At 34.1% G+C, this 288,358-nt stretch overlaps 2 protein-coding genes across 2 annotated transcripts; one reads left to right on the plus strand and one right to left on the minus strand.

Moving 5' to 3' along the window:
* The first annotated feature begins 58,550 nt into the window (after nt 1–58,550).
* On the plus strand, nt 58,551–74,996 carry LOC101900574 (uncharacterized). Its single transcript, XM_005189413.4, has 10 exons — nt 58,551–58,644; nt 58,704–58,957; nt 59,012–59,199; nt 59,261–59,438; nt 59,501–59,659; nt 61,244–61,509; nt 61,573–61,699; nt 61,770–62,342; nt 64,659–64,895; nt 74,435–74,996. The coding sequence occupies exons 1-10, from the start codon at nt 58,622–58,624 to the stop codon at nt 74,695–74,697; spliced, it is 2,268 nt and encodes a 755-aa protein (XP_005189470.1). The 5' UTR covers nt 58,551–58,621; the 3' UTR covers nt 74,698–74,996.
* Nucleotides 74,997–83,474: 8,478 nt separating this feature from the next.
* LOC101896250 (spondin-1) lies at nt 83,475–192,640 on the minus strand. The gene is made up of 6 exons (XM_059123644.1): nt 191,297–192,640; nt 109,762–110,198; nt 107,750–107,971; nt 96,772–97,004; nt 86,402–86,818; nt 83,475–83,564 (listed from the first exon to the last, which is right to left on the minus strand). Exons 1-6 carry the CDS (start codon nt 191,784–191,786, stop codon nt 83,552–83,554), a joined length of 1,812 nt encoding a protein of 603 aa, XP_058979627.1. The 5' UTR covers nt 191,787–192,640; the 3' UTR covers nt 83,475–83,551.
* Nucleotides 192,641–288,358: the final 95,718 nt, after the last annotated feature.

The raw sequence follows: 288,358 nt of genomic DNA on the forward strand, positions 1-288,358 counted from the left end.
ATCAATGTCGAGGTGGTTATTGTTTGGTCCACATGGCCACTGGAAATGTGGAAATTCCCATTGAGCACTGGAAGTGAATAAAAAAGAAGGAAAAGAACAACGACAACAATTCAATTGTGGGCGTTTGACATTTTTTTTGTTTTGTAAAGATGGTGGCGGTTTATGTCCTCCATCCTGGCTGACTGTTGCCATTGTCCTGGGCACATGCATTGAGTGTGACAGGTTTTACTTTAATGAGTCGTAAAAATGTTTACATTAATTTTAATGCGAATTTTATAGATAATACAGCAAGGCAAGGATGTGCGAGCACACACACACACACACACGCACCGTGAGCCGTGAGCACTTATCGCTACGTGAGCACACACACGCATGCATACATAAATGCGTGAATAAATTGTGGGATATTAGGTTAAGGTGGATTAAAAAAATTAGATGACGGAAAATATTTCATATAATTTTTCGAAAGGACTAATAAATCTGAATTAACATAAAAAACTGAAAGGAAAAATGTTCTGTATGTATGTGGCATGCAAAGGACCTATAAAGTTTATATTTAAAATTTTTATTTACAGCCAATATCTCAGAAGCGTAAGGGGTTTCTTTTTCCCAATATTTACAAATTATTTCTCCTTTGACTCCAATTTACATCCCCTCCTTAGAATATCCCCCATTAAAATATCATAAAGAAATGTTTTCTCAGGACCTGTTAATGCCTTTGTTTGGCATCAACTCTCAGAACAATGAAATTACCCACATGCTCAGCACTTGCATATGCATGTTGGTATGTATGTGTATGTGTGTGTGTGCATATATTTGCTGAAGTATATGTGAAAATTCTCTGCTCAACAAACACGTGTAAAGGATAATAAAAATCCTTTCTTTTTTTTTTTTAGATTGATTAATGATATATGAGACTCGCTGAGCCGATGCAGCCTCGTGTCCTGGACTTTTGATGACAAGTCAGCAAAAAAAAAAAAAAAAAAAAAAAAAAAAAAAAATGGCAACTGACGACCAAAAGACAGTTTGAAAATTAATTTTTAATGTCGACAATAAAGTGACACAGACAGGAGCACTGGTAGAAAACGAGATAGAGAGAGATGGAGAGACTGGACATTTGAAGCGTTAAGGGATCATGCCATTTCAAGACAATTTGAAAAATTCCTTAAATATGGATTCAGTAATCCTTAAAAAATAATTTTCCAAAAAAATCATTGACAAATTTCTAAAGCCACAAGGATTTGTCTGTCCTTGAAAAATCCTTAAAAAAAATTGAAGAAAAATTACATCATTATGGTACCGGTAGTGTTTGAAATGATTTTCTAAATATTCTGAAAGTAAGAATAAGATATTGAAAATCATAACTAATGAGGATATAATGGCTATGTAAGTCCAATTAAAAAAATATTGAAAACTCCAACACCGAAGCTGTGGTAATCCTCGACAAATTCTCAAAATACAAGAATTCTAAAACAAAATCTAAAAATACTCCTTTGGTCCTGAGAGCCCTTAAACAAAATGTACATGTGCATGCCTGAAAGTCCTGGAAAAGCAAATTTTGGAATTTTAGTTTTTGTCGCCCCAAAAAGACCTTGAACAGATAGTCTTTTTTTCATTAAATTTTTTATTAAATAATTAAAAAAAAATCCACATTCGTGGCACTGGGAGTTGTTGAGAAACTAATTTGAAAATTTCCCCGTTGTTGCTATGATAATCCTTAAAAATAATTTGTTCAAAAAGGCAAAGAATATAGCCTCAATATTTTGTGAAAAAAATTCTTCCAAAACCACGAATATGGCCCTGATACACGTTGAAAGAGTACCTTAAAATTGTTTAGAAAACCCTAGCTTGAGGTTCTGGGAGTCCTTGAAAATCACGTATAAAAATATAGGTTTATGCCCCTGAGAGTCCTTGAAGAATTTTTCTTTTAAAACCCTTGTTTACGACCCTAAGAGTCCTTACAGAAATAAATTAAAAAAATCAGTTTTACGGGCCTGAGTGTCCTTTGCAAAATAATTAAAAATTCTATTTTTTCCTGGCCATGGGATAGTCCTTGAAAATCCATTATTATACATCCTTAAAAGCCTAATTTTAAAAATTCTTATCAATGAGCCTTTAAAAATGCATTTAAAAAAACCCAAATTTGTTTTAGAAAAACCAAAAGCTTGTGGTTCTGAGAGACCCTGAAAGGGTACTTAAAAATCCAGATTTATAGCCCTAAGAGTCCTTAAAAGATTTATGCTATTAAAGTTACACAGGGTCATACCCTGTGAGTCCCTGAAAATATAAATGATGGGTCACTTAAAAAAATAATTAAATTTTTCATTTTTCTGGTCATGGAAGAGTCCTTGAAAATCTATTTTTTACATCTTTAAAAATATAAACTCAAAGATTCACATTGATGAACCCCAGGGAATCCTTAAAGATGTCTAAACAAAACCAAAGCTTGTGCTTCTGAGAGTTCTTAATAAAGTACTTTACAAATCCAGATTAGTAGCTCTGAGAGTCCTTAAAGAATTATTCTATTAAAATTCTTTTTTATTACCCTGAGAGTCCTTGAAAAAAAATGAACAAATCAAAGATTACGGGACTGAGGGTCCTTAAAAAATTTTAAAAAATTCCAGTTTTTTCTGACCCTGTGTGAGTCTTTGAAAATCTATTTTTTCACATCCTTAAAAACCTATTTTCAAAAATTCGCATTGATAAGTCTCAGGGAATCCTTAAAGATGTCTTTAAAAACCCAAAGCTTGTGGTTCTGAGAGTTCTTGATAGAGTACTTAACAAATCCAGATTAATAGCCCTGAGAGTCCTTGAAGAATTATTCTATTAAAATTCTTTTTTATTACCCTGAGAGTCTTTGAAAAAATAAATGAAAAAAAATACAAGAATACGGGCCTGAGGGTCCTTTAAAAAAATGTAAAAAAATCCATTTTTTCTGACCCTGTGAGAGTCCTTGAAAATAAATTTTTTTCACATCCTTAAAAACCTAATTTTAAAAATGCACATTGACGAGCCGAAGATATTCCTTAAAAATTTCTTTAAAATCATAATTTATTTTAATTATTCTATTAAAATTCTTTATTATAACCCTGAGAGTGCCCTGAGGGCCCTTTAACAAAATTATTTAAAATTCAATTTTTTCTAATCCTGTGAGAGTCCTTGAAAAATCAATTTTTTCACATCCTTAAAAACCTAATTTTAAAAATGCACATTGATGAGCCGAAGAGAATCCTTAAAAATTTCTTTAGAATCCTAATTTCTTTTAGGTACCCCCAGCGTGTGGCCCTTATAGTCCTTGAAGAAGCACTTAAAAATTCAGATCTTTTACCCTGAGAGTCCTTGAAGAATTTTTCTTTTAAAATCCTTGTTTATGACCCTGAGAGTCCTTGAAGAATTATTCTATTAAATTTATTTTTTATGACACTGAGAGTCCTTGAAGAAATAAATGAAAAATCCATTTTCACGCTACAAGGAAGAGTCCTTGAAAATCTATTTTTTCATATCCTTAAAAACCCGATTTTAAAAATTCAAATTGATGAGCCTCTTCGGCCCCTTAAAAATAGAAATTTGTTTTAGAAACCACCAACTTGTGGTCCCGGGAGTCCTTGAAAAAGTATTTAAAAAAAATGCAGATTTATATCCCTGAGAGTCCTTGAGGAATTATTCTTTTAAAATGCTAGTTCATGACCCTGAGAATACTTGAAGAAATAAATAAAAAAATAGTCTATGGGTCTGAGTGTATTCTGAAAAATAATTTAAAATTGCCTTTATTTGGTCATGGTCCTTGAAAATCTATTTTTTCACCTCCTTAAAAACCTAGTTGGAAAAATTCTTTTTAATGGCACAAAGAGAGTCCTTAAAAATATCTTTAAAATATATATATTTATGGCCCGAGTGCCCTTGATAATATAATTTAAAATATGTATGTTTTTGAGCATTTAATACCCCCAAAGAGTTCTTAAAGAATCCTTTAAATTTTTCAAAACAAAAAAAGGAAAACCAAACAAATTTTTAAAATGAATGTATATCTATGAGACCTCAATAAAATTATTTAAGAAAATCTACCTTAATGCCCTGAATTTTAAAAAAAATCAGGATCAAAGTTTTGACAGTCCCAAAAAATTACTAAAAAAAATTCTTCAAAACTATGCAGTGGTAGTCCTTGGAAAAAAATTCTTAAAAAAATCACCTATTTTAACGCCGAGAATCCTTAAATTTTTTTTTTGAAAAAACTCTCATTTTCGGCTTCCATTATCCTCCCTTACTCCCTCTCCCCCCAGCTCTTTATTTGAATAGCTACCCAAATTATTTCCTGCATTGCTCCTGACGAATTGAATTAAGACAAATTATTATGTCGCCGCTTATTAAGCTTTATTATGTTTATCTTTTGCAAAGAATTTCGGTGGTAAAGGCATGGGAAGGGGAGGGGATGATGGTGGCTGCAAAATAAATAACTTTATTGTGGCCCTAAAATCGATTTAGGCGAAACCACTTCATGTCCCACGCCTCCGGTTCATTGTTCGATGAGTTACGTGTTGATGAAGATGATAGCTGGATGCCAGGCAGGATGTTCAGTAAAAACTGGGAGGGAAAGAGAGAGATTCGGAGAACATAACCCACAGCCATAGACAATCACAAGTAAGTAACTGAAAACACCTCCACCCCCAAACAACCAAAAAATATCCTTTTTTCGCTGAAATGCGATTCAGGAAAAAGTTTCCTGTTTTTTTTTTTTTTGTGAGAGGGAAAGGGGAGGGGTTCATTCTGAAGATATGTGTCCTTGTGTCTACCGTGAGGTTTGCGGCTATTTGTTTTGAACTCACAGACACACACACACACACTCGCACTCGTTCGCCCGCTCACTTGTTATGCCAGTCACGCTCTGCTTTAGCTTCAAAGCTTGTTTGGCGACGACACAGGATTTGGAAAATATTTTACTTGCCACAAATCCTTAAAATAACCTTAACTTTCTTTGGGCCGTACTTTGTGTTTGAGTTGCTTGGCTGTGTCCCCTCCCACTCTTCCCCTCAGCAAAGGAAGAAAAAACAAACTTGTTGGACTGTAGGTAAATGTGTGTGTGTGTGTGGGCTGTCTGGCCTCCAAGTAACAACACACAACAACAAATACCTCAAACGTGTACCAGCCAAGTAATAGCAACAAACACCCTTCTCTCCCCTCTCTCAAACCTCACTCCCCCTTCTTTGAAGATGTTTTCTTTTAGCCACCAGCCATCAATGCGTCCTGACATGACTACTGTCTTCGTGTCTATTCGGCCAGTCATGACTGTTACTAATTTAATTTTATTTTTGTTTTCCAAGGATTCTTCCACTTCTTCTTCTCGTTTCTTATCTTCAATTTGTTTTTGTTGTCGAATTTTTATTTTTTCTTTTTGGTTCTGAGTAGCTTTGGAGTAGCTCGCCTTTCAAATTTTCTTCTTGTTTCGGTTCGGGACAGTGGTAAAAATTTTGCCTTTTACTAATTGAATTTCTTTGTCAAATACGTGAGCAAAGGACACACTGAGTGCCAAATATAAAAAAAATCTCATGATTCGTAAGCAAAAATCTTGAGGAGATATCCTTAATATTAGTTACTGCTATTCATTTCCTTGCAAATTTTTTCCTGCTCCTTTTTGGCTTCTCAATTCCTTATTCCACTTTCCTTTGCCATTTTATTCGCCCTTTGGTTGTTATTATTCTTTGTAGAATTCGGAAGATAAGATTTACTAATTTGTTTATTTTTGGCTGGAAATGTGTTGATTACAGCCTTCCGCAGGGCTGCCGCTCGCCCTCTTCCCAATATTTTTTTTCTTAAAATGTGGGAGTTCTTCTTCCCCTCATTTTCCCCGCTTAAGTATTTATTTATTTAAATGTAATTAAAATGGACTTTAATTTGTAAAGAGACTATTTTTAATTGGTTCTATTAGCCAGCCAAGTCTTTGTGAGCGTGGCTAATTGGCAGCAACGAAAATTGGCTTATTGGCATGCCAAGTTTTTTCTTGGTTCTTGTTGCTTAAGATTTCAATATTTCACTTTTTAATGAAACTCCATGTCGTTTTTGGGGGGAATTGTAACGAAAACAGACTTCTAATGAATGTTCAGATTAATAAATCAAAGAAAAACTAGGGGAAAATGCGAAAAAAAAAAAAACAAAATGCTAAATACATAAAATATTTACAAATATCTTACAAACGCCTGAAAGTATGCTTTGGAATTTACCATTGTGTCAATGAATAACGAATAGGGGAAAATATGATATGTTGACGTTATTTTTGAGTTAATAATAAATAATAATTATCTTCTATGATTCGAGCCTAACCAGAACTTTATCTCGGAGAGAGGTCTCTCTCTAAGACAAGGATTAACCATAATAAATATCCTTCCAAAAAAAAAAAAAAAAATAAATAAATAAATAAATAAATAACAAGTTAAAATATGTATACCCTCCACCAATTGGAACGAAATTGGAAATTTTCTATACGACGTGGACCTACACAGGCATTGTTTGTCATAAGCTATTACCATATTCAAATTCGAAACTTGAAATAAACAGTGAAAAATGTAGCTAAAATCATCAAAATATCGTATATACGGAGGTACCATTATATCGGAGCTGTGCGAAGACCTGCACCAGCATAGACAATTTTCTGTCATAGGCTGTAGCATTCATTACGAAGTTCAAATACGACATCTCAAACAATTTCGATGGGTATTGTATCCAAACACGTCAAAATACCGAATTTAGGGAGCTACTGATATATGGGGCCTAAACGAAGACCTGGACCTGCATAGACAATTTTCTGTCACAGACTGTAGATCCCATTACGAATTCTAAATACGTCATTTGAAACAATTCCGGTGAACAATGACGATAAAATCATCAAAATACCGAATATTGGGAGGTACCGTTATATGGAGGCCATACGAAGACGTGGACCTACATGTCCCATTTACGAACTTAACCCGCCTACTGGAAAAATAAACATATGTGCAAAATTTTAGCCTTCTATCTCTATTCCTTCGAAAGATAGACTGACAGACAGACAGACAGACGGACATCGCTAAATTGATTTAGAATTTTATGCTGATCAAGAATGTATATATACCCTCCTCCATAGTATGGTGGAGAGAATAAAAATATGAAGGGAATGCTTTTGTGACAATGAAAATTTTGCGAAAAATATAATATAATAATAATAATAAATAATATTTGAAAATACATTTAAAACGCCTAAAAGTATACTTTGAAAATTATTAAGTTCATCAATGACGTTTTAAAAAGGCTTCATAAAGTTTCGACCATTATTTTTAAGTGAATGATAACTGATTGTTACTTTCTATGAGTCAGGATCCACCAGAACCATTATCTGTCTCTCTCTCTCTGTCTCTCTTAGACCACTAACCTGGTGTAAGATCCCAAAAATATCAATATGTTTTGAATCAGTTGCAAATCAACTTTTATTCTTTGAAAATATGAAAGAAAAGAAATACCTATTGAAAAATATTCCAAACATGAAACTGATCGAATCAGGGCCACTTATTTCTTAACCATTATCTTCGGGATGAGTTGAGGAAAGGTGCCATCAACACCAATAAAGTCGACCCTAGAACAGTTAATGAAGTCCTATACTAATCATAAACTCAAAGACCATTTCATCTGTGATGAGGTTCAAAAAAGGTCCATTATATTCGAATCAGGTCCCTAAGAGAACCTCTATTTTTCTAGGTTCAGACGTACCTTTTTCCTTGTTAAAAAGTCCAACTAGTACCCCAATTTTTGATATCAAGTCCCATCTGTACCATTAACTCTGATACCAGACGTCTACCTTTGAGACAAAGTTCCACCAGCTAAGGGTCCCATCTGGGGATAAATTCATAGTAGAATCCTTTTTTGAGATTCAATTTTTGTTAATAAAAAATCTCACTGTAAAGGCCCTCAATTCGGAGTTTTTGAGAAATGTTAAGCATTTACACTCACTTAGCGGCCGATACGGTCATATCCCAGAGTGTCCTGTGGTAAGGGAAGATTAGTTAAATGTCAGAGTTTAGGGCAAATCAGATTAACATCGGGTTAGAACATCGACTGAGCCTTAACTCCTATGTCCTAGGATAATGACTAGTCCTAACACCATGTTAAATAGCTGACTGTCCATTATTAGTTCTACAGACTAACCCTAGTTCTGAGCTATGGCCTCTAACTACGAATTATGGCAATTGGCTAAGCCTAAATACGAGCTTAGGCCACTGTCTAGACCTTATTCCGATTAGAGGATACAGAGTTACCATTTACCACGAATGATGTCCACAGAGTGGTCCTAGTTCGGAGTAAAAGGACCTGATACTTCAAGTAAAGGACGCTACCTGGTTTAAACTGTCAATTCTATTTTTATATCAAGGACACTGAGTATTCCATACTTCCAGTTAGGGAATAAAGTGAAACTAAACTTCGACTAAAGGGCACCGAATGGTCCATAACTCCATGTTAAGGCGCCTATTGGCCTCTTACTGCGAGTGAAGGATGTTGATAATCCCTAAGTCCCGACTGGTCTTTTTCTCCGGAATAACGTGGTCCTGAGTGGTCCCTAATTCCGGCTAAAGAACTATAAACTCTGCGTTAGGTTACTACCAGCCCTTAAGGACACTGACTGACCCTTTCTTCGATTGCAGGACCCTGACGGCCTTTATCTTCGTGTTTAGTGAATGGGCATGCCCTTAACTACGAGTTTATGCCACTAGTTGGCCCTAACTCTAAGTTAAGGGTTCAGAATGGGCCACTTAGTAGATTTTAACCCCGAGTTAAGAGTCTTAAAATCTGAGTTAGGGTCAGTCTTTGCTCACAAAGTGAGACTGAGATCAATCCTTGAACCTTATCCAAAGTCATTACTTTAAATTGGTGCAAAGAGTCAGTCAGTAGCTATAGATTTGAAAGGAAACAACGAAACTAATTGGCGTATACGTTCTGACAACACTTTGGAAAAATTCTATAAAGTTCTGCAAAAAAATTATGGTCTTTTAACCAATCACCCATACCAATGCATAATTAAATTACCATTACTTTTTAGTGGTGAGCCTAAAATCAAAAGAGTAGTTTTTTGTGGTACAAATCATCGACTGCATTTTTATGTAAAAGAAAGAAATAATTTTGGGTGACCATCTCAAATTATTTGTCCGAAAGCCTAAACTCCTCCATTTTGACATTATAAACCGGGCATATGCCCGAGAAATCCTCTCGTGCGGTTGGGTCTTTACATTCTTTTCAAAAAGGTTTCACAGTGCGTATACGTGCTGACAACACTCATACGCCACCATACACGAGTATTCAATTTTCATTATTTTTTTATTTCGGTTTCTCTTTGGAATTCCAATCCGCCTGACATTTATCCGATTCACACGCCATATATAATTGCAATGATGTGTAATTACAACACTTCTCATTGACACATTGCAAAAACCGAGCAGAGCGACAAAGAGAGGTTGGGTTAAAGGTCATGTTTTTCTTCCCTTTATGAAAAATCACATTTAAACAAACACCACCACCAACAACAAGAACAACAACATCGGCAACAACCACTGACAAGCATTTCAATAACAAATGCAAATATTTACAGTAAATTATTTCAATCAATTTAACTTGAACAAAGGCGGGATCGTTCCACAAAACCGCCAACATTTAAAGGCCGGACCAGACCAGACCAGACCAGACATTTGGTGACAAAAAGATTTATTTACAAAAGAGGTCAGACGTCAAAAAAATACCGAATCACAAAAAAGAATTCAATTCTGGCAAAAAAGTATGCAGACAGTTATAATGATGGCAAATAATTTAATTGAATATCGATTTGGGGCGACATTTGGAGGACAAGTTTTTTGTTTAACTGGCGGGTCAAAAAAAAAAAAAAAAAAAAAAAAAAAAAAAAAACAGAAAACTTTCTCCAGCAAAGGTCTCCCATTGAATCCGCAACAAAAATATTTGTTACCTTTGATTTTATTGTTTGTGTATGGTTTGTTCGGAACCCCTTAGAAAAAAAACAAACCAAATAAGATTAATGGCCTCTTGTCTTTTGTTTGGAAACCCCAGAAAATAATGCCAAACACACCACCTACATATCTGGTATCGAAACCAACCTCTGTAAACCAACCTTCTAAACAGAGGAAATCTTTGTTCAGATAAAATAGAAACAAAGTGATTTATAATGGGGGGAGACTCGACAAACAAAGTTTCCAAACAACCAAAAAAAGGTCATTTTCTTTCGAGTCGCTCCGCAAAAGAAAATGTTTGAAACGAAAAAAAACTATCCTCCGCCCGTTTTTTGAAAATCCAAGCAGCAATTGAAAATCAAACAACAACATGAAAAATTAATGATTGTTAAAAAGAGACTTCTTAGAAATCTGTGGGACAAACCCCCAAACTATCAAAGGCAAGATTTGATTGTTTGTTTTTGGCCAAGATAACAAATGTTCTTTATTTTTCTTAGCAAAAAAAGCAAAGAACCTCTTTGAAAGCTATGAAGTTGGGGGGATATCGATATTTTCTAAGAAAACAATTATTTGACAAAATAATAAAATAAAAAGTTATACCAAATAAAATCCTTTTTGGGCCTAAAAGAGGTATGGGCAACTTCAATACATTACAAGATATGATTTTTGGCAAGGGTATGTATACACTAAGATATGAAAAAGGGGGAAAAATCAAAAACGAATGTGTGTAGGTGGAGCATCTCAGAAAGAAAGTATCGTAACCAATTGGCGTATGAGTATTGGCAATACTTATACGTAACCTGTATTACATTTAATTAAAAAAATCCAAGTGTTATTGGTCCTTGAAACATATTTTTTTAAAAAATCCACGTTTAGTGGGCTGTTGGTCCTTGAAAAATCTTTTTTAAAAAATCCACGTTTATTGTTCCTTTGGTCCTTGAAAAATATTCTTTAAAAAATCCACGTTTATTGTTCCTTTGGTCCTTGAAAAATATTCTTTAAAAAATCCACGTTTATTGTTCCCTTGGTCCTTGAAAAATATTCCTTAAAAAATCCACGTTTATTGTTCCTTGAAAAATATTCGTTAAAAAATCCACGATTATTGCTCAGAAGGTCCTTGAAAAATATTCTTTAAAAAATCCACGATTATTGCTCAGAAGGTCCTTGAAAAATATTCGTTAAAAAATCCACGATTATTGCTCTGAAGGTCCTTGAAAAATATTCTTTAAAAAATCCACGTTTATTGTTCCTGTGGTTCTTGAAAAATATACTTTAAAAAAATGAACGTTTATTGCTCTGAAGGTCCTTGAAAAATATTTTTTAAAAAATCCACGATTATTGCTCTGAAGGTCCTTGAAAAATATTCTTTAAAAAATCCACGTTTATTGTTCCTGTGGTTCTTGAAAAATATACTTTAAAAAAATGAACGTTTATTGCTCTGAAGGTCCTTGAAAAATATTTTTTAAAAAATCCACGTTTAGTGGGCTGTTGGTCCTTGAAAAATATTCTTTAAAAAATCCACGTTTATTGTTTAAAGGGTCCTTGAAAAATATTCTTTAAAAAATCCACGTTTAGTGGGCTGTTGGTCCTTGAAAAATATTTTTTAAAAAATCCACGTTTAGTGGGCTGTTGGTCCTTGAAAAATATTTTTTAAAAAATCCACGTTTAGTGGGCTGTTGGTCCTTGAAAAATATTTTTTAAAAAATCCACGTTTAGTGGGCTGTTGGTCCTCGAAAAATATTTTTTAAAAAATCCACGTTTAGTGGGCTGTTGGTCCTTGAAAAATATTTTTTAAAAAATCCACGTTTAGTGGGCTGTTGGTCCTTGAAAAATATTTTTTAAAAAATCCACGTTTAGTGGGCTGTTGGTCCTTGAAAAATATTTTTTAAAAAATCCACGTTTAGTGGGCTGTTGGTCCTTGAAAAATATTTTTTAAAAAATCCACGTTTAGTGGGCTGTTGGTCCTTGAAAAATATTTTTTAAAAAATCCACGTTTAGTGGGCTGTTGGTCCTTGAAAAATATTTTTTAAAAAATCCACGTTTATTGCTCTGAAGGTCCTTGAAAAATATTCTTTAAAAATCCACGTTTTTGCTCTGAAGGTCCTTGAAAAATATTCTTTAAAAAATCCACGTTTATTGCTCTGAAGGTCCTTGAAAAATATTATTTAAAAAATCCATGTTTATTGCTCTGAAGGTCCTTGAAAAATATCCTTTAAAAATCCACGTTTTTGCTCTGAAGGTCCTTGAAAAATATTCTTTAAAAAATCCAAGTTTATTGCTCTGAAGGTCCTTGAAAAATATTCTTTAAAAAATCCACGTTTATTGTTCCTTTGGTCTTTGAAAAATATTCTTTAAAAAATCCACGTTTATTGCTCTGAAGGTCCTTGAGAAATATTCTTTAAAAAATCCACGTTTATTGCTCTGGAGGTCCATGAAAAATATTCTTTAAAAAATCCATGTTTATTGCTCTGAAGGTCCTTGAACAATATACTTTAAAAAATCCAAGTTTATTGCTCGGAAGGTCTTTGAAAAATATTTTTTAAAAAATCCACGTTTATTGTTCAAATGGTCCTTGAAAAATATTCTTTAAAAAATCCACGGTTACTGCTCTGAAGGTCCTTGAAACATATTCTTAAGAAAATCCACGTTTATTGCTCTGAAGGTCCTTGAAAAATATTCTTTAAAAAATCCACGTTTATTGTTCCGTTGGTCCCTGGAAAGTATTCTTTACAATATCCACGTTTATTGTTCAAAGGGTCCTTGAAAAATATTCGTAATTTATGTTACCCCTGGTGATATCTCTTCCAAAAACACCTCCTTCACTCTTTGGAAAAGAAAAACAATATGTCATAATGTCTACCAAAAAATAACCCTCTCCATATGTTTTCCTCCGGCCATATCTCTCTGAGTAATTGCTTTCAATGTTACGTGGCCGAATTCTACTCTTTGATACATATTCCGCCCCCACTGGCCCAACAATGGCCCCCATAATTTCATTACACTTAGTTTTGTCTGCCTATTGTCTGGCATAATCGAAGTTGTTTGTTGTGTCTCACCAACAACAGGGGACACCCGAAAAAAAGTTCGGAGTAGAAAAATCATTGTCATCACGTAACATGTTGCCAAATGGATGCCATACAGTTTCCTTTCCTTTCATTTTTTTCCTGAAAGAGAGGGAGGAGAATTCTATTAAATTATGGAGACAACAAGCAAAAGTGACAAATAAATCAAATTAATTTCTCCCGGGGATATGACAGGCATCAACAGCCAACACTAAATTGGTAGAACGTAAATGGAATATTTATTCAAGGTCTAGAAAAAATTGTTCAGGATTTTGGGTTGCGTGACAATTGTCTGGCATTTGTTGTGAAGTTGAGGAAAGGACCTCTCGTTTTGAATGCCCAACTTGTAGAGGTAATTATGAGCGACAAAAGGCTGCCATGTTTGCGTTGGAAATGATTTGGCAGAACTATGAAATTAAATTATGTTTAAATTTATGTTGTCCAGGTGGCGTATACGTGGCGTTGGTAGTCATACGCCAGAGGGGTCCTTTGCAATTCTTCCCACTAAACTGAAATAATTCTCATTAAATTCCACAGATTAATTTGAAATACCCGATTTCATTTTCAAGATGGGATGATCCGCTTTCCATTTTTTTTTTAATTTTTTAATATTTTTTTATCCGGCACCCCACACCAAAAAGATAAATCCATAACGGATTTCATAACAAAAATTCACTGTATATATTTTTGTTAAATAATTCTTTGTCGAGATAACATTGTGTAAGCTCAGAGTTCTGATACGGAAGCGTTGCACGAAACATAAATCCAATGCCATGTTGGGGACAAAGAAAAAAAATCGCAACCTCAAAAAAATTCAAACGGATAGTTGCGAGAAAAAAAAAAAACAAAGGCTGGTTTATGTAAACTGCAACTGGCCGAAAAAAAAAAAAACAGGTTGGAACAGAACAACATTGCCATGAACAACGTAGCCATGAACACTAATGGCAATGGCAGATGCAACAGCTAGACATAAACAACAGTTCGGTCATTTTCCCCATGTTTTTTTTTTATTTATTTTTTTTTTTTTTGGATCCACGTAGGACAAGAGAAGAACCCAAAACAAAGAAAACAATCCGTCTACCAAAAACAAGGGCCTGGAAAATGTCGACACTGTGACATATGCCTAGTTGGGAACCGAACATATGTAGCTACATGGGGGGAGCCGGCATGATGTTGATGATGATGACGCTGAGCATGACGACAATGATGCCGGACCTGGTAAAAAAGAAAACAACAACGACAACGGCAAGTCAGGCATGTTAAGCTCGGCCCGGAAAAACCAAGCATCACTGCAAGTGGAAATGATAATGAAACAAATCATAATAATGATGATGACGATCACTAAACTGCAACTAGTCATCGTCCAAAAAAAACCCACCCAACTCAAATAACAAGCTAGACAGGCAACAGGACAAAAAACTGTGACCCCCAACTGGACATGGCCATCCAGCACACACGGAGTTTATGTTTCCATATTTAATTTCTTTTGAGTAGAGGTACACTTTTTTCTCGGCAAGTTTAATTTTTTTGCTGGGTTCGCTTTCAAAAAAAAAAAAAAAAAAAAAAAAAAAATGTTGGTGTTACATTTTCCCGAGAGATAGAGAGGGTGGGGGGAGAGAGTCGTGTAATTGTTGTTTATCGTTGGGGGTCGTGTTACAGAGGATGTTGGATGCAAACACTTTGTGGGAAACAAAAAATTCCACAATTTTTTTGTTCGAATTTAAGTTAGGATACATAACATCCTGTAAATGTCTTGTTAGGAAAATCCTCAAAAAATACCTCTGGGGTAGGGTATGACATTACGCAAGCTAATCGCCACAAATTCCCAATAAAGACGAATTTCAATTGACTTTGAAAATACATGAAATGTGCAAACGGTACATCGAGGCGTATTGGTAACGACATAAAGAAGAAATCGCCATTTGGCGTATGAGTGGTGTCAATAATCATACGCCCTTATATAATTTTTTGATTATAATTTTAATACCTAATTTCTAGTAGAAGTCTTAAAATTTTACAGAATTTTTTTTGTCAGAATTTTAGGTAAGGATGCATAACATCCTGTAAATGTCTTGTTAGGAAAATCCTGAAAAAAATCTCTGGGTGAGGTATGAATATTAGGCAAGCAAGTCGCCACAAATTCCCAATATGGACGGATTTCAATTGACTTTCAAAAAATGAGATGAAATTTGCAAAGTCGACACGGGCCCGTATGGGCAAAGACACAAAAACGGAATCGATTTACAGTGATGGCATTTGGCGTATGAGTGGTGGCAATAATCATACGCCCTTATATAATTTTTGGATTATAATTTTAATATCTATTTCCTAGCAGAAGTCTTAAAAAAATCAACATTTTTTGTTACAATTTTAGATAAGGATAAATAACATCCTGTAAATGTCTTGTTAGGAAATCCTGAAAAAATATTTCTGGGGTAGGATATGACATTACGCAAGCTAATCGCCAAAAATTCCCAATAAAGACGGATTTCAATTGACTTTCAAAAAACTGAAATTTACAAAGTGGATACCAGGGCGTATTGGTAATGACATAAAGAAGGAATCACCAGTTGGCGTATGAGTGGTATCAATAATCATACGCCCTTACATAATTTATGGATTATAAATTTAAAACCAATTTTCAATCAGAGTCTTAAAAAATTACCCAATTTTTTGGTAAATTTGAGCTGGGATACATAACATTCTGTAAATGTCTTGTTAGGAAAATCCTGAAAAAATATCTCTGGGGTAGGGTATGACATTACGCAAGCTAATCGCCACAGATTCTCAATGTGGACGTATTTGACTTTGAAAATAGGTGCAATTTACAAACTGGACAAAGGAGCGTATGAGTAACGACACAAAGACGGAATCGATTTACAATGATGCCATTTGGCGTATGAGTGTTGACAATAATCATACGCCCTTATATAGTTTTCATATTTGGTGAAATTTTACTCAAATGTACATTATGTCTGCAGGACTTTTGGTATTAAAAATGGGCTATATAGGTCAATGTTTTGGTATAGCCCCCATATTCGGTATTTTGATGATTCTAGCGACAATATTCATCGGAACTGTTTCAAATTTGATATTTCAAGTTCGAAATGGATGCTACAGCCTAAGACAGAAAATTGTCTGTACAGGTCCACGTCTTCGTCTAGCCCCCATATAACGGTACCTCCCTATATTCGGAATTTCAATGATTTTTGCGACGTTTTTCACTGGAATTTTTTAAAATTTGATATTTGAAGTTCGAAATGGATGCTACAGCATAAGACAGAAAATTGTCTGTGCACGTCCACGTCTTCGTATATCCTCCATATAACGGTACCTTCCCATATTCGGTATTTTGATGATTTTAGCGACATTTTTCACCGGAATTTGTTTGAAGTTCGTAGTGGAGCTACATTATAAACCGAAATTTTTTTTCAAGTTTCGCATTTAGATATTGTATGACAGATGTTACCTATGCAGGTCCATGTCGTCATATGGCCCCTACATTCTGTATTTTTAAGATTTTAACAGAATTTTTAACGGATTTTATTTTATTTTTTTTTTTTTTTGAGAATTGCCGAATTCTTTCCAAATGGTGGAGGGTATTCAAAGTTATCGGGGAACTACTAAGAAATAAATCTTGAAAATTTTTAAAGACCTGAGAAAAGCATTCGTGGATGGTTTGATTATTTTTACAGACCCCCTATCCTTTGATTGTCATTTTTTTATCGAGTACTTTTAAAGGGTATTTGAAAAGTCGTTTGGTCGGCGCTTTTATTATTTCCTTTTGAAGGCATGATCTTAGATTTTGTTTAAGATTATTTTTTAAGGACCTTAGGAGTGAGTTTTAGGAAGTTTTTCAATTTTTTGTAGAAAATAATCGTCAGGCATAATCCCTTTATTGTTGTTTTATAAAAACTGGCCATTTTGCAACAACAGAAATCGATAAATTTTTAAAGAATTTTGTCTGAATATCTTCAGGCCAAAAATTATGGTTATTATCAAATATTTTTTCAGGGATATTTGGAGCAATAATTAGGGACCGTCAAAGCACTAATCCTGGATATTTAATGATCTTTTTAAGCAGTTTTTCCAATTAAAGATTTTTTTACAATTTTTGTGTGCGATTTTTTTTAAGTTTCAAGGACCTTTAGAGGTAAAAATGTGAATTTTTGAAAGTTCATATTTTCAAGAATCTTAGTGGCGATAATGAAGTTTTTTTCCAATGACCTTCCGAGCTGTAATCGTGGATTCATTGAAGAATATTATTTAGGTGCTCTGGGACTCAAAGCATATATTTTTTATTCATATTTTTTAAAGGACACGTAGAGCATTAATCAACATTTTGCAACAACAGAAATCGATAAATTTTTAAAGAATTTTGTCTGAATATCTTCAGGCCAAAAATTATGGTTATTATCAAATATTTTTTCAGGGATATTTGGAGCAATAATTAGGGACCGTCAAAGCACTAATCCTGGATATTTAATGATCTTTTTAAGCAGTTTTTCCAATTAAAGATTTTTTTACAATTTTTGTGTGCGATTTTTTTTAAGTTTCAAGGACCTTTAGAGGTAAAAATGTGAATTTTTGAAAGTTCATATTTTCAAGAATCTTAGTGGCGATAATGAAGTTTTTTTCCAATGACCTTCCGAGCTGTAATCGTGGATTCATTGAAGAATATTATTTAGGTGCTCTGGGACTCAAAGCATATATTTTTTATTCATATTTTTTAAAGGACACGTAGAGCATTAATCAAAGATTTTTTTTAAAATTTTTGTAAGGACATCAAGTGCAAATTTTTTAAATTTTTTCCAAGGACCTTTAGAGGTAAAAATGTGAATTGTTGAAAGTTCATATTTTAAAGGATCTCATTGGCAAAAATGAAGATTTTTTTTCCAATGACCTTCCGATCTGCAATCGTGGATTTATTGAAGAATATTATTCAAGGGCTTTGGGACTCAAAGCTTATATTTTTTATTCATATTTTTTAAAGGACATGTAGAGCATTAATCAAAGATTTATTTAAAATTTTCTTAAGGACGTCAAGCGCTAATTTTTTAAAATTTTTTCCAAGGACCTTTAGAGGTGAAATGTGGATTTTTGAAAGTTCACATTTTCAAGGATCTTAGTGGCAATAATGAAGTTTTTTTCCAATGACCTTCCGAGCTGTAATCGTGGATTTATTGAGGAATATTATTTGGGGGCTTTGGGACTCAAAGCTTATATTTTTTATTCATATTTTTTAAAGGACATGTAGAGCATTAATCAAAGATTTTTTTTTAAATTTTTTTAAGGACATCAAGCGCAAATTTTTTGAAAAAAAAATTTTCCGATTAACTTTAGATATAAAAATGTGGATTTTTGAAAATTCATACTTTCAAGGACCTTAGTGGCAATAAAGAAGATTTTTTCCAATGACCTTCCGAGCTGTAATCGTGGATTTATTGAATAATATTATTCAAGGTCTTTGGGATTCAAAACTTATATTTTTTATTCATATTTTTTAAAGGACATGTAGAGCATTAATCAAAGATTTTTTTTTTAAATTTTTTAAGGACATCAAGCGCAAATTTTTTAAAAAAATTTTCCGAGGATCTTTAGAGGTAGGAATGTGGATTTTGGAAAATTTATACTTTCAAGGACCTTAGTGGCGATAATGAAGATTTTTTTCCAATGACCTTCCGAGCTGTAATCGTGAATATCTTGAAGAATATTATTCAAGGGCTTTGGGGCTCAAAGAGCATTAATCAAAAAATTATTTTTCCGATTTTTGAAGAACATCAATTCCGAATTTTTTTAATTTTTTTCCAAGGACCTTTAGATGCAAAACTTTGGATTTTTGAAAATTTATACTTTCAAGGATCTTAGCAGCGATAATGAAGATTTTTTTCCCCAATGACCTTCCGAGCTATAATCGTGCATTTTTTTGAAGAATATTATAAATAGGCTTTGGGATTCAAAGCTTGCATTTTTGCAAGGACAGACAGACCAGCGAACATGGATACCTTTTCATTTGAAGGACCTTCAAAGTACCTGGCATGGAATCCTTAAGAAAAATTTTAAAGGATTTTCGAAGCAAAAGAGTTGGATTTTTATCGAATATTATTAAGTACCTCAAGGGGTGAAAATAGTAGATTCTTGAAAGAAATGCGGGATAAAAGGGGTAGATTTTTGGAAGCAGGTTTTAAAGGATTTTTGAAATGAAAAATGACATACTTTGAAGAATATTTTGAATGACCTTAAAACTAGAGAACTTTAGTTTTTTTTGGAGACCTGACTTCAGATTTGAAGTAAAAGGCATGTGCCCATCACTCATTCGCACCATAGCTTCATGGAGAATTTTAATATATTTCCTAATTTAATAGGTTTTTATTTACAAATTAATTGGAACATGCAGCAATTATTGTATTCCTGTGTATTATGAAACGTTTTGATTTTCATGTAACGATTTTCCAGGGAAAAAATAAATTACACACCATCCAAAAAGAAGCCAGGTATTTTTATACACCCACACAAAGAGCACGCACTCGTATCCTTTCATTGTGTAAGTCACACTGGCGTACACACATAAAGGACCTAAGAAGTAGATACAATGTGACACACGTTCATTCATACGCTTTTGTCATTCTATACTTTTGTGTGTGTGTGTGGGAGATTAACGTGTATGGGTGCGTATGTGTGCGTGCGTGACTGTGTGTGTGTTTGAGCCATGTAAATCTCATACTTTTATGCGAATGAGTAACTTTCAATTAAATAAAAATAAGTAAAAATGTGATATTTTATGGCTGGAAATAACTTTGGGTTTTGTGTTGCAACGCCTACGTAAGGTTCTATTGCTGCCAAGCTACCTTTCCTCTATGGCAGACAGCCTCATTTCATTGCCATTCATCAACATTGTAGTCAGATGTGCGAGATTTTTCTCTTTTCCTAAGAATTATTGTTGGAGGCAAAAAATGTGTAATGGTGTCATGTGGAGCATATCGCAGCTATGGCAAAAGAGGAAAAAGTCATAAAATGTGCCACCAAGCGAATTATAAAAATCTTGTTCCTTGGTCATAAAATCTTGCCACTCTCATTAATTCCTCGGATTGCCAGAGAGTGCTAAGGCCAGAGAGCCTTCCTCAATTAAATATATAAAAATTTTAGTTTCCCAACTTGTGATAGGAGGATGCATTAGCCTTCATTTAACCACTAAAAGGATACAAAAATTATATTTTTGTGGGGCCAAAATCAAGTTTTGCCAAAAGCCAACATAAAACTAATGGGAAAATAGTAAAGCAAAAGTAATTGTTTGTTTGCAACTCCCCTATACCCTCTTCCCCACTACCCGGAAAGGCATTGGTGTAATTACACACATTCATCCATCCGCACATCCATTCGCATTTATGAAACGAAGAAACCAAAAATGATTACACTTTTGTAGTTGAGCCTAATTTTATTGTTTGCCAACGGGGAATAGGCATTGATGCTGACCACCAACCTTGGTGTGGTTGGTCAGAACTGGAAAACGTCACAACTTCAATTCCTCGAACATAATAAAATACGCCTTACGCCTGTTAACATTTTACGGCCGCAGCCACATACAAGACAAATACCCTTCGGGATATTGTGGCAGGACGAACGTCCATGGTCCAGGGGCAATATAATACACATGTGAGAGAGGAGTTTGACCAGCAGCGAGGCTCATTGCTGAACCTGCTTCTTGTTGTTGACAGAGCATAAATGTTTACATTCGCTTTCAAATTCACTTTCTTTGACGTGGAATGCCCCCCCCCCCCCCCCCCCCTCTCCGTCCCGGAAACCACTTCCGTTCGATGCCATACAAAAGCCGAGAAGTGTAAGTGTTAAGGCAAACATAACAGAGAACAAACAAAAATTGTGCAAACGAGAAAGCTGAGATGAAACAAACATCCTGCAAAGATTGCTTAGGTAAGCAGAAATTGGCGCAAGATAAGCAGTAACAATTGGGGAAATTAAAGAAAAAAGGACAGTGGTAGGGATGGGATTTGGATAGAGGTTATATTAGTTGCAAAACCACCACCAGATACCATCAAAGGCTCGGATATCAAATTTCAGGATTCCAGCTCTATCCCTTCACCCAATACCCAATTTTGTATCACTTAGTACTTTTCGAACAATTATTGTACATGTTATGAAACCACTTCCACATCAGAATCCCAAATACCAACAGAACCCTCAATATCAAATTTCTGGATTCCATCAAAGGCCCCGATATCAAATTTCGGGATTCCAGCTCCATCCTTTCACACAATACCAAATTTAGTACCATTTAGTACTTTTCGAACAATTATGGTACATTTTTATGACACCACCTCCATATCACAATCCCAGATACCAAGAGAACCCTCAATATGAAATGTCGGGATTCCATCAAAGGCCCCGATATCAAATTTCAAGATTCCAGCTCTATCCCTTTACCCAATTTTGTACCACTTAGTACTTTTCGAGCAATTATCGTACAATTTCATGAAATCACCTCCACATCACAATCCCAGATACCAAGTGAACCCTCAATATCAAATTTGGGGATTCCAGATATTTTCCTTCACTAAATACCCCATTTAGTACTTTTCGTACAATAATAGTACACATTTCCAAAACTAACTCCATGTCTCGATTTTAGATACCATTAGTGACATTTATATTAAATTTCAGAATTTCATCTCTATCTTTGCACCCAGTACCCAATTTAGTACCATTTAGTACTTTTTGTACAAGTATAGTACACACATCCAAACCCACCACTATTTCTCAATTCCAGATACCAGCAGAGACATAAGACATTTGGAGATTCCAGCCATATTCCTGCACTCAATACCAAATTTAGTACCATTTAGTTCTTTCAGTACAATTGCGGTACACATTTCCAAAACCTCCTTTATATCTTAACGACAGGTGCCAACTTTGATACCTGTATGAAATTTGAGAATTATATCGCTATCCCTTCAGCCAATACCAAATTTAGTACTTTTCGTACAATTTTAGTACACATTTTCAAAACCACCTCTATATCTCAATACCAGATACCAGGAAACACTTTAATATCAAAATTCCGAATTTCAACTCTATTCCTTCACCCAATACCAATTGTAGTACTATTTAGTACTTTTCGTACAAATATAGGATGCATTCCCGAAACCATCTCCTTCTCTAAACCACAGACACCAACAGTGGCACCTATATCAAATTTCAAGACTTTAGCTATATCTCTTCCCCCACTTAATATCAATATTGCGATTTTCAACACTATTCCTTCACCCAACACAAAATTTAGTACCACTTAGTACTTTTCGTATAAATATAGAAAGAATTTCCAAACCACAGCCAAATCTCAATTCTAGATACCAAGAGTAAGATTATTATCAAATTTCAGGTTTTCAGCTCAACCCCTTAGCTAAAAACAAAATTTAGTACCATTTAGTACTTTTCGTACAATTATAGTACACATTTACAAAAACCACCGCCATTTCTCAATTCCTGTTACCAATAGAGACCTCAATATTAAATTTGAGGATTCCAGGCCTATCCATTCAACCAATACACAATTTAGTACCATTCAGTACTTTCGTACGGATATCCGAAAAAATCTTTTTCTCTCAACAAGAGAGAACGACAGTGACATCTATATTAAATTTCAAGAGTTTAGATCTATCCCTTCACCCAGTATCAAATTTAGTACCATAAAGTACATTTTGTACAATAATAGTACATATTTCAAAAACCACTTCCATATGTCCAGGCTACACACAAAGAGCGACCCTAGTGCAAAATTTCGGTTCTCAAGCACTTTCTGTCCACCCAATACCAATATAGTACGATTTAGTACTTTTCGAGTAATTATTGTACACATTTCCAAAACAACCTCCAACTCTCAATCACAGACACCAAAAGAGACACCAATATTAAATTTGAGGATTTTAGCTCTATTCCTTCACTCAATAATAAATTTAGTATCACTTTGTACTTTTCGTACAATTATAGTAATCATTTTCAAATCAATATTTACAACTCAACTTCAGATACCGACAGTAACCCAATAACAAATTTTAGTACGATTTAGTACCTTTCGTTCAATTATAGTACACATTTCCGAAACCATATCCATATGTCCAGGCTACACATGAACCGCAACCCTAATACCAAATTTCAGATTTCAAACACCATCTGTTCTGTTGTACCAAATATAGTACTATTTATTACCTTTCGCTCACTTGTAGTACGCATTCCCGAAACCTCCTCCAAATCTCAATTCCATATACCAACAGGGGTCTGAATATCAAATTTGAGGATTCCAGCCCTATTCCTTCACCAAATACCAAATTTAGTACCATTTAGTACTTTTCGTACAAATACTGAGACGCATTTCCAAACCACAGCCAAATCCAAAGCACAGATGTAATCAGTAATCTAAATATGAAATTACATAATTTTATCTCTATCCCTCTACCCAGAAACCAATTTCGTACCATTTAGTACTTTTCGTTCAATTATCGTACACATTTTCGAAACCAGCTACATATGAACCGCAACCCTAATACCAAATTTCAGATTTCAAACAGTATCTGATCACCCAATACTAAATTGTACCAAATATAGTACTATATAGTACTTTTCGCGCACTTGTGGTACACATTTCCAAAACCACCTCCATATTTCAATTCCATATACCAACAGTGACTTTAAATCAAATTTCAGTTTTTCTGCTTTATTCCTTCACGCTACATCGAATTTAGTACTATTTAGTACTTTTAGTACAATTGTAGTACAGATATCTGAAACCACCTTCATATGTCCAAGCTACATATGAACCGCAACTCTAATACCAAATTTCAGGTTTCAAACACCATCGGTTCGCCCAATAAGAAATTGTACCACACATAGTACTATTTAGTACTTTTCGCGCACATGAAGTACACATTTCCAAAACTACCTTCTTATCACACAACCACATACCAAACAGGGACCCCAGTACATAATTTCAAATTTCTAGCTTCATCTGTGCACCCTAAACCAAACTCGCCCAAATTTAGTACGATTTTGTACAATTCGCACACTTAGTACACATTTTCAAAAATCGCTTTCATATATCAAACTCACGTTCCAATCTTGATTCTCAGACATAATTTTAAGTTTTTAGCTCTATCCGTTCACATAATACCAAATGGTACTATTTTAGAAGTTTAGTACCATTTTAGAACTTTTCGTAGCCTTAAAGTTGGAATTTCTATCCTTTGGTATATCTAGCCTGCACTCCATTTGTGACTCTTATTTCAAATTTCGGAATTTAAGCTCATTCCGTTTGTCCATATCAAAATATTCAATTTTTAGTACATTTTAGTACCCTTTAACTACGAATTTCCAAATACCCAGCCTTATCACCTGCCAGGGGTAAAATACAACCCTATTCCACACTACAAAAATCTATCACTTTTTATCTCTTCCAACTTTCATTCCTCCTAGCCGTTCGTTTTCACACAGGATTATCACAAAAGGCTCAAAGGTCACCCTTAAACCTATCTATCATACACCCAAGAGTTCGTCTAAAAATTGTGGATTTTTGGAAATATATTTTCAAGGACTTCCAAGAATGAAGGATTTGTAAAATTTTCTTGTTTTAAGGATTCCCATAGCAAATTTTTTTCCGAACCACTGTGTGCTCGTAAAATTGCCACATTTATTCCGGTTATGCTCCAGCAGGAGTAAAACATAAAATCTAAAAGCAATTACTTGTTGTTGGAAAGGAAAGAATTAACATTAACCTGCTGCTGGACATGTGTGTTAGCCAACTTCCCCCTCCCCTCCCTCTCCCACTGCTTCTCCCCCTCCCACACCCACATACACAAATATGTACACATCATATGTACATACATATGTATTTTATGATTTCTTTCTGTTTCTTGATTAAATAAACCCCGGCTAGTTGGCCTCCTAAAAATAAATAGTTTTCGTATTTTCTTTTAATTATCCGTAGCTATTTTTACTTTCCTTTTTTGGAACTTTAATTGTCTTTAATTTCCAATTTATTTTCTTCAGCTGCCTTTGCTTGTGTGTATGTATGTACATCTATTATCCTATATAGCTATGCATAGCTACAACATTAATAAACAAAATGTCTGATTTGAATATGTAAAATAATTAAAAAACAACAACAAGTACGACAACAACAAATCAGAAACATATTAGCACTTTCTCATCTGGGACAAACCACAGCAACCGCAAAAATGTATGCTGTATGTGTGCTTACACAGTGGAGGGTAAAAGTGGAACAAACTGTTTTTATAAGGAAAAGAAAAAAATAAATTAATTCAAAAAAAAAAAATAGCTATAAGTTCGGCCGGGCTTTGAATAACCTCCACCATTTGCTACAAATTTAACAATTTTCAAAAAAAAAAAAAAAAATAATAAATAAAAAAAATAAAAATAAAAAAATAAAGAAATATAAAAAAAAAATTCTGTTCAAATCCTAAAAATACTGAATGTAGCCATATATTAGGGTCAATACGACGACGTGGACCGGCATAGACAAATTTTGTCATAAGCTATTACAATATTCAAATGCGAAACTTGAAAAAAAAATCTGTTTACAATGTAGCTAAAATCATCAAAATACCGAATAGGGAGGTACCATGGGGGTTATAAAACATGGACCTGCACAGACAGTTTACAGTTATAGGCTGTAGTATCCATTACGAACTTCAAATAACAAATTTGAAACAATTCCGGTAAATAATGTCACTAAAATCATCAAAATACCCAATATCGGGCGGTACCTCCCGATATGGGGGCTATACGAAGACGGGGACATGCACAGACAATTTCCTGTCATAGGCTGTAGTATTCATTACGAAGTTCAAATTCTAAATTTGAAATAGTTCCGGAAAATAATGTCGCTAAAATCATCAAAATACCGAATATCGGGAGCTACCGTTATATGGGGGTTATACGAAGACGTGGACCTACATGGCTCATTTTCTGTCTTATGATGTAGTATCCATTACGAACTTCAAATACCAAATTTGAAACAATTCCGGTAAATAATGTCGCTAAAATCATGAAAATACTGAATATCGGAAGGTACCGTTATATGGGGGCTATACGAAGACGGGGACATGCCCAGACAATTTTCTGTCTTAGGCTGTAGTATCCATTACGAACTTCAAATACCAAATTTGAAACAATTCCGGTGAACAATGTAGCTGAAATCATCAAAATACCGAATATCAGAGGGGTACTGTTATATGGGGGCTATACGAAGACGTGGACCTACATGGCTCATTTTCTGTCTTGGGAACTTCAAATAACAAATTTGAAACAATTCCGGTAAATAATGTCGCTAAAATCATCAAAATACCCAATATCGAGAGGTACCGTTATATGGGGGTTATACGAAGACGTGGACCTACATGGTATTTTGATTGTTTTTGCAACATTTTTTCACGGATTTGTCTGACCACGCTTGGTTACCAAGGGTAGGTGTTTTTTTTTTAAATTTTTTCAAGAACTCACGAAGTCGTGAATTTTTTTTAAAAAACATTTTTTAAGGTTTCCCAGGAAATGTGGAATTTTTAAAACATTTTTTTAAGGTTATCCAGGAAACGTGCAATTTTAAAAACATTTCTCTCGAGGTTATCCAGGAAACGTGGATTTTTAAAAATATGTTTCTTTTAAGGATCCTTTAGAAATGATGATCTTTTTTAAATGTTTATGAACTATACCCAGGAAATGTGGATTTTTAAAAAAAATATTTTTCAAGGATACCCAGGAAAACTTGTTTTTTTAAATATTTTTTAAAGGACTCAAGGAGATGTGGATTATTTAAAAATATTTTTTCAAAGATACCCAGGGTACGTGGATTTTTTTTAAAATATTTTTTAAAGGACTCAAGGAGATGTGGATTATATAAACAAATATTTTTTAAAGGATACCCAGCAAAATTAGATTTTGAAAATATTTTTAATGGACTTAAGGAGATGTCGGTTCCATGAAAATATTTTTTTGAAGATACCCAAGAAACTTGGATTTTTTAAAAATATTTTTCAAGGATTCCCAGGATGTGGATTATTTAAAAATAATTTTTCAAGGATTGTTTGATTTTTTTTTTTTTAATATTTTTAGAGGACTCAAGGAGGTGTGGATTATTTAAAAAAAATATTTTTTAAAGGATACCCAGAAAAATTAGATTTTAAAAATATTTTTAATGGACTCAAGGAGATGTCGGTTACTTGAAAATGTTTTTTCGAAGATACCCAAGAAAGAAACTTGGATTTTTTAAAAATATGTTTTCAAGGATTCCCAGGATGTGGATTATTTAAAAATAATTTTTCAAGGATTGTTTGATTTTTTTTTTTAAATATTTTTAGAGGACTCAAGGAGGTGTGGATTATTTAAAAAAAAATATTTATTAAAGGATACCCAGAAAAATTAGATTTTAAAAATATTTTTAATGGACTCAAGAATATGTCGGTTACTTGAAAATGTTTTTTTTTTGGAGATAACCAGAAAACTTGGAATTTTTAAAAATATTTTTTCAAGGATACCCAGGAAATTTAGATTTTAAAAATATTTTGTAAAGGATTCCCAGGAAACGTGGATTTTTGAAAGTACCGAATATCGGGAGGTACCGTTGTATGGGGGTTATACGAAGACCCATTTTCAATGCCAAAAGTTCTGCAGACATAATACACATTTGTGTAAATTTTTATCAACTTACTTCATTTCGTTCGGAAGCTAGAGTGATTTCCACAGACGTACAGACGGATAGATGGATAGACGGACAGGCGTACGGACATTGGCTAAGCGACATAGAATTTTATGCTATCCCGCCTGGTAAACATTACCATCGTTCTCCACTAATAAACAAACGTTTTTTTTTATAAAAACAACAATAAAGGGATTAAGCCTGACCATTTTGCAACAACAAAATACTATGGTATCCCGAACAAACAAGCCAACACTGTTCTGATCAAGAATATATATACTTTGTGGGGTCTATACACTTCCAAACTATGGTGGAGGGTATAAAAATGCCTAACACGAACTGTTGGAACGAATATAAAATCTTAAGCTGGACTTTTCGCTGAACAAGTAGCGGGAACTTGTTGAATATATTTTCTAGGACACTCAGCGATAAACTTGAATTTTTTAAAAAAAATATTTTTAAAGGATCCTTATGAGAAGCGGATATTTTTAAAAATATATTTTCAAGGAACCTTAAAAAATATTTTCAAGGATACCCAGGAAACATGGTTTTAAAGTGCATTTTTTCAAGAGTCCTTAGGAAAAGAGGATTTTTTTTTAAATATTTTTTCAAGCATACCTAGGAAACGTGAGTTTTTAAAATATTTAAAAAAATATTTTTTCAAGGATACGTTGATTTGCTTTAAATATTTTTTAAGGATACGTTGATTTTTTTTATTTGTTTCAGATATTTTTAAAATATTTTTTTAAGGCAACCCTGGGAACGTGGATTTTTTTTAAATAGGATACACTGAAAAATTGGATTTTTAAAAAAAAAATTAAGAACTCCTTTGTGAGTGAATATTTGTAAAGAGCATATTTTTAAGGTTATCCAGGAAACGTGGATTTTTAAAAAAATTTTTGAAGGATCCTTAAGAAAAAATGTCAAATAATATGTTTTTCAAAGATACCCAGGAAAACGCAGGAAACGTGCATTTTTTAAAAATTAATTTTTAAGGATACCCAGGGAACGTGGATTTTTTAAAAATATTTTTTTAGGAATACCCAGGAAATTTGGATTTTTTAAAAATATTTTTTCAAGAATACCCAGCAAACTTGGATCTTTTAATAATATGTTATGACACTCAGGCTTATCAGCGTGTGTGTTTTTTTTTTTTTCAGGAATATTTTATCAAGGACAAACTTGGATATTTAAGGAATTTTTTGCCTTGGATAAATTCCGTTTATCTTTTTTTTTGGGACAATTTTTTCAAAGACATGCGTGGATGTCTAAGCAGTACTTTTATTTTTCTAGGACAAAATCCTCTTTTATGGTACTGATGTATTTTTGGTGCCTCTTGGCATATGAGCAGTGATAAGGGTATTAAAAGATGAATAATATGTATACGCCTACAGTGGCTTATAATAATAACAACCATACGCCTAAGAGTACAAATAAATGATAAAATAGGGATAAAAGAATATTAAAAAAAAATTTAATTTAAAAATATTTAAGGACATGCTGGAATATTTTGTCAATGGACAAAAATTTATTTTTAAAGACAAACGGGAATATTATTTTAGGATAGATTTTCATGGAAGGCTATATTCTTGGGCTTCTGAATAACAAATTTAAAGGAAATTTTGGAATATAATTTTTTTAGTATCGATTACTTCTTGAAGGATAACTACAGAAATTTACGACATTCCGAACCTCCATCGTAGGTAATTACAACCACCTTAACATTTTTGCCCTCGAATGTAACAAATATTCCCAATGATCTACATCTTTTACCTTACATCTTGGATGCATGTATGTTCATACAAACCTAAGTATTTACACATATTCCAGTAGAATACCATCAAGTTGTGTGCGAAGAAAGAGAGGGAGAGTGGAAGAGAAGAGAGTTCATATTTTTACTTAACATTCATTTGGGTTTATAAATATTTTACAAGTTTCAACAGAGCACGAGTAGTGCATTAGGACATTAGCATTTCCTCAGTGTATGTGTGTAAGAGAGAGAGAGAGAGAGAGAGAGAGAGTGTAAGTGTGATTTAAATAAACCACATGCAATTTCACGAATATTCTACAACAAGACTACCTACGAAGATGCAAGTCTATGTGTGCGTGTGTGTGAGTATGTGTGGGTAAGTTTTATTTAAAATACTTCAACAATTTTATAATTACACTTATTTATGTGTTTTTTTTTTGCTGAGCTCTGGCAAGCACTTTCACAACTTGTCAAGTAGTTTGTATGGTCTCTGCACTCTCACGCTCTCTCCGCCTCTCTCGTGCATATATGTATATTAGCTCCATGTTAAAGTGCCACTACAAGAGGTTCCATTGTAGAATACTTAACTGTCGCTATGTTTGTGTTAGTGTTTTGGCCTTTGAAATGAAGAGTTTGTTTTCAAGAGGGTTTGTGTCAGTGAGTCTGTCTGTCTGTCGTCCCTCTGTCTGTCTGGTTGCTTGTCTACCTCTGTTGGTGTTATTTGTGAAAGTTGTGTTGGGCTTTTTTGTTTTCCACACACATTTTCTCTTCAAACTTAACTCAACCACAAAGGTGAAGTTCTTCAATGAAAACGAGAAACAGATCACTTTCCTTTTTTTAATGGAAAAAAGAAATTAGCCTGAAATCAAAGGTTGGGTATTGAAAGAAAGAGTTGGTATTTTGTTTGTTGCAAAACTTATTGAAATAAGGCAATTAAAAATAACTTAAAGGATTTGATATTGATAATTGGAGGTTAAAAAAAAGTGAATCTTATAAGGATCCTTTTCCAAATACCTCAAAGAAGCGGAGATTTTTGAAGTACTTTCAAGCCATAGCTACAAAAGAGACAATGTGGAATTGTTGAAAATACCTCTTAAGGACCAACAGACGAATAAACGTGGATTTTTAAAAAAAATATTTTTTAAGGTTAGAAAATATTTTTCAAAGACCAATATACCAATAAACCTGGATTTTTAAAAGAATATTTTTTAAGGATCAATAAACGTTAGAGAATATTTTTCAAAGACCAACAGACCGCTAAACGTGGATTTTTTAAGGAAAATTTTTCAAAGACCATCAGACGTGGACCAACATACCAATAAACGTGGATTTTTTAAAGAATACTTTTCATGGACCAACAAACTTTTTAAAGAATAATTTTCACGGAACCAACAGAGTGATAAACTTGGATTTTTTAAAGAATACTTTTCATGGACCAACAAACTTTTTAAAGAATAATTTTCACGGAACCAACAGAGTGATAAACTTGGATTTTTTAAAGAATATTTTTAAAGGATCCTTATGTGAAGAGGATGTTTTTAAAAATATATTTTCAAGGAACCTTAAAAAAATATTTTCTAGGATACCCAGGAAACATGGGTTTTAAGTACATTTTTTCAAGAGTTCTTAGGAAAAGAGGGTTTTTTAAAAATATTTTTTCAAGGATACCTAGGAGACGTGAGTTTTTAAAATATTTAAAAAAAAATATTTTTTTCAAGGATACGTTGATTTGTTCTAAATATTTTTTTTAGGATACGTTGATTTTTTTATTTTTTTTTTCAAGGATACCCAGATTTTTTTTAAATAATTTTTTAAGGATACCCTGGGAACGTGGATTTTTTTAAATAGGATACACTGAAAATATCCTGTGAGTGAATATTTGTAAAGAGCATATTTTTAAAGTTACCCAGGAAACGTGGATTTTTAAAAAAAAATTTTGAAGGATCCTTAAGAAAAAATATCAAATAATATTTTTTTTTTCAAAGATTCCCTGTAAAAAACACCCAGGAAACGTGAATTTTTTAAAAATATGTTTTCAAGGATACCAAGGGTACGTGAATTTTTTAAAAATATATTTTTTTAAGAATACCCAGGAATCGTGGAACTTTTAATAATATTTTTTCAAGGATACCAAGGTAAAGTTGATTTTTTTAAAAATATTTTCAAGGATACTCAGAGAACGTGAATTTTTTTAAAATATTTTTATCAAGTATACCCAGGGAACTTGTTTTTTTATATTTTTAAAGGACTCAAAGACATGTGGATTATTAAAAAATATTTTTTTAAGGATATCCAGGAACGTGGATTTTTTAAAAATATTTTTTAAAAGATTCAATGGGATGTGGATTATTTAAAAATATTTCTTCAAGGATACGCAGAGAACGTAGATTTTTTTATAAAAACATTTTTTCAAGGATACACAGGAAACATCGGTATATTAAAAATATTTTTCAAGGATACCCATGTGGATATGGAAAATATACTTTCAAAGATACCCAGGGAATGTGGACTTTTTAATTTTTTTTTCATGGATACCCAGTGAACGTGTATTTTTTTAAGATATCTTTTCAAGGATACCCAGGTAACGTGATTTTTTTTAAATATTTTTTAAAGGATTTAAGGAGATGTGGATTTTTTGAAAATATTTTGTCAAGGATGCCCAGGAAACTTGAATTTTTTAAAAATATTTTTTCAAGGATACTCAGGAAACTTAGATTTTAAAAATATGTTTTAAAGGACTGAAGAATGTGGATGTGGATTATTTAAAAATATTTTTTCATGAATACCCAGGGAACGTGGATTTTTAAAAAATATTTTTTAAAGGACTGAAGGGGATGTGGATTATTTTTTTAAGTATACCCCTAATACTTAGATTTTTTAAAATATGTTAAAAGGACTCTAAGAGATGTGGATTATTAATTTTTTTCAAGGATACTCAGGAATCTTGGATTTTTTAAATATATTTTTTCAAGGATACCCAGGGAACGTGAATTTTTTGAAAATATTTTTTAAAGGACTCAAGGAGATGTGGTTTATTTAAAAATATATTTTTTAGGATACCCAGGAAACTTGGTTTTTAAAATATTTTTTTTGTAGGATACCCAGGAAACATGATGTTTTTTTAAAAATTTATTTTCAAGAATTCGCAGGAAACTTGGATTATCCAAAATATTTTTTCAAAGATTCTTAGAAATCATGATTTTTTTTTTAAATATTTTGTTTAAGTTTGTCAATATATTTGAATTTTTTAAATATATTTGAATTTTTAAATTAAAGTATAAAATTATAATTACGCCAAATTTTTATATGTCCTTCATGGAAAATAAATTTTCGAATTTCACCAGCTGTCATTCACAATATTTATCTATCATGTTATTAAATTTCAAATTAATTTTTTACGATGTTTTGTTTTTTTTTTTTACTTCACATCCATTTCATTAGTGGCCTAATTCCATGAAACATTCGCAACAGATTCACATTCAAATTCAAGTGTTACTTGAACAAAAATTTATTTTTGCAAAGTAGGCCAGTTTAACATTGCCAGGTGCGTTCCAGGAATACGAGATTTTTGCAAATGCAAATTAATGGGCATTGCATTTAAAAAATGAAAAAAAAAAATCGCAGGTGGCACCTTAGCCAACCTAGCCTAGGAGGCAAGGCTTTCCGACTTTCCCCGAATGTGGGAAAAACGAAATGAAAATAAAATTAAATGTTTTTTTGTTTGTTACCCTCTCAAGAAGAAAGTGATGTGGAAATAAGTATGTGTTGAGAGAGAGAGAGAGAGGGAGAGAGAGTAATGAAAAAACAAGACCATCGAGCAGCGTAACATGAATGCATGTCAAGCGTATCACGAGTAAATCGTATGCAACGGAAGAGGAATGCGCTATAAAATAGGTACGCTTAAAGGTGCAGCTGGTTTGAGGTTTCGGCTGTATTTTTCGTAAAAAAACATAGGCGTTTTGGGTTGACTAATTTCAGTTTTGGCCCATAATTTATACTGACTTAACGAAGAAGCCAGCCGATGATTTAAGCCAGTAAAAAAGCTCTTTATTTAGTGCCACCTTTATGAATATTATATTTTTGTTGAAATTAAACACCTCTTCTTATCAAGGATATAAGTCCACTTAGGATGAAACTTTAAAAAAAAAAAAAAAATTAAAAAAAATAAAAAAATAAAATAAAATAAAAAATAAATAAATAAAATAAAACTCTTTTTTCAAAAATATTTTTTCAGAATTTTTGAACCTTTTCAAAAAAAAAAAAAAAATTAAATTAAATAAATAAAAATATAAAATAAATAAATAAACTCCTTTCTTCAAAAATATATTTTTCAAAAAATTTTCTCTATCTCTATTCTATCATTTACTTCTGCTCTTGGCAGTATGATTGATATTATAAGTCACTCTTGGCGTATAATTATTATTCATCTCCTATTACCCCACCACGACTCATACGCCACGATGTACCAAATAGCTTTGGAAATGTACGTTTAAATTTTCAGCGAAATACTCTCATTTGCCGAACACAACGAAAAATTCAACACTCACCAAACTTTCAGACATTATAATTACTACCACCACTTCTTCCAGAATCCTGAAGTGCACCGGTTCTTGAAGAATTCACATTTTTTGTTGCTGCTGTTGTTGTTGTTTTTGCTAGGGATTTTTGCTGAATAAACTTTAATTTTAAACAAAAATTCGTATTTAATTTGATTTCCTGATTTGTAATTAAATGAAAAAGTTTTTTTTTTTTTCTCCATCATTTCGTCAACGAATTTTTCCTCTTGTCCTTGTCCTGATTTGGATTTGATGCTGATGTCGAGCTGAAGTGTCGTTGAAGGGCTCTTCAATTAAAATTGACAAGGTATCGATTTTGCCATTGGCAAACACTTTAAAATGAGGAGGAAATTATGGGGGGTTGGGGAAAAGTTACTACGGGAAATGTTTTTTTTTTCGGGGAAAGTGTTGAGGACAGGAAAGAAGAGATTTCAGAGCAAAAGTAAGTATTTTTTTTTTTGCAAGAAATAGAGAAGTATATAATATATAAATTTGACAAAAACCCGTAGATTTATTTCAAGGATCATAAAGAAATGCATTTAAAACAATTAAAACAGCGGTAAGTTCTGTCAGGCCGAACTTTAAATATCCTACGCCAATTAGAAAGAAGTTGGAAATTTTCAAAAAAAAAAAAAAAAAAAAAAAAATTAAATCAATAAATAAATACACAAATAAATAAATAAAAAAATGAAAATCCGTTAAAAATACTGTTAAAATCTTAAAAATACCGAATGTAGCCATTATAATGGGGTCTCTACGGAAACGTGAATCTGCATAGGTAAATTTTGTCATAGGCCATTACAATATTCAAATATGAAGTCTCAAAGAATTCCGCTGAATAATGTAGGTAAATCGTCAAAATACCGAATATAGGGAGGGACAGATATGTGGGGACGATATTGGACCCGCATAGACAATTTTCTGTCGCAGGCTGTATTACCCTTAAGCAACTTCAAATACGAAATATGAAACAATTCCGATGAATACTGTACTTAAATCCTCAAAATACGGAATGTAGGGAGGTACCTTTATATAGAGGCTATACGAAGACCTGGACCTGCATGGACAATTTTCTCTCACAGGCTGTATTACCCTTTAGGAATAATGTACCTAAAATCGTCGATATACGGAATATAGGGAGATACTCATATATGGGGGGCGATACGAAGATCCGGACCTGCATAGACAAATTTCTGTTATAGACTGTAGTACCCATTAAAGTAGTACCCAAAATCGTCGAAATACCGAATATTATGAGGCACCGCTATATTGAGTCTATACGAAGACGTGGGCCCGCAAAGACAATTTTCTGTCATTGGTTGTAGTTCCAATTATGAATTCTAAATACGAATATCGGAGAGGATGCGATATATCGGGCCACTCCTTCTGGTACCTCCACCTCCACCATTCTATGGAGGGTATATTAACTTTGTCATTCCGTTTGTAACTCCTCGAAATATCCGTAATAGACCCTGCAAAGAGTATATATTGTAGATCAGCGAAAAATTCTAAGACGATCTAGCGATGTCCGTCTGTCCGTTTGTCTGTCTCTCCGTCTGTCTGTTGTAATCACGCTATTTTTCGAACGAATTGGGATAGAAGGCTAAAATTTAGCATACATGCATAATTTACCATTAGGCAGGATAAATTTGTAAATGGGCAATGTCGGTCCACGTTGTTGTGTAGCCCCCATATAACGGTACCTCCCGATATTCGGTATTTTGATGATTTATTCACCGGAATTGTTTCAAATTTTATATTGGAAGTTCATGATGGGTAATACAGCCTATGACAGACATTTTTGTATGCAGGTCCAAGTCTTCGTATAGCCCCCATATAACGGTAACTCCCGATATTCGACACTCTGATGATTTCAGCAACATTATTCACCGGCATCGTTTAAAATTTCGTAGTGGAAGATATCAATGTGTATTACAACTTATTGCAAAAAAAAAATCGTATGCAGGTTCACATCTTCGTACTATACACCATACACCATGTTTCCATGATTTTTGCGATATTATTCATCGTAATTGTAAAAAATTTCGTATTTGATGTTTGTAATGGACACTATAGCCTATGACAAAAAAATCGTATGAAGGTCCACGTCTTCATATAGTCCCCATATTACGGTTTTCGTATAAGTTTTAGTTTTCGGATTTTTTTTTAATGTTTTAATTTCCTTCGAAATGGTGGGGATTATTGCTGCTTTTTACTTGTTTTTGAAGTAGTAGCCCCAATCATATTTTTTTCAATATTTTTCCCAAGCAATAATTGATTTTTTTCTTAATTTATTTTTTATTTTCAATACTTCTGGTCAAATAATAGTCTAAATAATTTTTAGACATAACATAGGGCGCTATATGGAGCGTATGAGTATTGTCATTACTTATTCGCCACTAATTTCTTTGGAAGAAGGTGATTTTGAGGGGATTTCATTCTTTTCAAATATTTTTTAAGAAGAATGTTAGTTTATACAAATTTAATAATTTTTTATTATTCCCTTCTATACGTTCCCTTATTTTTATAAAAAAAAGGATATTTTTGTATGTCTGGATTTTTTTTGTTTTTCTCCCCTTTTTTTCATCTCCCTTAAATCCCTACAGATTTCTTACCAAACTTTTGAACTTTTTATCCATAAATCATGTTTGACTTAAAAATCCAATCCAAAAATCAATTCCTAAATATTTGATGGCGATAAGAAGTGCCAGCACATTCTTTATGGTTAAAGGGAAACAACAGCTGTGGCGGTTTTCTTACATTCCTGACTTAAATTTTACTTTCTTTTTCAGGGAAAAAATGCTATAAATTTTTACAAGTGAAATTTCGGGGCGTTATTTCTGTCATGTGTGGATGTTTGCAAGAGATGAAAGTGAAAAAAAAAACAACAAGAACAAGAACAAGAAAAAAACAAACATTATTGAAAACATTCCTATTGTATTGAGTTTCACAAAGAAGGGAAAAATCGTGTTCTACTGCTTGGGGTTTCTCTCATGTGTATGTCGTCTATCATTTTGCCGCCTTCATTCCTTTTTTTTTTTTTTTTTGGCCTTTTGAAGTGGCATCAAGTTATGGTTTTTGGTTCCATTTAATGAACATTCAGCCCTCAATACATGTGCTTTTCAGCGATGGGTGGAAGGGGGCAAATGTTGTCATCGATTGATTGTGAAATTGAAGAATGGTCTTTTATGCGTCGCAGGTTTATTAAAAAAAAAACTTGTGAAGAAAAATATTTAAAGTACCAAAAATTGGGGAGTAAAAGGGAACGCCTACTTTTTATGAGGTCTTGTAGATAATTAAATTAAAAAATATTCCGAATTTAATTTTTTAAATTCCTTCAAAAAATTGTCTTTTCATTAGCTTACAATATTTACAAAAATATATTTCTGTATAAATATATATAAAAATATATAAATATATACATACAGGTTGAGATGAAAAAACTGCAACCAAGTTCAGACTGCTCTCATTTCTAAGCCACTCGTCCGACAGCTGTTAAAATTATTCCAGTGACAGCTCACTATATTGTTTACAAGCGTACCAAGGCATTTTAATGAGAATTCTACAAAAAAAAAAAAAAAAATTCGTGATGGAATTCTAGCGGGATAGTGGGATTTCTTTATATTTGGCTGGAGAACCACAAGTGGCTATCGTTAGAGCATCGTCCAGCATTTAAATGTGAATAAATCTTTTTTTGGGTCTCCTACCATAGCTCGTCACCGTGATAGTGGTAGCGTAGCCCGACGTCAAGGAGGTGGACGGAAGAAAACAGCAACATCGGCAGAAATGCTTCGAGAAGAAAAGAAGCGACTTGATCGAAACCCGAGTTGCAGTGGCCGAAAAATGGCTCGTGAGCTGAACATATCGCAATATTCCATTCGGCAAATACTGAAAAATGAGCTCGGCGTTAAGCCATTGAAATTCCACAAAGGGCAAGAACTTACACCGCAACAGAAAGAAAATAGACTAAAAAGAGCCAAAGAATTGCTTCGTCGGATTGCTTGGCCGATAGTGGTGAACTGCCGACTTCGGGTTTCTCCGATGAGAAAACATTCGTTGTCCAGCAGTTTGTAAACAAACAAAATTATAGTCGTTCGTTTACTTGCCAAGGAGATCAGCTAAAAATGTGCAGCTTCGGTTGGTCACCAGAACTCAAGCGCCGGCCATGGTGATGGTGTGGGCCACCATAACAGCCAATAGTCGCGTTCCACTCGTATTAATCGACGTGACATCGGAATAAATACCGAATATTATCGCGAAAATATTCTGGAGGGTGTTTTAAAATGGACGCTCTCTGCTCGTATTAATCGATCGTGTCATCAGAATAAATGCCGAATATTATCGAGAAAATATTCTGGAGGGTGTATTAAAGCCCCGGGATATGCAAAAATTTTGGCCGCACACCTTGGACATTCCTACAGGACTCAGCACGCTCCACACAAGAATGGTTACAAAATGAGGTTCCTCGCTTCATTTCCAGCGCACCAAAATGGCCACCAAAATCTCCGGATGCCAATCCGTTAGACTATTGTGTCTGGCGTATTTTGGATAGTAAGAATGGCACTAAAAAATACCAAATTGTCGATCGCCTCAAGCATGCGCTTCGCCGGGAATGAGCCAAAATACCGCAGAGCAACATTAGGGCAGTGTGTAATGGTTTTATTGGCCGTTTGAAGGCCATAATTCGTGGCAAAGGTGACCACTTCGAACAAATTTAAACTTTTTCTCAAATTTAATGCTATTTCCGAATTTTGTCGGTTTCTAAAAATAAATTACACTAAAAATTACAAAAAAAAAAAAAAAGAAAAATGTAAAAATTATGGCCTTTGACTTTGTTGCAGTTTTTTTTTTTCTCAGCCTGACTTGTTGAAAATTAAATTCGGAAAATTTCTGATTTTCTTCAAAATTTTCCTTCAATTAATGGCGTGTTACAGAAAATTTTCTTGGAATAATAAAAAATTTAAGATTTTAAATATTGCCTGCAAATCCCAGCTAATCTCCTTGGCCATAGAACAATTATTTTCGCTGTTATTAATTTTTCGCTTGATTAAATAAATTATTTTACAGCTTAGCAGGAATTTCAGAGCAGATAAAAGCATTGTTGGATCTAAAGCAAAAAAAAAAAAAAAAAAAAATCCTATGCTTTTGAAAACATTTTAATAAATTACATGCACCACATTCTTTGTGGTGTTTTTTTTTATCATTTTTCCCTTACCCCCCTCCACCCTGCCGCTAAATTGAGCTGAAACAAAAAATTCTTTTTTATTTATAAAGTCTTAAGTCGTTTTGGTTTTGGTGTGTGTGTTATTTTTTAATATTTCTTTTTTCTAGGACCTTTATTGTCTGTGGTGATGCTGCTACTGCTGCTGCTGTTGCCGGTGGTGGCTACAACAAAAAATAAAATAAATTACCCCCAGAGCATAGAAGAGCGTTCCTCTTTTTTTTTGCCTCTGTGTGTGTTAGTATTTCTTTTTGCTTTCTTATTTTGCCATATCCCTCCAAAGAAAAAGGAGAACAAGAAAAAAATGCTTTCCGCTCCATCATATGATACTCTATTATTTTGTTTGGGTTGAATAAAAAGCCAAAAAGGAAAAGATGCTGCAAAAAATGAAAAAAAAAAAACATCAGCGAAAACGATCCGTACGAACGGAAAAAACAACATTATTTTTCTGTATCTCGCTTTTTAATAAAGCTAAACTACAATGGATTCCGGTGGGTTAAGCCAATATATGGGGGTTTCCATGTGAAGAAAATATTCTTTAAGTTTTTATGGAGTGTATGTGGGAAGGGAATATTTAGTTGAAGAAAAAAAGACAAGTCCATTTCGGTCCCCATGAATTTGAAAATTTTTAGGTATTGTTTTCATATTATATTTTATCCATATTTTAGAGAAGCAGGGAAGATTCTGAAACCAAAATTGGAGGTATAGTGTAGGGGTATTAAAAGTTTGTTTTGTGCAACTCCTCGAAATATTGGTCACAGACCAATTAATTGACACATAATTTCTCATGAGGTAACAGTTTAGGACTGAGAAGAAACCTGGCATTTCGGATGGTCATAGGATATCATTTAGGGGCGAAATGGACTACAGGTTTTTGTGGTAAATGATTTTGTTTACATGACAGTACGGTTAGTGTTACCAGTTAAAAACCAAGCTTCATATTTGTAGGACTGTATAGCATTATTTAAAAAAAAAAAAAAAAAAATCAACCAAAAGGGGTTTGGCCCTAAGGAGACTTTCAACTATATAATAGAGTTGTAGGGTAGGACATGTTCGGTTATTCGAGGCTGTAGCCTTTGTCTAATTTTATTAGATAACTTTTTGGTTTAAAATTCGCTCAAGGTTTTATTTCCAAATGCGAACTGTGGTGCGTATGAGTAATATCACTTAAGGGCGTGTAAGTAATACATATGCGACATAACGCATACGCCATGAAACCCATGTTAAAATGTAGAGCATCTAATTTTCACAAGAGTTATAGTTTCCATTCTTCATGAAAAATATTTTTTGTGGGCTCTAAAGGAAAACGCCAATATTGTCCATTTCGTATCGGACCTAAATACAGGGTGAGGTAAAAAAACTGCAACAAAGTCAAACGCCATAACTTTTATATTTTTATATCCTGCACCTTGGAAAGGACAGTATATTAACTTTGTCATTCCGTTTGTAACATCCTCAAATATTCGTCGTAGACCCCATAAAGTATATATATTCATAATCAGCATAAAATTCTAAGTCGATTTAACGATGTTCGTCTGTCTGCGATACAGCCCACATTATTTGACGCAGAGCGCCAAACGGTACCTCCCGATATTCCGTATTTTGATGATTTATGCCACATTTTTTCACGGATTTGTCTGAAAATTGGTATTTGTAGATCGTAATGGGTCCCAGTTCGTGTGGCGAGATATTTCATGTATAGGTCCACGCTTTGGTATAGCCCCCATATAAAGGTACCTCCCGATATTCGGTATTTTGATTATTTTTGCTACATTTTTCGACGTATTTGTCTAAAAATTGGTATTTGTAGATCGGAATGGGTCCCAGTTCGTGTGGCGAGATATTCCATGTATAGGTCCACGCTTTGGTATAGCTCCCATATAACGGTGTCTCGCAATATTCGGTATTTTGATGATTTTTGCCATATTTTTTCACGGATTTGTTTAGAATTTGGTATTTGTTGGTCTTAATGGGTTCTAGCTCTTTTGGCGAAACACTGTATGTATAGGTCCACGTTTTTGTATAGCTCCATATAGCCGTTTTTTCCGATATTCGATATTTTGATGATTTTTGGCACATTTTCCCATAAATTTGTCTAAAACTTGGTATATGTGGGTCATAATGGGCTCTAATGTTTCCTTTACCCTAAGATGGAGAGTATTAAAAGTTTGGCCCGGCCGAACTTAATGGTTTTTACTTGTTTATTTTAAATTTTATTGAATGAAAGCAAAAAATGTCGGAAATAGCATCAAATTTTAGAATAAGTTTAGATTTGTTCGAATTGGTCACCTTTGGCACGAATTATGGCCTTAAAACGGCCAATGAAACCATCACACGTTGCCCAAATATTGCTCTGCGGTATTTTGGCCCATTCCCGGGTAAGCGCTTGCTTGAGGTGATTGACACTTTGGTTTTTTTCAGTGCCAACTTTGCTTTACAAAATACTCCAGACACAATAGTCCAACGGGGATTGCTATCCCCTATTCTATTGGTGGCCATTGTGTGCTGGAAATGAAGCGAGGAACCTCACCCTTCAGAATATTTTTGCGATAATATTCGGCATTTATTCTGATGTCGATTTATACGTGAGGAGAGTGACCATCGGCTGTTATGGCGGCTAACATCATCACCATGGCCGGCGCTTGAGTTCTGGTGGCCAACCGAATGGCTTAGAAGTGACAGCAGTTTGAAGTTGGTTGCAGTTTTTTTCATGTCAGCCTGTATATCTGCAACCGATTTCGGATTAATTGTGCTCCAAATGGCCAATGTCAGTCTAAATTACTTGAAATTTCGCACATCCAACCGAATTCAGTCTAGAAGCAAGTACATCAAATTGGTTCAGATATAGCTATAGGTCCCATATATTTGTTTCATCCGATTTGGGGTTTTAAGTACCTCCCATACGTAATATGCACTCCACAAGAATGATATCTGGTACAAGACAACTTATGAAGCTCAAAAGGTATCCCTGTCAAATTTTATCGAGATCGGTTCAGATTTGGATATAGCTCCCATGTATTTAATTATTCGATTAGAGGGTATTTTGTGCACCAAATGGCTAATATAAGTCCAAATGGACTGAATTTTCGCACAACCGACCGAATATAGTCTAGAAGCTGCTTCAGATATAGCTATTGCTCCCATATATATTTTTCATCCGATTTGGGGGTTTAAGTCCTTCCCATGCGTAATATGCCCTTCACAATAATGATATTTGGTAGCAGATAACTTATGGAGCTGAAAAATATCTCTGTCAATTTTTATCGAGATCGGTCCAGATTTGTATATAGCTTCCATGTATATCATTATCCGATTTCAGTTTTTTTTTGTGCACCAAATGGCTAATGTCAGCCCAAATAGACTGAATTTTGGCAATTCCGACTGAATTTGTTATGAAAATCGGGTCAGATATAGATATAGCTCTCACATATATGTTTCATCCGATTTAAGGGTTTTAAGTCCCTCACAGGCGTTTTATGGTCTCCACAACAATGATATTTGATACCGGGCATCAGATGCCGTTCGAAAAGACTGTTCAGATTTTTATATGGCTTCGATGTACATCTTCATTCGATTTTATTTCATTCCCAATTTAAACTTTTCCTGACGGGAGCTCTGCTAGAACACATACTGGTGTAGGGTATCATATAGCCGGCCCAGTCCGACCTTTGACCTTTTCTTACTGGTTTGTGTTATTTTCAGGAAATAGGATATGTTTTTTTTGATTCGAAGGTTTTATTTCCAAATATGAGCTTCGGTGCGTATGAGTATTATTAATTTGTTGCCTAAAGGCGTATAAGTGCTAAGAATCGAATAAACAATCATACGCCATGTAGCCCATATATGTGTTTATTCTTAAAGAGCTTATTTTTTTGATAAATTTCTTGATTGTCCTTGAGATAATATTTGACAAAAAATCAACATTTCTAGCCATGATATACATTTGATGGAATCCCCCATATTATTTTGTTACGCCAACCACAAATTCTGTTTACCCGCATTGTCGCGCACACACACACACACCAAAACAATGAGCTCTCTCCGGCAACAGTTGGATATGAAATGTATGAATTTCCATGTTTTTTTTTTTCATTTCCATACCGACCGACCAACCGAAAAAAAAGTGTGAGTCTCTTCTTTGTTGGAATATTCAAACCGCAGCTCTAAAATTTCGGTCGCTTACTTTATCCAAAAAATGCAGGGCGCTTGACAAAGACTAGGTTTTTGGCCGGTTGATTTAAGTTACTTAGCATTAAGCGAGCTCATATTGCAACCAGGCTCCACGCCCCCTCCCCCCCCCCAAAGCAAACGGTACTTAGTTAGCTTGCTATGATGATAAACGCACGCATTTACTTGGGCTCGTCCTACACCCAGCCATGAAAGGATAACATGCCATTGGGAAAAAAGCAAAAGAAAAAAAAACACACACACGAAACCTAGCGACAGGATATCCAACTGTCAAGCAGTGTAAAATTTATGGTTGTGTTGAAAATTGGCTGACGCTTAGCAGCATTTAACTATGGCAAAATCATAGAATAATTCAGTTTGCTAAAGAAAGCCAAAGAAAATTGTTGGGGGAAGAGGGGGGGGAAGTGGATGGTGGAGGAGAGAGAGAAATAAAGTGAGAGATTTCGTTTGCGTTTAGTTACTGTGGCTTGTTGGCTGTCAGTCAGTCTTTGCTTCTGAGGGGACATTTGTTTGAAAAGGCTATGAATAAATTTGAGCATGATTTTGGCGCCATAAGGGGGAGGAGGAGAAGATCGGGTAAAGAAATTAATTGTGGCCATCACAATATGTTGTGGAAGACGATTTTTATGCACTAAGGCAATTAAAAGGACAAGAAAAAATTCCATCTTAAAAAAATATCATGAAAAATTTTTAAGGACCCTTCACAAAGTCCTTGAAAAATTTATTAAAAATCCTGAAAAAAGAAAATCGTTGATGAAAAAATTTAAAATCACGTTTTCGGTCCTTAGGACGAAATTTAATAAAAATTTTCAATAACAAATTTTGAAAAATTCTCGTTTCCTACTCAGAATGTCCTTTAAAAAATCACTTTTTATCCTGGAGGCGAATCTTTTTAAATCAACATTTTAGGCCCGAATATTTTTAATGGATAATTTTTTATATCAAATTCTTCCGCCCAAATATTCACGGAGAATATATTTTTAAAAGTTCACGACTTCAAAGCAGGAAGCCATTGGAAAAATTATTTATAACAACTCTACGTTCGTATCCTACGTATCCTTCATAAAGTATTAAAAAATTTGACAATTTAGCTTTGAAAGTCCTTTCGAAATTCAACTGGTGATCCTGAGAAATTATTTTAAAAGAAGAAAATAATTTCTGAAAGAAAGTCTGAGGAAATATTAAAAAATCCAGGCTCGTAGCCCTGAGAGGCTTTGAGAAAATATCTTAAAAAATTATTTTTTTTTTGGTTTAGAAACACTTCAGCATTTTTTTTTTAATTTTATCAAGTCCTTAAGAAATTATTTAAAAAAACAGCCACCTTTGGAGCTCTCATAGCCCTTAAAAATTATCCAAAATTTCAGATTTGGGTCGAAATTATTTTAGAATTATTTAATACAATACAGAATTATTTAATACAGGCTCGTAGCCCTGAGAGACTTTGAGAAAATATCTTAAAAAATATTTTTTTTTTTTTTTGGTTTAGAAATACTTCAGGATTTTTTTGTTTTTAATTTTAACAAGTCCTTAAGAAATAATTTTAAAAAACATCCACCTTTGGAGCTCTAATAGCCCTTAAAAATTATCCAAAATTTCAGATTTGGGTCGAAATTATTTTAGAGACCATATTTGAAGCCCTAATGAGGTGTAAAAAATACAGAAGAACTAATATTTTATCAAATATACTTTTGGACCACTAGAGGTCCTTGCAATTTTTTAGAAGATCTAGAAATGTTTGAAAAAAAAATTCTTAAAAATAGCTTAGGAGATCTTGAAAAAATTATTTTAAATAGCATTCACTTTTGGAGCTCAAATAGTCCTTAAAAAATCTTCCAAAAACTTAGGTTTTTGGATTAGAAAATATTTTTAAAAAAGCAACCAATTTTGAAGCCCTAATTGCTCTTGAAAAGATATTCTAAAAAAATCAAGTTTTTATATCAGAAAATTCTTAATAAAAAATATTTAAAAAAAAATCACTTTTGTAGATTCTTTGAAAAAATATCTTAAAAAATAATCTTTTTTGGTTTAGAAATACTTCAGCTTTTTTAATTTTATCAAGTCCTTAAGAAATTATTTTAAAAAACAGCCACCTTTGGAGCTCTAATAGCCCTTAAAAATTATCCAAAATTTCAAATTTTTGGTCGAAATTATTTTAAAGACCCATAATTGAAGCCCTAATAGGGCTTAAAAAAGATAGAAGAACTAATATAAAAAATCCCTGAGAAAATATGAAAATATTAAAAAGTTACGTTTTTAGCTCCAAACCCCTGAAAACATTTTTCGGAAAATACCCTGTAAAAATTCATAAAAAAAATTTAAATAATCAAGTATTTTAAAAAGCAATATACTTTTGGACCACTAGAAGTCCTTGAATTTTTTTTTAAAAGCTCAAGAAATTTTTGAAAAAAAAAATTCTTAAAAATAGCTTAGGAGGTCCTTGAAAAAAATATTTTAAATAGCATTCACTTTTGGAGCTCAAATAGTCCTTAAAAAAACTTCCAAAAACTTAGGTTTTTGGATTAGAAAATATTTTTAAAAAGCAACCACATTTGAAGCCCTAATTTTTCTTGAAAAGATGTTCTAAAAAAATCTATTTTTTATATCAGAAAATCTTTAATAAAAATATTTAAAAAATCCACGTTTGTAGCTCCAGAAGTCCTACAAATATTTGCTTAAGAACCCACTGTAAAAATCCATAGAAAATATTTAAAAAATCGAAGTTTGTAGCTCCGAAATTCCTCTAGAGAAAAAAATTGTAAACACAGCTTAAAAAGTCCTTGAGAAAATATTTTTAAAATCATCTACTTTTGGAACTCGAATAGTCCTTCAAAGTGATCCAAAATTCAAGCTTTTGGCCCCGAAAAGGTTTTAAAAATCAAAAAAAAAATTCTTAAGCAAGTATTTTAAAAAAACAATACAGGGTTGAAGCTCTAAAAAATCTTGAAAAAATATTTAACAAATTTCTTGAAGGCCTTTGAAGGCGATAAACATCGGCAAGACAGTCCTTGTTAAAATATATTCTGAAGGACTTCAAAAACCATATTCTTTGTTATAAAAGCCCTTCAGAAAATATTTTCAAGAAATCCTTATTTAAAGCTACGAAAATCCATAAAAAAATTATTTCAAACAAAATATCAGAAGGTCCTTGAAAAATTATAAAAAAAATCGCGTTAGCATTTTTGAAAGTCTGGAGAAAATATTTGAAAAAATATTCATGTTCCCGGAATATAAAGTCCTTACAAAGAGTTTTTAAAAAATTTGACGATATCAGCTCAGATGGTCCTTAAAATTATATAAACAATTAATCCAAGGTTTCGCCTCTAAAAATTCTTGAGAAAATGTTTCTAAAAATTCATTTTCCAGCTCAGATTGTCCTTGAGAATAGTCTTCACAGATACTAATAAAAAACCGGTGTTTTTTGTTAAAAAAAATAAAAATTTTTAAGTCCTTGAGGAAAAATGAAAAAAATCACAATTTTAGTCCTGAAAGAGAAATTCCCGTTTTTGGTGATGAAAAATTCAATATTCCCAATAAAATTTTTTAGCACTCAAAGTCCTTTACATTTTTTTGCAGTAATCTAATTTTGAAGTGGTTAGAGTCCCTTAGAAGATATTGCCCCCAAATTCAGATTTTGTCTTTCGAAAAATACACAGGCACCTAAGTGTTATCCTTTAAGGAAATATCCTGGAAAAATCTTGTTCATTGTTACGTTCTTGAAAGTTATATTTCTTTTATAATTCAATTCAATTAACTCAACAATATCATTAATGAAATTTTCTAGAAACATGAGGTCCTTGGGGAGTCCTTTCGAGGATGTTCCTAAGAAAAAAAGGATAATTTCTTCAAGAAAAAAAATCTCTCCTAAAATATCCTTAATAATCACGATTTCGGCAATACTTCTTCTTGAGCTATTAATTCCAAATCACACTTTCAAAACCTTGTTCTAAAAAATATTTAACAAAGTTTACGAAATTATCCCAAAAAATATTTGTTAAATTTTTATTATTAACAACAACAATTTTGCGGTCTAGGCTCCTGCCATTGCCAGGATATTTCCCAATTTTTTCCGTCCCGATTTTTTGTGGTAATACATTTTTACGTTTTAGACATCTAGCCGTACGTACACAGCAGGACATTTTATTTAATTATCACAACAGGATGGCTGGCCGGCTAGGCATAGAAATGTGTATGGCACTGTGTGTATGTGTGTGAGTGAGCGTTTGGGGGTTCTGGAAATGGAATTTCATCAATGCCAGACATAATTGAGCTGAATTTTTTTTTTGGGATTTATTTTTAGTGGCCTTGATGTTTGTCTGCCCATGGTGGCAGCCTGGCTGGCAGGAGGTAATTTGAAATGAGGTGCAAATGTTTTTGAATTGTTCCGAAATGTTACGCCACCGTTTATGGCTAATAAACTTTATGTGGCGGGGGGGAGAGATTTTAATAAACATAATTTGAAATACGAAATTTAATATCATCCATTGAATTTATATCCTTTTACACATTTTTGTAGAGAAATTTGTGTTTAAACGTCAAAATCCCAACATAACCCCAAAAAGGAAATCATTATCTCCTTAATGATGACGAGAACATAAACTGTCGCCTGTCAATATAAAGAGGCCGTATATTTTCTCGTATTGTTGTCCTGCCATCATTTGTCACTTGTCAAGTGTATCAAGAAACCAGACACACCCATAAATGACAAGAGAATAATTGACGGAATTGGCACAAGGATATTAAAATAAAAGCAGAGGACAAAAACAAGAGGGCTAAATAAAAATATGGTGGTCCTTGAACAAAACACACATTTTTAAGGTCAGTCCTGGCAGGTCCTTAAGAAATTTATCACAAAAGATCCAAAAAAAGGTCCCTAAATATATTATTAAAAAAATATATTTTTTGTTTTAAATCCACATTTTTTGCTTGTCCTTAAAATCTATTTTTGAATTTAGTGATTTGCTGAAGGTCCTTGAAAAAAATATATTTAAAAAAATCCACTTTTTTGTATCAGAACTACAAAAACGTTGAATATTTCTAATTCCAAATGTAATGCATATCCTTTTATAAACAATTTTATAATTGGAGGTCCTTATTTTTTTATCTAGTTTGTTGCTAGTTCTCAAAATGTCCTTATAAATATCCGCATTCATTGAAGGTCCTTGAAAAATCCACTTTGGCTAAATGTCCTAAAGAACATTCACATTTGTTAGAGGTCGTTTTTTTAATACATAAATAAAGTATATTAAAAAATCCGGGTTCACACAAGGTCCTTGAAAAAATATTTTCAAAAAGTACGGGTTCACTCAAGGTCCTTGAAAAAATGTTTTCACAAAATCCGGATTCACTCAATGTCCTTGAAAATATATTTTCAAAAAATCTGGGTTCACTTAAGGTTCTTCAAAAAAAAATTGTATTTAATTAAAATTAATTGAATTTGTATTTTTAAAAATTCATGCTCATTGCGTATCCTAGAAAAAATATTTTTAAAAAATCCACTTTTTTTGTGGTCCCTGAATAAATAACTTAAAAAAATCCACGTTTATTGAAAGTCCCTAAAAATATTTTAAAAAAATCACGTATAGTACATTTCCTTTAATTTTTATAAATCCGCATTTTTTTGCCAGTCTAGTCCTTGAAAAGTATATTTAAAAATCCGGGTTCAGTCAAAGTCCTTGAAAAATATTTTTAAAAAAACCTCATTTATTTAAATATTTTTAAAAATCCAAATTTATTGCATTTTTTTGAAAAAAAAAATATTTTTTGAAAACCCACGCTCCTTTGTTGTCCCTAAAAATAAATTTTAAAATTTTCCACGATTACATCCCAGCAGACCAGACCTTGATTCATCTCTTTTGAATGTCATCTTCTTTAATAATATTCCGCACAACATCATTAGCTGTACCTGTTTAAACAACAAATTCGATTTTCCATGTCAGTTTTTTTTTCATAGCCAATTTTCGATTATTATGCAAGGCATGGAAAATCACAACGAAATGTCAAATATTTCCTTTTTTCCCACTTGTAACGCGGGAACGCTTACAGAGAATGCTAAGCGAGAAGTGTTGGAGAGCTACAAAAAAGAAACACAAAAATTTGGTGAAAAACATGACTATGTGAAAAACGTCAAAGCTTTCAACGATGACAGCTTAGAGCATTGCCAAACTGTTATCTGCGGAAAAAAAACAACGCTTCAACTTTTCCAAAAAAAAAAAAAAAAAAAAAATGAATGAATGAATGGTGGAAGTAGATTTTCCTTTACAGTTTTGAGGGCTAAAATGAGTTTTCAATATTTGGTCTAGGTAAAGGTGGATTGCAGATACTCTATCGAGAAGAGAAAGAGAGATTTTTATTTTCTCAAGAGTAACATGTTTGTTACCTCCTATCACTCTTGTAGGGTGTTGAAACTCATGGTTTTCCACGTTAGGGGAATTTTAAGTTTTTGTTTTCCTTTTTTTGGGGAGACATGACCAAAATAATAACAGAATTTATAGCAAAAAAAAAAAAAAAAAAAAAATACATCAATGAAATGGCGATGATAAACAAAAAATTCATACTTGGAGACCATCCAACAAAAGGTAAATATTTTTGTGAAAATCGGAAAAGCAACAAAACGATGTTGAAAATTAAAATTCCTTGCCATGTAGTGGCAAAGTCAAAAAAAAAAAAAAAAAAAACCTGCTGACACCTCAACATAATTCAGCCGACCCCTTGAGACGCCTTGCCCTTGGGGATTTATTAACCTTGAAGCCAAAATAAGCAACTCAGCAACGAAGTTCAGTTTTAAGCAATTTCCTCACACCCCTCCCTTCTTCTATTGGTAAAATCTCCTAGGAATTTTTGGAACTTCTTCTCTAATCGATTTGCGAATAATAAATTTCATTTAACTGCAGCCACCATTACCGGCTAACATCTGAAAATCAATATGTTGTTCTACAACTCACATCTTACAGGCAGTAGCAGACGTTCTTCGTCTTCTTGAAATGGGATTCTCGGAACTGAGAACTGGAAGACACCCCGAAAATCCGGTTAAATAGCTGTTCATCAAACCGGAAATGCATTCGATACGAGTTCGAAAGTACTACCCCCAACTACAACTACTTTGGACTGTTCAATACTTCCATAAACGACAACAACGCACACACACTCACTCACACATACACACACGACTGAGTTTAGATTCCATATCCACTGACATCCTTATGAGATGTTATTCTTGGCTCTGTGTGTGTGCGTGCCTCATGTTCAAAAACATGTTCTTCTCCATTTAAGATTGCATTGCATACTTTTGGGCATGCATATGATGCATTTGTATGCAATGGAGTGTATCTCTCTGTGTGTGTCGTTGTGTAGATGTCTGCATAAATGTATATTTGTGCCTGGCATGTCAGAGACATGTTTGAATGCCACTACGTGCAGCTAGCTGTGGAAGTTGTTTCAGTTGCTCTCTCCCCCCTCTCTCTCTCTCTCTCTGTCTCGGTATCTATGCCATTTTTATTTCCATACACATTTTCCTAATGAAGTGTATCGGCAGCGGTAGTTTTCCTTCGAACATGCATACATTCCTACACAAATGTGTGTAGATACATATGTTATCGGTTGCAGTCAGCATCAGCATCGGTATCAGCAACATAACAGCCAAGTATTAGCTTAAGACTTGATTACTTGCATACCAATAAGATTTTGACTACTGCGCTTCTAGAACAAAATACGGCTGTTAAAGGTACATATGGAAGAGTTTAAGGAGCACACACACATACATAGACACATTCTCATAGAGGCATGGCGGAATGTAAAGGAATTTTCTACAAAAAAGTGGAGTGACATAATCTCGAGAGTACATTTTTTGATTGTTAAACAAGTAAAAAAGCTGTAAGTTCGGCCAAGGCGAACTTTGAATACCCTCCACCATTTGGAAGGAATTTGGCAATTGTCAAAAATAATATACGAAGACGTGGACCTGCACAGTTAATTTTCTGTCTTAGGCTGTAGTATCCACTACGAACCTCAAATACCAAATTTGAAACAATTCCTGTGAAAAATGTCGCTAATATCATCAAAATACCGAATATTGAGAGGCACTGTTATCTGGGGGCTATACAAAGACGTGAACCAGCACAAAAAATCTCCTGTCATAGGCTGTAGCATCCATTACGAACTTCAAATACCAAATTTGAAACAATTCCGGTTAATAATGTCGCTAAAATCAAGAAAGTACCGAATATCGGGAGGTACTCTTATATGTGGGGGCTATACGAAGACGTGGACCTGCACAGACAATTTTCCGTCTTAGGCTGTAGTATCCATTACGAACTTCAAATACCAAATTTGAAACAATTCCGGTGAAAAATGTAGCTAAAATCATCAAAATACCGAATATCGGGAGGTATAGTTATATGGGGGCTATACTAAAACGTGGACCTGGACATGGCCGATTTCCAATACCTAAAGTCCTGCAGACATAATATACATTTGAGTAAAATTTTATAAATCTACTTCAATTTGTTCGGAAGCTAGAGTAATTTCCACAGACGGATAGACGGATGGACATCCCTAAATCGAAATAGAATTTTGTGCTGATGAAGAATACAGGGTGAGATGAAGAAACTGCAACCAACTGCTGCTGTCATTTCTAAGTCACTCGTCCAACAGATGTTAGAATTATCCCAGTGAGAGCTCATTATATTTTTTACAAGCGTACAAAAGAATTTTGCTGAGAATTTTCCAGAAATAAAGTTATTCGTGATGGAATTCAAGCGTGATGGTGTGATTTCTTTATATTTGGCTGGAAAACCACAAGTGGTTATCAGAGCTCTCCTGCATTTAAATGTGAATACATCTTTTGTGTCTCGTACCATAGCTCGTGATACCGTGATACTGGTAGCGTAGCCCGACATATGTCAAGGAAGTGGACGGAAGAAAACAGCAACATCAGCAGAAATTGTTCGAAAAGTAGAGAAGCGACTTGATCGAAACCCGCGTCACAGTGGCCAAAAAATGGCTTCTTGAGCTGAACATATCGCAATATTCCATTCGGCACATATTGAAAAGGAATTCGAAGTAAAGCCATTGAAATTCCAAAAAGTGCAAGAACTTACACCGCAACGGAAAGAAAATAGACTCAAAAGAGCTAAAGAGTTGCTTCGTTGAGTTGCTTGTCCGAAAGTGGTGAATTGCCGAATTTGGTTTTCTCCGAAAAGAAAACTTTCGTTGTTCAGCAGTTCGCAAACCAACAAAATGATCGTGTTGTTGTTGTTGCCAAAGAGGTCAGATGAAAATGTGCACCTTCGGTTGGCCACCAGAACTCAAGCGCCGGCCATGGTGATGATGTGAGTCGCCATAACAGCCGATGGTTGCTCTCCGCTCGTATTAATCGACCGTGGCATCAGAATAAGTGCCGAATATTATAGCGAAAATATTCTGGAGGGTGTGCCTTGGGCACGCTAACATTTTGGCCGCAGACCTTGGACATTCCAACAGGACTTAGCACCATCGCACTCAGCACACGCCACCCAAGAATGGTAAAAAAATAAGGTTCCTCGCTTCATTTTCAGCACACAATTGCCACCAAAATCTCCGGATACCAATTGGTTGGACTATTTTGTCTGGAATATTTTGGAAAGCAAGGTTGGCACTAAAAAAAACCAAAGTGTAGATCACCGCAAGCAAGCGCTTCGTCGGGAATGGGCCAAAATACCGCAGATTAACATTCGGGCAGCGTGTGAAGGTTTCATTGACCGTCCAAAGGCCATAATTCGTGTCAAAGGTGATCAATTCGGACAAATCTAAACTTATTCTAAAATTTGATGATATATCCGACAGTTTTTGCTTTCATTCAAAAAAATTAAAAAAAAAAAAAAAATGTAAAAATTATGGCGTTTGATTTTGTTGCAGTTTTTTTATCTCGTTCCTGTAGACGTCACTGTTGGTACCTGGAATTGAGATATGGAAGTGATTTTGGAAGTACATTCGGATCACTGTTGTCAAACTGAAAAATCTTTGCATTTTAAGTACTATGAAGGCCTAAGATGAACTTTTGGTAAAAATCTAAAATTTTAAGGTAGTCTGACGATGTGCGGGCACTTGGTACTTATTCTAATAAAATCCACTTTTTTGGGGGGTAAATATTTTTAAAAAATCTTCTTAAAAAATCCTGGATTTGGAAGTCTTTGAAAAAATGTTTTAAGAATATATATCGGTATTAATCGCATTGGAGGTATTTGAGAGATTATTTAAAAAAAAAAAAAAAAAACTCTGACCCCAATATATCCTTATAAATCCTCCTAAGAATGTACGTTTCTGTCTTGAACACCTTTGTAAAATATTCTTTAAAAAATCCATGTCCGACATTTTGACTTTGAATTTCCATGAAGAGCTATTTTTATAACTTCTAAAAATCCTTGAAGAATTCTTCCTAAAAACACGATGATAGCTTTTTTTTTTTAAAAAAACCAACATGAAAATCTCCGGAAATTCTTCAGGATATTTGTAGGAGTGAACATTTTCGGTTTTTCGTTTTTGAAGTCATTGAAGGAAGTTTCTTTAAAATCCTAAGAATTTCACATTTCTGTGGATCTATTCCAAGATTTTAAATTGAAAAGAAAAATCCTTTGAAGTTTTTATTGAAAAAATTCTCTGTGGATCCTCGTTGGCATTTTTTCCCCAAAATGGCTCTAAGGTTCCTGAAAAAAATATTTATAATTTTTTAAACGACAGCCCTAAAAGCTTTAAAATGTTTTTTGTTTTTAAACTAAATGTTTAGTTCTACAAATATTCTTAAAAAATTTTCGTTGACAGAAAAATTCTTAAAAAATCAGTGTTTTGGTCCATGCAGATCCTTTAAAGAAATATATCCTTTAAATATCATTATTTATGGATCTCTTCATCCTCGACAAAGAAAAAAAAAACTCAAGTGACACTGTTATATTATTCCTTCAAAAAAAAAAAAAAAAAAAATAAATAAATAAATAAAAAAAAAATTCTCTAAAATTCTGTCATCCCATTCCCTGCACACCCTTTCCCGGAGACGTAAAACTTCAATATTACATGATTTACTATTACTGCCGTAGCTTGTATTACAACTACTTTGTAACTTTAGATCTGTTCCGTTGATGTTCGTGTTTTTTTTATTTTTCATCCTAGCATCCTCTTCTTTTTTCCTGAGCTCATCATCAGCAGCAGCAGCTAAAACTTCCCTTGGCAACCTTTAAACATTGTATGATAGGGTAATTTTAAGTTTGTTTTTTTTTTCTTCTGCTGTGTCAGGAATATACATTTTCAAATAGAGTATCAAATAATATTGATTGAAAGCCGAGAGAGAGATAAAATGCATTGGAATTTTTAGAAGAAAATTTCTTTGGAAATAGCTGAAAATTTAATCAAGGATAATGGTAAGTGAGTGCCAGGACTTTAAGGAATTTTTCAGAAAAAAATGTTTGTTTATTTTTTATTTCATGGGAATTTTAATATTGACTTGTGCAATTTTCAGTGCGGAATTTTTTGTTTTTATTATTTTGGACAGTGGAACCTAGAAATATCTGGAGAGAGAAAAAAGAGATTTTAAATTTTTCCCCTTTCAACGGCATTGAAGAAAAATTCTTTTTCAGTTTTAATTTAAAAAATTTCCAAAATTGCTGAGTTTTTTGTGAAAGGATATCTAATTAAGGACATAAGGACACTAAAAATTTCTCAAGAAAAATGTTCTCTAGAACTCAACTCAAAAATAATGCAAATTTTTACGGCTTCTCCGCATTCCCTCTTTAGAATTTAATCCCTCCCTCCCTGGATCCTCTACCCCACAATCTTCCCAACTATTAGTCTCCAGGGTGTTTAAATCAGGTTATACACAATCTGCTTGTTCTCCATTCTCGTCTTGTTCTCCGACTCGTCATCCTCATCTTCTTCATCTTATCCTTTTCATAATTGTATTTCTACATAACTAATTCATGTTTGTTGTCGTTGTTGTTGTCGTTATTATTGCCCGAAGGACTTTTACTTGGAATTTCACCTTTTGTCCGATTTATGTTAAGTTTGAAGAAAGAAAATCCATTGGACACTTGAGTAAATCATTCATGTATTCAAGATTTCTATTCTTCAACACGAACACACACACCCACCCTGAAATCTGAGGTGGGGAGGATGATTCTGCCTCTCTCTCTCACTGCAGATGTTCTGCCATAAATTTTAAGAATTCATTTGAATTTCAATTGCCATTTTTGTTGAGGTAAATTGAAAGCAAATCATAAATAAATAATAAATATATTAAATTAAAAACTAAATGTGTGTGCGTGAGTTTGTGTGTGTGTTTCTATGTTTATGTAAATGAAGTGAAAAAATGATTTCTTTTTTGTTACAAGTGGCACAAAATGAAAGATAAGAGATATAAACATTTAAGGACTCTTGAGAAAAAATTGCAGAAAAATTGGAATTCAACGAATTTTTAAAGGAGAGCTATTAGGCGGATCCTTAAACACACATACACGCATATATGAAAGACACAATTAATAAAAAAAAGGGAACAAGGATTAACAGAGCAACACGAAATGGATTTTTATGGATATTTTTTGAAGGGCCCAGAGATTAAAATTCGTAGATTTTTTTTTGGCCGTAGATTGAATATCGTGGATTATTTAAGAATATATTTGGAAGGGCTCGCTGATTAAAAATCGTGGATTTTTAAGGATATATTTCAAAGTTATCATCGCAGAATTTTCAAATTCCTCAAAGACGAATATTATTCCAAGAATATTTTCCAAAGAAAGCCTTTAAAAAAATCGAAGAACCTATGTGGATTCTTCAAGGATACTTTCGTATCAATCAATTTTATTTTTTAAGAATTTTATTTTTTTAAGAATATTTCTTCAAGGGCCAGCACGGATTTTTAGGAAAATTTCTTCAAGAACAAAGGTGGATTTTTCAATGATATTTCTCTAAGGATATTAAGAGCTATTAACGTGGCTTTTTTGGGAATATATTTTCAACGAAGAATGTGGAATTTGGAGAATATTTCTTCAAGGATATAGTTTTAAGGATATTTTGAAGAGATTTTTTCTAAAGATATTGATTAGGGATATTTTTAAAGGATTAGAAAATACATCAACAATGATTTTTTAGGATATTTTTAGAGGACCAGCTAATTCTTAAACCTAGAATTTTTAAGGACATTTCTCCCAGGACGTTCTAAAGGACTAGCAAATATGTAAATAGTGATTTTTTAAAGATTTTTTTGGAGGACAGCTCCTTAAACCTAGAATTTTTTTCTTCAGGACATTCTGAGTCTTAATCGTGATTTTTAAAACTCATTTTTTGAAGAACTCGCAGACAAACATTCGTGGATTTTTATGAAATTTTTTGAAAGACCCAAACGATTTTAATGGATTTGCATTTAAGGATATTTTTCGAAGGACTCAAGTATAGACTTGTTAAAAAATATTTTGTTGAAGAAACAGGATGTTTCTAAAGTATCAGCAGACATGTAATCCTAGATTTTTTAAGGGTATTTTCTCAAGAACTTTCCGAGCCTCTATGTTGATTTTTTAAGGATTTTTCTTTAATACCCTTAATCAAACAGGGATTCATAAGGATTCATAAGGTTCATAAGGATATTCTTTCAACTGCATTTCTCAAAGTACGAAAGCATAGATTTTTTAGGAATTTTTTAGAATCAACAAATCTGAAAGATTCCAAGCATCAATTGTGAATTTTGAAGAATAGACCACAAAGCATTGATTTTTAATGACATTTGTACAAGTCTTAAGCATGGATTTTAAGGGATATACTTTGATATACTTGTAGAACACCCAGCATGGATTTTAAGTATATCTTGAAAGACCCACGGATGGACTTTTAATGGCATTTTTGAAGGACCCAATAGTAAATTTTCCGATGATATTTTAACTCAGATAATTGTTAACCCTAAATTCTGATTTTTAGAAACCCGCATGTCACCATGGATTTATAGGATCTTTTTTATTTATTTATTTTTTTTTTTTTTTTTTGAAAAAGACCCAAGCGTAGAATTTTTTGAGGAATTAGCGAATAAGTTAATCTGAATTTCTTTTGAAGGGTAGGCGGATGTAAATCTGGATTTTTAAAGTATATTTTCTCAAGGACTTTTTGAGCCAAAGTCGTATTTTTTTAATAAAAATTGGAAAGGTCTTAGAAAATGAATTTGGGAATTGGAATTTGAGAATTAGAAAAATATTTCTTCAAGGAACTTAATTTTTTTGGATATTTCCAAACTCTCTCCCAATCGGAACCAGGAATAAAGATTTCTTATTTGTACATCATCAGAGATATTTAGAGCAAAAAAAAAAGATTTTTAAGAATATTTCTTTAATGATCAACGTGGATTTTTAAGTAATCTCATTCAAGGACCTCCAAGACTTTTCGGAAAATATTGCATCAAGGACATATCTATCATCATGGATGTTCCTTAAGAACGAATGTGGATGCATTAAGGATATTTTTTCAAGGACAAGTGTGGATTCTATTGTGATATTTCTTTAAGGACGAATAAAGAGGTTCAAGGACTTTCAGAGCTATCACTTGGGTTTTTTTTTCTAAAAATATTTCTTTTAGGATTTTCAGAGGAATTAAAAAGGATTTTTAAGAACATTTTTTCAAGGGCCGGTAGAGAAATCAACGCGGATTTTTTAAGAACATATTTTCCATATTTCTAGGTGGATTTTTTAAGTTTTTTTTTTAATGACCAACGTGGATTTTTAAAAATATTTCATGAGGGACTCTCAGACCTATCAACATCGAAAATATCCAATAGGACTTCAAGGACTTTCAAGAATATCAATATGATCTTTTGGAATATTTCTTGGAGATCTTTCAGAGTTCTCAGGAGTCAGAGTTGGTTTTTTTGGAATTTTAAAGAATTTTTCTTTATGAAATTCGATTTCTTCTCCGATTTCTTGATAAATGTTGATTTTTTTTAAAAAATTCGCTCTAGAATCTAGACCATTCTGAATTAGAAACAAGAGTTCAAGGCTGTAGATTTTTATGCTTTTTAATCAACTATTTTAGTACACAGTTTAGAATATGCATCATATTGTTCGTTGGGTTATGTTTGAAATTTGTCTTCCAATATTTTTTTTAAATTATTTAATTTTTTGAATTGTCAATTCCAGAAAACGGAAATATAAATATGGAACCAGAAGAACATCAAAGGTATTTTCCAATTTTACATTTCCTTCACAATTTTTATTATTATTTACTCTTTGTTGAAGGACCAGGGATGTTGGCACTGAAACCTCATTTAGCGACATCCTAGGATCAGCATCAACTTTTTCCAATTTCTCTGATGACAGTCGGAGAACTCTGACAGATACGCGTGCTCATCAAAAACCCGAAGTACGCAATGTGGCCACAGAAACTGATTTTCTCACTGTGACAAGTCTCACGATTTCCATAACCACCACCGATATCGATGTGGATTATTCAAGTGATATAGCGGCCGAGGAGAGAGCAATGACAAGAAGAGGTTAGCTTTATTTTCCTGGAGAGATTAAATAATTTAAAATGTTTTTGGTTTTAGATTCTCTGCTTCATTATGCCGCCTCGGGTACCTCCAGTTCCAGTGAAGAAGATAAGGATAGCCTGCCCAGACCTCAATACCAGCTGAAGTCTAGTAAATCTCAGCATGTGCGAAAAATATTCAGTTCTAGTGATGAGGAGGATGGTGGGGGTTTGGGACACTCAAATTTGAGCAAAGGAAATGTTTTTGTAAGTCTTATCTTCAGGTCAACTTACTAAATTAATTTTAATTGCTTGAGCCTCCTGCCAGGTCTACATGGTCATCCCTCCTGATGGCGGCTATGGTTGGTTCATAATGTTCATTTCCTTCTGGTGCCAGGTGGTTGTGGATGGCATCATTTTTGGTATAGGCGTGATTTTGCCGCACATCGCCGAGGAGTTTCAAATTCCAGGGTCAAAAGTCATTTTGGTGGCCTCCATGCAAGTGGGTGAGTGGGGAGGATTGAACAAAAAGTGTGGAAATTGTGAATAATTTGAGAATAATTTTTAGGTTTTTATTTCCTGGCTGGAGCAATTTCAAGTGCTTTCATCAATAAGTATGGCTTTCGTCCGGTGGCTTTGGGTGGTTGTCTCCTCTCGATTGCTGTGTTGAGCGTGGCAACTTTTTCGACAAATTTGCCAACGATGATTGTTTTCTATAGCATTTTGGGTAAGGATCCTTTGTGGGGTGAGAGACATTTTTGGGAGCACCTTTGGGAGGAAGAACACCAAGTTTCGTCATAAATTATTATACTTTGCTTTCTAATGCTACAGAAGTAATTTAAATACTTTCGAGTCTTCTGCTAGACGAAGGTGCCGAGGACCTCTTAAGACAGGACCCTTCGTCGTTTAATTCTATAACAAAGGTCGAGAGTAGGGGGGAGATCCGTAATTTTCAACAAAACTGTAGATCTTTCATTGGAGGACACATTCCACGCTGATAGCTCCGAAGGTCCTTGAAAATACACTCCGAAAAAAACACTTTGTATCCTCATTAAATTCTTAAAATTTTTAAGATTTTTTTTAAAACCAACAGAGGCGTGCATTTTTTAGAAAAATTGTTCCAAAAACTATAAAAATGCGTGGATTTTTTAGAAAAAAAATTTCCAAGGACTATCCAAAGGCATGGATTTTTTAAAAATATTTTTTCAAGGACTAGCAAACAGGCGTGGATTTTTTTAAAATATTTTTTTAAGGATCAACAGAGGCATGAATTTTTTTTTAAATATTTTTTCAAAGACTATCAAAGGGCGTGGATTTTTTTAAAAATATTTTTTTAAGGACTATCAATAGGCGTGGATTTTTTTAAAAATATTTTTTTCAAGGACTATTAATAGAGTGGATTTTGTTTTAAAATATTTTTCAAGGACTATCAATAGGCGTGGATTTTTTTAAAAATATTTTTTCAAGGACTATTAATAGGCGTGGATTTTGTTTTAAAATATTTTTCAAGGACTGTCAATAGGCGTGAATTTTTTTAAAAATATTTTTCAAGGACTTTTAAGGGGCGTGGATTTTTTAAAAATACTTTTTCAAAGACTTTCAAAGGGCATGGATTTTTTAGAAATATTTTTTCAGGGACTTTCAAGCTGCGTAAATTTTTTAAAAATATTTTTTCAAGGACTTTCAAATGGCGTGGATTTTTTAAAAATATTTTTTCAAGGACTATCAAATTGCATGGATTTTTAAAAAAATATTTTATCAAGGACTATCAATAGACGTGGATTTTTTTAAAAATATTTTATCAAGGACTATCAATAGGCGTGGATTTTTTTAAAAATATTTTTCAAGGACCATCAAAAACCGTGATTTATTAAAAAAAATATTTTTATGGACTATTTCTTGGGCGTGGATTTTTTAAAAATATATTTTCAGGGACCAACAACCACAGAGGCATGGATTTTTTAAAAATATATTTTCAAGGACCAACAACCACAGAGGCATGGATTTTTTAAATGTAGGTTTTTTCAAGTATCAACAGAGATGTGGATTTTTTAAAAAAATATTTTTTAACAAATAGAAACGAATCTACGTTAATAGTTCCGAAGGTCCTTAACAATGCCCTAAAAAAATTAAAAAAAAAATCGTTAAAAAAAAAATTTAAAACAGCAGTCTTTTATCCTTGAAAATAATTTTTAGAAGCCTTGGTTTGTGTTTCGGTTTGTCCTGAAAAAAATGTTCTCGAAATATTCGTTCTTTACAAATTTTTAGTGATCCTTCCAAACATCTTAATTTATTTTTCCTTTGTTTTCAGGTGGCCCTGGCCTCAGCATGGTTTGGGTCTCTTCTCAGCTAATAATTGGTTATTATTTCGAGAAATATCGTCCCATTGCCAATGGAATCTCATGTTCGGGGGCCGGAGTGGGAATCATGATGTTTGCCTATATGAACAATGTCCTGGTAACACAGCTAGGCTGGCGTAATCTAATGCGACTGCATGTAGCATTTCTGGTGTTGGTACTGCTAATGGGTCTGACATTTGTCGAGGTGGCGCCCACGAAAATTGGAAGGGTTAAAGAGGTGAGGTTAAATAGAGCTTTAATTTTTATTGGACCTTTAATTTTTTCGTTTTTTGTAATTTAGATGTCTTGGGAGGACTCTGAAACGGATTCTCATGACATCCTCACAGAGATGACCAAATATTCGCGTTATTCTTTGAAGACACAAACGGATGTTTATGAGCTGGATGAGGAGTTTGAAAAAGTACTAGGTATGAGACTTAATATTTTTGTCAAAAAAAAAATTAAATAAAAATCTTTCGAATAATTTTTCTTTTCTAGAAAAAGTAGAACCCCCTACAGCACAAGGATCATCTCCGCAAGGCTGCTGCCCAAAATGTCTAAATTCTTGTTGTCCTTGCTTCCAAAATTACCTAATCAAACGTCGTGAAGCCCAAGCTCAGGAAGCCCTTGCCAAACATTACATTATACGCCAGGATCCAATGGAAAAACAGGATCTCTTCTACATGGGACCCAGAGAACATCACGATGGCCGTCCCAGCCATGGTCGTCGAAAAACTGTCTCATTTGGTGAGACGGATGTGCGTACCATTTCCTTGGATGACATAGATCAAGGCGTCGATACGGAACGTGTTGTCAACACCCTGTCGACCATGGCCATACATCGCCAACAGCTACCGGATCAAAGGAAATCCTATAAGGAATTGCGGGAGGTGAAGAAATGTCCTTTGTGGGAATTTCTGAAACCAGGAAATTTATTGCATCCCAAAATACGGAATGCCTTTCGTTTGCTGTTCGATTTTCGTCTGCTGGAGATGTTGGAATTTCGAATCCTTTTGGCCTCGGCATTTCTGTTTCCGATGGGTTTTAATATACCCTTTGTTTATTCGACAGGTAAGTGGAGAGATTGTAGAGGAGGTAATTAAGGAAGGAAATTGCAAATATTTTTAGAGAAGGATAGAAAAATGTAGGAAAGCAAACAAAATTTTTTTCAAGGACTAACCAAGGCGTGGATTTTTAAAAAAAATATTTCCTAAAGACAATTTATTAGGGGTGGATTTTTTAAAAATATTTCCTAAGGACAATTTATTAGGGGTGGATTATTTAAAAAAAAATTCAAAGACGATTTATTAGGGGTGGATTTTATTTTATTAGGGCGTGGATTTTTTAAAAATATTTTTTTTAGTACTATCTAAGGGCGTGGATTTTTTAAAAATATTTTTTTTTAGTACTATCTAAAGGCGTGGATTTTTTAAAAATATTTTTTCAAGGACTATCTAAAGGCGTGGATTTTTTAAAAATATTTTTTTGTACTATCTAAAGGCGTGGATTTTTTAAAAATATTTTTTTTTTGTACTATCTAAAGGCGTGGATTTTTTAAAAATATTTTTTAAGAACTGTCTAAAGGGGTGGATTTTTTAAAAATATTTTTTCAAGGACTACTTATTAGGAGTGGATTTTTTTAAATATTTTTTCAAGGACTATTTATTGGTCGTGGATTTTTTAAAAATATTTTTTAAGAACTGTCTAATGGCGTGGATTTTTTAAAAATATTTTTTCAAGGACTACTTATTAGGAGTGGATTTTTTTTAAATATTTTTTCAAGGACTATTTATTGGTCGTTGATTTTTTAAAAATATTTTTTAAGAACTGTCTAATGGCGTGGATTTTTTAAAAATATTTTTTCAAGGACTACTTATTAGGAGTGGATTTTTTTAAATATTTTTTCAAGGACTATTTATTGGTCGTGGATTTTTTAAAAATATTTTTTAAGAACTGTCTAATGGCGTGGATTTTTTAAAAATATTTTTTCAAGGACTACTTATTAGGAGTGGATTTTTTTTAAATATTTTTTCAAGGACTATTTATTGGTAGTGGATTTTTTAAAAATATTTTTTCAAAGCCTATTTATTAGGCGTGGATTTTTTTTAATAATTTTTTAAGGCCTATTTATTAGGCGTGGTTTTTTTTAGAACATTTTTTCAAGGACTATCAATAGGCGTGGATTTTTTTGAAATATTTTTTTAAATTACTATTTATAAGGCGTGGATTTTTTGAAATATTTTTTTAAATTACTATTTATAAGGCGTGGATTTTTTTAAATATTTTTTAAGGTCTATTTATTAGGCGTTTTTTTAAATATTTTTTTAAGGACTATCAAAAGGCGTGGATTTTTTTGAAATATTTTTTTAAGGACTATCAAAAGGCGTGGATTTTTTTGAAATATTTTTTTAAAGGACTATTTATTAGGCGAGGATTTTTTTAAATATTTTTTCAAGGATTGTCTAAAGGCGTGGATTTTTTAAAAATATTTTTTCAAGGCCTATTTATTAGGCGTGGATTTTTTAAAAATATTTTTTCAGGGCCTACTTATTAGGCGTGGATTTTTTGAAAATTGTTTTTCAAGGCCTATTTATTAGGCGTGGATTTTTTAAAAATATTTTTTCAGGGCCTACTTATTAGGCGTGGATTTTTTGAAAATTGTTTTTCAAGGCCTATTTACTAGGCGTGGATTTTTTAAAAATATTTTTTCAAGGGCTATGAGATGAGATAAATACATTTTTTAAGGACTATTAGGAGGGGATTTTTTATGAATTATTTGATAATTTTTTTATTTGTTAAACCATTATTTTTTATTTTTTATATTTCTGTCCTTCTCCTGGCCTTTACAATCCTCACTTATATTTATAATTATCACCGCATATTTTGTTGTGTTTTGTTTAATTTCTGAATACCCCCTGGGCCAACAACAAAAATAATTGCCTTGCCGAGCCTTCATTATCTCCTTAAGCCTTTAACCGGTCATTAATTACAAGACCATTATCCTTGCCAAGAATAACAAGTGGGCCTACTCGGAAAGTTGAAATTCATTTCTTAAATCACTTCACACGGATGCACTCTCACACAGACACACACACCACCACCACTTCGTTGGGAATGCAATTTCACTGAGCGACCAACAAAACTCTCAGGTTTTTGTTTTGTTTACCAAATTCTTGTTTTCATTTGTTTACATTTTTGCATCATGCATTCTCTGTGTGTCGGTGTTCATCACCCGTTTCCTTCTTCCCCAACTCCTCCATTTCTTTTGTCTGCTATTCACCTAGCTTGCATTTTCATTTGTATTTCTATTTGTGTTTTCTTTTTTTTTTTTCTTTTTTTGTTGGTGTGTCCTGCCCCCTTCACCATTGTGCCATTGTTAATGTGAAGTGCGTGTCCAAATTGAGCCGAGTTTTGCAAAGCTAATTTCACCCTCCATTGGTTTCTCGAATTTCGCCTTTCGCATTGCATCTGGATTCGTGGCGTACCGTTATCGTGACTACACGACGTACATCTGTGGCGGCGGCATGGTCTTTGGCGGAATGGCCGTTGCTGTCAGTGCCTTCTATGGCCTCGATGTGGTGTGGTTCCAATTCTTCTACGCCATCTGCTATGGCATAGCCCCAGGTAAGTTTGGCAAACAACGAAAGCAAAAAAAAAAAAAGATACCAGAAATTATGAGTGGTAATAGACGGGTTAATGCAGAATGCATTGCCATTTGCATTCTCTCGCTCTCTCTCCATTTCCACCACTTATGCACGCACAAATGTAAACAACAGCCACAAACAAACAAACACACACACACAGGCAATGGAAGAAAGAAAACAGACACATTACCATTTACAAACTTTATTTTGCATACATTTATCACAAGCTCATCAAGCACGTTTTTATGACTCTCCATAACACCGAAAGATGTGGGGGAGAGAGGAGAGGAGTAAAAAATATTTACAAGAACTGGAAGGACGACTGTTAGCGAGGGTACTATCTAGGGAGCAAATCTTCGCTTAATACAAATTGTAAGGTTCTTCAGAGCCTTAAGTATTGAGGGATAAAAGTAGATTTTTTAAGAATTTTTTTAAGGACCTGCAGAGCCTGAAAGATATTTTTTCAGAAAAATTGTTAAAGCGCCAGCAGAGTCTTATCCTTGGATTTCTTAATAAAAATTCTGAAGGGACAACAGAACCTAAAACATTGGGGTTTTTAATAAATTTTTCGAAGGACTTTTTTAAATAGAAAATTTGAAGAACCGACAGATCCTTAAACAAGGATTTTTAAATAATTTTTTAAGGTCCTTCAGAGCCCTGAAAGTGGATTTTTTAAATAATAATTTTGAAAAAACCTACAGATATTTAAACGAAGATATTTAAAATATTTTTTTTAAGTCCTTCAGAGCCCTAAACGTGAATTTTTTAAATAAAAATTTTGAAAAAACCGACAGATCTTTAAAGGAGGATATTTAAAATAATTTTTTTAAGTCCTTCAGAGACCTAAACGTGGATTTTTTGGATAGAAAGCTTGAAAAATCGACACATATTTAAACGAGGATATTTAAAATAATTTCTTTAAGTTCTTTAGAGCCCTAAACGTGGATTTTTTAAATAGAAAATTTGAAAAACCGGCAGATCTTTAAACGAAGATATTTAAAATATTTTTTTAGGTCCTCCAGAGCTCTAAACGTGGATTTTTTAAATAGAAAATTTGAAAAATCGACAGATCTTTAAACGAGGATATTTAAAATAATTTTTGTAAGTCCTTCAGAGCCCTAAACGTGGATTTTTTAAATAGAACATTTGAAAAACCGACAGATCTTTAAACGAGGATATTTAAAATAATTTTTATAAGTCCTTCAGAACCCTAAATGTTGATTTTTCAATAGAAAATTTGAAGAACCGACAGATCCTTAAACGAGGATATTTAAAATAATTTTTTTAAGTCCTTCAGAGCCCTGAAAGTGGATTTTTTAAATAGAAAATTTGAAAAACCGACAGATCTTTAGACGAGGATATTTAAAATAATTTTTATAAGTCCTTCAGAACCCTAAACTTGGATTTTTTAAATAGAAAATTTGAGAAACCGACAGATCTTTAAACGAGGATATTTAAAATAATTTTTTAAGTCCTTCAGAGCCCTAAACGTGGATTTTTTAAATAGAAAATTTGAAAAATCGACAGATCTTTAAAGGAGGATATTTAAAATAATTTTTTTAAGTCCTTCAGAGCCCTAAACTTGGATTTTTTAAATAGAAAATTTGAGAAACCGACAGATCTTTAAACGAGGATATTTAAAATAATTTTTTAAGTCCTTCAGAGCCCTAAACGTGGATTTTTTAAATAGAAAATTTGAAAAACCGACAGATCTTTAGACGAGGATATTTAAAATAATTTTTATAAGTCCTTCAGAACACTAAATGTTGATTTTTCAATAGAAAATTTGAAGAACCAACAGGTCCTTAAACGAGGATATTTAAAATAGTTTTTTAAGGTCCTTCAGAGCCCTAAACGTGGATTTTTTTAATAGAAAATGTGAAGAACCGACAGATCCTTAAACGAGAATATATAAAATAGTTATTAAGGTCTATCAGAGCCCTAAACGTGGATTTTTTAAATAGAAAATCTGAAAAACCGACAGATCTTTAAACGAGGATATTTAGAATAATTTTTTTAAGTCCTTCAGAGCCCTAAACGTGGAGTTTTTAAATAGAAAATTTGAAGAACCGACAGGTCCTTAAACGAGGATATTTAAAATAGTTTTTTAAGGTCCTTCAGAGCCCTAAACGTGGATTTTTTAAATAGAAAATTTGAAAAATCGACAGATCTTTAAACGCGGATATTTAAAATAATTTTTTTAAGTCCTTCAGAGCCCTAAACGTGGATTTTTTAAATAGAAAATTTGACAAACCGACAGATCTTTAAACGAGGATATTTAAAATAATTTTTTTAAGTCCTTCAGAGCCCTAAACGTGGATTTTTTAAATAGAACATTTAAAAAACCGGCAGATCTTTAAACGAGGATATTTAAAATAATTTTTTAAGTCCTTCAGAGCCCTAAACGTGGATTTTTTAAATAGAAAATTTGAAAAACCGACAGATCTTTAAACGAGGATATTTAAAATAATCCTTTTAAGTCCTTCAGAGCCCTAAACGTGGATTTTTTAAATAGAAAATTTGAAAAACCGACAGATCCTTAAACGAGAATATATGAAATAGTTATTAAGATCTATCAGAGCCCTAAACGTGGATTTTTTAAATAGAAAATTTCAAAACCGACAGATCTTCAAACGATGATATTTAAAATAATTTTTAAGTCCTCCGGAGCTCTAAACGTGGATTTTTAAATAGAAAATTTGAAAAACCGACAGATCTTTAAACGAAGATATTTAAAATCATTTTTTTAAGTCCTTCAGAGCCCTAAACGTGGATTTTTTAAATAAAAAATTTGAAAAACCGACAGGTCTTTAAACGAGGATATTAAAAAAAAAAAAATTTAAGCCCTTCAGAGCCCTAAACGTGGATTTTTTAAATAAAAAATTTGAAAAACCGACAGGTCTTTAAACGAGGATATTAAAAAAAATAATTTTTTAAGTCCTTCAGAGCCCTAAACGTGGATTTTTCAAAGATAAATTTTAAGGGTCCTTAAACTAGGATTTTTAACTGATTTTTTAAGGTCCTTCAGAGCCATTTCCTTTAACGCGGATTTTTCAAATAGAAATTTTGAAGGAACTACACATTCTTAAACTAGGATTTCATAACTGGATGTTTTAAATATTTGTTTAAGGTCTTTCAGAGCCTTAGACCTGGATTTTTTGAATATAAAAGCTGAAGAAACAACAGATCCTTAAAAGAGGATTTTTTAAGTAATTTTTTAGGGTCCTTCAGAGCCTTGAACTTTGATTTTTTAAATAGTTTTTAAGGTCCTTCAGATACCTAAATTTTTTAAATAAAAAATTTCAAGGACTATCAGAGCCTTAAGCATGATTTTTTAATTGAGCATTTTCAAAGATCAACAAAGCCTTAAATGTATAATTTTTAAATAGATATTTTAAAGGACCAACAGGACGTTGAATGTACATTTTTAAATATATTTTTTGAAGGACCAACAGGACATTAATGGTGGATTATTTTTAAATAAATAGGGAGGTCCTTGTAAAAATTTCTTGAAAAAATATGAGTTAAAAAATCAAATTGAGAACTCTGAGGGGCCCTGAAATTTTTTCTTAAAAAAAAAAAAACAAAAAATTAATAATAAAAAACTAAGCAAGTCCTCGAAAAAATTTTCATAAAAATTCCGAATTTTAGTGAAAGTCCTTTATGAATTCGGAAAAATCAATCCTAGGTTGCTCTAAATGTCCTTGAAGAGACATTCTTAAAAAAAATCATTTTTAGAGCTGGAAAAGTCCATGAAGGAATACCACTTAATGTCCTTCAAGAAATATCATAAAAAAATATTTTTTGAGCTACACAGATATTGCTTGAATCCTTCAAAAAGTCCCTGAAATAATTTTCTAAGAGGTCTGGACATCCTTGGTGTAAAATTAATAAAAAAATCCTCGTCGAGTCCTTAGAAAAATTGTTCTTGAAAATCCTGCCTTGAGAGTTGCAAAAGTCCTATAGGAAATTCACGATGATAGATCAGAAGGTCTTCCAAGAATGATTCCTAAAATAACAATTTGGGCAGGTTCAGGCAGGTTCACGTTAAGATTTTCGGGAGTCCTTAAAGAAATATACATAAAAAATTATCGTTGAGTCTTTTCATAAATATTCAAAAACAAAAAAAAAAAAAATAAATAAATAAATAAACTGATAGCTTGGGATGTCCGTGAAAAAATATTTTTAAAAAATCCAAGCTAGGAGCTGTGGAAGTTCTTGAAAAACAATTTAAAAATACATGTTAAGAGCTCTGAAAGTCCTTGAACAACAATTTGAAAAAAATCACGAAAAGACCTCAAAAAGTCCTTGATTAAATTCTGAAACATTTAGCTTCATAGCTCTGCAAGCCTTTGAAAAATATTCTTAAAAGATCCCCACTTTGAGAGACTGAGAGTCCTTGAAATGAATCTTAAAATATCTTAAAATTCCACTTTGGAGCTCCTTGAAAAATCATTCTCAAAAATCCGCGCCTATAGCTGTGAAATCCTGCAGATTATTTTAAAATTATTTCTCTAAGAACTTTCAGATCTGCAATCGTAAATTTTAAAAGGATATTTCTCTGGAGAAATAGTTTTACGAATTCCTTCTCAGTACCCCTCTTGATATTCACCCTCCCATAAGTATCTGCATTAATATGGGACAACATCATCAACACCATCATCAGCCGCTGCTGCAACATTGGCCTCATCATCCTCCTCAACATCATCCACATCGAATGAATGAATGACCAGCAGGCAAACAGTATTAATTATGCTGCTTCATGTTGATGTTGCTGTTGTTGTTATTGCCGCTCTTGATGCGGTTGTTGTTGGCGTTGTTCTTGTGTGTATCACTTGAATTGTTGATGTTGGTTGGCCGGGTTGTTTGTTTATTGGCATGTTTTTCGGTTGTCAGGTTGTTGACGACGACGACGACGCCAATGATGAGGATGCGGATGTCAATACTGTTATGGCTAGGCTGCTGCTGCACCTCGTCATCGCTCGCACGCTCTGTGTTGTTGTACCACAAATGTATGGTGCGACTATGCAAACGAGTGCAATTTTAATTATATTCCTCTTTATGTTTATTTACGAACAACATATCGGCATGTGTGGGAGAGTGGAGAGAGCGAGAGAGGGGGAGAGAGAGAGGCAGAGCGGTCACATAGGGCTATCATCTCTGTTGGTTTTGCTGCTAGTATTTGCTTACCATACCTCCTGACACGTTATCCTACTTTGGTAAACTTTTCTTTTTCCGATTTTTTTTGGTAGACGCAGGTGAAAGCATGGGCTATGGTGGAAAACAAAGGGAGATAAGTGGAAAAATGTGGGGATAAAAGGATTTATAAGAATGCCACATAACTTCTAAGATGGGAGGCATAATTTTTGAAATTTTTGAAAAAATTGCAATAACAGACTGCCCGACCTAGAATCGACGCCCAGACGAAAGGGCTGAAGCTGGAATCCTGTAATTTTGGGTGCCTAGGTGTGTGATAAGGCTGGGTTTTTGGAAATTCGTGGAATGAGAGTCACTGATGGAGTGCAAAACTTCGATTTTTTGGGAATCCAATCTTTATGGTTACGAAAAGTTCTAAAATGGTACTAAGTTCTAAAATGATTCTAAAATAGTACCATTTGGTGTTATGTGAACGGATAGAGCTATAAACTTGAAATTTGGTGTGAGCATCAAGGTTGACAAGTAAGTTTGATGTTAGAAGGTTTTTGTGGAAAATGTGTACTAAGTGTGCGAATTGTACTAAATGGTACTAAATATGGAACAGTTTGATTTAGGGTGAGCGGATGAAGCTAGAGTTTTGAAAATTGTTATTGGGGTCCCTGTTGATATTAGGTTTCTGATAAAGAGGTGGTTTGGGAAGTGTGTACCACAAGTGCACGAAAAGTACTAAATAGTACTTTATTTAGTACAATTTAGTATTGGGTAAAGAGATACTGCTTGAAATCTAAAATTTGGGATTTGGGTCGCTTTTTATATGTAACCTGGGCATATGGAGATGGTTTCGGATATGTGTACTAAAATAGTACGAAAAGTACTAAAAGGTACTTAATTTGGTATTGTGTGAAGGAATAGGGCTGCACCCCTGAAATTTAATGTTGAGGTCCCTAATGGTTTCAGTGCTTGAGACTTGACGATTTTTTGGAAGTGATTTCGATTTTTGTACAAAAAGTACTAAAAGGTACTAAAGTTGATATTGGGTTAAAGAATAGGGCTGCAATCCTGAAATTTGACTTTCAGATAACCGAGGGTATCTGTGCTTAAGACTTGACGATTTTTTTGAAATGATTTCGATTTTTGTACGAAAAGTACTAAATGGTACTAAATTTAGTATTGGGTGAAGGGATAGGGCTGCACTCCTGAAATTTGATGTTGAGGTCCCTAATAATATCTGTGCTTAAGACTTGAAAATGTTTTGTAAATGATTTCGATTTTTGTACCAAAAGTACTAAAAGGTACTAAATTTAGTATTAAGTGAAGGGATAGATCTGCACTCCCCAAATTTGTTGTTGAGGTCCCTAATAATATCTGTGCTTGAGACTAGACGATGTTTTGGAAATGATTTCGATTTTTGTACGAAAAGTACTAAAAGGTACTAAAGTTGGTATTGGGTGAAGGAATAGGGCTGAACTCCCGAAATTTGATGTTGAGGTCCCTAATGATATCTGTGCTCGAGACTTGACGATTTTTTCGAAATGATTTCGATTTTTGTACGAAAAGTATTGGGTGAAGGAATAGGGCTGCAATCCTGAAATTTGATGTTGAGGTCCCTAATAGTATCTGTGCTTGAGACTTGACGATTTTTTGGAAATTTTTTCGATTTTTGTACCAAAAGTACTAAAAGGTACTAAATTTAGTATTGGGTGAAGGAATAGGGCAGCACTCCTGAAGTTTGATGTTGAGGTCCCTAATGGTATCCGTGCTTGAGGCTTGACGATTTTTTTGGAAATGATTTCGATTTTTGTACCAAAAATACTAAATGGTACTAAATTTAGTATTGGGTGAAGGAATAGGGCTGCCCTCCTGAAATTTAATATTAAGGCCTCTGTTGGTATCTGGAATTCAGATATGGACGTGGTTTGGGAAAGTGCTCTAAAATTGCACGAAAAGCACTAAATGGTACAAAATTTGAAATTGGGTGAAGGGTTAAAGATAAAAATCTGAAATTTGATGTTTTAATAGATTTGTTTGAGATTTGGCGGTGTTTTGGAAATTCGTCCTATTCTTGTACGAAAAGTACTAAATAGTATTAAATTTGTTATTGGGTGAAGGGATAAGATTGGAATCCTCAAATTTGATATTGAGGACCCTGTTGGTGTTTTATTTTAAGATATGAAGTTTGCTTTGGAAATGTGTACTGTTTTTGTACAAAAAGTACTAATTTATCGATTTAGTACCATAACTAGGTATTGACGAAGATATGGGGCTTATATCGTCAAATTTGATATTGATTGAGGATTGAGATATGAGGTGTTTTTGGACATGTGTGCTATTATTGTGCGAAAAGTACTAATTAGTACTAAATTTGGTATTGAGTGATGGGATATGGCTGTAGTCGTTAAATTTGAGATAGGTGTCACTCACTGTAGGTATCTGAGGTATGGTATAAGGTATGGAGGATATTTTGGAAATATGTACTATAATTGTACGAAAAGTACTAAGTGGTACTAAAGTGGGTTTTGGATGAACTGATAGAGCTGGAATTCCCAAATTTGATATTGAGGTTTCTTTTGGTATCTAGAATTGAGATTTGAAAGCGGTTTTGATATGCGTACAATAATTGTACGAAAGGTACTTAATTTGGTATTGGGTGGAGGAAGGGGCCGGAAATACTAAAATTTGACAATTATGTTGCTGATGGTATCTGTTTTTGAAAATTGGCCATGATTTGGAAATGCTTTCGATATTTCTGGAAAACGTACTAAATGGTACTAAATTTAGTGTAGAATGATGGGATAGGACTGGAATCCTCAAATTTTGATATTAAGGTCTCTGTTGGTATCAGGGATTGAGGTATGGAGTTGCTTTTTGGAAATGTGTACTATAATTGTACGAAAAGTACTAAATGGTACTAAATTGGGTATTGGGTGAAGCGATAGAGCTAGAAACGCGAAATTTGATATTGTGCTCTCTCTTGGTTTCTGGGTATGGCTGTGGTTTGGAATTGGGTCCTATATAGGTACGAAAAATATTGGATGAAGATTGGATTGGAGTTTAAAGATAACTATTCTTCAAGGACATTTTCAGATAACCTGGATTTTAAGGTTTATTTGTAAGCACTTTTTGTCCTTTATTGGCTATTAAACATACATTTTTATAGGAATTTCGGAGGACCATTTGAGCCATCAAAAATTGATTTTTAAGCAATATTTTCAAGGACCAAACATACCTAATTTTTTTCTGATTTTTTCCAGTTTTTTTTTTTTGACCCGCCAGGCGTAACTAAATTTTTTCAAGATTTTTTTCGAGGTTTATTTGACCTGCCAGACTTAGGGGTTTTAGGAATTATTATATGACCTTTTTCTATAGGAATTTTGATTGTTGAAAAAATATTTTCAAGGACTATTTAAGTTAACTGGATTTTAATGGCTATTGGACGTACATTTTAAAGGCTTTTTGGAGGACCATTTGAGCCATCAAAAATTTTTAAAGCAATATTTTCAAGGACCAAACATACCTAACCTTTTTTCTGATTTTTTTCGAGTTTTTTTTTTTTTTTTTTTGACCCTCCAGACATACCTGAGTTTCTTCAAGATTTTTTTCGAGATTTATTTTTCCTGCCAGATTTATGGGTTTTAGGAATTGTTATAAAAAAAAATTTTCTATAAAAATTTGATTGTTGAAAAATATTTTCAAGGACTTTTATCAGATATGTATACTCCAAAAAAAATCAGGATTTTTTTATGGCAAGTTTTCTCATGGATTATTGGAGCTGTCAGATGTGTAGTTTTAAATAATTTTGTAAAGGACTCTTTGAAATAAAAGAATATCAGAAGTGGATTTTTTTAAATATTTTTTTTTAGAGTTTCAAATATTTTTTAAATTAGTTTTTCAAAATTTTTTAGGTTCTATCAGATCTTTAAAAATTTTTTGAAAAGATTTTGTAAGGACAATCAGAAAGTGGATTTTTAAAATATTTTCATTAAAGGACTAATTTTACTCCCAAAAAACTAGAGTTGTAACATTTTGCTCTGCATCTGATAATACGTGCTCTTGTTTACCACAATTACAGCGAGATATCCAAACACTTCCCCTCCTCCCTTTTCTGGACACTTCCATCCATGTTCCCATTAACCCGTTTCGTAAGCATATGTTTACCATTTATTTCATGGTTTTGGTCATTTTCTCTCTCTTTCTCTCTCTGTGTTTGGTGGTGGTCATCATTCATCAGACCAATATTACAGCTGCATTACCTGCGATGACCCCAATTTGCTAGGGTGCTCTGTTAATTTTTGGGTTTATAATTTCCCTATTTCTCTGCTCGTCCATTTCCATTCATTTTCCCCTTTTCCTATCTTCATCTAGCATTCTACTCAACATTGCGTGCCATTATCTATGTCCGTTCGCTGGGCCTGGATAAATTAACGAATGCCTTTGGTTTGACGGCCTTAGCCATGGGAATGGGCGTTTTTATTGGCACAACCGCCGGTGGTATCTTGAACGATCTGACCGGTGATTATACGGCTTCATTTGCATTTGCGGGTATTTGCATTATTGTCGCGGGTGCTTTGAAATTGCTGCTGCCGCATCTGACGTTGGCGGTCGGGGTCAGCAATGGGAAAAAGTGAAAGCCGACAAGCCACAATGTCGTTGTTCGCTTATCGTTTTCGGAATGCACAAAAAGAAAAAAACTCGGAGGAAGAAAACCAACCAACAAACAAACACACACAAAGAGAAGGAAATTGGTTTGCAAGTGCCTGGAGATTTGGGAAAACTCCAAAACAACAAATGCATGGAAATTTGAGAGAATGTTTGAAAAAAAAAAAACATGAAATGAAAGGTAAATGATAAGAAAATTTTTGGCTATTTTTCGAGCATGTTAAGTTGTAAATGAAGGTATGGAGATAAATAAAAAAAGGGTTGAATTGAAAAATGATTAAGAATTTTTGATTTTATTAGCAGTTTAAATATTTCATAAAGGATTTTTTTAAAGGATCGAAAGTGGATTTTTAAAAAATCTTTGAGAGGACGAAAAGTGGATTTTATAGGAAATGGTTTTAAAGGAACGAATGTAGGTTTTTTATTGACTAGGACAAAATTTGGATATAAAACAAAATGAAGGAAAAACAGATTTTTCGATGTGGACTTTTAAAGGACCAACAGAGCTTTACTCTTGGATTTCTTAAATATAATTTTTTAGGACTAACAGATTTTGTAAATTATTGTTTTTGATAACTAACATAGCCCTATATCTGGATTTTTCAAATATTTTTTTTTTTGAAGGACTAACAGATTTTAAAATAAATTTTTTTTGAAGGACCGACAGAGCTTTAAACTTGTATTTTTTAAATAATTTTTTTGAAGAACTAACATATTTTTTTTTTTTTTTTTTTTTTTTTTTTTTTTTTTTTTAAAGGCTACAGCGCTTTATACACGGATTTATTGATTTTTTTAAGGGCCGTTAAGGCTCTGTCGGCTTGGATTTTTCAAATAATTATTTTGATGAACCAACATAGGCTTATACACGGATTAATAATTTTTTTGTTTAAGGACCGACAGAACCTTAAACAATTATAATATTTGAAGGACCAACAGAGCCTTAAACACGGATTTTTTAAGTATTTTTTTGGAGGACCGACAGACCCTTAAGCGTGGATTTTTGTAATATTTTTTTTAGAGGGACTAACCGATTTTCTTCCAACAGAGGCATAGACGTGGACTCTTTAAATAATTTATTGAAGGACTTACTAATTTCTTAATTGAATTTGTTTGAAGCACCAACGGACCCTTAAACATTGATTGTTTTTAAATAATTTTCTTGAAGGATTCACTGTTTTTTATTTTATTTTTTTTAAGGGCCAACAGATCCTTAATCCTGATTTTTTTTAATAATTTTTTGAAGGGCTAAATAATTTTTTAAATTATTTTTTTGAAGGACCAACAGATCCTTAATCCTAAATTTTTTAAATAATTATTTTGAAGGACTTTATGATTTTTAATTTTAATTGTTTTGAAGATCCAACGTATTCTTAATCCTGAATTTTATAAATAATTTTTTTGAAGGACTAAATAATTTTTTATTATTATTTTTTTTAAGAACCTACAGAGCCTTAAATGTGGATTTAAAAAAAAAAAAATCAAGAACTAACATAGCCTTAAACGTGGATTTTTTTAAAGTACCAACATAGCCTTAAGCTTGGATTTTTTAATTTAATTTTTTGAAGGATTATCAAAGCCTTAAACGTGGATTTTGTAACTCATTTTTTTGAAGGATTATCAAAGCCTTAAACTTGGATTTTTTAAATAATTTTTTTGAAGGGCCAACTGCGCCTTAGTCGTGGATTTTTTAAATATTTTTTTGAAGGACCCACAGCGTCTTAATCGTGGATTTTTTAATTAATTTTTCTGAAGGACCAACAGCGCCTTAATCGTGGATTTTTTAAATAATTTTTTTCAATGGCCAACAGAGCCTTAAACTTGAATTTTTTAAATAATTTTTTTAAGGATCAACAGAGCCTTAAACGTGAATTTTTTAAGAAGTTTTTTCAAGAACCAACAGAGTCTTAAATGTGGATTTTTTAAATAATTTTTTTGAAGAACCAACAGAGCCTTATTTCTTGGATTTTTTAAATAATTTTTTTGAAGAACCAACAGAGCCTAAAGCGTGGAATTCTTAAATATTTTTTTGAATGATTATCAAAGCCTTAAATGTGGATTTTTAAAATAATTTTTTGAAGGACTATGAAAGCCTTAAATGTTGATTTTTTAAATAATTTTTTTGAAGAACCAACAGAGCCTTAAGCGTGGAATTTTTAAATAATTTTCTTTTTTTGAATGATTATCAAAGCCTTGAATGTGGATTTTTAAAATAATTTTTTGAAGAAAGCCTTAAACGTGGATTTTTTAAAATAATTTTTAGAGGACTATCAAAGCTTTAAACGTGGATTTTTTTAAGTAATTTTTAGAGGACTATCAAAGCCTTAAACGTGGATTTTTTTAAAATAATTTTTAGAGGACTATCACAGCCTTAAAGGTAGATTTAAAATAGTCTTTAAAATGATGTTTTGAAGGACAATCAATTCCTGGAATTTGGAGTTATTTTTTTTTTTATTCCTCAAATTTTTATTTTTTTAAAACTCACCATTTTTTTCCTTCTAAAAATCTCATAAAATAATAACAATTTGTTTTCATATTTTTTGGATTTTTATTCTAAGTTTTTTTTTTTATTTATTTATTTCTCTTTTTTATTATATTTTTTTTATATATATTTAATATTATATATCATCTGTAGGTTTTTTTATTTTATACAAAAAATTATGTTCATTTTTAGTTTTCCGTTTTTTTTTATTTTTATGATTATAATTACATAAATTATAATTTTTCGACGACTTAATATTTCATATATAAGGTTCTGCATTATTCAGTTTTTATTTTATTTTAATGCCAATGACTATTTTTTTCTATTTTTTTTTTCAGTTTATCTTATTTTCGCCTTAGTCTAATAGAGGGCAATTGTTCTTTAGCATTAAAGAGTTTTTTTATTGACTTTTATTTATTTTATTTATTTTTTTGTTTTTGGAAAATATTGTTGTAACACATATTTGGATTTTCTTTTCAATGTTGACTGATTGTTGTTGTTGGGCTTGATTTGCTTGATTTATGTCGGTCTTTTGTTTTTTTTTTTTCTTTCTTAAGACATTTTGATTTTTCTGTATTTATATATTTTTTATTATTATTATTTTTTATAAGGTACAATATCTACAAGTTGGGAGGTTTTTTATTTATTTATTTTTTTTTTTTTGTTATTATTTATTTTTTTAATATTGCAAATGAAAACAAATCCTATTGCCAATGGTCATGGTGTATGTCTGTGTGTTGTGTGTTTGCCTTTGTATTTTTGTTATTTCTTCTGTTCATAATTTTTTCTCTTATTTCCTAAAACCTTAAATTAAAAGAAATTCTATTTATATAAATATTGAATAAGTTTTAGGGAGTTTTTTTGGTTTTTTCTTTTTTGGTTTGGAGTTATATTCTTTTCTTGGTTTTTTGTCTTTGGGAGAAGATTAATTTTTATCCTTCGTCTTCTGCCAGTTATTTTAACATTTAAATATTAATTGCCTTAAAACTACGTTTTACCTTGTTTGATTTCAAAAAGAAAAAGAGAGTTTTTCGGGGATATAGAAATAAGGGGAACCTTTGAAGTTTATTTCGAAATAGACAGGATTAAAGAAGTCAAAAACATGGGATTTTTTAAAATATTATTTTAAATCAGAAATATCTATCAAGCCTAAAAAATAGAAACTAGCGGGCCTATCCAAGCTGCAATTTTTAAGAATATTTTCAAGGGTTATCAGAGTCGGAAACCATAATGTTCCAATAGTTTTTCGAAAGTCCAGCCGGCCTATAAAACGTATATCTTATATTTTTAAGGAACGTTGCCACAAACATGGATCTTTGAGTATATTTTTCGAAGGAGTATAAGATCTACCAATCAGGAATTTTTGATAGATATTTTGGTTCACCACAAAAAAAAAAAAAAAACACATTCAATAACCCATATTTGTATCTCTAATTTTATTCCTCAAAATCTTAAAAAAACAAGTAAAAAAGCTCTAAGTTCGCCCGGGCCGACCTTTGAATATCTTCCACAATATGAAGCGACTTTGGTAAAATTTCAAAAAAATTAAAATACTTTAAAAATTCTGTAAAAACTTAAAACGAACATAAAATACCAAATTTGAAATAATTCCGGTAGGGAGGGAGGTACTGAAATATGGGGCCTATATGAAGACCTGGACCTGCGTAGACAATTTTCTGGCATAGACTGTAGTTTCCATTATGAATTCTAAATACAAAATTTGAAAAAAAAAAAAAACTCCGGTGAATAATGTCCCTTAAATCGTCAAAATATTGAATATCGGTTGACGGTACATATGAGGGCTATACAAAGACATGGACCTGCAAAAACAATTTTCTGTCATAGACTGCAACATCCATTGTGAATTTCAAATACCAAATTGAACATTTTCGGCGAATAATTTCGCTTAAATAAAGGGAGGTACCATTATATGGGGGCTATACCCAAACGTGGATCTACATGGCCCATTTTAAATAACAAAAGTCCTGGAGACATAATATACATTTGGGTAAAATTTTATCAACCTACTTCATTTCGTTCGGAAGCTAGAGTGATTTCCACAGACGGACGGAAATCGTTAAATCAACTCGAATCGAGAGTAATGCTTTTCAGAAGGAAACTGACAAGCTTTGCAATATTTGCGAAAGCCTCCCAGTATCATGATTTTATGCCGTCGAAGGGAATGGTTATTTGCCTCGCGCAGCTTCCTGATATGACGATTTGGTGAAATCAAGCTCCAATAAGGAATATTCCCAAGTAAATGAGAATTATACTCACTTGGAAGGGCTATCAATGTCAAAATCTTAAAATGTTTCCAAGCTGGATTTCATGTTGGCAAGGGAAGCCAAGTGACCCTGGCTTTACATATTTTTGATATGACGTTTATGGTGGAAATGAAATTCTATTAGTATTATGTATTCTCTATTAAATGAGAATTATACTCACTTCGAAGAACCATCAAAGTCACAAACTTCATATTTTTTGAGTACCAAAAAATCAATAACTTTGAATAATCTTTCGTAAAAATTGTCGAAATATCGTCATTATATGAAATGCCCTATAGAATATTTCCAAGTGAATGAGAATTACACTCACTTGAAAAGGCCCAGAGAACTACAAATTTCACATTTTTCTAAGCATGATTTCATAGCGGCAAAGAGAATTCTCACTTGACCTTTTAGCTTTTTGTTATCACAATTTAAGTTTTTTTTTGTAAACATGGAGTTATCTGAAGCAAATGAGAATTACACTCTCTTCGAAGGACCGTAAAAACCACAAAATTCATAATTTTCTAAACACACCCAGAACTTCAAAGAAATCGAAGACACGTAATCTCCACAAATTTGTAATAAGCCTCGTCAAAAATGCTAACAATTAGTGAAGCGACACTCTATTGGGCATCTAAATATGGGAAGTGACCAATTTCCAATTCTCGTTGTTCCCCCCTTAACATTCTTGTTCATTGGGGGAGTATTTTGCTCGGTATTATTCTTGCGAATTTGATTTGAATCATTTCTTCAAGTAAATGAGAATTATACTCACTTCGGAGAACCATGAAAAAACCAAATTCATATTTTTCGAACAATTTTAACATTTTTAATAAACCTCGTAAAAATGACTTAAATGTCTCTTACAGATTACAGTTATTAAATTCCCCTTTCTTTATATTATTCCCTTTTGACTCTCTTCTCCTTCATTGGGGGAGTATTTTATTTTGGTTTCTTTTTCTTCTCTTTCTTTCTTTTTTTGTTTTGAAACATTTCTAGCTTTTTTATTTATTACTTACCTTTGTACCTCTAAGAACTTTACAAGTGTGTTGTTGAATGTGTGGACTTTTTATTTTTTGTTTTTTTTTTTCTTGGAATTTTTAGAAAAAAATCTGTTGTTGTATTTGAATATTGCTATTGTTGTTGCGGTAAGATTTCCTATATGCATTTCATATAAAGAAATAAAAAAATACATATTTAAAATTAATTGGCTCTATTATCCAATTAGATATTTAAGTTGGCAACGCCATTTATATCAAATGCTGTATAAATAGGACTAATTTCCTACAAACCAATCATGGTAATACAGATAAACGCATCGATACAGCTGTTGGGACAATGAACTGTCAAACGAATTATGGAATTAAAATTTTTGAATAAAACATTTTTCAAATTTGTAATAAAAATTGTTGAAACACGCATCTTGACGTTGTATAAGAAAATATATAAAAGTCTAATTATATTTTTGGCATATCAATGTTCCTAAGCGTTGATGCATCTACCTGTATTCATCTACCATGAAACCAACCAATTCAATATCAAAATTAGTTTTCCTCTTGCATTGTGATTTTCATTAATGTGATCGGTTGTCATGTATGGACTACCTATGTATTGTCTTATATCAGCCCGTTTGAGTTGCCAATCACTTTTTATTACAGTACCGTACAATTTCAAACTTATGAACCCTAAACGTCAACTTATTCCATGATAGCGTAATACAGCAGCTAGAACAAAGTAATGTCGAAACGTTTTTGGAATTCAAAATTTTAAATGAAAAATTATTTAAATTAGTCACATTTGCTGAAAATTCATATCTCAATAACCTCTGAATAACATCCGATAAAAAATACAAAAAAAAAAATATTTTATTATTTAAATTTTTTTTTGTATTTTTGACATATCAATGTTCGCGTGCGGTGATGCAAATTCATGAATTTTTCCTTTATGGCATCGAAAAAATAGCTCTAACTAGTGCGTATTTGCAGGTTCTGGAACACATAGTGTATTGCAGTTTTTTTCTTTTGCTCATTGGTCTTGGCTATTTAAAAGAAACCATGCGCGAGGAAAGGACGCATGGATCTACATGCAGATTATGGCTTTCAAACGAAATGAAGTAGGTTGATAAAATTTTACTCAAATGCATATTACGTCTGCAGGACTTTTGGTATTGAAAATGGGCAATGTAGGTCCACGTTTTGGTATAGCCCCCATATAACCGTACCTCCCGATATTCGGTATTTTGATGATCTTAGCGTCATCATTCGCGGTAGTAGTTTCAAAATACGCATTTAGAGTTCGTAATGGAAACTACAGTCTGTGACAGAAAATTGTCTATGCAGGTCCAGTTCTTCGTATAGGCCTCATATATCAATACCTCCCTATTTTCGGTATTTTGACGAGTTTAGGTACAATACCCACCGAAATTGTTTGAGATATCGCATTTGAAGTTCATAATGGATGCTACAGGCTGTGACAGAAAGTTGTCTATCCTGGTCCAGATCTTCGTACAGCCCCGATATAACGGTACCTCCATATATACCGTGTTTTGATGAGTTTAGCTACATTATTCAACGTTTATTTCAAGTTTCGAATTTGAATATGGTAATGGCTTATGACAAACAATGCCTATGTAGGTCCACGTCGTATAGACCCCAATATAACGGCTATATTCGGTATTTTTACAATTTTAACAGATTTTTTTAAGGATTTTATTTTTTGGAAAATTTTCAATTTCATTCCAAATGGTGGAGGGTATTCAAAGTTCAACCCGGCCGAACTTACTACTTTTTAACTTGTTCCCCTTAGTTTAAACCTTCAAAACTGTTCTCGCACTTGAAGATCGATTTTTTAACATTCCAATATCTATAAATTCGATGAGTCGAAAGTCGACCTACTTACCCCTACTTCAACAACGCTTTGCCAAACACAATGTAATTTCAGCAGTTGGCAACGCCACTCACCGGGAATGAATAACAATAATGATAATCGAGCCACATTTATTTGTTTATCTCTGTATAAGAATGGATTTAAATACAGTGGGACCCCTCAAAAATATTGAAATATATAAAGAGAATACTTCCCATTATTCTTCATAATTGAGTTATAGCCTGTTAAAATATATTCTTTAATGGATTTTAAAACTTCAGTAGTATTTTTTTTTTGATGTCCCTTTGTTTTTGAAAATGAAAATTTAAGTACTTAATCGAAATTAGTTATCAAATAGTCAATTGCCTGTTTTTTCGGGTTTAATTAAGTGATTTATTTATATTGTCCAGGGTATTATGTTTATGTTGTTGCTGTTGAATTTTTTTCTGGTTTTCCAAGCGTTTTTTAAATAAAATTCTTCTGTTTTCATTTTTTTTTTCAAATAAAAATTAATTGAATTTATTTTGGAACATAGAAAACAAACAACACTTTTCAGTTTATGCGCTTTGCTAAATTTTTGCCCAAAAAAAAAATAGTTTAAAACATTTTATTTGCTTCTTTGCCACAATTTGTTGCTACATTTCAAACAAATATGATTTCCATGCTTGACTTATGCATTTTTCCGACGAAATACAGTGGGGACCTTTTACAGAAGCTTGGTTGGCTTTAATGTGGAATATTGGTTTCACTGAATCTTTGTAAAAAGAGCCCACTGTATTTGGTGTCTCTGTGTGTGTGTAGGTTTTTGAGTATTTTCCATTTTATTTTTCATATCCTAAAATCTATGTTTCTTTATTTATTATTATTTTTTAATATGTAAATTTTTTGTTGTAGTTTAAATTAATACAATTGTGTTTGAGTTTTGTTTTTAATTTTTGTTTTCTATATATATATATAGTATTTTTTTAATATTTCTCTTTGTGTGTGTCTGTGTGGATTTTCTAAAAAAGGGATGGATTTTTTTCTCTCGTTTTTTTACTCTCTTTTGTTTGGGACTGTTACTTATTTATACTTATTCTGTGTTGGTGTGTGTGTGTGTGAGTTTGGTTGTTGGGGAGTTTTTAGTTTTTATTAAAAAAAAAATCATAATAAAATCAAAAATAATACGCCTTTTTGAAAGAGGTTTTATACGGTTGGTTATCTCGTTTAGATTCATGTATCAGACCTGCAAAAAAAAAAAACAAGAAGAAAAAATGTGAATAAACAAATGAATATTCAAATATGAATTGTAAATTCGATTTGCAAAACATTTTTTGTTGGGGTGTGTGTGTGTGAGCACATAAATGTCAAAATTTGATTGATGGCTCACAAAAAAAAAAATGTCACACAAAAAATTGCATTTATTTTGACACAAAATTCAATTGAATATTTTTTTTTGAGGGAAAAATTAAATAGTCTATTTTAGAACCCGCAAGAAGATAGAAATTTCATTACGATTCCCTTAAGATATCAAAACAAACAAGTTAAAAAAGCAGTAAGTTCGGCCGGGCCGAACTTAGAATCCCCTCCACCATTTGGAACGAATTTGGAAATTCTCAAAAAAAAAAAAAAAAAATTAAAATCCATCAAAATTTGATTAAAATCTTAAAAATACCGAATATAGCCCTATTTACCGGGATCTATATGAAGATATGGACCTGCAAAGGCAACCTTTGTCAGAAGCCATTACAATATTCAAACACGAGACTTGAAAAAAAAAATCCGGTGAATAATGTCCTTAAAATCCTCAAAATATCGAATATAAGGAGGTACTGATATATGGGGCCTATATAAAGAACTGGACCTGCATATACAATTTTTTTGTCACAGGCTGTAGTACCTATTAGGAACTTTTAATACAAGATTTCAAACAATTTCGGTGAATATTGTGCCTAAAATCCTCAAAATACCGAATATTAGGAGGTACTGATATACGGGGCCTATATGAAGACCTGGACCTGCATAAACAATTTGCCGTCACAGGCTGTAGGACCTATTAGGAACTTAAAATAACAAATTTGAAACAACTCCGGTAAATAATGCCCCTAAAATCCTCAAAATACCGAATATAGGGAGGTACTGATACATGGGGCCTATACGAAGACCTGGACCTGCATAGATAATTTTCTGTTACAAGCTGAAGTACCTATTAGGAACTTCAAATACGAACTTTCAAACAATTTCGATAAATATTGCCGCTAAAATCATCAAAATACCGAATATAGGGAGGTACTGATTTATGGGGCCTATACGAAGACGTAGGCCTGCATAGACAATATTTTGTCATAGGCTGTAATGTCCATTACAAACTTCAAATACGAAATTTCTAACAATTTCGGTAAATATTGTACCTAAAATCCTCAAAATACCGAATATGGGGAGGTACTGATATATGGGGCCTATATGAACCCCTGGACCTACATAGACAATTTTCTAGCATAGGATGTAGTACCTATTAGGAACTTCAAATACGAAATTTGAAACAATTCCGGTGAATAATGTCGCTAACATCGTCAAAATACCGAATATTGGGGAGTACGGTTATATGGGGCCTATACGAAGACCTGGACCTGCATAGACAATTTTTTGTCACAGGTTTGTAGAACTTATTAGGAACTTCAAATACGAAATTTCGGTATATATTGTGCCTTAAATCCTCAAAATACCGAAAATCGGGAGGTACCGCTTTATGGGGGCTATAGGAAGACGTGGGCCTGTACACACAATTTTCTATCACAGATTGTAGTACCTCTTACGAACTCTAAATACGAAATTTGAAACAACTCCGGTAAATAATGTACCTAAAATCATTAAAATACCGAATATAGGGAGGTACTGATATATGGGGCCTATACGAAGACCTGGAGCTGCATAGACAATTTTCTGTCACAGGCTGTAGTAGCTATTAGGAACTTTAAATACGAAATGTGAAACAATTTGGGTAAATATTGTGCCTAAAATCCTCAAAATACCGAAAATAGGGAGGTACTGATATATGGGGCCCATATGAAGACCTTGACCTGCATAGACAATTTTCTGTCACAGGCTTTGGTACCACTTACGAACTCTAAATACAACATTTGAAACAATTCCGATGGATAGAGTCGCTAAAATCATCAAAATACCGAATATCGGGGGGGGGGGGGGGTACCTTTGTGTGGGGGCTATACGATATCGTGGACCTATACAGATCATAATCTTCCATGGGGTGAGGTAATCAGAGGGAACTACTTTTATAGATTTGCAGACAATTTCATTGAAAACTGTGGTTGAGATTATCAAAATACCGAATATCGGGGGGTATCGCTGTATGGGGACTATACGATATCGTGGACCTATATATAAAATTCTCTTACAGGGGGTAAAGCACTCAGAAGGAGTTACCGTTGTAGATTTTCAAACAATTTCATTGAAAAATTTGGCTAGAATCATCAAAATACCGAGTATCGGGGGGTACCGTTATAAGGGGGCTATACGATATGGTAGACCTATATCGACAATTTTCTTTCAGGGGGTAAAGTAGTCACGAAGAACTCCTTGTGTAGAATTTCAGACAATTCAATTGAAAAATGTGGCTACAATCACGGAAATACCGAATATCGGAACGTACCGTCGTATGGAAACTATACGATATCGTGGACCTATATAGACGATAATCTTCCAGGGGGCGAAGTACCCAGAAGAAACCCCTTTTGTAGATTTGAAGACCATTTCATTGACAAATTTGGCCACAATCATCAACTATACGATATCGTGGACCGATATAGCTCATCTTCGAACTTGACTTGCCTAAAGACAAAAGACAGATCTGTGCAAAATTTTAGCTGTCAATCTTTATTGTTTTGACTCTAGCGTGATTACAACAGAAGAACTGGGCTAAAATTATTATTTCGATGAGTTACAAACGGAATGACAAATCTAATATACCCTCCATACCATGTCTGGTGTAGGGTATGAAAAAAAAACTAGATTCTTGCAGATTCTGAAACCGGGCGAAAAAATTCCCCCATTTTCCCCACTCACCAATTAAAATAGGTCTCTGGTGAATGGCAACCCTTTTCCGAGCCACACCATTTTGACTCCTTCAATGGCGGACATGGCCGTCCGCCCCGTTTGCCATGTTTGATGATGCGCCGGTATCGATGCATTTCACCAATACCGCATGTCTTGCTGCAGGCAGACCACTCTGACCAGTGGCTAACACGACAATCGCGTGGACGTTTCGTGCGGCGTCGACGATTTGTGGCCGTATAGGTGTTGGCTGAAGATAAGGAGGAGGCCAGGGAAGATGCCTGATTTCCTGATGATGACGAGGCTGATGATGCGAGCGATGCTGATAAATCAGAGCGTCTATAGCTGTTGGCAATATTTTGCATAATGGCATTTTTATCGTTTTTCGGCACCACATTGTAGGGCTGGGAATTGTTGTTGTTGTTGTTCCTGTAACGAGGAAGGAGGAAAAGAAGAGAAAATATGAATTTCAAAAATTATGAAATAAAATTCAGGGCTTGAAAATTTAACTGAAAACGGAAACTAATATTGAAAACTCTCTTTTGAGGAAATCATATTCGATAGGAGTCACCAAAGAAGCTGGGAAGGCCTTCCCAAACCCTTTTGGGACCTCTAATATATTTAGATAATATATACAAATTTACAAAATTCGGAGGGGTTCGAGCCTTCCCCGGTCTATGGCGTTGATAAGACTCAGAAATATACCATCCATCTTCTTTCTCTTAAACCAGGATATCGCTTAAAAATACACCCGGAAATGAACTAAATATTCCCTTTTTTAACTTCCAACAGCAGGCCTCTTATACACATTCACTTCAAACCTCCCACACCCTATTAAATATTTAATACCCCCCACCCCCCTCAACAGAAAGTAATTGACTATTGATATGTCAATATTCTAACAACTTTTACTACACATTGTCCTTGTCCTCCTTTTCGTTTCTGTTTCTGGGTTATATTTAAAATACCTTGAAGTATAGTTGTTAAACTATTGATGAAAAATAAAGGGGTGAGGGGAGGGAGGATCAGGGCTGCATGTGTGCCTTACAAGTTTTAATGTTTTATTTGCCATCATTTCCGTTGAACCCATCAAAAATAATTTCCAATTTTTCAATTTAGTTTCCTTTCGGGGGGGTTTTGTGAGGTTATTGTGCGCTACACAGAACAGGGAGAATTATGGCAAAGGTTGTACAGGTCATGGCAAAATAAAAACCGTTAAATTTTTTATTTTTGAGATCCAAAAAATACCGAATATTGCCTTATATATGGGGATCTACAGGAAGACGTGGACCTACATAGGCCACTTTTGACATAAACCATTTAAATATTCAAATACGAAACTTGAAATCAAAAAAACCGGCTAAAATCTTTAAAATGACTAATACAGGGAGGTACTGATATATGGGGCCTATACGAAAACCTGGACTTACTTACACAATTTTCTGTCACAGGCTGTAGTACCCATTCGGAATTTCAAATACGAAATTTGAAACCACTCCGGTAAATAATACCCGTAAAATCATCAAAATACCGAATATAGGCAGGTACCTTTATATCGGGACTATACGAAGATCTGAACCTACTTAGACAATTTTCTGTCACAGGCTGTAGTACCTATTCGGAATTTCAAATGGGAAATTTAAAACAATTTCGGCGAATATTGTACCTAAAGTCATCAAAATACCGAATATAGGGAGGTACTGATATTGGGGCCTATACGAAGACCTGGACCTACTTAGACAATTTTCTATTACAGGCTGAAGTACTTATTCGGAATTTCAAATAGGAAATTTGAAGCAATTTCGGACAATATTGTTCCTAAAATCATTAAAATACCGAATATAGGGAAGTACTGATATATGGGGCCTATACGAAGACCTGGACTTACTTAGAGAATTTTCTGTCACAGGCTGTAGTAGCTATTACGAATTCCAAATACGAAGTTTTAAACAATTTTGTTGAATATTGTTCCTAAAATCATCAAAATACCGAATGTAGGGAGGTGCCGTTATATCCGGACTATACGAAGACATGGATCTGGATTGACAATTTTCTGTCACAGGCTATAGTAGCTATTAGGAACTTCAAATACGAAATTTGAAGAAATTTCGGTCAATATTGTATCTAAAATCATCAAAATACCGAATATAGGGAGGTACTGATATAAGGGCCCTATATGAAGACCTGGACCTGAATTGACAATTTTTTGTCACAGGCTGTAGTACCTATTAGGAACTTCAAATACGAAATTTAAAACCACTCCGGTAAATAATGCCCCTAAAATCATCAAAATACCGAATATAGGGAGATACTGATATATGGTGCCTATACGAAGACCTGGACCTGCATAGACAATTTTCTGTCACAGGCTGTAGTACCTATTAGAAACTTCAAATACGAAATTTGAAACAAATCCGGTGAATATTGTACCTAAAATCGTCAAAATACCGAATATAGGGAGGTACTGATATATCGGTGCCTATACGAAGACCTGGACCTACTTAGAACAATTTTCTGTCACAGGCTGTAGTGCCTATTACGAATTCTAAATACGAAATTTGAAACAACACCTGCGAATAAAGCCGCTAAAATCATCCAAATACCGAATATCGGAAGATACCGTTGTATGGGGGCGACACGATATCATGGACCTATATGAACAACTCTCTTTCAGGGGGTACAGTAGCCTCGAAGAACTCCTTGTGTAGGTTTTCAGAAAAATTTCATTGAAAAATTTGGCTACAATCATCAACATACCGAATATCGGAGGGTACCGCTGTATGGCGACTATGCGATATCGTGGACCGATATAGCCCTTCTTTGAACTTGTCCTGCCTGCAGACAAAAGACTGATCTGGGCAAAATTTTAGCTTCCTTTCTTTATTCGTTTTGACTCTAGCGTGATTACAACAGATGGACGGACGGGCGGACAGGCTTAAATCGTCTGAGAATTTTAGACTGATCAAGAATATAGGCTGTTACATATAAAGTAAGTAAAATAGTATCAGTCGGTTTTGCCGGCAGATGTATGCCCCCAGCCTTGATATATGATTATTCAAACTGTTGTCCGTTTGTGGTGGAGGTTCCGAAGCAGTTGGATAATATTGACCAATTCGTATCTGACCTAAGACTGATAAGAATCTAAGAATCGTGTATTGATGGAGATATTTAGATGTACCAAGTCAGAATGGAATCGGATGTTAATTCCGCGTTTTATGAGCTTCACGAGTATTCAAAATTTCGACCCTTTGTGGGAGAGGTGCCAAAAGGAGTGTCCCGATATATCCTATCTTCGCAGCAGGTCTTGTGTTAGTAGAAAAAATGGGATATCTGAAATTTGAAGAAAACCGGATGCTTATTTCGAATTTTATGTTCGTTTTGGTTATTAAAAATTTTGGCCCTTTCTGTGAGAGGTATCAGAAGATATGGTCCGACCTCTACCATCTTTAGAGCAGATCTAGTGTTGAAGGAAATATTGAGATGTGCCAAGTCTGAATTGAATCGGATGTTAATTTGGTGTTTTATGAGCCTTCAAATCTTTGACCCACTGTGGGGGAGGTACAAGAAGTAGTGCGCCAATATATCCCATCTTCTCAGCAGATCTTGTGTTAGAAGAAATAATGGGATGTGAGAAATTTGAATAGAATTCGATTCTTATTCGATTCTTATTCGATTATTTCGGATTTTATGCTCGTTTTGGTTATTCAAAACTTTGACCCACTGTGGCGGAGGTACCAGAAGGAAATGTCCGATCTCTACTATCTTTATAGTAGATCTAGTGTTGATGAAAATATCGAAGCGTGCCAAGTCTGAATAGAATCGAATCTTAATTCGTGTTTTTTATGAGCTGCCTGAATATTATAAATTTGACCGCTTGTAAGAAGGGTACCAGAAGGAATGGACTGATATATCCCATATTCACAGCAGATATTGCGTTGGTAGAATGATAAAGATGTGCCTAGTTTGAATTGAATCGTATCTTAATTTTAAATTTTATTGGCTTCATGGATATTCAAAATTTTGACCCTTTGTGGGGGGGAGGTATCCGAAGGTTGGAAACCATTTTCACAGCAGATCTTGCTTTAATTAAAATATTGTGATTTGTATAATTTGAAGACAATCGGACACTTAACCCACATTTTATAAGAGTTAAAATGATTCAACATTTTGACCCTTTGTGGAGGAGATACTTGAGCAGCAGCTGACCTAGCACTGATGTAAATATTAGGATTTGCAATGTTGCAGCTAAATCGGATTATCCTTTCTCTTTCTGTGTAGTAAAATATATTTTTTTGAAAATTTCGATTTTTTTTTTTTTTTTTTTTGGGGGGGGGGGGGGTTATTGGAAGAATTGGACTGATATTGCCCATCTCCGAACTCTATCTAAGTTTTACAAAAATATTGCGATGTATCAAGTTTGGATCAAATCGGATACTCCTTCCAAGAGCTATCGTTTGCACCAGCCATGCAGACAGACAGACGGACGGACGGTCATCGCTAGATCTACTCCAAATATCCTTAAATGGGCTTGGTCCAAAGAGACCTAGGATCTAAAACCGTTATTTTGATGAGGCACGTTTCGACCGTATCCAATGATATATACCATCTCTAGCCATATGGCTGAGGGTATACTTATTATTTCGATGAGTTACGAATGGCATGACGAACCTAATATACCCTCCATACTATGTATGGTGGAGGGTATAAAAAAAACTAAGGCCTATAGAAGGTCGGTCAAGAAGACTACTTTTGACAATAAACTTTGAAACTCTTTGAATTTCAAATCATAATATTCCTTTTGACTTGATTGTCAGATGGGCTTACTGGTCGACCTTATATAGGCCATGCAAATACCTTTAAATAAAATATTAATTAATTTTTTTTTCAGGACTTGTAGGAGATTTTTCAATTCCGGATTGTCATTTGAAAATTATTTCAACTTTCATTTTTCATCAGAAATTTTCTTTGCAGTTACTTTTTGAGGAGATACATTTTCATGTAATGCACTTGTATAAATGTTTGTGTTACCCTCCCCCCACCCCCTTTCACGTATTTGCGAACATGACAAACAAATAGAATACTTGATAAGTAGTTGTTTTTGTTTTCGTTTTCTTCCTCTCTCTCTTTGCGGTCTTGGTGCACACAAAAATTCCATTTGGAGAACTACAAAACGAACTGCTGTTCCGAAAATTGGAACTGTTATTGCCATTACCGGTGTTCATGTTTTTGTTGGTGTTGTTATACAACACACACAAAATGCATGCATATTCATGTTAATTTCCATTTGACATGTATTTTTACAATGTCGTCGTTACCCGGTAAAACAACCATCCATCCATGGTTCCCAGAGAAGAGATGGAAGAGAAGGAGGAGGAGGAGGTGGGTTGGGGAAAGAACATTTCTAAGTGGTTGATGTTTTTAAAGGGATATCATTGCGAACTACTTCTGTGTAATTGTGTGTGTGTGTTTTGCATACAGTTTTAATTTTTTTTTTTTTTTTTTTTTTTTTTTTTTTTGAAAAATTGGGTTGTAACATTTACACAGTGGCCACAAATTTGTGTAAAGGTATCTTTTCCATCAATGGCTGTGTGTTGGTGTGTGGGTGTATCTCTGTGTTTGTGGAATTCTAATTTAGTTCAATTCTGTTTCCCTTTTTCATTTTCTTTGGTTAACAAAAAAAAAAAAAAAATTAAAAAAAAATATGCATGCATTGCATACATACATATGTATGAGAATATGTAAATATGTACATTCAATGTTAGCTTTTAGCATTGACTGACATATGGAAAGGGAGGGAGAGAGGGAGAGCGAGAGAGAAGGAGTGAGAGTGTTGGTGGTTTGCAATTACATTTGCCTTGTTCCTTGTTTTCGCAAAACATTTTCTTCTGTTATTCTTGCACACACATACCAACAGATATGCATACATACATACATAGCTATGTAGGTATGTATGCCGTCCACATCGACATGTACAAATGCAATGACTTGTATGCATTCCGAATCAGTTATTTTTTAATTTTCTTGCCAATATATGTTGGGAATTCCAAATTGATTTGGTTTCCAATGTTCCATTCTCTTTTTTTGGGGTTTTTGTAATTTTCTTTTCTAAGAATGAACTGTTCCAAATGGAGATTAATCAAGCTTTGGGTTTAATTTTTGAAAGAATAATTTTAAAAGAAATAATTGCTAGGAAAGGATTTGAAAAGAGGTTTGACATAAAATACCATCTTTCAAATATGACCTCTAGAACCTAGAATTCCACTGGAATTGTTGCAAAACTCGTACTAAATATGAAAAACCACTGAACCTGAAATTCCTTAACAGGAATTTTCTAAGTTTTTCTGAAAGATAAAGAGTCATAATCCCGGAGTTTCTAAGGAGGGAGAATATTTTTAAATGACCCAAAGGCTATTAATGAAGCATTTTTGATAAATATTTTTAAAATTTGGTTTTCAAGGACAAACAGAGTTTTTTACATATGTTTTAAGATTTTTTCTTGAAGCTTAGAAATTTTTTAAAGAATTTTTTTTTGTAGAATATTGGAGGACAAAAGAAATTATCAGGGTTTCTTATTTAAGAATATTTTTATAGGACGAACTGGAGAACATTTTTGGATTTTTGTTTTTTTAATTTTTTCAAGGATTTTGATGGAACCATAACATGGATCGTAAGGAATATTTCCCAAAGACATAAATTTTAACAATTTTTTATAGAATTTTTTTTTTTTTGTAGAAATTGGAGGACAAGAGAAGTTATGAGGGTTTATTATTTAAGGATATTTTTAAAGGACGAACTGGACAAAATTTTTGGATTTATTTTTTAAGTTTTTCAAAGATTTTGATCGAACAAGAACATGAATCGTAAGGAATATTTTCCCAAAGACATACAGATATTTTACAAAAGTGTTTTTTTCCTAAATTTTGTGATAATCCTGGAATTTAAAAAAAATATATATATTCTAGAGGAAGAAGAAAAATTTTCAAGGCCCGCAGGACAAAGAACAAACAGATCTAAGCTGTGAGCCATAATTGGGAAATTTTTACAAATTTTTTGCAATTTTTTTCTTGATGCTTAGCAATTTTTTAAAGTTTTTTTTTTGTAGAATATTGGAGGACCAAAGAAGTTATCCAGGTTTATTATTTAAGGATGTTTTTAAAGGACGAACTGAAGAACATTATTGAATTTTTTTTGAAGAACGAACAGGATTGTAATCTTAGATTTTCGTACCTATTTTTATGAATAATTTTTAGTTCTTTTTAACTATTCAAATATCTATTTCTTGGATTTTCATGAAGGATGAACGAGTTTATAGTCTTGGATTTTTTACAATTTTTTTTTTCATTTTTTTTAGAATTTCTTTACATATTTTTTATATGATTTTTTTTTGTAGATTTTAAGAATATTTCCTTAAGAAAAAGAAATTATAACAATTTGATTTTTCTACGTTTTCTTATTTTTAGATATCTTAAGGATGTTTTATTGAAAGATTTTTTTCTTGAATTTTAGAGAATATTTTTTGAAAAACGAACAGGGCTGTAATTTTGGATTTTCGTATCTATTTTTAGCGATTTTCTTGAATATTTCTAATTTTTTTTTTTTTTAATTATTCAAGGATCTCTTTCTTGGATTTCCATGAAGGACGAACGAGTTTATAGTCTTGGATTTTTTACAAATTTTTTCAAAAACATTTTCCGTCGATTTTTTATTGATATTATTTTGAGAACAAGAAGAGGTATTATCGTCGATTTTTTTAACTTTTTTCAAGGATTTTTTAAGAATTTTAAGGATATTTGCTTGAAGGACAAAAAGTTCATGGAACTTCATTGATAATTTTTTGATGGATTTTTTCGTAGATTTTTGAGAATATACTTTTTAAGGACAATAAGAGTTATAATTTTTGATTTTTATAAACAATTTTTCGAACACTGATTTTCTTTGAGTTTTAAGGATATTATATTGAAGGACGTACTATAATCAGATTTCTTCGTAGATTTTTTATTTTTAAGGATTTTTGAGTTTTAAGGATATTATATTGAAGGACGAACTATAATCAGTTGTTTGTTTTTTCGCAGATTTTTAATTTTTAAGGATTTTTGATTTTTAAGGACATTATATTGAAGGACGAGCTATAATCAGATTTCTTCGTAGATTTTTAATTTTTAATGATATTATATTAAAGGACGAACTATAATCAGTTGTTTTTTTCGCAGATTTTTAATTTTTAAGGATTTTCGATTTTTAAGGATATTATATTGAAGGACGAACTATAATCAGATTTTTTCGTAGATTTTAAAAAATATTTATTGAAACTTTTTCAAGAACTATTTTTTTTAGATTTTTAAGAATATTTTTTTGAAGGACGAACAGGTCCTCCAGCATTTATTTTTTAATATTTCTCAGAGGATTTTTTTTGTAAATTTTTAAAAATATTTTTAAAACGAGTATTATCTTAAAGTGGGGGATTTTTAAAATTTATTTATTTATTTTTATTTATTTCTAAGCATTTTTAAGCTCAAATTAAGCTGTAATTGTGAAGTTTTGTAAATCTTTTCCAATATTTTTTTCTTGAACGGTAAGGAATATCCAGCTCATTTATAGAGACCACCCGGCCTCCAGTTTTGACTATAAAGAGACTTTGGGCTCCAGCTCGTCTCTAAGGACTCTCTGGCCTCAAACTCGTCTATAACTACTCTCTGGCCTATACCTATTCTGGCCTACTGCTCGTTTATAAATACTTCTTGGCCTCTAGGTCGTCTATAAAGACTTGCCTATAAAAACTCCCTATAAAGACTCTATAACCTCCAGCTCATCTATAAAGACTCCCTGGGCTCCAGCTCGTCTATAAATACTCCCTGCCCTCCGATTCGTCTATAATTACTCCCTTGGCCATCAGCTCGTCTATAAAGACTTACTGGATCTCCAGCTCATCTATAAAAACTCGCTGGCCTCTAATTTTACTATAAAGACTTCCTGGCCTCCAGCTCGTCTGTAAAGACTGCCTGCCCTCCGATTCGTCTATAAAGCCTCACTGGCCTGCAGCACGTCTATAAAGACACCCTGACCTCCAGCTCGTCTATAATTACTTCCTTGGCCATCAGCTCGTCTATAAAGACTAACTGGATCTCCAGCTCATCTATAAATACACCATGCCCTGCAGCTGGTCTATAAAGACTCCCTGGTCTCTAGCTTTACTATAAAGACTTCCTGGACTCCAGCTCGACTATAAAGACTCTTGTGAATTATTTTTTTACCATTTTTTGTTCATAGTTTTATTTTTTTTATTTTTTTATATTTTTTTTTTTAAGTTTTTATGTCTTTTTATATTTTTTTATTTTATTTATGTCATTCATACAAATAACATTTACATATAACACACACACACATACAACAGCACACATCACAGGACAATACTTAATATTAAAATTTATTCGCTACCAATTTTTTTTTCTAAACCGAATAATTTATATAATTTTTTATTGAAAATTTCATAAAATTGCACAACAACCCCCACTGGAATAGACGACGGCTGTGGGTCGGGGTGCGGCCACCCCCACGGCAACAGCAGGCGCTGGTGCAGCAGCACCAACAGCAATAACGGGTGGTGGTGGAGCCATAGCACCGACGGCAATAACTGGAGGTGGTGGAGCCATGCCACCTACCACCACAACACCGGGTGGTGGTGGCGGCCGGGCGCCAATGTTGATATTAACTCCAACTCCTACTCCGGGTCGAGGTGGTGGTGGTCCAAATACAGGTCCTGGGGGTGGTGGTCCAAATGCTGGTCCAGGGCCAGGTCTGAAGCCCGGTGGTCCGCCATATGGTGGTGGGCCACCCATCATACGTCCCTGACGTCCTGGTGGTGGCATTTTTAAGGGGATTTGTAGATGGAAAAAGGAAAAAGGAAAGCTGCTCCTACGGAGAGCTAGCTAATTTGAGTGGTTTGAGTGCTTCCGAGTTAACTACTGAACTAACAGCGCCACCGCCTTTGCACATCAAACAAAATGTGCGTCAACTGACCAGCCCGTCAAGCACTGGATATTAGTCGACATTTTTGTGGTTTTCATAGATAACAAAATGTGGAAAATCTTTGGGATTTAATTACAAATCAATCAGGGTCGGTAATTATGTGTGTCGTGGTGATTTTCAAATTTTTTTCATAATATTCCGAAAAAGTACCCTCACAGAAAACTGTATGATAGAAACCAATTATCAAATATTTTTTATCTTATCATTTAAACTCCAATTTTTTTTATGGCGCACCAACTGTCCGTCAAAGGTACTTCCCTGGCATTGGCTGTTATCTATTTACGCATCAGTGCGGCGGTCTTGTGGCCAACCAGTGTTGGAAAACGTAAATATTTGTGAATTTCTCTTATACTCACATTGGATTCATTTTCTCCAACAGCTTCGATCGTATACGATCTCTTTCCGATGCCCTTGTCGGCTGTGCCGGCCCAATCTCGTTTTGTCTCTCCCGTTCTATACTCGCCGACAGTTCGTTATTCATTTCGACATGATTGTGTTCCATTTCCAGATGCGTTTGCGTCTTGACGGTCTCGTATTTTCGGTCATCTTCGGCGAAGTTGAAAACTTCACTTAGTTCGTATTCTTTGAGCTGCGGGGGAAAAAGAAGAATATGAGAAAGAGAAAATTAATAAGGAATTTAGTCAAAAGAGAAAAAAAAATAGAAAATTGAAAAATATTTGTTGAACCCAGAGGGGTCTTTGATGGCTTTGTAGGTGAGGAGGGGGAAAAAGTCTTTATTGACTGATGTGGAAGTGTGGTGGGGGAAGGGAGAAGGACGTGTATGATATGTTTACATATGAGGAGCATAATGGAGAACTGAAAGGAAACTTTTGGATGAGGTTCGATGAGGTTTAATATTTAGTTAAGGATAAATAGTGCCAAAATCCTCTATTTTTAAAGGACAAGCAGAGCTATAGCTGTGGATTTAAAAAAAAAAAAATATTTTTCAAGGACGAACAGAGCTTCTGTCGCAGATTAGAAAAAAGGACTTTTTCAAGAACGAAAAGAGGTATTGTCGTGGACTTAAAAAAAATCAATAGCTAGCTCAATTCGAGAATAACTAGAAAAATTCGGAAGAGGCCTGTGCCCTTATATAGCAGAGTTGGATGACCGAAGTAGACCCCATGGGTCCGAGATACTTCCCTATGAGCCCCAAAAAATCCCCCTATGGACCCCAGGGGCATTCCCCTATGGATCCCAGGGCATTCCCCTATGAACCCCGGGGAATTACCCTATGGGCCCAAACCTCTTTAATTGCACCGGTTGCACAGTTTAGCAGAACGCGAACACATGCATGTACTACTGTTACAACAACAACAACCCCATGGACCCAAGGGGATTCCCCTATGGGCCCAGGGGTTCCTTTATGGGCTTCAGGGATTCCCCTATGGCCCCCAGGGGTTCCCCTATGGCTCCAGGGATTCCCCCATGAGGTCCTGGGAATCCCTCCGGTGTCCAGCCGGGCTTTAGCTAGTCTAGGAGAGACCAGCTGGCATTCTGCTCATCTAGAAGAGACCAGCTGGCCTCCAGCTAGTCTAGAAGAGACCAGCTGGCCTCCAGCTAGTCTAGAAGAGACCAGCTGGCCTCCAGCTAGTCTAGAAGAGACCAGCTGGCCTCCAGCTAGTCTAGAAGAGACCAGCCGGCCTCCAGCTAGTCTAGAAGAGACCAGCTGGCCCTCCAGCTAGTTTAGAAGAGACCAGCTGGCCATCCAGCTAGCTAGTCTAGAAGAGACCAGCTGGCCTCCAGCTAGCCTAGAAGAGACCAGCTGGCCTCCAGCTAGCCTAGAAGAGACCAGCTGCCCTCCAGCTAGCCTTGAAGAGACCAGCTGGCCTCTAGCTAGTCTAGAAGAGACCAGCTGGCCTAGAAGAGACCTAGGTCTAGCTGGCCTAGAAGAGACCAGCTGGCCTAGAAGAGACCAGCTGGCCTAGAAGGAACCAGCTGGCCTCTAGCTAGCCTAGAATAGACCAGCTGGCCTCTAGCTAGCCTAGAATAGACCAGCTGGCCTCTAGCTAGCCTAGAATAGACCAGCTGGCCTCTAGCTAGCCTAGAAGAGAACAGCTGGCCTTTAGCTAGCCAAGAAGAGACCAGCTGGCCTCCAGCCTCGTCTATAGGGACAAGCTGGCCCTCCAGCTAGTCTATAGAGACCAGCTGGCCTGCAACTCGTCTTCAAAGACTCCTTGGCTACCAGCTCGTCTCTAACGACATCCCGGCTCCCAGCTTGTTCACAAAGACTCCCTGGCATCCAGCTCGTCTATAAGGACTCCCTGGCCTCCATCTCATCTATGAAGACTCCTTGGCCTTCCACTTCGTCTAAAAAAACTCTCTTGACCTCAACCTCGTCTATAAAAACTCCTTGGCCTCCAGCTCGTTTGTAAAGACTCTCTGGCCTCCAGGTCGTCTATAACGACTCTCTGGCCTACAGCTCGTCTATAAAGACTTCTTGGCCTCCAGCTCTTCTATAAAGATTTACTGGCCTCCAGCTCGTCTATAAAGACTCCCTCACCTCCAGCTCGTATATACAGACTCCCTAGCCTCCAGCTCGTCTATAAAGACTCCCTGGCCTCCAGCTCGTCTATAAAGACTCCCTCACCTCCAGCTCGTCTATAAAGACTCCCTCACCTCCAGCTCGTCTATAAAGACTCTATAAGGACTCCCTGGCCGCCAGCTCGTCTATAAAGATTCATTGGCCTCCAGCTCATCTATAAAGACTCCCTTGACCTCCAGCTCATCTATACAGACTCCCTGTCCTCCAGCTCGTCTATAAAGGTTCCCTGGGTCTCCAGCTCATCTATACAGACGCCCTGTCCTCAAGCTCATCTATAAAGATTCCCTGGGTCTCCAGCTCGTCTATAAAGACTCCTTGGGTCTCCAACTCGTCTATAAAGACTCCCTGGCCTCCAGCTCGTCTATAAAGACTCCCTGGCCTCCAGCTCGTCTATAAAGACTCCCTTGACCTCCAGCTCATCTATACAGACTCCCTGGCCTCCAGCTCGTCTATAAAGACTCCCTGGCCTCCAGCTTGCTATACAGACTCCCTGGCCTATACCTCGTTTATAAATATTCCCTGGTCTCCAGCTCATCTATAAATACACCCTTGACCTCCAGCTCGTCTATAAAGACGCCCTGGGCCTCCAGCTCGTCTATAAAGACTCTCTGGCCTCCAGCTCGTCTATAAAGACTCCCTGGGCCTCCAGCTCATCAATAATTACACCCTGGCCTCCAGCTCGTCTATAAAGACTGCCTTTCGCTTTCTCTCTCCCTTCTTTCTCTCCCTTTTTCTATTTCTTTTTATTTTTCTTCCTTTTTAATTTTTTTCAGACTTTCTTTGTTAAAAATATTTACATTTTCTCCATATCACAGCCTCCTTGATTTCTCCTTAATTCCTGTGTAAAAATGCCAAATCAAGAATCCTTACATTTATGTCTGGGTTTAACATGCGGAAAAAATGCCGACAACATATAAAGGCATTTACACACACACAGAGAAAAAGAAACCTTCAAACACACTCCTGCTTTTGGAGATATGGCATATTAAAATCCATAATCCTATTCATGCCGATGATGCTAACTGTGAAAATTCTTTTGTGAAGTTACGGCTTGTTCTTTGCAGTTATCCTCAAAAAACATACATTCCAAAGGAACAAAATTTTTTGTGATTTTCCCAATAAACCAACTACAACAAGTGCAGAGATTTTTTCTCCCCAAACATTTTGAGCTAAGAAAATGAACAGAGGAAAAAAAAGAAAGAAATGAAAAATTGCTGTTCATTTTATCCTGAATAAAGGAAGAATTTTTCAGGGTTTTTTTTTCGTTTGGTCTTAACAGAGACACAAGGTGATAACAATCGACAGCTCAGCAGGAGTAGGCCAGGGCAATAAAGCCGGCCGGAGATCAACAGCCCAGGTTGTGGCTGATAACGGTGATGATGAGGATGACGATGAAGATGAGCATGTTGACAATGACGGGTGTGAATGTGTAAATTAGCCATGAATTGATGGCATAAAGAAATCCTGTTTAATGGGGTTGCCATAAGCTCCCCTTTCTCGCTCTCTCTTTCTCTGTCTCTCTCTCTCTCTTCATCACCGGGAGGCAAGGTGTATCATTTTTCGATATTTTTCTGCTTCTCCTATTTTTTCCTATTTTTCCACTTAATGAATTTTTATGGTATCAGCTTTTTCCACCTTTGCAATCAAAGAAGCCGAAATATTTTCACCCGAAATAAAAATGAAAATTTCTGCTCTATTAAATTTTATGTTTTTCTGCTGTTGTTTTTCTTTCCTTCAAAGGAAATAAATATTCATTTACGCTTGCAAGGCACCTAAGCAGGGAAAATGCCAGAAATTATTGGCCGAAAACAAATGTGTTTTACCAGAATACAACAGATTCCAAAAAGTTAATTTGTTTCCTTTGTTTTAGAAAAAAAAAAACAAAAATTGAAAACATTATTTTTGTTGCTGTTGTTTCTCTTTAATGCCTAATTTCCGTTACAATTTACAAAAGCTGAATGGCGTAATAAATTTTATTTCAATGAGCATCCTGACTACCCGAAGAAAATAGAGATAAAGAGAGAGAGAGAGAGAGAGAGAGTGTGAGTGAACATTTTGAATTTTCTAAATTGCTCGCAAATGCCGCCATCAGCTTTATGGCCATAATAGTATATTTCAAATTGTTATGGGCAAAATATTGAAAATAATTTTGAATTTTTTATTAAAATTTTATAGAGGAGTAAGATGTCTTCTCTTGGGGAAATGCTCAGAGGTTTAATTATAGAAAGCAACAACAAAAGAAAGCCAATGAAATTAAAATGGAAAATTTTAAGGAATTGAATTTTTATTGATGAGGATCATAGTGAAGAAGTGAAAGAGGCCTTGGCCCCCTCTATAGCCCGACTGGATGGGCAGAATAGACCTCGGGGTCAGTATATCCCATGGCGAAGCGACCAGCTGACTTCCGGTTCTTCTAAAAGAGACCAGCTGGCCTCCGGCTCGTCTAGAGGAGACCAACTGGTCTCCGGCTCGTCTAGAGGAAACCACCTGGACTCCGGCTAGCCTGGATGAGACCACCTGGCCTCCAGATAGTCTAAAAGAGACCAGCTGCACTGTAGATATAAAGACTCCCTGGCCTCCACATCATCTATAAAGACTCTCTGGCCTCTAGCTCGTCTATAAAGACTCACTGGTCTCCAGGTCGTCTATAAATATTCCCTCGTTTATAAAGACACCTTGGCTCCGAGCTCATCTATAAAGACTCTCTCTAATAGTTTATTTCAAATTGTTATGGGGAATATTGAAAATAACTTTGAATTTTTTATTTAATTTTTTTAAAGGAGTAGGGTATCTTCTCTTGGGAAATAAGACCTCTTTTTGGGGAATGGGCCAAAGTTCGTCTCTAAAAGACAATGTGGTTTTTCAAATGGCCGGAGTTCGGATTATAGGGAACCAAAGAAATTAAAATGGACAATTTTAAGGATACTGAAGAGAAAAGTACTTTTTTGTACAATTGTGGCACGAAATTGCCCTTTTTCCTGCACACTGTAATTGTTGTTGCAGCTATATTCCTTGTGTCACAAATTTGGTTCATCTGCCCAATAATTTTATCCTCATCCCTTCACAAAATGCCAAATGGCCGTATTTAGTACTTTTACTTACTTAGTACCTTTGTAAATCTAATATCCAAAAATACGACAGTATCTCATCGCAGAGCACAAGTGAAGGCCCTAATTGCAAAACTCCAAATTTTTGCTTTATCCGGAGATCACTTGGACCCCGGATCGCCTGGATGAGACCAGCTGGCCTCCAGATAGTCTAGAAGAGACAAGCTGCCCTGTAGATATAAAGACTCCTGGTCTCCTGGTCTATAAAGACTCCTTGGCCTTCAGCTCTTCTATAAAGACTCTCTGGCCTCCAGCTCGTCTGTAAAGACTCTCTCTAATAGTTTATTTCAAATTGTTATGGGCAAAATATTGAAAATAATTTTGAAATTTTTATTAAAATTTTATGGAGGAGTTAGATGTCTTCTCTTGGGAAAAATAAGACCTCTTTTTGGCGAATGGGCCAAAGTTCGTCTCACAGAAGACAATGTGGGTATTTAAATGGCCAGAGTTCTGATTATAGGGAACCAAATAAATTAAAATGAGCAATTTTAAGGATACTGAATAGAAAAGTACTTTTTCGTACGAAATTGCCGAAATTACCATTTTTCCTGCACACTGTAATTTTTGTCACAGCTACATTCCTAGTGTCAGAAATTTGGCTTCATCTGCCCTCTAATTCTGTCTTCATCCCTTCACAAAATGCCAAGAGACCGTATTTAGTACTTTTAGTTCATTTTAGTACCTTTTTAAATCTAATATCCAAAAATACGACAGTATCTCATCGCAGAGCACAAGTGAAGGCCCTAATTGCAAAACTCCAAATTTTTGCTTTATCCATTTGCTAATAATAATGGGACGGCACTTTGAATCTTTTACTAGCCTTTAAGTGGATGGGCAGAATAGACCACGAGGTCAGAATATCCCATGGCGAAGCTACCAGCTGGCCTGCGGGTCGTCTAAAAGAGACCAGCAGCTCGTCTTGAAGAGACCAGCAGCTCGTCTACAAGAGACCAGCTAGCCTCCGGCTCGTCTAGAGGAGACCAACTGGTCTACGGCTCGCCTAGATGAGACCAGCTGGCCTCCAGTCTAGAAGAGACCAGCTGACCTGTCTATATATAAAGACTCCCTGGTCTCCAGCTCGTCTATAAAGACTCCTTGGCCTCCTGCTCGTCTATAAAGACTACCTGGTCTCCAGCTTGTCTATAAAGACTCCATGGCCTTCAGCACTTCTATAAATACTCCCTCGTCTATAAAGACATCTTAGCTCCGAGCTCCTCTATGAAGACACCTTGTTTATCATTCCGTTTGTAACACCTAGAAATATACAGCTTAGACCTCACAAAGTATATATACACATTTTTGATCAGCATAAAATTCTATGTCGATTTAGCGATGTCCGTCCGTCTATTTGTCTATCCGTCTGTGGAAATCACTGTAGGTTGATACAATTTTACTCAAATGTCTATTATGTCTGTAGGACTTTTGGTATTGAAAATGGGCGATGTAGGTCTACGTCTTCGTATAGCCCCCATATAAAGGTAACTCCCGATATTCGGTATTTTGATTATTAAGGCGACATATTCACCGGATTTGTTTCAAATTTGGCATTTGAATTTCGTAATGAATACTACAGCCCATGACAGAACTCTGTCTGTCCAGGTCCACGTCTTCGTGTATCCCCCAAATAACGGTACCCCCCGATATTCGGTATTTTTATGATTTTAGCGACATTATTTACCGGAATTATTTCAAATTTTGTATTTGAAGGTCGTAATGGATACTACAGCCTATGTCAGAAAATAGTCTGTGCAGGTCCACGTTTTATAACCCCCATGGTACCTCCCTATGTTCGGTATTTTGATGATTTTAGCTACATTATTCACCGATTTGGTATTTTTACGATTTTAACAGAATTTTCAATGGATTTTATTTTATTTATTTTTTTTTTTGAAAATGGCTAAATTCGCTCTAAATGATGGAGGGTATTCAAAGTTCGGCCCAGTCGTACTTAGAGCTTTCTCACTTGTTTATCTTCGGATTACTTCCCAACCACTCATTCCCTTGAAATTATGTTCAAGGATCGCTACCTATGCGGATGTATTTTAGGGAATTTTTACTAAAAAGGGTCCGAGATGTACGAAGAAGTACCAAAAACAGACTGATAATTTGGTCTCCTATCAGAAAAACCCCTTCTATTTAAATTTTTTTTTGGCTCTCTTCGAATCACTTCCCAAACATCCTTTCCATTTTCCATCTTAAAATTTTATTCAAATATCACCACTATATTTTAGGAGATTTTTAATAAACAGGTGCGAGATTTTTCGTACATCTCGCACCTGTTTATTAAAAATCTCCTAAAATATAGTGGTGATCTTTGAATAAAATTTTAAGATGGAAAATGGAAAAGTACCAAAAAAACTGACGGATATTTTGGTCTCCTATCAGAAAAACCCCTAAAAGGGCAGTTGGGTTTCTCCCAGGGTTAGGATTTTCTCTGCGTACTTTATGAAAAAAAATCCATTCTGCTCCCTTCGGATTACTTCCCAACCATTCCTTTCCTTTTTAATTTCGTAATTCTCTCTCTCTTTTTTAACATTCAAGCTTGTTTGCCAACATTGTTGTGATTTATTTCATTATAAATCATGTCAAAAAATCTGCCGCACACACACAACCATGGCATGCAGAACTCATTATGGGCTTACTAAAGGAAATACAACAACAAAAAATACTAACTACAACAACAAGTAAAATTTTCCAACTTCCTTTCATCAGCCAGGCTTTGCTCTATATTTGCCCATTGATAAAATGAATATGGAATTCCTCGTATTTTACCCTCCATCCAATGTGAGAGGGGAAAGGGGGGAGGGGTGGTTTGGAAACTGAAATGTTTGCCTCTTAATTATATTTGAAATGAAAATTTGTTATTCATTTACGTGAACTGATTTGGGGTTTTGTTTTGGTTTTCTTGTTAGTTATTTTTTTTTCTCTCTCTCTCTCTCTCTCATTTCTATGAAGTTCAGTTTTGTTTGGGAATAACTGGGCCAACAAAAAGGAAAAGTGGGAGGTCTACTCCTAACAGACAACATAATTGTGGTTTGGCATCAAAAAATATTTTCACACACACACAGACACTTATTCATTCACGCACATACGTCACAACTTTTAACATGTATATGTGGAGTACGTGTTAATTCCCTCGCTCTCTCTCCCACTCTCTCTCTAGAATTTCGACAAACAGGAAACATTGTAACGCAAGCAAAACGAAAACATTTAGAAAAACACAAATCATGTTGTGTTTTGTTCGGCGGGTTTCCGTTTAGATCTTCGTGAATAGAAATGGCCATGAAATTAAAATTAATTTAAATTTATGGTGGGAATTAGAATTAGGAAAAAGAGAGAGGGAGAGAGGGGGACACAGGGACCATGATTGCCGCATAAAAAATTGAAGATGTTTCTTGGGTGTAGGAATATTTTTTTTTAGAAATGATGTGAACTACAGCTAGAGATATCTAACGTCATTGGAAACAGCAAGAACCCTAAAAACCCACATTGTCTTCTATGGGACGAGCTTTGGGCCATCTCCAAAAAGAGTCCATAGTTCTTCATGAGCACCCAGCCTGCTCTTCTATAAAATTGTTATAAACGAGTAAAAAAGCTCTAAGTACAGCTCGGCCGAACTTTGAATACCCTCTACTCCCTCTAAATTTGGCAATTTTCAAAAAAAAAAAAAAAATAAAATCCATTAAAAATTCAGTTAAAATCTTAAAAATTCCGAATGTAGCTTTATACTAGGGTCTATACGACGACGTAGACCTGCATACCCAACTTTTGTCATAAAACAATTCCGGTGAATGACTTCGCTAGAATCATCAAAATACCGAATATCGGGGTGTACCGTTATATGGGTGCTCTACGAAGACTTGGACCTGCAGAGACAATTTTCTGTCTTAGGTTGTAGTATTCATTACGAACTTCAAAGACCACATTTAAAAAAAATCTGATGAAAAAATGTCCATAAAATCATAAAAATACCGAATATCGGCAGGTACCGTTATATGGGGGCTCTACGAAGACGTGGACCTGCACACACAATTTTCTGTCATAGGCTGTAGTATCCATTGCGAACTTCAAATACCAAATTTGAAACAATTCCGGTGAAGAAATGTGCATAAAATCATTAAAACACCGAATATAGGGAGGAACCGTTATATGGGTGCTATACGAAGACATGGACCTGCACAGACAATTTACTGTCTTAAGCTGTAGTACCCATTACGTACTTCAAATACCAAATTTGAAACAATTCCGGTGAATGAATTCGCTAAAATCATTAAAATACCGAATATCGGGAGGTACTGTTATATGGGGGCTATACGAAGACGTGGACCTGCACACACAATTTTCTGTCTTAGGCTGTAGTATCCATTAAGAATTTCAAATACCAAATTTGAAAGAATTCAGGTGAAAAATGTCGCTAAAATCATCAAAATACCGAATATGGGGAGGTACCGTTATATGGGGGCTATAGGAAGACGTAGATCTGCACAGACAATTTTCTGTCTTACGCTCTACTATCCATTATGAACATCAAATTCCAAATTTGAAACAATTCTGGTGAATGAATTCGCTAAAATCATTAAAATACCGATTATCGGGTGGTACCGTTATATGGGAGCTATACGAAGACGTGGACCTGCGTAGACAATGAATATACCCTCCATACCATGGTGGAGGGTATAATAAAAATTTAAGACAATTTCTAGCTTTTTGTACCCTTTCTGCGGAATTTCCAAAACATACTTTATTATTATGATGTTTTAGAAGACCCTAACCCCGACCATAAATCCCATATCTATGGTGGAATATTTGGTACCTATTTTCCCTCTTATCTGAATTTTTAGAACCTAAGGGTACCAATTTGCCAAAATTCCAGGATTGCATACCCCATGCAAAATTTAAAGATTTACAGGCCTATTATTTATCCGTTCGCAATTGGTAAGTTAATGCTCTTTGCCATATCTTTAAAGATTTTTAGATGGCTATCCTTCCCCTCGCATGCCTCCACAAAATTGCTGCGTCATAATTCCTGGCTCCGCATGATGATTATAATTTTCTTCATTCCTCATTTCAGTTTTTTCTTCGTCTTTTTTTTTTTCCAAAGCCACTTGTTTGCCTCAAAGCAACAAAGCACAACAACAACAAGGCACTTGGATCCAAAACTGGATCCCAAACATGATTTCATGTTAATGAATCATTAGTAATTTTTAATGATGTTGTTAATATTCGAGAGATGGCAGGCTGGCAAGCAACAAAGGCAATGGGAGACAGCAACACCCTTACTCTCAAAAAAATCAAAGGAGAGAGATATGGTGGCAAGGAGAGAGAGAGAGGTAAGAGTGGAGCCAAAAAAAAGTATTTACACAACACTCACCCTCAGAACGGAAGTGTTGCTAATTTGTAACTAATTAAGTTGTTGAGATTGCTTGCCAACCTTACCCCTCGCAACTCTCCTACACCCTACCCCCACTTCCACCCTCCATCAACAACACCAAGAAAATTGCCCAGGAGGAGCCTGACAGGCAAATTTATGGTAAAAACATACTTAAAGTTGGCGAGTGCTTTTGACATATGAGAGAGCACTTAACACAGATATGCTTCCAACGGCTGACACGCACGCACACCCATGTATTTCAGACGGAAATACACACACACACACACGCGTTCTTATATTTATACACTTACCTTGATAAATTGAAACGTCGCCATGGGCGGCAAACGTTTACTTTTCGGATAGAAAAAACTGCCAGCCGGATGTGCGGGATAACGCGATGTGATGCGATAGATAACACCCTGCGGCGATGTCGGCCAATTGGGAGCGGTGAAGGTAAAGCCATTGTCCGTACCGGCATCCAGGGGGTCCATTTCAACGGTGACCGTATCTATCCAGGAGCCGCCGACGCAGAGCTGGAAAAAGAGGAGGGGAAACATTAGATTAAAATGACGAAAGGGTCTCAAAAGCTCGACTAAGAAAAAATTGTATGAAGAAGACCTCCAGGTCGTCTATAAAGAAGATTTCCGGGTCTTTTATAAAGAAGACCTGTGGTTCTTTTATAAAGAAGACCTGTTGATCTTCTATAAAGAAGACCTCTATGTCTTCTATGTAAAAGACCTCAAGATCTTCTACGTAGAAGATCTCAAGGCCTTCTATGGAGATGACCTCAAGATCTTCTATGTAGAAGATCTCAAGGTTTCTATGGAGAAGACCTCAAAATCTTTTATGGAGAAGAAGACCTCCAGAGGTCTTCTTTGGAGAAAAAGACCTACAGTGGTTCTTCTATGGAGAAAAAGACCTCCAGAGGTCTTCTATGGAGAAGAAGACCTCCAGAGGTCTTCTATGGAGAAAATGACCTCCAGAGGTCTTCTATGGAGAAGAAGACCTCCAGAGGTCTTCTATGGAGAAGAAGACCTCCAGAGGTCTTCTATGGAGAAAAAGACCTCCAGAGGTCTTCTATGGGGAAGAAGACCTCCAGAGGTCTTCTATGGAGAAGAAGACCTCCAGAGGTCTTCTATGGAGAAGAAGACCTCCAGATGTCTTCTATGGAGAAGAAGACCTCCAGAGGTCCTCTATGGAGAAAATGACCTCCAGAGGTCTTCTATGGAGAAGAAGACCTCCAGTGATCTTCTATGGAGAAGAAGACCTCCAGAGATCTTCTATGGAGAAGAAGACCTCCAGAGGCCTCCAGCTCTTCTATGGAGAACATATAAGACCTCCAGCCCTTCTATGGAGAACATATAAGACCTCCAGCTCTTCTATGGAGAACATAGAAGACCTCCAGCTCTTCTATGGAGAACATAGAAGACCTCCAACTCTTCTATGGAGAACATAGAAGACCTCCAGCTCTTCTATGGAAAACATAGAAGATCTCCAGCTCTTCTATGAAGAAGAAGACCTCCAGCTCTTCTATGGAACATAGAAGACCTCCAGCTCTTCTATGGAGAACATAGAAGACCTCCAGCTCTTCTATGGAGAACATAGAAGACCTCCAGCTCTTCTATGGAATATAGAAAACCTCCAGCTCTTCTATGGAACATAGAAGACCTGCAGCTCTTCTATGGAACATAGAAGACCTGCAGCTCTTCTATGGAACATAGAAGACCTCCAGCTCTTCTATGGAATATAGAAAACCTCCAGCTCTTCTATGGAACATAGAAGACCTCCAGCTCTTCTATGGAACATAGAAGACCTGCAGCTCTTCTATGGAACATAGAAGACCTCCAGCTCTTCTATGGAACATATAAGACCTCCAGCTCTTCTGTGGAGAGGTAGACCAGAAGCTTTTCTATGAAGAGAAACTCAAACTCTTCTATGAAGAGGACCTCCAGCTCTTCTATGAAGAAGAGCTCCATCTCATCTATGGAGAAGTACACCAGGTCTGCCGATCTTCTATAGAAAAAACAGAGACTTTTGTTATTCTATGAAAGGAACAGAGCCTTTTGCTCTTCTGACCAACTACTGCATTTTCCTTCTGTTCTTTTTCATCCTTTTCTTCCCTTTTCCCTTTTCAAATTCATTAATTTCGTATTCCGTTTCCCTTACAAAACTCCTTGAGCATGCCATTGGGTAATTTGTATTAAACACTTTTTACATGCAACTACTTAATTTCCCCCCTTTCCCCTGCTGTCTCCCCACTCTCTTAACCCATCATTTTCCGTAAAACGGAAACATCGTTTAATAATGTTACTGCCTCACTTACCTGAAACGAATCGACCCCTATGAACCAATCGGGCGAGGGTACGATGCGTGTCATTAATGACACCAAACTGTGATTGCTGTCGACAAAGAATTTCGCTTCGCTGCGTCCCGCACCCTGGCTGATGGCTGGTAAATTAAATTCATCGAAAATGTTACGCTCGCTAGAGCCGGCGGCCAGCGTGTTATGATTGTTGCGTGTTGTTGTTGTGGTGGTGGTGGTCGACGACGACGACGATGTCGTCGTCGTTGTGGCCGTCGCACTAGATGTTGATGTTGATTTCTCCACTTGGACTTTTTGTTGTTGTAATTGCAGTTGTTGTTGCTCACCTAATGGCGTATCCAATATTTCACTTTTGCCCGTTTCGGCAAATTGTTTAACACCGGATGTGGCCTGTTGTCCGATGTGATACAAGGCGTATTTGGCGTCATGTGTACGTCCTGGAAGGAGAACAGAGAAAAAAAATGGTTAAAGGAGGTTCCAATTAGGTAAAGGCAAATCAATAGCTGTTATTTCAGTTTTTTTCCGTTTAGTTTCGTTTTTTGCTGTGGAGAAACTTAATGGCTGGCTACTAAATTGCTGCAATTTGAAATGTGAGCCATTTACATTTTGTAATATGTCAGGTTAATTTTTATATTTTTTTGTGGTCTTAAAATAACAAAAACAAAACAAAAAATACAGAAATATAATATCTAGCTTGCGGGCTCATTGTAATTATAGTGGCTTTAAAGCGTCGACAGCTGAGGGTTTCATAAAAGGGAATGATGGGATTTTTACAAAAAAAAAAAAATTCTGAAGATCCCAAAAATATCCCAGTTTTTTTCTGAGAATCCGAAAAGAAAAAATACGCCTTGAAGTCCTTCAAAATATGACAAGAGATATAGGGTGAGTTAAAAAAAAAATCTGCAACAAAATTAAACGCCATAATTTTTCCATTTTTTTTCAATTTTTTTTTTTTTTTTTTTTTTGAATGAAAGCAAAATAGATCGGAAATAGCATCAAATTTTAGAATAAGTTTAGATTTGTTCGAAATGGTCACCTTTGGCATGAATTATGGCCCTCAAACGGCCAATGAAATCATCACACGCTGTTCGAATGTTGCTCTTCGGTATTTTGGCCCATTCCCGGCGAAGCACTTGCTTGAGGTGATCGACACTTTGGTATGTTTTAGTGCCAACCTTGCTTTCCAAAATACTCCAGACACAATAGTCCAACGGATTGGTATCCTGAGATTTTGGTGGTGGCCACTGTGCACTGGAAATGAAGCGAGGAATCTCATTTTGTAACCATTTTTGGGTGGCGCGTGCTCTGAGTGCGATGGCGCCGAGTCCTGTTGGAATGTTCAAGGTCTGCGACCAAAATGTTTGCGTGCCCAAAGCTTTAATACACCCTCCAGAATATTTTCGCGACAATATTCGGTATTTTTTGGAATTTTCAAGTGCCAACCTTGCTTTCCAAAGTACTCCCGATACAATAGTCCCACGCATTGGTAACCGGAAATTTTGGTGGTGCGCCGAAAATGAGGCGAGAAACCTCATTTTGTAACCTCTCACCATGGTCGACGATTGAGTTCTGGTGGCCAACCAACCAAATGTTGTTCTGCATTATTTTGGCTGATTCCCGGCGAAGCGCTTGCTTGAGGTGATCGACACTTTGGTATTTTTTAGTGCCAACCTTACTTTCCAAAATACTCCCGACACAATAGTCCAACGGATTGGTATCCTGAGATTTTTGTGGTGGCCATTGTGCACTGGAAATGAAGCCAGGAACCTCATTTTGAAACCATTCTTGCCGAGTCCTGTTGGAATGTCCAAGGTTTGCGGTCAAAATTTTTGCGTGCCCAAGGCTTTAATACACCCTCCAGAATATTTTTGCGATAATAATATTCGGCATTTATTCTGATGCCATTATTACGAGCGGAGAGCGACCATCCGCTGTTATGGCGGCCCACACTATCACCATGACCAGCCAGAGGCTTGGGTGGCGCGTGCTGAGTGTGATGTTGCTGAGTCCTGTTGGAATGTCCAAGGTCTGCGGCCAAAATGTTTGTGTGCGCAAGACTTTAATACACCCTCCAGAATATTTTCGCCATAATATTTGGCATTTATTCTGATGTCACGGCCGATTAATACAAACAGACAGCGACCAATGGCTGTTATGGCGTCCCACACCATCACCATGGCCGGCATGTGGCTTGAGTTCTGGTGGCCAAACGAAGGTGCACATATGACCATCAGCTAACCTCTTTGGCAATAACCACGAAGGGATCATTTTGTTTGTTTACAAACTGTTGGACAAGGAATGTTTTCTCATCGGAGAAAACCAAATTCGGCAGTTCACCACCTTCGGTCAAGCAACTCTTTAGCTCCGTTGAGTCTATTTTCTTTCCTTTGCGGTGTAAACTCTTCCACCTTTTGGAATTTCAATGGCATTATCCCGAACTCATTTTTCAATATTTGCCGAATGGAATATTGCGATATGCTCATCGGAGAAACCCAAATTCGACAGTTCACCACCTTCGGTCAAGCAACTCAACGAAGCAACTCTTTAGCGCTTTTGAGTCTATTTTGCCCTTTTTGGAATTTCATTGGCTATATCCCGAGCTCATTTTTTGCCAAATGGAATATTGCGATATGTACAGCTCACGAGGCATTTTTCGGCCACTGCGTCGCGGTTTTCGATCAAGCCGCTTCTTTATTTTTCAAACCTTTTCTGCTGAGGTTGCAGTTTTCTTACGTCCACTTCCTTGACTTCCGTCGGGCTAAGCTACCAGTATCACGGTAATGACGATCGATGGTACGAGACCCAAAAAAAGATTTATTCACATTTAAATGTTGGAGTGCTCTAACGATAGCCACTTGTGGTGTTCCAGCCAAATATAAAGAAATCCCACTATCACGCTTGAATTCGATTACGAATAACTTTTTTCCGGGAAAATTCTCACTAAAATGCTTTTGTACACTTGTAAAGAATATAATCAGCTTTCACTGGAATAATTTTAACAGCTGTCGGACGAGTGGCTTAGAAATGACAGCAATCTGAAATTGGTTGCAGTTTTTTCAAAAGAATATTTACTGAGGGTAACCCTTTGCGTATGAGTGTTGCTGAAACGTATACGCCACCCTGGCTCTTAATTTTAGAAATGCATCACTCCAATAAGTGTTTTTTCTAATTTCTCCCAAATCTAAAACCTTTTTTTCAGGATTATAATTGGTCTCATGTCTTTGCCTGCCACCATGATAGAAAAATACAGAATATTAGAAAAAACTACAACCCAAAACAATATTGAAATAACTTGCTGTCATATTATAACCACAAGATAACATATTATGATTGCAATTGACCATGATATTTAATGCTCTTTTATTTTTTGCGAAAAAAGAAACAACAACAACAAATATGTTTGTCAGTCGATGCCATTCATATCCATATCCATATCCATATTTTTATTTGACTATTATGGCCAGCTGCAACAGCCGCAAAATATTGGCTCACAAATCTGCATTCGACGAGCAAGCGGAAGTAAGAATATCCCAACAACAACAACAATAATAATAAAATTATGCAAGGATTTATTTATCAGGGAGGAGAGGCTTATTTTATTGAAAATTGTAATTTATTCCAGGATAAGTTGGGCACTTATGCCAGCACACACACACACACACAGATACACATATCATTCGTATCAGTTGCCAGATATTAAAGTATTAAATATTACTTACTTAATTCCCATGCGATTGCCGATGAAATTATGGTATTAATTTTAAATATTTGGGGGCAATTAGTAAAAGGCAGATTCTTTCATCGAAAATATTTTAAAATTCTAAGGGTGAAGTGAGATTAAGATTACATGAATAGGATGTTTTTATTGGCAGATAGAGAGTAGCGTATACGTTATGACAGTAAGCATACGCCCAAGGCTACTTTAATATATCCTGAATATCTTATACATTCAATAGAAGACCTGGAGGTCTTCTATATTTACTAGAAGTCCCTGAAGTCTTCTATAATAAAAAGAAGACCCTGAAGTCCTCTATAACCAATAGGAGACCTGGAGGTCTTCTATAACCAGTAGAAGACCAGGAGGTCTTCTATGTTCCAAAGAAGACCTGAAGGAAGACCTGAAAGTCTTCCATACCCCATAGAAGACCTGGAGGTCTTCTATGGTCCATAGTAGAGCTGGAGGTCTTCTATGTTCCATAGAAGAGCTAGAGGTCTTCTATGTTCCATAGAAGAGCTAGAGGTCTTCTATGTTCCATAGAAGAGCTAGAGGTCTTCTATGTTCCATAGAAAGCTATAGGTCTTCTATGTTCCATAGAAGAGCTAGAGGTCTTCTTCCATAGAAGAGCTGGAGGTCTTCTATGTTCCATAGAAGAGCTGGAGGTCTTCTATGTTTCATAGAAGAGCTGGAGGTCTTCTATGTCCCATAGAAGAGCTTGAGGCTTGTCCCATAGAAGAACTGAAGGTCTTCTGTGTTCCATAGGAAGCTGGAAGTCTTCTGTGTTCCATAGAAGAGCTGGAGGTCTTCTATGTTCCATAGAAGAGCTGGAGGTCTTCTATTTCCCATAGAAGTGCTGGAGGTCTTCTATGTCCCATAGAAGTGCTGGAGGTCTTCTATGTCCCATAGAAGTGCTGGAGGTCTTCTATACTCCATAGAAGACCTGGAGGTCTTCTATACTCCGTAGAAGACCTGGAGGTCTTCTATACTCCATAGAAGTCTTGGAGGTCTTCTATACTCCATAGAAGACCTGGAGGTCTTCTATACTCCATAGAAGACCTGGAGGTCTTCTATACCCCATAGAAGAGCTGGAGGTCTTCTATAGTCCATAGAAGACCTGGAGGTCTTCTATAGTCCATAGAAGACCTGAAGGACTTCTATACGCCATAGAAGAGCTGGAGGTCTTCTATGTTCCATAGAATAGCTGGAGGTCTTCTATGCGCCATAGAAGAGCTGGAGGTCTTCTATGCGCCATAGAAGAGCTGGAGGTCTTCTATGCGCCATAGAAGAGCTGGAGGTCTTCTATGCGCCATAGAAGAGCTGGAGGTCTTCTATGCGCCATAGAAGAGCTGGAGGTCTTCTATGCGCCATAGAAGAGCTGGAGGTCAACAGGACTCAGCACCATCGCACTCTGCACGGGCCACCCAAGAATGGTTACAAAATGGCCATCAAAATCTCCGGATACCAATCCGTTGGACTATTGTGTCTGGAGTTTTTTTTGGAAAATAAGGTTGGCACTAAAAACTACAAAAGTGTCTATCACCTCAAGCAAGCGATTCACCGGGAATAGGTCAAAATACCGCAGAGTAACATTCGGGCAGCGCGTGACGATTTCATTGGCCGTTTGAAGGCCATAATTCGTGCCATAGCCGACCAATCCAAACAAATCTAAACTTATTCTAAAATTTGATGCTATTTCCGACAGTTTTTCTTTCATTCAATAATATTAAAAAAATTTAAATATTATGGCATTTGACTTTTTTGCATTTTTTGCTCAGCCCTATAAGTCCTCTGTTATATTTTGAAAAAGAAATCCTAAAATTTCCATTCCTTTTTCCTAAATATGAAATGGGGAATAGTGCGTATACGTTTTGACAGCACTCATACGCACAAGTGTCGCTTGAAACTTGCTCGATTATTATTTTTTGCCAACATTTTGCGTTGTTTTGAATTCAAAAACAAATAACGAAATTTCACACAATAACATAATAAATTTGTCTATTATCGGCCATTATTAAATCGTAGCCACCTTCATTAGTTATGAATTCATCAGCCACATAATTTTTCAGCCACTGTTTCGAAAAAATCCCCTCTTGTCATCGCCCACAATATTATTTATAATCACCACTAAGTGGCTAGTAAATACGATAATAAAATATTACCTTCAACGCCAAATACTGGCGGAGATTTTATTGCAATTTAATAAGCAAACAATATGCCCCGGCCGGGCTGTGTTGTGGATATCCAACGCCATTAACATTTGTTGGCAAACGAATACATTTCGATACGTTCGAGATGACACATAAATTTGGGTTAATTCAGATGCAAACGAAGATAAAAGCATTCATTTATTATTTGATTTTAATTTTTCGTTTTTTATTTTTCGGTATCAGATAATATGATATTTCCTTCTTCGTTAAGAAGGCCGAAAAAATGGCACACGATGCTTATCTGCAAATGCACACAGACACACACACTCACACGGGTTAGTATAATATGCCATTGCTGGCATATTCTCCGAGATCACAAAAAATGCAAAGCAAGGCGTTATGGCATTCTGCACGAAATAGCCTGAAATACGTTTGTATGCCATATCTTCCCGGGTAATTCGGACATCCATTAAGTGGAAAACTACCATGGTATTGCTTTCAATTAATTTTTATAATAATAATGATGAGGAAAGGAGACACCATGGCTTAGGGTTTCAAAAAAAAAAAATAGTAATCGGAAACATAAAAAAAAACTTAAAAAAAGCTCAAACTCTAGGATTTTTTTGTCACAAAGAGACTTGGAAAATTCTTAAAATATCCAGATTTATTACCGACAGGGAGACCTAAAAATAGGTGTTCTTAACAAAAACGCATCCAGAGCGTATACGTATCGACAACACTCATACGCACACATCTTGCTACTAAATATTTTGTTGTATTAATTTATTTCGCCTTTTTCCGGTCTTCAAAATTAGCAGAAAATTAAAAGAAGACCAACGGATTTAAAAAAAAAAAAAAAATTAAGATGTAAAATCAAAATATTTAACAAAAAACCAAAATTAAGGGCTAAATATTTTAGCAAAAAAGTCAAGATAAGATCCTTAAAAATCTCCACATAAATCAGAGACTAATTTTTTCCATGCTATACTGTAGGTTATGACTATTTTTGTAATTGTCCTAAAAAAATAACTTTTGTATGTCCAAAAGTTATAGAGGGAATAGTGCGTATACTTATTGCCAACACTCATACGCACATATGTCCCATGAAAATAATCACCAAAAATGGGTCTAATTATTTGAAGAATCTCGAATGAAAGGTCCTTTTTCTTAATTTTTTCCTTGAAAGTAATTAAAGAAGAAACCACAGAAGAATAAAATATTCTGCTCCAAAACAATTTTCCTTGAAAATTCAAAAAAAAAAAAAAACTCTTCAAAAAAAATATAATTAAAAAAAAATATTAAAAATCTACTTTTAATGTTGTGATGTTGTAATGTTCGTTTAAGCCTCTGCATATTATTGAGGAAATTGGTCGTATATGTCTTAATAACATTTATACGCCAATAAGTCCATTGAAAGTAATAAGCTGGTCTTATAGATTTTATCACAGCATGAGGAAAACAGCTTTGAAATATTTTCGAAAAAATTGAAAAAAATTTAGAATTCATATTTTTTTAAATACACGATGGATCCTCAAATTATTTTTATGAAATTTTACGTTTATAATAATGAATGGTGAAATGTTTCATAGATATACTTTTTTATAAGTTTAAAAAACTGCAAGCAACTTCAGACTGATGACATTTCTAAGCCACTCGTCCGAGAGATGTTAAAATTATTCCAGTGACAGCTCATTATATTGTTTACAAGCGCTCGTATTAATCGACCGTGGTGGCATCAGAATATATACCGAATATTTTTCGCGAAAATATTCTGGAGGGTGTATTAAAGCCTTAGGCACGCAAACATTTTGGCGGCAGACCTTGGACATTCCAACAGGATTCAGCACCATCGCACTCAGCACGCGCCACCCAAGAAAGGTAACAAAATAAGGTTCCTCGCTTCATTTCCACCGCACAATGGCTACTAAAATCTCCGGATACCAATCCTGTCTGGTGTCTGGAGTATTTTGGAAAGCAAGGTTGACACTAAAAAATACCAAAGTGGCGATCACCTCAAGCAAGCGCTTCGCCGGGAATGGGCCAAAATACCACAGAGCAGCATTCGGGCAGCGTGTGACGGTTTCATTGGGCATCTGAAGGCCATAATTCGTGACCCATTCGACCAAGCCAAAAAAACTCTTCAATAATTATTTTTTAGATCTGAAAGACCTTTACACCTTAAGCTTTCCAAATTCAAGAAATCCTTGTAAAAATCTTTAGGGTAGTAGTTCTTAGGAAGTGGAAATTCAAGCTTTATGAGCCTTTCAAATTTTTTATTAACAAAAATCCATTCTCAAGGATTTGAAAGTAGGCATTTACACTTCCTTAAAAATTGTTTGTTAAGAACCTGATAATTGGTTCTAAAACTCCACTTTTTAGAACATGTAACCACCGTTTGTGAAGTAGGAGAAAGCCTAAAAAAATTTTACAAATTCACGTTTTGAGAATTGATGGCATAAAAATTAAAAATCAATGTTTCAAAAGCTGAAAAAAAAAATTCGAAAAAATCAAGAAATTTAAAGCAACAGAAGCGTTCGACAAATTTTAAAATTCTAAATTTTATTTATATCTATGTTTGAACTATTTAAAAGATAACGTTAGGCTAGGTGGAAGTTAAAAAATTTACAAAAAAAAAGAAAAATAAAATATCTGAGTTCCATGAACTGAAATTGAAGTAGAGAAAATCCTTACAAAAATTCTTTAAAAATTGCAGGTTTTTAAATGGGGTACAAAGCGGCTTGAAAGCCCCATGCTTATGAGCTTTTACAGGTCCTTAATATTCCTTGAAAACTCTCTCTTTAAAGAACAAACTAAGGAGTTTAAAAATGCCTTTAAGTAGCCCCCCTTTTTATACCCTCCACCATAGGATGGAGGGTATATTAAGTTTGTCATTCCGTTTGTAACACCTCGAAGTATACATTTTAGACCCCACAAAGTGTATATATTCTTGATCAGAATAAAATTCTGTTTGTTCTGTTCGTAATTGATGATTTTAGAGACCTTATTTATCGGAATTGTTTCAAAATTGGTATGTAAAGTTCGTGATAGATAATACGGCTTAATACAGAAAATGGGCCATGTAGGTCCACGTCTTCGTATAGCTCCCATATAACGGTACCACCCGATATTGTGTATTTTGATGATTTTCGAGTCATTATTTACGGGAACGATTTCAAATTTAGTATTTGAGGTTCGTAATGCATACTGCAGCCTATGACAGAAAATTGTCTGTGCAGGTCCATGCTTTATAACCCCTCACTATACCTCACTATATATATTATATATTCGATATTTTGATGATTTTAGCTACATAATATACAGATTTTTTTCGCATTTGAATATTGTAATAGCTTGTGACAAAATTTGCCTATACAGGTCCATGTCGTCGTATAGACCCTAATATACGGCTACATTCGATATTTTTAAGATTTTAACAGATTTTTTAACGGATTTTTTTTTTTGGAAATTTGCCAAATTTGTACCAAATGGTGGAGGGCATTCAAAGTTCGACCCGACCGAACTAACAACTTTTTTACTTGTTAAGAGCTAGGAAATCCGCTAAAACTCCAATCTGGAAGGAGGCCTCAATAATTCTTTAAAATTATTCACAATTCAGTGGGAGTCCTTCAAACATAAAATTAGGTTTATTTTTTAATCCGGAAGTATTTTTTTTTTTTTTTTTTTTTTTTTTTTTGAAAATCACCAACCCATTGTGCACAATTATCTCATTACGGTTGTCAATGTTGTGCATCTTTATGCTGATTATTGGTGATGGCTGCTTATTCATTATCATTCTCTCTCTCTTTTTTTAATCTTTTCCCATCTGGTCATGATGTGTGCTCCAAATATGAAAGAAGATAATCACACGTATGAATGCTCGCTTGTGTGTGAGCGTGTTTTTCTGCTCATAAAATACATCAGCTGTATGTGCCACTTCACATTTCCTGCAACGGCTGCTACTGCTCTTTTGACATACTTTTTTCTTTAATTCGTGTCTTTTTTTGTTGCTTGTTTTCTGGTTATTTATTAAATAATAATATTTTTGTTAAAATGCATTTATCTGCCTTCGTTGTGTTTTTTATGGCAAACATTTCTTAATGCCTGTGAAAATTATTAAATTGTTGTGGGCCATAATGTTCTGTTTTCCCCATTTCTGATGGCTTGGCTTGTTTGTTCATTTGCCGCCCGACCATATCGATATCCGTGGCATGAGTAAGTGTGTATGTGTGCTCTATGCGTGTGTGTGTGTGCCGCACAAGCAAAGGAGTGTCACACAAGTTGGCCAAGTGCCCACTACTGACTGCGGCGATGATTAATTTTTTACGATTCATTCAAAAAGCCAGCAATGACAACAACAATATTGATAACCCAGAGAGAGACGAGAGAGAGAGAGGTGGGAGAGGAAGAGGAACCCCCACACACAACCGTTAGAGTAAAAATCGAAAAACATTTTTCAAATTTCAAGCATTTTTGTGGCACATTTGTTTTGAGCTCTGCCAACGCAGCCCCACAACGAAATCAAAGGTGACATGGCAATGGTGATGGTGGCGGCTGATCATCAGCATCATCTCCTCACCCGTGATCGAGTGGCCAAGTGATTAGTGACTCTGAGGTGATGTTGGGTTTCTGCGAGTGAAGGCAAGGAATTTTTGCGGTGGCGTTTTTTATGCGAATCTGTGCATCTGTCATGCGGAAAATATCACTTGTTGTTGCTGCTGTTATTCAAAGATCACATTTGATTTGAGAGCCAGACACTCTCGCCCCGCCATGATATCATGCCAATCGAATCGCTTGTGGGTCAAACGAAAATGATTCATGTTAAAGTTATTAAACCGTCGCGGATTTGATGGGAAACATGTGATTTGTTTGTTTTGCCCTTCTCGTGGTCCTCTCCTGTTCTCTTCTCCATCGATTTGTTTTGATAGTTTTCAAAATTTGCCAATTGCCCAAAATGCGGTCATGTGATTCAATTAAAAATAAATTGGGTTAATGTGTTAGAAGTGATATAATTTAAATGCTAATTTTAACATTTGTTTATATTGAAAAGGTAATTAATTTAATTAATTGCAGTTAAATTAAAAATAGAAGAGAGGATAGCACGTGGATGTATTAATAGCTTAATTATATTTGATTTGAATTTTGTGGTAGAAAAAAATATATTTTTGAAATTTTTGTAGTCCATGAAACGAGGGCCATTTTTTCAGATTTTGCGAATTTTTTTTCTGAATAAATGGCCCTTAAAAACAGCAGTTATAAATAATATTTAATTTTTTTCCCTCTAATATTAGAAAATTTTATTTTTTTTAAAGAATTTTTTAAAAATTATTCCTAATTTTTTTGAGTAAAAAATCATTAAATCCCTGAAACGAAGGCCATGAAATTTGATTTCTTTACAATTTGCGAAAATTTTCTGGTCTATGAATGATTTATAAAAATGAATAAATCCATGGAAATGGAGATTTCAGTGTTCTTTTTTTCGCAAATTCTTAAAAAAGCCTGGATTTATAGGCCTACTTTCAAGAATTTAAAGATTTTGTTATTAACTTCAGGAATAATTTTAAATATTATAAAAAATATATAATATGTATATATATATATATGAAGTTAAAAACAAAATTTTTAAATCCTTGAAAGAAAATTTTTCTGCCCTAGGAATAAATGGTCCATAAAAACAGGGGTTTCAAAATAATTTTTGCTATTTTCTTGGCTTATTATTTTAGAAAATTTTATATATATATATTCTTTTTTAAATAAATAAAAAAATGAAATTTAAAAAAAAACTTTAAATTTTTGAAACCAGGCCCATGAAACTTGGTTGTTCTTAAGAATTCGCGAAATTTCTCCTGGCCCATCAATGAATGGTCCATAGAAACAGGGATTTTTTTGTAGTTTTTTCTAGCTTTTAATTTAGGGCAATTTTAATTTTTTTAAGAAGTTTCTAAAAATTATTCCTATAATTTTGAAAATTTTCCTGGCCCATCAATGAATGGCCCATAAAAACAGGGTATTTTTGAATTTTTTCATGGCTTATAATTTAGGGCAATTTTAATTTTTTAAGAAGTTTTTAAAAATTATTCCTGAAATTTTTTGGAAAAAAAAATCTCTAAATCCATGAAACCGTGAAACCAGCTATAGTTTTTTTAAGAATTTGCGAAAATTTTCCTGGTCTACGAATGAATGGTCTAGACAAACAGGGATTTCTATCTTCCTTTTTTCTTGGATTATAATTTTAGAAAATTTTAATTTTTTAATAAATTTTGAAACTTTATGCCTGAAATTTAAAAAAAAATATTTTGAATTCTTGAAACCAGACTCTTAAAACTTGATTTTTTAATGATTTGCGAAATTTTTCCTGGACCATGAAAAAACGGTCCATAAAAATAGGGAATTAATTTTGGCCACATAATTTTTAAAAATTTATTTTCTCATAGTAATTTTTTAAAATTAGTTTTTGAAATTTTTGAAAAAAAAATCTTTAAATCCATGAAACCAGGCCCATAAAACTTAGTTTTTTAAGAATTTGCGAAAATGTTCCTGGCCCATGAATGAAGGGTCTACATAACCAGGTGTTTTAAATAATGTTTGCATTTTTCACGGCTTATAATTTAAGATATTTTATTTTTTTATTTTTTTAACATAAAATGTCGAATTATTCGGAGAAATTGCGAAATTTTTCCTGAAGAACTAAGAGTAGATATTTAAAAAAAAAAACTTAATTTTAGGAGGAATTTTAGGAAATCTATGTTTTGGAATATGGGTGAAGTTTGGTAAAAGTTGACGTTTTAGGAATTGGAACCCGTTTTAGGAATGACATCCCACAAAAATTCTTAAAAAATGCACATTTTAAAAGGCCTCAAAAAACTTAATAATAAACGTTTTAGGAGTGGGTGTAGGCCCCAAAATTCTTTGAAAATCCACTTTTTGACTTTAAATAATATCTCTCTTTCCCTCTCTCTCTCACTCTCTCTTTCTCTTTATGACCATTAAGGGACATCAACATTTTTCACGAAACCCCATCTTATATTGGTTAGGAAATCTGTTATGTAACATGCAATTATTCGAAGAACTTGCAAACTTTTTCCTGACCCACGAAAAGTAGAAATTTAAAAGAAAATTTTCCAACAATTTTTGAATTTAATTCCGGGCTTTTGAAGAAATTTTGAATTTTCTTGAAAGAATTTTTAAAATATTAAAACTTATTTCTAAGATCTTTTTTCATATTTTTTTCATTTTTTCTAGATCTTTGAAATGTGGAAATTTTAAAGAATTTTAAACCTCTTATAAAACATAGATACTTTGGGGAGTTTTTGAATTATTTTTCTTTCCAAAAAAAAGCTTCTGAAACAATCAACCTTTTTTCTGGCCCCATAAAAAGAGTGTGGATATTTTCGCAAAACCTACCTACGAAACATATGGAAAACAGATATTTAAAAAATATATATTTAAGATTTTTATATAATTTTTCAATTTTTTCTGTAGCCAATATAAAAAAGGTTTTTTTTTTAAAGAATTTTTGAAACATTAAAACTTTTGCTTCAGGCCCTTAATATTCAATTATTTTTAAAAATTTTTTCTGGGTCTTCAAAATGTTGATTTTATAAAAAATTTTTTAAACCCCTTGGAAATCTATAAAACGTGGATATTTTCGAGAGTTTTTGGAAATTTTCCTGACGCACGAAAACTAGATATTTAAAAAAATAATTTAAATATATTTTAAAATTTTTAAATATTTTTTGAATTTTTTCTTGAATTTTAGATTTTTTTCATGGCCAATGTAACAATGATTTTATAAAGAATTTTTGAAACAATTTTGGATTCTTTCCCCTTTTCAAAAAAGGTGGATTTTAAAGAATTTCTAAAACTCCTGCAAAATACTAAGACTTTTTTCATTATTTTTTTAGTCTTAAATTTTGAATTTTTTAAAGAACTTTCCAAAATTTTGAAAATCTATAAAAGGTGGATATTTTCGAGCATTTTTGAAAATTTTCCTGACCAACGATAACTAATATATTTTTTTTTTTTAATTTTTTCCTGCATTTTAGATTTTTTTCTATTCTTATATATATAATTTTTGAAACAACAAACCTTTTTTTTTTGGCCGGAAATACATGTTTTTTATTATTTTTAAAAATTTTAAGCTGCGAATTAAAAAAAAAATCAAACCTCTTGAAAATCTTTAAAACGATAATTTTTGAAATACTTTACAGCCGAAAAATGTGGATTATTAAAGGATTTTTAGACCCGCAGAACGTGAATTGAAAAGAGATGCCCCTTTTTTATCCCAAAAGTGCGATTTTTAAGAAGTTTTAGAGTTTCCAAATCAGTCTTCAAAATGTAAATAAAAAGTAAATTAAAGCCTCCCAATCAGCCTCCCAATCAGCCTCCCATATGTAGGAGGGGGTGTGATCGTGTGGAGAAAAGTTACGCATACATATAGTGGTCGGCAAGAGCAGAAGCTGCTCGATCTCTAAAGAATATCGTTCCAAACTCAAAAACTAGGAAATATGCCCTCAACATATTCCGGCGACATCGAAAAAATGAGCTTGCTCGTTTTTTTTCTCCTGCCAGGAGCGCTCCTGACTGAGTTGCACTTTTTGTACCAATTGGAGCAAGTTTTGTTGGAGGTCTGGTAAAAAATGTCCACATTGGTTCAAGATACAACTGTACCCTCCGATATTTGGTATTTTGATGATCCTAGCCAGATTTTTCCACGTTTGAATCCAGATAATTTTGTTTAAAAATGGTATTGAAAAACCCATTTATTTCACGTCCTTCATCTTCCGAAAAATATTTGTTAAGGGCATAATCTAAGCTCTTAAAACCCGAAATTTCCAAAAAAAAAATTGACCTCTTCCAAATAATTAATCCCTGATCCCTTAATTAAATTTAAAGTGACTTTAAAACAAGTTTTAAGGTCTCCTCTCAACACCGAAAACCTGGATTTTTTCCTGCATTTTTAAGCCACTCCATAGGTTTATGAAATGTGATTTTTTAGGAATTTTATAATTTTTGGGATCTCAACTAAATCTTAGTTTAATGTAGACCTCTTAAATTTATGGAAGAAATATTGATAGCCAATGCAAAGGGAGAGATTTTTTTTTATAAAATTTTAGGAACCCCATTTAAGGTTGGAATCATGTTTTTTTAAATAAAATAAAAAATCAGCCAAAATTAAAAAGAAAATGAATAAATTTTTCAAAAATCGTCTTGGGTCAGAAGGCTTTTAAAATAACCCATAGAAACTATTTTGAGAGTGACAGGGAAGAAAAAATGTTTGTTTTGTTTTTTCTCTTGAATTTTCCCAGAATTTAAACAGAGGCATAGATATAAAATATTGAATTTTTTTCACCTGCCTCTTTTTAAATTCTGGGAAAATTCAAGAGAAAAAAACAAACATTATTTCTTCCCAAGTTTGTTTTCTCATTTGTCACATAATTAATTTGAATTTTTTTTTTCAATATTTTCCCCATGCACAAGGGGGTGTAGAGGTGAGTATGTTGTGTGCCAACCATATTTTGATTTTGTGGAAATATCTTCTCCCATTTGTTATTGTTATTGCTGTTTTTTCGAATAACACCCTTCTAGCTTTTGGGTGACCTAGGCCACCACCTGCAATAACGCCAATGTGGTGGCTGCCATAACTTTGAAACGAAGTGGCAGAACCAACTGCCAGTGGATGGTTGTCATTGTTTATTTGCATAGCTCCCAGAGATATATTCGATTCGATGATTGTTTACCTTGTTATTTTTGTACACACTGCGTTCCTCCCCTCCTCTCTTCCCCCATAGCGACGTAATGGGTACAGAAATTGTCACAAATACAATAGTAGAAGCAACAAAAAAATTGTGGTATTGTATTTATGCGAAAAAGTATTGAACAAGATGTCCCCATAGAAAAACATGTCAATATTATGACAGTTGACATACTTTTGTTTTCACAATATCTAAAGGGGGCTGGGGGTTCGGCATTGCCGGGTGGATACAAAAATGGGCGATACTGTTACGTTATATGAGTTTTCAGGTATGTCCCTGCAGTGCCATAAATTAAAGTGCACATGAAAACAAATTTCAGTAGATTTTTCCTATTTTTGGGGTGGGAAAATTGCAGACTGGCGGGTGGTCGAAAAGAAATATTTAAAGTTTGCAAAAAATCTTTTTGGGATCTTTGGAAAAAAATTAACTTTTGGCGCTCTCTCATCTGAAGTTGATTTTTTATGCCAAAATTGAATTAAGGGAATCCCATTTATTTATCGTCTTCTTTGGCATAATGTCCAAATCAATTAACCCAATTTTTCTCCTCAAATTACAAAAAGGAAAACCACCCCAAAAAAGCCATTTCATTTGCGGCCAATAACTAATTTAATTTACTTTTTTCGACAACTTTAAGAATAAGTCGTTTCATTCATATCCTCATTAAAAGACTAGCTATGTATATCCGATAAAAAATAAATTCAAAGAAATGAAAAAAAAAAATGCCAAAGAAACGACAAATTGAAAATTGTAATTAATTGAGCAGCTCTGTGTCGATGTTGCAATTTTCCACCGAAAAAACGAACGACGAGTTAATGAAATACTCATTGGCTTCGCGAAAATGTTTTCTTTTCATTAATCTCATTATTTCTGTGCTATTTAATGCGGAATTTTTCAATTAGGCAGCAGTATTGTAAAGCATGAAAGGGAGGAGGAGGGAGGAGGAGGGAGGAGGAGGGACGAAGGGAAGGCGGGGGATAAGGGGGAGTTATGGTGGTTGCTTGGCTTTGCCACACACACACAAAGAATGTGGGAATTAAAAGTCAATAATGCTTAACGGCTTAATGTTAATATTCTTTTGGAATTAAACCACAATTTTATTGACAGACAATTGAAAATTTGAAATATTTACCCTCCCCTCGGGCTGTTTTCTCTCATTTTGCCATGGAAACATTGACATGTGTCAAATATGTGGTTTCATTTAAATTGTGGTATTTAAAGACGATATGTTTTCAGGGCTTGGAATTTTAAATACGTATTTGAGATAGAAAAAGGTATCAAAGGTACTTAAAATATTCATTTTTCATCAGGTAGGAGGAAGAGCTTAGGCCTTTTTAAAAATCTCAGTTTAGCTGAGATGAGTTTTAAAATTTTCCATAAAAAATCCCTGCTTAAGAAGTCTAGAGGAGATATTAAAATTACTTTAAAATCAAATTTTAAGGACCTGAACATTCTGTTAAAAATTAATCATCTTCAAATTGGGTCTTAAATTTTCTTAAAACCATAGACTTCAAAATGGGCCCCAAAAACTCCAGTTATGAGAACTTTAAAGAAAGCTCAAAAACTTCTTTCAAGGGGGTTCAAAAAAAGCTTAAAAAAATTACGACTTGGACCTTAAAATTCAGTTCGAAAATGCTGTAAAATCCATGTAAAAGAGGATTTTAAAAATTCTTTTGAAAATTAGTTCATTAGGACTTTAAATGGATCCTACTTATCCTTAAAACTTAAAAAAAACTTAAAATCCACCGCATGTCTTTAAAGAAGGTTTCAAAAATGATTGCGAAACGCACCCTTTAGGTCTTTATTGTTGATTAATTCCTATAAAACCAGGTTCCAAATCCAAATTCCAAAAATATATAATATAATTAATAATAAATTATGGTCTTGAAAGAGGGTCTCAAAAACATTAAAAAGATTCCCGAAAATTCGTATAAAATTAACGCCTTTGGTCTTTAAAGATGTTGTCAAAAATTCTTAGAAATTTAAGAAAGTCCTTAGAAATTTAAGAAAGATACCTTAAAAGTTGTAATAAAAGCCACGTCTTAGGGCCTCAGAAAGAGTTCGGAATTTCCTAAAACAAATTCACAACATAGGGTATAAAGAGGATTCTAAGAATTCTTAGAAAAATTGCGCTTTCAATATCAAAAGGGGGGTTCCATAATCTTTGGAATTGGGTATCAAAAATTCTTCAAAAAAATGCACCTCAGAATTTTAAAATGGATCTAAAAATTCTCTAAAAAATCTGCACCTCAGGGCTTTAAAGAGGGTCGCAAAATTCTTTAAAAAAAACCCACACCTCAAAACTTAAATATGGGTCTAAAAATTATCTAAAAAATCTACGCATCCGACCTTTATAGAGGGTCCCAAAAATCACGCCTCAGACCTTTAAAGAGAGTCGCAAAAATCTTTAAAAAAAAATCCACGTCTAGGGATTTTAAAACAGGTCTCAAGAATTATTAAAATAATCTACCGTCAGGATTTTAAAAGAGGGTCCAAAAATTCTTTAAAAATCCACGCCGCAGGATTTTAAAAGAGATCACAAAAATTCTTTAAAAATCCATGACTTAGAATTTTGAAAAGGTTCCCAAAAATCTTTAAAAATTCAAAATCTTTAAAAAGACCTTCAGAAAAATCCTTCAAAAGGTAAAAAAATTCTTAAGAAAAATTTTACTGCGGCTATTTCCAAAATATTCTGTAAAAAATTACAACTTTGGCCTTTAAAGAGGATCCCCAAAAGATCCTTAAACAATCCTTGTATTGGTCCTTTAAAGAGGGATACCAAAAATCCTCGCATTTGGTCTTGGTAGAAGGTCCCAAAAACTCTTAAAAAGCCAGGGCTTAAGTACTCAAAATGACCTCCAAAAATTCTTTGAAAAAATCCACGCTTTAGGAACTTAAAATGACCTCCATCTTAAGACAGGGCTTAGGTACTTAAAACGACCTTCAAAATTTCTTTGAAAAAACACACGCCTTAGGCACTTAAGATGACCTCTAAAAATTCTCAAAAAGCCAGGGCTTAGGTACTTAAAACGACCTCCAAAATTTCTTTAAAAAAATCCACGTCTTAAGCACTTAGGTGACCTCCAAAAATTCTTAAAAGGCCAGGGCTTAGGTACTTAAAACGATCTCCAAAAATTATTTGAAAAAAAAATACGACTTAGACATTTAAGGAGGCCTCCAAAAAAGGAGGCCTCAAAAAATTTTTCAAAAAAACCAAAGCCTTATTTTTTAAAGGCAGTCACAATAATTCTTAAAAAATCCGACTTATTTTCGTATTTGGTCTTGAAGGTAAGATACAAATTTCATTTTTAAAAAAACTCCACGACTTAAATTTTTAGAGTGGGTTCAAGATATATTTAAGTTTTAGTCTTAGGTTTACAAAAAAACCCTTAAAAATCCTTGTATTAGTCCTTTAAAGAGGGTTCCGAAAATCCTCGATTTCAATCATTTGAAGGTTTCAAATATTCTTAAAAATCAAGCATTAGGCACTAAAGGAGACCTCCAAAAATTCTTTAAAAAAATCCACTCCTTATGTTTTAAAGGAGAGGCCCAACAATTCATAAGAAAATCCGCCCTTGTTAACGTTTTTGGTCTTGGAAGTGGGATTTAAATTTGAGTTCTTTAAAAACACCACGACTTAGGTCCATAAGGTGGGTTCAAAAATATTTTAGAAAATCCGCGTCTTAAAAGAGGATCTAAAAATTCTGTCTTAGTTAGGGCTCTGAAGTTTCTATATTTTTTTAACAAATCTTCTAAAGAAAATCCTGCCTTAAAGTATAATTCCAATCTCTCAAAATTTATGTTGGCCTTAAATTTGAATCCCAAAAATGTTTTGAATGACTGACTGACTCCAAAATCATCTCTCACCCCGCCTACCATAGATATTTCTTATTTTCCTCACAAGTTCATTCAACTCCATTTGAATGCATTCCAAAATTTTCTATGAAATCTTAATTAAATAGCAATGCATTCCATGTCATTTGCTCATTAGCATTGCATTAAAAATTCCATCTTTATGAAAAAGTGATGGGGAGGGAGAAAGGGCGAGAGAGTGTGGGCGAGAACGAAATATGTCATTCTTAATGCGAAATTCATATTTAATCAATATTTTATGACAATTTCGGTATTCGTTGGCATAAATGTTTGGCAGATCCGATTTGCCATGGAGGCGTATAAGTTGTGGCAATCAATTCAAAGTTGCACTCAGAGTGGGAGAGGGAAGGGGGTGGCTTGAGAGAACACCCACCCATTGTAACAGCAATGAACTTTGTGAACTGGCAGAGGCAGAGAGCGATTTATTATTATTACTCTTATTATTTAAATTATTCACCCACATATACACAGACACACACACACAAATTGCACAAAACTTACTTAATGGCAAATGCACACACACTCACATATACACACATACATATATACTCATGTAATAAACATTTGCCAGGCATGGACACTTTGAGCCAATGCCAACATTTAGACATTAAATATTAAACATTAATTTCACTGGGTTTTCCTTTTTTTGTCCAAATCTCTGTATGTCTCTCTAAGAGTGTGTCTCAGAGTCTCTGTGTGTGTAGTTTGTGTGAGTATGTGACTTGATTTGCAAATTTGGCAAATGTGTTCATGACTATTTGATATGCACTGAGAGTTTTGGCTGGTTAGAGAGGGAGAGCAAGACAGAGAGTGTGAGAGAAAATGAGGTGTGGAGATGTGGGCAGCGAAGCAACAGAGAAAAACACTTTATAAATTCAAAAGCATTTCACCAACAACAACAAATTTAAATGCAAACATGCACATACACACAGCGACACACACACACTCAACACACACTTCGAGTATAATTGTGAGAGAACATTAACCTCAAAATGCACTGACATACAATTAAAAACGACAACAACAACAACGACTATACGAAAAACTGACGAAGCAAAAAAACACAAACAAATGCATTTTGGAAAACGAAAAACAGAGATTACAACCAGCAAAAACAACAAATAAACGGATATAGACAACACAACCACCTCCCTCCTCGCACACATACAGGGAGCATATCTTGCCTGGCAAAACGTACGTGAATGCGAGGCTCTGTGTGTATGTGGTTGTAGCGAAAAACTATAAATGTTGTGATTCAGTTGGAAATCACCCTCACACACACATGGCTCTATCCGGCTAATTTTCGTTGAATTCACTGTGAATGTCATAAACTGGCTTCCACACATACACAGATACCCTTACACCCACACACCCCCACATCTATGTTTTTTTCTTTTTTCTCGAATTCAAAAGTAAATTGAAACATTATGCCAAAATTGTTCAACCACTACGACACAAGTTTTCATTGCCGTTAGATTTTTAGTTGGATTGTGTGGAAATGGATGGGAGGAGTAGTGTGGGGGCAGATTCATGCACAAAAACACAATATGGGTCGCCACATTGTGGGCGACATGTTTGTCTCTTAATTTTGTTTTTTGTTTTCGTTGCAGTTGGGTTTTTTCTTTTTTTTTTTTTTTTTGACATCCTCAAACGCTTGCCAACATTTTGATGAGGGAAATTGTAGATTAGAGGTTAAATGTTGAGCATAATATGCTCACAAGTTCAGTGCAATTGTTCCATAATGAAAAAAAATTAGGAAGTATAGGGAGTATAAAAATCGAGAGGAAAAAAGGATAATTTTTTTGAAGAGTTATCAAAATCAATGGTGGCTAAAAATAAAGGGTATAATCTGAGTGGAAAGGACATTTATAAAGATGAAAATGGAAATAAAAAATGGCAGAAAATTACTTCAAAAATCAAAAAAAAAAAATCAACAATTTTAATTTTAAAAAATTGGTTTCAAAATTTCATAAAAAATTCATCAGAAGAGAATTCTCGAGATCAATATTAAATTGGAATGAAATTACTGAAAATTCAGTTTAAGCCATTTCGAGTTTTCGAAGAGTAAAAAATGGTAGAACCAAGGAGATAAAGTCATGCAATCATATGTTTACAATTTTTTCAAAAAATATTTATTTGACAACATATCATTGTCAAAATTTGAATTTTTAAATCCATTTTCAAACAAACAAAAAAAAAACAAAAACAAACAAAAAAATAAATGGAAAAAGCAATGATAAGCAATTATTGAACCGGCCATTGTTCCCTGGAAATGAAGCGAGGAATTTCATTTTGTAACCATTTTTGGGTGGCGCGTGCTGAGTGCGATTGTGCTGAGTCCTGTTGGAATATCCAAGGTGTGCGGCCAAAATGTTTTCGTGTCCAAGGCTTTAATACACCCTCCAGAATATTTTCGCGATAATATTCGGCATTTATTCTGATGCCACCACGGTCGATTAATACGAGCGGAGAGCGACCATTAGCTGTTGTGGCGGCCCACACCATCATCATGGCCGGCGCTTGAGTTCTGGTGGTCAATCGAAGGTACACATTTTCAGCTGACCTCATTGGCAAGTAAACACGAGCGGAGCATTTTGTTGGTTTACACACTGGTGGGCAGCGAATGTTTTCTCATCGGAGAAAACCGAATTCGGCAATTCACAACTTTCGGCCAAGCAACTCCTTAGCTCTTTTGAGTCTATTTTTATTCTGTTGCGGTTAAGTTCTTGCACTTTTGGCAATTTCAATGGCTTTATCCCGAGCTCATTTTGCCAATATTTGCCGAATGGAATATTGCGATATGTTCAGCTCACGAGCAATTCTTCGGACACTACGATGCGGATTTCGATCAAGTCGCTTCTTTACTTTTCGAACAATTTCTGCTGATGTTGATATTTTCTTCCGTTCACTTCCTTAACGTCGGGCCACTCTACTAGTATCACGGTAACGAGCGATGGTACGAGACACTAAAGAATTAATCACATTTAAATGCCGGAGTGCTCTAACCCTAGCCACTTGAGGTTCTCCAGTCAAATATAATAAAATCACACTATCCCGCTTGAATTCCACCACGAATAACTTTTTTTCAGGAAAATTCTCACCAAAATGCTTTTGTACGCTTGTAAACAATATAATGAGCTGTCACTGGAATAATTTTAACAGCTGTCGGATGAGTGGCTCTGAAATCACAGCAGTCTGAATTTGGTTGCAGTTTTTTCCATCTCACCCGGTATTGACATGGGATATTGATTTTTGAAAATTGAATTTTTTGAAAATGAAAATTTTAAAATTCAATTACTGCAAAAAATTCTTAAAATTTTTAGAATTTCCGAATATTGGAATACATGTTTTTTCAAAAATACCAAAAAAAAAATTTAGACGCTTTTTTGGAGCACAAATTGAGGATATTTTTGGACACACGTCCTTAAATTTTCCTTTAAAAAAATATTCATTTTTCTACCTCGAAATTTCTTGCCATTTAATTTGAATAACATATGACACACTATTTTATGATAAAATAATTTTAATTTGTATATTATTTAAATAAATTTCTTTTCTTTGGAAAATGCATACACAATTAATTGAAAGCGATAAATATGCTTATTTAAAAATTACATTTATTGCCAGAATTTATAAAAATTCATGCAATACAGATTTGTATGACTGCGTGCCTCATTGGCTTTACTTTTGTTGCTTTTTTGATCTTCTTATTTATGATTTTTTTGTTACTCTTCTCTCTCCTCTCTCTCACTCTCTTGTGTTTCACATTTCATGGCATAAGACTTTAAGCCGCTCAATATAATAAATAAATCGAAATATAACTTTTCTTTTTTCCTGTATGCAACATTAATTTTATTTCAACACATTCACTCATATATTGTTGATGCTATACGGTGAGTGAGAGAGAGTGAGAGACAATCAGCCAAATATCTCTTGTGTGGGGGAGAGAGTACAATTGTATTGTGTGTGCGTATGTCTGACTGACAAAATAGCCATACAAAATACAATCAAACATAAAAACACACACAATCGCCCAGAAAATATTGCCTAAAAAGCTGCTACAATTTTATGATGCGACATTATTTGTTTACAATGAAATAAAATATTAATAATAAATACAATACGAGTATATATTTGATGTGAATGAGAAAATAATAAATATTGCCGAGTGGCAGCAGAACTCAAATAGGTAACAAATACACACCCATGTATTGCGTGTGCCGAACAAATACAGGGATAATATCAACAATATAAATATCATAAAAATAATATTTGCCAATAAAGCTGCAGTAAATAATGGGGCTATTTTGTAAATGTAGTTCTGGGCAGGGACGTAGCACCAAAAAAAAATATTAAAAATGGAATTCCAATTCTTTTTCTATGGAAAGAAGAAGAACAATTAAAATTTTTATGAGAGAATTAAATGAAAAATATTGTAAAGAAAATATTTTTAATTTCTATTCCAAAATTTTTCTCATTTTTATTTAATATTTTATAGACCAAGAATCCAGCTCTAGTATAATTTTCGACAAATTTCTTTTTTTTTAAACCCACAATTTCCTATAGGAAAAATTCTATATTTTTTTGTTCTCTAAATTCCAACACGCTTTTCCGTCTATTCCTACAATTTATATACCCACCACCATACATATTACGGAGGGTATATTAGGTTTATCATTCAGGTTGTAACACCTCGAAATATACATTTTAGAATCCACAAAGTGTTTATATTCTAGATCAGGATATAATTCTATATCGATATTGCGCTGTCCGTCCGCTGTGAAAATCACTCTAGCTTCCGAACGAAATGAAGCGGATTGATAAAATTTTACTCAAATGTATATTATGTCTACAGGACTTTTGCTATTGAAAATGGGCCATATAGGTCCATGTTTTGTTATAGCTCCCATATAATGGAACCTCCCGATATTCGGTATTTTGATGGTTTTAGCGTCGTTATTCACCGGAATTATTTCAAATTTGGTTTTTGAAGTTCATAACGGGTACTAGAGTCTATGCCAAAAAAATTCGTAAGCAGGTACACGCTTTCGTATAGCCCCCACATAACAGCATCTCCCTATTTTTTGGTATTTCGGTGACTTTAGCGACATTATTCACCGGAATTGTTTCAAATTTGGTATTTAAAGTTCGTAAAAAATACTACAGCCTGAGACAAAAAATTGTCTGTGTAGGTCCACGTCTTCGTATAGCCCCCATATAACGCTACCTCCCGATATTCGGTATTCTGATGATTTTAGCGACAATATTCACCGGAATTATTTCAAATTTGGTTTTTGAAGTTCGTAATGGGTACTACAGCCCAAGACAGAAAAGTGTCTGTGTAGGTCCATGACTTCGTATTGCTCTCATAAAACGGTAACTGCCGATATTCAGTATTTTGATATACCTCCCAATATTCGGTATTTGATTAATTGTTTTTTTTTCAAGTTTCGCATTTGAATATTGGTCCACGTCGTTGCATGGACCCTAATATAACAGCTACATTCGGTATTTTTAAGAGTTTTACAGAATTTTTAACGGATTTTATTGTTTTTTGAGAATTGCCAAATTCGTTCCTAATGGTGGAGGGGATTCAAAGTTCGGCCCTGCCGAACTTACAGCTTTTTTATTTGTTTTTATTTCATATCTTTTTATGGACCAAGAATCGAGCCCCTTGTCTACTTTTCCTCCATGATTTCATATTTTTATTGACGAACAATTTTTCTTCCATTTTTTTAATTTCCACCACCCCTTCCCCCACCCTACCCCTGCCATATTTCATGTCCATTTCTTTGTCCTTTGACTCTATGATGGCTAATTAATAACGAACATCTAACGTTAGCATAATTTTTATTTCGCCTTTGTTAGTTTTGCTCTCCTCATTTGCTTTTTTGCTTTGGCCACACATGAAAGCAAACATACACACACACATACATATAGAGTCATTTGTTTAATAAATATAGCTATAAAATTTCATATATAAATATATATCGATCATAGATAAATAATTATTTTGTTGTCTAATTATTTTTGTGTAGTTCACACAAATATACCCGGTGTTTGTCTATGTGATTGTGTGAGTGTGTGTACGTGTGTTCATATATTTGTTCATCTGTGGTCTACTGGCCACAACATAATATAAATTAGGTTATATTTATCAAAGATAAATATAATTTGGTAATTATTGGTATCTTCTTGGAAAGTTTTTTTTTTTTTTTTTTTTTTTTTGAAATCAATACTTTGTTGTTTCGGGGAAATTAGATGGAAAATATGACGAGAACATAAAATCAAAAACTTGAAATCGAAATTTTCCCTAAATAGAGGGACTAAATCAAAAAGTGGGCCTACATCATTCATTTCTTAAACCAATGATTCTTGAAGAAATCCGAAGCTCTTTGCAAGGTTTAAAAGCTCCATTATAAATTTTTCAAAATATATCTCGAAATATTGGGGAGCCTTTGTGTATGGCCAAGGCTTTAAGAAATTTGTCCTAGGAACCCCAAACTGTTGGATATTTTTATGTGCCAACCTAGAGCTATCAAATCCGCTTGGCATTTTCCAAAGCCCTGAGTGGCTAATATACATTAAAATTAAAGGAACGTTTGCAGGGATTTCGGAAAAAGTGCTGCTTTTGGTAAAAAAAAAAATAGAAAACGAAATTTATGATATTTTTCCAGGGTGAGATAAAAAAACTGCAACAAAGTCAAACGCCATAATTTTTAATTTTTTTAAATTTTATTCAATGATAGCATAAAATATCGGAAATATCATAAAATTTTAGAATAAGTTTAGATTTGTTAGAATTGGTCACCTATGGCACGAATTATGGCCTTCAAACGGCCAATGAAACCGTCACACGCTTTCCGAATGTTGCTCTGCCGGATTTGGCCCATTCCCGGCGAAGCACTTGCTTGAGGTGATCGACACTCTGGTATTTTAGTGCCAACTATGTTTTCCAAGATACTCCAGACACAATAGTCCAGCGGATAAGTATTTGGAGATTTTGGTGGATATACGATATCGTGAGCCTATATAGACTCTCTTCTTTCAGGGAGTAAAGTCCTTAGAAATAATTCCTTTTGTGGATTTTCAGACAATTGCATTGAAAAATTTGGCTACAATCATCAAAATACCGAATATCGGGGGGGGGGGGGTACTGTAATATGGGGGCTATGCGATATGCGATGGACCAATATAGCCCATCTGCGAACTTGACCTGCCTGCAGACAAAAGACTGATCTTCCCAAAATTTTAGTTTCCAAGCACTGGAAAAAGTTATAGTTTTTTAAAAAATATTTTTCAGGCGTGTATATCTTTGTTTAAATATTTTCCTAAGTCGAACAACAAACGTGGATTTTTTTAAAAAAGAATTTCAGAGATCATCATGGCGTTTAATTTTAAAAAAAAATATTTTTTTTTAGAAAATATTGACAACTTAGACTTTAAAACATATTTCTTCAACTACTAGAAGCACGTAGATTACATAAAAAATAATTTTTCAAGGAGACCAACAAACGAGGCTTGAAAAAACAATTTTTGACAGTCAAAAAAAAAAAAAACAAGAATTATAAAAAATGATTTTAAAAAAGATTTTTTAAAAAAGGATTTTTTAAAAAAAATATATATTTTCCAAGCAGACCAAAAAAAATGTGAATTAAAAAAAATATTTTTCTTTAGATTTTTAAACAACATTTTTTAAAATCTTTAAACCAAAGCCCTTTTCAATGTCTATTGGCCTTTTAAATTCCCTTGTCTGGCTTTCATCAATTCTGCCAATGAAATATAGGGATTTAACAAAAAAAAAAAAAAATATCGGCCTTGTGCTGCTCCTCCTTTCTCTCATCCAAAACAACAACAGAGGAAAAAAAGCAACACCCAAACAAGGCCAAAGCAACAAAGCATGAAAATCGTTAACCTAAATTTTTATTGTGGTCTCACATAAATAGTACTTTTATCTTTATGAATTGTTTTTTTTTTTTTTTCGAGAATGTGTACGTCTGTGTCTGTGTGTTTTGTATTTTTTCCAACGACATTCGTAGCAAACATTCATCTCTACGCAATCTACATTCCACTGGCATTGGTATTTGCAAATCGTAATATTTTCTCTGTTTTTGTTTTTTGTTCTATCTCAGCTCCCATTCTCTTTGGACCCGATATGGGCTTTGTCGCCGTTTTTTCCCCCTTTTAGCCACTTATTCTGCTCGTTTGAATAATCAAAAGAACAATTCTCAGAGTTTAGGAGTTGCATTGGAGGAGAGTGGTAAGAGGGAAGGAGGAGGAGAGGAACTAAAAAATGGAGTTGAAACCAAAACATGTTTGTGAAGGCAACAAATCTAATACCAAAAATTGTTGAGAGAGAAAAAAATCGCTGTGGAAAATCTAGGAAAATATGTTGCTTTTTTTGTACTTTTCCATTTTTCTCCTTTACGTTACTCTTTACTTCCTGTTGTTTTGCATCGGAGGATTTGCAAATTCGGAGTAAAAATTTATAGTTTTTGGAAGAGTTAAAGGATTTTTAGGATGGAAAATAGTGAAAATTAATTAATAAAAAGCTAAAGGAGTAAATGGGAAGTACTGAGCCAAAGAAGGATTTAGCTTTGAAGAAAAATGGAAAAATAATCTAGAATATTAATATTACCGTTGGGGGTAGTATTATTGCAATAGTCCTGGAATATATATGTCCTTGAACAATTTTATGAAAAACATCCAAAAGTTTTTTTTTCCTTCCTTAAAATTTTATTTAAAAATCTATTTTTTTTTCTAACATTCTTTGAGAAGTATATTTTTAAGAGAAACCTTTATTTTTCAGACATTCGCCTTAAAAATATTACTAAACCAGTGAAGAAAGTCTTAAAGCCGGGCGGAGCCGACTTTACGATACCCTACACCACTTTGCTAATTTAGTACAGCTCCGCATAACTATTAAAAGTTTTTATGGGAGAATTCAATCATACACCCTATGATTATAATTATAATTTTAAATTCTAAGGACTAAATATCCCGAAGCATTTGTATCTTTTAAATTCGGACTTGTATTGGCCATTTGGTGCACAATTAATTTGAAATCGGATAAAGATATATATGGGAGCTATATCCAAATCGGAACCGATCTCGATAAAATTTGGTAAATATATTTCTGAGCTGTATTAGATATATTTCCCTGAATACCGTTGCTACGGAGTGCATATAACAAATCGGATGAACAATATATATGGGAGATATAGCTATATCTGAACCGATCTTCGAAATTCCAAATTTGACATACTAGCTTCTAGACTCAATTCGGTCGTATGTGTCAAATTCCATCCCATTTGGGCAAATATTAGACGTTTGGTGCACAATAAAAGGTAAATCGGACGAAGTTATATATGGGAGCTATATCCAAATCTGAACCGATCTCCATAAAATTTAGCAAAGGTATTTCTGAGCTGTATTTGATATATTTCCCCAATAATATTGTTGTTACAGAGTGCATATTACGGCTGCGGAGGACAAAAATAACAAATCGGATGAACAATATATATGAGAGCTATAGCTATATCTGAACCGATTTCGATTAAATTTGGCATACTTATTTTCAGGCCTAATTCGGTCGCATGCACAAAATTCAATACTATTCGGGCTGATATTACACGTTTGGTGCACAATAAAAGTCAAATCGGACGAACATATATATGGGAGCTATAGCTATATCTGAACCGATTTCGATCAAATTTGGCATACTTATTTTCAGGCCTAATTCGGTTGTATGTGCCAAATTCTATACTATTCGGGCTGAAATTACACGTTTGGTGCACAATAAAAGGCAAATCGGACGAAGATATATATGGGATCTATATCTATATTTTGACCGATTATCTCCAATTTCAATAGGGTTCGTCCTTGGGCCAAACAAATGATTTGTGCAAAATTTCATCTTCATCGGATAATAAATGCGACCTGCATCTTGTTCACAAGAATATATGGACGGAAGGACAGACGGACTGACATGAATAAATCAACTCAGAAAGTGATTCTATGGAGATCCTCAAAAGTAACTATGGGTCTATCTCGTTTCCTTCTCCATGTTACAAAGAAATGCACAAATACATAATACCCTTACCACTATATGGTGTAGGGTATAAAAATGCAGAATATTATAGCGAAAATATTCGGGAGGGTGTATTAAAGCCTTGGGCGCGCAAACATTTTGCCGGCAGACCTTGGACATTTCAACAGGACTTAGCACTCACCACCATGGCACCCAAGTACGCGCCACCCAAGAATGGTTACAGAATGAGGTTCCTCGCTTCATTTCCAGAGCACAATGGCCACCAGAACCTCCTGGTACCTATTTGTTGGACTATTGTGCCTGGAGTATTTTAGAAAGCAAGGGTGGCACTAAAAAATACCAAAGTGATGATGACCTCAAGCAAGCGCTTCGCCGCGAATGGGCCAAAATACAGCAGAGCAACATTGGGGCAGTGTGTGACGGTTTCATTGGCCGTTTGAAGGTCATAATTCGTGTCAAAGGTGACAAATTCGAACAAATCTAAACTTATCCTAAAATTTGATGCTATTTCCGATATTTTTTGCTTTCATTCAATAAAATTTAAAAAAAAAAATGTAAAAATTATGGCATTTGACTTTGTTGCAGTTTTTTTTTTTTTTTTCTCGTATTTTTAAAAATTGCCATCTTAAAGCCCATAAAAGTTGCAATTATTCTTTCAAAAGTTCTTTAAGAGGAGCTTAAGGTTCTTAAAAAATAGTCTTCAAAAAATCCACATAATTTCTTCAAAAAATCATAATTTCAGCACATCCAAGTTTTTTATTTTTATTTTTTTACTTTTTGCTGGTCTTTTTGACAAATTGCAAGGTTGGCTCTAAAAAATACCAAAGTGACGATTACCTCAAGCAAGCGCTTCGCCGGGAATGGGCCAAAATCCGGCAGAGCAACATTCGGACAGCGTGTGACGGTTTCATTGGCCGTTTAAAGGCCATAATTCGTGTCAAAGGTGATCAATTCGAACAAATCCAAACTTATTTAAAAATTTGAGGCTATTTCCGATATTTTTTGCTTTCTCTCAATAAAATTTAAAAAAAAAAAATATAAAAATTATGGGGATTGACTTTGTGGCAGATTTTTATCACACCCGTATTTTTAAAAATTGTCACGCTGCTATTCCTTGAGAAATATTCATTAAACGGATCTTAAAATTCATGAAAATTCAATTGTTTTTTGAAAAGTTCCTTAAGAGGACCTTAAGGTCCTTAAAAAATATTCCTTAAAAAAATCCACTTAATTTTCTCAATTTTTCTTATTTTTATTTTTTTACTTTTTGCTGGTCTTTTTGACAAATTGTTGCTTCATTTGTTGTTGTCGTTGTTGTTGGTTTTCTGTGTCGTATTTACTTAAAGTCTATCTCCTGAGCCATCAGTGTTGAAGATATTATTTACTTTTCTTTTGCTTCTCTCCCAACTTGTTTGCTCTGGTTTTGTGTATTCTTTTTGTAATGGACATTTGTAAGTGAAGGTGAAAGCGAATGAATGAAAACGCTCAACATTAATGAGAATTACAAATTCGAGATAACCTGAAAATGGATTAGGGGCAATAAGTTTGTTCATTTTTATGTTCGTTCTGTGTTCTACAAATGACCAAGTTTGTTGTGGAGATTTGAAGAGAGAGAGTAATGAATGGAGAGCAAATTATGATTACATTCCATGGTGGCGTATGATGAATGAGGGTACGTATACGCCCACTCTCCCCACATTGGATGGGTGTGTTAGTGAATGGCCTTGCACTCAGTTAGGTATTTTGAAATCTTTAAAGACATTTATTCTTTAAATGAACCAAATAATCCTAAATTCCTAATACACTCCTAAAAAACAAATCTTCTTCAAAGAATTTTTGTACTCCCCTTTTCGACCCACCCAAAACAAATCGAATAATAAACTAATTTATATACAATATCTACACCTTATTATGGGTTATGGAATACAAATACCACCCCCCAAGAAGGACATTAATGATGTCCTTAGCCCTGGAAAAACAACCACCCAAAGTATTGACAAAAACCCCTAATGAACCCCCTCGATAAATATAGAAAAATAATTTGTAAAATTGACTTTCTCCCCCCCTCCATCTGTCCAATGGCCGACCAGGTTTTTGTCAACACTGGGTGATGACAGAACTCAATTAAATCATAAATCCATAAATTTATGCCATACTCGGCAAAAACAAAATCCCCACCCACCGTATTGGGCCTCTGCGGAGTGAAGCCACAAGCCAAGATGAGAAAGAACAGCCAGCCAACAATTTTCTTGACTCACATAAAATATTCTGTTTGTTTTCTCTATCCCTGCTTCAGCCCTTCAGCCGGCAAATTAGAAACAAGGCAAAAAAGCAGAACACAACATAGACACCAATTGATTTTCACTCAATCCCAAAGGATATTTTTGCCAAGGCCTGTCATGGAAAACTAGAGCCAAATGCGCTGAGGTGGAAGGTAAGCCATTGCTGTGGAGAGAGGGGGAGGGTGGTTGTGAGTGCTCTGTTAAAGAAATATGAAAGTTGAAATCCATAAAAATTAATAAAATTCCCCAAATGGCCATAAAATATAAACATAAGGTGTTCTGTGGGTATATGGGGGAGGAAAGGGGATTGTTAAAGTATTTCGAAGAGGGAAGGGGGAATAATTTCAATTAAAGTCGATGATATTGCATTTAAAAATGAAAAACGGATATTGGATAGCTTTAAAGTAGACGGGAATCCTGAAAATGAAGGACAATTAGAGACAATTTAAAAAAAGCGTTTGTAACGACAGGATTTCTCCTCTTGAGCTAGAAAAACTTGTTGCGGTCCAGGTTATGGAACAGAAATTTTATTTGTTGAGACAAAAAGAGAAAGGCGGTAGTTTTAGGGTAATATTATGTTTTATTGAGGAATACATTTAAACTATGATCTTAATAGTGCGAGAGACCTGGATAAGTACTCAAGAAGACTACAGGATATTCAAGGATACGGTTGCAAGGGACCTTAATAAGTAGGTAAAAAGACTACAAGGATATAGGATACTGTTGCAAGGAGACTACAGGATATTCAAGGATACGGTTGCTAGAGACCTCAATAAGTACTTAAGCAGACTACAAGGATCTAGAATACGGTTGCAAGAGACCTTGATAAGTACTGAAGTGGACAACAGGATATTCAAGGATACGGTTGCAAAATACCTCAATAAGTACTCAAGCAGACTATCTGGGTCTAGGATACGGTTGCAAGAGACCTTTATAAGTACTCAAGCAGACTACAGGATATTCATGGATACGGTTGCAAGAGACCTTAATAAGTACCCAAGCGGAGTACAGGATATTTAAGCATACGGTTGCAAGAGGCCTTAATAAGTAATCAAGCAGATCTAGGATACTGTTGCAAGCGACCTTAATAAGTATTCAAGCGGACTACAGGATACCCATGGATATTGCTACAAGTGACCTTAATAAGTATTCAAGCAGGCTACATCGACTGCCCCTTTATACCCGACTCCAATAGGTGTTCGCGGTGAAGTAACGGGAATTTGAATATGAAGTAACGGGAACAAAAATTCAAAAATTTGCCGTCACCCGTTATTTTTAAGCAGATAATCAAGCATGGTGTTAGAAAATTATTCCGAAGGATTAACAATCATGAATTTTTAAAGGATTCTTTCAAAGGACCCCTAAAGTGGATATTCAGAACCAGAGTCATGCATATTGAGTCAAACTATATCGTGGATTTAAAAGGACGTTTAGAACCGAACTCATGCATTATAAAGTCTTGAATTTCTAAGGAATTTAAAAAGCCAAAAATCGTAGATTTTTAAGGACATTTTTAGGGTCATGAAATCTAAATAGAGGGGCAATTAGATCAGTAGAATTGAAATTGTGAATGTTAAGAAAATTTCTTATGATCTTTAGACACTAAATCATCATTTTTAGGGCAACTACTTTCAAGGACCTTCAAGTGCCTTTTCGTAGACTAGGTTTTTGATTCTATTGAACCGAACTCGTAAATTGAACCAAATGGACAAACAAACTTGGTTTTTTTAATAGTTTTTCTAAGGATCGGAATTGTTTAAGAAATTTGTTTCCAAGGACCTACAAATAAGGATTTTTAAAATATTAGTTTTCAATGACTAAAAGAAGAATATTCCTTCAGGGGTCTCATGACAACAGATTTTGATTTTCAAGAATTCTTCAGGAACATTTCAAGGCTCAATATAGGATTTTTTTAAAGACCTCATGACCAATAACAGGGATTTTCAATTTTTTTTTAAACAGTTCAGAACAGTGTTGTTTATTTTTAAGAGTATCTCTTCAAGGACTTTTTCCGGACAATTGGAAAAATTTTGGAGTAACTCACACCTAAAACTAGGAATTTTGAAGAATGTTTCTTGAATAATTTTTCCAGGACTAGTACGAGAATACTTTCTAAAGACTTCGGGGCCAATATCTTAGATTTATAAGAATAATTCTTCGTAATCCTTTCAGAGGCTAAAAAAAGAAGAATCTTCCAAGGACATCAGGACCAAAATTATAGATTTTTATGGATATTGATTCAAAGAAATTTCAAGGACTCATAAAAAATTAATTTTAGAATATTTTCCGAAGGTCATTGTAAAGAAAAATGTTGTTCTCAAGGATCAGAAGTAAATTATTTCCACAAATACGTCGTACAAATATCATACATTTTTTATAACCTTCAGAACTCCCACGTTTACAAGAGCGCGTATATGTATTTTTTTTTACAAATTTTCGAAACAAGAAAATTGTCGTTTATTTCAAGTTTGTTTTTAAATGTGTTTTTGTTTTAAGACAATTTTTTAGGTCTTTCAGATCTTATGTCTTGAATTTTAAATTTTATCTTCAGAACCGGACTGTTGGGTATTTTAAAAAAATGATTTTAAAGACTATCCCTTCACTACGTATTTTTGTAAGAATATTACTCCCATTGCTTTTAGAGCCAGGTTAATGGATTCTGAAGGACTTTTTTCAAGAATCATCGGAAATATTTCAATTGTGGATTATTAAGGAAGATTTGTGCAAATTAAAAGGCAATTTTCTATAGCATTCAAAACCAAGATCGTTTGCTTAAAGACACATGTTTTTTCAAGGACTTTAAAAGTTTATACGGTACCGATTAAAGATTTTTTACTCAAGCTTAGCCAGAGATTATACCACTGGCCTTCACAGGAATGCCCTTATCAATGACTTTTATTCAATGACTTTCGGAAACTTTATCATAGATTTCAAGGGATTTTCTAAGGGACGTTTTGAGTATAAATCGTGGATTTTTTCAAAACATTTATCGAGGACCTTCCGATCCTCAAACTTAAAAATATTTTATGAGCCCCTTTCATGCCTAAACATTTTTTATTTATTTATTTATTATTATTATTTTCTTTTTTTTTTGTATAAAAACCTTCATTGCCTCTTATTGACCCAATACTTTCAAAAAACTTTTAAAAATTTTTCAATTAAAATTTCGAAATTGCTTTATTTCCGTTAAAAATAATTTCGGTGGGGTGCCTTTTGCTTCTAATTTCTATTTACTCTCCCCTTGCTCTGTTCTCCCTCCCCTACTCTCATGCTGTATTGTAAATATCAAATTACTGATGATTAATCAACAAAAAAGAAAATATTTTTTCAGGAAGTTAAACCAATCGAATTTTTCCACCCTTATTTACTTTTTTGGAGCACAGGGTGGATGGTCATCAAATGATGGCCTGTAAAAGTTGAAAAAGAAAACATAAGGAAGAAAGAAAGAGTGTTAAATTATGTTTTCATCACTGTAATCATTATTGTTTGTTATTATTTATGGCCTTATCAGCGACATCATCGTCATTATCGACAATCATCACCAAATGCGATGTTCGGAGTTTTGATTTTATTGATGAAATATTGAGGATAATGGATGAATTTTATGAGGAGAAGAGAAGGAAGGAATGAGGAAATTGAAGATAAACATAAAATTGTTAGGAAATAAAAGAATTAAAACCGAAACCTAGCTATTCCCTGCCTTACTGTCTGGTAAACATTACCATCGTTCTCCACCAATAAACAAACGTTCTTTTTATAAAAACAACAATAAAGCCTGACCATTTTGCAACAACAAAAAAAGTAATATATAAATAAAGAATTGTCATAGAAAAAAATTTCAGTTATTGTTTTTGTGTCCTCCCTATCTTTTAAAGGATACTTGAATTGTTCGAAAATTCGACGTTATAGTTAAAAAAAATGAGAAGAACAATTAGGGGAAACAAACTCTATTTAATTTAAGTACCTATTTAATTCTAGTACCATTCGAATAGAAAAAGTTTTAGGTATAATTATATTTTTAAAGGCCCTCCTTCATAACTCCTTTAATGCTCCTAAGATTTCAGTGCATATTTTTAGGTGTGCTTGAAAGAAATAATATGAAATTAATAACAATAAGGATTTTTCATTAACCTTCCGAAGATCTTGTGGAGAAAGAACTTCTCTAGAAAGCCTTCATAGTTCCTTTTTTGATCCGAAAAATGTCAGTGCATACTTTAAGGCGTGCATGTGAGTGAAAGTATATCAAATGTACAACCATAAAGATTTATCATTGATTGAATAATTTTCAACGATCTTGTAGAGAAAAATTTCTCTAGAATGCCTTCATATTTCCTTCATTGCTCCGAAAAATTTCAGTGCATACATTGAGGCGTGCATGAGAGTGAGAGCATGTCAAATGTACAACTATAAATGTTTTCCATTAATTGAATAATTTCCGAAGATCTTGGAGGAGAAAAATAACTTTCCTTGAACAACTACATAGTTTCTTTATTGCTCCGAAAAATTTCAGTGCATACTTTAAGGCGTGTATGAGAGTGAGAGTATATCAAATGTACAACTATAAAGGTTTTTCATTGATTAAATAATTTCCGAAGATCTTGGAGGAGAAAAATAACTTCTCTAGAACAACTTCATACTTTCTTTATTGCTCCGAAAATTTTCAGTGCATATTTTAAGGCGTGCATGAGAATGAGAGTATATGAAATGAACATATATAAAGGTTTCTCAGTGGTTGAAAGGCATTAGAAGATCTTGTGAAGAAAAACATCTCTAGAAAACCTTCATAGTTCCTATATTGCTACAAAAAAATTCAGGGCATACTCTAAGGCGTGCATGAGAGTGAGACTACATCAAATGTACAACTATTAACGTTTTTCATTGATTGAATTATTTCCGAAAGTCTTGTGGAGAAAGAACTTCTCTAGAATGCCTTGAGAAGTTCTTTATTGCACCGACAATTTTCAGTGCATACTTTTAGGCGTGCTTGAGAAACACTATATCAAATATAAAGGTATTTCATTAATAGAACAGCTTCCGGTAATCTTGTGAAGAAAGAACTTCTCTAGAACGCCTTCATAATTCCTTTATTGATCCGAAAATTTTCAGTGCATACTTTAAGGCGTGCTAGAGGGAGATTATGTCAAATGAACAACTATAAAGGTTTGATCTACTAATGAATAGAATACAGGATGAGATGAAAAAAACTACAACCAACTTCAGACTGCTGTCATTTCTAAGCCACTCGTCCGACAGCTGTTAAAATTATACCAGTGACAGCTCATTATATTGTTTACAAGCGTCCGAAAGCATTTTGGTGAGAATTTTCCAGAAAAAAAATCTATTCGCGATGGAATTCAAGCGTGATAGTGTGATTTTTTTTATATTTGGCTGGAGAACCCCGGGTGGCTATCGTTAGAACACTCCAGCATTTAAATGTGAATAAATCTTTTGTGTCTCGTACCATCACCTGTTACCGTCAGTTACTGGTTATTAGTAGCGTAGCCCGACGTCAAGGAAGTGGACGGAAGAAAACAGTAACATCAGCGGAAATGTTTCGAAAAGTAAAGAAGAGATTTGAAAGCGAAAGCCGCGTCGAAGTGGCCGAAAAATGGCTTGTGAGCTGAACATATCGTAACATTCCATTCGGCAAATATTGAAAAATTAGGTCGGGGTAATGCCATTGAAATTCCAAAAAGTGCAAGAACTTACACCGCAACAGAAAGAAAATCGACTCAAAAGAGCTAAAGAGTTGCTTCGCTTGGGCGAAAGTGATGAACTGCCGAATTTGGTTTTCTCCGATGAGAAAACATTCGTTGTCCAGGAGTTTGTAAACAAACAAAATGATCCGCTCGTGTTTACTTGCCAAAGAGGTCAGCTGAAAATGTGCACCTTCGGTTGACCACCAGAACTCAAGCACAGGCATGGTGATAGTGTAGGTTGCCATATCTGCCGATGATCGATCTCCGCTCGTATTAATCAACTGTGGCATCAGAATAAATGCCGAATATTATCGCGAAAATATTCTGGAGGGTGTATTAAAGCCTTGGGCACGCAAAAATTTTGGCCGCAGACCTTGGACATTCCAACACGACTCAGCAACACCGCCACTCAGCATGCGCCACCCAAGAATGATTACCAAAGGAGGTTCCTCGCTTCATTTCCAGCGCAAAATGGCCGCCAAAATCTCCGGATACCAATCCGTTGGACTATTGTGTCTGGAGTATTTTGCAAAGCAAGGTTGGCACTAAAAAATACCAAAGTGTCGATCACCTCAAGCAAGTGCTTCGCCGAGAATGGACCAAAATACCGCAGAGCAACATTCAGGCAGTGTGTGACGGTTTCTTTGGCCGTTTGAAGCCCATAATTCCTTCCAAAGGTGACCAATGCGAAGAAATAGAAATTTCTTCTAAAATTTGATGCTATTTTCGGAATTTTTTGCTTTCCCTCAATAAGATTTAAAAAATTTAAAATTATGGCGTTTGACTTTGTTGCAGATGTTTTTTTTATTTCACCCTGCATAAATGATCTTCAATAACAAAATACCTTCCGAAGATTTTGTAGAAAAATAACTTCTCTAGAACGACTTTATAATTCCCAAATATTACACTGCATACTTTTAGGTGTACTTGGGTGAGATTATATCAAATGAACATCTATAAAGAATTGTCATAGACAGAAGATCTTGTGGAGAGAAAACTTATCTAAAATGCCTTTAAAGTTTCTTTAATGCCCCAAAAATTTCAGTGTATACTTTTAGGCGTTCTTAAGAGATAGTTGATATCAAATGAACAACTATAAAGATTTTCATTGACATTATACATTCCGAAGTTCTTATGGACAGAAAACATCTCTAGAATCTTCAAAATTTTGTTATTGCTCCAGAAATTTCATTGCATACTTTTAGGAGTGCTTGAGAGAGATTATCAAATTAAACGCTAGGAATCCTCTTCATTGGTAAAATAATTTCCCCATATCTTACGGTGATGAAACTTCAATTGAAGATCCTGGACACAAAGGACACCTACAGGATTATCCTCCTGTCTGGGTTTCATAAATCCAATTCCATTAAAAATACCTTTACCTTTGCTCATCCCATGATTTTTCCGCATGTTCTAAGATAATAGAATTTTTGTCCTTTGTTGTTGTTGTTGTACAACAAAATCTGTTTCTTGGGCAATTATGTAGTCTGTGGTGGTGGTAGTGCCGGCGGCGACAATGGCGTCTAAATTTCACTAAAATGCTATTTTGATGGCATTCTTTTGTCTGCAGTTATGTTTTTTTCTCTACTTCGTCTCCACCTCCTCCTCGTGGCAAAGGAAAAAATGTCTACGGTGAACTTCAAAGCGGAAACTTACGTTTTCGTTTTACAACATGGCAAAACGAAACAAACACACACACATCACCACAATAATAAGTAGAAGAGGCAAAAACAGAATAACAACACGCCTGTAAATTGAAACAGAAAAAAATGTGCAGAACAAGAAAACATGTCGGCAAAGAACAAAAGTCACCGTTTCTTATGAGTTTTGGTTTTTTTTTTTTTTTTTTTTGAGAAGAAGAAATGAAAAAAAAAACGAAATGTGGCGCCAATTTTAAGTGGAACGCTGTTTGAAAGTCACCATCGTCTTCGTCATATCACGGACTTAGCATCTGTTTTATGCATTTGAAACAAAGTTATGGAGGAGAATTTTTTTACCAACCTTTAAATGTAAGGTTAGGGTTTTTTGGAATTTTCCTGAAAAGTTTTTCTTCTTTGGAGGACTTTGCCAGACAAAAGTTTTCAAGGAAGAGAAAAGAAGAGATATTTTTTTCTTTTTTTTTTTGTGATTTTGTTTTGGAAATGTTGTGTGGTTCCATTTTACTTTTGTCTATGCTTCGGTCTACTTACCGAGCATAGCTTCACTTGCCCTGAAACCACACGACGTGTTTTCAGTACTACTTCTATTTTTCAATATGGAGGCTTTCCTTGAGCGCCAATGGTGGAGGAGAGCAGATGCTAATTCTTTTTTTTTTTTTTTTTTTTTGTGGTTCAAAACAAATATTTTAGAATATTTTTTTTTTTTTGAAACTTCTTGGAATAAAAAGTGAAACAGAATAAAAAAATGGATTTTAAAAAAATTAAAAAAAAAATAAATAATTATTTTTGGAACCGAGTAGACTTTGTCATCAGTTAATAGTCAAACAAAAATTTCGAAAAAATTAGGGATTTTTAAATTAAAAAAAAAACACACAAAAATAATTTTGAATCTGAGAGCATTTTGCCATGGCTAATTAACTCATAAACCTCTTTCCTTTTTTGACCCAACCGCTTTCAAGTGACACTACATTTAAAAACCAATATTTTCAACCAAATTTTCCCAAATTCCTAATACCCTTTGGCCTTATTTGTCTTTCCCAAGAAATTACCATCCTCCTCCTCATAATTCCGTACACACACCCTCACACCTTGTTTTTTTTCAAAACCACCTCAAAATTCCCCAACAAATTTGCTACTATTAATGTATAGTTTCCTTTTTGAATACATGGCCTAATGCCAACGTCTTTAAAGGCAAATAGCGTCAACGAAGCGTGTCAATGTCCTTTTTAAACACTTGGTCGTGTGTTCGAAGCGTGCAAGGAAAATGACAGTAAACAATGCTTAAAGACAATATTTGCTATCATTGGAAAACAGTTTGTGGATAGAAGGAGTGGGAAGTTGCTTAGTTCTTTAGTAAAATAGAGAAATAAATAAGAGGGTGGTGTCAGAATCCATGAGGCAACATTTTTTATACGAAAAATCTCCCCAAGCTAAAGAAATTTAAAAAAAAAAAATTTCCTCAGACACGTGAGGAAAATTTTTTTTCCCTGAAGAGGCTTTTTCGAATAGAAAAATTTCCTCTGGCCCCTGAAGAGACTTTTTCTCATAGAAAATTTTTTCTATAGAAAAAACTTGCCTCAGGGACCTGAGGAATTTTTTTCTATAGAAAAAACTTGCCTCAGGGACCTGAGGAATTTTTTTCTATAGAAAAAACTTGCCTCAGGGACCTGAGGAATTTTTTTCTATAGAAAAAACTTGCCTCAGGGACCTGAGGAATTTTTTTCTATAGAAAAAACTTGCCTCAGGGACCTGAGGAATTTTTTTCTATAGAAAAAACTTGCCTCAGGGACCTGAGGAATTTTTTTCTATAGAAAAAACTTGCCTCAGTAACCTGAGGAGATTTTTTCGTATAGAAAAAATTTCCTCGGTAATCTGAGGAAATTTTTCCTCAGTAACCTGAGGAGAAAATTTTTTCTATACGAAAAAATCTCCTCAGGGACCTGAGAAAATTTTTTCTATACGAAAAAATCTCCTCAGGGACCTGAGAAAATTTTTTCTATACGGAAAAAATCTCCTCAGGTTACTGAGGAAATTTTTTCTATACGAAAAAATTCCTCAGGTCACTGAGGCAAGTTTTTTCTATAGAAAAAAATTCCTCAGGTCACTGAGGCTAGTTTTTTCTATAGAAAAAAATTCCTCAGGTCACTGAGGCAAGTTTTTTCTATAGAAAAAAATTCCTCAGGTCACTGAGACAAGTTTTTTCTATAGAAAAAAATTCCTCAGGTCACTGAGGCAAGTTTTTTCTATAGAAAAAAAAATTCCTCAGGTCACTGAGGCAAGTTTTTTCTATAGAAAAAAAATTCCTCAGGTCACTGAGGCAAGTTTTTTCTATAGAAAAAAATTCCTCAGGTCACCGAGGCAAGTTTTTTCTATAGAAAAAAGTGTCCTCAGTAACCCGAGGAGACTTTTCGTATAGAAAAAATTTCCTCAGGTCCCTGAGGAGACTTTTTCGTATAGAAAAAATTTCCTCAGGTCCCTGAGGAGACTTTTTCGTATAGAAAAAATTTCCTCAGGTCCCTGAGGAGACTTTTTCGTATAGAAAAAATTTCCTCAGGTCCCTGAGGAGACTTTTTCGTATAGAAAAAATTTCCTCAGGTCCCTGAGGAGACTTTTTCGTATAGAAAAAATTTCCTCAGGTCCCTGAGGAGACTTTTTCGTATAGAAAAAATTTCCTCAGGTCCCTGAGGAGACTTTTTCGTATAGAAAAAATTTCCTCAGGTCCCTGAGGAGACTTTTTCGTATAGAAAAAATTTCCTCAGGTCCCTGAGGAGACTTTTTCGTATAGAAAAAATTTCCTCAGGTTACTGAGGAGAAAAAAGTGTTCCCAGGTCTCTGAGGAGACACTATTCCCTGAGGCAAATTTTTCTGTAGAAAATTTTTTTTCCTCTTCACCTACCTCATTTAATTCTTGCCTCCTTCCCCCTTCCCCCTATCCTTTTGCATTTCTTTGTGACTCAACTGCAAATAACTTTCAATTTTTATTGCAGTGTTAACCGACCGCAACGTAGCAGTGTATGCTATTAAAAACCAACAACAACAGCAATAATGCCAAAAGTAAATGGCAAAACAAAAACCAATTTTCGGTAAACTTAAAAACACTTGGCTTAGTTAACACCCTGGTCCCTGGTTTGGCCCGCCGAAGTAAATCTTGGCAACCACCCTTGGCAAAGGCTGGCACTGACACCACCCATCCAGGCCAGGCCAACTTATATTAAGCAAATGGGGTACCAGGAAACTTTAAGAGAGTTTTTTGGCTTTCTGGGTAGTGGCTGAGGAGTTGTGTGGGGGTGGGGGTGTGGAGGGGAGGAGAGGGGGAAGTTTAGGAAGGGTGGCATTTTGCAAAAGTGTTATTTTGAACATTTTATTAATTTGTGTCGCAGTAGCACTGAAATAACAAGGGAACTTCTTTTTTCCTTTCTTGGCCTTAGTCGGGGCTAAGAAATGAAGCCAGAACCAAACTCCAGAAAAGAGAGGGGAGAGTGTGTGGAAAAAAGTGTTAAGATTTATTAAGGTTTCTTGTTATTGGTGTTATTTTTGTTCTTTGTTGGTGTTATTGTTGTTGTCGAAACAAAGTTTTTAATAAATACGTAATTTGTTAAATTTTCTTATGGCCAAGGCTAAATGTGGATGGATGGATGGCTAAACTGGTGACCAACCATCCATTTGGGCTACCCCTCCTTCCCCTTTCTTCCTCCTTTTTGGAGACCAAAGTTTTCTATTTTTCACAAAAATCCCACAGAAGTGAGAGCGACGGCTGAGGGGCAGAGATGAGATTTGAGAAAAAAAATCTGTAGCTTGTGGTTGTTTGTTGGCTTTTAACAATCTAAACTTTTAGCCATTAGTTGTGATATGTTGACTATTTTTGTTGTTGTTGCCAGCCTTTGTTCTCTATTCTGCTCCATTATATAGGTTTTATTGCTACAAACTTTGTTGTTGTTGTTGTTGCTTCTTGTTAGTTTGACGGTTTTGTGGTTTTGCTTTACTGTTTTTTTTTTCTCTCTCTTCTTCTTTCCACATGGATGGATTAGTTCGGAAGGTACCATTCCCAAAAAGGCTAGTTCCTGCTGCTCACATTTATTTAAGTGGGAGACATCAAAAGTGTGGGCTGAGGGGAAGGGATGGTGTAGTTACCACATGTAGGGGTCATAAAAAAGACTTAAAATGTAATAAAGCATTAGAAACAAGCAGCCAAAGCGGAATAAAAATGCACTGTCACAAAATGAAAAATATAAAAAGTTTTAAATCTTTACCAAGTTTTTTTTTCGCTCTCACACACAAGAAACCACAGAGAGAGAAAAAGTGGGAGAGGAGTGCTAGGGGGAGTGATTACAAATCCTAGAACAAGAAAATGCTGTACATTCCCCCCATCACCATAACAGAAAATAAATGCATTTGTACGTGACATCATTACACTGGCTAAGCAGACACTTTGTCACAAATGGAAGGGGGTCGTCTTGGCGGGGGTGGGGATGGATGTCAAAGAGAATTGGGAAAATGGGCAGAAAACAAAGAAGGCTATTAAAGAGCAGGGCCAGCAAAGACAAAATCAACAAATTTTGATTTTTTTTAAGAAAATTTTTTCAAGGACTTTGAGCGAAATTAAAAAAATGAACATTTTTTGAGAGGATCAGTAATTGAGGACCTTTTCAGAGATTCTTTTATAAAGGACCCCTAAATGAGTATTAAAAAAAAATTAAAAATATTTTTTTCAGGGAGACAAAATCAACAAATTTTGATTTTAAGAATATTTTTTTTCTAGGACCTTAAACGGAATTAAAAAAAAGCTAAATTTTTTCAAAGGATCAGCAATTGAAAACTTTTTTTAGGAATTCTTTTATAAACGATCCCTAAATGAGTATTAAAAAAAATATTTTTTTTTTTCAGGGAGACTAAAATTTTTTACGAGAATATTTTTTTAAAGGCTATTAAAGAGCAGGACTAGCAAAGACAAAATCAACAAATTTTGATTTTTTTAAAAATACTTTTTCCAAGGACCTTAAACGGAATCAAAAAACAACAAAAAAATTTCAAATGATCAGCGATTGAGGACCTTCTTTTATAAAGGACCCCTAAATGGGTATTAAAAAAATTAAAAATATTTTTTTCAGGGAGACTAAAAATTTTTACAAGAATATTTGTTCAGGGCTATTAAAGAGCAGGGTCAGCAAGGAGAAAATCAACAAATTTTGATTTTTTTAAGAAAAATTTTCAAAAGACCTTAAACGAAATTAAAAAAAATGAAAATTTTTTTTCAAAGAATCAGCAATTGAGGACCTTTTCAGAGATTCTTTTATAAACGATCCCTAAATGAGTATTAGAAAAAATAAAAATATTTTTTCAGGGAGACTAACTATCTTTACAAGAATATTTTTTTCAAGGCTATTAAAGAGCAGGTCCAGCAAAGACAAAATCATCAAATTTTGATTTTTTTAAAATACTTTTTCCAAGGACCTTAAACGGAATTAAAAAAACACAAAAATTTTTCAAAGGATCAGCAATTGAGGACATTTTAAGAGATTCTTTTATAAAGGACCCCTTAAAAGAGTGTTAAAAAAATTAAAAATATATTTTTTTTTTTTCAGGGAGACTAAAAATTTTTACGAGAACATTTTTTCAAGGCTATTAAAGAGCAGGGCCCGCAAAGACAAAATCAACAGTTTTTTTTTATTTTTTTAAGAATACTTTTTCCAAGGACCTTAAACGGAATTAAAAAACAAAAATATATTCAAAGGATCAGCAATTGAGCATCCTTTTAGAGATTTTTTTATGAATATTAAAAAAATTAAAAATATTTTTTTTCAGGGAGACTAACTATCTTTACAAGAATATTTTTTTAAAGGCTATTAAAGAGCAGGGCAGCAAAGACAAAATCGACAAATTTTGATTTTTTTTAAGAAAATTTTTCCAAGGACCTTAAACGGAATTAAAAAAAAACAAAAATTTATTCAAAGGATCAGCAATTGAGCATCTTTTCAGAGATTCTTTTATAAAGGACCCCTAAATGAGTATTAAAAAAAATGAAAAATATTTTTTTTTCAGGGAGACTAAAAATTTTTACGAGAATATTTTTTCAAGGCTATTAAAGAGCAAGGTCAGCAAAGACAAAATAAACAAATTTTGATTTTTTAGGAATACTTTTTCCAATGCCCTTAAAAGGAATTAAAAACCCAAATTTTTTCAAAGGATCAGCAATTGAGGACTTTTTTAGAGATTCTTTTATAAAGGACCCCTAAAAGAGTATTAAAAAAAATTAAAAATATTTTTTGAGGGAGACTAAAAATTTTTACGAGAATATTTTTTCAAGGCTATTAAAGAGCAGGGCCAGCAAAGACAAGATCAACAAATTTTGATTTTTTTAAGAATACTTTTTCCAAGAACCTTAAACGGAATTAAAAAAAAAAAATCTTTTTCAAAGGATCAGCAATTGAGGACCTTTTCAGAGATTATTTTATAAAGGACCCCTAAAAGAGTATTAAAAAAATTAAAAATATTTTTTTTTCAGCGAGACTAACAATTTTTACAAGAATATTTTTTCAATCAGTCCGAGACATCGATAATTTTTATAAATGTTGTTTTTTTAAAGACAAGAATAATGTTTAAACAACAATTTTAATGCATTTTAAATTTTTTTTACAAACAGACCAGAAGTGTGGCAAAAATATTTCTAAACTGCCACGAACTGGGGTCCCTGGAATCCACATCTGGAGGTTCTTGAAATTTATTCCTTAAAAAAATCATCCTTATAAGGTCGATAAAAGTATGATTTTTAAAAGAACAATTCAATTTGTTGAGGACATTTTTTCTTCCAAGGACCTCCATCTGTGGCTGTTTAGAAATATTTTTGACTGTGGAGTTTTTAAAGAATTTAATTTTTTGGCAAACATCTGAAAGTGTGGTTTTTTTTCATATAGTAGAATTCACTAGGACCTTTAAATGGGATATTTAAAAATGTTTTTTAAATAATATTATTTTTTTACGGTAGATGTCCGTTTTTTTAAGAGTAGAGTTTACTAGGACCTTTAAACGTGGATTTTTTTAATTTTTATAGAAAAAAATAAATAAATTTTAAGGAACAAAAAAATTCAGTGTTCTCCTGAAAAAAAAAAAAACAAATTTTTCAAACACATTTTTTCAAGGACTCCAAACATATATTTTTTTTTTTATTTTTTGAAAGGCCAGTCTAGGGTGGATATTTAAAAAAAATTATTTCAAGCACACCGACAAGAGTGTATTTTTGAAAAGAGGAATTTTTTTAAAGAATAATTTTTCAAGCAGGCCAAAGAATTCCTTTTCAACGTGCCCCAATAAATATTCTTCTATAGACCTCCAAGCTTGACTTTTTATGAGAATTGATTTTTAAGATCCACTACAGCTTCCCAGCCGTAGTGGGCACTGGAGTCCAGCTATTCAACAGTAATGGAACCTAGAGATGAGATACTCTAAAGTAGTGGCTTCCAGATTTCAACAATGTTATACTACTGACCTCTAGAGGATTCGTAGCATCATTACGTCATCTACCCAGTCAAAGTGGCACTAGATATGAACATTTTATAAGTAGTGACCTCTGTATATAAAGTCCACAGCAATAATGTCATTTGAATGTAAACTTTTCAGTATAAGCGTAGTTTGGATGCCAACTTTTTAGCTGTAGTGCTCTCTGGAGGTCAACCCCTCAGAAGTATTGACATCTGAAGTTCAAACACTCAACTCTCTATAGCCCTAGTAGTCCTGGAATTGAACATTTTAGAAGTAGGTGCAACTTGAAAGCAATGGCGCCATCTGCATATCATTTTCAGTAGTAGTGTTCCTTGGACACACAACTGGACTCTGGAGAATTCGTGGCATATAAACGATGGCTACTAGGCTCCGGCATTCCTTGGAGGTCAACTTAGTAACAGTACTGCTTTCTGGATGTCTACTTTTCAACAGGAATGGTCTTTGGAACTGAAATAGCTTATAGTGGTCTCTGGATGTCAACTTCTTAGCAGAGTTGCTCTTGGGAGACAAAATTTCCAGACATAGTGTCTCAGTAGTAGTGTCCTCTGTAGGTCAGTTTCTCTATAATAGTAGCATCTGTAGGAGTCGTTGTTCTCGATGACCAGCTACTCCGCAATAATCGACTGAAAATTTGTAGTGGAAGTATTTAAAGCCATACACTCTACAAAAGCGGTCTCTGGAAACTAATTACTTTACATTGGTGACTCCGGTCTGCCAGCTACTCTGCAGCATTAGACTCTAGTGGCCAATCAAACCGCATTAGTCCATCTAAAGCCATCTACACTGCAGCTACGACCTCTGACATCTGCTGTCTAAAGGTCGTTACCTATCACATCCGAGAAAAACATGTCTCAAGTCACGACCTCTGGAGGTCAGTTACTCTACAGTAGAAGCACTTGAAGGAATCTTCTGCTGTAGAGTAACTGACTGACATTTATGGCTTATATTATTTAGCTACTCAATAGTATATACAACAGATGACATTTACTCCCCAACAGTGAAATCTGAGGTCAACTACTTCACATCTCAGAAGTGATCTCTGTGGGTCGGCTTATCTACAGTGGTGACCTCTAGGACCAGCTAGATGTCAGCTTCTCTATAATTATTGTGACATCTAGAGTCCAGTTACTCTACAGGTCTCTGAATGCTAGCTACTGTACAACTTAGTTAAGGTTGTGTCAGTTAAAGCCAGCAATTCTTAGTGGCAAATACTCTACCATGTTGGTAAATGTTCCTACAGTAGAATTCCTCAGGAGCCTGCAAATATGCAGTAATGATTTTTAGAGATCAGTCCTTAATGCAACTTATTTACAGTTCTGACATCCAGATACGAGATACTCTACAGTGGAGACTTTTGAGGCAACCTATTCTGCTGGAATATGCTCTGAGGCTATTCGAGATAATCTCGATCCTTGTACATTACATTAGTTTTCTCTAGGGTCAGTTAATCTGCAGTAATGAGCTCTAACGTCAAGCAACTCTACAGTCATGATCTTTAATGAAACGTAATAGCCTCTGACGCACAATTTAAATACAATAGTGCCCTCTACATGCTAGGTAGCAGTTGTAGTAAATCACAGGGTTGGAGGAGCCAGCCTTTAACGGCCAATTATCCTACGGTCGTTGTCAATGATGAATGGTTTCTCTATGGAAATTACCGTTGAGGCTCAGCTCATTTACAGTATTGAATCTGGGGGGCCAGTTGACAGTAGAGACCTCTGACGGTTAGTTTATCTACAATAGTGCCCTCTAAATTCTATCTATTTAGCAGTTGGCTTTCACTTTCTCAATAATGAAGGGTTCTAGGAAGTGCCCTTTTAATACTTTGCCTGGGAAGAATGGTTTCACTAGGGATATTGCTTCTGGAAATGGTAGCTGTGGGGGCCATCTGACCTATAGTAGAGCCCTCTAACGGTCAGTTTATCTACAATAGTGTCGGCTACATATCGGACAGAAGTTGGTTCTCAGCTACTCAGTAAAAAGGTTTAGAGGGACCAGCCTTTAAAAGCCCGTTATTCTCCAGTCGTTCTTTATGAAGAATTGCTCCTCTAGGCAAATTGCTTTTGAGGACCATTTCTTGTACAGTAGTGACTCTGGAGGCCACATAACCTACACTCGAGGCCTCTGACGGTTGGTGAATCAAGTTAGCAGTTGGCTCTCAGCTACTTAATAATAAAGAATAGGAGAAGCCGGCTAATCTAGAAAGGGGCTTTTAATTGCCTTTTATTCTGCATTTGTTGCCTATGAAGAATGGTTTCTCTACAGTAATTGCTTGTGAGCTCCAGCTCTTGCAGCAGTGAATCTGGAGGGCAGCTGACCTACAGCGGAGGCCTGAGACAGTCAGGTTATCTTAAATAGTGGCCTCTAAAGACCCCCTTTTCTACAGTCGTTTTCTAGGAAAATTGGTTGGTCTACCCTAGTGACCTCTACAGTCCAGTTTCTTTATAGAAGTGCCTCTAGATACCAGCTACTCACCAATAAAGGCTTCGAGATCCCAGCTACTCAAGAATGACATTTTTCAGCCACTAAATAAAATTAAGTTGTTGGTCAGCCATTACCAGTCAATTTTTTGCAATTTCTCTTTGAATGCTCCTTTATCTGGGTTAAGGGGTAGAAATCTGTTTGTTGTTGTTATTGGCGTTTTTGTTAGAGCAACCGCACAGCACAAGGAGGAGGTCGAAAAAACGCAAATAAACAAAAGACAAACAAGTTTGGGTTGTGTTTTTAAGGATTCATTTTCCAGTTTCATGTTTTTTCCTAAAGTTTTCTTCTCTAAATATTTCCGGGGACTTTGGGTCTCCGTAGAGAGGAAGGAGGGGGAAGTACAAATAAGTTAAGTAAATGTTTTGCCCAAATAGTTGAAGTCATTTGTTTGCTAAATCTTTTTTTTTTTTTTTTTGCCTGTCGTCCTTTATTTGTTTTTTTGGAGGAAGCATCCATGGATGATGGGTGTTTCGTCATGACACTTTGTTTATTTTAGTGAATGGGATATCCCCTTAACACCAACCTCTTTTTCCTCCCCTCCCCCTTTGCATAGTGCCATTATCAGGACATTATGTACCGAATAAAGGGCCCATCATGGTACTTGAAAACTTGTTTTGGTTGGTGATTCGTTATTTTTTTTTTTTGGTTCTCCCTTTTCTGGCTCTAGCCAAAAAATGCCTTTGAAGTTGCTGGATGCTTGGCTGACTGGCTGGCTGGATTCATTCGTTATGGCTTTTAAAAGAATTTTCGGGGATAAGCATAGCCTGTTTTTTGTTGTTGTTGCTTTTTCATTTTTGCGTTTTTTTTTTTTTTGCTGAGTAACGGATGCTGTAACGTCATCATTACCCGGGCATGGAGATTTTGTGCTCGCCTTGTGTGTGTGTGAGCGTGGTAAAAAAGAGTGTGTTAATTTCCGTTTCCCCTTAGGCTGTAAGGCCTTGCAGGCTTCCACACAAAAAAGGGGGAGGTGGGGGAACAAAGGCAGACAGGATTTCTTTGCCTGAAGTGTTCGAGAGGGCTGGGGAGAGGTGGTGGTTTCCTCTCGTCCTTTCTTTTGCCACTGGATTTTAATGATGCAACATTTTTGCGGTTGAGTATTATCACCAGAAACATACTTTGTGTGTTAATTTAGCTGAGCTACTATTATTGGGTCTCCCTTCTCCCATCTCTTCCCCCCCTCAGTCCTCTTTTGATTATTTTCCTCAGAAAATAGTCTATGGGTAATATTCATTAAAAAAAAGTACCCCCCTGGAAAAAAAGAAGTTCAACTTGAGTGGCGCTATTTAACTGAGTGACACAGATTTTGTACCTCCTCCATACCACCACTTGTCGTTCAGATGTCGTTTTCCAGTTCCACTTACGCGGCTGCTGACATTTCCATTTTTTCATTTTTTTTTTTCTGAAGTCCATGAATGAATTTTTGTCTGTCAAAGTATTTAAGCGCGCATAAAGTTAATGATGCCTGCAGTTTCCAGTTTCTTTCTTTAGCTTATATTTATTTGAGTATTATGTTATGAGGCGAACCGAGGGGAGGAGGAGGGGTAGACATTTAAAAAAAAACTTTTTTTTCATTCTCCACCCCTTATCCTCCAAAGAAAACACATGATTTATTAAGAAGTTTAAAGCAATTATTTTTGGAAAAGAAAAAAAACTTGGCATAATTTCGATATAGCAACAACAACAAGAAAATAAAAACAACAACAAGAAGAACATAAAAAATAAATCAAATAACCGGAGATCTCAGGAAATCCTAGCAGAGATATATGAGGTTTTGAATACGTTGTAGTCTTTGGAAATATTTGTCTAAAACGCAAAGTTTTTAAGGGAGGGAGAGGATTGGTCGTAGGAAAATCATGCTGTGTAAACAGGCCATTAGGCAAAACGAAAGGGCTGACTTCTATGCCATATTTATTGTGGATCGGAAGATGGAAAATAAATTTTGAAAAAATATACATTCCATATATAAATGATCTCTTAGAGGAGAAGAGGGCCTCTGCAAACTGTTCTACAAAACAGAAATGCATAGAATACCCCATAGGTTAGGTTAGGTTAGGTTAAAGGACGCGTGGTTACCATATGGCAACCGCTTCACTCGGAGACCTACAGAAACTGGGCTTCAGGTCTATTGTGTTCATCCTAGAAGAATGTTAAGATAAGAGGAAGAAGTGGTTGATAGAAGGGGGTGAAGATAAGTGGTAGAGTTATAGAGTGTGATCTACGGCTGAGGAGTTTGCCGTGTCGTCTTTAGCCATTTGAATCTTCTGGCTAATTGAAGGATTACTAATAGGGTCAGTGTTCGAAAAAAGAAGACAGATCATGTGACACTAGTTCTCCAACTAGTCTGTGCCTCACATTAATGAGTGCTGGACAGTGGCAGAGCAAGTGTTCGACTGTCTCGATTTCTTCTTCATTTTGACAGATGCTACAGTAGTCAATGTCGTCGGTGTCCTATTTCGAGGTCATAACCCCACCACAAGTTTTACAACAGGTTTCGACAATGACATCAGCGACCTTGTTCTCTTCTCTGAGACTGTGGGCCAGATTCTTTTGGAGATGGTACATCCCATTTCGTCCAGCCATTTTTTTTTTGATTCTCTCAGAGTAATGTCTATGAATGACCTGTAGGAAATGGCGCAGTGGTGGTTTAACCGAGTTGTCTACTTCAATTGTAGTTGATTCAGATGCTAGCCTGGTCAATTCGTCTGCAGTCTCGTTACCTTGGGATGTTATAATGGCCAGGAGCCCAACAGAGCTTGATGAATACCCCATAACTTGACTATTTTTAAGAAGGAGACCACCTTACCGTAGTGCCCTCTTGAAGTCAGTTACTCTACTGAGGCGAACTCTAAGGGAAACTGTTTTACTCAGTCTCGGCTTCCGTAGCAAAGGTACTCTACAATAGAGGCTTTTGAGGAAATCTCATCTACAGGAGCGACCTCTGAGTTTAGTTACTCAATGGCATCTAGATACCAGCTACTCTACAGTAGTGACATCTAGAGGCAAATTACCTAATGTAGTGACCTCTAGAGTTCAGATACTTTACAGACGTGATCTGCAAAAACCAGCTACTCTGATGTGAAGGCTCCTGAAGCCTAGTTTCTGTCGAGCGGTGGATCTGGAGGTCAACAGACTTAAAACAATGGTCAGTTTATATAAAATAGTGCCCTTTGGATGTCAGGTACTCACCAAATTATTCTCAGCTACTCAATACCACGAGCTTCGAGATATCAGCTAATCTGTCTTTGTCTTTCAAGGCAGTTTTATCTATTGGTCTCCGAAGACCAATTTTTACAGTAGTGCCCTCTGGATGTCAGCTACTTTGCAATACTGCCCTCTAGATACCAAGGTGGACAGCTTCGGATTCTGGGGCCTAGCTATTCTACATTGGAGGCACTTGAGGAAATAAACTCTACAGGAGTGACATCTGGTTTTAGATGCTCAACGGCATCTGGATGTTAGCTACTCCGCAACAGTGACATCTACATAACATTTTTCTAAAGCAGTGATCTCTAGAGATTAGTTATTCTACAGTTTTGATCCCTCCAGACTGACTACTTTAGCGTAGCGACTTCTGAAACCCAGTTCCCTTACAGTAGTGACCCTAGGAATACCTGGCCTCTGGGGGCTAATCTGGAGTTGAATCTGTAATAGCACCCGCTGGATGCTAGTTACTCATCAGTTGAATCGCAGCTACTTAACAACTTAACCTCCACGAGATCAACTAATAAACTGACTTTGTCTTCGAAGGCAGCTGTCTGCTAAAGTAGTGCCTTCTGGATGACAAAATAAATTTCTAGATGTCAGCTACAGTGGTGACATCTTGAGACCAGTTTTCTACGGTAGTGACCTCTAGAGGTCAGCTTGATTACAATCATGATCTTTGATGGCTGGCTACTCCAACGTGATGGCTTCCAAAGCCAAGTACCTTTAGACCAATAGCGCTGAAGATCAACTGACCTTTAATAGTGTCCTCTGGTGGTTAGTTCATATAAAATAGGGTAGTGACATCATAAGGCCAGTTTTCTACAGTAGTGACCTCTAAACGTCAGCTAGACTACAGTCATGATCTCTGATGGCTGGCTACTCTAACGTTACGGCATCCATATTCCAGTTTCTTTAGAGTAGTTATTCTAGGCTTCAGATGGTCTATAATAGCTGATCTGGGGATTAATCGGATAGGGCACTATTGCAGGCCCCCTTAATGCTGAATACTCAACAGATGGCTCTCAACTATTCAATAATAAAGGCTTCGGAAGTCCAGCTGATTAACAGTCCTTGTCCTTACTGACAGTTTACTCTACGTTAGCGGCCTCTAAAGATAGGTTTTTACAGTAGTGCCCTCTGGATGTCATCTACTTTGTAGTACTTGTCCTCTAGATACTAAGGTGGGCTCGGAGGACAGCTTTCGGATTCCGGAGAGGAGTTACTCAACATTTGAGGAATCTACTCTACATCCACAACATCTACAACTCAAACGTGGAATTCGTAAAAAATATTTTTTCAAGGACCCACTCAAACGTATTTTTTCATAGAAGAATATTTTTTTGGGATCCAAACAGACGTGGAATTTCTTAATGTTATTTTTTCAAGGACTCAAACAAACGTGGAGTTTTTTTAATTTTTTTTTTTTTTTTTTTTTTGAAATACTATGAGGCAGGAATTTTTTCAAGGACTACTAGAAACATAGATTTTTTAAGAATAATTTTTGAAGAATATTTTTTTATTTTTATAAATACCAAAAAAATGTTCCTAGCTGCCTGATTATAGAAATTCTCTGCTTCACCCCCCTTCAAAAAATTTCGCTGCTACAAGTTAAAAAAGCGCCTAAAATTATGCCCCGTAAATGCTAAATATAAGTGTGAAAAAAGTCACTTAACACATGACTCTAACATAATGTGTAAACTAACCTCTATGACCTCTTTTCTAAGTAGCAATGACATTTATATTACATTACTCAATTTATTTATTATATTTTTTTTAGTCCCTCACATCTGGTCATAATCGCTTTCATAATTTCTGTTTAATTTTTTGTTGTAGTTTTTCTATTTTGTCTGCCATAAAATTAAATTTTAATAACATCGACGTGTTAAATTTGTCGGTTAAATTACAATTATTATTTGTAACATTATGAAATATATTATGCAAATTAGTTTTGAGCTGGTCGGTCATCGGATGAATACTAATCAGATGTTTTTTTGTTTTGGTTACAATATTATTTCATCAAATATTTACGATTTGAAAAACTAATAAAATATAAATATAATTTAAAATATAATAAAAATTCGTGTCATGCTGAGAGTTCGAGCAAAGAGAATAGAATAAATTTGGTCAGTTCATAAGAGAGCTGTTCTTAAATTGTCAATTGGTTTTCTCATAAAAGAGCAACTGGTCTTTTCAAAGAAGAGAAATTGGTTTTCACGAAGAAAACTTTTTGCTCTTTTCAGAAAAGAGCAATTCGACTGCTTATAAATTCATAATTGGAGTTCATCGACTCATAATTGAAGTTCCCCGAGTAGGACATAAGCTGATCTTATTTGAGAAACCCAGTTGCTGATCTAGGAGCATTCATCAGCTTATGGCCTACTCGGAGACAGTTAGAGTTTTCGCAGAGGACCAATTGGTGATCCTTTCGTACAGAAAATATTTAGACTTATCAAAAAAGAGCATTTTATATTTTTGGGATAGATATTAGAGTATGCGATCGATTAATCGGAAAATTTTCCTCGAATAATTTTTTCGATCAAGAAAAATTATTAAATTTCGAATAATGAATAATCGATTAACTTAAACCGATTTCTCGATCTAAGATATTTAAAAAAATCTTAGTTTTAATATACAGGGTGAGATGAAAAAACTGCAACCAACTTCAAACTGCTGTCATTTCTAAGCCACTTGTCCGACAGCTGTTAAAATTATTCCAGTGACAGCTCATTATATTGTTTACAGGCGTACAAAAGCATTTTGATGAGAATTTTCCCGGAAAAAAGTTATTCGTGATGGAATTCAAGCATGATAGTGAGATTTCTTTGTATTTGGGGCTGGAAAATCACAAGTGGCCAGCGTTAGAGCACTCCAGCATTTAAATGTGAATAAATATTTTTTTAGGTCTCGTAACATTACTCGACGTCAAGAAAGTTGACGCAATTAGACGGAAGAAAACAGCAACATCAGCAGAAATGGTTCGAAAAATAAAGTAGAAGCGACTTGATCGAAACCCGCGTCGCAGTGGCCAAAAAATGACTCGTGAGCTGAACATATCGCAAAATTCCATTCGGCAAATATTGAAAAATGAGCTCAGGGTAAAGCCATTAAAATTCCAAAAAGTGCAAAAATTTACACCGCAACAGAGAGAAAATAGACTCAAAAGAGCTAAAAAGTTGCTTGGCCGAAAGTGGTGAACTGCCGAATTTTGTTTTCTCCGATGAGAAAACATTCGTTGTCCAGCAGTTTGTAAACAAACTAAATGATCTGCTCGTGTTTACTTGCCAAAGAGGTCAGCTGAATATGTGCACCTTCAGTTGGCCACCAGAACTCAAGCGCCGGTCATGGTGATGGTGTGGGCCGCCATAATAGCTGACGGTCACTTTCCGGTCGTATCAATCGACAATGGCATCAGAATAAATTCTGAATATTATCGTGAAAATACTCTGGAGGGTATATTAAAGCCTTCGACACGCAAACATTTTGGCCGCAGACCTTGGATATTCCAACAGGACTTAGCACCATCGCCACTCAGCACTCGCCACCCAAAAAGAGGTTCCTCGCTACATTTCCAGCGCACAATGGCCACCAAAATCTCCGGATACCAAAATACCGCAGAGCAACATTCGGGTAGCGTGTGACGATTTCATTGGCCATTTGAAGGCCATAATTCGTGGCAAAGGTGACCAATTCGAAGAAATCGAAACTTATTCTAAAATTTGATGCTGTTTCCGACATTTTTTGCTTTCATTCAATAAAATTTAAAAAAAAAATATATATATAAATTATGGGATTTGCCCTTGTTGCAGTTTTTTTCTCACCCTGTATGTCTAATAAGAATAACGGAAATTTCCAAATCTCGCTGCACCTCCGTACAATCCAAAAACTGATCTTTGCTGTCTAAGCATATAAATTTTCGTCGAATTAACTTATGTCTAAATATTTTCGACTCTTATTTCATTTTCTCTGCCCACCTTCGGCACCACCTTAAATCGAAAGAAAAATATCAGAAAACATGAAATAATGTTTTTCCAAAGTGGAAAACCATTCGTCTTCTTTATTAAAAAAAATACCTCATGATTTATATGGTCTTATGTATGCGTGTCTGACAGGCAGACAGACAATCGAACGCCCTAGACTGCCATCCATCTCCATATCGCAGCAGTGTCTGCCCTAATGTCGCCCCAAATATGATCTCTTAATCCAAGGTGTCAGCCGAAACAAGTGTCGTCTTATATTTTTTTTTTTTTTTTTTTGGAAAACAGACAAAATAAATGTCAAAATTTCCATCTTATGTCTTAAGGCAAAATATTCGGAAAAAGTGGAAAAAAAATTGAATGCCAGTGAAGAACATAAAAAAGCTTTTAAGATGAAATGAAAATAGAAATTGAAATAATAACACAAGTGGAGGAAAATGGGAAAACGATTAAAATTCCCAGACAGATATTTGTCGCTGAAGCGATGTCACAAAAGTGACAATATTTCGTTTTTTTTCCCCGATGGCGGATTTATGTGTTAAAGCGGTGACTCACCCAAAAATATAAGTATTTTTTGTTAAATTTTCAGAAATTTCAATTTCAATATTTTCTTCTCTCACATCCCCGCAGAAAAAATAAGCGAACATTTTCCTACAGCCTTTCATATTTTTTTTTAGAGCCAATTTAAAAATCATAAATTTGCTGAAACAGCAGGTTATTGTGTGCCGAACATTGTCAGCAGAAGGCCTGACAGCATCCTCTCGAGCCAAGCGGAAGTAATTTTCCTCACTGGCACACACACACACACACACTCTCTCTCTCTCTCTCTCTGTAAGGGTTAACAATTTAGTTAACGAGGAACGAGGCTCAATGGAACAATGAACTGGAAAACTTTCAAGAGGAAATAATGGAAAAGACTTAAGGAGCTGTCGCTTAATTTAATTAATACAACTACAATAAAAAACTATGAAGCTGATGTTGTTGTAATCTTAAACTATTTTAAAAGAGACTCTCCTAACAATAGATAGACAAGAATGGTAATAAAGGAGGGAGAAGCAAAAAAAAAACACAATGTAGATGCGAACCTTTATTGTCTTCCAGAGACACATAGCCACCGATACTCTCACGCACACATACACACACACACACAATTCGCCATAAATTTCCTCAGGATTTTCTAAAAATTCAAATGAACGAATCCATGCTGTCCTTTCCGTTTTTCGTTCCCCGTAGCTGCCTCCATTAGAAATTGACGATGTCGTCTGCTATCTGCCAGCAATTCAAAAACCCCCAAAACAAAACAACAAAAACTGGGTTAGTAGTGGAGTTTTATTTGGAATTATTGCCATCGAAAATTACCATTGTTGTTGCTGTTTTTGGTCTTATTGTTGTTGGCCTATGCCTTCTTTATCTGTGTTAACTGCCGGCTCGTAGAATGTCAATTGAGGCACATTCTTTTTGTGGGCCAATAAACGTTTTGAATTGGCCAATAAAAAATCTTTTGCCAATAAAAATAACACACAGACACAGGAACTCACACACACACACGAAGACGAAGAGACAAACGGCAAACTATGGAAAACTTCCAAAATGCCAACGAAGGCACAGAAAATGAAATATAACTTGGAAAACACAAACAGACTTAGGAAAAAGCTACCTATTTAAAGAGAGGCAAATTAAAGAGAAAATTTAAAAGCCATAATTCTTCAATGAGAAAACAACCAACTTCTCTTTTCTGAGAAGAGAAATTATTCTCCAAATGTTCTTCGTAAAGAAGAGAAACTGTTCTATGGTGAGGAGAGTGAGTATTTTCGATGAGAGAAGAGCAACTGCTCTTTTATGTGAAAATAGCTACTGCTCTCGTACGAGGGAGAGCAAATATTCTTACACGCGAGCAGAACAACTGCTCTTCTATGAGAGAAGATCAAATGATATTCTATGAGAGAATACCTACTGGGATTTTACGAGTAAAGAACTATTGCTATTGTATGAGTGATGAGCAATCGCTCTTCTATAAAGGAAGATCATCTGCTGTACTAAAAGATTCCTCTCTTTGTGAATAAAACAATGTTACTTTCTAAGAGTTCACCTACTGCTCTTTTATGCGAAGTCCAGTTACTGTTCTTCTCACCGAAGACCAGCTGTTTTTTTCTAAGGAGACCGGCTGTTCTTCTCCAAAACAACAGGCTGAGGCACCTATGAAAGGCAAAGTTTTCATGTATGAGTAGCCAAACCGCTCTTATCTGAAAAGACCAAAAGCTCCACTCTGAGAAGACCAAGAGCTCTTCTCTGCGAAGAACAAGAGCTTTTCCCTGAAAAAGCCAAGAGTTCTTCTCTGTGAGGACCAAAAGCTCTTCTCCGAGAAGACCAAAAGCCCTTCTCTGAGAAGACCAAGAGCTCTTCTTTGAGAAAACCACGAGCAATCCTCTGTGAAGACCAACGAGCTCTTCTCTGAGGAGACCACCAGCTCTTCTCTGAGGAGACCACCAGCTCTTCCCTAAGAAGACCAAAAGCTATTCTCTTAAAAGACCAACATCAATCTTCTGATAAGACCAACAGCTCTCTCTCTCTCTCTCTTCTGATAAGACCAACAGCTCTCTCTGAGAAGACCAACAGCTCTTCTCGGAAAACACCACCGGCTCCTGTCAGAGAAGACCACGAGCTCTTTTCTGAGAAGACCATCAGCTCTTCTCTGAGAAGACCAAGAGTTCTGCTCTGAGAAGACCCACAGCTCTTCTCTGAGAAGACCAAGTTCTCTTCTCTGAGAAGACCAAGTTCTCTTCTCTGAGAAGACCAAGTGCTTTTCTCTGAGAAGACCAAGTGCTCTTCTCTGAGAAGACCCACTGCTCTTCTCTGAGAAGAACAACAGCTCTTCTTTGAAAACACCTCCTCTCAGAGAAGACCACCAGCTCTACTCTGAGCAGACCAAGAGCTCTTCTCTAAAAAGATCAACAGCTCTTCTCTGAGAAGATCAACTTCTCCGAGAAGACCACTTAGAGAGAGAACTAACTGGTCTCTCATAGAAGAAGAAACTGTGTTTAAGAAGCCTGTGGATTGCTTTGGAAAAACTTCTTCTTTTTTTCCAGGGTACTATTTAGATTTTCCTGGAAGCTTCCTTGCCGTACATCCCCACCCGCCCTTCCTTGCCACTGGCATCGCCCTGTCATGTGTCATCCTTTACTAATGGTTTACAAACAATCCGCATTCATTCTCCTCAATTGCCAAACAACTCACGTCTCTCAGATGCAGAGCATAACTAAAGTGTTTGTCGAAAAATTGGATACGGGTCAAAGTTGAATTGTCAAAAAAAAAAAAAAAAACTATTCTCTGGCGATGACCTCTTTACAAAGCCACAAACAAATGTTAAAACTTAAATGGTCTTCACGTTTGGTAAACAAAGCAAAAAAACACTCAGAAAAACTTCCACCCTCCTCAATGTTCGGAAAAAAAATTTTGTTGCCTTCCTCTGGCAAACATTTTAATTTACGGCCATTAGAAACTCACCAGGAAGGGGGGTTCTAAAATGCATGGCAAATGCCACCATTCAAATAAAACTAAATTATCCGAAACTTGCAGTCCATAAAAAATGACCAAAAAAATCTATTCAATTGGTGACACGTTAAGGAAGGGGGGAGGTAAGAATGATGTGTGTGTGGGGGGTTGGAAGCTGCCACCAGATTTCTTCCAAATAAAAACCCATTGTCCACACAATTTTTCGGAAAGGCCAACACAAATTGTGTCTATTTTTATTGCCACCAACGTTAACAGCAGTTCGATTTGATTGAGGAACTCAGTGGCTGGTTAGATAAAGGAGGAGAGAGGGAGAAGGGGGGGGATTATGCCTTAAGGGCCATTGTTGTCTCCCCACTAGTTCTTGAAGGCTTTGACAAATCTTCTATTTATTGCCCGGGCAAATGCCGCTGTTTCTGAATGCCATACAAAGGTGCCGAATCGGTTGCTGAGAGTAGGCTGAGCGACAAAAGTGAGGTGGAGGGGGAGAATATTGTGGGATGCTTTTTCCTTTTTATTTTGGAGGGCATATTATTTGCCATGGCATAATGCCGTGAGGGGATGGATGGTTGGTTGTTGGTGTTTATGTCGTTCTTTTGTCTAAGGTGTGTCGTTTATGTCTCCTGTCGTAATGTTGTTGTTTTTTTTTTCTTTCTTTCTTTGTCGTAATGTTTATCTAAGAAATTGCCTTAAATTGTTTTTCTTTATTTTTGCTGTTTTTAATTTTATTCCCCAATCTAATCTAATGCTAACATATGGAGCTACAGGCAAGGGGATGTTGAATTAAGACAAATGGGCGACATCTGGAAGAAATTTCCAAGAAATTGAATGAGGGTATCTAACACTAGAAACCTCTCTAGAAACCTTCAATGGTGAGAAGACTCCAAATAGTGTCTTAACAATTTCAGAAGAAGATTTCTATGCCCAAAAACCCAAAAAGACTCCAAAAACCGGGCTCTAATAAATTTTTTTTATGTTTGGAATAACTTTTAGGCACCGTTCCCTCGAAGTCCTGAGAAGAGTAATTTTTAGGTAGAAGACCTGAAAAAAACCTTACAAATTTATCCTAGAAGATTTGAAAGAGCTCTGACACAAAAACCCTCAAAAGGTATACCAGAGAACGTTTTTTATGGTGTTCTAAAACTGGAAAAGATTTAAATGGTTAGAAGAATTCCAAAAAGTCTCTCCGAACATCGTTAAGGCTTTTACAAAGTCTCTATAAAGGCCTCAACTAAACTCTTAGAAGATTGTTTAAGATGCGCCTAAGAAGACCTTCAAAACGTCTACTAGAACATTTTTAAGAAGTTTGAACGCTAAAAAAATGTCATTATTTCTTCTTCTAGAAATCGTAATTATTCTTCTAGAATATCTCGTAGAACACGTTCATGAGGCGACTTTGATGAACTTCTAAAGGTCTCCAGAACGACCACGAAGATTATTTATATAAGGTCAATTTTTGGGTTCTCAATCTAAAATTGAAGGTCTTCTTGGACGTCTATAATAGATCTGCCATAGCAAAAATATATTCAAGAGATATCATAAAATACCCAGAAAGCCCACAAAAGGTCTCCTAATAGAGTTTTAAGAGACCTCTGAGAAGAACTTCAAAAGTTCTATTAAGAAACCCATGAGTGGCCTGTTATTAGAGCTTCAAATTGTCCTCCTAAAAGATCTTCAAAAGGTGTCTCAGAAGACTTTTGGAGGTCTATCAGTGCTAGAAAACCTTGAGGAGTTCTAATATTTATGAATGAAAACCCTTTAATCCCAGAGGAACTTGTAAATTTCTGCAAAGCCGAGAAATAGGCATTCTGTGTGCTTTAAAGGCATACCCTGTCTTTCAAAAACCTTCACAAAGCTTCCTAAAAGATCTATAATAGGAATCCTAAAAGACCTTAAAAATTTCTTCTCGAAAACCAAGAAGAAGTGCTTAGGTGGACCATGAAGCGACATTGAGAAAAAAAAGATCTTCAATGAACTTGAAAAAAAAAAACTTCCACAGGTCTTTTATAGCAAAAAGATCTTCAAGAGATAGCCCAAAATGCCTAGAAGGCCCCCAAAAAGTCTTCTAACAGCAAAAAGATCTTCAAGAGATAGCCTAAAATGCCTAGAAGGCCCTCAAAAGTCTTCTAACAGAGCTTTAAGAGACCTCCCAGAAGACCCTAAAAAGTTCTACTGAGATGCCAATAAATGCCCCCTCATGATCGCTTCAAATCTGTTTCCCTAAAGACCTTCGGAACGTCTCTCAGAAGACTTTCATGGGCATATCATCAGAGAACTCTTTTATTCTGGAGGACCTTTTAAATTTATTTCTTAGGTTATAAGATGTACTCTAAAAGACCTTAAGAAGTTCTCTTCAAAACCTTTGAAAATTCACCCAGAAGACTCTTTGAAAGTCTTTTATCAGGTCCGCTATGGCTATGAGATCTTTAATAGATAATTTATGCTGGAAGAATTAAAAATGTCCTCTAAAAAGAGCTTATAAAATTCCTCCTTGAAGACCCTCGAAAATTCTCCCAAAATTCTTATATATCAAAATATCCTTCATGGTGTCTTCGATGGTTACAAGTCCAGCAATTCTAGAAGACTGTCCAATCATCTCCTGGAGATAGGTATCCTCTTTATCCTATTTTATAGTATATTATGAAGACTATTAAGATGTCTCCTAGAGAAGATTTTCCTTCAAGTTTTTCATGAGGTCTCCTAGAAGACGTCCAAAAGATCTCTTCCAGGACCTTCAAGTAATACTTCGGAGATCGTCAAAAAGCTAACTGAACGATATTCGACATTCGTCTTAATAACTCTAAAGAATTATTATGGATCTGAAATATTTTCAATAGGTAACCGACAGCTCTAGAAGATCATCAAAAGATCTCCTGATAAGACTACCTCTATAAGACCTTTAAAAGTTCGCATTAAAGACCTTCGTAAACTCTCCCAGAAGTCCCTTTCCAAGTCTTTCTTTTTTATTCAATGGCTACAAGCTCTGCAATAGGTCTTGATATACTATCGGCCTTTTGTGACCTTCTGGTCGTCTGGGGATAGGTCTGATTTCATATCCTATTTTATTTAACTCAATGAAGACCTTCTAAGGATCTCCTAGCAGACGCTTCAAAGGCGCTCTTCCAGAAGACCTTGAATGGAGATTAGAGATTTTTAACAATAATCTTAAAATATAATTATCCTGAGAGATTTGAACTACTACGGATCTTTTATATCTAGAGGACCCTAGAAGTTCTTCACAAGGAATTCTATCATCTAGCTGTAGAAACCCTTTTGCAGATTTCTAACAGATCGTCTAGACGACTTTTACACCTAGAACACCTCGTAAAGGTATCCTACACCTAGAAGGCCCTCAAAAGCTAGTTCTTTCATATAGATATGCTATTGCAACAACCAGATATGCTTCTCCTTCTTTTAAACTGCACGTAAAAGATCTTCAAAAAGATTTCTATGGTTAGATGATCTTCTAAATGTTGACTAGGCCATCTGGAGTTTTTTTTTATAACCAGAAGACGGCCTAGAGGAGTTTTGTGCCTAGAAGGTCTCATAAAGACCCTCTGAAGAGCATCTTGTCTTAGAAACGTTTCTTAATCGAAGATAACTTCTTTCACACCTAGAAAATATTCTGAGAAGCCTTTCTAAAAATAATATCCTCTAAATTCCTTATATGTTTGAAGACTCTCTGGTGGTCGGTTAATCGTACAGATATTCAGGTCATTGGCCTTAAAGTTGTTTTAGAAGATTTCAACCAGATCTTCTTGACATCTTTTACACTCAGTAGACCTCCATTAGGTATTCCATCCATAAAAGGCCCAAAAAAAGCTATTTTATACATATAGACTTTTGTAGGTGTTATATGTCTGATCCTTTCCATTTGTACTTTACCTAAAAGACCTTCAAAAGGATTTCTACACCTAAATGATCTTCTAAATTTTTACTAGGTCATCTGGAGTTTTTTTTTTACACCTAAAAGACCTTCTAAATGTATTTTATCCCTAGAAGGCCTTTTAAAAGGCTTTCTGGCTTATACGACCCTCTGAAGGTTATCTATTCTTAGAAGAATTTCTGTATGAGGAGAGGGTCTCTCTTCCACACCTAGTAAACATTTTGAGAGTCTTTCTAATTATAAGATACTTAGAAATTTATCTATGGTTAGGGGTCGATCTGGTGATCTGTTAATCCTATTTATCTTCAAGACATAGACCTTAATGATCTGCTATCCATTGAAGACCCCTTAAGGGTCTTTTGTCTTTTAGAAACTCAATTTTTGTTTTTTTTTTTTTAAAGAAAGTTCCACAAGTTTGTCCGTTGACTGTTAATATCTCTCCCTAACCTTCACCTCCCAACGAACCACCCACATCCCCCCTTCATGTATGTCTGTGTGTAAATACGTAATATCGAATATGTTGTTTGCTAATACCATTGAGTACTCTTACATGTGTTTCTAAGTACTCTGGTATCTCAATGAGAATGGTACAGAGGAGAGACAGTGGGGGAGGGAGAGAGAGAGTGGCATGTGTTTGTTGATACTCTGTAATTACAGTGGGGAAATGGAGGTATTGGGTATGGAGATGTTATGTGAAACCTTAGCATCCCTCCCCCTCTCACTCTTTTCTCTCTGCTTAATAGAAAAGTGACTATTTACATTTCATTTTTCCCCAGAATATTTCCACTCAATGATGCTTGAAGTTTCATTTTCCCATTTCGTAACGCATTTTTCTTCATTTGCCTTTGATTTTCACTTTTAATTCATTCAAATAATTACAGAGCGGCGAAGATGGCTTTGTGTGTGTGCCAGAGTGTGTGTGTGCCAAGAGTCTTTTCATGCAGAGAGAACAAAGAAGACAAGAGTGACAAAGTGTGTCATTATCTCATTCAAGCTTGAAATCACAGAAAAAGCCACCACCTGAGAGGGAGACAATGCATGGTCGGTCGAGAAGGGGATTCTATGGAAAGTAATTTAAGGGATTTGCAAATATTCTAATCAATCAGTTTGTTATTGTGAGAGGGAGAGGGAGTGGAGAGAGAAATAAAATTGAGCCCGTCGCCAAGGCAATGTTATTTCTGAATAAGGGAATTAATTGTGGCGTGTGTGTAAATTAATTTCTTTCTCCGTTTTCTCTCTCCCCCCTCTATCTCTCTTCCCCACAAAGACTCTTTAAGCCTTAGAATACTCTTTGAAAACCCAATATCCATTTAAGTGTACGGAAATCTCCTTTACATTTAAACAACATTAAAATTGGATTTATGTTTCATGGCAGGATAAAAACATGAAAGAAAAAAAATTATAGGACAACACAACAACAGCCGAAGCAAAGACAAGACAAAATATGAAATCTAATAAGACAGCTCAGTGTGCTGTGCAACAGCAACAATGAATTCATTCAATGTCAGCAAAAATTTCATTCTTCCTTGCAGACCTTTCTCCTTCGCCTCGAAAGGGGTTTTGGAAAATAAACTTTGGTTGAGGCAACATTTTTCCAAGAAATGGAAACTTTGCAAACTACTGAATTCCTAACTAAACAACCAAACCAAGGAGAAGAACAAAAAAAAAACAGAAGAAGAACTCCAAGAAGTTCCAGTGCCAACAGGACGACAAAGTAAACAATGCAAGATCTTAGAAGAGGCTATATGAAGCACAGAACAAGGAAAAACAACAAGGAACCCTAAACTAACTGCAAAGAAGAAGTAACAAGAAGAAGAACACCAAACTTAGTTAGCTTCTAAAATATGTATTTACGACAACAACCAAAAATGCCAAGGAGAAAAACAACTCTGCGTGGAAAAAGAATAACAGAAGAGCCAAAGTTTCCACTGAAACATGGCATTGTAAACTTGAGAAAAGAAAAATGATATTTTTTTAGCAAAAAAAAAAAAAAATGGCAAGACAAAGGGTATATTTTTTTATTAGAAAAAAAACGACGTAATAACATTTTGAGTTGTCCGACAAAAAAAAAAAAAAATATCCCAGAATGTCAAATAAGGAGATGTTAAGGATTTGTCATTGAGATTCATTATTTCGGCTTGATTTCATTTGAGATATAAATATTAAGGATGTTTTTTTCGGGGAAAAGCTAAAAAGAAAATAGGGATTTAGAAGACTCATATGCCACATAGAGTTTATTTTACATGAAGGGTAAAAAAGGAAAAGAACGCAGATATAAGTTCGAGCACTTCCGTCAAGAATCTCATCTGTAATTGTATGATTTTTAATATTTAGTCCTGCAAGACATTAAAAAATCCAAGGTTTTAATGCTACCGGTCCTTACACAAATTCAAAAAAAAAAATTTGAAAAAAGTATTAAAAAATTATAAAAGGCTGATGGTCCTTGAAAAAAATTAAGAACAAACAAGTAAAAAAGCTGTAAGTTCGTCCGGGCCGAACTTTTAATACCCTCCACCATTTGGCACAAATTTGACAATTTCCAAAAAAAAAAAAAAAAAAACGTTTAAAATTCTGTTAAAATATTAAAAATACCGAATGCCTATACGATGACCTAGACCTGCATAGGCAACTTTTGTCATAAGTTATTACAATATTTAAATGCGAAACTTGAAGAAAAATCCGTAAAAAACGTAATAACACTTTGAATTGTCCGACAAAAAAAATCACAGATTGACAAATAATAGGGGTTTGGAAGGCGTATATGCCACATAAGGTTCATTTTACATTTGAAAGGGATAATAGAAGCAGCTAATTTGGTGGCAGTTTTTATAGCCTTTTTAGATGTAATTCGTTCGAATTTGAAACAATTATCATTTCTAATTCAAAATTTTAAATTTTTAACTCTATTTTTTTCATATTCATTTCGAATTATTTTATTTGAAATTAAAATTGCCAGATTAAAAAATTGAACTCTATATGATTTTAAATTTTCTGTAAGGACTTAATTTATATTTTTAGGAATTTCCAAGCATTACACCAGTAGAGGTAAGACTATTGACTAATAACTTGATCCCAGAAATAATATGTTTGCCGAATCTAGAAAAAAAATTGAAAAGTTTTAGACCATAAATTCGAAAATTATAAATTTCCTAGAAGCTTGGGAAGATCCTGTTACCAGATCTCAATAGTCCACGGAAAATTTATTTCCAAAAAAAATATTCTTTAAAAATTCCACAGTCGATTGTGGAAAATCTCCCATTTTAATTCTGAATGTCTGTAAAAAATGTTGCCTAAATTTTTTGAATTTACAAGCAGAGCTGCAAACGAATATTCGAAGGATATTTTTGTAGAGACCTGAAAGAAGGACTTTCAAAACCTAATATCGTGGGGGTTTATCATACTTTGTTTTTAATAACCCTTAAGGTGGCCGGCTTAAATCTTCGTCTGGCTTCTTCGGAAAAGAACAAAGGAGTCTAGGGCCAAAATTGAACTAAGTCAAACGAAAAGTCCTTTGTGATTTATGCCAACCGCCAAATTACGTTAAAAGGCCACGATATTAGGTTTTTAAACTCCTTAAATATTACTCTAAAGATTTTGGTCTTCACAAAAATGTCCTTAGAGTATTCGTTTACAGCTCTGCCAAAATTTTAGCTCTGTCGGTCCTTCCTTTTGCTTTAAAAATCCGCGACTTTGGCTCTATTGGTCCTTGGAAAATTATTTAAAATTATGTCTTAAAAGTCACCGATTCAAGTTCTGCTTGTCTTTGAAAAAATATCCTTATAAACTTCACAATTTGAGCTCTCCTGGAACATTTAAAATTTAGCTTTTGTGACTCAAAATTGCAAGTTCAGCTCTGTAGGTCCTTAGAAATGTCTGTCTATAAAATACACGATTTCATCCCTGGTGAACCTGAAACAAAATCCCCCCTAAAAATCGACGATATCGGCCTTGTTGTTACTTGAAAATAGTCTTAAAATACCTGTACTTCCGCTACCTTATTTCCTTTAAAAAAAAACTTTAAATTTGCCGATTCCAACTCTGCTTGTCCTTGAAAAAAATTAGGATTAATTTCACAACTTTAACACAACTTTGGTCCAATTTTTTTATTTTATTTTTTTTTTATTTATTTTATTTATTTATTTATTTATTTTATTTTTTTTTATTTATTTATTATTATTTTATTTTTTATTTATTTATTTATTTTTTTTTTTTGTTTAATCTATATTTTAATTTCTTTTTCTGATTTCATCGATTCCAACTCTACTTGTCCTTGAAAAAAAATTTCCTTATAAATTTCACAAATTTAGCTCTCTTGTCCACAATGAAATACTGCCTTAAATCAACTCGCTTCCATCTCTGGCGTTCCTGGAAATAAATTTTCCCCCTAAAAATAACCAATTAATCCTGTTTGTCCCTGAAAAAAATATTGGGAAAAAAGGTCTTAGAAGATCTTAGATTTCACTTCTGTTGAATATCTTTCTTAAAAGTTCACGTTTTTTTTTTTGTCCGAAAAGCATTTGACGTTTTTAATTATATATTTTTCTTATAATTTTAGAAGACATTCTGAAGCAAAAAATTAGAAAAAATCTGGGTATTGTCCCTAAAACTGGTCCTTAAAGGATGGTAGGATTATGTTCGTTGAATTAATATCAAATTTTTGGATAAGGTCCTTGTGGTAAGTTCCTGAAATTTGTATTCTGATAATCGTTTAAACAATCCTAGACCTTCCAGACTTCCAGAAAGTCCTTGAAAAATATCTAAAAAAATCCACGACTCATTCTCCAGGTTCCTGTTCCATAAAAGCCACGAGCGAGCTGAAGGTGCTTAAATAGATTTACTTAGAAATACCTAATTTCAGCGTCCATGGCATTTTTTTTTAATTAATTTTAGTTTAGTTGACTTAAACTTAATTTTAGTTGACTTAAATTTTGTTTTAACACTGCATCCAATTCCAATTCCATTTCCATAAACCCCAGTTCCTTTACAAAAAATACTTCCATCCACAACAACCACCCCCTACAAAATTGGCAATGTCATTTTAAAAATTCTTTAAATATTCACAACTCAACTACCGAAATAAATAACCAAAAAACAACAAAAACAACAACAGAAAACCTTTCAAAAACTCATTCGTATTTCATCAAAAAAAAGAAAAATAATGACCCAGGACCCAGTCATTGAGCATGATGCGATGGAGCTAGGGCATGAATCCATCCATCCATCAGCAGAGCCATCTTCGTCTCCATTTATCTTAAGCTCATAAATAAAGCATTTGTGTAATTTTTACTGGTATCTGAAACATGGCTATCGCCAGCACGAACATCATAACGAATTTATTTTGTCTTTTCAAAACATTTGCAACTTTTCCATGGCATTCGATTTTTTTTTTTTTTTTTTTTTTTGTTGCCTCTCCCTCCCTCTCTCTCCTGACAATCCTGCCAACTTTCCGAAAACACCAACAAGAAAAAGAAGGAGCCAAAGCCGAAGAAACATAAGGAAACAAGCAATCTTTCGTTGGCATGCCGTTCTTTTTTTTTCTGATTTTTATTTTCAATGTCTGTTGGTTTTTCTAGAGGCTGTCTGCCAGCCAAGCAGCCAGCCGGCCTATCGGCTTGCCAGCCAAATGGCCAAGGCAGGAAGAGCCTCGGAGAGAATGAAAAACACTGAAACTGAAATCAAGACAAGAATTCGACAAATTGCTGCTATTTCCAAAAGTAATGTTGTTTGTTGTAATCGTGATTGTGGTTGTTGTTGTTGTTGTGAGGACTTTATGAAAATCAACATTTGAATTCAAATAACAGTTCTCTTTGTTTGTGTGTGAGACATTCACTCAGACACACTTTCAAACAAACCAATTCTCTAATTTTATTGTTTTCTCTTCCCTCTCCCTTGTGTGTGTGGTGATGCTCTCCATTTGTAGCCAACAACAACAGAAAAAAATCAAATAACTGATAAACAGGAAATATACTCAGGAATACAAAAAAAAAAAAAAATGCCAACAAAAACAACAACTACGGTGACTACCACTACCAAAACGGAAGTAAATATAACATTTTCTTTCAACGCCTGAATTGTTAAGCTTTTGTCTGGCTGGAGGTCTGTCTGTCTCTGTGTCTCCTCTCAAAATTGATATGGCTTTTGGAGTGTCAATGCATGGGTGTAAGAGTGTGTGTGTTTTTAGTTATTCGATTGTGTGTGTCTGTAAATATTTCCTTTTATTCCTTTAAAGTATTTCTGAGATTTATTTGACGAAACTGAAAAAAAACATGTTAGGGATAAAAATTTACTTTTTTTAGGGATTTTCTTGATTATTGTGGTAAATTTTTGGAATTATCAAGGCATTTGTGAAGAAAGCCCACCAGAGAGGGAAGGGGATTATAATTCAATTTGCTGGACAAGATGGAGAAAAAAAATCATAGGACTATTGAGGACATTTTTATGACCTACAAATGAATATTTCATTTAAGGTAACCAAAGAGAATTTTAAAAATTTATTTCAAGGACGATTAGAAATATTTTTATATATTTTTTTTTTAAATTTGTAAAAAATACAAATATTAATTGTTGATTTTGTAAAAAGTATTTTATTCAAGGACCAATTCCGTATGGACATTTAAAGCAGAAATTTTCAAAGGCCAGTATAACGTATTTTTTTTTTTTTTTTTTTTTTTAAATGGCCAAAGGACCTCCAAACGTGTATTATTTCAAAATGCAATTTTAAAACTGATAAAGAAACTTTGATTTTTCACAACCACGTAATGTCTGTGTAAAGAAAAATTTTCAAAAACCCGCTGACCTATCAACCATAATTTTTTAAAAGATATTTTTTAAGGGACCAAAATTTAAAAGTTTTTTTTTTCAAGGATCATAAAAAATAATTTAATATTTTTTTTAAATTTTAAGATTTAAAAAAAATTTTAGGGCCACAGAAACTTGGACATTTTAATGAATACCTCTTTTTTTCAAGGACCAATACAATATGGATTTTTAAATAAATATGGCCCGAGGAACCTTCAAACGTTTTTTTTTTTCAAAATACGGTTTTAGAACTGAAAAAGAAAACTTGAATTTTTCACGACGACGTGATGTCTGTCTAAAGAATAATTTTAAAGGACCCACTGACCTATAAACAATATTTTTTTTAAAGGGACAAGCTGAGCAACTGGTTTGGGATTCGAAAGATCTCTTTTCAAGGATGAGTAGGTCTATTGACGTGGATTTTCTAGAGATTACTACTAGAAATGTGGACTTTCTGTGGTTTTTTTTTTTTTAAAGTCTAGCACGCCAACAAACGTGGACCCTTTAAAAAATTTATTTAATTTAAACAATTTTTATAAAGGTCCGGCAGGACAAAAAAAAACGTGTTTTTTTAGTCCAACAATAAACGGGGATTTTTTAAGACTTTTTTGAAGGGCAGCCAACTAGGATTTCTTAAGAATTTTTCCTCCGATCAATGGAGCTACAAAAAAAAATTGTAATCGATTTTTTAAAGGACAGTCCTGTTGGTTGGACCAATTTTGATTTTTTAGGACAACATTTTTAAATGGCCTAGTTCAACAATAAAAGTGGATTTTTTAAGACTTTTTTGAAGGGCAGCCAACTAGGATTTCCTAAGAATTTTTCCACGGATCAATGGAGCTACAAAAGAGGATATTTATTATTTTTTTTTTTAAGGACCTTCCTGTTCGTTGGACCAATTTGGATTTTTTAGTAATTTTTTTTTCAGAAGTCAGCAGGTACTTTTAAGAATGTATTTTCAAGGACCAACACGACACTTTAGTACCTGCAGGAAAACAAGAATTTAACAAATTATTTCAACAAAAGCTGACAAAAATCGTAGATTCCTTAGGGATTTTTATTGACCTGCAAGACAATAACCTTTGATTCTTATTGATGATTTTAAGGACCAAAGGATAAACGTGGGTTCTTAAGAATTCCTTTTCAAGTTGAGATTTAGCAGGACATCGAACTTGGATTTTTTTTAAAGAAATAGCAAGGCAACTTATTTGGATTTTTAAAATGTTTTCAGGTAGCTGCAGCACAATTATCTTGGAATTTTAAAGAAATTTTTGAAGAAGCAGCACTAGAAGAAACTTGAATTTTTAACGATTTTTTTTCTCAGGGAACAGCAGGACAAGAATTTTAAAATATTTTTCGCTAATTAACAAGACAGCTGTCATTTATGTTATAAAAAGCTGTTTTTTAAATATCGACAGGACTAAAAGAACTTAAATAGACCTCAAGGACGTGAGCTTTTAAGGCTTATTATTTTTGTTAATTTTTATTTATTTATTTATTTATTATTATGATGATGATGATGATTATTATTATTATTATTATTATTATTATTATTATTATTATTATTATTATTCTTATTATTATTATATTATTATTATTATTATTATTATTATTATTATTATTATTATTATTATTATTATTATTATTATTATTATTATTATTATTATTATTATTATTATTATTATTATTATTATTATTATTATTATTATTATTATTATTATTATTATTATTATTATTATTATTATATTATTATTATTATTATTATTATTATTATTATTATTATTATTATTATTATTATTATTATTATTATTATTATTATTATTATTATTATTATTATTAATTTATTTATTTATTTATTTTTTTTTTTTTTTGAAGGACAAGACTTAAAAAGTTTTTTTTTTAAATTTCAGAGACCAACTGGACGGGTATTTTTAACAGGACAAAAAATATTTTCTGTATATTTTGCATTTCATATATCGGTTTGGATTGGACGTGAATTTTTTTCAAAAGTCAAAAAAATATTTTAAAAAATATTCTTTCAAAACGAAAAAAAAAAACCAAAAAAAAATTAAGAACCTTCAAGGGAGGACTTTTAGACCTTTTTTTTTAAATCCAATTCCAACAATCTGTGAATTTCAAAGAAGCTACAAAATATATTCTGTCATTTCCGATTTATTTCTAGTTTTGAACTGGACGTGGATTTTTTTAAAGATTTTTCCAAGCCGACAAACAAAAAAAAAAATGTCAAGGACCTTCAAAAATTGAATATTTTCAATATTTTGCAAGGACTCGAAAAGTGGATTTTGAAATTAAATTTTTCCGGATCTTTGGCCATAACATTTGGGCTAACATTGAAAAGGAAATCTTTATAAATTCAAGGTTTTCGAGGAAACTGAAACTGCATTTTTATGTCTTTATTTTTAGGATAATAAGAAGAATTAAGTGGACATCAAACGTAAATTATTTAATTTTTTTTTTCACTGATAAGCCGAACAAATAGAATGTAGTCCCTGAAAAAATATTAAAAAAAAAACTCCACTCCATATAAAATAAAATAAAATAATTCGGTTGAAAAAACCGCCAAAATTAAAAAAAAAAATCCGAATATCCTGTGTTGCAGTTATATAGGATTTTAAGAAAACGTGGTCATCTACATCCAATTATCTGCCAGAGTAGATAATCACCATTACGAACTCAAAACACCAAGTTAGAGATAAATCTGTTAAAAAACTATTAGCTAAAATCATCAAAATATCGAATATTGGGAGGTACTGTGATATGGAGGATATACGAAGGCCTAGGCAACTTTCCGTCACAGGAAGTAGTACGCATTACGAAATCCTAATACCAAATTTGAAATAATTCAGGCAAAAAGTGTGACATAAATTGTCAAATCATTAAAATACCGAGAATCTGGAGGTACCGTTATATGGGTACCGTTATTATGGACTATACCACAACTCGAACCTATGTAGACACTACTATACAAGGATGTTTCCTACACACTGGGAACTCAGAAGGCCAATTTACAGCAAAATTGGGTTAGAATTGTGAATAAAAAAAATCACAGAGACCATAAAACCAAGGGTACAGTCGTAAGGGGCTATACCGAAAGTCCGGCAGACCTAAAAAACATTTGAAAAAAATGTTGTCCACCTACTTCATTTCGTGCGGAAGCTAGAGGCAATTTCCCCACACGGCAGACAGGCAGGCTTTGGAGAGTATAAAATATGCATTTCGAGGTGTTACGAAAAAAATAAAGCTAAGGACCTCATCGTAAACTCTCCTTCAAGTAAGGCTGTCTATTTCCACTCTCACAACTATGTTCGTTACCAGGGCCAGATTTTAAAGTATTCTGCATCAAAAAACTTTAAAATTTGAAATTTTTTAAGAAAATTCTGTACATCTCCTCCACATGCTTAAAATAGTGTTCGAAATTTCTACAACATCCGAAATCAATTTAAAAATTAACAGCTCCAAGGTCAGCCCCCAAAAAAAACTATTCTTATCTAAAATTCATGATAGCAATTTCACCAACTAAAACATAACATCGAAACACATCAAAATCTTGTTAAAACTTTCATTAGTTAAGTGGCTCTGTAAAACAACAACAACAACAACAAAAGACCTCAAATGAGCTTTTAATTTTCGTATGCAAAAAATAAGTCCCGAAAGGTCGAAAAACTTCTAAACTACTACTTTTCCGTTATTGGCAATTCAAGGGTGAAAAAGGGGCATTTTCTTGGCCTAAACGAATCACTTGGTGTGTAAAGTGATCTCCATTTTATCACTTAACTTTCACTTTAAAAACAATTTTTATAATCCTCTGAAAATAAAAGCAAAAAATGGGAATCTTGTTACATTAAGCTGCCTTTTGTACCATAAGGAAAGAGGAAGACGGGAGGGGAAGGGAAAGAGGGTGATATTAAAATCTAAATTCCTTGCTCTCCACTTGATATGAGAGGCTTTAAAACTGAAGGCATTTTTTTTCTCCTTTTGCTACTAAGTGGCCATATGGCAGTAGTTTTACCTCTGCAATAATAAGATTTTATGGTGTAACCCATTTTCTGTAGAGGATCCGCTCTGTTCCCGCACAAAACATTGCCTTACATTTTATTTATTTTTTTTTTTTTTCTTCAAAGGATATAACCCAGTAAAGGCTGAATAGAAGGCTGAAGGGGAAAATAATCTTTTTTCAACTCTAGAAAATAACAAGAAAAAGAGGAAGATATTCTGGAGCAGTATAAGGCTAAGGATACGGATGGGGATAAGGAGGAAGGCAGCCTACCGGCATCAACAACACCATCAGCCCCAGTGCCATCCATTGCCAGCCTTTGAATGTAGGTTAAACACGTACAAATCGCATTATGTACTAAAAAAGAGTAGACCTTTTTATTATGGCATGTATGGCTATGTATGTGTGTGCCTCTGTGTGTGTGTGTGCGAAAAAGAGTGCAAGGGTATGTGGGAATGGTAACAACATCCGGTTAGAAAATAAAATAATCTTTAAAACATTCCCTTAGTAGGTTACACGGTGCTTTGCTAAGAGGCCCAACATTGTTGCCTTTCAAACATATGGCTGTTCTGTTTGGCTTTCATCCTTGAAGGAATGAAAGGAGGAGAGAAAAACAAAAACGGTTTTATCCTAGAAGAGGAATTACTTGAATGGCAACAGGAGCACATACACAGACTCAGAGAGGCAGACATAATAAAAGCAAAGGCGTCGGAATTGGAGATTTTGGGAGGAGGAGAATTAAAAAATCAACTATTTTTTCATAGAAATTCAAACAAAGGACTTTTTGGAAAAAAATATACGTTTCTTACTCTGACAGTCCTTGAGTAAGTTTTTTCGCCCAAGTTTTCCCAACAAAAAAAATTAAAAAAATCCAATTTTTCGGTTTTCAAAAAAAAAAAAAAAATTGAAAAAAAATCAAAGGACTTCCAGTGAAAAATCACAGTTTGGGCCCTAAGAGGCCTTCCGGAAGATTTTTCGCTCATTTTTTCCCAACAAAAAAATTAAAAATTTCAAATTTTCCGATTTTCAAAAAAAATGAATAAATAAATTAAAGAAAATTCAAAGGACTTCCAGTGAAAAATCACAGTTTGAGCCCTGAGAGGTCTTCAGGAAGTTTTTTCGCTCAAGTTTTCCCAACAAAAAAATTAAAAAATTTCAAATTTTCCGGTTTTCAAAACAAAAATTTTGCAAAAAATTAAAGGACTTCCAGTGGAAAATCACAGTTTGGGTCCGAGAGCCCTTCAGGAAGTCTCTTCGCTCAAGTTTTCCAAAAAAAAAAAATTCAAGTTTTCCTGTTTTCAAAAATATGAAAAAAATCAAAGGACTCTCTGGAAGGACAGTGAAAAATCACAGTTTGGGCCCTGACAGTTCTTCAGGAAGTTTTTTTTCCAAAACACCCAACTTTCTCCCAGAAAAAAATTAAAAAATCCCTAAGTTTACGGTTTTCAAAACAAAAAAATCAATAAAAACCTTGAAAAAATAATTCCCATATATTTCTTGAAATACATCGTTTTGGAAAATCAACCTTTCCCTTGTTTTGTTTTCTTCATGAAGTCCTCAAAAATATTATTTAAAATTACCCTTTTTGCAAAAATATTGAAAAAACTACACTAGAACTCTCTGAAAGTCGTAGGAATACTTTCTTTAAAAAAATCCATTTCTTTAAGGCTGAAAGTCCGGCTGAAAGTCCCCTTAAAACATATCCTGTAGCCCATAAAAAATTAAACATTTCTATTCAAATATGTATCTAGAGTAGCTGGACTCAGAGGCCTCTACTATTGAGTAGTTGATACAGAGATAACCCTAAGTTTGCTGATCGCAGAGACCTCCACCGTCGAGTAACTAGTCTGCGAAACCTCTTCTATAGAGTAGCTGGCCTTAAAGGCCTACACCGTAGAGTAGTTGACCTCAGAGACCTTTAATGTAAAGTAGCCGCCCTCAGAAGCCTCCACTGTAGAGGAGTTGGCCTCCGAGGCCACTTCAGTAGAGTAGCTGACTTCAGAGCCCAGTACAATGGAGTAGCTAGCCTCAGAGCACTCTACCGTAAAGTAGCTGGCATCAGAGAGGCCTTTACAGAAGAGTGGCTGGCGTTAGAGGCCACTGCAGTAGAGTTGAATGTCTCAGAGGCCCCTATTGTAAAATATTATCTGCAGAGGCCCCTACTGTAGAGTAACTGACTGGCTGACTGGCCTCTACTAAATAAAAACTGGCCTTAGAGGCTTCTACTGTGGAGTATTTGGCTTCAGAGGCCTATGCTATAAAGTTGCAGACTTCAGAGGGCTTTAGAGTAAATTAGCTGGCTTTACAGGCATCTACAGTAAAGAATAATGCATCAAAGGCCTACACAACAGAGTAGCTGGCCTCAGCAACCTTTACCTTAAAGTAGCTGGCCTTGGAGGCCTCTACCGCAGACTATTTGGTCCCAGAGTCCTCTACCGTAGAGTAGATGGCCTGTTAAGTAGATGGCCTTAGAAGCCTCTACCGAAAAGCAGCTATTATAGATGGTCTCAGATGACTTCACTGCAGAATATCTGGCCTCAGCGGCCTCCATAGTAGAGTAGGTGGCCTCAGAGACCCCCAGCTGGCTTCAGCAGTCTTTACCTTAAAGTAACTGGCCTCAGAGGCCTTTACAGTGCAGTAACATGCCTTAGAGACATCTACTGTAAAGTAGCTGGCCCTAGAGACCTCTACCGTTAAGTAGCTGACATCGGAGGTCTCTAATGTAAAATAGCCGGTCTGAGAGGCTGGGCTCAGACACCTCTAATGCAGAGTAGCTGGTTTCAGAAGCCACTTCTGTAGAATAGCTGGCATTAGGAGCCTCTGCTGTAAAGTAGCTGGCAAGTCATAAAACCCTTTAAAACATTTATGAATTGTCCTTATTTATGTGGTCTATTGGGCCCTTTTAAAATACCCTTCAAAATCAACGTTTATGGGGTTCCACAGCCTTTGGAATTTTTGTAAAAAATTTGGCTTAATGCGGCTTCAGTTCCTTTAAAACGTATCCTTTAACAGTCCACGCTAATAAGTCTTAAAATCCATTAAAACATTTATGAATAGTCCACATTCTTCGGGTCTATAGGGCCCTTTAAAAATATCCTTAAAAATTAACGTATAAGGAGCTGCTTTGGAACTTTTGATTATTTGGATTTGAAACACATCCTTAGAAATTCCAGGGTTATGAGTCTTAACTTCCTATAAAACATTTATGAATGGTCCACATTATTGGGTCTATAGGGCTCTTAGGAATATCCTTTCAAATCTACTTTTATCGAGCTCTACATCCTTTGGAGCTTTTGTAAAAAATTTGGGTTTATGCGCCTACAAGCCCCATAGAACATATCCTTATAAATTTCAGGATTATGAGATTTAAAATCGTTTAAAAAAATTAATGAAAATTCCTTGCAAAATATCCTTTAAAATCGACCTTTATGGGATTCTACATCCTTTGGAACTTTTGTAAAAAAAATTACCGCAGTCACTGTGAAACATATTCCTTAAAAATTCACATTTCTGTAATCTAAGATTTTTTTTTTGCCTTTAAAAACCCTCGTTTATGGCACCAAAGACCCTGAGGAAATATCTCATAAAAATCACGTTTATGGACCTAAGGGTCCTTTGCTAAATATTCTACAAAATTCTAAATTTTATTTAAAAAAAATAATCTTTTGAAAACTATTCCCTAAAAGACATTTGATAGACCCTCAAAATATCCTAAAAAATGCAAGTTACAAATAAAACGAAAGTGTTCTTAAAAAATCCCGAAAATTTTTCGCCCTTGAAAAATGTTCTTAAATTTTAGGTTCTTGGAAAAAGGTTCAAATGTCGCTTAAAAATCTATATTCTCTATCTTCTCTCCCTACGTCCCTGCCACCAACATAAACTCCTCCATTGACGATAGTACAAATGTATTTAGCTGCTTGAAGGAATAAATGAGTGACGATGTGAGTGTGGGTTGCAATGAATGAAAGTCTGTCGCTCGCAAAAAAAAAGGAAAGGAATGCTAAGGAGCGCCTCAAGCTAGAAAAAAGGTCACAATCCTTTATTTACTTAAGAATGAAGAATTTATCAAGAAAATTAGTGTATGGAGGGAATTCGCAGAAATTTTGAATGTCTAGTTGTTTTTTTTTGCAAGTTTTTCTAGTTAATGATATGAAAAATGAATTTTGGCTGTGGTAGCAACAAAATTAGCAAAAATAGGAATTTTTCGGAAAATGTTTTTTACAGAGTATTCCTGTAGATTGACCTCTTATAGGATTTTTAATGAAAATGAAAAAATTGAAATTACGGTGGCGTATAATTAATATTAATTACAAGGGTCCAGGTTGCGTATACTTAATAAGCTCTTTTTCTATTTTATATTGAGTATACGACCAATTAGATCGTAAACTAATTAGATTAGATAGAAACCCAAGGATTTTTAAAATCTTACCGGTATTCCATTTAAAAATAAACGATTTGAGATCGAAGTGTCCTCCAGAAAATATCCCTGAAAATGTCTATATTTATGTCCAATGACAATGTTAGGTCTTGGAACCTAAAAAATACTCAAATAAAATATTCAATAGGGCTCGTAACCTATTTTCCAAAAATATTATTGCTATCTAATAAAAAAAAGTCCGACCCGAAAATCCTACAAAATCCATCATTTGAAGCCAGAGAGTCTCTTCAAAATATTTTTAAAAAATAGAAGTTTTGAAGTCTAAGGTCAAATTCTATATTTCGAAAGTCTGTTGGTCCTTCGGAAAAAATGTTTATTTTGAAATCTGTTTGTCATTTATTTTTTAAAGTCATTATTTGAGGCCTAAGAGTCCTGGAAGCATCTAAAATTTGTGCTTTCAAAACAATGCACTATTTAATGTTTTAGGTCCTTGGCCCTTCCAAAAATGTATCTGATTCAGGGTTAAAGGCACAAAGGTCTAAAAACACAGCATTTGAAAGCTGTTGAACCTTCCCAAATATTCCTAAAAATTAGTTTCGCAGTTATATCTTTGGCTTAGAGAACCTTAGGCCATTTGAAAATAATTAAAAACATTTTTTTTTGAACTTAGCCCTTTCAACAAATATTACAATTATTATTGGTTTTTTAAATCTATATCGTTTGAATCCTATAACCATAGGGAAATTTTTCTCAAAAAAAAAAAAAAAAAAAAAATACGTTTGAAGGTATTTTTGGTCTCATAAAAAAAAATATTCCTAAAAAATCAAGGATTGGGGCTTTGGGGATCCTTGCAAAATGTTCGCAAAAAATCCAAAGTTCGAACCTTTTTCGTCCTTTGAATAATATTTTTAAAAATTTACTTTTTGATGTCTGTTACGCCTTCCACAAATATTTAAAAAAAAAATGGATTTTAGATATTTTAATTTGTGGAACAACATTTGTAAACAAGTCAACCTTCTGAATTCTTTTGTTAAATAAATTAAGAGCCTTTTGGCTGCTTGAAAAAATATTTTTACAAATCGACGTTTAGAGGACAGTTGATCCTGTGAAAAATATTTTTTTAAAAAAATCCACATTTTTAGTTTTTTTTTTGTCCCTGAAAAGGACTTTGAGGGACTTTTATGGAACAACTCTGAAAATACTCGATAGAAGCCCTATGTAGACCTTCTTTGAAGATCTTTGAAGGTCTCTGATAGAATTCCTTTACAAGGCTTCTGAAGGTCTTTATGGATGATTTTTGAAGGCTGTCTAAGAGGCCTCCTATTGAAGCCCATTAAAGACCTTGGGTAAAATGTCCTTTAAGGCCTTAAATTGATATCTTTAAAGGTGTACTATAGACGCTTTTTCCATGCCTACTAATAAAGTTTAAAAGGCCCTTTGAAGGACTTCAATTACATATTTTTGTTGGTCTTCTAAAGAAGCCGCATGTAGACTTTTTAAAGCAGCTATCTAGAGTCTGTGATAGTATCCCTTAAAAGGGTTATATTCTTTTTAATAGGCCATCGAAGTTCTTCTATAGAAGGCCTTTAAAAGTCTTCTCTTAAAGATTTTTAAAAGAATTTAAATATGCCACTGTAGCCTTTGAAGAACTTTGGTTACTGAGCTTTAAGGCCTTATATTGAAACCCTATTGACAGAAACCTTTTCCAGACCTTTAATTAAAGACATTTTAAGGACCTTCCATTTAAACCCTTTAAGGGAATTCTTTTGAAAAAAAAGAATAATAATAGAATAACTTCGGTTACTGAGCTTTTAGGCCTTATATTGACACCCTACCTATAGAAGCCTTTTCCAGACCTTTGATTAAAGTCGTTTTAAGGACCTTCTATTGAAGACCTTTGAATGAATTCATTTGAAAATAGAATACTTTGAAGGACTTCCATTAGAGGCTTTTAAAGGCCTTCCATTGAAGATCTCCGTTGAATCCTTATTAAAGTCTTCTGTACGATTAGCAGTATAAAACCTTCAATAGAGACTATTAAAGACTTTTGATAGAAGCCCTATGAAGTCCTTAGACCTAGCATTGAAGACCTTTAACAGCCTTCCATGGCTCTAGAAGCTCTTTAATGACCCTCGATAGACTTCCATTAATTAACTTTGTTCGCAGCTTGGTAATGTCTATCTATCGAAAGCCTTCAATCCTTCAAAAGCCTTCAATTGAAACCATGTGCGGTATTCTGTTGAAGGTTTTTGGGCCCATTGAAGAGCTTTTATAAAATTGTTTAGCAGGCTGTTAACGAGATCCAATGTAGATCCTCTTCTGAAGCCCATAAAAATTCTGTAGAAAATTCTTGGATTACTTCAAAAAAATAACCCCTTGAAGACCTCCTATTTAAGTCATTTAAATTATTTTTCTTGAGCCCTTTCAAAGGTTCATAAGTAAAGCACTTTGAAAATCTTCCATTGGAAATTGTAACCCTTTTAAAATCTCGTTAAAAAATTTCTAAAAGATTTCTATTGAAAATAGGCAGTTGAAAGCAGCATTTCCCATTCGAAGTATTTTTTTTTTTTTTTCTTTTTTTGAAAATCAATTTTTCTCAATCCTCCACTTACCTATTGTCTTAGTCCATTGTGCTGTAGGCCGCCAGTCGGGATAGTGTTTGGGAAACAATTCCCTAGTCCAATAGGTGTGCAGGACAACTTTGTAGATTGCCAAACGATCTACGGTGCAATCGCTGACCGGAGCTGGTTGGGTGGGGGCTGAGCCCAACGCCGGAGTTGATGGCGGTGCCGAGTTAATATCCCGGTTATTGTTGTTGTTATTGTTATTCGGCGAGGTATAATATAAGTTACGTGTATTCACGGCCGATTGATAATATGGCACTTCACGTTGTTGCTGCTGTTGGCTTTGGTTCACTTGCGGCAATTGATTTTCAATGGTGTACGAATAAATGGAAGGACTCGAAACATAACCACCATTGGCGGTGAAATAATTGCCGCCATCGAGGGCAGAGGGAGCCGCCAGCACCCAGCAGGGTAGGAGGGCAATGAGAAAGAGAAGTAATTGCATTGTGGACATTTTCAGGGCGGGAGGTTTTTTCATGACGTGTTTTTTTTTTTAAAAAAGGAGAGAACAAAAAATAATTTGGAAAATTGAAAGGGAGGATTTTCCTAGAGCAGGGGGTCTTCAAAACTTCTTCCAAAGGAATTTATTGAGTTGCTGTTGCTTGTAAATTTTACTCAATTTCAATTTTGTGATTTGTAGCTTTTCCTCGAATTTCCCTAGGTTTTTTTCTTTAAATTTATTTTTTTCACGTTCTGTTTTAAATCGATTTATGTTTTACAACTTCTTCTTTACGTTTACATTTTCCGTTTTAAATGGCCCGTTCTGCGTTCTGCCTTGTAAAGTTACAAATTTAAATGTCACTTGTTTTTTTTTTTTTTTTTGGTTTATGTTGTTGTTGCTCTTTTTTTACGTGTTGCCGGTTTCTACGCACTCCCTGTCAATCTGGCTAATGACAGCCATTAACATTTGTTTATTTTTGTTATCCCGATTTTTTCTTTCGGTTCACCTTATCACCTCGCAAGGTGTTTGATGTACAACAAACGTCGTGGTTGTTGTTTTTGTTGTTGTTAAGTTAAAATTCGTTAACACTTTAAGATTGAACAATTGATTAATTTTTTTTTAATTTCGAATTTTTAAATTTATTTTTTTTTTTTTTTTATTTGAAAATTTTTCGTTTAATTTTTCTTTTCGTTTCAAAAATTTTATTTTTCAATTTTTTTGACTTCGTTTTCGTGTTTTTCTTTTTTTTTCTGATTGAAAATTTTAATTCCTTGTATTTTTATTTAGTTTTTTCTTCAAAATAGAAAAATTCGCTTTTAAGAGAGACCTCAAAACATCCGTTTCCAGACCGTCCGCATCCGTTAAAGTTTCGTTTCATACTGAATACGAAACATTTTCATCTTTCACTATTTTCCCTTCGAAAAGGCTTCTGCTGCTATACAATTTAACCCGGTAGATGGCTGTGTGTGCCGGTATCCATGTGTGTATGTGTGAGAGTGTGTGTGCGTGGCACCCACAAACACTCTCCGTGCGTGTGTTTGATCCATTGTGGGACGAGAATTGGGGGGGCAACACAATATTTATGTTTCAATTTCATTTTTCGAACATACTCTCTTTCTCACTCTCTCTCTCTTTCTCATTCTCTGGACTCTCAGCTCTCATTGCTTTGAACAAAAAATTCCCCCATTGTCCAATGGAAAATAACGGGAAATAAATGTGTGTTGCTTGGTATTTGGTTTGTTTGTTATTTATTTATGGTCTCTCTCTCTCTCTCCTCTCACTCTCATTTATCCCTCTCAGCAACATCATAACTCAGAGTAAGTTCTTTGTCTGTGTATTTTATAACACTAACCGCCTGTTGCCTTGTTTCTCAACATTGTTATTAAACTGTTGTTATTTTGTGTGTGTGTCTATGTGTGGTGGTTGCTGTTGTTATTATCCTGTCCTATCTCATTTTAGTCCTTATTACTATGTCTGTGTGTGTGTCTGCGTGACTGCAAAAACAGTAACAAAGGGTAATTACATTATGAATATTTGAGTTTGTCATTATAAACTGTCATCATTATAGGTTTCAGAGATTAGATTTCATTCCTCAGTGTCAACATAGGTCAGGTCGTCCTTATCGCCTGGCTATGGCATTACGGCATGAACTTTCTCTGCTCGACGTGGTTTTTCTTGGCTGTTTTTTTTTTTCTGTTTGTTTGTTAGACTAAGGCTTAGTTGCTTTGGGTTTGAAAATGGGTTAGACATGAATTTAGGTCACAGGATAATATTTAATCGGAATTTAAAGAACTATGACTTCTTTAAGAGGAAGAGGAAAGATTTTTTCTATAAAAAACAACAGAAATCATTTTAAGGTTTTTTTATCAGAGAAAAAAAAAAACAAAAAAGAAAACTAAATCAAGCTGATCAACAAACGAGGATTTAAACAAAAATCAAGGATGAGCCGAGAATTAAATTAATAAAGATTTTTTTTATTTATTATTATTATTATTATTATTATTATTATTATTATTATTATTATTATTATTATTATTATTATTATTATTATTATTATTATTATTATTATTATTTTGTTATTATTATTATTATTATTATTATTATTATTATTATTATTATTATTATTATTATTATTATTATTATTATTATTATTATTATTATTATTATTATTATTATTATTATTATTATTATTATTATTATTATTATTATTATTATTATTATTATTATTATTATTATTATTATTATTATTATTATTATTATTATTATTATTATTATTATTATTATTATTATTATTATTATTATTATTATTATTATTATTATTATTATTATTATTATTATTATTATTATTATTATTATTATTATTATTTATTTATTTTTTTTTATTTTTTTTTTTGGAAAAATTAATTTGAAAAAGACAAATAAATCCGGATTTAAAAAAAAATACTTGGATTTCTAAACAATATTTTCTAAGCAACCAGACGAGAACCCACAATACTTATTTTTATGATGCCCAACAAAAGTGGATTTACATTTTTTTTTTTTTTTGAAGGAGCAACAAACGTTGTCTTTTAAATAAATATTTCGAAGAACCACGATCCGTAAATTTTTTAAAAAATATGTATTTTTTTAATAGGCAAACAAACGTCAATTTTAGAAGAATAGAGCTTCTAAATTGGACATTTTAAAGGATATGGCTGGATGGACGTTTAAAAAACATATTTCCAGGATTTATTGAATTTTAAGGACATTCTTTAAAAAACGTTTTAAGGACCTATCGACCAGGAAATATGGCATTTTTATACCCTACACCACAAGGTGGTCCGAGTATTATGTCTTTGTGCATTTGTTTGTTACAGGCAAAAGGAAACGAGATAGACCGATAGTTCTTTTTGATGATCTGCATAGAATCACATTCTGAGTCGATTTATGCATGTCAGTCCGTCTGTCCATGTATTTTTGTAAACAAAATGCAGGTCGCATTTATTATCCGATTGAGACGAAATTTTCCAAACAACATTTGTTTGGCCCAAGGACGAACCCTATTGAAATTGGAGATAATCGGTCAAAATTTACATAAAGCTCCTATATATATCTTCGTCCGATTTGCTTTTTATTGTGCACCACACATGTAATATCAGATCGAATAATATGGAATTTTGCACATACAACCAAATTAGGCCTGAACAGAAGTATGCCAAATTTGATCGAAATCGGTTCAGATATAGCTATAGCTTCCATATATATTGTTCATCCGATTTTTTATTTTTGTCCTCCGCAGCCGTAATATGCACTCTGCAACAACAATATGTGGGGAAATATATCAAATAAAGCTCAGAAATACCTTTGCTAAATTTTATCGAGATCGGTTCAGATTTGGATATAGCTCCCATATATAACTTCGTCCGATTTACTATTTTATTGTGCACCAAACGTCTAATATTTGTCCAAATGGAATGGAATTTGGCACTTACGACGGAATTGAGTCTAGAAACTAGTATGTCAAATTTGGTGAAGATCGGTTCAGATATAGCTATAGCTTCCATATATATTGTTCATCCGATTTGTTATATTTGTTACCCACAGCCATAATATGCACTCTGTAAAAACAATATTTGGGGAAATATATCAAATAAAGCTCAAAAATACATTGGCCAAATTTTATCAAGATCGGTTCCTACTTGGATATAGCTCCCATATATATTTTTATCCAATTTCAAATCAATTGTGCACCAAATGGGCAATACAAGTCTGAATTAAAATGATACAAATGATTCGGGATATTAAGTCCTTTGAACTGTAAATTATAATTATGATCATGATTGAATTGAATTCTCCCATAAAAACTTTTAATTATTAAGTGGAGCTCAACTAAATTAGCAAAGTGGTGTAGGGTATCATAAAATCGGCCCCGCCCGATTTTAGGACTTTCTTTACTGGTTTAATATAGTAATAGGTCTTCGTATAGACCCTAATATAACGGCTACATTCGGTATTTTTAAAATTTTTTTTAATTTATTTATTTATTTATTTATTTATTTTTTTTTTTTTTTTTTGTTGAAAATTGCCAAATTTGGTGGATGGTATTCAAAATTCGGACCGGCCGAACTTCCAGCTTTTTTACCGGTTTTTAATAAAATATAATAAAAAAACTGATTTTATTATTATTTTATTTATTTATTTATTTATTTATTTTTTTTTGAATATTGCAAAGGTTGCCTATGCAGGTCCATGTCGTCGTATAGACCCTAATATATGGCTACATTCGGTATTTTTAAGATTTTAACAAAATTTTTGACGTTTTTTTTTTTTTTTTTTTTTTTTTTTTTTTTTTTTTTTTTTTTTGAAAATTGCCAAATTTGTATCAAATGGTGGAGGGTATTCGAAATTCGGCCCGGCCGAACTTACAGCTTTTTTCCTTGTTTTTAATAAAATTATGATATCTAATATATAGAGAAAATTGTATTACTCCTTTGAGTTATAATTAAATAATGAAATTCGAAACTCTTAATTTTCAAAAATTGATGCAATCACAAAATACGGGCAGCAACAACAACAATTAATTAAATTGGAAAATAAATTAAATTATTTCAATACAAATTGCAATGTTAATCACCTGCACTTGCACACATACATGCCTGAATAGAGATTGAGGGAAATGTTTGAAGTTGCAAGGGGTATAAGGTATGACGCTCTAGTGGAAAGTAGTGAATGAAAACTTAATGATGAGTTTGTTCCATTTCTTTGTAAATTCCCAACAACTTGGTCTTTATCTTGTCCACAATTTAACAACAAATTTTCTGTAATACCCCCTCTCCACTCTAATTTCCCCTCCCTCCTAGCTACAATCAATGTTTTAATATCATTGAGTAAATAATTGCTTTCTTCAAACACTGCGTGAAATGATTCGAGTGCGTGAGAGAGCGTGTGTGTGTGTGTCCATTTGTTTGTTCAAATGTGTCAATATGACAAACATAAATATCATATTTATCTATCTGTAAATATTAATCGGACCGACTGACCGACTGCCAGACAGAATTATTGGACAAATAGATAGAAGACCATGTAAATAAGTATTTAAATACAAATATCGAAATGTGTAAACAAAGAATAAACAACAACAAAATGTGAACACACTTGGCTTTGTGTGTGTGTGTGTGTTTTGGGGGAGCTAAGAATAAACAGAACGCTTGAATCGAACAGCAAACGGTATATGGGTCACTGCATGGCAAAATAAAAGATGCAATATTATATGTCGAACTTTTTTAAACATATTTAAGTCTCTGAAGCCCTTGGAAGAATTCTTTCAAAAATCCACCCTTATTGTTCTAGAAGTCCTTGGAAAAAAAATCTTTAAAAAAAAACAGACTTACTGACCCTAAAGTATTTGTAAAAAATCTTGGAAAAATCTATAAAAAAATCTCTATCTCTATCTATAAACGCTCTATCCATGGAAAAAAATTAAAAATTCCATGGCCTTTAAGCCCCACATTTTCCTAGAAGTCCTTGGGAAAAAAACCATTTACAAATATTGAGGCTAAAGTAGTTATAAAAATTCCTGAAAAAAATCCATAAATAATCCAAGCTTAGTCCACGGAAAAAATCTTAAAAGTTCTACGCATATGGCCTCTTAAACCCCACATATGGTCCAAAATCCACTCTAATGATCATAGAAGCCCTGAAAGTTTCCTTAAAAAATCTTTTCTAATGGTCCTCAAAGTATTTGTAATAAATATTTAAAAATCGACCTTAAAAGTCCTTGAAATAAAATATTTGAAGGGAATCGTTTATGACCCGTGAAATCCCTGGAAGAAATCATTTAAAAAATCACACCAATTGTCCTAGGAGTTCTTGGAAAGAAATATCTTAAAAATCCAATCTAATTCACCCACGTTTATGGCACCTGGAGACCTTGGAAGAAACCTTTTAAAAATCCCTTAAAAATCCTAGAAGTCCTGGGAAAAAAAATTATTTTAAAAATCCGCTCCCATTCGCCCTAAGGTGTTTGTAAAAATTCTTAAAAAAAATCCGCGCTTAGTCCATGGGAAAAATTCCCTAATGTACCACGCCTATGGCCTCTAAAACCCCACTTTTGGTCCCCAAAACCCCTTTCAGAAGAGCCGCTAAAATTTTTCTTTCAAAAATGTAATCTCATAAATCCACCAAATTAAACATCCAACCAAAAGTCTTTAAAAAAATGTTTGAAGAACCATGGGTATGGCTCCTGAAGCCCTTGGAAAATATCATTTAAAAAAATCACTTCTATTGTCCTAGGAGTTCTTGAAAAGAAATATCTTAAAAATTCACTCTCATTCGCCCACGTTTGTGGTCCCTGGAGCCCTTGGAAGAAATCCCTTAAAAATCCAACCCCATTGTCCTAGAAGTCCTGAGAAAAAAATTATTTTAAAAATCCGCTCCTTTCCGCCCTAAGGTGTTTGTTAAAAAATTCTTTAAAAAGTCCACGCTTAGTCTAAATGTGTTTGACAAAAAATGTTTGCAGGACCAAGTTAATGGCTCCTGAAGTCCTTGGAAGATATCATGTAAAAAATCACTCCTATTGTCCTAAGAGTTCTGGGGAAGAAATATCTTAAAAATCAACTTCACCCACGTTTATGGCCCCTGAAGACCTTGGAAGAAATCCCTTAAAAATCCTAGAAGTCCTTGAAAAAAATTATTTTAAAAATCCGCTCCTATTCGCTCTAAGATGTTTGTAAAAAATCTTAAAAAAAACACTCTTAGTCCATGTTAAAAATTCTCAAAAGTTTACGCCTATGGCCTCTAAAGCCCCACATTTGGCCCCCAAAACCCATTCAGGAAAAGTCCTTTAAGGATCCACTCTAATGATCATTGGCGACCCTGAAAATGTTCTTTAAAATATTTAATCTCATGATCCCCAAAGTCCTTGAAAAAAGGTTTAAAACATTTATGGTCCCCGAAGTCCTTGGAAGAAACCCTTAAAAAATCCACTCCTATTGTCCTAGAAGTCCTTGAAAAAAAATATTTCAAAAATCCACTCTTATGACCCTGGACAGCTTGTAAAAAATACTTTAAAAAATCCTTTGAAAAATTCTGTAAAAAATCCTCGTTTAGTCCATGGAAAAAAATCTCAAAAGTTCCTCGATTATGGTCTACAAAATTCTTAGAGAAGGTCTCACAAAAAAATACTAGCTTATGGCCTCTGAAGTCTCTAGAAAAAAACTATTTAAAAATCAACTTTTGTGATTCTAGAAGTCCTTGGAAGAATGGCTGAAAAAAATCCACACCTATAAATAATCCCTACAATTTTTGAAAAACATACGCTTATACAGGGTGTGATAAAAAAAAACTACAACAAAGTCAAATGCCATGATGTTTTCATAACTTTTTTTCTGGAAAATTCTCACCAAAATGCCTTAGTATGCTTGTAAACAATATAATTGAGCTGTAACTGAAATAATTTTAAGAGCTGTCGGACGACTGACTTAGAAATGACAGCAATCTGAAGTTGGTTGCAGTTTTTTTAATCTCACCCTGTAAAGACCCCAATATAACGGCTATATTCGGGTATTTTTAAAATTTTAACAGAATTTTTAATGGATTAAACTTTTTTGAAAATTTTTAAATTAGTTTCAAATGGTGGAGGGCATTCAAAGTTTGTCGCCGCCGAACTTACAGTTTTTTTTTAATTATTTTATTTATTTTTTTTTTCAATATTTTTAATTAGCTCTTGTGTTCCCTTAGGTCCTTGTAAATTTCAGAAAATTCTCATTGTCTTCAATGTCCTTGAAAAAAAAAAATCTTTTAAAATCCACTCTTTTTTTCTCCTTGGAAAAAATAATTTTTAATTCAACCTAAAGTGTTTATAAAAATACTCTTCGCAAAACCGTAAGCTTGAGCCCTTTTTGTTTTTTATACCCTCAGCCATATGGCTACAGAGGGTATATATCATTTGATACGGCCAAAACGTGCCTAGTCGAAATAACGGTTTTAGACCCTAGGTCTCTTTGGACCAAATCCGTTTCAGAACATTTGGAGTCGATCTAGCGATGTCCGTCCGTCCGTCCGTCCGTCCGTCCGTCCGTCTGTCTGTCTGTCTGTCTGGCTGGCTGGTGCGCACGATAACTCTCGAAGGGAGTATCCAATTTGGTCCAAACTTGGTACATCGTAATATTTTTATCAAATTTAGATCGAGTTCGGAGATGGGCAATATCGGTCCACTCCTTCTGGTACCTCCCCCACAAAAGTTCGAGATTTTCAAAAAATTTAATTTTTGCACAGAAAGAGAAATTATAGTCCGATTTTGCTCCAACTTTGCAAATCTTAATATTTGCGTCAGTGTGAGGTCGGGTGTGAAAATGGAAAATATCGGCCCACTCCATCAAGTACCTCCCCCACAAATGGTAAAAATTTTGAATAATTACAACTCTCATAAATGTGATGTAAGTGTCCGATTGTCTTAAAATTTTACACATCCCAATATTTACATTAACCCAAGGTCTGGTGTTAAGATGGAATATATCGGTCCACTCCTTCTGGTACCTCCCCCACAAAAGGTCGAAATTTTCAAAAAAAATATATTTTTTTTGCACAGAAAGAGAAAGAATAATTCGATTATTCTGCTACTTTGCAAATCCTAATATTTGCACCATTGCTAGGTCTGGTGCGAAAATGGAGAATATCGGTCCACTCCTTCTGGTACCTCCCCCACAAAGGGTAAAAACTTTAAATAATCACAATTCTCATAAAATGTGATGTAAGAGTCTGATTGTTTTGAAATTTCACTCATCCCAATATTTATATTAACCCAAGATCTGATGTTAAGATGGAAAATATCGGTCCACTCCTTCTGGTACCTCCCCCACAAAAGGTCGAAATTTGCAAAAAATATATTTTTTGCACAAAAAGAGAAAGGATAATCCGATTTTGCTCTCACTTTGCAAATCCTAATATTTGCATCAGTTCTACGTTAGGTGTAAAAATGGGCAATATCGGTTCACTCCTTCAATTACGTCCCCCACAAATGGTCAAAATTTTGAATAATTACAACTCTCATAAAATGTGATGTATGAGTCCGATTGTCTTCGAATGGCGCACATCCCAATATTTATATTAACCCAAGCTCTGGTGTTAAGATGAAGTATATCGGTCCACATCTTATGGTACCTCCCCCACAAATGGTCGAAAATTTGAGATATATATTTTCTGCACAGAAAGGAAGCAATAATCTAATTTTGAAAAACATAACGCTCAAAGAAAGTGAAATAAGGATTCAACTTTTTTCAAATTTCACACATACAAATTATTTTTGCTAACACCAGATCTGTTTTGAAGATGATCCTATATATCTGCGAACACCTTGTGGTACCTCACCCACAAAGAGACACATTTTTCAATATTTTTATCTGTCATAAATTGCGAAACAACTCAGTGATTCCTTACAATTGCTATATCCATTTGCTATAATAATATTTATATCATATTTATGTAGGTCCGATACGAAATTGACAATATTGACCCATTCTTTAAAAACCCACTCCATAGAGGGTGAAGAGGGCTGAGGGTATACATCTGTCGGCAAAACCGACCGATACTTTTTTACTTGTTTGTATTTCATTTTATTTATTTATTTATTTATGTATTTATTTAATTTTTAATTCACCACAAAGTGTTTGTAAAAATTCTTGAAAAAAAATACTCTTTACAAAACCTTAAACTTAAATCCAACTTTTTTTATTTTATTTTATTTTATTTATTTATTTATTTATTTATTTATTTATTTTTTTTTTTTTTGGAAAATTCTAAAAATATAAATTTTTTATTAAAAAAAATAAAAAAAAATTATTTAACTGCGGAGTGACCCATATGCATTTATAATTTCCATATTTACACAAATTTCCTTGTCATTATCGATAAATTAATTACAAGAATAATTATGGGCCTCTCTTAAAAAGGACCGACCAACCGACCGACCGAGCGACCTCCTTTTTGGAAAATCCACTTCGTTGGTCATTATTGGAAGGCAACGAATTGGGTCGCCTTGGCTGTCGCAAACGTCATTATCATCATCTCATCATCATCGCCGCCATTAGCGGTCATTATTATCATCTGCTGCCGCTGCAGAGGAGGCAGCTGCCTTTTCTAAATTCATCCCCCCAGCGGTTTGATGATTTCGTTGATGGACAGCAACAATTGTCACAAGTGACAATAATTATTCGAACATTGGATCACTTAAGCGAATGAACGGCGACAGACAAACAATCTTGGAGAATTAGTTGAGGGCTATGGCCAGAAATGTCAACTGCTCCAATTTGAATGGGAATTGAAAAGTCATTGATTGATTTTTTCATTTCCATCTCTGAATAGGAGGAAGCGGAAATTTTGTTTACTTTTGTCCTCAAATGGGGAAATCGCAGTAGAATTGAAGTATAACACTTTTCTAAGTGTTATACATATATGAGTCGTTATTTGATGTTAGCATAGGCAAGAGTACCTCGTGCTGGGTTCTGTTGCCCTGCCAGCTTTGCAATTATTTATGTGACCCCCCACTTTGCTTAAGCACCCCCCCAAATCTTTTGGGGTGTCAAACGTTAATTGTTCGAAATGGAGTATTTATTTGCCACACAATACCATGTGGAGATATATGTATGGGACATTCCACAGAAAAGGGAAGGGAGATTAAAAAAATAAAAAAAAAAATTAAAAAAAATAAAAAAAAATTAAAAAAAATAAAAAAAAATTAAAAAAAAATTAAAAAAAAAAATTAAAAAAATAAAAAATATTGAAAAAAAAAATAAAAAAAAATTAAAAAAAATTAAAAAAAAATAAAAAAAAACTCAACCACTGAAAAAGTGTAGGTCGTAGTGTAGGGCGACAGATGTATGTTTTCAGCCACTGTCCGTTTTTATAAAACGGGCAATAATCGACTGACAGACTGACTAACTGACTTAACGATTTATAAAAGCCCAGACGAAACGGCTGAAGCTAAAATTTTAAAATTCTGGATGAGGGTCACTCTTGGTCCGAAGAGGTCAGATAAGGCTAGGTTTTTGGAAATTTATACTAGAACGGTACGAAAATTATTAAGAGGTGCTAAAAATGATACCCTTTGCATTAAAGGAAGCAGTAGAGCTAGAATTCGTTCTAAAATGGTACGAAAAGTACTAAAAGGTACTAAATATGGTACCCTTTCCATTTGAGGATGGAAGCAGTGGAACTAAAACTCTTAAATTTGGAATAAGGGTCACTGATGAAGTCTATGATAGATATGCCAAAGGGTTTTTGTAAATTCGCACTGCAGGTGTACAAAAAGTACTAAAACGTACGACATTTGGTACCATTTCGTTTCATGTGAATGGTTAGAACTAAAAACTGACACGAATTATGGCCTTCAAAAGGCCAATGAAACCGTCACACTCTGCCTGAATGTTGCTCTGCGGTATTTTGGCCCATTCCCGGCGTAGCGCTTGTATGAGGTGATCAACACTTTCGTATTTTTTAGTTCCAACCTTGCTGCTCAAAATACTTCAGACACAATAGCCCAACGGATTGGTATCCGGAGATTTTGGTGGCCATTGTGCGCTGGAAATGAAGCGAGGAACCTAATTTTGTAACCATTCTTGGATGGCGAGTGCTGAGTGGCGATGGTGCTTAGTCCTGCAGGAATGTCCAAGTTCTGCGGCCCAAATGTTTGCGTGTCCAAGGCCTTAATACACCCTCCAGAATATTTTCGCGATAATATTCGGCATTTATTCTGATGCCACGGTCGATTAATACGAGCGGAGAGCCACCATCGGCTGTTATGGCGGCCCACACCATCACCATGGCCGACGCTTGAGTTCTGGTGGCCAACCGATGGTGCACATTTTCAGCTCTCTTTGGCCTCTTTGGCAAGTAAACACAATCATTTTGTTGTTGTTGTTTACAGACTACTGTAAAACGAATGTTTTCTCATCGGAGAAAACCAAATTCGGTAGTTCACCACTTTCGGCCAAGCAACTCAACGAAGCAACTCTTTAGCTCTTTTGAATCTATTTTCTTTCTGTTGCGGTGTAAGTTCTTGCACTTTTTGGAGTTTTCAATGGCTTTACCCCGAGCTCATTTTTCAATATTTGCCGAATGTAATATTGTGATATGTTCAGCTCAAGAGTCATTTTTACGCCACTGCAAAGCGGGTTTCGATCAAGTCGCTTCTTTACTTTTCGAACCATTTCTGCAGATGTTGCTGTTTTCTTCCGTCCAATTCCTTGATGTCAGGCTACGCTACCAGTTTCACGGTAAGGAGAGATGGTACGAGACCCAAGAGAAGATTTATTCACATTTAAATGCTGGACGATGCTCTAACGATAGCCACTTGTGGTCTTCCAGCCAAATATAAAGAAATCACACCATCCCGCTTGAATTCCATGCCGAATAACTTTTTTTCTGGAAAATTCTCACCAAAATGTTTTTGTACCCCAGTAAACAATATAATGAGCTGTCACTGGAATAATTTTAACAGCTGTCGGACGAGTGGCTTAGAAATGACAGCAGTCTGAATTTGGTTGCAGTTTTTTCATCTCATCCTGTAGTGCTAAATTTGATATTGGATGAAGGGAAAGAGCTGAAATACCGAAAGTATACAGAAGTCTCTGTTGGTATCTGGAGTTGAGGTACGGAGGGGATTTTGAAAATTTGTACTATAATTTTCTAAAAGTACTAAATGGTACTAATTTTGGATCACTGTTGGTGTCTAGGATAGAGAGATTTAGATTATTTTGGATATACGTACGAAGATGTAAATTATTTTCTGTGAAAAATTCTGAACTTTTTGTGGGAGAGGTACAAGAAAGAGGGGACCGATATTGGCCATCTCCGAAGTCGGTCTATATTTGATAAAAATATATTACAAGTTTGACAAGACGGACATCCACGATCGACTTCAAATTCTCTGAAACGCATTCAAAAGAGACCCATCTGCAAAACTCCCCATCGGTAGGTCCATAATTGTGACCTGTAAAGCAATCGCAGAATCAGGATCAACCGTAGGCTTCAATTTTGACCCTAACCCCAACTCTATGCAAAATTTCGTGAGGATCGACAGATCACCATTATGGCACCTGTCTTTTGATTGATAAATAACATGGACAGACAGAAGGACGGGCACATGTAGCTGGATCGACTCTGCTCGACAAGAAAGGAAGCTCAATATATAATATCGCGAGTGTAGGACCAAAATTCCGAGGTATTAAAAACTTTTTGTCCAATCAAACCTTAAAAATCCTTTTTTTCAAATTTTCAATACTAGGCTCTGAGAATCCTTGAAAATATAGCTGCTTAATTTCATTGCAATGCCTCCAAAGCAAATATGCAATGCCTCCATGTAAATTTGTGTACCCAAGTCCCCTCATTCACCCCCTGCCTATATTTCATAGCTATACGTATGTCTCCCTCTCTCTCTCTCTCCCTCCCTCTCCCCTCTCTCCATCTGCCATCTGTCTAACTTACATTGTATTTTACTCTGATGATACAACAAATTTAATTGAATTGTAATTATTTGACCGAAACCATTTAAATTCATTTAATCGGTAATTGTTCCCATTGTTATTTGAACGCCGGGCGAAGTGCCGAGGGTGAGTGTGAAGTGCGGAGGAGTTAAATTTTGTCGAAAGAGGAAGAGAGAGAACAAAAGATGTTGAAAACGAGTTTAAAATGTTAATGCAGTGTTTGTGGTTAAAGTGGTTTTGTTGTTGTTTTCGATGATGTTGTTGTTGTTGTAAGGGGGCCCACATTGAGCTACGGCTGTGGTGCAGCAATTGCAACAAATGCTGATGATGTTGGTGTTGTTGCCAAAGCAATTGCTTTGTTGCCCATAAAAAAAATTGGATGGCAGTAATACGAGCCTGCCATGAATTTTTGAACTCAACACCAATAACAACAATAGCAATAACAAAAACAACAACAATTAGTGGGATTATGGAAATTTATTTATCGAATTTATCTTGAGTAGCAAGAGATGTGCGAGAGAGGGGGAGTGAGGGCGAGTAGTAGCTCTCCAAACAATACAATTTCTGTTGTTGCTGTTGAATATAATTTCATGTTCCGCTCTGATTGGAGGTCAAGTCGCCTCTAAGTTGAAAGTTTATTGTTCCAGAAGGGGTTAAATCTCTTGGTTTATTAATTTTGTGTAATGAAAGTGGCCATTGTTTTGGACGATTAACATAAATTCCAAAGTTTTGCGTTAATAATTCACGAGGGGTGGCTAAATGAGATTTGAAGCATAAATTGGGGGAAGCTAAGGAAATTTGAAAAAATTGAAATTGGAGACCAATTAGACCTAACAAAAATAGATTTTTTTAGGAACTCTTAGAGGATTTTTTTTGCCTAATTTTTGGAATTTTGACAAAATATTTTCGAAGGACTTTTATGGCTCATTCGTGGAAGTTTTAGCGCAATAATTTTCCTGAAGCATCTGTTTTCCGAAGGGGAATTAGTATTTCAGGGAATATTTTTTTCAAGGGGCATTCGTGGGCGAAAATTCATTTGAAAGATTATATTTCCAAATAATAGCATAGAAATCAGAGAGAATTAAAAAAAAATCTTCAATGAGGATTTATAAAAAAAAATATTCACATTCAGAAAGAAGTGGTTTCCGAAAGAAGTAGTTCTAAGTGGGGAGAAGGGATAGAGCTTGAATTCGAGTGTGTGTTTAACCCTTCAACAAATTCGAGTGAGTTTTTCCGAAGGTCCAAAGAGACCTAGGGTCTAAAAGCGTTATTTCGATGAGGCACCTTATGGTCGTATCTAATTATATATACCCTCTGTAGCCATATATCTGAGGGTATGAACATTTTCAGACAATAACTTTGGGTAATTTTAACAGCTCAATATCATCCGATGACCATCAGAAAGAAGTGGCTCTAAATTCGGAGAAGGGATAGAGCTGGAATCCCGAAATTTAATACACATGTCACTCTTGGAGTCTGCGGTTACAATATGGAGGTAGTTTTAGAAGTGTGGTCTCTCTTGGACCAAATCCGTTTCAGGACATTTGGAGTGTGTCAAAGGGTGTCCGTCCCCCGTCCGTATATCTGTCTGTTGACTGACTGGTGCGCAAAATAACTCTCTAAATTGGTATCCCATTTGGCTCAAACTTGGTACATCGTAATATTGTTACCAAACTTAGATCGAATACGGAGATGGGCAATACAGGTCCACTCTCAACATTTTCACAGAAAATAATTTGCAATATAGAACAAGAAAGGATCAACTAATTTTTTTGCAAATCCTAATATTTTTATCAGTGCTAGGTTAGATGGGAATATAAGCAATATCGGCAGACTCCGGCAATGTACCTCCCCCCCAAGGCTTAACATTTTCAATAATTATAACTCTCATAAAATGTGAAATAAGATTCCGATTGTCTTCAAATTTCGCACATAATAATGTTTGTGAAAACACAAGATATGCCATGAAAAACAGATAAAACGGACCATTCCCGCTGGTACCTCCCCCAAAAGGGGTCAAAATTTTGAATAGTCATGACTCTCATAAAAGACGAAGTGAACATCCGATTCTTTTCAAATCTGGAACATCCAAATATTTCTACCAACACAAGATTTAGTGTTCAGATGAGATACATTAGCCTACTCCTTCTGATACCTCTCACACAAAAGGGTCAAAATTTTTAATAATTATATCTCTCAACAAAAAAGCAAAATAAGCATCCGATTCTCTTGAAATTTCGCAAACCTCAATATTTCTAGTATCACATGATATGCTGTGAAGATGGAATATATCGGTCTACCCCTTCCGGTCACTCCCCCAAAAAGTTTAAAAATTTGGAAAAACCAAAACATTTCTAAAATTCGAGATAAAATTTCGATCTTTTCGAAACCATTTTATATATTTTAACAAACCCAAAATCTGGTGTGAAGATGGTGGATGGTACCTTTCATACCCTTTTAGTACGGATTTTGAAAAAAAAAACCTTTTTGGAACATCTATCCCGAACTTCATCCGCAACACTCATTCCAAATTTAAAATTTTAGCTCATTCCGTTTTTATAAACCCCCCCCCCCCCCTGGAAAAGAGGGTATATTAATAACATCCTTAAATATTCATCGTAGACCCCATAAAGTATATACATAAATTCATAATCAGCAGAAAATTCTAAGTCGATTTAACGATGTCCGTCTGTCGGTCCGTCTGTCTGTCTGTACGTCTGTCTGTTGAAATCAAGATACAGCCCACATTATTTGACATAGAGCGCCAAAATTCAGCAGAGCAATTTATATTGTGTCTAAGATGGTTGGTATTGAAAATGAGATATATCGGTCCACGTTTCGGTATAGTCCCCATATAACCGTAACTCCCGATATTCGGTATTTTGATGATGTATGCCACATTTTTTCACGGATTTGTCTGAAAATTCGTATTTGTAGGTCATAATGGGTCCCAGTTCGTGTGGCGAGACATTGCATGTGTAGGTCCACGCTTTGGTATAGCCCCCATATAAAGGTACCTCCCGATATTCGGTATTTTGATGGTTTTTGTCACATTTTTTCACGGATTTGTATAAAAATAGATATTTGTAGGTCATAATGGGTCTCAGTTCGTATGGCGAATTATTGTAATTATAGGTCCACGTTTTGGTATAGTCCCCATATAACGGTACCTTCCTATATTCGGTACGTTGATGATTTTTGACACATTTCTTCACGAATTTGTCTAGAAATTGGTATTTGTTGTTCTTAACGGGTTCTAGCCCTTTTGGCGAACCACTGTATGTATAGGTCCACGTTTTTGTATAGCCCCATATAGCCATATTTTACGATATTCGTTATTTTGATGATTTTTTTAGTGCATTTTAGTACTTTCCGTATCTTTGAGTTCGAATTTTCCAAAACCCTACCCTTACCAATAGCCTACGCACCAAGCTACACTCGTGCAAAATTCCATAATTCTAGACTTTCGTCTGGGCGGCATTTTTTACAATTAGTTGATTGTATACATCTGTTGCCAAAACCTATGGAAACTTTTTAGCTCCAAAAAAAAGATAGATTTCCTTTCAAATTCAAATTTTTATGAAAGAAAAAATTATTTTTCTTTAAAAATAGTTCCCTGAGTGACCTTCTATTGTCTGCCATGTCTATTTTAAACCATTGTTGATAAAACAAATCATATCTCCTTTTTTCGTTCATTGACCTCTACTGGCAACTTCCATTTCCCATTTCATTTCCTTTACCTTTGCCTCTAGAGCGGAGAGAGAGAGAGGAAACAGGCACGTAGGTGGCAGGTAAAAGAAAGTATTTCAGTTTCCTTGTCATATTTATATCCCCGAACACTCCAGCCCTTGCCTCTCCCCTTACCCTCTCTCTGCTCCTCACATGCAAATGAAACGAAAAGTTGGCCTTTCATTTTTTTCTTAGCAGGCATTTTCAGGTGAATTTCATTTATTTTAGAAATCAATGTCTAACGGATGTGTTGGTGTCTCACACAGACACACACACACACTGAGAAATGAAGCAACACATCATCAATATTTGAAATATGGCCTGTGTTCATGGCCTCTATTTTTTAATTTTTTTTTATTCTTTAATTAAAACACTTGTCCAAATCATGTCATATCAAATCATTCTCCGAAGGATCTTGGGGATTTTCTGGGTAGTGGAGCACACTTGAATGCCTTCGAAATGGCAACATTTGTTGGATGTGGTCAGGTGCAGGAGCAACAAACACATACAAGATGCCAGGCACACTTTTACTTCGATACGGAAAGAAATTCCCACTATTTGAGTTAACATATGAGAGAGAAAGAGAGAGAGCGAGAGAATTACTAATAAGGCGCAGGTTCTCTTCTCAGAGAAGGTAAATTGAACTTCGAAAATGTTTGAAGAGAAAGTTCCATTCGAGCATTGTTGAGAGCTGCCACCTGTATGGGGAAATATTCAAAACAATTACAATTTTTGGCACCCAAACATACTGACGAATTGTTGGATTTTTTATTTGGAAAATTAAAAGATTTCGAAAAAAATTGTTTATGTTTTGAAAAATGATACGAAAAATTATTAATGCCCCACTTATTGGAATTATTGTTCATATATTTTTTTCCTACTTTTTAACCCTCCACCATATAGTATGGAGGGTATATTAAGTTTGTCATTCCGTTTGTAACCACTCAAAATATACTCTTTTGACCCCCCGTGAGCTGAACATATCACAAAATTCCATTCGGCAAATGTTGAAAAATTAGCTCGGGATAAAGCCATTGAAATTCCAAAAAGTTCAAGAACTTACACCGCAACAGAAAGAAAATAGACTCAAAAGAGCTAAGGAGTTGTTTCGTTGAGTGCTTGGCCGAAAGTGGTGAAATACCGAATTTGGTTTTCTCCGATGAGAAAACATTCGTTGTCCAGCAGTTTGTAAACAAACAAAATGATCGTGTTGTTGGTGTTGCCAAAGAGGTCAGCTGAAAATGTGCACCTTCGGTTGACCACCAGAACTCAAGCATCGGCCGTGATGGTGTGGGCCACCATAAATAACTTCAGGAGATCAGCTATTCTACAGACTTTGTCTTTGATGTCAGCTTTCTCTATGGTAGTGGTCTTGGAAGTCTAATTTTTATAGTAGAGCCATCGAAATGTCCGCTATTTTGTAGTACTGCCCTCCAGATACTGAAATCACTTTTGAAAGCAGCTTTCTTACAGCGGTGGATTCTGTAGACAAGTTACTCTACAATAGAGGTATTTATGAAATCTACTCTTCAGGAATGGGTTTAGCTAATCGACGGCATCTAGAGATCGCTTTCCACACGTATTAATCAACCGTGGCATCAGAATAAATGCCGAATATTATCGCGAAAATATTCTGGAGGGTGTATTAAAGCCTTGGGCACGTAAACATTTTTGCTGCAGACCTTGGACGTTGCAACAGGACTCAGTACCATCGCACTCAGCACGCAACCGTCACTTAAGAATGGATACAAAATGAGGTTCCTCGCTTCATTTACAGCACACAATGGCCACCGAATCCGTTGGACTATTGTGTCTAGAGTATTTTGGAAAGCAAGGTTGGCACTAAAAAATACGAAAGTCTCGATCACCTCAAGCAAGTGTTTCGCCGGGAATAGGCCAAAATACCGCAGAGCAACATTCGGACAGCGTGTGACGGCTTCATTGGCCGTTTGAAGGCCATAATTCGTGCCAAAGGTGACCAATTCGAACAAATCTAAACTTGTTCTAAAATTTGATGCTATGTCCGACATATTTGGCTTTCATTCAATAAAATTAAAAAAAAAATTATAAATTATGGAGTTTGACTTTATCGATTTAGCGATTTCCGTTCGTCTAGCCTCCGAACAAAATAAAGTAGTTTGATAAAATTTTACTCAAATGTATATTATGTCTGCAGGACTTTTGGTATTGGAAATTGGTCATGTAGGACCACGTTTTCATATAGCCCCCATATAACGGTACCTCCCGATATTCGGTATATTGATTATTTTAACGACATTATTTACCGAAATTGTTTCAAATTTGGTATTTGAAGTTCGTACTAGATACTACAGCCTGTGACAGAAAATTGTCTGTGCAGGTCCGCGTCTTCGTATAGCCCTCATATAACGTTACCTCCCTATTTTCGGTATTTTGATGATTTTAACTTAATTATTCACCGGGATTGTTTCAAATTTGGTATTTGAATTACACACAACCTCTGACAAAACTTTACTATGCAGGTCCATGTCTTCGTATAGACCCTAATATAACGGCTACATTCGGTATTTTTAAGATTTTAACAGAATTTTTAATGGATTTTATTTTTATTCATTTATTTATTTATTTATTTTTTTTTTTTTTTTTGAAAGTTGCCAAATTCGTTCCAAATGATTTCAATACCCTCAACGTATTCAAATTTCGGCCCGACCAAAAAAATTTTTTTGTATTTATTAATTATTATTATTATTTTTTTTTTTTTTTTTTTTTGCCAAAAAACCAATAATTTGTCTAAAAGGCCAATTTGTTTCTTCAGTTCCAATAAATCATTTTTAATTTTTTATTTATTTTTGAAATTTGATTTTTTCGTATCCAAAAAAAAAACAATTTCAAAATTCTGCTCGAGGCGAATTATTGGCATTCTTTATTTGGAAAATTAATAAATTTAAAAAAAGAAAGAATGTTTTGAAAAATGTTTGAAAAAATTATTAATGCTCCCACTAATTGGAATTATTGTGTATTTTTTATTTATTTATTTATTTTTGCAAAAGAAATTAATAAATAAATTGCCGAAGAGGCCAATTTGTTTATTCAGTTCCCTCAAATCATGTTTAATTTTTGGATATGAAATTTTATTCAAAAAAACAATTTTTAAATTCTTAACACGGCGAATTATTGACGTTATTATTTGGAAAATTAATAAATTCAAAAAAGAAAGAATGTTTTGAAAAATGTTTGGAAAAAAATATTAATGCTCCCACTAATTGGAATTATTGTTAATATTTTTTTCTTTCTTTTTTTGCAAAAATAATAATAATAAATAATTTGCCAAAAAGGCCAATTTGTTTCCTTAGTTCTAATAAATCAGTTTTAATTTTTTTGATTGTAAATTTAATTTTTTTTCCGAAAACGATTTAAAAATTTTCTTCAAGCTTTTTTTTTTTGGAAAATTTATAAGTTTCAAAAAAAATGTTTGATAAATTATTAATGCTCTCACTAATTGGAATTATTGTTAATATTTTTTTCATCCTTTTTTTATTTGGCAAAAAAAAATTAATAAATAATTTGCCAAAAAGGCCAATTTGTTTCCTCAGTTCCAATAAATCATTTTTAATTTTTTGATTTGAAATTGAAATTTTTAAATTTTAAATTTCAAAATTCTCTTCAGGGCAAGCACCAAAAATTTGTCACATTTGTCAGCAAACTTGTTATGGTTGACTTCGGCAGGCCCATAATTCTTTGTTTATATTTTCGAATCGGTTGAGACTTTTTAATTTATTTTAAAAACCCCAGAAAAAAAGACTCCCACACATTTTACAAAAAGAAAATAAAAAACAAAAAACTACACCATGTGGGCCAGTTTTCATTTTTTTTGTTTTTTTGGTTTTACAGTGGCAAACAGACTGACTGACTGACAGAATTATTGGGTGTATGACACATCATTAGAATCATTTTTTTTTTTGTGTTGTGTGAACGATGTTGGACAACATGTGCAGAATTTTCATAAGAGTGCGCGGCCATCATGTAGCGTTGTATGTTTATGTTTTTGTTGTTATTTTATAAGGCCTAACACTAAATTACCCACAGACACAGACACACACACACATACGCACATCATTTCATCAAGTTTTTTTTAAGAGATCACAATCTCGTCGAAATAAAAAATAAAACAAACATTAATTGGCAAAAGTATTTTTTTTTTTTTTTTTTTTGGCCATTTGGAAATCGAAGGAGGCGCGGAGGAGATCTAAGCTAACAGATGGCTTGTCAACAGAAAAAAAAGAATATAAAATGAAATAAAAAAAATATATTAAATTGAAATAAAACAGGTGGAAATTAAAAAGACTTTCTTTCCTACCACTAAGAAGTGAGGGAAGGCGATCAGCAAAACCAAATAAAAACTAAAAATAATAACACTGTGCAACACCAAAACTAGGGAGGAGGGATACATAAATCGGTCAAAAAGCAGATTTTTTTATCTTTAAATTCTCTTTGGCCATTGATGATCTAGTGGCGCCCAACTGCAAATAATATCTATTAGCCTTAAGTACTTTGAGTTGCTTTGTTCGGCATTTTGGAGACTTTTGACATCATTTAACACAAATTCCTCACTCTTTTCAAAAAAAAAAAATCCGGTTCACATCCTACAACAGCTGTCTATTCATGAAATGGGTGATATATGAAAAAATTATTTTTTTTTTTTTTTAATCAAAAAAAAAACACTCATGTCCAAGGTGAGATGAAAAAACTGCCACCAACTTCAGACTGCTGTCATTTCTAAGCCACTCGTCCGACAGCTGTAAACATTTTTCCACTGACAGCTCATTATATTGTTGATAAGCGTCCGAAAGCATTTTGGTGAGAATTTTCCAGAAAAAAAGTTATTGGTGATGGCATTCAAACGTGATAGCGTGATTTCTTTATATTTGGCTGGAAAACCACAAGTGGCTATCGTTAGAGCATCATACAGCATTTAAATGTGAATAAATCCTTTTTGGGTCTCGTACCATCGCTCGTTACCGTGATATTTGTAGCATAGCCTGACTTCAAGGCAGTGGACGAACTGGACGGAAGAAAACATCAGCAGAAATTGTCCGAAAAGTAAAGAAGCGACTTGATCGAAATCCGCATTGCAGTGGCCGAAAAATGGCTCGTGAGCTGAACATATCGCAATATTCCATTCGGCATATATTGAAAAATGGGCTCGGGCAAAGTCACTGGAATTCCAAAAAGTGCAAGAACTTACATCGCAACAGAAAGAAATTAGACTCAAAAGAGCTAAAGAGTTGCTTCGTTGAGTTGTTTGGTCAAAAGTGGTGAACTGCCGAAGTTGGTGTTCTCCGATGAGAAAACATTCGTTGTCCAGCAGTTTGTAAACAAACAAAATGATCCGCTAGTGTTTACTTGACAAAGAGGTCAGCTGAAAATGTGCACCTTCGGTTGGCCACCAGAACTCAAGCATCGGCCAAGACGGTGTGGGCCGCCATAAAGAGCTTCGGGAGATCAGCTACTCTACAATATTTGTCTTTGATGGCAGCTAGCATAGCATAGTGGTCTCGGAAGTCTAATTTTTATAGTAGTGCCATCCGCATGTCAGCTATTTTGCAGTACTGCCCTCTAGATACTGAAATCAGATTTGAAAGCAGCTTTCTTACAGCGGTGGACTCTGGAGACAAGTTACTCTACAATAGAGGTATTTAAGACATCTACTCTTCAGGAATGACATCTGGATTTAGCCAATCGACAGCATCTAGAGCTTGCTGTCCGCTCGTATTAATCGACCGCGGCATCAAAATAAATGCCGAATATTATCGCGAAAATATTCTGGAGGGTGTATTTAAGCCTTGAGCACGCAATCATTTTGCCCGCAGACCTTGGACATTTCAACAGGACTCAGCACCATCGCACTCAGCACGTGCCACCCTAGAATGGTTACAAAATGAGGTTCCTCGCTTCATTTCCAGTGCACAATGGCCACCACCAAAATCTCCGGATACCAATCCGTTGGACTATTGTGTCTGGAGTATTTTGTAAAGCAAGGTTGGCACTAAAAATACCAAAGTGTCGATCACCTCAAGCAAGCGCTTCGCCGGGAATGGGCCAAAATACCGCAGAGCAACATTCGGGCAGCGTGTGAAGGCCATAATTCGTGACAAAGGTGACCAATTCGAACAAATCTAGACTTATTCTAAAATTTGATGCTATTTCTTTAAATATTTTGGCGTTTGACTTTTTTGCAGTTTTTTTATCTCACCCTGTATATTCTTGATCAGCATAAAATTCTATGTTGATTTAGCGATGTCCGTCTGTGAAAATCAGTCTAGCTTCCGAACGAAATGAGATAGTTTGATAAGATTTTACTCAAATGTACACAATGTCTGCAAGACTTCTGGTATTGAAAATGGGCCATGTAGGTCCACCTTTTGACATAGCCCCCAGATAATGGTACCTCCCGATATTCGGTATTTTGATGATTTTAGCGACATTATTTACCGGAATTGTTTCAAATTCGGTATTTGAAGTTCGTAATGAGTACTACAGCCTAAAACAGAAAATTGTCCGTACAGCTCCACGCCTTCGTATGGCCCCCATATAACGGTACCTCCCATTATTCGGCATTTTGACGATTCTAGCGACATTATTCAACGGAATTGTTTCAAATTTGATATATGAAGTTCGTAATGGATACTACAGCCTTAGACAGAAAATTGTCTGTGCAGGTCCACGCCTTCGTAGAGCCCCCATATAACGGAACCTCCCAATATTCGGTATTTTGATGATTTTAGCGACATTATTTACCGGAATTGTTTCATATTTGGTATTTGAAGTTCGTAATGCAGCCTAAGACAAAAAATTGTCCGTACAGGTCCCCACCTTCGTATAGCCCCCATATAACAGTACCTCCCGTTATTCGGTATTTTGGTGATTTTAGCTACATTATTCACCGGAATTGTTTTAAATTTGGTATTTGAAGTTCGTAGTGGATACTTAAGCCTATGACAGAAAGTTGTCAGTGCAGGTCCCGGTCTTCGTATAGCCCCCATATAACGGTACCTCTCGTTATTCGGTATTTTGATGATTTTAGCGACATTATTTACCGGAAATGTTTCAAATTTGGTATTTGAAGTTCGTAATGGATACTACAGCCTATGACAAAAACTTGTCTGTGCAGATCCACCTCTTCATAGAGCCCCCATACAACGGTACCACACGATATTCGGTATTTTGATGATTTTAGCGACATTATTTACCGGAAATGTTTCGAATTTGGCATTTGAGGTTCGTAATGAATACTACAGCCTAAGACAAAAAATTGTCTGCGCAGGTCCACGCCTTCGTATAGCCCCCATATAACATTACCTCCCGTTATTCGGTATTTTGAAGATTGTAGCGACATTATTTGCCGAAATTGTTTCAAATTTGGTATTTGAAGTTCGTAATGGATACTACAGCCTTAGGCAGAAAATTGTCTGTGCAGGTCAACGCCTTCGTAGAGCCCCCATATGACGGTTCCTCCCGTTATTCGGTATTTTGATGATTCTAGCGACATTATTCACGGGAAATGTTTCAAATTTGGTATTTGAAGTTCGTAATGGATACTACTGCCTTAGACAGAAAAGTGTCTGTGCAGGTTCACGCCTTCGTATAGCCCCCACATAACGGCACCTCCCGTTATTCGGTATTTTGATGATATTAGCGACATTATTCACGGGAATTCTTTCAAAATTGGTATTTGAAGCTCGCAATGGATACTAAAGCCTATAACAGAAAATTGTCCGTACAGATCCCCGTTTTGGTATAGCCCCCATATTTATTTAATGATTTAAACGACATTATTTGCCGGAATTGTTTAAAATTTGGTATTTGAAGTTCGTAATGGGTACTACAGCCTATGACAGAAAATTGTCGGTACAGGCCCCCGTTTTGGTATAGCCCTCATATAACAGCACCTCCCGATATTCGGTATTTTGATGACTGTTCCTCCCGATACTCGTTATTTTTATGATTTTAGCGACTTTATTCACCGGAATTGTAACGAATTTCGTATTTGAAGTTCGCAATGGGTACTATAGCCTATGACAAAAAATTTCGTAAGCAGGTCCAGGTCTTCGTATATTCTCCATATAACAGTTTTCATTTAAGTGGTAGTTTCCGGACGTTTTTTGAAAATTTTTAAATTCCTTCCAAATGCTGGAGATTATCAAAAGTTCGGCTAAAATGTAATTGTTTAATTTCCCTTGAAAATAAAAAAAATTTCCCAACATTTTAATACATGTCACCACTGTACCCTCCCCAACTCCCCCACAACAACCCAATATGTTTTCCTCTTCCAAATAAAGACATCAGCATAATTATTTTCCAGCTCACCAAAATATGGGATGAAAGCAGAGAACAGATGATTGATTTGCTTTAATTAAGTAAATTAAACATGACACAAAACAAAGATGAAGGAAACAGAAAAAAACAACAACAACAAATACCTCCCCCAACGGAAAATGCAGAATTTTTTTTTTTCAAAAATACCATCACCAAAACAGCTCCCTTTATTACCTGCAGCTTTTACATGCTGATCGTTAAGGTAATATTGTTCTCATTTTTTGGTAGGATAAGGGAGGGGAGTTAGGGAGAACTAAATTTCAAATAACTTCTTCCAAATGTGCTCAAAATAATCAGGAGTCACACCAACAGTCAGTGCAGCAGGGAATCGCAGCTGTAACATGTTGCATTTTCTTCGAACTTCATTTTCTAGAACGCAAAATGGGGGACAACAACATTGTTGTTGTTATTGCTGCTGCTGTCACCGATGCATGGAACCAGCAGCGTATTTGGTCTCATTTTAAAAATAAATTTCAATTTCATTTTCCAAAACTACAGTAGCAGCAGGACCGCACCACTTGGCTGGGCCAAACATAAAAAAGTAACGCATCACCGAATTTTTCCCCCTCCAATTCGAAGCTGTTCTCTACAATGTCAACGTCGTCGCCGAATGCCGTAAATGTTGTGCAATGTTGAGCGAATGTTTAACCAAAAATAACCTAAATGTGGAAAGGCAGGCAAGCAGGCGAACGAAAATGTCTCACGAAATAATGAAAATAGAAAAACAGCAACGATTTTGGCTGCAGCCACAAAATTTCACCAATATTCACTGTCATCACCAGCACCGGCGGACCAGGGTAGGTAGCCAGCCGGCACACTCGCCATGGCATGGAATCGTGCCATTGGAGTCGGTGCTTAAAAATAAAACTTCTAAATGTGTGTGTGTGTGCGTTTCGTAGTGGCATTAAAGAGCCAGCCAGCCAGCCACGGAGGCACAGTTTCCTGGCAACGCAAAAAAAAAAAAATATGCTGTGTGGCCAATGCTTTTGTTGTTTTTGTTGTTTCTGATGCCTGGTGTCGTCTTACTTATTGGGCTGTTGTTCATTTCGTTATTTTGTCACGAAGCATGTTTTTATTTTCAACACTTTATTTGGATGGAGTTTTTTTTTTCTCGTTCTTTCCTTTGGAAAAATTGTCTAAACATCTAAATGGAGGCTGCTTACAGCTTTGGGTGACCAGAGGTAACCCAGCAAACAAAATGAAGGCATATTAAAAATATATAAAAATAAGGTTGATTTTTGTCCTTTATTCTCAAATAAAGAATATAACATTCTGAAAGGACAAAAGGTAACCCAGCAAACAATAGGAAGAAATTTTTAAAAATTTCCTTAACAATTTTTGAAAAAAATTTAAACAAAAAGCTGAATGACTAAAGGTTAACAAGCAAACATTCTGAACAAGCTTTAAAAACATTCTGGAGAATCTCGAAGGGTATTTGGAGAGGTCCTTGGAAATTGATTTTTTTTTATTTTCAAGGATAACATTCTGAAAGAAAAACGGTAAAGGTAACCCAGTGATTAAAATTTTAAATATATTCGCTAAATATCCATGTTTACTGGACTGCAGGTTCTTTGGAAAAATTCCTTAAAAATCCACTTTTTTTGGCTGATAATCTTTTGGAAAATTTTCTTAAAATCCATTTTTTTGTTGAAGATCCTTTGAAAAAATTTATTAAACAGCCACGTTTCTATGGCTAAAGGTTTTAAAAATTCACGATTCTTTGACTAGACGTCCTTGGAAGAATATTCTTTAAAAATCCACGTTTATTTGACTAGAGGTCATTTGAAAAATATTTTTAAAAAACCCACGTTTCTTCGACTAGAGGTCCTTTGGAGAATATTCTTTAAAAATCCACGATTCTTTGACTAGAGGTCCTTTGAAAAATATTCTTTAAAAATCCACATTTCTTTGACTGAAGGTCTTTAGAAAAAAAAGTCCTTTAAAAATCCACGTTCCTTTGACTGAAGGTCCTTTGAAAAAGTTACTTTTAAGATCCACGTTTCTTTGAATAAAGGTCCTTTGGAGAATATTCTTCAAAAATCCACGATTCTTTGACTAGAGGTCCTGTGGAGAATATTCTTTAAAAATCCACGATCCTTTGACTAGAGGTCCTTTGGAGAATATCCTTCAAAAATTCACGATTCTTTGACTAGAGGTCCTTGGAAGAATATTCTTTAAAAATCCACGATTCTTTGACTAGAGGTCCTTTAAAGAATATTCCGTAAAAATCCACGATTCTTTGACTAGAGGTCCTTTGAAAAATATGCTTCAAAAATCCACGTTTCTTTCAAAAATATTCCTTAAAAATTCACGTTGATGGGACTGAAGGTCATTTGAAAATTATTTTGATTTAAATTCACGTTTATGGGACGGAAGGTCCTTTGAAGATTCTTTGAAAATTCGCGTTTTTTGACCAGAGGTGCTTTGGAGAATATTCTTTAAAAATCCACATTCTTTTGACTAGAGGTCCCTTCACAAATATTCTTCAAAAATCCACGATTCTTTGACTAGAGGTCCTTTGAAGAATATTCTTTAAAAATCCATGTTTCTTTGACTAGAGGTCCTTTGAAAAATATTCTTTAAAAATCCACGATTCTTTGACTAGAGGTCCTTTAGAGAATATTCTAAAAAAATCCACGAATCTTTGACTGGAGATCCTTTGAAATTTTTTCTTTAAAAATCCACGATTCTTTGGCTAGAGGTCCTTTGAAGAATATTCTTTAAAAATCAACGATTCTTTGACTAGAGGCCCTTTGAAGAATATCCTTTAAAAATCCACGATTCTTGATAAGAGGTCCTTTGAAGAATAATCTTTAAAAATCCACACTCCTTTGACTTGAGGTCCTTTGGAGAATTTTTTTACCAGAGGTCCTTTAAAGGATATTCTTTAAAAATCCACGATTCTTTGACTAGAGGTCCTTTGAAGAATATTCTTTAAAAATCCACGCTTCTTTGGCTAGAGGTCCTTTGAAAAAGAAATTCTTCAAAAATCCATGTTTCTTTGACTAGAGGTCCTTTGAAAAAAATTATTTAAAAATCCACATTTCTTGGGCTAAAGGTCCTTTAAAAAAAATTTAACAAAATCCACGTTTCTTTGACCAAAGGTTCTTTTGAAGGTCCTTTGAAAAATATCCTTTAAAATCCTCGTTTCGTTAGGTTCTTTGAAGGTCCTTTCAAAAATACCCTTTCAAAAACGACGTTTCTTTCTTTTAAAATCCCTAAAAATCTCCCAAAAATGTTTGCTGGCTAAACCTCGCCACTACTTATTGGAATCTTCATTAGCACCATTACTGGCAGAACATACCTGCAGCACACCATGGAAACATGCAAAAGTAGCAGCCTTCCAAACTCATCAACATTGCTTCGAATTGCTACAATGTTCCAAACCCTACCCTCCAAAGTTCGGCAACCAACAAAACCCAATGCCTCCCAAACCAAAGAAGTTTGTAGATGACAAGGCGAAGAACTTTCCGAAAGACCGAATTCGATGTTGGAAGTAAAATCACGTTTCGGTTATCAAGAACAGCCGGTGGCCAGAAGACATTTTCATCTGCAAAACCACCCAAAGACCAAGACAACAATGACAGCAATCATGCCCCTCTCCCCCCTCCAAAGTGTGCCGAAGCTATTGAGGAGAACTATGGCCAAGTTGGGTGACACGCTGGTGCTGTTGATGATGCTGTGCTGATGATGGTGATATTGAAAGGCATTGCAGGTCCTTTTTTGTTGCTTCTGATGTGAGCTGATTTGAGAGTAAAACATGATTGCATGTATTCGGCAGCTCAAATGTGTCACACTTAAAATAGTTGTGACAAAGCTAAGGCGACATGGGGGTGGAATATTTTCAATGGATAACACATTTTTCTAAGGCCTAGAAGGGATATAAGAATATATATCAAAGGACCTTCAGCCAAAAATGTGGATTTTTTTTAAATATTTTTCAAAGGATATTAACTTTTAAAGGACTCCAAAGATATAATTTGTAAGGATAAAGGATGTTGTCCTAATGTGGAAAATAAAATATAAAGTTCTCACCAGACCAATATATAAAGCATTTCTCCTAAAAATTTATATCTTTGGAGTCCTTAAAAATTGGATATCCTTTGAAAAATATTCTTAAAAAATTAACGCTTTTGGCTGAAGATCCTTTGAAAATACTCTTAAAAATAAAAAACTAAAATTTTCTTCAAAAATATTATTTGGAGTCCTTTTTCTCCATCCCTCCACCCCATGATCCAATTTTCCAAGACATGTGTAGCTGAGAGTGTGTGTGTGTCTCTGTGTGTATGTGTGTCCGTAACTATGTCAATTGCTTAGCACGTAGAGTAGACCAATCATTATTTTGGCTTTCTTAACTTTTCTATTGCCATTATCGTTGTTACACCGGTGGGTTTTATCCTCGCACCCATCCCTCCTCCTCATCCTCGGGGGACAAGAAACATTTCCAAATTGCTGTCACTTTTCGAAACAGCTTGTTTGAAATGCTGATAATCTTGGGAGGTGGAAACATGGTGACATGATTGTCTTCGGGAGGCGCAAATGATATGTGCAGTGGGGCAACAAGGATCAATGAATTCAGGACCAGCAGAGCAATAATCTAAACATTTTAAAAAAAAATTTTGGAAGGACATCATTAAAAAGAAACGTGGAATTTTTAAAGAATATTTTTCAAAGGACCTCTAGTCAAGTAAAAGTGGATTTTTAAGAATTTTTTTAAAAGGACCTCTAATCAAAGAAACGTGGATTTTTTAATGAATATTTTTCAAAGGACCTCTAGTCAAAGAAATGTGGATTTTTAAAGAATATCTTTCAAAGAAGCTTCAGCCAAAGAAACATTGATTTTTTAAAGAATATTTTTCAAAGGACCTCTAGTCAAAGAAACGTGAATTTTTTTAAGAATATTTTTAAAAGGACCTCCAGCTCCATAAACGTGGATTTTTTAAAGAATATTTTTCAAAGGACCTCTGGTCAAAGAAACGTGGATTTTTTAAAGAATATTTTTCAAAGGACCTCTGGTAAAAGAAACGTGGATTTTTTAAAGAATATTTTTCAAAGGACCTCTGGTCAAAGAAACGTTGATTTTTTAAAGAATATTTTTCAAAGGACCTTTAGCCAAAGAAACGTGGATTTTTTAAAGAATATTTTTCAAAGGACCTCTAGTCAAAGAAACGTGGATTTTTTTGAAGAACATTTTTAAAGGACGTCTAGTCAAAAAAACGTGGAATTTTAAAGAATATTTTTCAAAGGACCTCTAGTCAAAGAAACGTGGATTATTTCAAGAATATTTTTCAAAGGACCTCTAGTCAAAGAAACGTGGATTATTTCAAGAATATTTTTCAAAGGACCTCTAGTCCAAGAAACGTGGATTATTTCAAGAATATTTTTCAAAGGACCTCTAGTCAATGAAACGGGGATTTTTTAAAGAATATTTTCTCAATGGACCTCTAGTCAAAGAAACGTGGATTTTTTAAAGAATATTTTTCAAAGGACCTCTTGTCAAAGAAACGTGGATTTTTTAAAGAATATTTTTCAAAGGACCTCTAGTCAAAGAAACGTGGATTTTTTAAAGAATATTTTTCAAAGGACCTCTAGTCAAAGAAACGTGGATTTTTTAAAGAATATTTTGCAAAGGACCTCTAGTCAAAGAAACGAGGATTTTTTAAAGAATATTTTTCAAAGGACCTCTAGTCAAAGAAACGTGAATTTTTTAAAGAATATATTTCAAAGGACCTCTGGTAAAAGAAACATGGATTTTTAAAGAATATTTTTCAAAGGATCTCTGGTAAAAGAAACGTGGATTTTTAAAGAATATTTTTCAAAGGAACGTGGATTTTTAAAAAATATTTTCCAAAGGACCTCTGGTCAAAGAAACGTGGATTTTTAAAGAATATTTTTCAAAGGAACGTGGATTTTTAAAAAATATTTTCCAAAGGACCTCTGGTCAAAGAAACGTGGATTTTTAAAGAATATTTTCCAAAGGACCTCTGGTAAAAGAAACGTGGATTTTTAAAGAATATTTTTCAAAGGACCTCTAGTCAAACAAACGAGGATTTTTTAAAGAATATTTTTCAAAGGACCTTTAGCCAAATAAACGTGGTTTTTTAAAGAATATTTTTCTTATTCTTTAAAAAAGAAATTTGTTAAAGGACCTCTAGTCCTTCTAAAAATCATTTTTTAAAGACTGTTTTCTTTGTATACAAGAAGATCCATCTTTTTGCTGAAAAAACATTCATATTAAAGTCACCCCGAAATTCCCCCTCATCTTCTCTCGTCCTGTCCACCAAACTTCACAAATCCTTAACTAATGTTCTACACTCTTAAGATGTCATTCTTAAGTGATTAGCCCAAAGAGTGAAGTACGTCAAGGACTTGGCAGCTTCATGCTTTAATCAATTAATGGCAACAAAAACAAAGAAACGAGTATCTTTTTACCATGGCAGAGCAACACAAAAATCCCTGATGTCCTTTAATAATGAGTGTGTGCATGTGTGTATCTCTGTGTCTGAGAGAGAGAGGGTCTTTGCTTGGGGGTTGCCTGACTTGGTCAAAGCAATATTTTTTCCCATCGATGATTTGTTTCTTAACTGTTTTCATCAATTACCAACAACAACAACAAGAGCAGCAGTTGTTGTCGATGGCATTGTCATCGATGAAGAAGAAGGCGAGGATGACGATGAGGTTGATGAAGACGCATTTGTTGTTGATGTTTGTTGTTTTTACGCTCCTTGCACTTTACACTTCATTATGGCCAAGTGCTGCTCGGATGGATGTTTGTTGTTCTTTGCCACACACCCCTTCCCCTTACATTTTCAACTGCCAATAATATTAATATCCAATGAAAAGGGGGAAGGGAAGGGGAGTGGAGAAATGTGAGATTAAGCTGGCTGCTGTTGATGACGATAATGCCCATGGCTGTGATGTTCAGGAAGCTGCCAAGAAAACGAAGGGCAACTCATGAGAGTGTCTTAAGGAGTAGCTGCTGCCTGTGTGGGGCAACAGTTGCTAAAGACGTTGCTGGTTGTTGGTCTAAATTTTCAGTTTTCTTGTACCAGACAATCTCAGAGATGTTATGACAATGATGACGATGATATTGTATCCTTATGTGTGTGTTCGACCGTTTGTCTTCAGCTCATCAATGTATGTGTCAAAGTCTTGCAAACAACTATTGATAGAGTCTCTGTCTCTCTCTGTGTGTGTCACTGTATCTTTTCGTGCTCAAGTATCAACTTTGTCTTGAAGAGTGCCTGTATGTATCGATGTTGTGCACGAAGTGGAAATTGTTGTAATGTTATTGACATATTGTTGAAAATTGGGTTAAGTTTGTCATATTACAAAATTGTGCAAAGACAACAAGAACTAGTTCATTGAACCATTGAGGAATTAAAAAAAAATATTGCAAGGATGACAAGGCTGTTATTAGAAAGACAAACAAAATACAAGCAACAGGGAAAACTTTTGGGAAAATTCTCAAGAAAACTAAAACTGTAATGACATTGGGAGTAAGTAAATATGTAATAAGCTATGGGAGCAATGACATTTAATTTTTTTTCTTAAATGTATTTTTATATACAAGATTGGAAGGAATAATGGACTTTCAAAATATCCTTGAAAATCCTTTGAAGAAATATAAAATAATAAATAAAATAGGGACATAAACATATGATTTATAAAATGCTGGAAGTCCTTTGAATGACATTTTTGAAATTCCACAATTTAAAAGACTTTAGTTTTTCAAAAATATTTAAAAAATACCTAAGTCTGTAGCTCATTTCGTTGTAAAAATATTTTTGAATCTCTTTGACATAGAAAACATAAGGTCTTTTGAAAAAATAGTCTAAAAAATCCTTTTTTTTTTTTTTGGCTGAATGTCCTTTGAAAAATGTTTTTAAAAATAGACTTTTCTATGGCAAAAAGTCCTTTAAAAAATATCTTTAACTGGAGCTCCTTGAAAACAATTCCTTAACATCTTCTTGGCTGAAGGTCCTGGAAGTCTTTTGAAAAGTGTTCTCCAAAATCTAAGTTTCTTTGGCTGAAAGTCCTTTGAAAAGTGTTCTCCAAAATCTAAGTTTCTTTAGCTGAAGGTCTTCTGAAAAATATTCTTTGAAAATCAAAATTTCTTTGGCTGTAGGTCCTTTGCAAAATTATTTTAAAAATACAGCCTTATTTGGCTGAAATTCCTTTGAAAAAATGTCCTAAAAATCCACGTTTATTTAGCTGTAGGTCCTTTGAAAATATTATTTTAAAAATCCACGTTTATTTGGCTGAAGGTCCTTTGAAAAAATTATTTTAGAAATCCACTTTTATTTGGCTGAAGGTCCCTTGAAAAAGTTATTTTAAAATCCACGTTTATTTGGCTGATGGTCCTTTTTTTCTATTAAAATCCACGTTCATCCGAAAGTCCTTAAAAACAATAATTTTTTTTTGATTGAAGGTCTTTTCAGCAATATTGTTAAAAATTCATTTTCCTTTGACTGAAGGTCTATGGAAAAATGTTCTTCAAAAATCCACGTTTCCCTTGCTGAAGGTCCTTCTGAAAGCAAGTCTTTCAAAATCCAAATTTCTTCGGCTAAGGGTCCTTCTGAAAAATATCCCTTAAAAATCCAAATATATTTGGCTGAGAGTCCTTTGAAAATTTTAACTAATAATCCTTTGGCTGAGGTCCTTTGAAAAATATTCTTCACAAATCCATGTTTCCTTGGCTAAAACTCCATTTGAAAGCTATTATTCAAAAATCCACGTTTCCTTGACTGAAGATCCCTCTGAAAGCTATTCTTTAAAAATCCCAATTTTTTGTCTGAGGGTCCTTATGAAAAATATCTTTTAAAAATCCAAATTTCTTTAGCTGAGAGTCTTTTGACAAATTTACATACAAAAATCCACGTCCTTTTGGCTGGATGTCCTTTGAAAAAGTAATTTTAAAAACCACGTTTCTCTGGCTGAGGGTCCTTTGACAAATGTACATAAAAAAAATCATGTTCTTTTGGTTGAAGGTCCTTTGGAAAATATTCTTCAAAAATCTTCTTTAAAATCCATTTAAAAAATCCACGTTTAAAAGGTTGTAGGTCCTTTGAAAAATATTCTTTAAAATCCATGGCTCTATGGCTGAAGGTCCATTGGAAAATATCTATTTAAATCCTTTTTTTTTTTTTTTGAATGAAGGACCTTTAAAAAATCATCTTCGAAATTCAATTTTTTTTTTTTTTTTTTGGCTAAGGTCCTTTGAAAATTTTACTCTAAAAGTCCACGTTCCATTGTCTCAAAGTCCTGTGAAAAATATTCTTTAAAATTTCATGCTTCTTTGACCGAATAACCTTTGAAAATTTACATAAAAATCCACGTATCGTTGGATATAGGTCTTTGAAAAATCCTTTTAAAATTTGACATTTCCTTGGCTGAAGGTCCTTTGAAAAATATTCTTTGAGAATCCACGTTTCTTTAGCTGAAGGACCTTTGTAAAAATTCTGGAGCTCTATTAAAAACTATCCTTGAAAATGCAATTCTCTTTTGTTTGAACCTAAACCTAAACCTTTGAGAAATGCTCTTAAAAATCCACCATTGCAGAGACCGAAATTTCCTTCAGCAGTTAGTCTTTAAAAATAGTCTTTTGTTGCTCTGAAGCTCCTTAAGAAAATTCTTTTTATAAATCCAAGTTAATGGGTCCCTATGTGTCTTGTAAATTAATCTTAAAAAACATATTTATTGCTAGGTTCATTAGAAAGTATTCTTAAATTAGGCTCGTTTATTGTTCCGAAGGTCTTTTGACAAAATTTTCTAAAAAAAAAAATCCTTGTTTATGTAACAGAAGGTCATCTGAAAAATATTCTTAAAAATCCTCGCTTATTGCTCTAATTCTCCATTGAAAAAATCTCTTTAAAACCCGAAATTTATTGGCCTGAAGTTCCTTTGAAATTTTTCTTAAATAGTTAATGGACATATGTACCTTGTAAAGTATTCTTAAAAAATCCGTCTTTATTGCACTGAAGGTTCTTTAATAAAAAGAAAAATTGAGTTAAGCAGGTTTATTGTTCCTAAGGTCCTTTGACAAATTTTTCAAAAAAAAATCCTTGTTTATGGAACAGAAGCTCCTTTGAAAAATATTCTTAAAAATCCTCGTTTATTGTTTCTTTGAAAATTATTCTTTAAAAATCCACTTATCTTTCGATGAGGCTCCTCTCAAAAAAATCCCTGAAAATCTATGATTATAATAACTAAACGTCCTTTGAGAAATTTTCCTAAAATCATAGATTTAAGAGACTGACGTCTCCTTCAGCAGTTAGTCTTTAAGAATAGTCTTTTATTGCTCTGAAGGTCCATAGAGAAATTCTTTTGAGAAATCCAAGTTAATGGACATATGTATGTCCCTTGTACAATATCCTCAAAAAAATCCGCCTTCTTTAATGAAAATTTTTAAATTAGGCAGGTTTATTGTTCCGAAGTTCCTTTAACAAAATTTTCTAAAAAAAATTCTTGTTTATGGAACAGAAGCTCCTTTGAAAAATATTCTTAAAGATCCTTGGTTATTTCTCTGAAGGCCCTTTGAAAAAATCTCTTTAAAACAAAATTTATTGGCCTGAAGGTCCTTCGAAAAAATATTCTTAAATAGTTAATGGGCAAATGACCTTGTACAGCATTCTTAAAAATAAAATACGTCTTTTTTGCTTTAAAGGTTCTTTAATAAAAAAAAATTGAGTTAGGCAGGTTAATTGTCCCGAAGGTCGTTTGACAAAATATTCTTCAAAATCCTTGTTTATGGAAGAGAAGGGCCTCTGAAAAATATTTTTAAAAATCCTTTATTATTCTACCCGGCCATTGAGAAAATCTTTTCAAAAAACGAAATTCAATGGCCTGAAGGTCCTTAGAATTCTTAAATAGTTAATGGGCATGTGTCCCTTGTGCAGTATTCTAAAAAAATCCGTCTTTATTGCTCTAAAGGCTCTTTAATAAAAAAAAATTGAGTTAAGTAGGTTTATTGTTCCGAAGGTCCTTTGACAAAATTTTCTAAAAAAAATCGTTGTTTATGGAACAGAAGGTCCTCTGGAAAATATTCTTAAAAATCCTCGTTTATTGTTCTAACTGGTTATTAGGAAAATGCTTTTAAAAACCGAAATTTAGTGGCCTGAAAGTCCTTCGAAAAAATATTCTTAAAAAGTCCACGATTTGAGGGTCCTTTGCATTTTGTTCTTTAAAGTCCGTGATATACCTCTTCGAAATAAAAAGCTATTTTTTGACTACAGAATTTTCTGCTCGTCCTCTCCAAATCATTTCATTTTAATTCCCTTCTAATTTCATACATTCATATCATTTCCATATATATTTTTTCTCTTAAAAGAAAATATGATTTTCCAAAAATTTTCTTCAGATTTTCTTCTTAGAATTATTAAAAAGTAATTGTAGAGACCAAGAAAATTCTTTGCAATGGCCAAAGAAACCCCGAACCTTACAGCCCATAACAAAAACAGGACAAAAGGCCAATGACAGGATAAGGAGTCCTTTTTCTAATGTGTCTGCATATGAATTTTGTTATTGTTCCAATGCCGCCATATGTTTCTGACAGCTGAAATGAAGTTCATGAAAGTAAATGGTTTATTGTTCTCCGCTCTGAATGACTGACTGACTGACAGTGATGAACTGTCGGCCAGTCTGTCTGGGTGGGTGGATGGATGGATGGATGTATGAATGAGTGATGAGAATTACTATTTATTCAGGGCAAATGCTTTCATTGAATTCATAATTACATATAATAATTTAAGGATTATTTTGAAGAAAGGATTACAGGATTAAGTTGTGGTGGAATTTTTTGGTTTCCACTGAAAGAAAATAATTGGAATCTTGAGCAGTGGGAAGGGTCCTGGGAAACGCCATGAAATATATATTATAGGAATATTATTATTTTCATTTCAAATATTAAAATAAAAGTCGAATAATCCTAACATATTCTTAAAAAAAACTAGAACTTTTAAAGATCACTCATGGGAGGACTTGGGAAGTCAGGAATTATTTTTTTTATACCCTCAGCCATAAGGCTAGAGAGGGTATTTATATATATCTTTTTTTTTTTTTAATTTTCATAATTTATTTTAAGAAGAGGCTAGATATTATTTCAAATCTATTTTTAATCACATTTTTTAAATTTTTCATTTCTAATTTCCAAAAAAAAGGATTGAGCCGCAGACCTCTTTCGAACCAACAACCTTTCATAGAAATTTCGCCAGACTATAGTTTCCTCTATTTCCTCTAATTTCTTTCTTAAATTATGTACTTGCATTTGTTAGCTTTTCCAAAATTCAACAACATTCCTCTAAGTTGTTATTGTTCTCACTTTCCCTGTGACCTTAAAATGCAGATTTATTTATTTATTTATTTTTTTTTTTGCCAAATAAAAAACCGACAACCAGAGATATGTTAATGCCTTGTCATATATTTTGCTGCACTTCAGCCGGCAGTCCTCCTAAGTTTGGCGCTGCAGCCACAAATCAAGACACATTAACCGTAAAAACAATTCCATTTTCATCATCGTTTTTTGTTGTTTTTTATTGTTGTTGTTTTATCTTTCAACAGGACCTAGAAATCCGGCAAACACTCGTCATGCATTTTATTAAAATAGTTTTACATAAATTTGATGTGCTGAGAAAGGGGAAACGAGGGAGGATAAAACAGCTGGGAATTTATCAAAGGATTCTCAGAGTCAGAGAAAAGGATTCTCAGTAAATTATTACAGGACACTTAAGGACACAAATTAATAAAATAAAAATGTTTTATGCTACATGACAGGATTTTTTAAAAATATTCTCAAAGGACCAGCAAAACGTAAAATATGAGTTTAAGGACTACTTTTTCAAAGAGCTTTCTTCCAGAACTTCAAATTTTTGATTTTAAGTAATAAACGTAAATTCTTAAAAATTATATATTTTAAAGGAGAGTCCATTCCAAACACGTTGACTTTAAACAAACATTTTGAAGGACCGTCAGTTACAAAAAAAAAAGAATTTTTTTAAATATTTTCCTACTGCCCCAAAAACGTTGACCTTTCAGAAATTTATTAAAAAAAAAACAATCTTCGTTCACCACAAACTGGAATTTCTCAGTCATAATTTTCCAAGGACCTAAAATAAGAACTTTTTTTAAAAAAATCTTAAAATTTCGTTTTAGCTTATAAAGGACCTTCCGGAGTTTTTTGATAAAATAAGGAGCTTCTGTCCAAAATAACTTGATTTTTTTAGAAATGGTTTTAAAGGACATTCTGTCCGAAAAACTTGGATTGTTGAAAATATATTTTATTAAAAGTCCTTTAACCTTTTAATCCTGTATACTTTAAAAAGCTTATTCGACTTTCAAACAAACTTCCACTTATATTTACTGGATCAAAGGACATCTAATAAACATGGGTTTTCTAAAGACCGTTTTCCAAGGACTTTTTTCCAATAAACGTAGATTTAAAAAAATATATTTTTTTAAGGAATTTTTTACCACAAAAAAGGATTTTTAAGGGAAAAACTTCGCGGCACTGCTTTTTCTCAAAATGGTGGAATTTTTAAAGAGATAATTTTTAAATATTTTTCAAAAATAATTTTGAAATGAATTTTTACCCGAAAACAAGGAATTTCAGGTGAACATTTTCAAAGTACTACTTCCCAAAAAAAAGTGGATTTTCAAAGAAATATTTAAAAAAATACTTTTCAAAGAATTTTTTTGGTTACAAACGTTCATTTTTTCACGAGTAATTATCAAAGGACCTTCTATCCACATAACGTGAATATTCATGAGATCTTTTTAAATATCTTCATCTATATCAAAAGACCTCCATTCACTTCCACTCGTAGGAGCGTGTGTTTTTTTATTTACCATTATCAAAGGATCTCTCGTCTTAGAAATGTGGAACCCACAAAACCTGGATTTTTCGGTACGTGAAATTTTTTACAATATTTTTTACCATAAACATGTGTTTTTTTACGAATAATTTTCAAAGGACCTTCGGTGTATAAACTTGGATCCATCAGAAAATAATGAAGATTATTTTGTGAAACAAAAGTCAGATTATTTGAAAATATTTATCGAAGGATCCTCTTTCTGATGAATGTTGGGTTTCTAAGCATATTTTGTAAAGATCCCTCAGTCTCAGAAACATGATTTTTGAGACATAATTTTCAAAGGCCCTACTGTCCTATAAACTCATTTTATGTAGTTTTTTCAAAGTACCTTCAGTCTTAGAATCCTAGATATTTTTAATACATATTTCATACAGAGAACTTCCGTCCCATATATGTAGCGTTTATAAGAATACTTTTTAAAGGGCCTGTAGGACTTACGTTTATTAAAATTGGTTTTTTATAATTTTCCTAAAGAAACATCAGAACAAGGTATCATTCTAAAAGATTTCTAAAAGACTCACAGGACACTTAAGGTAGATTTTTATTTTTTTTAATATTTTTAAGGAAAACACTTTTAAAAATACTTTTAAAGGACCTATAGGATAATCAAAGTGTTTTTTTTTTAAGAATAATTTTCAAAGGACCCGCAGGATCTTGTGTGTCCATTACGCAGGATAACAGACTTGCTTTTTTAAATCATTTTCAGAGAACATGATTTTTTTAAAGAATAATTTTCAATGGGCCCAAAGGATCCTTTATTATTATATTTAAGATTTCATATCAAAGGACACACAGGATAACAAACATGGATTTTTAATAATATTTTTTAAAGGACTCACAGGACAAAAAACTCGAGTTTCTCAAGTGCAATTTTTTTTTAAGGTTCATCCAATAAAATTTCTAAGTATGTTTTTTCTAAATATTTTTAACTAGCTCCCAGGACAGTATTTTCTGTAAACAGAGAACAATAAAACTTGACTTTCTTTTAAAAATAATTTTCAATCAATATATCTTGCTAAAGTTTTTAAATATTCGTTTTCGAGGTCCGACAGGACGATACTAAGGATTTTCAGTAATATATTTTTGGAAGGACCTACTGCCAGTAATTCTGTTTTTTTTGAAATTTGATTTGAAAGGAAAATTTTAAATTTTTTGAAAATACTGTCCTGTAATATTTCTTAGAACAATGCCGCCCATAAACAAGAATTTTTTATAATAACTTTTTTTAAGAACTTCTCGAAGCAATTTCAAAGGATGTTCTCCAAATGCTTTTGAGGGACCCCTTAGGACAAAGAAGAACAAAAGAACCATATACCTATTTTGAAGAATAATTATCTATTGCTTCAAAGAGTCATCACTCCAAGTTCATGTTCAAGAATAAAGGGCCGTGGACCAAAATGGTTAAGTAATATTTTTAAAGAAGCCATAATTTTGAATTTTTCCAAACTTTTCCTGAATGGATTTTATTTTTAAAGGACACATTTTTATATAGTATATTTTTTTAATAGACCTACAGGTCAATAAAAATTGTATTTTTATGAATATTTCAAAAGCACTAATATTTATAATTTCTAAGGACAATTTCTAGATATTTCGAACCAACCCATATAAAAATAATTCAATGACTCCAGAGAGCCATAATTCCATTTTTGGGAATATTTGTTTAAACTTATTTTAAGACTTATTTTAAAGGGGGAAATATAGATATCTCAGAAAAAGTATTTTTTTTTTCGAATTACCCACAAGTTAATAAATTTGTTCTTTATTCGAATAATTTTAAAGGACAATAATTCGATATAGTTTTCAAGAATATTTTTATTTTTCAAAGGACATTCCAATTTCTAAGAATATTTCGCACCAAAACGAGATTCAAAAAAAATTAGTTAGGGTAGGTTTTTTTAAATTAAATTTCAAAGCATATTCTGTCAGTAAAATTCATTTTTCCATATTTTTTAAAATTTATATTATCGGGATTAATTTATATTTGTTCACATATTACATATCAATATTTGATTAAAGGACATTCAGTCCCATCAACAGAATTTTTCAAAGAAACTTTAGTCTCATATATATGCTCCGATTTTTTCACACTATTTATAGTCCTTGTCCATGACTTGTTTGCAAAGGACATTCAGCCCAGCAAGCGTAAATTTAAAAAAAAAATCAAAGGATCTTCAACATTGATTAAATATAAATAAATTTAATGACTCTTTTCCCATAAATTTCCACACCTCCCTCTTATATTTTAAAAATTTATATCATCTGCTTTAATGTATGTTTCTTCACATTCATTACATCTAAACATTTGCGCTATCATTCCACAGCTGCAGCAAGCAACAGCAACAACTAGAAGCACTCGTTTTCACAACCTAGTACCACATTAAGAATTAAGTCCATAGCTTAGAAATTATAAGCAGGCGGAGTAGTTTCCAAAAAGTTGTTAGATATCCTCAACATGGTGCATGATGGGATTTGCAGGGGAAAAGCAACAAAAAATATCAGCAACAACAACAAAAACAACTGACACAGATAATGACAGAAAAACAAATGGAAATTACCAACATCATCATCGTCAGAGCAGGGAAATGTCAAGAATGCAGTAAAGGGGAGAGCCTAAATATGTTGGCAGAGAAAATTGAAAAAAATCCTAAGGAAAAAGGGAAAGATTTAACATACTTATATTTTGGACTTAGAGGTCCTTTGAGAAATACCAGTAAAAATATCCGCGTTTATGAGTCACAAATTCCTTGCAAAATAAAAAGAAATAATTTTTGGGATTTAAGATCCTTTTAAGAAAATTCTTCAAACTGTAGGTCCTTTCTGTGAAAAAAAAATAAAAATCCCTTTTTATTGAAAAGCAGCCAATACCCTGTCCCAAGCCACAGCAACAGCCCAAGGACCCAAAGGACTTGAAAATCTTAAGTTTAAAAAAAAAAATTCATTCCTGAATTTCCTGAATTACAGGGTAATATGAAAACACTGCAACCAACTTCCGACTGCTGTCATTTCTAAGCCACTCGTCAGACAGCTGTTAAAATTATTCCAGTGACAGCTCATTATATTGTTTACAAGCGTACAAAAGCATTTTGGTGAGAATTCTCCAGAAAGAAAGTTATTCGGCTAGGAATTCAAGCGTAATAGTGTGATTTCTTTATATTTGGCTGGAAAACCACAAGTGGCTATCGTTAGAGCATCGTCCAGCATTTAAATGTGAATAAATCATTTTTTGGGTCTCGTAGCATTGCTCGTTACCGTGATACTGGTAGCATAGCCGCTCGACGTCAAGGAAGTGGACGAAAGAAAACAGCAAGATCAGCAGAAATGGTTCGAAAAGTAAAGAAGCGACTTGATCAAAACCCGCGTCGCAGTGGCCGAAAAAAGGCCATGAGCAATATTCCATTCGGCAAATATTGAAAAATGAGCTCGGGCTAAAGCCATTGAAATTCCAAAAAGTGCAAGAACTCAAGAACCGCAACCGAAAGAAAATAGACTCAAAAGAGCTAAAGAGTTGCTTTGTTGAGTTGCTTGGTCGAAAGTGGTGAACTGCCGAATTTGGTTTGGTGGCCTCCGATGAGAAAAGAATTGTTGTCCAGCAGTTTGTAAACAATCAAAATGATCCGATCGTCTTTACTTGCCAAAGAGGTCAGCTGAAAGTGTGCACCTTCGGTTGGACACCAGACCTCAAGCTTCGGCCATGGTGATGGTGTGGGCCGCCATAAAGAGCTTCAGCTACTCTACAGTCTTTTGTCTTTGTTGGCAGCTTTCTCTACGGTAGCGGTCACGGAAGTCTAATTTTTATAGTAGTGCCATCTGGATGTCCGCTATTTTGTAGTACTGCCCTCTAGATACTGAAATCAGCTTTGAGAGAGCAGCTTTCTTACAGCGGTGGATTCTGGAGACAAATTACTCTACTCTAGAGGTATTTAAGACATCTACTCTTCAGGAATGACATCTGGGTTTAGCTAATCGACGGCATCTAGAGGTCGCTGTCCGCTCGTTTTAATTGACCATGGCATCAGAATAAATGCCGAATATAATCGCGAAAATATTCTGGAGGCAGACCTTGGACATTCCACCACGGACTCAGCACCTTCGCCCTCAGAACCACCCAAGAATGGTAACAAAATAAGGTTCCTCGCTTCATTTCCAGCGCACAATGGCCACCAAAATCTCCGGATCTCCAATCCGTTAAACTCTTGCGTCTGGAGTATTTTGGAAAGCAAGGTTGGCACTAAAAATACCAAAGTGTCGATCAACTCAAACAAGCGCTTTGCCGGGAATGGGCCAAAATACTGCAGAGCAACATTTGGTTGGTTGGCCACCAGAACTCAAGCATCGGCCATGGTGATAGTTTGGGCCGCCATAACAACCGATGTTAGCTCTCCGCTTGTATTAATCGAACGTGGCATCATGTTATCGCGAAAATATTCTGAAGTGTGTATTACAGCCTTGGGCATGCAAAAATTTTGTCCGCAGACCTTGCACAATTCTAACAGGACTCAGCACGCACCGTCCAAGAATGTTTACAAAATGAGTTTCCTCGCTTCATTTCCAGCGCCCAATGGCCACCAAAATCTACGGATCTCAAATCCGTTGGAGTTTTGTGTCTGGAGTATTTTGGAAAGCAAGGATGGTACTAAAAAATACCAAAGTGTCGATCACCTCAAGCAAGCGCTTTGCCGGGTGTGGGCCAAAATGGGCCGCACAGCAACATTTGGGCAGCGTGTGACGGTTTCATTGGCCGTTTGAAGGCCATAATTCGTGTCAATTGGATGCTATTTCCGATTATTTCTGCTTTCACTCAATAAAATTTAAAAAAAAAAAAATTGTAAAAATTATGGCGTTTGACTTATTGCTGTTTTTTTCATTTCACTCTGTATTTTGGACTTAGAGGTCCTTTGAGAAATACCCTTAAAAATATTTACGTTTATGAGTCTGAATTTCCCTGACAAAAAAAAAAACAATAAAAAATAGTATTTCGGATTTAATATCCTTTAAAAAAATTATTCAAACTGCAGGTCCTTTCTGTGAAAAAATAAAAAATAGCCTATTTTCCTGAAGAACAGTTAATCCCCCTTCCCAAAGCACAGTAACACCCCCAAGGACTTTTTGAAATCTTAACTTAAAAAATTAAAAAAAAATCCATTACTCTTCTGAATTGAATACCATGGAACGTATGATTGTTGCCGTTACGTATACGTCCCTAAGTAAATGAGCCGGCACTGGGTCGTATGTGTAACGGCATTAATCATACATTCCCTGGCCCTCAATTCAGAGAAAGGAACGGATTTTTGCTATTCATTTTTAAAGTTAAGATTTTTAAAAGTCCTTTGGGGTTCTGCTTTGGTTTTCAGAAAGGGGATTAACTGCTCCTCAGAGATCCTATATTAACTCCTGTATTAGCAGAAATTTTTATGTTGGTCATGTAACGGATACTTTGATTAAAATGTTTGCGGTTTTTTTATTTATGGACCATTAACATCCCTCCTCTTCCTTTTCTTTGGTGCCCAAATTTCTCAGCATAGCCTAATTTATTTCCTCAGCTGCCAACTTCTATTTCCCCAGCCAGTTTGCGGTACTATGAGAATAATATGCTAATTTTTATTGCAAAACCTTTTTTCTTTTTTTTGCTCATGGTCCCAATATCCTTTTTGTCAACAATTATCCTTTGCTAGTTGTTCGGCCCCTAGGAATATCTAATTGCCCATGGTTGAGTATCAAGTTTTGGGAGGTATAATAATCTTAGATGATTTCAACAAATCCTCTCAAATAAATTTTAGCCAAAAACTTTTCCAAGTGTCGCAAGGATATTCAAGGACGAAGTATTTTTTTTTAATCTCGAAGGGGCTTAACAAAAAATAAAGAAACTGCCCAGTAATACTCCATCATGTCCATCAACATGATGATGACGATGATGCTGATGATAGTAACAACAATGGAAGGGATGGCGATTTTAAAATATTATCATGTCATTACAACAAAAGCAAAGAGGATAATAAAGAGTAAGCTGTTACACATATCCCAGAGAGAAAGAGAGAGAATATCCTTTGCATAAACACAGCTAAGCAGAGCAAAAGAATATTCCACTCCACTCAAGGCCAAGGGGATTTATTTCGCACACACTTAAAATTAGTCTGCAAAGTGAAAGTGAATCCTTGGAGTAATCCAAAGGACATTGAAACAAAACTCCTTTAAAACAAAAAAATTGATCCTTTTTCTCTTCGATCCATAAAAAAAATCCCTGGAAAAATTAACACCCCATCCTCCACTGTCCCAAGCCAACATTTACATATCGCCCACTTCGCTATGCATATATTCTCCTTGGATTTACATTGGTCCACTAAAGTTGTCCTCCTTTTAGTTGTTTCTCATTTTTTTTCCGTTTTCTTTTTTAGAGCCCTGCCTAGGCAAACATTAGCTGTTGTTGTTGTATCACTTTCTCTTGACCCATATCATCGACGTACTCGTTCTCCTTGTCATCGTGGATTTTGTACTAAAACATATACAAAACATCAACAACAGCATTGAGACAAAACTACATAAATGCGGCATATTTTTGTAGTTCTTTTCCAGAAGAGTTACAAACAAAAAACAAGTGAAGAAGGCTGGCACACCACTACATGGATATGGATTTACACAACTGCAAGGATATGTAAAGTTAGGCGAAAAATGAAGACTACACAATGGGAGGAATTTAGGATTTAAATTTTGAATTCATTTCTAAGGAGCTTCAGACCCATAAACCCATTGATTTTTTAAAGGTTTTTTAAAGGACCTTAACTTAGCAAATCAGGATTTTGGAATTTTTTCTTCGAAGGACTTTTAGTACTATAGATTATAAAACATCAAACGTAGGGGTTTAAGGATACTTTTCAAAGATAAGTGACATTTTTATAAAATCTTTCAAAGGCTCTTCAGTCTCATAAAATTATATTTTTTAATGAAAGGACCTTCCCATAGTCTGGAATTTTTTAAACATTTTTTCCAAAGGATCTTAACATAATTGAGGATTTTTTAAATTTCTTCAGTTAACGTGTTTTTTCGGAAATATGTTTCAATTGGTAATCAGATCAACAAACTGGATTTCTTGGATTTTTTTCCAAAGGACCTTCGGTTCAAAAACGTTGATAATTTTTTAAAGGATCTTCAGTCCCATAAGCTTGAATTAAAAAAAAAATATAAAATTATATTTGGTCCCATGAATTTTGAAAAAAAAAATTTAAAGGACCTTAAGTCCCATTGGAGTGGATTATTTAATTAAAAACTTTCAAAGGACAATCCTAGTAAATTTGGATTTTTAACAAAATATTTTCAAAGGACTTTAATAACAAATTTTCAAAGAAACTTGGATTTGAAAAAAAATATTTTCAAAAGAAACGTGGATTTTCAAAAGGACCTTCAACCAAAGAAAGGAGAATGTTGAAGAATATTTTGTAAAGGACTTTCAGCCAAAGAAACTTGGATATTTTTATTTTCAAAAGGACCTTCAGCCAAAGAAACGTAGATTTTCAAAGAATATTTTCAAAAGCGCCTTCAGCCGATGAAATGTGAATTTTTTCAAAGGACTTTCAGCCAAAAAAAATATATATATATTTTTAAGGAATATTTTTGAAAGGACCTTTAGTGGAAGAAGTGTGGATTTTTAAAGAAATTATTTTCAAAAGACATTCAGTGAAAGAAACGTGATTTTTAAAGTATATTCTTCAAAGGGCCTTCAGTCCCAAAGAAAGGTATCATTTAAAGAATATTTTTCAAAGGACCTTCAATCAAAGAAATGTGGATGCTTTTTTTAAACAATGTTTCTCAAAGGATTTTGAAAACAATTTTTCAAAGGACCCCAATCAAAGAAACGTGGACTTTCCTTCCCCCCGAAGGAATATTTTTAAAGGACCTTCAGCCAAAGAAACGTGGATTTTCAAAGAATTTTTTTCCAAATGACCTTCAGCCAAGAAACGTGAATTTTCAAGATTTTTTTTCAAAAGAACCTTCGGCCAAAGAAACGTGGATTTTCAAAAAATTTTTTTCACAGGACCTTCTGCCAAAAAAAGTGGATTTTCAAAGGACATTCAGTCAAAGAAACGTGAATTTTTAAGGAATATTTTTCAAACGACGTCTAGTCAATGAAACGTAAACTTTCAAAGAATATTTTCAAAGTGAAATAATTTTCAAAGGACCTTCAGTTTAATCAACGTGGATTTTTTTGTAAATAATTTCAAAGGACATTTTGATCAATAAACGAGGATTTCTTTAATAATCATTTCAAAGGATGTTCCATCCAAAAATGTGGATTTTTTAAAAATAATTTCCAAAGGACCTTCATCCCCATAAACCTGGATTTTTTTATTAATAATTCCTATGGAGCTTCAAATAAACGTGGATTTTTTAATAAACAATTTCCAGAGGGCTTTCCAAAAAAGATGGATTTTTTGAAACACATTCCAAAGGACCTTCCAGAAACGTAGACTTTTTTGACTTTTTAAAGAATATTTTTCAAAGGACCTTCAGACAATGAAACGTGGATTTTTAAAGAATATTTTAAAAGGATGTTCAGCAATGGATACGTGGATTTTTCAAAAATATTTTCAAAGGACCTTCCAATAAAAAAATTTTTGAAAGGGTCTTCCAAAAAATTTAGATTTTTTAAAAGTATTTTTAACAGTATTTCCTTAAGGGCCTTCCAAAAAACCTAGATTTTTTTTAAAATATTTTCTAAAGGACCCTCCAATAAAAGTGTTGTTTTTAAAAATATTTCCCAAAGGACTTTCAAAAATATTTTCTATGGAACTTCCAATAAATATATTTTTTAAAGGACCTTCCAAAAAACCTAGATTTTTTAAAAAGTATTTTCTAAAGGACCCTCCAATAAAAGTGAATTTTTAACAATATTTCCCAAAGGACCTTCCAAAAAATCTAGGTTTTTCATAAGTATTTTCGAAAGAACAATTGTATTTTTTACAAATACTTGCCAAAGGACCTTCCTGAAGGATTTAACGATATTTACAGTTTTAGAAAGTTATTTTCAAAGGACTTTCAGTCCCTTTTTTAGTATATTTTTAGTCCCATAAACCTGAATATATTAGGAATAATTATCAAGGGACCTTCAGGTTAAGAACCGTGTTTTTTAATATTTTAAAAGCATCTTTAGTGAAAACCTGAATTCGTAGGAATTTAAAAATTTACTATCAACATTTTTTTTTGAAAGAATATATTCATATTCATATAAAATATATATAAAATATTTTCAAAGTACCTTCAATTAAATACCGGGGATTTATATATTTTTTCAGAGGACCATCAGTCTCTTTAAAAAATAATGTAGATTCTTGGAATAATATTTTCAAAGAACCCTGAATTAAAAAACGTTTTTTTTTAATTTTTTTTCGAAGGGCTTCCAGACCAAAATATTGGATTTTTTAACTTTGCCTTAAAATTTGATTTTTTATTTCTTCAAAACAACCTTCACTTTTTTAAAGGCAGCTTTAAGTATAACATTGTAGGTTTTGGAAATAATTATTTAAAGAGACCGTCAGCTTAAAGTCTTGGATTTTTATAACTTGTCCTTGACCTTCATTGCAAAAACGATAAATGTTTATTTTTTTTAAAGGTATTTTTAAGATTTTCTTGGAATTTCTTAGCTCAAGTATTTGTAATATATGAAAATGCATTTTTTTTAAATAGTTTTTTTTTCAAAGGACATTCAAGCCAACAAACACGTATTTTAATAATTTTTTTTAATCTCTTCCAAACTAATTTAATTTCCAAACATTTTAAGCAGATTACCCTGCCTGCAGTGTATTAATTGTGAAAAGGTAGTTTTCCTACACTCAGTCCTTTTTTTATTTTTGACGAACTCCTCTCTCTCTCTCTCTCACTCTCCAATCCATCCTCAAAGCATTTAATCTCTCCAAGGACTATTTAAGTTGGCTTTATAGCTTTACACATAATTTTATTAGCATTATGGCAAACAAATATTTTGTTGGCCCACATGACCTGTAAGACATCCCCGTTACCCTTCCCCTTTGCTCACCCCCAATTTTAGGCAATAATAATAAAATATTGAAATTTTAATTTTATACTTGTAATCAAACATGTGCTCACACACACCCATGCTCACATCTCTATCCTTAAGGGTATCAGGAACACCATCAACATTATTGCTTTGAACTTTGTTAGCCTTTCCCCAAAAATACGTCAAGCTGTTGACTCCTTTCGTCATGTAACCTAAGCCACTCGCTGCAACCTCCAACTCTACCTCTACCTTTCCTCATTTTCATCATCATCACCATCAGCAATATTTATATTATTATTACTGTTGTTGTTGCTATTTGTTATTATTGCCAGTTTTATAATTTAATTTGTATGGCTTTTGTGTAACAAAGCCGTTTTCTCTCATCAACGAGCGTCCTTGTCAACGCCAACGCTATTCTCATTCTCATCATCCGTTATGGCAGATGAAGCAACAAATATGAATATTTTGATTAATATTTTCGAGAGAGTGAAAACAAAGAGAGAGGGAGAGAGAAAGGGGGTAATGGGAATCAGATACTTCATATACCATACACTCAAAAAAAAAGACAAAACAAAATATTATTCCTTATTCCTGCGATGAAAATTTTTCAAGGACAAAACAAAGAAACGTGGATTTTTAGGGATATTTTTCAAAGGACCTTCAGTCATTTAGACCCGAATTTTTTAAGAATATTCTCCAAAGGAACTTTAGTAATTTAAACGTGGATTTATAAAGAATAATTTTCATAGAACCTTTAGTCACTTAAACGCGATTTTCCCAAGAATAAGTTTCAAAGGACATCCAGTGAAAGAAACTTGGATTTTTAAAGAATATTTTTCAAAGGACCTCTAGTCAAAGAAACGTGGATTTTTACAGAATATTTTTCAAAGGACCTCTGGTCAAAGAAACGTGGATTTTTAAAGAATATTTTTCTGGTCAAAGAAACGTGGATTTTTAAAGAATATTTTTCAAAGGACCTCTGGTCAAAGAAACGTGGATTTTTAAAGAATATTTTTCAAAGGACCTCTGGTCAATGAAACGTGGATTTTTAAAGAATATTTTTCAAAGGACCTCTGGTCAAAGAAATTTGGATTGTTAAAGAATATTTTTCAAAGGACCTCTGGTCAAAAAACTTGGATTTTTAAAGAATATTTTTCAAAGGACCCCTGGATTTTTTGCAGGACCTCTAGTCAAAGAAACGTGTATTTTTAAAAAATATTTTTCAAAGGACCTTCAGTCCCATAAACCTAGATTTTTAAAGAATATTTTTCAAAGGACCTTCGTGGATTTTTAAAGAATATTTTTCAAAGGACCTCTGGTCAAAGAAACGTGGATTTTTAAAGAATATTTTTCAAAGGACCTCTGGTCAAAGAAACGTGGATTTTTAAAGAATATTTTTCAAAGGACCTCTGGTCAAAGGAACGTGAATTTTTAAAGAATATTTTTCTGGTCAAAGAAACGTGAATTTTTGATGAATATTTTTCAAAGGACCTCTGGTCAAAGAAACGTGGATTTTTAAAGAATATTTTTCAAAGGACCTCTGGTCAATGAAACGTGGATTTTTAAAGAATATTTTTCAAAGGACCTCTGGTCAAAGAAACGTGGATTTTTAAAGAATATTTTTCAAAGGACCTCTGGTCAATGAAACGTGGATTTTTAAAGAATATTTTTCAAAGGACCTCTGGTCAAAGAAACGTGGATTTTTAAAGAATATTTTTCAAAGGACCTCTGGTCAAAAAACTTGGATTATTAAAGAATATTTTTCAAAGGACCCCTGGATTTTTTGCAGGACCTCTAGTCAAAGAAACGTGGATTTTTAAAAAATATTTTTCAAAGGACCTTCAGTCCCATAAACCTAGATTTTTAAAGAATATTTTTCAAAGGACCTTCGTGGATTTTTAGAGAATATTTTTCAAAGGACCTCTGGTCAAAGAAACGTGGATTTTTAAAGAATATTTTTCAAAGGACCTCTGGTCAAAGAAACGTGGATTTTTAAAGAATATTTTTCAAAGGACCTCTGGTCAAAGAAACGTGGATTTTTAAAGAATATTTTTCAAAGGACCTCTGGTCAAAGAAACGTGGATTTTTAAAGAATATTTTTCAAAGGACCTCTGGTCAAAGGAACGTGAATTTTTAAAGAATATTTTTCTGGTCAAAGAAACGTGAATTTTTGATGAATATTTTTCAAAGGACCTCTGGTCAAAGAAACGTGGATTTTTAAAGAATATTTTTCAAAGGACCTCTGGTCAATGAAACGTGGATTTTTAAAGAATATTTTTCAAAGGACCTCTGGTCAAAGAAACGTGGATTTTTAAAGAATATTTTTCAAAGGACCTCTGGTCAATGAAACGTGGATTTTTAAAGAATATTTTTCAAAGGACCTCTGGTCAAAGAAACGTGGATTTTTAAAGAATATTTTTCAAAGGACCTCTGGTCAAAAACTTGGATTATTAAAGAATATTTTTCAAAGGACCCCTGGATTTTTTGCAGGACCTCTAGTCAAAGAAACGTGGATTTTTAAAAAATATTTTTCAAAGGACCTTCAGTCCCATAAACCTAGATTTTTAAAGAATATTTTTCAAAGGACCTTCGTGGATTTTTAGAGAATATTTTTCAAAGGACCTCTGGTCAAAGAAACGTGGATTTTTAAAGAATATTTTTCAAAGGACCTCTGGTCAAAGAAACGTGGATTTTTAAAGAATATTTTTCAAAGGACCTCTGGTCAAAGAAACGTGGAATTTTAAAGAATATTTTCCAAAGGACCTCTGGTCAAAGAAACGTGGATTTTTAAAGAATATTTTTCAAAGGACCTCTGGTCAAAGAAACGTGGATTTTTAAAGAATATTTTCCAAAGGACCTCTGGTCAAAGAAACGTGGATTTTTACAGAATATTTTTCAAAGGACCTCTGGTCAAAGAAACGTGGATTTTTAAAGAATATTTTTCTGGTCAAAGAAACGTGGATTTTTAAAGAATATTTTTCAAAGGACCTCTGGTCAAAGAAACGTGGATTTTTAAAGAATATTTTTCAAAGGACCTCTGGTCAATGAAACGTGGATTTTTAAAGAATATTTTTCAAAGGACCTCTGGTCAAAGAAACGTGGATTTTTAAAGAATATTTTTCAAAGGACCTCTGGTCAAAAAACTTGGATTATTAAAGAATATTTTTCAAAGGACCCCTGGATTTTTTGCAGGACCTCTAGTCAAAGAAACGTGGATTTTTAAAAAATATTTTTCAAAGGACCTTCAGTCCCATAAACCTAGATTTTTAAAGAATATTTTTCAAAGGACCTTCGTGGATTTTTAGAGAATATTTTTCAAAGGACCTTCAGTCCCATAAACCTAGATTTTTAAAGAATATTTTTCAAAGGACCTTCGTGGATTTTTAGAGAATATTTTTCAAAGGACCTCTGGTCAAAGAAACGTAGATTTTTAAAGAATATTTTTCAAAGGACCTTCAGTCCCATAAATGTGGACCTTCGTGTATTTTTAAAGAATATTTTTCAAAGGACCTCTAGTCAAAGAAACGTGGATTTTTAAAGAATATTTTTCAAAGATTATTTTTCGAACGACCGTCCGTCACAGAGACTGTGGTTTTTATACATATTTTTCAAGGGGACTTCCGCCATGGAAACGTGTAATTTAAGAATTGTTTCCAGATTTTTTGGAGGTTCCATTTAGAGAAAGTTTTATTTCAGCAAAATTCTTTTGATTTTTTAGTAGCCTTTTGAGATTTCAAGGATACTCTTAAATCATTTAAAAATATTTTCCAATAATGACGATTATTTTTCCCCACAGCTTAATTTTCCGGTGTAAAATCTTCCCTTAGACGACCGTAACCTCAAAACTGAAACTGAAGTATCAGAGACGACAATGATGTTGTTGTTGTTTTTGGTGCTGATGATGTTGATGAGTTACACACGTTTCAGGACACCATAAAATGTGTTTGCCACAAATTTGTATGTATTTGCATATAATTTTTATGGCACACACACACACACTCAGTTAACATTATGCATAGAATTTTCAATACATCTACAACAACAACAATAACACATTCAACCCTATAACGAGCAACACACACTTCATGCCCAGGACACACACGCACACAGGACCTACACTTTGACACAGCAATCCCAACACTTTTGGGTTTGTAAAATTTAACCACAGAAACCCCTTTCGAAGGGATACCTCCCTAACCCCACCCACACAAACTTCCCCGGAGGCCATCAAAACATATAAACACCAACAATTTCATGGTTTCATTGAATTAAAGATGTTCGCAAGGGAGGGGTGATGCTGAGAAGGGGGTACAAGTTCTCTAGGCCATAGGTGAAACCCAAATTGTGTGTGTGTGTCTGTGTGGGTGTTTATGACGAAGTGACGATGTGCCACAAAGACCTGGGATATTTTTGCAACTTATTGTAAATGTTAATAATATTTACAGGATATACCGCCACTGCGTATGGGGAGGTATCACCGAAGAGAAAACAAAAATAATTTTCTCCTCTTCAAACGGGAAACACGTTCGTTTTCCGAAAAGGACCTGCAGGCAGACATGCGAACAAGCAAACCTACACATGTATGGAGAACATTTACATCTATGTAAATGTGTGTGTGTGATCTGAAATGTTGTATCCTTATGTCGATGTCCTGCTTGCATTTGAATATTTCATTCATAGTTATTTTGTATCACCAACATCAAATGACTGCTGGATACCAATCGTCAGGACATAAATTGTGACACCTAACCACACACGTATGCTAACACACACACACATGCTGAGTTATGCATTGGATGTCATCTGATGTTGTCGAAGTGTGTGCGTGTGTGTGGGTGTGATCGGGTGTGTGTTGGAATGTAGGGGTGTAATTAGATTAGACTTCCTTTACAAATTTCATCTAGATTTGATATTGTATTAATAATTCGAATAGGGTGACCAGTTCTCGAAGGCAGGGGACATATTTTCCATAGAAAAAAAATCCTCTGAAGGCAAAATTTTCAATGGAAAAATATTCATTAAAAGTCCACGTTCTTGGACAGGAGGTGCTTTAAAAACAATTCTTCAAAAAATCACGTTCCTATGACTAGAGGTCCTTTGAAAAATATTCTTTAATAAAAATCCAGGTTTTCTGACTAGAGATCTTTGGAAAAATATTTTTTTAAAAATCCACGTTTCCTTGACTAGAGGTCCTTAGAAAAATATTCTTAAAAATCCAAGTTTCCATGACTAGAGGTCCTTTGAAAAATATTCTTTAAAAATCCACTTTTCCCTGACCAGAGGTCCTTGGAAAAATATTTTATAAAAATTCACGTTTCTTTGACTAGAGGTCTTTTGAAAAATGTTCTTTAAAAATCCACGTTTCCTTGACGAGAGGCCCTTTTAAAAATATTCTTTGAAATATCTACGTTTCTTTGACTAGAGGTCCTTTGAAAAATATCCTTTAAAAATCCACGTTTCTTTGACCAGAGGTCCTTTGAAAAATATTCTTTAAAAATCCAGGTTTATTTGACCAGAGGTCTTTGAAAAATATTCTTTAAAAATCCACGTTTCTTTGACCAGAGGTCCATTGAAAAATATTCTTTAAAAATCCAGGTTTCTTTGACCAGAGGTCCTTTGAAAAATATTCTTTAAAAATCCACGTTTCTTTGACCAGAGGTCCTTTGAAAAATATTCTTTAAAAATCCACACTCCTTTAACCAGAGGTCCTTTGAAGAATATTCTTTAAAAATCCACGTTTCTTTGATTAAAGCTCCTTTGAAAAATATTCTTTTAAAATCCAAATTTCTATGACTAGAGGTCCTTTGAAAAATATTCTTCAAAACTCCACGTTTATGGAGCTAAAGCTCCTTTGAGAAACATTTTTTACAAATCCACGTTTCCTTGACTAAAATTCTTTGAAAAATATTCTTTAAAAATCCGTGTTTCTTTGGCAGAAGATCCTTTGAAAAATATACTTTAAAAATCCTCATTTGCTTGACTAGAGATCATTTGAAAAATATTCTTTATTTTGCTTGACTAGAGGTCCTTTGATAAATATTCTTTAAAAATCCACGTTTGTGGGACTGAAGATCCTTTGAAAAATATTCTTTAAAAATCCACGTTTCCTCGACTAGAGGTCCTTTTAAAAAATATTCTTTAAAAATCTACGCTTCCTTGACTAGAGGTCGTTTTAAAAATATTCTTTAAAAATCCACGTTTCCTCGACTAGAGGTCCTTTTAAAAAATATTCTTTAAAAATCTACGCTTCCTTGACTAGAGGTCGTTTTAAAAATATTCTTTAAAAATCCACGTTTAATTGGCTAAAGGTCCTTTGAGAAATATTCTTTAAAAATCCACGTGTTTTTGGCAGAAGGTCCTTTGAGAAATATTCTTTAAAAATCCACGTGTTTTTGGCAGAAGGTCCTTTGAGAAATATTCTTTAAAAATCCACGTGTTTTTGGCTGAAGGTCCTTTGAGAAATATTCTTTAAAAATCCACGTTTTTTGGCTGAAGGTCCTTTGAAAATATTCTTTAAAAATCCACGTTTGCTTGACTAAAGGCCTTTGAAAAATATTCTTTAAAAATTCACGTTTATGGAGTTGAAGGTCCTTTGAAAAATATTTTTTAAAAATCCACGTTTATGGAGCTGAAGGTCCTTTGAAAAATATTCTTTAAAAATCCCCCTACGTGAAGGTGCAGCAGGTCCTTGCAAAAAAATTCACTTTTCTTTGACTAGATGTTCTTTGATGTCCATGTTTTTAGAGCTGAAGGTCATTTGAAAAATATTCCATAAAAATCGTCATTTATTAGTGAAGATCCTTTGAAGGTCCCTGAGGTCTTATTAGGGGAGACCTGAGGTCCTCATAGAAAAGACATGATGTCTTCATAGAGAAGACCTGAGATCTTCAAAGAGAAGATATGAGGTCTTTATAGAGAAGACCTGATGAGAAAACATAATTTCATGAATGAGAGAGCTTTTCATTTATCGAAAAATTCCCAGCTCCCTTTGCCTGGGTCTTAATTTTTCCCCAAAAATGACAATTTGGCTTTCGTGAATGGTCACCCCACTCTCTGCCAACCCACCTCTGAGAATGTGAATATTTGTAAAATATAATCACTTATGTTACACAGCCACATTCTCCAAACATTTTCTAAGACTCAAGTGACAGATGGTCGAACGAATATTTTAAATAATATTCAGGTCATGTTTGAATGCAAATGACCCAGCAATAAATGATACCCTGCAATTATTATGGGATTCAAATCAATGAGTTGTAAGTTGGAAATTTCGTTTGTGTAATCCAAGATGAGCGATGGGAGGGAGACGGAGGATATTTAAATTATTACAAAAAGGGAAAACTGAGTTATTTGTTGAGCAAAAATGTGCAAGAAGAGTAGTTTCATTTAAGTTAGATATTTGTAGTAATTAAATCCCTGAAGAGTTCCATATTATATAAATAAATTAAAAATTAATGGACCATGAAATTTGTGTGGAACTACATGAGTGCGTATACGTTGCGGCGGCAGTCATACGCTCTATAGTACCAAAAAAATATTTTGGGATATTTTTTACCTTATTTATATAAAAAATAGTCCATAGCGAAACTTCAACATATCTGGTGTATTAAGGAACCCAAAATTTATACAGATTTATTTAGGGGCGTATATGTTGCGACAGTATTCATAAGCTCCTCTGTTCCAAAACATATTCTATATTATGACGTTTTTAATTTCATAAAATTTACATTTTCTGGAAAATATGTTCCAGAACATTTTTTAAAATAAAAATATATTAACAATATAAGCTTGGTTTATGTGTAAACAGGTTAGCATGGGGCGGATACGTTATGACAGCAGCCATACGCTCCATAGCACCAAAGATATATTTGTTTCTCCTTTGTAAAATATACCTATACGCACCAAAGCAAGCCTATCCAAATGTAAATTACGATTGTATTTTTAAAACTTATGACTTTTCTATGAAGACCCTAGACCCTAGAAAGGCTTCAAGTTTCCTCCATCTAAAACAGTTTTTGCATTTTTTCTAAAAATCGAGACTTTATTGTACTGAGGGTCAATTGATGGGCATTCTTAAAAAAATAAAAATTATTCTTCAAAAATCTAGATTTTCTTTGGAAAATATCCTCACAAATCCACCATTTAAACCCAAAGGTAATTTGAAAAAAAATCATAAAAATCGATATTTTTATTCGAAAGGACCTTTGAAAAAATTCAGCTAAAATATTTACGGTTATTAGTCTAAAGGTCCTTTAAAAAAATATTCTTAAAGATCACAGGGATGTACGGCGGCGTATAAAAATCCTTGTTTCTTTGACTAAAGGTCCTTTGAAAAAATATTTTTTAAAAATCAAAATTTCTTTTACTAGAGGTCGTTTGAACAAGTATTCTATAAAAATTAACGTTCCTTTAGCTGAGGTCCTTTGGAAAATATTCTTTAAAAATACACGTTTCCTTGACTAGAGGTCCTTTGAAAAATATTCTTTAACAATCCCCGTTTCTTTGACGGGAGGTCCTTTGAAAAATATTCTTTAAAAATCCCCGTTTCTTTGGCTGAAGATGCTTTAAAAAATATTCTTTAAAAATCCACGTTTTTTAACTAGAGGTCCTTTAAAAAATATCCTTTAAATCAACAATTCATTGACTAGAGGTCCTTTGAAAAATATTCTTTAAAATACCCGTTTTTTTTTTTGACTAGAGGTCCTTTGAAAAATATTTTTTAAAAATCCACGTTTTTTTATCTAGAGGTCCTTTGAAAAATATCATTTTAATCAACATTTCTTTGACTAGAGGTCCTTTAAAAAATTTCAATTTAATTTATGTAGGGAAACCTAATAAAATTTACATTTTCTGGAAAATGTTTTCCAGAAAATTTTTTAAAATAAAAATATATTAACAATATAAGCTTAGTTTATGTATAAAAAATGGTATGCATGGGGCGTATACGTAATGAAAGTTATCATATCCTTTAAATCAACATTTCATTGACTAGAGGTCCTTTGAAAAATATTCTTTAAAATACCCGTTTCTTTGACTAGAGGTCCTTTGAAAAATATTTTTTAAAAATCCACACTTTTTTATCTAGAGGTCCTTTGAAAAATATCCTTTAAATCAACATTTCTTTGACTAGAGGTCCTTTAAAAAATATTCTTTAAAGCCGCATATCTTTGACAAGAGGTCCTTTGAAAAATATTCTTTAAAAATCCACGTTTATTTGACTAGAGGTCCTTTGAAAAATATTCTTTAAAAATCCACGTTTATTTGACTAGAGGTCCTTTGAAAAATATTCTTTAAAAATCCACGTTTATTTGACTAGAGGTCCTTTGAAAAATATTCTTTAAAAATCCACGTTTATTTGACTAGAGGTCCTTTGAAAAATATTCTTTAAAAATCCACGTTTATTTGACTAGAGGTCCTTTGAAAAATATTCTTTAAAAATCCATGTTTATTTGACTAGAGGTCCTTTGAAAAATATTCTTTAAAAATCCACGTTTATTTGACTAGAGGTCCTTTGAAAAATATTCTTTAAAAATCCACGTTTATTTGACTAGAGGTCCTTTGAAAAATATTCTTTAAAAATCCACGTTTATTTGACTAGAGGTCCTTTGAAAAATATTCTTTAAAAATCCACCTTTATTTGACTAGAGGTCCTTTGAAAAATATTCTTTAAAAATCCACGTGTATTTGACAAGAGGTCCTTTGAAAAATATTCTTTAAAAATCCACGTTTATTTGACTAGAGGTCCTTTGAAAAATATTCTTTAAAAATCCACGTTTATTTGACTAGAGGTCCTTTGAAAAATATTCTTTAAAAATCCACGTTTATTTGACTAGAGGTCCTTTGAAAAATATTCTTTAAAAATCCACGTTTATTTGACTAGAGGTCCTTTGAAAAATATTCTTTAAAAATCCACGTTTATTTGACAAGAGGTCCTTTGAAAAATATTCTTTAAAAATCCACGTTTATTTGACCAGAGGTCCTTTGAAAAATATTCTTTAAAAATCCACGTTTATTTGACCAGAGGTCCTTTGAAAAATATTCTTTAAAAATCCACGTTTATTTGACTAGAGGTCCTTTGAAAAATATTCTTTAAAAATCCACGTTTATTTGACTAGAGGTCCTTTGAAAAATATTCTTTAAAAATCCACGTTTATTTGACTAGAGGTCCTTTGAAAAATATTCTTTAAAAATCCACGTTTCTTTGACTCAAAGTCCTTTGAAAAATATTCTATAAAAATTACTGTTCCTTTGGCTGAAGGTCCTTTGAAAAATATTCTATAAAAATCCACATTTCTTTGACTAGACGTCCTTTGAAAAATATTCTTTAAAAATCCACGTTTCTTTGACTAGACGTCCTTTGAAAAATATTCTTTAAAAAATCCACGTTTTTTTGACTAGGGGTCCTTTGAAAAAATGTTCTATAAAAATCGACGTTTCTTTGACTAAAGGTCCTTTGAAAAATATTCTTTAAAAATCTACGTTTCCTTGACTAGAGGTCCTTTGAAAAATATGCTTTAAAAATACGTTTTTTTTTTTGCTAGAGGAACTTTGAAAAATGTTCTTTAAAAATCCACGTTTCTTTGACTAGAGGTCCTTTGAAAAATATTCTTTAAAAATATACGTTTCAGTGGCTGAAAGTTCTTTGGAAAATTTCGCTGAAAAGGCCACTCTTGAAAATTCTTGATAAAAAAAATTTATTAAGGATGCTTATTAGTTCCAGAAACCCCATTCTAGGTTTTCTCTCTAGCAATATTATATGAAAAATTTAAAAGAATTTTGTATGGACAAATATGGACCCCACAAAGATCATTAAACTTTCTTTTTTTTTCGGATTTATTTCCCGGAAAATTCAGGATTCCTTTACTTCATTCCAAATTCCCGGCCATTGCCTTTAATTGCAGATCTCCCACAAAAGTTCAACAATCTGCAAGATGTTATTTCCTTTTTCGTGGTTTGTTCTTTGTTCCTCCTGCTTTTCATTTTGTTGGTGAAGACCACTTGTTGTTGTGGTCTTTTCTTTGCTGTGGCAAAACTTTTCAGACATTCATTTCTCTTCGTCGTCGTCAGCATCAAACAAATCACGGATTATATAATTTCGTTAAACTTAAGCTGCGTTGCAATGCTCGCCGGCGAAGTTTATTTGATGGCATTAACAAAGTTCAGATTCCCTCCCCATCCTCCTACTACTCTCTTCCTCCGCAGAAAACGAGAAGAACTCCCCTCAATTTGCTAAAGCAACAAATAAAGACTTAGTTAATGTTCATCTAACAACAACTAACAAATCTAAATACCAGCAAAAAAAGTATTTAAAGATTTCGAAAAGAAGAAAAAAAGAACAACAACAATAAACGTATAACACAATGCAACAGAGAAAAAGATAAAGAAACGAAAAAAAAACTTCCAAGAATTTCTTAAAAAAAAGCCAACAACTTTCCAAAACAAATTAAAGGGGACCTCCACAAAACTAAGTGAACTTTTGCCGGTTTTGGTTTTATTTTTCTTTGTTTCTTTTCTGGACAATTGTCATTTGGTTAGATGGTCAGTAGTTGAGAGTTGATATCAAGGTTGGAATATCTATTCGACATTCAGGTTTTTTAAGGAAGAACACTGTTTTCGCTTTGCTTGTCCATTGAAATATTTTTGGATGAAATTGAACTAAAAAAGGACACCATTTCCAGGGTAGTTTTATGGGGAAATATTGATAATAACATTTCCGACAGAAAGCCAATATTTCAGTAATACAACGTGATTTCTAAACACCGTATTTGAGATAATTTTTGGTGGATCTGCAACGAGAGTTAAGAAATGGTAGTTTAAATTTCCATAGAGTCTTCATAGAAAAGTCATATGTTTTAAAAATAAAATCGTAATTTCTATTTAGATAGGGTTGATTTGGTTCGAATACGTAACGACAACACTCATACGCTCCATAGGACCGATAAAATTCTTTCACATTGTCTATGGAGCGTATGAATGTTGTCGATACGTATACGCACCAAAATAACCCTATCTAAAGCGAAATTACAATAATATTTTTAAAACTTATGATTTTTCTATGAAGACCCTAGTTTATATCAGTGCAACCCGCAGATCCTCTCTAGAAAGGCTTCAAGTTTCCTCTACTAAAATTCTATATTTTTCCATAAGAAAATCTTAGGTTTGCTATAGGTAGTCCCCTGGCTATCTATATGGCCTTACCTAAAAAGACCTCACTCCCTTTATATGAAGATATCAGGTATTCTTCATCATTCCTCTATGGAAAACATCTGTTTTTTTTTTTTCATATTAAGACCATATTCTATGACTAGAGGTCCTTTGAATAATATTCTTTAGATATCCACGTTTGTGGGAATGAAGGTCCTTTGAAAAACATTCTTTAGATATCCACGTTAGTGGGACTGAAGGTTCTTTGAAAAATATTCTTCAAAAATTCCCATTCCTTTAGCTGGAGGTCCTTTGAAAAATATTCTATAAATTCCACGTTTCCTTGACTAGGGGTCCCTTGGAAAACATTCTTTAAAAATCTCCGTTTCTTTGGCTGAAGGTCCTTTGAAAGATATTCTATAAAAATTCCCATGCATTTAGCTGTAGGTCCTTTGAAAAATATTCTATAAAAATCCACGTTTCTGAGACTCAAAGTCCTTTGAAAAATCTTCTTTAAAAATTCACGTTTGAATAGAGGTCCTTTGAAGAATTTTCTTTAAAAATCCACGTTTTCTTGACTAGGGGTCCTTTGAAGAATTTTCTTTAAAAATCAACGTTTCTTTGACTAGAGGGCCCTTGAAAAATATTCTTAAAAATCCACGTTTCCTTGACCTGCCGTTCCTTTAGCTTTGAAAAATATTCTATGAAAAATATTCCCCTTTCTTTTGGCTGAAATTCCTTTGAAAAATATTCTACAAAAATCCACGTTTAATTGGCTGAAGGTCCTTTGAAAAATATTCTTTAAAAATCCACGGTTCTTTGACCAGAGGTCCTTTGAAAAATATTCTTTAAAAATCCACGTTTCCTTGGAAATTCACGTTTCCTTGAGGCACCTGCTGTCTGCAGGTAAAAAATTCTCTATGAAATACTCACAACTTTCCAGTGAATCATTCAGGTTTTCCTTATAAAAACTTCAAGTCTTCCCCACGAACAGCTTAAGTATATTTTAAGCTATTCCCAAAAAAGGCCTCAAGTTTTCTCTAAATAAGCTCCACGAAGACTGCAGAACTTTTCAGAGAAATTCACAGATCTCCTTTGTGGCGACTTAAAATTTTACCTACGAAATTCTCAAAGTTACTCTTTAAAGGCCTCAAATCTTCTCTAAAAACTTTCAATTATTCTCCATTAAGCCATTAGGGTTTCTACAGAATTCCGTTTTTTTCGACAAAAATGCAAAGATTTCTCGATGAAAACCTCAGGTATTCTATATAAAGATCTCGTGTCTTTTTCATGAAGGCTTCAGATTTTACCTATATAGAGCTTAGGTTTTCTCTGTGAAAATCTCAGGAAGTTAATATTAGGGCTTCAGTTTTTTTTTTCAGTGAGAAGACCTCAAGCCTTCTCTCTTTCCTTCAAAGATACCAGATATACATCTCAGTTTTTTCTATAAGGAGACACTATCTATGTGCAGATCTTATCATGTCTATGAATACCTTAGCTCTACACTTAGTTCAGATCTTCTTTATAAATACATTAGGGTTTCTCTATGAAGACCTACTTTTATTTTATTCTCTTTAATCCAAATCTCAGGAAGTTAATCAGGTTTTTCAGTAAGAAGACATCAAGCCTTCTCCCTTTCCTTTGAAGATCCCAGATATACATTATCATCTCAGTTTATCTAAAAGAAGACATCAGACCATATATGTGCAGATCTTATCATGTCTATGAAGACCTTAGCTCTTCTCAAAAAAGCGTTCAGATCTTCTTTATAAATACATCAGTGTTTCTCTATGAAGACCTATTTTTTATTCTATTCTCTTTTATTCAAATCCTATTTCTTTTGATTTAAATGCTCTTAAATTGTTTTCCTCAAAATATTCAGGAATTTTTCTATGAAATTCCTTCTAAAAAATCTTAAAAAAGAATCAAATGGTCATTTAAAAAATAACCCCAAGATATCACTAGTGTTGATCTACAGGTCCTCATAAAAATGAACTCAATATAGAGGTCCTCTGAAAAAATATTTTTTTTCACAATTTCTTTTCGGATGAAAGGGTCTTTGAAAGATATTTCTTAAAAATCCACGTTTTTCTTTTTTACCTCTACTTAAAGCCAAAGGTAATTTGTAAAAATAATCAGAAAAATCTACATTTTTTATTCGAAAGCACGACTATTTGAAAATTTGCTGCTAAAGATTTTAGGGTTACTAGTCTGAAGGTACATTGAAAAATATTCTTAAAAATCCAAATTTTTAGGCCGAAGTTTCTTTGAAAAATATTGGTAAAAAATCCAGGTTTTTGGCAATGAATTGCAATTTTTTTAAATCCACGATTTGTAGGTCCTTCGAAAAATGTTCACATAAAAAATCTACATTAACCCATCTGAAAGTCTTTTAAAAAATATTGTTAAACTATGGGTGCTTCTTAGTCCGGAAGGTCCCTTGAAAAATATTCCAAAAAAATACATTTATTTAACTGAAGGTCCCTTGCGTTCATGTGAAGAAATACTCTTACAAAGTTAGCATTTATTAACCCTGAAGGTCTTCGAAAGGTGTTCTTAAAAACGTCTTGTTTTTGGAACTGTAGGTCCTTCCAAAAATATTCTTAGAAAATCGACGTTTGTTGGGATGAAGGTCCTTTGAAAAATATTTATAAAAAAAAATCAAGTTTATTTTTCTTTAAAAAAAATTCTTAAAGAAGCCCATTTATATCAGGCTCCAGGTCCTTTGGAAATTTATCCTAAAAATCTCCTTTTATTGCCTAAAGTTCCGGTGAAAATATTCTTAAAAAGTCATGTTTTTGGCCCTTGAAATTATTCTTAAAAAGCCACGTTCTACAAGTTATTCAGAACAATTTAAATAAAAACAATTCTTGTTTATTATTCACTTTTTGTTCTCTAGTCTCCTCCTGCCCCTTGGGCGCCGGTATTTAGTTCTCTGGGCCTCTTAAAGAAGACTTATTTTCGATTTTCAAAGTGGATTTAAAAAAAAATTCATTCAAATTTAAATGGTAATTCATGGCGTATAATTGTTGTCACAACTTATACGCCCCGATGAACCCCAGAAGATTTAAAGGAAATGGTGTAATTTCTTTTATTATTTTTTATATATTTTTTTTTTTTCATTTTGTTTTTCTTTCTTCTTCAAAATCTCTTTTAATTGGCTTTTCTATCAAAACATATATTAGAGAACTATCCGAAAATGTAGTTACGTTTTATAGACAAAATCCACATAGCATTCGGACCATGTACACCAACATCTCGATCTCGAAATTTACCAGGCAATCCTTTCAAATAAAGAAGGAAGAAAAAACAAGAATGAAAATTGAACATGTACGGACAAACATTGATTGTCTAATGAAGTTTTGTTTAGATGACATGGATGAGGAGGGGAAAATAAGGGGAGGGGCGGGGGAGCATGCAACAAATCCTTGGCCAAATAACTATTATTGCTTTATTGTTTTTTTGTTCTCGACTTGTGTCACTTGTTTTGTAGTTTTGTTCTCATGAGATTTTATCTGCAGCTAAAAACAACAAAAACAAAATCACCGAATCTGTCCAAAACTAAAAGCCAATCAAGAAGAAAATGATAGACAAGACAAGTTGTTTGAATGACACAGAACCACGAGCCAAATGAAAAAATAAAAACAGAAGAATAGAATCGAGTGGCACTACGACAACAAGTATTTGCAATTTGCCCTGGAGATTTTAGCCTCCCTTCCCTCAAAAAATGGCAGCAGTTTTCCATTAGTTGGCAGACAAATAAACAAAATGTAGTTCATCATTTAAGCTAAAAAGGATAAACATTCTTGGAATTAATCTTGGATTTTTTTCCAAATTCTTTGTCAGTTTTTTTTTTTGGAGAGAGAAAGGAAAAATGATATTTTCCAACAAATTAGGGAGGTAATTGGAATTGGAAATAAAAGCAATGGAACATCAGCTAAACATCACATCCTTTAGTTAAAGGCATGAGAGGAAATACCCATCAGCAGTTTAGAGTATTTGGAACAGCTGTTGCTTGTATTTCCTTAAATCCGAAATAGAAGAAGAGGGATAGAATAATCCGATTTGAATTTGATTTTAGTTGCAAGACTAGTTCAGTGGTGTTTTTGAATATTTAGGATAAAAGGAAATCTATGGGAAAATGCATAAAAAACTAGAAATTTCAAGAAATACAAATAAATACCGGAGGGACGTATAAGTGCTGACACCACTCATACGCAACAGGGTACGAAGCACAATTTTCAAAATTGTTATATAATTGCCAGATATATTTGGCATAGAAGTCTTTTTTGGTTGTCTTAAATCACCGGCTGGCTTCTGCGTAAAAGAAAATTGGAGGTTTAGGTTGGCTAAGCTAAATGTCGGCCCATTGCAACAGCCCGAAAATCCGAGAGAGATAAAGAAAAAAGTATAAAAAATATAAATTTAAAAATAAAATAAATACCCGAGGGGCGTATAAGTGCCGGCACTACTCATACGCACCAGAGTACAAAGCACAATTTTGAAATTTTGTATATAACTGTCAGATATATTTTGCATACATCCCACCCTCTAAAGGTGAAAAAACTAGACGTTTTTTTGGCTGGCTTCTGCGTAAAAAAAATTGGAGTTTAAGGTTGGCGTAGTTAAATTTCGGCCGGTTTTGGTTTTTTACGGAGAAGCTACCCTGTGACCGAAGAGAGTCAAAAAAACCTTTTGTGTATTCTCACCTGGGACAGTTTCGACTCTGAAACGAATAAATCCAGAGCGTATGAGTATTGTCGACACTGAAACAAAAGAGTAGTTTCGACATTGAAACAAAAAAGCGCTAGTGCGTATGAGTATTGTCGACACTTATACGCCCTACAATATTCGTTTTTAATTTCATTTTATAAATGTCCTATATTTCATGCCTTTTCAAAATCTAAAAGAACTCAGCATTATTTTCATACTCGTATCACAATTTCCAAATACCCAGGCTAGACCAATATGGCCTTCATTTTCCCAAGCATGCCCAAAATAATACCTCAACAAAATTCAAAAAATAATTTATATTTCAGATGATGTGACCCCCACCTCAAAGAAGAGGTGTTGATATTAGACCCACACAGGACATGCAGGCTCTTCAATGTTAGAATTTTTTTTTTCTATTGAATCCTGTTTTGCATGTGCCCAGAATATTGGAGTTTAATGAAGTTCGGTGAAATTGTTTTTTTTTTCCTTGGTCGTGCTTTGTGTCTGCTGATAACTATTGCCTGTGGGCTCCTCATCATAATGTCATGCATGCATCCATCCATCCATCATGCGAATGATGATGTCTGGAATGGCCTTACGCAGACTGGAAGGCAATCATAATTCAACAACGACACAACCAATGTTATAAGTTTTTCGAAATGAATTTCTAATGAACAAACTCTTCAGTTAAACAGGAATAGAAGGTAGAGGGATAGGTTGGTGGGGATGAACATAAAATACCATATCAGACAGGTGAATTTGAAATTGGACGCATGATTCACAATAGGGTACTTCAGAGAATATTTTTCAAAGGATCTTCAGCCAAAGAAATATAGACTTTTAAAGAGTATTTTTCAAGGGACCTTCAGCCAAAGAAACGTGTTTTTTTTAAGAATATTTTTTTCAAGGACCTTAAAGACAATTAAAGTGGATTTTTACGAAATTTGTTTCAAAGGACTTTCAGCCAAACAAACCTGTATTGTTGAACGAATTTTTTCAAAGGACCTTTAATAAAATATCTTGGATTTTTTAAGAATATTTTTCAAATTACCTATATATTTTTATATTTTTCAAAGAATATTCTGTCAAATATTTGGATTTTTAAACAATACTTTTTAAAGGATCTTCAGTTCCATAAACGTAGATTTTTAAAGAATTTTTTGAAAGGACCGCAATACCAATAAGCGTGGATTTTCAAAGAATTTTTTTCAAAGGACCTCATGACCAATAAACGTAGATTTTTTAGAGAATTTTTTCAAAGGACCTCATGACCAATAAACGTGGATATTTTAGAGATTTTTTTCAAAGGACATTCAACTCTATAAATATGGATTACAAAGGACCTTCATTTCCATAAACCTTGATTTTTAAAAAATATTTTTCAAAGGTCCTTCAATTAACAAAACCTGGATTTTTTAAAAATTTTTTTTCAAAGGACCTTCGACTCCATAAATCTGGATTTTTAAGGAATATTTTTCAAAGGACCCTTAGCCAGAGAAACATGGATTTTTTAAAACTGTTTTTCAAAGGACCTTCAGTCAAAGAAACTTGGATTTTTAAAGAATATTTTTTCAAAAGACCTTCAGTTCTATAAACTTGGATTTTATAAAGAATTTTTTCAAGGACATTCAGTTTTTTTTAAAGAATAATTTTCAATGGACCTTCAGTCAAAGAAACGTGGATTTTTAAAGAATATTTTTCAAAGGACCTTCAGTTAAAGAAACGTGGATTTTTTACGTATATTTTTTAAAGGACCTCTAGTCAAAGGAACGTGGATTTTTAAAGAAAAATTTTCAAAGGACCTCCAGCCAAAGAAACGTAAATTTTTAAGGATTATTTTTCAAAGGACCTTCAGTTAAAAAAAAAACGTGGATTTTTAAGAATATTTTTCAAAGAACCTTCAGTTAAAGAAACGTGGATTTTCTAAGGCTATTTTTCAAAGGACCTTCAGTCAAAGAAACGTGGATTTTTTAAGAATATTTTTTAAAGGACCTTCAAATAAAGAAACGTGGATTTTTTAAGAATATTTTTCAAAGGACCTTCAGTTCCATAAACGTGGATTTTTTAAGGATATTTTTCAAAGGACCTTCAGTTCCATAAACGTGGATTTTTAAAGAATATTTTTCAAATGACCTTCAGTTCCATATACGTGGATTTATATAATATTTCCCAAAGGACCTTCAGTTAACTAAACGTGGATTTTTTAAAGAATATTTTTCAAAGGACCTTCAGTTAAAGGAACGTGGATTTTTTTAGGAGTATTTTTCAAAGGACCTTCCGACAAAGAAACGTGGATTTTTAAAGATTATTTTTCAAAGGACCTTCCGACAAAGAAACGTGGATTTTTAAAGATTATTTTTCAAAGGACCTTCAGTCAAAGAAACGTGGATTTTTTAATAATATTTTTTAAAGGACCTTCAGTCAAAGAAACGTGGATTTTTAAGAATATTTTTCAAAGGACCTTCTGTCAAAGAAACGTGGATTTTTTAATAATATTTTTTAAAGGACCTTCAGTCAAAGAAACGTGGATTTTTTAAGAATATTTTTCAAAGGACCTTCAGTCATAGAAACGTGGATTTTTTAATAATATTTTTTAAAGGACCTTCAGTCAAAGAAACGTGGATTTTTTAAGAATATTTTTTAAAGGACCTTCAGTCTAAGAAACGTGGATTTTTTAAGAATATTTTTCAAAGGACCTTCAGTTTAAGAAATGTGGATATTTTAAGAATATTTTTCAAAGGACCTTCAGTTTAAGAAATGTGGATATTTTAAGAATATTTCCCAAAGGACCTTCAGTTAACTAAACGTGGAGTTTTAAAGAATATTTGTCAAAGGACCTCTGGTCAAAAAAACGTGGATTTTTTAAGAATATATTTCAAAGGACCTTCAGCCAAAGAAACGTGGATTTTTCAATGAACATTTTCCAAAGGACTTTCAGTTAAAGAAACGTGGATTTTTTAAGAATATTTCTCAAAGGACCTTCCGACACAGAAACGTGGATTTTTAAAGGATATCTTTCAAAGGACCTTTGGTCAAAGAAAGGTGGATTTTTTAAGAATATTTTTCAAATGACCTTCAGCCAAAGAAACGTGGATTTTTTAAAGAATATTTTTCAAAGGACCTCTACTTAAAGATACGTGGATTTTTTAGGAATATTTTTCAAAGGACCTTCAGCCAAAGTAACGTGGACTTTTAAAGAATATTTTTCAAAGGACCTTCAGCCAAAGTAACGTGGACTTTTAAAGAATTTTTTCAAAGGAACTTCACCCAAATAAACGTGGATTTTTAAATAAATTTTTCAAAGGAACTTCAGCCAAAGAATCGTGGATTTTTTTAAGAATTTTTTTCAAAGGACCTTCAGTCAAAGAAACGTGGATTTTTAAAGAATATATTTCAGAGGACCTTCAGCCAAAGAAATGTGGATTTTTAAAGAATATTTTCCAAAGGACCTTCAGCCAAAGAAATGTGGAATTTTAAAGAATATTTTTAAAAGGACCTTCAGTTTAAGAAATGTGGATTTTTTAAGAATATTTTTTCAAAGGACCTTCAGTCAAAGAAACGTGGATTTATAAGAAAAAAAATTTCAATTTTTTAAAAATTTATTTATAGAGAGCTTGGATTTTTAAAGATTTGTTGAGAAGGACCCAATAAAAGAGTATTTTTAGGAGTGGATTTTCAAGCATTTCTGGGTGGATTTATAAGAAGTTTTTCTAAGGACCTATTAGTGGATTTCCTTTTTTTATTTTTTATTTTATTTATTTATTTATTTTATTTATTTATTTATTTTTTTTTTTTTTTTTTTTTTTTGAAAGAACCTGGATGTGAATTTTTAAATATATTTTTCAATGGGCCAATGGTAGATTTTTAAAGAATATGTTGAGGCCCTTGAAGTGGATATTATGACATTTTTCGAAGCACTCAATGTGAATTTTTAAACGAAGGATCTAGGATTGTATTCTTTGCAAGACCTAGGGGTGGACACTTAAAGGTTTAATCCAAATCATGTTTAAGGGATTTTTTATGGGAGCTAGACTTAAATTTTTATACGTTTTTCCAAAGGACCTTTCTGCTAAATAGGTGTGGATTTCTTTAAAATTTCTTCATAGCATGTTTTTTTTTTTATTATTATTATTTTTTTTTTTTTTTTTGTTTTTTTTTTTTTTTTTGAAAAATCTGAATTTTGATTTATCAATTTTTTGTTCTAAAGTAGCATTACACCCTAATATATCAACATACACACACATTACGGCCAGACACCATAATCATCAAAGTCATTGTTCGAGCCGAAATAGAGAGAGAGCAAAAGAAATGATTAAAAGTACGAAACTTTTTAATGATGTGTTCTCTCTAACATTCCGGGGCCAATTTAAAATTTCATGAATATAAATTGGATTTGAAAAAGTAACAACATTATGTGATTTACACATACGCACGCACGCACACAGACAGACACAGACACATAACGACCATGGAACGATTAAAAATGCATGTTGTTGTTGTTTGCTCTTTTCCTTCCACAATCAATGATATTTTAAACATTTTACAACACAATTTTTGTAAATTGTTGAAGTAAGAAGTTATTTTTTTTTAATTGAATGGGTGGTGATGACTTTGAACTTGAGGGGGAAGTGAATTAGGAGTTGTTATTTTTTGAAAAAAATATGGGAATAAAATGTGAGTGGGGAAATGTTGAAAGTGATAATGAAATTTAGAATTATTTCCAGGGGAAATGGAGAATGATGGGGAATCATTATAGGAGGGTAATGAGAGCCATGAAATATGGCCCTTTTTAGAAGCTTTATATTTCGGCCCATTCAGCGTATACTTATTGTTATTAAGTAAACGCCACGTACTACTTCTTGAGGGTGGGAATGGGGCCTTATTATGGATATTTGATTTCGAATCTTCCAGCGTATGCGTGTTGTCAGTAAGTATACGTCACCTGCTACCATTAGACTCAATTCTACTTCTACGAAAGTTTGAAACGAAGACCTTTATGAAGGAAAAATTTAAAATTAAATTTTAAAGAAAATATTTTTTTATTTAAATGACATCCTTTTTGAAAATTTAAAATCAAAAATATTTTCTTTTGATATTTTATTGTGCTACATAAAAAAGTTTTGGTTTCAAGTTTTCAAAAAACGGGAATTGAGCCTAAAGGCGTATACTTATTGACAACACTTATACGCTGATAGGTTAAGAATCAAACATTCATAACAAGTCCATGTTGTTATACCCTCCACCACAGTATGGAGGGTATATTAAGTTTGTCATTTCATTTGTAACACCTCGAAATATACATTTTAGACCCCCAAAAGGATATAAACTGTTGATCAGTATAGAATGCTATGTCGATTTAGCGATGTCCGTCCGTCAGTGGAAATCACTCTAGCTTTCGAACAAAATGAAGCAGAAAAATAAAATCTTTCTCAAATGTATATTACGTTTGCAGGAATTTTGGCATTAAAAATGAGCCATGTAGGCCCAAACCTTCGTATAGCCCCCATATAACGGCACCCCCGATATTCGGTATTTTCATGATTTTAGCGAAATTATTCACCGGAATTGTTTCAAATTTGGTATTTGAAGTTCGTAATAGATACCACAGCCTATGACAAAACATTGTTTGTGCATGTCTACGTCTTCGTATAGCCCCCAAATAACAGTACCTCCCGATATTCGGTATTTTGATGATTTTAGCGACATTTTGTACCAGAATCGTTTCAAATTTGGTATTTGAAGTTCGTAATGGATACTACAGCCTTTGACAGAAAATTGTGTGTGCAGGTCTACGTCTTCGGTATAACCCCCAAATAATGGTGCCTCCCTAAATTCGTTTTTTTTTTATTTATTCACTTTTTTTTTCAAGTTCCGTATTTGAATATTGTAAAGACTTATGATAAAAGTAAGCCATGCAGGTCCACTTCGTCGTCCTAATATTGCGGCTACATTCGGTATTTTGAAGATTTTAACAGAATTTTTAACGGATTTTATTTTTTTGAAAATTGCCAAACTCGTTCCAAATGATGAAGGGTATTCAAAATTCGGCCCGGTCGAACTCACAGCTTTTTTTACTTGTTTTCCATAAAGAAGACGAGAGTGGCTTCTTCCTAAATATAGCCCATTGAATTATCAGGTATTTCATGGATTGCCCAAAAAAAAATTATCATCAGTTCAAATTTTATCAAATTGATCGTAACATTTTTAGCAGAACTCCCTTCTGTGGTAACTCAATATTCGACTGACAAAAGGATATCTGTGACTATGACAATTTATTCCTCAATCATTCTTTCCATCATGAATGCAAAAAAAAATGGGTGGCGTATGAGTAATATTAATTTCATTTCAATGCTGGCAGATGGCGTATAATTAACACATAACGAATATTACTCATACTCAGCAAAAAAAGCATATCTCCATTACAAATAATCTAAATCAAATCAAGAGAATTTTCCTAAACATTGCATCTTTCTGGAAATATAAGTCTTCCAATGTCTTATTTCATAAAATTTCACATACCCAAAAGGACCCAGCTTTTCACCAACCATCCCCTTTAGCCTGCTTTCCCATGCCATCCTTCCCTTCAAATATTTGTCCATTCAGTATTTACTTCAATTCAATTCAAGCACATCCTGATTATTAAGTGATAGTCATTTACACAAAATTCCCTCTCATATCTATACAAAATCAAATCCTCTTTGAGGACAAATAAGGACACACTTAAGCTCGGTAAATACCAGAACTATTTTACCCAGCCAGGCAGCAAGAAATATTTGTAAAGATAATTTTGTAAATTTTATGCCACATCATTTATAAACAATAGAAAACTTAAATATGAACAAGAGACCATTTGGTTGTGGTTCGGTGTGTGTCGGTGTGTGACAACGGATTTTTAAAATAATAAAAAAAAACCATAATAAAACATGAATTGTTGCATTAAAATGCAATTTCCTTCCCATGTTTAAAATATATACGAAGTACACACACATGCATACATGTACACACTTATACATACATGAGCATGTATACAGCTGACACATTTACCAAACGCAAAGTACAGACGAGGGTTAAGAAATGGGAATTTGTTAACAACAACGGCTATGCAGGTCCTTTGAAAAACATACTTTAAAAATACAGGTTTCTTTGGTTGAAGATCCTTATTTTATATATATTTATCCTTATATTCTTTCAGAATCCACTTTTTTTGAGATTGACGGTCCATTGGAAAATGTTCTTTAAATGTCTTTCCCTTGAGATTCCTTGAAAATATTCTTTAAAAAATGGCTGAATGTTCTTTGAATTTTTTCTTCAAAAATACGCATTTCTTTGAATGAAAAGATTATTTTAAAAAATTTCTTTAAAAATCCACTTTTCTTCGGCTTTAGAAAATATTCTTTAAATATATCAGATTTTCCCTAGAGGTCCTTAGAAAAGTATATATTTAAAATCTGCGATCCTTCAGCTGAAAGTCCTTTGAAATATATTCTTTCAAAATCTAAGTTTCTTTGACAAGAGGTCCATTGAAAAAATCTGAAGGTCCTTTGAAAAAATAATTAAAAATACAGGAGCATTTGGCAAAGTTCATTTGAAAAAAAATTTAAGTAAAAATTCACGTTTAATGTCTTCGGAGATAATTCTCTAAAAATCCAATTTTTTTGGCTAAAGGTCCTTTGAAAAAAAATGATCAAAATCCACGTTTAATGTCCTTGAAAAAAATCCTTTAAAATTCCCCGTTTAATGTCCTTGGAAAAAATCCTTAAAAATCCACGTTAAATGTCCATGGAGAAAATTCTTTGAAAATCCACGTTTATTGTCCTTTGGAAAAAAAATCCTTAAAAATCCACATTTATTGTCCTTAGGGTCCTTTGGAAAAAATTCTTTAAAAATCCACGTTTATTGTCCTTAGGGTCCTTTGGAAAAAAAAATCTTTAATAATCCACATTTATTGTCCTTAGGGTCCTTTGGAAAAAATTCTTTAAAAATCCAAGTTTATTGTCCTTAGGGTCCTTTGGAAAAAAAATTCTTTAAAAATCCACGTTTATTGCTCTTAGGGCCCTTGGAAAACATCCCTTAAAAATCCACGTTTATTGTCCTTAAGGCCCTTTGGAAAATATTCTTTAAAAATCCACGTTTATTGTGCTTAGGGTCCTTTGGAAAAATAATTCTTTAAAAATCCACGTTTACTGTCCTTAGGGTCCTTTGGAAAAAAATTCTTTAAAAATCCACGTTTATTGTCCTTAGGGTCCTTTGGAAAAAAATTCTTTAAAAATCCACGTTTATTGTCCTTAGGGTCCTATGGAAAAAAAATTCTTTAAAAATCCACGTTTATTGTCTTTAGGGTCCTCTGGAAAAAAATTCTTTAAAAATCCACGTTTAATGTCCTTAGGGTCCTTTGGAAAAAAATTCTTTAAAAATCCATGTTTATTGTCCTTAGGTTCCTTTGGAAAAAAATTCTTCAAAAATCCACGTTTATTGTCCTTAGGGTCCTTTGGAAAAAATTTTTTAAAAGTCCACGTTTATTGTCCTTAAGGTCCTTTGGAAAAAAATTCTTTAAAAATCAACGTTTATTGTCCTTATGATCCAAGGAAAAAAATTCTTTAAAATTCTTTGTCGTCCTTAATGTTGTTTAAAAATCCTCGTTTTGTGTCCTTCAAGTCCTTTTGAAAATATTCTTTACAAAAACATGTTTATGGAGCTGAAGGTCCTTTGAAAAATATCCTTTAAAAATCCACGTTTATTGACATTAGGGTTCTTGGAAAAAAATTCTTTAAAAATCCACGTTTATTGTCGTTATATTCTTTAAAAATCCATGTTCAATGTTCCAAGGTCCGTCGGAAAATATTCATTAAAAATCCATGTTTTATGCTTTCAGGTCCTTCGGAAAATATTCATTAAAAATCCATGTTTTATGCTTTCAGGTCCTTCGGAAAATATTCTTTAAAAATCCACGTTTCTTTGGCTGAGGGTCCTTCGGAAAATATTCTTAAAAAGCCATGTTCTAAGTTCTAAGGTCTTTCGGAAAATATTCTTTAAAAATACAAGTTTCTTTGCCTCAGGGTCCTTAGAAAAAATTCTTCAAAATCCACTTGGAAACAATTCTTCAAAAATGCACGTTAAAATCCTTAATGTCCTAGAAAATAAATATTAAAAAATCCACGTTTATTTTCCCGAATGTTCTTTAAAAATCCCATTAAAATCCTTGGGTATTGCTCAAAAACCCTTTAAAAATATTATTTAAAAATCCCTTTAAATTACCATAGATATCCTTTTAAAAATTTTGAAAAAGCCCCCGTAATTGCTCTAAAGCTCCTTTAAAAAATTATATAAAAAGTCCTGGCAACTGCTTCAGGGCAGTCCTTTGGAAAAATTCTTAAAACATCCACGTTTAGCGTCCTAAAAATATTGAGGAAAAACGGTTATAACCCCACGTTTTTTTTATTATTATTTTAAAGATCCGCTTTAGTTAGACTAAAGACCCTTTAAGAAAAACTCTAAAAAATATCGGTTTAATGTCCTAAATGTCCTTTAAAAACAAATCCATAAATATCCAAGATTGTTGTCATTAATGACCTTTGAAAAAAATCTGTCAGAAATAACCCTTAAAGATGCGTTAAAAATCCACTTCCATTGTGCCAAATGTCCTTTGAAAAAATCTCTAAAAATCCACGTATATTGCCTCGAAGGTCCTTGGATCAAGAATCTAGTCCAGGATGGGGTATGAATAATTTTATTATTTACATGTATTAGGCGTATGATTAATATATGAATTTTTGTCAATTATATTACTCATACGACTTAATGTCTTTTTGATTTATTTTTAAATCCAGTCCCTTGAATTCTATCACCGACCTCTGCCTGTAAAATTTACATTTCTGGTTTTCAGCAGATCTACATCTACCAAAAATTCAAACACACCCCCCCCACACACACACACACCCACACATTTACAACGGGAAACATAATTGTATTTTATGTTCTTATAAAAGCTATGATCCATGGCCGATCCAATGGACAACGACGGATTTGGGCTGTATGTTCATTTTAATATAGCGTGATACTTCAGTTGTAACTGAAAACTGCACACATATGTAGCTTGAGTATGATTTCACACGAAAACACGCACACACACACACACATAGATGTATACATGTGTCGCTGTGTGTTTTGGTGTGCATATGAATAATATAAAACGAATTAACATTAAGTCCTATCAGACAGGGCTTGTTGTCGTTTGTAGTGCAGTAGTCTCTGTGTATGATAAACAATAAAAGGACATTGGGAATTTAAACATTCTATAGTACACACACAGAAATACTCACACACATACAGACACATATAAGCACCATATGAGAGATACTATATCTCCCATGCAGACCATGCAACATGCTGAATGACCATAAAACCCAAAATGCCAGTAAAGCACCAGAGAAGCCTGCTGCAATTGCACTTTATTCAATGGCAAATGGTAATGGAAATGCTGGCCAACCCGGAATGGGACAAGGAGGTTGGATGTGTAGCCTCAGCAACCATCGCCGGCTCGTTGGTGTCTGATTGTATTGGTAAAGTGCATATGAAATTATTTATAATGAAACACTTGAAGGATTTATGAGGCCATTTCCAATAGCACTAAAAATACCCTACAGCAAATCAGGAGAGGGGCTGTAGGGAGGAGAGCAGAGAACCCGTGGCTGCATAATAAAAATCCATGGTTTGACTTTTATAAGAGGCCAAGGCTTAACCAACTTAATGAATGGTTAGCCTGATGCTGCCGCTGCTACAGACATCAACGAACCTCCCCGCCAGCATAGACAGGCAGGCAGACAGACAGCCAGTAAGTCTGTCAGTCAGTCAGTCAGACTTGTTAAGTGGATGCACTTATTGGTCAGACACTTAGACAAAAGTCTGAACAAAGAGCTGGCTGAATGTCGGCTTTGCCTTCAGGACACTCAGACGCCCATGCAAAGGGATAATTGTCTGCCTGCGAAATCCAAAGGATGAAAAGCAAATATCCTTGAATATCCCATTTGTAAATTGCATTTAATTTCTGAGGTTTTTGTTTCATTAAAAATGTTAAATACTTCTTAAGAGAGTGAGAGCTGGAGGGGGGGAGAGAGGGAGGAAGTCCAATTTTGTTAATTATTCATTTAAAAGCAGTTTCCTTAAAGGAATGTTGAGCAAAATCCCACAGCATAAGATTATGAAGTAATATTTTAATCAAAATGGCATCTAAGCCAGGGAAGTCAATTATTCTCGACAATGAAATGAAGGTATGATCAGTTTGAGGAGCCGTATAAGCAACAACATCAAACATACGCCACCGAACCAAAGAGGGGGATTTTATTTGAATTATTTTTCAAAGGACACTTTCATTGGATGAAGGTCCTTAAAAAACATAATCTTTAAAAATCCATGTTTCTTTAGATGAAGGTCCTTTGAAAAATATATTTTGAAAAATCCACTTTTCTTTGCTGAAGGTTCTTTAAAAAAATAATTTTTGAAAATGCACGTTTCCTTGGCTGGAGGTTTTTTTTAAAAAATATTCTTTGAAAAATCCATGTTTCTTTGGCTGAAGGTCCTTCGAAAAATATTTTTTGAAAAATCCACGAAGGTCCTTTGAAAAATATTCTTTAAAAAATCACGTTTCTCTAGCTGAAGGTCCTTGAAAAATATTCTTCCACGTGACTTTGCTGAAAGTCCTTTGAGAAATATTCTTTGAAAAATCCAGGTTTCCTTGGCTGAAAGTCCTTTGAAAAATATTATTTGAAAAATTCAAGTTTCTTTTGGCTGAAGATCCTTCGAAAAATATTCTTTAAAAATCCATGTTTCTTTGACCTCTAGTCAAGGTCCTTCGAAAAATATTCTTTGATAAATTCCACGTTTTATTGGCTGAAGGTCCAAAAATAGTCTTTAAAAAACCCCGTTATTTTGGCTGCAGGTGCTTCACAAAATATTCATTAAAAAATCCACGTTTTTTGGCTGAAAGTCCTTCGAAAAATATTCTTTGAAAAATCCACGTTTTTTGGCTGAAGATCCTTTGAAAAATCCACGTTTTATTGACTTAAGGTCCTACGAAAAATATTCTTTGAAAAATCCACGTTTTATTGGCTGAAGGTCCTTTGAAAAATATTCATTGAAAAATCCACTTTTTATTGGCTGAAAGTCCTTCGAAAAATAATCTTTGAAAGATCCACGTTTCTTTGGCTGAAGGTCCTTCGAAAAATATTCTTTAAAAAATTCACTTTTTTTGTCTGAAGGTCCTTCGAAAAATAATCTTTGAAAGGTCCACGTTTTTTTCGCTGAAGTTCCTTCGAAAAATAATCTTTGAAAGGTCCACGTTTTTTTCGCTGAAGTTCCTTCGAAAAATAATCTTTGAAAGGTCCACGTTTTTTTCGCTGAAATTCCTTCGAAAAATATTCTTTAAAAATCCACGTTTCTTTGACTTTCTTTCATTCATTTAATGTTTTTTTTTCGAAGGATCAACAGAGGCATCGACATTGATTTTTCAAAGGACTAATTTTTTTTCAAAAAGGAAAAGAAAATAAATGGAAAAATCCACGTCCATAGACCAAGAAGTCCATAGGAAAAATATTTAAAAAAATCCACGTCCATAGACCAAGAGGTCCTTAGAAAAAATATTTAAAAAATCCACGTCCATAGAGCAAGAAGTTCTTAGAAAAAATATTTAAAAAATCCACGTTCATAGACCAAGAAGTCCTTAGGAAAAATATTCAAAAAATCCACGTCCATAGACCAAGAAGTCCTTGAGAAAAAATATCTAAAAAATCCACGTTCATAGACCAAGAAGTCCTTAGGAAAAATATTTAAAAAATTCACGTTCACAGACCAAGAAATCCTTGAGGAAAATATTTAAAAAGTCCCCGTTCAAAGACCAAGAAGTCCTTCAGGAAAAATATTTGAAAAATCCACGTTCACAGACCAAGGAGTTCTTGAGGAAAAATATTTTAAAAAATCCACGTTCACAGACCAAAAAATCCTTGAGGATAAATATTTAAAAACTCCACGTCCATAGACCAAGAAGTCCTTGAGAAAAAATATCTAAAAAATCCACGTTCATAGACCAATAAGTCCTTGAGGAAAAATATTTAAAAAAGATCCACGTTCATAGACCAAGAAGTCCTAGAGGAAAAATATTTAAAAAAATCCAATTTCATAGACCAAGAAGTCCTTCAGGAAAAATATTTAAAAAATCCACTTTCATAGACCAAGAAGTCCCTGAGGAAAAATATTTAAAAAATTCACGTTAATAGACCAAGAAGTCCTTGAGGAAAAATATTTTAAAAAATCCAATTTCATAGACCAAGAAGTCCTTAGAAATTTTTTCAAAAAAAATCCACGTTCATAGACCAAAAAGTCCATGAGGAAAAATTTTTAAAAAATCCATGTTCAAAGACCCAGAAGTCCTTAGGAAAAATATTTAAAAAATTCACATTCACAGACCAAGAAGTCCTTGAGGAAAAATATTTTAAAAATCCACGTTCTCAGACCAAGAAGTCCCTGTGGAAAAATATTTTAAAAATCCACGTTCTCAGACCAAGAAGTCCCTGTGGAAAAATATTTTAAAAATCCACGTTCACAGACCAAGAAGTCCTTAGGAAAAAAATTAAAAAATCCACGTTCATAGACCAAAAAGTCCTTGAGGAAAAATATTTAAAAAATCCACGTTCACAGACCAAGAAGTCCTCAGGAAAAATATTTAAAAAATCCACGTTCTTAGACCAAGAAGTCCTTAGGAAAAATATTTAAAAAATCCACGTTCACAGACCAAGAAGTCCTTGAGGAAAAATATTAAAAAATCCACGTTCACAGACCAAGAAGTCCTTGAGAAAAAAGTATTTTAAAAATCCACGTTCATGGACCAAGAATTCCTTGAGGAAAAATATTTAAAAAATCCACTTTCACAGACCAAGAAGTTCTTGAGGAAAAATACTTAAAAATCCACGTTCATAGACCAAAAAGTCCTTGAGGAAAAATTTTTAAAAAATCCATGTTCAAAGACCAAGAAATCCTTAGGAAAAATATTTAAAAATCCACGTTTATAGACCAAGAAGTCCTTAGGAAAAGTATTTAAAAAATCCACTTTCTTATACCAAGAAGTCCTTGAGGAAAAATATTTAAAAAAACCCGTTCAGAAACCAAGAAGTCCTTGAGGAAAAATATTTAAAATATCCACGTTCATAGACCAAGAAGTCCTTCAGGAAAAATATTTAAAAAATCCACTTTCATAGACCAAGAAGTCCCTGAGGAAAAATATTTAAAAAATTCACGTTAATAGACCAGGAAGTCGTTTGGAAAAATATTAAAAAAATCCACGTTCATAGATCAAGAATCTTTAGGAAAAATATTTAAAAAATCCACGTTCGCAGACCAAGAAGTCATTGAGGAAAAGTATTTAAAAAATCCATGTCCATAGACCAAGAAGTCTTTAGGAAAAATATTAAAAAAATCCACTTTCATAGACCAAGGAGTCCTTAGGAAAAATATTTAAAAAATCCACGTTCATAGACCAAGAAGTCCTTGAGGAAAAATATTTAAAAAAATCCACGTTCATAGACCAAGGAGTCCTTAGGAAAAATATTTAAAAAATCCACGTTCATAGACCAAGAAGTCCTTGAGGAAAAATATTTAAAAAAAATCCACGTTCATAGACCAAGAAGTCCTGAGGAAAAATATTTTAAAAAAAATCCATATCATAGAAATGGCGGTTTTTAAGAGAAATTTCAATAAATTCCATATTTATAAATCGCAAATTCCTTGCGATTTTCTTAAATCCATGTCAAGAAATTTTAAAGTCCTTAGAAGAGATTTGCAGGAAAAAAAGTTCAACCTCCAGAAGAGCTTGTAATGTGGATTTGTTTTAAAAATTTTAAAGGAATTTTCAGGACATTCTTTAAATTTTATTAGCTCAGCTGGATTTTGAATTCTATTAAAATATTTTTTAGCCCTTTCAGATTTTTGCCAGTTTATATTCGTTGAGAATATTGAAATGGCGATTTTTAAGAAAAAGTTCCATGTTTATAAATCGCGAATTCCTTGCGATTTTTCTTAAATCCATGTCAAGAAATTTTAAAGTCCTTAGAAGAGATTTGCTTGTAATGTGGTTTTTATTTAATATTTTAAAGGACTTTTCAGGACATTCTTTAAATATTATTAACTCTGCTGTATTTTGAATTCTTTTAAAATATTTTGGAACTTTCAGATTTTTGCCAGTTTACATTCGTTGAGAATCTACAAAAATTATGGATTTTTTGAAATATTTTTAAGAACTCCTTGAAGATATTCTTATCAAATTACCATTGAAAGGACCTGATTTTTTTTCTTTTGAAAATATTTGTCAATGATTTTTTTTACTTACTTGACTTAAGGGCAGACCTCTCGTTAAAATTCCTTGCAAATCCCCCTTCCAATGCCTGACTTTGAAAACAATCCTATAGATCATGTTTTGTTTTATTGTTACTTATATGTATACATGCATATGTGTATGTTGCACTATTGCAACAACATTCTCTGATCCACTTCATGTTTTCCCTGCTGCCCATGCCGATGCGCTGCTGCTGCTTCAAAATGTCCATTCCAATAACCGGTTATTCACTCGGACATAAACATAAAACATTTACTAAGCTTTAACCAGTCAGCTATCCAGCCAGCCATGGATGGACAACAATCTGACGTTAAACTTGTGCCATAATAAAACAACAACAACACCGAGCAAGACAGTGGAACAGCAACAGTACTTAATACCATCAAACACAACATCATTCATGTGTCCAATGTTAAAATGGCGCACTTTCACACACACAGACACTGAATACTTATGGCCGACATTAAGCCACAGCCAAGCTAACATATCACACATTGAGCACACACACACAAACATAGCCATAGACAAACTTACACAACAACCATTTGTTGGCTAAAATGACGAATGAGCCAAATAAAGAGTAGTGCGTAGAGGAGTTTTTTTTTTTTTTTTTTGTTTCATTTTCATCAGCAATGGACTGGTGTTAGTTGCCATAACAAACACACACATAGCGACAGACACACAGACATACCTACATCTGTAAACAAAACTGAAAATAGTTTTACTCACACGCTCTCACAATCACTCCGAACACATTATATACTTATGTAGTTGTGATACTCTTCTTTTTTCTTTGATCCAACAAGTTATATGTGGCTGCATGAAATTGCAAATGTGTGTGTGTGTGTTCGCCTAACTATATGTGTTGATATTTGCGTCCCAACACACACAGGCACACACACACACATGCACTCACAATATATTTAGTTTGTAATGTTATGGTCAATTAAACTTTTAATGGCTGGTCAATTTTTTCCGTTTTCCATCAGAATTTTTCCTTCATGGTTCAGCATTACTTTGCAGTAACGGAGTGTGTGTAAGGGGAGAGGTGTATGTATGTGCTAATGATAGCTAAAATATTTTAAATATTATTTACACATTTTAAGTTCAAAACGTTTAATCCTTAATTAAAATTTCCTGGAATTTATAACACAGATGATAATAAAGATATAGGTTCTTAAAAAAATATCCTCAAAATCTATGGATCTGGAAGTCCGTAGAGGAAAGCTTTTTAAAAATCCAAGTTTGAAGATCTGAAAGGCCTGCAGAAAACATATTAGATAAAAAACATCTTCTAAGGACTTGATGTCCGAGACAAAAAATTCTTTTACGTTTTTAATATTTTAAATGTTCAAATGTTAATCCATAAAAAATCCTTCTGAAAATAATCTGGAAGCCTTTACAAAAATTCCGCAAGAAAAAATTTCAAGATTTTAGTCTAGGAAGTCTTTTACAAAAAAACTCTCTCAAAATCTGTTTTTATAGACCTGCAAGTCGTTAAGAAAACATTCTTCAACAAATCCATGTTCATAGACCTAATAGTCCTTAGAAAATCTACCTTTAAAAACTGTGTTCATAGTCCGTTTTATTGGCTGAAGGTCCTTTGAAAAATATTCTTTAAAAATCCACGTTTCTTTGACCAGAGGACCTTTAAAAAATATTCTTTAAAAATCTCATGTTTTTTGGCTAAAGGTCCTTTGAAAAATATTCTTTAAAAATCCACGTTTCTGTGGCTAATGGTCCTTTGAAAAATATGCCTGAAAAAGCAAAGATTATCTTGCTGATGGTCCTTTTTAAAAAATATACTTTAAAACTTCTTTTTTTTTTGACCTGGTAGTTCTTAAGAAAATACCCTTGAAATATCCCTAATTTAAGGCCTGAAAGTCCTTCAGATAATATCATTTCAAAATCTAGTTCCAATTGGAAAATTTCCTTTAAAAATCCACATTTATAGACCTGAAAGTCCTTAGGAAAAATTTCTTTCTCCATGTTTCATCAACCAAGGTCCTTTAAAAAAATATTCTTTAAAAAGGCTAAAGATCCTTTGGAAAATATTCATTAACACTAAACAGGTTTATAGCGCTGAAGGTCCTTTGAAGAAATATTCTTTAAAAGGCTAAAGGTCCTTTGGAAAATATTCTTTAACAATGAACATATTCTTTAACTAAAGGTCCTTGAAAAAATATTTTTTGAAAAAGATACATGTTTCTTTGGCTGAATGTCCTTTGAGAAATAGACCCTAAAAATCCACTTTTCTTTGGCTGAAGGTACTTTGAAAAATATTTTTTGAAATCCATTTTCTTTTTGCTGAAGGTCCTTTGAGAAATACTCCCTAAAAATCCACTTTTCTTTGGCGGAAGGTCCTTTGAAAAATATTTTTTGAAATCTATTTTCTTTTGACTAAAGGTCCTTTGAGAAATACTCCCTAAAAATCCACTTTTCTTTGGCAGAAGGTCCTTTGAAAAATATTTTTTGAAATCCATTTTCTTTTGGCTTAAGGTCCTTTGAGAAATACTCCCTAAAAGAAGAAGGTCCTTTAAAAAATATTTTTGAAATCCATTTTCTTTTGGCTGAAGGTCCTTTGAGAAATACTCCCTAAAAATCCACTTTTCTTTGGCGGAAGGTCCTTTGAAAAATATTTTTTGAAATCTATTTTCTTTTGACTAAAGGTCCTTTGAGAAATACTCCCTAAAAATCCACTTTTCTTTGGCAGAAGGTCCTTTGAAAAATATTTTTTGAAATCCATTTTCTTTTGGCTTAAGGTCCTTTGAGAAATACTCCCTAAAAGAAGAAGGTCCTTTAAAAAATATTTTTGAAATCCATTTTCTTTTGGCTGAAGGTCCTTTGAGAAATACTCCCTAAAAATCCACTTTTCTTTGGCGGAAGGTCCTTTGAAAAATATTTTTTGAAATCTATTTTCTTTTGACTAAAGGTCCTTTGAGAAATACTCCCTAAAAATCCACTTTTCTTTGGCAGAAGGTCCTTTGAAAAATATTTTTTGAAATCCATTTTCTTTTGGCTGAAGGTCCTTTGAGAAATGCTCCCTAAAAGAAGAAGGTCCTTTAAAAAATATTTTTTTAAATCCATTTTCTTTTGGCTGAAGGTCCTTTGAGAAATACTCCCTAAAAATTCACTTTTCTTTGGATGAAAGTCCTTCGGAAAATATTCTTTAAAAATCCAGGTTTCGTTGGCTGAAGGTCCTTTGAAAATTATTCTTTAAAAAATCCACGTTTTGGATGAAAGTCCTTTGGAAAATATTCTTTAAAAATCCAGGTTTCTTTGGTTGAGGGTCGTTCGGAAAATATTCCTTACAAACGTATGACTCTGCAGTTTAAGTTCCTTTGAAAAATATTTCTTAAAAATCCATGTTTCTTTGGCTGAATTTCCTTTAAAAAATATTCGTTAAAATTCATGCTTCTTTAGCTGAAAGTCCTTCAAAAACATTTATTAAAGTATCGGCATTTATTGGGCTGAAGGTCCTTTGACAAAATATTTTTTTAAAAAATTCACGTTTCTTTGCCTGAAGGTCCTTTGAAAAATATTCATTAAATATCAAAGTTTATTTGGCTGATGACCCTTCGAAAAAAATCATAAAAATATCGAGGTTTATTGGGCTGATGATCACAATTTATTTAAAAAATCCAAATTCGAGGTACTTGAGGTCCTTCCTGTTTTAAAAAAGTCAAGACTATTTGACTTATAGTCCTTCAAAAAAATCTCTAAAATATCCCATTTATTTTGCTGATCATCCTTCGGAAAAATGCTTTAAAACTAATTTATAAAAAGTAATGCTTTAAACTAGTTTTTGGGCTGATGGTTCCTTAAAACAATCCTAAAAATTCACATTGGTTGGGCTAAAGGTCCTTTGAAAATATTCTTAAAGACAAGTTTATTAAAAAATTATTCTTAAAAATCCACATTTCTCATTCTGAAGGTCCTCTAAATAATACTCTGAAAAAATCCATGTTTATTGGGCTAAAGATCCTCTAAAATATATTCTCAAAAAATAAACGTTTTATTTGGCTGAAGGTCCTTTGAAAAATATTCTACAAAAATCAACGTTTCTTTGGCTAAAGGTCCTTTGAAAAATATTCCTAAAAAGTCTACGTTAATTAGGCTGAAGATCTTTTGGAAATATTCTCGAAAAAATCAACGTTTATTGAGTAGAAGGTCCTTCGGAAAACATCTTTAAAAATCTACGTTTGTTATTTGGCTGCAGGTTCTTTAAAAATAATCGTAAAAAATCCAGTCTTACAATTTTGAAGGACCTTTGAAAAATGTTCTTTGTACCTGTGTTATACGACCTGTGAACAACTGAAGATCCTTTTAAAAATATCGTAAAAAATTATTTTAAAATAGAAGTTTAAGGGACTCAAAATAATTATTTTTAAAATAGATATTTAAGGGACCTCCTTTGAAAAGAGGTCATTTTAAAAATTGTCATAAAAGCTAAACTTTATGGGACCGAGGTCCTTTTGAAAATACTCCTTAAAACCCACCTTTATGGGGTTGTAAATCCATTGAATAATATTTAAAAAATCGGAATTTTTAGGAATAAAAGTCTTTTGAAAAATGTTGAAAAAGGTCGTTTATGGTCGTTTATGGAACTGGAGGTCCTTCGAAAATTTTATATCTTCGCCAAGGGTATAAAAATCCATAGGAAAAAAATATCTAAAAAATCCAATTTTTGCACCCCTTTCATAACATTTTATGTCCTTTAAGCTGCCTTCCCCACCCTTCTTCCCAGCATCATTGCATATTAATTCCCGTTTTAGAAATCCCTTTTTGAAATGCTCCATTTATTTCACACTTTAAATGTCACTCTAATGGAAAATTGCAAATCTCCAACCCCGCCACCCCCTTTCATATCAATGAAGGCCATTTTATAATTTCCATTTTTTTCCCTTAGCATCTAAAATAGAAACTCAATGGAGCGGAGAAATGTTAAAACGCATTATCTGGTGGATGGTGGATGGTGGATGGCCTTGAGGGTATATTTTGCAAAAGGCCTATTGATTATCACCAGGATGATGATGATACTGTCATTCAGGGGAGGGCTGGAAGGAATGAGGGTTGTAATTCAAGGGAAAGGGGTTGTAACCCCTCTTCCCACTCTGTTGCATTGAAAACTTAATTCAATTCCTTTTAAATGAAGCCCGTCTGGCCTTAAGGTATTTTTCTCAAAAATTAATTAAACTAAAATGCCGATCAGCCGGGGAAACTAAATTTCGGGCGGGGTATTTCGAGGTATTTGATTTCAATATATCTGGCCGAGTATGTGGTGCAGCAGTCCCTGGAATCGTCATCATCATGATGACGAAGCCAACCACCAAAGGATTTATTGTTTGGTCATAATGATGATGAAGATGATTTGGAGTTGATAATGAGCGTGAGCTGGAGTGGGGGTCAGCTCTTCCCGTTTTGTGTATCTTTGGCAACCGCAAATTTCATGCAGCAAACCACTCGTAATTCCGGCCTCTCTCCCGGTCTTTGTGTGAGAAGTTCGCTATCGTGAATCGCGAAAAACAATTATTTTATAGCAAACAATGGAGGAAAACCTCCAACAAATTACTTTGCAAATTCTATTAGAATCAAGCCCCCAAACACACACACACACACATACAGAGTCTCCCTCACAGAGAATCTCATTAGACTATGGCTCAACAGGAATCCATGGCCCCAGAACTCTATAACTCAAGCCCCCAAACACACACACACACATACAGAGTCTCCCTCACAGAGAATCTCATTAGACTATGGCTCAACAGGAATCCATGGCCCCAGAACTCTATGCTTCTTTATGCCTCAACCAAATGGAAAAAAACAGCAACAAAAACTCCACTCATTTGGAATAGCAAAACATGGAGCAAAACCAGAAACCAAATCCCAGACAAGTGGATTTGTGGCCAGAAGTGGAGCACAATTGGAATTCAATACAGCAGGCAAGCAACAACAAAAAAAAATAAAGAACCCAAACTGATATCCTGCACAAAAACAGACACACAACCAAACTCCTCGTATTCAATTGAAATCACTGCATTATATCCGTGCGCAGCAGAACTCGAACGAAAGGAGTAATAACAAACGAATAAAATATTTGAACATAATGAAGCCACATAGTTTGCATACCAAGCGGAATGGATGAAATGGCAAAGAACGGCCATCAGCAGGGTAGGGCAGGGCTACGAAGCCCTGCTGGAGGAAAAAAAAATTGAAATACTAGTGTTAAAGTAAATAGAGAAGCAGCAAAAACTGCTGGAGATTTTCTTTTGTGGATTTCTACATGAATAGGTGGATGGGTTTCAAAAAGAGACTTATTAGGATATTTTAAACACAGAACCGCGGAAGATCCTTTGAAAAATATTCTTAAAACATCCACGATTCTTTGAGGTCCTTTCTTTGACTAGAGGTCCTTTGAAAAATATTCTTTAAAAATTCATGTTTCTTTGACTAGAGGTCCTTCGAAAAAAAAAACTTAAAAAATCCACATTTCTTTGTCTGAAGGTCCTTTGAAAAATATTCTTTAAAAATCCACGTTTCTTCGAATGTCCTTGGAAAAATATTCCTTAAAAATCCACGTTTCTTTCACTAGAGGTCCTTTGAAAAATATTCCTTAAAAATCCACGTTTCTTCGGCCGAAGGTCCTTTGAAAAATATTCTTTACAAATCCAAGTTTCTTTGACTAGAGGTCCTTTGAAAAATATTCTTTAAAAATCTACGTTTCCTTGACTAGAGGTCCTTTGAAAAATATTCTTTAAAAATCCACGTTTCTTGGGCAGAAGGTCCTTAGAAAAATACTCTTTAAAAATCCACGTTTCTTTTAGCAGAAGGTCCTTTGAAAAATATTCCTTAAAAATCCACGTTTCTTTGACTAGAGGTCCTTTGAAAAATATTCCTTAAAAATCCACATTTTTTTGGCTAGAGGTCCCTTGGAAAATATTCTTGAAAACTCCACATTTTTTTTTTTTTTTTTTTTTTGACCAGAGGTCCTATGAAAAATATTCTTTGAAAATCCACGTTTCGTTGAGAAGAGGTCCTATGAAAAATATTCTTTAAAACCCCACATTTTGACCAGAGGTCCTTTGAAAAATATTCTTTAAAAATCCACATTTCCTTGGCCGAATGTCCTTTGAAAAATATTCTTTAAAAATCCACGTATCTTTGACTAGAGATCCTTTGAAAATTTTCTTTAAAAATCCACGTTTCTTTGACTAGAGGTCCTTTGAAATTTTTCTTTAAAAATTCACGTTTCTTCGAATAGAGGTCCTTTGAAAATTTTCTTTAAAAATTCACGTTTCTTCGACTAGAGGTCCTTTGAAAATTTTCTTTAAAAATCCACGTTTCTTTGACTGGAGGTCCTTTGAAAAATATTCTTTGAAAATCCACGTTTCGTTGACAAGAGGTCCTTTGAAAAATATTTTTTAAAACTCCACATTTTGACCAGAGGCCCTTTGAAAAATATTCTTTAAAAATCCACGTTTATTTGACTAGAGGTCCTTTGAAAAAAATTCTATAAAAACCCACGTTTCTTTGACCAGAGGCCCTTTGAAAAATATTCTTTAAAAAATCCACGTTTCTTTGTCCAGAGGTCCTTTGAAAAATATTCTTTAAAAAATCCACGTTTCTTTGACTTGAGGTCCTTTGAAATATATTCTTTAAAAATGCACGTTTCTTCGGCTAATGGTCCTTTAAAAATCCACAATTCTTTGGCTAAAAGTCCTTTGGAAAATATTCTTTAAAAATCCCTTTTATTTGGCTAAAAGAAATTTGAGAAGTATTGCCCAATTTTTGTTTGGTTTATGTGGTCCAGGAGAATCTTAACAGTTCCCTTATACCCAGAAGATCTTCTACGGCTTCCCCATATAGAAGAGCCTCTGTGTGCCTCTTTTCTGCAAATAGGATACTTTATGGTGGTCTTCTTTCATTTTCTTGCTACGACTTTGTTATACACTCATACATACACATACACACATGCATATCCCCAACCCTTTCTCCCCCAGGCATGTGCGTGGCCATCACTTCCATGACATTGCATACATCGTGAATTACTCACCCCGACTCGCACGAGGAAATTATCAACAATCCCATATTTAATTAACTTAAAATAACAGCTTCTCAACCCTCTCGCTCTCTCTCTCTCTCTTTCTCTCTCATCCTTCTAAGCCCAGCCAAATGTGGACATACCACACCAAGTCGGTTGTGCTGTTACTCATTTATCAATGTTGCACTCGAAATGTCCAACACCGTTTGGCAATAACACAAATTCTCAATGGCCAAGACAGGGGGCGAGGGCTGGCATGGGTAGGAAGGGGTGGGAGAGGCAAGGGAGGGGTATTTGTTTGGCCAGTCAATGTCTGTGGCAACTTGAGGCCAGTCGTTGCCGTGGAGTTAGAGAAATTGTAGACCCAACAATGCATCCACATGGAAATTGGTGACCCCTCCCCAGACCCCAATACTTGACAGAGATAAACGCAAAACCGAAATACGTAATTCTCCAATGGTCATAATTGAAAATAATGCTAATTGGATTTGCAAATCGAATGACCAACAAACATTTCCAATATTTATGAAGACCAGAATGTCCTTTTTGCAGGAAAATTATCCTTGGAAATTAATCCCTGGAAATTAATAGAAAACTGGATAATTTGGAATATTGAAAATGGTGCCTTGGCTGTTCCATGGTTTCGTTTTTTTTTTGTACTGGCCAAAATCCTTGCTTTGGCAAATCTGCTAGAAAATCGCATGCCTTTGTCGGTGTGGGTGTGTGGGAGTGAGTGTGTCCCTATGTGTGTGTACCACATAGCTGTCGATTTAGCAGTGACTTCCTTTCATTGTAGAGGATAATGTTGCCGGCATTTTGTAGCTGCTTAACTCTAGTGTTGCATGCAATAACAACAACAACAATGGTAGCAGCAACAACAAAAGCACTACCAACAACAACAACAGATACCCACCAATGAACTTGTTATATCATGTTCACTCAACTGTATATGTTTTGGGTTTGTACGGCTTTTCCACATCTAATTCCGTATGATATGTTATGGAGATAGTCGTTGGCACGAGTATGTGTGTGAGTACACCTATATATGTGAGTGGAAGTGTGTGCGTGTGTGCATGGAATTATGTAGAAGATATAAAGAAACGTGCATAAGTTTATAAGTGCATTGTCAAATATAAAACGAGGGTGGGAAGGGGTGAGGTCAGGTAAACTCACTTATATTTTTGCCAATCTCATGTATAGTGTATCTATGGCAACCATAGAGCATGGATAATGTATCCATGTCATCCGAAAAGTTGGGGTAATGTATTTATATTGAGCAAAAGATAGATAATGTATCTATGTTATTGAAATAATATAGATAATGTATCTACAACAGGAATAATGTATCTACGTTATCCTAACGGCGTCAATAATGTATCTCTGTTATCCAAACTCCGTGGATAATGTATCTATAAACGGGATAATGTATCTAAATTATGCAAACAACGTGGAAAATGTATCTAGGTTATCCAAACAGCGTGGATAAAGTATCTACAACCGGAATAATGAATGTGGATAAGTTATCTAAAATATCCAAACAGCATGGATAATGTATCTAAAACCGGGATAATGTATCTACGTTATCCAAAGAGTGAGGATAATGTATCTACGTTATCCAAACAACGTAGATAAAGTATCTACAACCGGAATAATGTATCTACGTTATCCAACCAACATGGAAAATGTATCTACGTTATTTAAACAATGTGGATAAGGTATCTACATTATCCAAACAGCATGGATAATGTATCTACAACCAGGATAATGTATCTACCTTATCCAAAGAGTGGGGATAATGTATCTACGTTATCCAAGCAACATGGATAATGTATCTACGTTATCCAAACAGCGTGGATAAAGTATCTACATTATCCAAACAGCATGGATAATGTATCTACAACCGAAATAATGTACCTACGTAATACCAACAAAGTGTATAATGTATCTACGTTATCCAAACAGCGTGGATAAAGTATCTACAACCGGGATAATGTATCTACGTTATCCAAAGAGTGGGGATAATGTATCTACGTTATCCAAGCAACATGGATAATGTATCTACGTTATTTAAACAATGTGGATAAGGTATCTACATTATCCAAACAGCATGGATAATGTATCTACAACCAGGATAATGTATCTACCTTATCCAAAGAGTGGGGATAATGTATCTACGTTATCCAAGCAACATGGATAATGTATCTATGTTATCCAAACAGCGTGGATAAAGTATCTACAACCGGTATAATGTATCTACCTTATCCAAGCAACGTGGATAACGTATCTACGTTATCCAAGCAACATGGATAATGTATCTACGTTATCCAAACAGCGTGGATAAAGTATCTACATCATCCAAACAGCATGGATAATCTATATACAACCGGGATAATGTATCTACCTTATCCAAAGAGTGGGGAAAATGTATCTACGTTATCCAAGAAACATGGATAATGTATCTACGTTATCCAAACAGCATGGATAATGTATCTACAACCGGAATAATGTATATACGTTATCCAAAGAGTGGGGATAATGTATCTACGTTATTAAAGCAATGCGGATAATGTATCTACGTTTTCCAAATGTATCTACAACCGGAATAATGTATCTGCGTTATCCAAAGAGTGGGGATAATGTATCTACGTTATACAAACAAAGTGGATAATGTATCTACGTTATTTAAGCAATAAGGATAATGTATCCACAGCCGGTATAATGTATCTACGTTATCCAAAGAGTGAGGATAATTTATCTACGTTATCCAAGCAACATTTATAATGTATCTACGTTATCCAAACAGCGTAGATAAAGTATCTACAACCAGAATAATGTATCTACGCTATCCAAACAGTTTGGATAATGTATCTACGATATCCAAACAGCTTGGATATTGTATCTACGTTATTCAAACTATGGGGATAATGTATCTACGTTATCCAAACAACGAGGATAATGTATCTTCGTTATCCAAACAGCATGGATAATGTATCTACGTCACCCAAAAGGCCTGGATAACGTATTTGTAACCGGGATAATGTATCTAAGTTATCCAAACAACGTGTATCTTGCATCTACGTTATCCAAACGAAGGGAATGATGTATCAACGTTATGCAAACAGCATGAATAATTTATCTATAATCGGGATAATGTATCTATGTCATTCGAACAAGGTGGATAACGTATCTATAACCGGGATGATGTATCTACGTTATCCAAACAACATCAATACTGTATCTACTCTATCCAAACAGCTTGAATAAGGTGTCTATAATCGGAATAATGTATCTCTGTTATCCAAACAAGCATCTAAAGCCCTTTATCTGGTACCGGGAAAATGCATCCATGTTATCGAAATTACTTAGATTATCTATCCCATTTATTTAAATACGCAGTATAACATATCCTTACTATCCAAACGACTCATTTGACTTTTCCTCATCAATTCCTTTTCAATTTCCTCAAAAAATAATTTTGTTTCTCTATTTTTCATAATTTTCTCCCATTTATCACACCTCCCCCTCTCTTTTGCCCCCCCCCCCTCTCTTTTGAACCCCCCTCCCCCATGACCACGTTTCATGTCACTCTTAGTCGGGCCACAATGCCTGCATGTATTTTGTATTTAATACAGCTACACCAACTAAATCCTTAATACCTTTACAACGTGTAGCAGGAAGTTTGAGGCGTAAAGCAACATCGAATCGGGTAGGTATCATGTTCTGTTCCGTTCTGTTTTTGTAAGCGTTTTAAGGGTATTCAGCTAACATAACGCTACAGCTTTATGCCTTCTAATGTATTCAAATCCATTCGAACATCCTGGCTACGCATGCATGCAGAGCCAATATTTGCATGTGTTAAGAGCTACTCACATGGATGGTAGAGTGTGTGTGTGAGTAGTGGCATTGTATGTCACTCTGTGTGTGTCTGTGTGAGCGAGTGATTATTTGTCTATGGAAATTTATCACCCATTATATGAGGTATATAAATTTCGAAAATAGGCAGCAATGCTTTGGCAATTTTCCATTGAATTTTTCTGTGACATTTGTCGGCCCTCTTTTGCTTTGAGGAGTTCGGTAATTTATGGCAATGATATTTTATTAGTTACTCTTCAAGGGAGGAGGGAGGATGACAAGTTTGGCTCTCAGGCCTAGGCTATTTGTCAAAAATGTAGCTCATCACCAAGATAAACAGGTTTAATGTGGGATTACATGCGGAACTTTCCATTTAAATGGCCAGACAGAGAATTTTTACTTATCACCCGCACTGCAGCCAAAAAGATTTTAGATTTTATTATTCCAGAATGCATTCCTTGTATTTTCAAATATTTCTTTTTTATTATTTTTGCTCCCTGAATTATTCCGGTAATTTCATTTCCATTACCACAAAGCCACTTACAATTGTTTCCCACCCACCAGCCAACAAAAATAGGAATTGCAAAAATCTGTCTTGACATTTTCGTCTGCTCGTCGGTCTAAGAATGTTAATAGCTTTCGGGTCTTCGCCTGTCTGACACATTTCACTAACGTTTTGTAAATGTTGTGACCACTTCATTCTAATCTGATGCAGACAGGATGTTATTCCCAGCACACAGTCTGACACACTCAGGCCAAAAACACACTCACTCTCACACACACACATCGTGGTCTGACTAAGGCCAACACTTTTAGACAATGTCTGGCAGTGGTTTGCCATTCTGAGTACCTCTTCCGAGCCACCATTCATTTAAACGGGCGGCATTATTCGACAAAATTCACTTTCGGAAAGAAGGACCCCCCCTTCAATTTTGGGCGATAAATTCGGCCAAACGATGATAATCGAAAGTGATGAAAGCACTAAAAGCTTTTAAATGCTACATTTTATACATTGCACCCAGACACATACACACATATCTAACTCGAATGGGAGGCGGTAATGGAGTTACAGGTTGGGTAAGGGGGGAAAGGCGGAGGAGTTTGAAGTGTGTGGTAGGAAAAAGAATAGTGATTCCTTTATAGTTGGGATTTAATACAGATATTAATCAAAGGAGGTGGATAACACCTCGGGTACCCATGATACCTAAACGCTGAGAATAAATTTATCTGAAATCTGGATAATGTATCTATGATATCCAAACACCGAGAAAAAATGTATCTAGAAACTGAATAAAGTATCTGTAATATCGCACAATTTGGATAGTATATCTTTGGTATCTAAACAACAAATATTCCGTATCTGCAAGTTGAATAATGTATCTCAGATATCCAAAAACCCAGGAAATTGTATCTGCAACCTACATAATGTATCTATGATATCCAAACACCCTAGATAATGTATCTATGTTAGCTAGATACCGTAAATGATGTATCTGCAACCTGGATAATGAATCTAAATTATCCAAACAGCGATGAAAAATGTATCTACAACCTGTGTAATGTATCTATAGTATCCAAACACTTTGAAAAATGTATCTAGACCACGAAAATTATGTATCTGCAACCAATATAAGGTATCTATTATATACGAGCACATTGGATATTGTATCTTTTTCGTGGATAATGTATCTCCGCTATCCAGACAACGTGGATAATGTATCTACGTTATACAAACAGCGTGGATAATGTATCTAATCTATCTTAGCAATGTGCATAATGTATCTACATTATCCAAACAACGTGGATAATGTATCTACTCTATCCTAACATTGTGGATAATGTATCTACTCTATCCTAACAATGTGAATAATGTATCTACTCTATCCTAACAATGTGGATAATGTATCTACTCTATCCTAACAATGTGGATAATGTATCTACTCTATCCTAACAATGTGGATAATGTATCTACTCTATCCTAACAATGTGGATAATGTATCTACTCTATCCTAACAATGTGGATAATGTATCTACTCTATCCTAACAATGTGGATAATGTATCTACTCTATCCTAACAATGTGGATAATGTATCTACTCTATCCTAACATTGTGGATAATGTATCTACTCTATCCTAACAATGTGGATAATGTATCTACTCTATCCTAACATTGTGGACAATCTATCTACTCTATCCTAACAATGTAGATAATGTATCTACTCTATCCTAACAATGTGAATAATGTATCTACATTATCCAAACAACGTGGATAATGTATCTACTCTATCCTAACAATGTGGATAATGTATCTACTCTATCCTAACAATGTGGATAATATATCTACTCTATCCTAACATTGTGGATAATGTATCTACTCTATCCTAACAATGTGAATAATGTATCTACTCTATCCTAACAATGTGGATAATGTATCTACTCTATCCTAACAATGTGGATAATGTATCTACTCTATCCTAACAATGTGGATAATGTATCTACTCCATCCTAACAATGTGGGTAATGTATCTACTCTATCCTAACAATGTGGATAAAGTATCTACTCTATCCTAACAATGTGGATAATGTATCTACATTATCCAAACAACGTGGATAATGTATCTACTCTATCCTAACAATGTGGATAATGTATCTACTCTATCCTAACAATGTGGATAATGCATATACTCTATCCTAACAATGTGGATAAAGTATCTACTCTATCCTAACAATGTGGATAATGTATCTACTCTATCCTAACAGTGTGGATAATGTATCTACTCTATCCTAACAATGTGGACAATGTATCTACTCTATCCTAGCAATGTGGATAAAGTATCTAAGTTATCCAAAGAGCCTGGATAATGTATCTACTTTATCCAAATAGCATGGATAATGTATCTACTTTATCCAAATAGCATGGATAATGTATTTTCGTTATCCAAACTGTGTAGATAACGTATCTACGTTATTCAAACAACGTGGATAATGTATCTACTCTATCCTAACAATGTGGATAATGTATCTACTCTATCCTAACAATGTGGATAATGTATCTACGTTA

The sequence above is a fragment of the Musca domestica genome, unplaced genomic scaffold (assembly GCF_030504385.1).
Source record: "Musca domestica strain aabys unplaced genomic scaffold, Musca_domestica.polishedcontigs.V.1.1 25, whole genome shotgun sequence".
Lineage (NCBI taxonomy): Eukaryota > Metazoa > Arthropoda > Insecta > Diptera > Muscidae > Musca > Musca domestica.

Coding starts and splice junctions, on each gene's coding strand:
- LOC101900574 (XM_005189413.4), top strand. CDS start 58,622: ATGGAACCAGAAGAACATCAAAG. Junction 58,645..58,703: donor GAACCAGAAGAACATCAAAG/GTATTTTCCAAT, acceptor TCTTTGTTGAAG/GACCAGGGATGTTGGCACTG. Junction 62,343..64,658: donor ACCCTTTGTTTATTCGACAG/GTAAGTGGAGAG, acceptor GTTAATGTGAAG/TGCGTGTCCAAATTGAGCCG.
- LOC101896250 (XM_059123644.1), bottom strand. CDS start 191,786: ATGAAAAAACCTCCCGCCCTGAAAATGTCCACAATGCAATTACTTCTC. Junction 107,972..109,761: donor TAGGGGTCGATTCGTTTCAG/GTAAGTGAGGCA, acceptor CTCTTTTTCCAG/CTCTGCGTCGGCGGCTCCTG. Junction 86,819..96,771: donor TTGGAGAAAATGAATCCAAT/GTGAGTATAAGA, acceptor TCCTCGTTACAG/GAACAACAACAACAACAATT.